General features: G+C 43.4%; 10 protein-coding genes, 1 non-coding gene and 1 pseudogene across 29 annotated transcripts; 9 read left to right on the top strand and 3 right to left on the bottom strand.

The window, feature by feature from the left end:
- Window positions 1–21,163: 21,163 nt before the first annotated feature.
- LOC147580584 (olfactory receptor 2B8-like) lies at window positions 21,164–22,117 on the bottom strand. Its single transcript, XM_086705984.1, has one exon. It carries the CDS (start codon window positions 22,094–22,096, stop codon window positions 21,164–21,166), a length of 933 nt encoding a protein of 310 aa, XP_086562110.1. The 5' UTR covers window positions 22,097–22,117.
- An 18,309-nt stretch (window positions 22,118–40,426) lies between these two features.
- On the bottom strand, window positions 40,427–41,359 carry LOC147580583 (olfactory receptor 2B8-like). Its single transcript, XM_086705983.1, has one exon. The coding sequence runs from the start codon at window positions 41,357–41,359 to the stop codon at window positions 40,427–40,429; it is 933 nt and encodes a 310-aa protein (XP_086562109.1).
- Window positions 41,360–88,188: 46,829 nt separating this feature from the next.
- On the top strand, window positions 88,189–89,130 carry LOC112853445 (putative olfactory receptor 1F12P). The gene has a single exon (XM_025916981.2). It carries the CDS (start codon window positions 88,189–88,191, stop codon window positions 89,128–89,130), a length of 942 nt encoding a protein of 313 aa, XP_025772766.1.
- Window positions 89,131–110,693: 21,563 nt separating this feature from the next.
- Window positions 110,694–114,434, top strand: ZNF165 (zinc finger protein 165). The gene is made up of 3 exons (XM_025916972.2): window positions 110,694–111,187; window positions 111,473–111,608; window positions 113,450–114,434. The coding sequence occupies exons 1-3, from the start codon at window positions 110,777–110,779 to the stop codon at window positions 114,352–114,354; spliced, it is 1,452 nt and encodes a 483-aa protein (XP_025772757.2). The 5' UTR covers window positions 110,694–110,776; the 3' UTR covers window positions 114,355–114,434.
- A 2,115-nt stretch (window positions 114,435–116,549) lies between these two features.
- Window positions 116,550–144,385, top strand: LOC112853595 (zinc finger protein 24-like). Of its 7 annotated transcripts, XM_086705741.1 has the most exons (5): window positions 116,550–117,616; window positions 118,605–118,723; window positions 131,672–132,126; window positions 132,255–132,402; window positions 141,099–144,385. In XM_086705741.1, the coding sequence occupies exons 3-5, from the start codon at window positions 131,728–131,730 to the stop codon at window positions 142,037–142,039; spliced, it is 1,488 nt and encodes a 495-aa protein (XP_086561867.1). In that variant the 5' UTR covers window positions 116,550–117,616; window positions 118,605–118,723; window positions 131,672–131,727; the 3' UTR covers window positions 142,040–144,385. The 7 variants fall into 7 exon arrangements, 4 of the variants coding, with proteins under 4 accessions (XP_086561867.1, XP_086561868.1, XP_086561870.1 ...); XM_086705742.1 differs by lacking the exon at window positions 116,550–117,616 and having other exon boundaries at window positions 118,245–118,723; XM_086705744.1 differs by lacking the exons at window positions 116,550–117,616; window positions 118,605–118,723 and adding an exon at window positions 129,942–130,150.
- Window positions 144,386–148,880: 4,495 nt separating this feature from the next.
- Window positions 148,881–155,298, top strand: ZSCAN16 (zinc finger and SCAN domain containing 16). The gene is made up of 4 exons (XM_025916976.2): window positions 148,881–148,975; window positions 149,147–149,781; window positions 151,031–151,169; window positions 154,453–155,298. The coding sequence occupies exons 2-4, from the start codon at window positions 149,395–149,397 to the stop codon at window positions 154,971–154,973; spliced, it is 1,047 nt and encodes a 348-aa protein (XP_025772761.1). The 5' UTR covers window positions 148,881–148,975; window positions 149,147–149,394; the 3' UTR covers window positions 154,974–155,298.
- A 5,324-nt stretch (window positions 155,299–160,622) lies between these two features.
- On the top strand, window positions 160,623–193,519 carry ZKSCAN8 (zinc finger with KRAB and SCAN domains 8). 5 transcript variants are annotated; one of them, XR_015250702.1, is made up of 7 exons: window positions 169,156–169,294; window positions 178,409–178,918; window positions 179,520–179,658; window positions 182,488–182,579; window positions 182,869–182,992; window positions 183,580–185,320; window positions 192,951–193,519. XR_015250702.1 is itself a non-coding variant. In XM_086705733.1 (6 exons), the coding sequence occupies exons 2-6, from the start codon at window positions 178,502–178,504 to the stop codon at window positions 184,539–184,541; spliced, it is 1,734 nt and encodes a 577-aa protein (XP_086561859.1). In that variant the 5' UTR covers window positions 160,623–160,780; window positions 178,409–178,501; the 3' UTR covers window positions 184,542–189,852. The 5 variants fall into 5 exon arrangements, 4 of the variants coding, with proteins under 4 accessions (XP_086561859.1, XP_086561858.1, XP_086561857.1 ...); XM_086705733.1 differs by lacking the exons at window positions 169,156–169,294; window positions 192,951–193,519 and adding an exon at window positions 160,623–160,780 and having other exon boundaries at window positions 183,580–189,852; XM_086705732.1 differs by lacking the exons at window positions 169,156–169,294; window positions 192,951–193,519 and adding an exon at window positions 161,565–161,839 and having other exon boundaries at window positions 183,580–189,852.
- LOC112853598 (uncharacterized) lies at window positions 192,966–225,396 on the top strand. Of its 7 annotated transcripts, none has more exons than XM_086705762.1 (5): window positions 192,966–193,098; window positions 201,101–202,178; window positions 203,967–204,073; window positions 221,590–221,835; window positions 224,955–225,396. In XM_086705762.1, the coding sequence occupies exon 2, from the start codon at window positions 201,159–201,161 to the stop codon at window positions 201,966–201,968; it is 810 nt and encodes a 269-aa protein (XP_086561888.1). In that variant the 5' UTR covers window positions 192,966–193,098; window positions 201,101–201,158; the 3' UTR covers window positions 201,969–202,178; window positions 203,967–204,073; window positions 221,590–221,835; window positions 224,955–225,396. The 7 variants fall into 7 exon arrangements, with proteins under 7 accessions (XP_086561888.1, XP_086561887.1, XP_086561894.1 ...); XM_086705761.1 differs by having other exon boundaries at window positions 203,967–204,080; XM_086705768.1 differs by lacking the exons at window positions 221,590–221,835; window positions 224,955–225,396 and adding an exon at window positions 207,420–208,880.
- Window positions 205,169–221,570, top strand: LOC147580582 (zinc finger and SCAN domain-containing protein 31 pseudogene; annotated as a pseudogene).
- Window positions 221,690–231,721, bottom strand: LOC147580581 (uncharacterized). The gene is made up of 2 exons (XM_086705774.1): window positions 231,281–231,721; window positions 221,690–221,793 (listed from the first exon to the last, which is right to left on the bottom strand). Exons 1-2 carry the CDS (start codon window positions 231,719–231,721, stop codon window positions 221,707–221,709), a joined length of 528 nt encoding a protein of 175 aa, XP_086561900.1. The 3' UTR covers window positions 221,690–221,706.
- A 180-nt stretch (window positions 231,722–231,901) lies between these two features.
- On the top strand, window positions 231,902–272,037 carry ZSCAN9 (zinc finger and SCAN domain containing 9). 3 transcript variants are annotated; one of them, XM_086705755.1, is made up of 5 exons: window positions 231,902–232,541; window positions 233,110–233,257; window positions 238,426–239,390; window positions 239,574–239,825; window positions 271,348–272,037. In XM_086705755.1, exons 1-5 carry the CDS (start codon window positions 232,140–232,142, stop codon window positions 271,747–271,749), a joined length of 2,169 nt encoding a protein of 722 aa, XP_086561881.1. In that variant the 5' UTR covers window positions 231,902–232,139; the 3' UTR covers window positions 271,750–272,037. The 3 variants fall into 3 exon arrangements, with proteins under 3 accessions (XP_086561881.1, XP_086561879.1, XP_086561880.1); XM_086705753.1 differs by lacking the exons at window positions 231,902–232,541; window positions 233,110–233,257; window positions 238,426–239,390; window positions 239,574–239,825 and adding exons at window positions 263,710–263,813; window positions 265,272–265,778; window positions 265,957–266,104; window positions 269,506–269,604 and having other exon boundaries at window positions 271,148–272,037; XM_086705754.1 differs by lacking the exons at window positions 231,902–232,541; window positions 233,110–233,257; window positions 238,426–239,390; window positions 239,574–239,825 and adding exons at window positions 264,519–265,778; window positions 265,957–266,104; window positions 269,506–269,604 and having other exon boundaries at window positions 271,148–272,037.
- TRNAS-GCU (transfer RNA serine (anticodon GCU)) lies at window positions 255,647–255,728 on the top strand. The gene has a single exon. It is a non-coding gene; the product is annotated as a tRNA-Ser (tRNA).
- Window positions 272,038–288,358: the final 16,321 nt, after the last annotated feature.

Below are 288,358 nucleotides of genomic sequence, written 5' to 3'. Positions count from 1 at the left end.
AAATAAATAAACGTTGAAAAAAAAAAAAAAAAAAAACTCCATACATATTTTAGATATATTGGTAACTGGTAGGGAGAAAATAAATATTTAAATTAATAAATATTGATATGATATTAGCATAGAGAGGAAATATTATCTAATTTCACAGACAATATAGAACAAAGGGAAAGCATGGAGGCATACAGTCTGTTAGTTTTACACATATGCATTCTCTACTAACCTGTTACTGAAGGCAAATGTTATTCACACTAAACATGCATATCTGATTATTTTCTACATGTGCACAGAGTGGGGCGATACATGTACTACAATAGAATCAAATGTCTAGGAATGACTTGGGGGCCTCGATAATGAACAATTACATTTAGTTCTTAAATTTTGTGAACTTCCACAGTCTGTTGCATTAGACAATTGACCATACGCAAACCATTTAGCTTTTTTTTTTTTTTGCTAAAAAAAAAATTGTCTTGCAATTTGCAAGAACAATTGCAACTGGAAATTAACTTGCCGATTCCTACAGCAACACAGAGACCAAGTTATGTTTCACTCACCTGTATTCACCTTCCTTGTGTATTCAGCTGTTTCCCTAACTCCTCTCCAAGTTACTGCCTAAATACAGTTCTGGAGATAGGAACATGGACATGTAGAACCATGTCTGCAGTAAATGCAAAGGTTGACTATACCCACACTGGCTCATCCATAATTTTTTTTAAGGAAAAGGACACCTTCTCAGGATGACTTCACAGGTCTTCATGTGGCACCAGAGATCTGCACTTTGCCTCTCGGAGGTAGAGGATGAAGGCAGTCACAGACTCGAAGTATAGTGTCCCGAGTACAATGACCTGTCTGTGCGACAGTGAGACCCTTACAAGCATGTGAGAGGGTGCCTTGATTCTGAACTCTGGCTGGGCTTGCACAGAGAATCAAGTCCCTTCCCCTGATGACATCTCTGGGGAACGGATGCCCCACACTCTTAATGAGCCCATGTCACTGAGCTGCCCAGACATGGCAAACCTCAGGGAAAATGACTATGGAGGACAATGCCAGAGGAGACCTATTCTGTCTTTTCTATTAGTCACATATCTGACAGAGGACAAGTAACTCCCTAGACCTCCCCAGCTAACTTAGTTCCCATCTGTGAATGACCTACATGTTTTACAATACACTTAAGATTTTCTTCCTCACAACTGCACAAAATATATACATATAAATATGTAAGGAAGAATCCATTCACTTGATTAATTTTAAATTTAAATATGTAAATACACTTTTCATTTAATTTCATTCATAACCAATTATACAGGATCACAGAGCTAATAATTAAGCACATCTAATCTTTAGCATGAATATAAAAAAGGGCCACCAAATTCTATCAAACTTCTTATGTGGTTAGGGGGAAAAAACTCAAATCCTATAAAACACTGTACATTTTATAACCATTGGTTTTAATGGTGTCCTCAAATAATTTAAAAAATTACCTGCGTTGTTAATATGTGTACATGGTTTATTTAAATTCAGCTAGTGTTTGCATTTAAGCTCAAATTGATTTTGAGTTTATCAGGAGACTTACAAATACTCAATAAGAAAAATGGAAGAATTGATGGGTACTTTGTGGCCATTTCTCAAAGATCCATAACTTCCAGTTTCATTCATCATGTTCTGCCTAAGCAGATAAACTACGTCCTGCTAAAACTTAGACTTGGATGTTCTCAGGTATTCACATACCAGGTAAATCCCATCCTGATGGTAATGGGGAGAACTGACACTCTGGATGTCCTGAGGAGGGAGAGAATGACAGACCTGCCAGTTCCCAGGCCACACTCGACAGGAAGAAAGGCCCCAAATACATAATCTAACCTTTCACCTAAAGAAGCTAGAAAAGGAACTGCACGAAGCCTAAGGCAAGCAGAAGAAGGGATATAGTAAACATTAGATCAGAAATAAATGATATAGAAACAAAAAACACAGTAGACCAGTTCCTTGAAACTAAGAGCTGGTTCTTTGGAAGAATAAACAAAATTGATAAACCTCTAGCCAGACTTCTCAAAAAGAAGAGAGAGGAACCAAATAAATAAATCATGAATAAAAGAGGAGAGATCATAACCAGCTTTGTAGAAATACAATTATAAGAGAATACTATGAAAACCGATTTGCCAACAAACTGGCCATCGGAAGATATTGGAAAACTCCTAGAAACTCACAAACTACAAGATCTGCAACATGGCAGAGAAGTAGGGGGATCCATACTTCCTGAATCTCTCAAACAAAGAAGTGTAGAGGGCAAAGGACTTTGAACACCAGAACCTGGGGAGAAAAGAGGCTGAATCTACCAGGAAGAAAATGGGAAAGCTGGAGAAAAGATGGGTGGGTGGCTGCGAACAAGGGGAGATCAAAAAAAAAAAAAAGGCCGAGTGGGTATGGAGGGGAGGGACCCCCTTCTGCAAAGAGACAAAAGGAAAAGAAAGAGTGGCCAGGGAAGTGTAGGACTGCATCTGGACAAGAGAAAGAAAAGGAAAAGGCAGCCGTCTCCCTGGAGTGCTGTGGGAAAAGACAAAGCCTGCCTGTGTCAGCCTGTGTCTGCCACCCCGGGGCTCACCGGTGAGGGCAGGGGCTCAGTCGGCAGTAGAAGAAGGCAATCCTCCCTGAAGTGTGGGCAGCACAGACAAAGCCAGCTGGGACCACATATCAGCCATACTGAGAGGCGCTCCCCCAGTGCCAGAGTTCACACAGAAGGACTTTAAATCCTGTCTGCACCCGCGGCATAGTGAGGGCTACTCAAACAGAGTCCACCAGGTCTGGCTCCATGAAGAAGAGACTGAGGGATCACCATTCCCTCCCCCCACCAACACACCACCAAGGCGGGGACTCAGGGGCCACTCCCTGGGCCCATAGTGGAGGTGGGTCCAGTTGCCCCAAACCACGCCCCTTTGGACTGGGAAACTGTCTACCCACCAGAGAGGCACAGACCCTGTGGACAGCTACGCCCCACAAGCGCAGCAGCATTGCCCGGATTCACTCTAGGTCAATTCTGGATAGATAGATAGATAGATAGATAGATAGATAGATAGATAGATAGATATTCTTCCCCCCATTTCTCCTCCTTATCTCTTCCTTCCCCTAGGCTGGTTACTCTGGTTACTGGTTTCTCTAAACAGACATATTTAATCCATTCTCTTGATACATGTTCTACACCTCCTTCTTTACACTCCTTTCTCTCTCTCTGCATTAAGCCTCTTAGTCTCTCGGCCTAGTCAATGCTTATTTTTTCTTCTTCCCCCTCCTCCGGTCATTCCTCTCTTTGTATCTGCTCTTCCAACAGCACCGCCTCCACCCCTTCTGTATGTGTAGTCAGTGCTTGGGGGTTTTTGTTTTACTCCTTAGTTTTTTGTTTTCGTTTATTTGTTTGTTTCTGTTATTTCTTTATGTGTTTGAGTGTTTTTGGCCCCGGTTTGTCTATCTGTTTTCCTTTACAGGGCTACTCCAAGGAACAAATCAAAGCACATTTTGTGGAGGATCCAAAATACCACTATGAGCAGGGTAATAAAAAAGCCAAAGTCACAACAACACAGAGCAAGTAACAATCTCTAAAAAAACACCTCCTGAAAGGCCAGGCCCTGGACACTGTATGGCCCTCTTTTAATAGAGCAGTGCTCGCAGGTGCAGAGCACACAACAAGCTTTTAAAACACATAAAGGACAAAAAACTAGGGGGAGAGGGAAGATGGCGGCGTAGGAGGACGCTGGGCTCACCGCGCGTCCTGCTGATCACTTAGATTCCACCTACACCTGCCTAAATAACCCAGAAAACCGCCAGAGGATTAGCAGAACGGAGTCGCCGGAGCCAAGCGCAGACGAGAGGCCCACGGAAGAGGGTAGGAAGGGCGGCGAGGCGGTGCGCGCTCCACGGACTGGCGGGAGGGAGCCCAGGCGGAGGGGCGGCTCGCCGGCCAAGCAGAGCCCCCGAGTCTGGCTTGCAAAAAGCGGAGGGGCCTGACGGACTGTGTTCCGACAGCAAGCGCGACTTAGCGTCTGGGAGGTCATAAGTTAACAGCTCTGCTCAGAAAGCGGGAAGGCTGGAGGACAAAGGGAAGGAGAGCTGCTGAGCCCCCGGACGACAGAGCTCAGTTTGGTGGGGAACAAAGGCGCTCGCCAGCGCCATCTCCCCCGCCCATCCCCCAGCCAAAATCCCAAAGGGAACCAGTTCCTGCCAGGGAACTTGCTCGCTCCGCGCAAACACCCAACTCTGCGCTTCTGCTGAGCCAAACCTCCGGCAGCGGATCTGACTCCCTCCTGCTGCCACAGGGCCCCTCCTGAAGTGGATCACCTAAGGAGAAGCAAGCTAAGCCTGCCCCTCCTGCCCCCGTGCACCTTGCCTACCCACCCCAGCTAAGACGCCAGATCCCCAGCATCACAAGCCTGGCAGTGTGCAAGTAGCCCAGACAGCCCACCCCACCCCACAGTGAATCCCGCCCCTAGGAGAGGGGAAGAGAAGGCACACACCAGTCTGACTGTGGACACAGCGGTGGGCTGGGGGCAGACATCAGGTCTGACTGCGGCCCTGCCTACCAACTCCAGTTATACAACACAGCACAGGGGAAGTGCCCTGCAGGTCCTCACCACGCCAGGGACTATCCAAAATGACCAAGCGGAAGAATTCCCCTCAGAAGAATCTCCAGGAAATAACAACAGCTAATGAGCTGATCAAAAAGGATTTAAATAATATAACAGAAAGTGAATTTAGAATAATAGTCATAAAATTAATCGCTGGGCTTGAAAACAGTATAGCTGACAGCAGAGAATCTCTTGCTACAGAGATCAAGGGACTAAGGAACAGTCACGAGGAGCTGAAAAACGCTTTAAACGAAATGCATAACAAAATGGAAACCACCACAGCTCGGATTGAAGAGGCAGAGGAGAGAATAGGTGAACTAGAAGATAAAGTTATGGAAAAAGAGGAAGCTGAGAAAAAGAGAGATAAAAAAATCCAGGAGTATGAGCGGAAAATTAGAGAACTAAGTGATACACTAAAAAGAAATAATATACACATAATTGGTATCCCAGAGGAGGAAGAGAGAGGGAAAGGTGCTGAAGGGGTACTTGAAGAAATAATAGCTGAGAACTTCCCTGAACTGGGGAAGGAAAAAGGCATTGAAATCCAAGAGGCACAGAGAACTCCCTTCAGACGTAACTTGAATCGATCTTCTGCACGACATATCATAGTGAAACTGGCAAACTACAAGGATAAAGAGAAAATTCTGAAAGCAGCAAGGGGTAAACGTGCCCTCACATATAAAGGGAGACCTATAAGACTCGTGACTGATCTCTCTTTTGAAACTTGGCAGGCCAGAAAGAATCGGCACGAGATTTTCAGTGTGCTAGACAGAAAAAATATGCAGCCGAGAATCCTTTATCCAGCAAGTCTGTCATTTAGAATAGAAGGAGAGATAAAGGTCTTCCCAAACAAACAAAAACTGAAGGAATTTGTCACCACTAAACCAGCCCTACAAGAGATCCTAAGGGGGACCCTGTGAGACAAAGTACCAGAGACATCACTACAAGCATAAAACATACAGACATCACAATGACTCTAAACCCATATCTTTCTATAATAACACTGAATGTAAATGGATTAAATGCACCAACCAAAAGACATAGGGTATCAGAATGGATAAAAAAACAAGACCCATATATTTGCTGTCTACAAGAGACTCATTTTAGACCTGAGGACACCTTTAGATTGAGAGTGAGGGGAAGGAGAACTATTTATCATGCTACTGGAAGCCAAAAGAAAGCTGGAGTACCCATACTTATATCAGACAAACTAGACTTTAAATTAAAGGCTGTAACAAGAGATGAAGAAGGACATTATATAATAGTGACAGGGCCTATCCATCAGGAAGAGCTAACAATTATAAATGTCTATGCGCCGAATACCGGAGAGCCCAAATATATAAAACAATTACTCATAAACATAAGCAACCTTATTGAGAAGAATGTGGTCATTGCAGGTGACTTTAACACCCCACTTACAGAAATGGATAGATCATCTAGACACACGGTCAATAAAGAAACAAGGGCCCTGAATGAGACATTGGATCAGATGGACTTGACAGATATATTTAGAACTCTGCATCCCAAAGCAACAGAATATACTTTCTTCTCGAGTGCACATGGAACATTCTCCACGATAGATCATATACTCGGTCACAAAACAGCCCTTCATAAGTTTACAAGAATTGAAATCATACCATGCATACTTTCAGACCACAATGCTATGAAGCTTGAAATCAACCACAGAAAAAAGTCTGGAAAACCTCCAAAAGCATGGAGGTTAAAGAACGCCCTACTAACGAATGAGTGGGTCAACCAGGCAATTAGAGAAGAAATTAAAAAATATATGGAAACAAACGAAAATGAAAACACAACAATCCAAACGCTTTGGGATGCAGCGAAGGCAGTCCTGAGAGGAAAATACATTGCAATCCAGGCCTATCTCAAGAAACAGGAAAAATCCCAAATACAAAATCTAACAGCACACCTAAAGGAAATAGAAGCAGAACAGCAAAGGCAGCCTAAACCCAGCAGAAGAAGAGAAATAATAAAGATCAGAGCAGAAATAAACAATATAGAATCTAAAAAAACTGTAGAGCAGATAAACGAAACCAAGAGTTGTTTTTTTGAAAAAATAAACAAAATTGACAAACCTCTAGCCAGGCTTCTCAAAAAGAAAAGGGAGATGACCCAAAGAGATAAAATCATGAATGAAAATGGAATTATTACAACCAATCCCTCAGAGATACAAACAATTATCAGGGAATACTATGAAAAATTATATGCCAACAAATTGGACAACCTGGAAGAAATGGACAAATTCCTGAACACCCACACTCTTCCAAAACTCAATCAGAAGGAAATAGAAAGCTTGAACAGACCCATCACCAGCGAAGAAATTGAATCGGTTATCAAAAATCTCCCAACAGGGGCGCCTGGGTGGCGCAGTCGGTTAAGCGTCCGACTTCAGCCAGGTCACCATCTCGCGTTCTGTGAGTTCGAGCCCCGCGTCAGGCTCTGGGCTGATGGCTCAGAGCCTGGAGCCTGTTTCCGATTCTGTGTCTCCCTCTCTCTCTGCCCCTCCCCCGTTCATGCTCTGTCTCTCTCTGTCCCAAAAATAAATAAACGTTGAAAAAAAAAATTAAAAAAAAAAAATCTCCCAACAAATAAGAGTCCAGGACCAGATGGCTTCCCAGGGGAGTTCTACCAGACGTTTAAAGCAGAGATAATACCTATCCTTCTCAAGCTATTCCAAGAAATAGAAAGGGAAGGAAAACTTCCAGACTCATTCTATGAAGCCAGTATTACTTTGATTCCTAAACCAGACAGAGACCCAGTAAAAAAAGAGAACTACAGGCCAATATCCCTGATGAATATGGATGCAAAAAATCTCAATAAGATACTAGCAAATCGAATTCAACGGCATATAAAAAGAATTATTCACCATGATCAAGTGGGATTCATTCCTGGGATGCAGGGCTGGTTCAACATTCGCAAATCAATCAACGTGATACATCACATTAACAAAAAAAAAGAGAAAAACCATATGATCCTGTCAATCGATGCAGAAAAGGCCTTTGACAAAATCCAGCACCCTTTCTTAATAAAAACCCTTGAGAAAGTCGGGATAGAAGGAACATACTTAAAGATCATAAAAGCCATTTATGAAAAGCCCACAGCTAACATCATCCTCAACGGGGAAAAACTGAGAGCTTTTTCCCTGAGATCAGGAACACGACAGGGATGCCCACTCTCACCGCTGTTGTTTAACATAGTGCTGGAAGTTCTAGCATCAGCAATCAGACAACAAAAGGAAATCAAAGTCATCAAAATTGACAAAGATGAAGTCAAGCTTTCGCTTTTTGCAGATGACATGATATTATACATGGAAAATCCGATAGACTCCACCAAAAATCTGCTAGAACTGATACATGAATTCAGCAAAGTTGCAGGATACAAAATCAATGTACAGAAATCAGTTGCATTCTTATACACTAACAATGAAGCAACAGAAAGACAAATAAAGAAACTGATCCCATTCACAATTGCACCAAGAAGCATAAAATACCTAGGAATAAATCTAACCAAAGATGTAAAGGATCTGTATGCTGAAAACTACAGAAAGCTTATGAAGGTAATTGAAGAAGATTTAAAGAAATGGAAAGACATTCCCTGCTCATGGATTGGAAGAATAAATATTGTCAAAATGTCAATACTACCCAAAGCTATCTACACATTCAATGCAATCCCAATCAAAATTGCACCAGCATTCTTCTTGAAACTAGAACAAGCAATCCTAAAATTCATATGGAACCACAAAAGGCCCCGAATAGCCAAAGTAATTTTGAAGAAGAAGACCAAAGCAGGAGGCATCACAATCCCAGACTTTAGCCTCTACTACAAAGCTGTCATCATCAAGACAGCATGGTATTGGCACAAAAACAGACACATAGACCAATGGAATAGAATAGAAACCCCAGAACTAGACCCACAAACATATGGCCAACTCATCTTTGACAAAGCAGGAAAGAACATCCAATGGAAAAAAGACAGTCTCTTTAACAAATGGTGCTGGGAGAACTGGACAGCAACATGCAGAAGGTTGAAACTAGACCACTTTCTCACACCATTCACAAAAATAAACTCAAAATGGATAAAGGACCTGAATGTGAGACAGGAAACCATCAAAACCTTAGAGGAGAAAGCAGGAAAAGACCTCTCTGACCTCAGCCGTAGCAATCTCTTACTCGACACATCCCCAAAGGCAAGGGAATTAAAAGCAAAAGTGAATTACTGGGACCTTATGAAGATCAAAAGCTTCTGCACAGCAAAGGAAACAACCAACAAAACGAAAAGGCAACCAACGGAATGGGAAAAGATAGTTGCAAATGACATATCGGACAAAGGGCTAGTATCCAAAATCTATAAAGAGCTCACCAAACTCCACACCCGAAAAGCAAATAACCCAGTGAAGAAATGGGCAGAAAACATGAATAGACACTTCTCTAAAGAAGACATCCGGATGGCCAACAGGCACATGAAAAGATGTTCAGCGTCGCTCCTTATCAGGGAAATACAAATCAAAACCACACTCAGATATCACCTCACGCCAGTCAGGGTGGCCAAAATGAACAAATCAGGAGACTATAGATGCTGGAGAGGATGTGGAGAAACGGGAACCCTCTTGCACTGTTGGTGGGAATGCAAATTGGTGCAGCCGCTCTGGAAAGCAGTGTGGAGGTTCCTCAGAAAATTAAAAATAGACCTACCCTATGACCCAGCAATAGCACTGCTAGGAATTTATCCAAGGGACACAGGAGTACTGATGCATAGGGGCACTTGTACCCCAATGTTCATAGCAGCACTCTCAACAATAGCCATATTATGGAAAGAGCCTAAATGTCCATCAACTGATGAATGGATAAAGAAATTGTGGTTTATATACACAATGGAATACTATGTGGCAATGAGAAAAAATGAAATATGGCCTTTTGTAGCAACGTGGATGGAACTGGAGAGTGTGATGCTAAGTGAAATAAGCCATACAGAGAGAGACAGATACCATATGGTTTCACTCTTATGTGGATCCTGAGAAACTTAAGAGAAACCCATGGGGGAGGGGAACAAAAAAAAAAAAAAGAGGTTAGAGTGGGAGAGAGCCAAAGCATAAGAGACTGTTGAGAACTGAGAACAAACTAAGGGTTGATGGGGGGTGGGAGGGAGGAGAGGGTGGGTGATGGGTATTGAGGAGGGCACCTTTTGGGATGAGCACTGGGTGTTGTATGGAAACCAATTTGACAATAAATTTCATATATAAATAAAAAAAAATAAAAATAAATAAAATTAAATTAAAGCAAAAAAAAAAAAAAGACTGATTCATGTATTTGTCAAAGTCGCAGGATATAAAATCAACATACAGGAATCAGTTGCGTTTCTATATACCAATAATGAGGCAGCAGAAGGGGAAATCAATGAATTTATCTCATTTATTATTACACCAAAAACAACAAGAAACAGGAATAAACATAACCAAAAAGATAAAAGATCCACATGCTGAAAATTATAGAGCACTTATGAATAAATTGAAGAAGACACAAAGAATTAGAAAAACATTCCATGCTCATGGGGCACTGGGTGGTTCAGTCAACTAAGCATCCGACATCAGCCCAGGTCATGAACTCATGGTTCATGAGTTTCAGCCCCACATTGGGCTCTGCACTGACAGCTTGGAGCCTGGAGCTTGCTTCAAATTCTGCATCTCCCTCTCTCTCTCTGCCCCTGCCCCACTCACACTCTGTCTCTCCTTCTCTCAAAAATAAATAAAGACTTAAAAAATTTTTAAATGAAAACATTACATACTCATCACCAAGTAATCCTCAACAAAGCAGGAAAAAGTATCCAAAGGAAAAAAGACAGTCTCTTTCACAAATGGTGTTAGGAAAACTGGCATACAGAAGTCGCATATAGAAGAAAGAAACTGGACCACTTTCTTACACCATACAGAAAATTAAATCCAAAAGGGATGAAAGACCTAAATGTGAGACAAGAAACCATCAAAATCCTAGAGGAGAACACAGGCAACAACCTCTTTGACCTGGCCATCGTAACTTCCTACTAGACATGTCTCCAGAGGCAAGGGAAAGAAAAGCCAAAATGGGACTTCTTCAACATAAACATCCTTAACATACAAAACTAAAAGGCAGCCTACAGAATTGGAGATTTTGCAAATGATATATTGGATAAAAGGCTAGTTTCCAAAATCTAAAAAGAACGTATCAAACTCAACACCTTAAGGTAAATAATCCACTTAAGAAATGGGCAGAAGGCGTTTCTCCAAACAAGACATCCAGATGGCTAACAGACACATGAAAATAAGCTCAACATCACTCATCATCAGTGAGCAGCCTACAGAATTGGAGATGTTTGCAAATGATATATTGGATAAAAGGCTAGTTTCCAAAATCTAAAAAGAACGTATCAAACTAAACACCTTAAGGTAAATAATCCACTTAAGAAATGGGCAGGCATTTCTCCAAACAAGACATCCAGATGGCTAACAGACACATGAAAATATGCTCAACATCACTCATCATCAGTGAAATACAAATCAAAACCACAATGAGATACCACCTCACATGTGTCAGAATGGCTAAAAATAACAACTCAGAAAACAACAGATGTTAGTGAAATGTGTATAAAAGGGAACACTCTTACACTGTTGGTGGGAATGCAAACTGGTATAGCCACTCTAGAGAACAGTATGGTGGTTCCTCAAAAATCTAAAAGGAGAACTACCCTATGATCCAGCAATTGCACTACTAGTTATTTACCCATGAGATACAAAAATACAGATTTGAAGGGGTACATACACCCACAGGTTTTTATTTTTTTTTTTTTAATTTTTTTTTTTTTAACGTTTATTTATTTTTGGGACAGAGAGAGACAGAGCATGAACGGGGTAGGGGCAGAGAGAGAGGGAGACACAGAATCGGAAACAGGCTCCAGGCTCTGAGCCATCAGCCCAGAGCCTGATGCGGGGCTCGAACTCAGGGACGGCGAGATCGTGACCTGGTTGAAGTCGGACGCTTAACTGACTGCGCCACCCAGGCGCCCCACCCACAGGTTTTTAGTAGCATTATCAACAATAGCCAAATTATGGAGGGAGCCTAAGTGTCCGTTAACTGATGAATGAATAATAAGTGGTATACACACACACACACACACACACACACACTGGAAGATTACTCGGCTGTCAAAAATAGAGGAATCTTGCCATTTGCAACCACATGAAAGGAGCTAGAGTGTGCTAAGCAAAATAAGTCAGCCATAAAAAGACAAACACCATACGATTTCATTCATATGTGGAATTTAAGAATCAAAACAGATGAACATAAGGAAAGGGGTTAAAAGAGAGAGGGCAACAAATCATAAGAGACTTAAATATGAGAACAAACTGAGAGGGGAGGTGGGTGTGGGATGGGCTAGATGGCTGATGGGCATTAGGAAGGGTACTTGTGACGAGCACTGGGCGTGTATGTAAGTGATGAATCACTGAATTCTACTCCTAAAATCAATATTGCATTGTATGTTAACTAATTAGAATTTAAATTTAAAAACGAATAGAAAAAAAGAAGATATATAGATATATATAGATATAGATATAGATATCCATATATCTATATCTCTTCTTAGATGATATCTATTTATCTATATCTCTTATATATATAGATAGATATAGATTATATATATATATATATATATATATATATATATAAATGTTACTCAACAATCAAAAAGAATGGTGTCTTGCCATTTGCAACCACGTGGATGGAACTAGAGTGTTATGCTAAGCAAAATAAGTCAGTCACTCAGAAAAAGACACATATCATATGAGTACACTCATAGGTGGACTTTAAGAAACAAAAAAAAAGGAACATATGGGAGGGTGAAAACAATTAAGAAAAAAACAAACCACAAGAGGCTAAAGGAGAACAAACTAAAGGTTGATGGGGTGGAGGCAGATGTGGGATGGGCTAGATGGGGGATGGGCATTAAGGAGGGTACTTGTGATGAGCACTGGGTATTATATATAAGTAATCAACCACTGGATTCTACTTCTGAAACAGGGGTGCCTGCGTGGCACAGTCAGTTAAGTGTCTAACATCCACTCAGCTCATGGTTCCAGGTCCAAATCAGGCTCTCTGCTCTTGGCAAAGAGCCTCCTTCAGATCTTCCATCCCTCTCTCTTTCTGCCTCTCTCTCATGCACACTCTCTCTCTTTCAAAATAAACACTTAAGGGCACCTGAATGGCAGGGTGGGTTAAGTGACCAACTCTTGATTTCAGCTCAGGTCATGATCTCACGGATCATGAGTTCAAGTCCCACATTGGGCTCCACAGCTCACAGTGCAGAGCCTGCTTGAGACTCTCTCTCTCCCTCTCTATCTGCCTCCTCTATGCATGTTGTCTCTCTCTCTCTCTCTCTCTCTCTCTCTCAAAATAAATAAATAAATTTTAAAGAAAAATGAACATTTCAAAACATTCTACTACTGGGGCTTCTGGGTGGCTCGGTCAGTTGAGCGTCCGACTTCGGTTCAGGCCATGATCTCCCAGTCTGTGGGTTTGAGCTCCACGTCAGACTCTGTGCTGACAGCTCAGAGCCAGGAGTCTACTTCCCATTCTGTGTGTCCCCCTCTCCCTGCCCCTCCACCACTTGTGCTCCATCTGTCTCTTAAAAACTAAATAAACATTTAAAAAATTTTTAACAAAAAAAATTCTAATGAAATAAATCAAAAATTAAAAAAAATATGGAGGAGCCAAGATTGCAACAGGACAGAAGGGTTTTTTTTGCATCTCTCATCCCTGATATGCAGCCAGATAAACACTAATCCATCTTGCACATCTAGAAAACTTATTTGAGGATTAACACAACAATATGCAAATCCTAAACCACAAACTAAACAGGCACGCAGAGCAGAGAGGTGAACTGGAGGAGAGAGAAGCTACAGAGGGCAGGGAGCTGTTTTTGCTTGTAGGGAAAGGACAGGGGGCAGGGAAAGTACAGGAAAAGCACCCACACACACACACTTGAAGCAGCTGGGCTGGAGAGAAAGTGTAAGTGTGGAAACAGGCATAAGGGACTGAACAAAAAAGGGAAAAAGGAGAAAGGAGAGGGGTTAAATTCCATTTAGAATTTATAAACAAGGGAACGCAGAGTTTGAAACTCCACAGCTCAATACCTGGCTGTGCTCTGGTGGGACGAGTGACCCCAGGAGCAGAAAGCGAGTCCAAGGGGTCCTCTGGTCACATGGGGAGAGGCGGTTCCCCTGCTGGGAGGACATGGGGTAGAGGCTGAGTGGCCAACTGACAGCAAAGGTCCCATAGGACCCTAGAGAACAACCACATTTGCTGGTGCTGGAACAAGGTCATTAAGGATGAAGCCTGGCACCAGATGTGTGTTGTGATTTTCCATAATCCCTGAAACGTTGCTGCTACAAGATCATGTAAACTTTTTCTGGGGTGGGTAGGCACCCAGATGGTCTCCAGGCATCAGCAACAGAACGGTCTCACAAACATTCCAGGGAGCCGGCCGGCAATTGCTTGGTGAGACCTTCCCCCAGAGGGTTGGAATAGGGCAGCTGTAGTCCCTCAAAAGTGAGGGTTTGGGAAACACAGCCACATCCGAGATAAAACTCAGGGGGAGGTGCCACCTGGCAGCCTGACAGCTTGGTCATGGACAGTGTAGAAGCAGGGAGTGGGCAGAAGCTGGAGACAAGGAGGAGACTTGATTGCTGGTCAGGGAGAGTACAGATTCTGATACTAAAGACTGGGTAGTTGGGTGACATCATTTTCACCTCTCCTGCGCATAAACCTCCACACCTACAGGCACCAAAGCAATCCACCCCAGTAAGCTAAGCAGTGCCATCTAGTGGAGAACAATGTCATTACACTAAACCGTGACCAACTGGGCCAACCTCACTCTTCAGGAACACCACCAATATCTCTACCTGCTTAGTTTATGACATATAAACTGCTTCATAATTTAATTTATAGGGGAAAGTGGATGTAATTTCAATCGTATTTAATTCTGTTCACTGGTCCATCTATTCCATTTATTTCTTTTTCTTTTCTTTTCAAATTCTTGAATAAAGGAGAAAAAATTTATTTTTATTTTACATTTTTATTAGAAAGATTTTTCTTTATTTTTTTCTACTATAGTTTTTACTTTTGAAAATTTTTTCAATTCCATTTTACTTTATTTCATTTTATTCTATATCATTGTATTCATTTCTTGAAATTGTCAAACTTTTTTTTTTCCTTTTTTTTTCTTTTCCTCTCTTTCCCTGTTTTCACTAATCTATCAAGCTTCTTTCAACACCTGACCAAAACACACTTAGGGTATAGCATCTTTTATTTGATTTTTTTGTGTGTTTTTTATTTTTATTTTTATTTTTTTACATCATTAATTCCGTTTCTCCCTTCAAAAAGATGAAATGAAGGAATTCACCCCAGAAGAAAGAACAGGAAGAATGACAGCCAGGAACTTAATCAACACAGATACAAGCAAGATATCTGAACCAGAATTTAGAGGCATGATACAAAGAATACTAGCTGGGGGTGAAAATGGATTAGAATCCCATTTGTGGAGATAAAAGAAGTAAAACCTAGTCAGGATGAAACAAAACATGATATAAATGAGCTGCACTCTTGAATGGAAGCCATGGCAACAAGCATAGATGAATCAGAGCAGCGAATCACTGATATAGGGGACAAGCTTATTAAGAAAAATGAAGAAAAAAAAGAGAGAGTCTAAGGCAAAAGAGAATGAAGTAAGATTTAGAGACCCAGTGACTCATTGAAAAGGAATAACATGGGGCGCCTGGGTGGCACAGTCGGTTAAGCGTCCAACTTCAGCCAGGTCACGATCTCGCGGTCCGTGAGTTCGAGCCCCGCGTCAGGCTCTGGGCTGATGGCTCAGAGCCTAGAGCCTGTTTCCGATTCTGTGTCTCCCTCTCTCTCTGCCCCTCCCCCATTCATGCTCTGTCTCTCTCTGTCCCAAAAAATAAATAAACGTTGAAAAAAAATTTAAAAAAAAAAAAAAAAAAAAGAAAAGGAATAACATCAGAATAATAGCAGTCCCAGATGATGAAGAGAGAGAAAAAGGGATAGGAAGTTACGTGAGCAAATCATAGCAGAAAACTTTCCTAACCTGGGGAAAGACAAAGACATCAAAATCCAGGAAGCACAGAGAACTCCCATTAGATTCAACAAAAACTGACCATCAACAATGTATATCAATTCAAATTTACAAAATACTCAGGCAAAGAAAGATTCATGAAAGCATAAAGGAAAAAAAGTCATTAACCTACAAGGGAAGACAACTCATGTCATAGCAGACCTATCCACAGAAACTTGGTGGCCAGCAGGAGTGCCAGGATATATTCAACGTGATGAATCAGAAAAATATGCAGCCAAGAAGTTTCCCTGCCAAACAAACAAAGGAGTTTGTGACCACTAAATCAGCCTTGCAAGAAATTTTCAGGGCGACTCTCTAAGAGAAGAAAAGAGCAAACAAACAAACAAACGAAACAAAACAAAAGAAAGCAAAACAAAAAACAAGAAGACCAAAGGCAACAAAGACTAAAAGGAACAGAGAACACCACCAGAAACTCCAACTCCAGAGGCACCATAACGGCAATAAATTCATAACTTTCAGGACTCACTATAAACGTCACTGGACTAAACATTCCAATCAAAAGACATAGGGTAGGGGCGCCTGGGTGGCGCAGTCGGTTAAGCGTCCGACTTCAACCAGGTCACGATCTCACGGTCCGTGAGTTCGAGCCCCGTGTCGGGCTCTGGGCTGATGGCTCAGAGCCTGGAGCCTGTTTCTGATTCTGTGTCTACCTCTCTCTCTGCCCCTCGCCCGTTCATGCTCTGTCTCTCTCTGTCCCAAAAATAAATAAACGTTGAAAAAAAAAATTAAAAAAAAAAAAGACATAGGGTAACAGAATGGATAAGAGAAGAAGATCCATTTATATATATTTACAAAAGACCCATTTTAGACCTAAAGTCACCTTAATATTGAAAGTAAGGGGATGGAGAAGCATCTATCATACTAAGGGTCACAAAAAGAAAGCCAGAGTAGCCATACTTATATTAGACAATCTAGATTTTAAACTAAAGACTGTAACAAGAGATGAAGAAGGGCATTATATCATAATTAAGGGATCTATCCACCAGGAAGATCTCACAACTGTAAGCATTTATGCTCCAAGTGTGAAAGCACTCAAATATATAAAGCAATTAATCACAACACAAAAAAACTCATTGTTAATAACACCATAATAGTAAGGGACTTCAGCACCCCCAATGACAGCAATGCACAGATCATCTAGACAGAAAATCAACAAGGAAACAATGGTTATAAATGACACACTACACCGGATGGACTTAACAGATATATACAGAATATTTCATCCTAACGTACCAGAATACACATTCTTCTCAAGTGCACATGAAACATTCTCCAGAATAGATCACATAATGGGACACAAATCAGCCCTCAAAAACTACAAAAAGATCAAGATGATACCGTGCATATGTTCAGACCACCACACTATGAAACTCAAATCAACCACAAGAAAAACTGTGGAAACATAACAAACAGTTGGACAGTAAAGAACATTCTACTAAAGAATGAATGGGCTAACCAAGAAGTTAAAGAGGAAGTTGAAAAGTACATGGAAGCCAATGAAAATGCTAACACCACAGCCCAGAACCTCTGGGATGCAGCAAAAATATTCATAAGAGGAAACTATATACCAATGCATACCTTCCCAAAGAAGGAAGAAAGGTCTCAGATACACACCTAACCTGACACCTTAAAGAGCTGGAAAAAGAAGAGCAAATAAAACCAAAAAACAGCAGATAATAGGAAATACTAAAAACAAGAGCACAAATCAATGCTATCAAAAAAAACAAAAAAAAATCAGTAGAATAGATCGATGAAACCAGAAGATGGTTCTTTGACAGAATTAACAAAACTGATAAACCCATATCCAGTTTGATGAAAAAGTAAAGGACCCAAATAAATAAAATCAAGAATCACAGAGGACAAATCACAACCAACACAGCAGAAATACAATCAATAATAAGATAATATTATGAGCAATTATACACCAATGAAATCGGCAATCTGGAAGAAAAGGACAAATTCCCAGAAACATACAAACTATCAAAACTGAAAAAGGAAGAAACAGAAAATATGAACACACCCATAACCAGTAAAGACAATGAATTAGTAATCAAAAGTCTCCCAAAAAACAAGAGTCCAGGGCCGGTTGGCTTTAGGGGAATTCTACTAGATATTTAAAGGCCCCGCGTCGGGCTCTGGGCTGATGGCTCGGAGCCTGGAGCCTGTTTCCGATTCTGTGTCTCCCTCTCTCTCTGCCCCTCCCCGTTCATGCTCTGTCTCTCTCTGTCCCAAAAATAAATAAACGTTGAAAAAAAAATTTTTTTTTTAAAAAAAGGGGCGCCTGGGTGGCGCAGTCGGTTAAGCGTCCAACTTCAGCCAGGTCACGATCTCGCGGTCCGTGAGTTCGAGCCCCGCATCGGGCTCTGGGCTGATGGCTCGGAGCCTGGAGCCTGTTTCCGATTCTGTGTCTCCCTCTCTCTCTGCCCCTCCCCCGTTCATGCTCTGTCTCTCTCTGTCCCAAAATTAAATAAACGTTGAAAAAAAAAATTCTAAAGAAGAGTTAACACCTATTCTTTTGAAGCCATACCAAAAATAGAAATGGAAGGAAACCTTACAAACTGATTCTGTGCAGCCAGCATTACCTTGATTCTAAAACCAGACAAAGAACCCACACAAAAGGAGAATTACAGAACAATTTCCCTGATAAATATGGATGCAAAAGTCCTCAACAAGATACCAGCCAACCATATCAGACAATGCATTAAACGAATTATTCACCACACCAAGTGGGATTTATACATGGGATGCAGGGCTGTTTCAACAGCCACAAATCAATCAATGTTATACGTGATATCAATAAAAGAAAGGACAAGAACCACATGATCGTCTCGAAAGACACAGAGAAACCATTTGACAAAATACGGCACACTTTCTTGATAAAAACCCTCAAGAAAGTAGGGATAGAAATTTCATACCTCAAGATTCAAAAAGCCATATGTGAAAGACTCACTGCTAATATCATTCTCAAAGGGGAAAAAGAAAGAGCTTTCCCCCTAAGTTCAGGAACACGACAGGGATGTCCACTCTCACCACTGTTATTCAACATGCTATTGGAAGTTTTGGCCTCAGCAATCAGAAGCCACAAGGGAATAAAACACATCCAAAATGGCCAGGAGGAAGTCAAACTTTCACTCTTAGCAATGACATAATACTCTATGTGGAAAACACAACATATTCTACTGAAAAACTGCTAGAACTGATCCATGAATTCAGCAAAGTCACAGGATATAAAATCACTGCACAGAAATCGGTTGCATTCCTATACACCGATAATGAAGCAACAGTAAGAGAAATCAGGAATCGATCCCATTGACAAGTGCACAAAAAACCATTAAATACCTAGAAATGCACCTAACCATGAGGTGAAAAAAATATGCACTGAAAGCTATACAAAGCTTAAGAAATTGAAGAACAAAGAAATGGAAAAATATTCCATGCTCCTGGAATGGAAGAACAAAGATTGTTAAAACATCAATACTCCCCAAAGCAATCTACATATGCAAGGAAATCCCTATCAAAACAACACCAGGATTCTTCACAGAGCTAGAACAAAATATCCTAAAATTTGTATGGAACCAGAAAACACCCCAAATTCCGAAAACAATCTTGAAAAAGAAAACCGAAGCTGGAGGCATCACAATCCAGGATTTCAAAATGGATTATAGCGTAACTGAATGAGCCACCCAGGTGCCTGGGTACAATATGATTTTTGATAAAAGGATTACAATAGAGATCTTCAATGAAGATAACAAAGCTCAGAGAAATTTAGTGAAAACAAGTAGTCAAAGACAAGACAAATGCAGAATTCCAAACTGGCTTAGAATGTGGGATTTGATTCCTCCCTTACCATTTCTCTACAGTGCTCCAACGTCCTACTTGTTACAAAGCCAAAAGAGCAATCATCCCCTAATTAATGGCACCTGCCTCACAGGCTTGTTTTGGGGAATGAATAAACCACGCAAAGCATTTCTGGAAAAAAAATAAGATGTATTACAAAACTGTAATCATCAAGATGGTATGGTACTGACACAAAAACAGACATTCAGATCAATGGAACAGAATGGAACCCAGAAATGGACCCACAATTATATGGCCACCGAACTTTTGACAAAGCAGGAAAGGATATCCAGTGGAATAAAGACAGTCTTTCCAGGAGATGGTGCTGTGACAACTGGACAGCAACATGCAGAAAAATGAACCTGGGCCACTTTCTTACACCATACACAAAAATAAACTCAAAACGGATGAAGGACCTAACTGTAAGACAGGAAGCCATCAAAATCCTAGAGGAGAAAGCAGATAAAAACCTCTTTGACTTAGGCAGCAGCAACTTCTCACTCAATACATCTCCAGAGGCAAGGGAAACACAAGCGAAAAAGAACTATCAAGAACTCATCAAAATAAAAATCTTCTGGTATTTATCCAAGGGATACAGGTGTGTTTTTTCGAAGGGATACATGCACCCCCATGTTTATAGCGGCACTATCAACAATAGCCAAAGTATGGAAAGAGCCCAAATGTCCACTGATGGATGAATGGATAAAGAAGATGTGGTATATATATATGATGGAGTATTACTCGGCAATCAAAAAGAATGAAATCTTGCCATTTGCAACTACGTGGATGTAATTGGAGGGTATTATGATAAGCAAAATCAGTCAGTCAGAGAATGACAAATATATGACTTCACTCATATGAGGACTTTAAGAGACAAAACAGATGAACATAAGGGAAAGGAAACAAAAATAATATAAAAACAGGGAGGGAGACATATAAGAAACTCATAAACATGGAGAACAGAGGGTTACTGGAGGGGGTGTGGGAGACAGAATGGGCTAAATGGTAAGAAATCTACTCCTAAAATCATTGTTGCACTATATGCTAACTAATTTCAATGTGAATTTTAAAAAATAAAAAGTAAAATTAAAAAAAGAAATTTATAAAGGTGTTATACATTCAAAATACAAATAATCTAATTAAAAAATGGACAGAATACATGAATAGATATTCTCCAAAAAGACATCCAGATGGCAAAAAAACACTTCAAAAGATGCTCAACATCACTGATTATCAGTTAAATACAAATCAAAAACACAATGATATATCACTTCATCCATGTCAGAAAGGCTAAAATCAACAACACAGGAACAACAGGTGTTGTCAAGGATATATAGAAATGGGAACTCTCTTGCACTGTTGAATCCATGAATTCAGAGTTTGAACACCCAGTTGCTTAAAACAAAGAGGTAAGGTAATTCTCTTGAGAGTCGTCAGGGGATATGTTGGAGGAAATGTGGAGGACACAAAATCTTAAAGCCTCTGACATTCAAAGTCTTCCATGAAAGCTCTTCCCCCAGTCATATGGAGCCCCTACAGAAAACCTTCTTCATTGCTCCCATCACATCCTTGTTCCGCAGGGTATATATGAAGGGGTTGACCATGGGGGTGACGATGGTGTAGAAGAGAGAAACAAACTTGCCCTGATCCTGGGAGTGGTTGTTGCTGGGCTGCAGGTAAGCATAGATGGCCATGCCATAGAACAGGGAGACCACCGTGAGGTGAGACCCACATGTGCCAAACACTTTCCTTTGTCCTGCAGCTGACTTTATTCTTAACACTGCCCTGACTATCCGACCATAGGAGAATGTGATTAATGCCACAGGTATGAAAAGAAAGATCATACTGAAAAATAAGATCTCAGACTCATACACAGTGGTGTCAACACAGGCAAGCTTGAGCAATGGGGGGACCTCACAAAAGAAGTGGTCTATTTTATTCTTCCCACAAAGTGGTACAAGAAAAATAAGCACCGTCTCCAATGAGGAGTTGGCAAAACCAGTGAACCATGATGCAGAAGCCATCAGGGCACAGAGACGGGGTTGCATGATCACTGTGTAGTGCAGGGGCCTGCAGACGGCTGCGTAGCGGTCAAATGCCATCACCCCCAACAGAATGCATTCTGTGGATCCCAACCATAGAGAGACGAAGAGCTGAGCTACACAGCCAGCGAAGGAGATAGACTTGTCTGGTCCCCTGAGATGAACCAACAGCTGAGGAACAGTGCTGGTCGTGTAACACAGGTCCAGAAAGCTTAGGTTGGACAGGAAAAAGTACATGGGAGTCTGCAGGTGTGGGTCCAGGAGGGACAACGCAATGATGGTTGTGTTTCCCAGCAGGGTGACCAGATAGAAGATCAGAAGAACCACAAAGAGGACTCGCTCCAGCTGAGGCCGGTCAGAGAAACCCAGCAGGATAAAGCCAGTGAAAGAACTTCCATTTTTCTGGTCCATTCTTTCTTACCACATGCTTCCTGTCAAGACCAAGTATTTAGCAATTTTTAAAAGAAATCTTCAAAAAAAAAAGTTGGCAGGAGGTGGATTTATCATGCTATAAGACAGGACATGACATTTTATAAGTAACTATTTGAATAAATGATGTACTCATGAAATTGATCAATTAGTTCCAATTTAGTTCCACATTACCACAAAAAGTAAATCATTAACATTTAAGATAAATCACATAATGGGCCTGTGTCTGCATCAGTCATAGTTACAAAAGGTCTTTTGTAGGCTTAAAGTGCTACAAATATATGTGTGCATTTCAGAGAAAATGGGGATGAGGGAAAAGACGAAGGAAAATCAGAAAGAATAGGAAAGAGATGCAGACAGAGGGAGATTCAGCATCTTTAAAAGTCTTTTTCTGATGTTTATTTATCTTTGAGAGGGAGATAAAGACAGAGTCCAGGCAGAGGAGAAGAGACAAAAGAAGACACAGAATCTGAGGCCGGCTCCAGGTTTCCAGCTGTCATCACAGAGTCAGACATGGAGCTTGAACAGCGAGATCTTGACCAGAGCCGAAATCAGACCCTTAACCGACTGAGCAACCCAGGTACTCCCGATTCATTATCTTTCATATGTATCTCATAATTCCACACACCTGGAATGCACACCACACATGTCACAGATTATGATACAACATGATCTCTAAAATAAATTCAGTTATAGGAATCTATGCCCTGGAATTTATTTCTACAAAGAATTCAGTTACATTCAACACATCGCTACTAGTTCTGCATACAAACATATATCAGGTTTATTTTTGTGTGTATGGTAGTCAAACAATTAAATACTCAATCAGAGAGAACCTGACAACACCACCATTCAAACAGTTTTTAACTTTTGCAAGATGCTTAAAATTACCATACCAATTTAACAGGAACTCTGAAAATTCATTGGCTAAGCAGAGTCCTTTGGAATCAGAATTCTAAAATACAATGGTTAGCACTTTCCTCTTCCTTCTGCTGATTTCTGTTTCACACATTACTCCATTTAGCATTCAAAAAATTCCTGAAAGGGGCGCCTGGGTGGCGCAGTCGGTTAAGCGTCCGACTTCAGCCAGGTCACGATCTCGCGGTCCGTGAGTTCGAGCCCCGTGTCGGGCTCTGGGCTGATGGCTCAGAGCCTGGAGCCTGCTTCCAATTCTGTGTCTCCCTCTCTCTCTGCCCCTCCCCCGTTCATGCTCTGTCTCTCTCTGTCCCAAAAATAAATAAACGTTGAAAAAAAAAATTAAAAAAAAAAAATTCCTGAAAGAGGTAGGATTACTCCATATCACCATTCTAATCAGAACATTTTAAATCATTATCCAAATGTGTAATCTATGTACAAAGTGTAATGCTTTGCATCATTTCCAATGATAAAATAATTACTTGGGTAAATATACAAAGACAGATACATTCTCAAAGCAATGACAGCTCAAAGAGCTATAATGCAAAACTTATCATAGTACAAGGAAAGGCATAAAGGAAAGGATATATTGGTATTATACAAACTCTCCAACACCCATGTATATTATATTAAAGATCACCATTCTGGAATCTAGCTTGCAGAGATAGTCACACTAGATCAAACACAATGCCAGCTCTAAGGCTCTAAGGCTCATCTGATGACCTTTTCCACCCAACTGCGCAGTACTGAATGAGCATAGTAACATACGAACGAAAGGGCATCAGGGCACGAGTATTTCAGTTCTTTCATATTCAGAAGGGTAGGCATCCAGTACATTTCTGACTCTTCCAAGAGTTTTAAAATATGAAGGCAAGTTTCTTTCAAACCAATGTGTGAGAGAAACGGGTACAAAACTGGCATAAAATAAATGGTCATAGAAATGGAATAAAGGATGCGGCAATTCACACTCTTTTATACCTCCTTTGATTTCCTATAAAGATGTGACCAGGGTATCCACAAAACAAAATCTATGTGCCAACAGTTTCTTAATAGAATTAATTACAAAGTTATCAGGGACAGTCTAAATGTGCAACAACAGGGAATATCCCCACACTCACACCTTCTCAGAAGAGCAAATAAAAACAAACCGTGGTTCGTTCTCATGCACACGTGCACAAATATACATACATACATCTGAAACACATTGCTGACAAATTTTTATTTCTTTAATTTTTAAGTATATTTATTATTATTTTGTGAGAGAGAGACAGAGAGAGAGAGAGAGAGAACAAGCAGGGGAGGGACACAGTGAGATGGAGAGGGAGAGATGTAGAGACAGAGAGAGAGAATCCCAAGCAAGCCACTCACTATCAGCACAGAGCCTGACCTCACACCTCTGAGACAATGACCTGAGCTGAAATCAAGAGTCAGAGGCCTAACAAACTGAACCACCAAGAGCCCCCACTGACAAACTCTTTAATGTGCCTGATAAAGGAAACACCTACCAAAGTGAAGGAGGGCAAACATAAAATGCTAACTCATCCAAACAAAATACCAATATATTATTGCACCATTAGAATAAAAAATGATATATTTTAACACTATCATTTCGATAAGGACTAGGAAGACAGCTGAGAAAAGATAAAGAGTTGGTGAAATGAACTTGTACAAATTTCTTGCTGCTTTACAGGGGTTAATGTGTGGGTTTTAATATATATGTGTGTGTGTGTGTGTGTGTGTGTGTGTGTGTGTGTGTGTGTATACACACACATATATATAATATGTATAATTAATATAAACATATGAATGCAGACTGCAGCTGTCATGAAATGATATCATACAGGAAAATCCATTTCTAAAAATTACACATAAATTATTACTTTGCATACAAAAAATAAATACTAGAAAAGGACATGTGTTATGTATAGAAAGAGAGAAAAAATTATTAGTTAAAATAAAAACAGATTCTGCAAAACAAAACAAGTGGTATTCTATGTAATAATTATCATCAAAAAAGTATATAATTGAAATGACACCTCACAAGAACTCAATTTACAATAACAAGAAAACAGGCATCAAATGAAAGACGTTAAATGCTTGGGACTGACAGACCTAAGGTAATAGAGCAATTACCCTAAGTGTTCAATTCTACATGTAACTCTAAACGTTTCGGTGGAAGAATACAAATGTCCACAAAACCAAATGCTCAGTATGCATACTACACAGTTTAAAGACAAAAAAATTCAATATAATATCTCCATTTAAGATATTTCAAATATATAACATTCACTGATATATTTGACATACACATGCTGCCCTATCTTGTTCCTGAATGAATCCTGAAAAATTGCAGGCAAGATTTCTGCAGCCTCAGTGCTACGACTGAATCGCTGTTGCTTGCTTGATGCTTCTGTCTCATGGGTCTGAGCTGACCTCAGACATATGAGAACAGGCCCCCAATGATGAGGGAGGACGAGAAAATGAGGGATATAGCCATCACTACATAGAAAATGACAGATGTGATGAACACTGACAGGGTTGTAGGGTAGGTTCTGTGGAAGAAGACAATGAAGTAGGATTTCCACGGCATGTTGTTTATTCAGGGAATGCTCTCGGGATAAACGGGGTGAGGGAAGGAAAACAGCAGAGAATGTTGCTAAGCAAGGATGTGGTCTCCAGTGGAACAGAGCAGGAGCCTGATCCCATGAGAAGCTGGCCAGAGCTCTCCAGCAGAACCATCCATCTGTGATGGTAGAAATGCTCTGTCCTCACTGTCCAATACTATGCCCACTCTCCACCTGTCATGCCTGAGCATTTAAAATGCTCTAGCTATGGGGCGCCTGGGTGGCTCAGTCGGTTGAGCGGCCGACTTCAGCTCAGGTCATGATCTCGCGGCCCGTGAGTTCGAGCCCCGCGTCGGGCTCTGTGCTGACTGCTCAGAGCTTGGAGCCTGTTTCAGATTCTGTGTCTCCCTCTCTTTCTGACCCTCCCCCGTTCATGCTCTGTCTCTCTCTGTCTCAAAAATAAACTTAAAAAAAAAATTAAAAAAATAAAAATAAAAATAAATAAAATGCTCTAGCTATGAATCTCAGGGTGCCTGGGTAGCTCAGTCAGTTAAGCATCCAACTTAGGCTCAGGTCATGATCTCATGGTTCGTGGGTTCGAGCCCTACATCAGGTTCAGTTCTGGCAGCTCAGAGCCTGGAACCTGCTCTGGATTCCATGTCTCCCTCTCTCTCTGTCCCTCCCCTGCGCGCTCGCTCGCGCGCTCTCTCTCTCTCTCTCAAGAATAAACATTACATTTAAATATAAATAAATAAATAAACCCTAGCTAAGAAACTGAACTTTATGTTTTATTTAATTTTAATAAATTTGAATTGAAATAGCTTCCTGTGGAGACTTATTACTGTATTGAACAGAACGGCTCTGTAGCATGGATTGCATCAGATTTAGTCCTGCCTTGGCACCTTCTGTACATCCCATAAGTCTGTCACTAGCTGTGAGCTGCCCCCACCATGTTCTCCAGATCACCTGGCACCATAGCTCCCTTTCAGCTGAGGACAATTCTGTCACAAAGGGAATGGCTGTGAACCTTGGAGCCCACACTCATACCAACTAGGGTTTGGATTGGAGCCCCAGCAGGTAAAGAGCATCTGGGCAGGTCACCAACAGCGTTCATACAAGAGTCCCTTCATGATCGTGTGCAAGGATAGAAGGATGGAACCTACTGTACTTTACACATCACCTTAGGGCAATTACACATACACACACAAAAAAAACACATACACACACACACAACACGCTGTGTCATTTCCCTAATTCATCACTCAAGTAAAACATTCAGGTTTTTCACTACTGTTCTCTTCATCATTTTGCTATTTGTATGCACTTGAAGGATCGGCTTTCTTGTTAACAATAAAGTCAAAATAAAGATGCATGGACAGAATATACACCAAATGGAACTTCTCTGATGTAATTTTCAACATACCATTTAAAAACTCCATACATATTTTAGATATTTTGGTAACTGGTAAGGGAGAAAATGAATATTTAAGACAATAAATGCTGACAATAATTTTTCAGCATAGAGAGGAAGTATTATCTAATTTCACAGACAATATGGAACAAAGGGAAAGCATGGAGGCATACAGTCTGATAGTTTTACACATAGGCATTCTCTATTAACCTATTACTGAAGGCAAATGTTATTCCCACTAAACATGCATATTTAATGATTTTCCACATGTGCATAGAGTGGTGTGATGCATGTACTACAAAAGAATCAAATGTCTACGAATGACTAGAGGCATCCATCATGAACAATTACATTTAGTTCTTAAATTTTGTGAACTTCCACAGTCTGTTGCATTAGACAATTGGCCACATCCAAACCATTTAGCTTTTTTGTTTGTTTGTTTCTTTTGAGAACAATTACAACTGGAAATAAACTAACTTGCCGATTCCTAGAGCAACACAGAGACCAACTTATATTTCACTCATCTTTATTCACCTTCCCTGTGGATTCAAAGTTATTACCTTACCTCTATTCCAAGTCACTGCCTAAATACAACTTTGGGGATAGGAACACGGACATGTAGAATCAGTGTCTGCAGTAGATGCAAAGGTTGACTATACCAACACTAGGTCATCCATAACTTTTTCTTAAGGAAAAGGACACCTTCTCAGAATGACTTCATAGGTCTTCATGTGGCACCAGAGATCTACACTTTGCCTTTCAAAGGTAAAAGATGAAGGCAGTCACAGACCCTCCGTATGGTGTCCCAAGGACAATGACCTGCCTGTGTGACAGTAAGACCCTTACAAGCAGGCCAGAGGGTGCCATGACTCTGAGCTGTGGCTGGGCTGGCACAGAGAAACAAATCCCTTCCCCTGTTGATGTCTCTGGGGAATGGATGCCCCACACTCTTAATGAGCCCACGTCACTGAGGTGCCCAGACATGGCAATCCTCAGGGACAATGACTATGGAGGACAATGCCAGAGGAGACCTAATCTTTCTCTTCTATTAGTTCACATGTCTGACAGAGGACAATAACTCCCTAGACCTCCCCAGCTACCTTAGCTCCCACTTGTGAATGACCCAGATGTTTTATAAACCACTTAAGATTTTTTTCCTCACAATTGCCCAATATATTTACATATAAACATGTAAGGAAGAATCCATTCACTTGCTTAATTTAAAATGTAAATATGTAAATATATTCTTCATTTAATTTCATTTATGACCAATTATACAGAATCACAGAGCTAATAATTAGGCACATTCTAATCTTTAACATGAATATAAAGGAAGGCCACCAAATTCTACCTATCTTCTAATGTGGCTAGGGGGAAATAACTCAAATCCTCTAAAACATTTTACAGTTGATAGCCTTTGGATTTAATGGTGTCCTCATAATTTAAAAAATTACCTGTGTTGTTAATATGTGTACATGGTTTATTTAAATTCAGGTAGTCTTGGGCATCTGGGTGGCTCAGTCAGTTAAGCGTCTGACTTCGGTCATGATCTCGCTGTCTGTGAGTTCAAGCCCCACGTCAGGTTCTGTGCTGACAGCTCAGAGCCTGGAGCCTGTTTCAGATTCTGTGTCTCCCTCTCTCTCTGACACTCCCTCATTCATGCTCTGTCTCTCTCTGTCTCGAAAATAAATAAACGTTTAAAAAAAACTTAAATTCATCTGGTCTTTGGATTTAAGCTCATATTCATTTTGAGTTTATCAGGAGACTTACAAGTAATCAATAAGAAAAATGTAAGAAAATTGATGGGTACTTTGTGGCTATTTCTCAAAGATCCATAATTTCCAGTTTCGTTTATCATGTTCTGCCTAAGGAGATAAACTACCTCCTGCTAGAAATATTCTTAGACTTGGATTTTCTCAGGTATTCACATACCAGGTAGATGCCCTCCTGATAGTTATATGGAGAACTGACACTCTGGGTGTCCTGAAGAGGGAGGGAATTACAGACCTGCTATCATGCTTTTCTCCTCAGGCCTCACTCAGGAGGCAAGAAAGGTCTCAAAACGCAATCTAACCTTGCACCTAAAGAAGCTAGAAAATGAAGAACATAGGGGTGCCTGGGTGGCTCAGTCGTTAAGCATCCGCCTTCGGCTCAGGTCATGATCTCGCGGTCCGTGAGTTTGAGCCCCGCGTCGGGCCCTGTGCTGACAGCTCAGAGCCTGGAGCCTGCTTCAGATTCTGTGTCTCCCTCTCTCTCTGACCCTCCCCCGTTCATGCTCTGTCTCAAAAATAAATAAACATTAAAGAAATTTTTAAAAATACAATGAAGAGCATAAAGCTTTAGGCCAGCAGAAGAAGGGAAATAATAAAGATTAGAGCAGAAATAAATGATATCGAAACAAACAAAATACAATAGACCAGTTCATTGAAACTAAGAGATGGTTCTTTGGAAGAATAAACAAAATTGATAAACCTCAAGCCAGACTTATCAAAAAGAAGACAGAGGAACCAAATAAATAAATCATGAATTAAAGAGTAGTGATCACAATCAACTTTGTTGAAATACAAACAATTATAAGAGAATACTATGAAAAACTATATGCCAGTAAACTGGCCATCTGGAAGATACTGACAAATTTCTAGAAACTCACAAACTACCAAACAGAAACGGGAACACATAGAAAATTTTAACAGACCATAACCAGCAAAGAAATGGAATTCGTAATCACAAATCTCCCAACAAACAAGAGTCCTTGGTCAGATGGCCTCCCAGGGGAATTCTACCAGACATTTAAGGAACAGTTAATACCTATTCTTCTCAAACTGTTGCAAAAAACAGAAATGGAAGGAGGGCTTCCAATCTCATCCCATGAAGCCAGCATTACCTTGATTCCAAAAGCAGACAAAGAACCCCCTGCCCCCTAAGAAGGAGAATAACAGGTCAGTATCCCTGATGACCTGGATGCAAAAATTCTCAACCAGAGAGATATAGCAAACTGAATTCAACAGTAAATTAAAGGAATTATTCACCAAGATCAAGTGTGATTTATTCCTGGGCTGCAGGGCTGGTTCACTATTTGCATAGCCATCCATTATTCACATGTCAATCAACATGATATGCTACACTAATCAAAGAAAGGATAGGAACCATATGATCCCATCAACCGATGCAGAAAACACATTTGACAAAATACAGCATCCATCTTTTTTTTGATGGGGGAGGAGGAAAACTATATTTATTTTATTTACTTTTACATGTAAATTTTAATTCCAGTAATTAACATACAGTGTGGTATGACTTTCAGGTATACAAGATTACTATTCAACAATTCTATACATTACTCAGTGTTCCTCATGGTAAGTGTACTCAATCCCCTTCACCTATTTCACCCTCCCCCCACCCACCTTCCCTTTGGTAACTATCAGTTTATTCTTTTTTTTTTTTTTTTACTTTTATTTTTATTTTTTTTTATTTATATATGAAATTTATTGTCAAATTGGTTTCCATACAACACCCAGTGCTCATCCCAAAAGGTGCCCTCCTCAGTACCCATCACCCACCCTCTCCTCCCTCCCACCCCCCATCAACCCTTAGTTTGTTCTCAGTTCTCAACAGTCTCTTATGCTTTGGCTCTCTCCCACTCTAACCTCTTTTTTTTTTTTTTTTTGTTCCCCTCCCCCATGGGTTTCTCTTAAGTTTCTCAGGATCCACATAAGAGTGAAACCATATGGTATCTGTCTTTCTCTGTATGGCTTATTTCACTTAGCATCACACTCTCCAGTTCCATCCACGTTGCTACAAAAGGCCATATTTCATTTTTTTCTCATTGCCACGTAGTACTCCATTGTGTATATAAACCACAATTTCTTTATCCATTCATCAGTTGATGGACATTTAGGCTCTTTCCATAATTTGGCTATTGTTGAGAGTGCTGCTATGAACATTGGGGTACAAGTGCCCCTATGCATCAGTTCTCCTGTGTCCCTTGGATAAATTCCTAGTAGTGCTATTGCTGGGTCATAGGGTAGGTCTATTTTTAATTTTCTGAGGAACCTCCACACTGCTTTCCAGAGCGGCTGCACCAATTTGCATTCCCACCAACAGTGCAAGAGGGTTCCCGTTTCTCCACATCCTCTCCAGCATCTATAGTCTCCTGATTTGTTCATTTTGGCCACTCTGACTGGCGTGAGGTGATACCTGAGTGTGGTTTTGATTTGTATTTCCCTGATAAGGAGCGACGCTGAACATCTTTTCATGTGCCTGTTGGCCATCCGGATGTCTTCTTTAGAGAAGTGTCTATTCATGTTTTCTGCCCATTTCTTCACTGGGTTATTTGCTTTTCGGGTGTGGAGTTTGGTGAGCTCTTTATAGATTTTGGATACTAGCCCTTTGTCCGATATATCATTTGCAAATATCTTTTCCCATTCCGTTGGCTGCCTTTTAGTTTTGTTGGTTGTTTCCTTTGCTGTGCAGAAGCTTTTGATCTTCATAAGGTCCCAGTAATTCACTTTTGCTTTTAATTCCCTTGCCTTTGGGGATGTGTCGAGTAAGAGATTGCTACGGCTGAGGTCAGAGAGGTCTTTTCCTGCTTTCTCCTCTAAGGTTTTGATGGTTTCCTGTCTCACATTCAGGTCCTTTATCCATTTTGAGTTTATTTTTGTGAATGGTGTGAGAAAGTGGTCTAGTTTCAACCTTCTGCATGTTGCTGTCCAGTTCTCCCAGCACCATTTGTTAAAGAGACTGTCTTTTTTCCATTGGATGTTCTTTCCTGCTTTGTCAAAGATGAGTTGGACATACGTTTGTGGGTCTAGTTCTGGGGTTTCTATTCTATTCCATTGGTCTATGTGTCTGTTTTTGTGCCACAGTTTATTCTTAATATTTAAGAGTTGGGTTTCTTTTGATGTGCCTCTTTTTATTTTGCTCTTTTGTTTATTAAATTCCACATATTAGTAAACTCAAATTATATGTCTTTCTCTGACTCTCTTTATTTCATTTAGCTTTATACTTCCTACATCCACCCACTTTTTTTTTAATTTAAATTACAGTCAGTTAACATACAGTGCAATATTGGTTTCAGGAATAGAATTTAGTGATTCATCACTTTCCTACAACACCCAGTGCTCATCACAACAAGTGCCTTCCTTAGTACCCATCACCCATCTAGCCCATCTCCCACCCACCTCCCTCCATAGACCCTCAGTCTGTTCTCTTTCGCTAAGAGTCTCTTGTGGTTTGTCTCTCTCCCTCTCTGTAACTATTTTTCCCCTTCCCTTCCCCCATGGTCTTCTGTTAAGTTTCTCAACTTCCACATAGGAGTGAAAACATACGGTATCTGCCTTTCTCTGGCTGACTTATTTCACTTAGGATAATACACTCTACTTCCATCCACGTTGCTGCAAATGTCAGGATTTCATTCTTTCTCATTGCCAAGTAGTATTCCATTGTATATATACACCATATCTTCTTTATCCATTCCTCAGTTGATGGACATTTAGGCTCTTTCCATAGTTTACCTATTGTTGAAAGCACCAGCATCCATTCTTAATAAAAACCATCAACCACATAGGAATAGATGGGACATACCTCAACACTATGAAGGCCATATATGAAAGACCCACAGCTAATATCATCCTTTATGGGGTAAAACTGAGAGCCTTTCTTCTACAGACAGGAATAAGACAAGGATACTCAGTCCCAACATTACGAGTTAACACAGGACAGGAACTTTTAGCCTCAGCAACATACAACAAAAGGAAATAAAGGGTGGGGCGCCTGGGTGGCGCAGTCGGTTAGGCGTCCACTTCAGCCAGGTCACGATCTCGCGGTCCGTGAGTTCGAGCCCCGCGTCGGGCTCTGGGCCTGGAGCCTGTTTCCGATTCTGTGTCTCCCTCTCTCTCTGCCCCTCCCCCGTTCATGCTCTGTCTCTCTCTGTCCCAAAAATAAATAAACGTTGAAAAAAAATTAAAAAAAAAAAAAAAAGAAAGAAAGGGTATACAGATAGCAAGGGAGGAGTCAAACGTTCACTATTTGCAGATGACATGATATTCTATGTAGAAACCTGAAAAACACTCCAACAAAAGCTAGTGGAACTAATCCTGAATTCAGGAAAGTCACAGCATAGAAAATCAACATACAAGAATCTGTTGCATTTCTACACACCAATAAGGAAGTAGCAGAAAAAGAAATCAAGGAATGGATCCCATTTACAATTGCACCAAAAACCGTAAGATAACCTAGGAATAAACCTAACTAAAGAGGTAAAAGATCTGTACTCCGAAAATTATAGAACACTTACGAAAGAAATGAAAGAAAGACACAAAGGGAACAACGTTTCATGCTCATAGATTGGAAGAACAAATATTGTTAAATATCCACACCACCAAAAGCAACATACACATTTAATGCAACCCCTATAAATATATCACCAGCATTTTTCACAGAGCTAGAACAATCCTAAAATTGCTATGGAACCATAAAGACTCAGATGTGTCAAAGCAATCCTGAGAAAGAAAAGCAAAGCTGGAGGTATCATGATTATAGACTCAAGCTATATTACAAAGCTGTAGTCGTGAGTACAGTATGGTACTGCCATAATGAACAGAAATGTAGATCAATGGAACAAAACAGAAAACCAGAAATGGACCCATAAGTGTATGGCCAACTAATATTTGACAAAGCAGGAAAGAATATCCAATGGAAAAAAGACATTCTCTTCAACAAATGGTGTTGGGAAAACTGGACAGTGACATGCAGAAGAATGACCCTGGACCACTTTCTTACACCATGCTAAAAAATAAACTCAAAATGGATGAAACACCAAAATGTAAGACAGGGACCGTCAAAATCCTAGAGGGGAACACAAACAGCAACCCCTTTGAACTCGACTGGAACAACTTCTTACTAGACACGTCTCTGGAGTCAAGGGAAACAAAAGCAAAAATGAACTATTGGGGCCTCATCAAGATAAAATGCTTCTGCACAGCAAAGGAAACAATCAACAAAATTAAAACCTTCTGGGGGTGCCTGGGTGGCTGAGTCGGTTAAGCGTCCGACTTCGGCTCAGGTCATGATCTCACAGTTCGTGGGTTCAAGCCCCGCGTTGGGCTCTGTGCTGACAGCTCAGAGCCTGGAGCCTGTTTCATATTCTGTGTCTCCCTCTTTCTCTGATCCTCCCCTGTTCATGCTCTCTCTCTGTCTCAAAAATAAATAAGTGTTAAAAAAAAAAACCCTTCTGAAAACTGGAAGGGATATTTTCACATGACATATCAGATAAAGGGATAGTATACAAAATCTCTAAAGAACTTATCAAACTCAAATAGCAAATAATCCAGGAAAGAAATTGGCAGAAGACCTGAATAGACACGTTTCCAAAGAAGACAATCAGATAACTAATAGACATATGAAAAGATGCTCAACATCACATCAAGGAAATACAAATCCAAACCACAATGAGATACCACCTCACCCCTGTCAGAATGGCTAAAGTGAACAACTCAGAAAACAACAGTTGTTGACAAGAATGGGGAGAAAGGGAACCTGTTACACTATTGGTGGGAATACAAACTGGTGCAGCCACTCGAAAACGGTATGTAGGTTCCTCAAAAAAATTAAAAATATGGGGCGCCTGGGTGGCGCAGTCGGTTAAGCGTCCGACTTCAGCCAGTTCACGATCTTGCGGTCCTTGAGTTCGAGCCCCGCGTCAGGCTCTGGGCTGATGGCTCAGAGCCTGGAGCCTGTTTCCGATTCTCTGTCTCCCTCTCTCTCTGACCCTCCCCCATTCATGCTCTGTCTCTCCCTGTCCCAAAAATAAATAAACGTTGAAAAAAAAAATTTAAAAAAAAAAAATAGACCTTACGCCCCAACCATTGCATTACTAGGTATGTATCCAAAAGATACAAAAATGATGATTCGAAGAGGGCCTATGCACCCCAATGTTTATAGCAGCATTATCAACAATAGCCAAATTATTAAAAGAGCCCAAATGTCCACTGACAGATGAATGGATACAGATGTCATATATTGCTACAATGAAATACTTACTACAAGGTGATGAAAAAGAATGAAATCTTGCCATTTGCAACAACCTGAATGGAACTAAAGTGTATTATGCTAAGCAAAGTAGGTCATGCAGAGAAGGACAAATATCATATGATTACACTCATGTATGGAATTTAAGAAATGCAACAAATGAAAATAGGGGAAGGAAAGGAAAAATAAAACCAGAGAGAGAGGCAAACTGTAAGAGGCTCTTAAATACAGAGTTAAAACTGAGAGTTATTGGAGGGGAGGAAGGTGGGAGGATAGGCTCAATGGGTGATGGGCAGAATGAGGGCACTTGTGATGAGCACTGGGTGTCAGATGTAAGTGATGAATTATTGGGTTCTACTCCTGAAATCAATAATACACCATATGTTAACAAATGTGAATTTAAATAATAAATTAAAAAAAGATGTGGCATACATATCAAATGATTATTATTCAGCCATGAGAAAGAAGGAAATCCTGCCTTTTGTGACAACATGGATGGACCTTGTGTGCATTATGCTAAATGAAAGAAGTCAGAAGAGAAAGACAACGACTATGTGATTTCACATATTTGTGGAAACCAGAAAAGGTGTATAGATTCAGACAGTAGAAAGGTGGTTACAAGGGGTAAAGAGAAAAAAAAAACAAGGGGCTAAGGGATCGGAGAAGTGGGAGATGTTGGGCAAAGAGATCAAACTTCCAGTTTGAAGAGGAATACTTCCTGAGCATCTAACGTACAGCACGGTGATTACAGTTAATATTATTATATTCTCAACTTGAAGGTGGCCTAGAGAGTATATCTCAAATGTTCTCACCATGAAGAAGAAATAGTAATTATGTGATGTGATGCAGATGTTAGCTGACACAATGGTGGCAATAATTTCATTATGTATATTTTCACATTTGTACTTCTTAAGTTTGCTGAATGTTATGCATCTGTCATATCTTAGTATATATAAGAAAAAATAAACACCAGAGATATCATTCATTTCTTTTATCGTTTCTATATTTCTTTCTTTTAAACTTACTCTAAGTTCACATTTTTATTGCTGCTTAATAAAAAATCTCCCTGCAAAGTTACTAAATAGAGTGTTCTTTCATTATACCAACTACAAACACAACCCTCTCATTGTGATCCAAATTTCAATGCAGAGACTGAAAGAAGGCATTTCTAAATGTTTACCTTGTGTGTCTCTCTAATAACATTAAAATAGGGTCTAGTTTGTTCCATGGGGCTGAGTGGGGCAAGATTCCTTCAGGTACTACAATTCTGGATTTTTTTTTTCCTCCTGTTACTCTGTCTTGTCACTTTAATTCCAAACAGCTGGGAGAACCCTGGGGGAAAGAAGGGAATGTCTCCTCCCTTAAGCCAGTGTCCTGTCCTTAAGGCCACCTCAGAGACCCCTTCCTCTGAACCCTCTGATCTCCAGTCATTCACCCTCTCCTTTCCACTTTTACACCCAGCCCCTCCTTCCTAGGAAACCACGGGTCCACACACGGTGTTCCCACTCTGCACCATCAGGGCTCAAACATGCCACAACACCACTGCGGTGAAAGAAGGCTCTCACCCGTATCACAAAACAAGCATCCAAAAAGCAGTCACCTGTGAAGGGTGGAGTTGGCAGGGGTCTGTGACCTGTTCCTGCCTCCTCCGTGAGCCTGGTCAGAGCAGGACTCTGGCAAACAGTAGCTGCGAAGTGTGCAGACTAGGAGGTACAGGAGGGTCTCACAGGGGTGACTGTGCTCTGATGACTGATCCAGGAGTGAGTTTAGCAGGATGCAGAGGGCGTGTTCAGAGTGCAGTCACCCTACACCGCACACCCTGCCATTATGCTAACGTGTGACAGTCCTAAGGCCAGGACAGGGCTATGAAGGTAGGGACCCATGAACTGAGGAACCCCATAACTTCTCTGTGCTGACTTGGACCACACAATAGAGCCCCACATATGACAAAACAAAACGTTGTCCATTGCAGTGAGGGGGACCCCAAAGCTATGTCTGGCCGGTCTAGGGCTTCCAGGATACTGCGTGCGCCTTCATTATTTTGTATATTTGCTAATTAGTAGTAAATCTTCTGGTTAAGAAGTATATCCCAGGTGCACCCGGTTGGCTCAGTTGGGTAAGCGTCTGACTCGAGATTTTTGGCTCAGGTAACGATCTCATGTCGTGAGATGGAGTCCCATGTGGCCTCTGCCCTGACAGCACATATCCTGCTTGGGATTCTCTCTCTCCCTCTCCCTCTCCCTCTCTCTCTCAAAAATAAATAAACTTTAAAAAAAAGAATTGTGTTTCATGTCAGTCGGACCGACACTTGGGTCACTGTGGGTACCTGAGCTACAGTGTGTACTGTGTTCCTCAGAGGCAAAAGACCTGGAAGAATCTATGACCTGCTCTAGAGCAAAATGATAGTCCAAAGCTCCAAGCACCAGAGACAGATGGAATAAAATAATTCGGCCAAATCTTGGGTACAATCCCTATAGCCATGCCAGAGTTATTGGTGAACATTTAAAGGAAATGGTTCAGGGGTGCCTGGGTGGCTCAGTCGGTTGGGCGGCCGACTTCAGCTCAAGTCATGACTCATGGTTCATGGGTTCAAACCCCGTGTCGGGCTCTGTGCTGACAGTTCCGAGCCTGAAGCCTGCTTCGGAATCTGTGACTCCCCCTCTCTCTCTGTCCCCTTCCCAGCTCATTCTCTGTCTCTGTCTCTCAAAAAGTAAATGAAAAAAACGTTAAAAATTAAAAAAAAAATAAAATAAATAAAGGAAATGGTTCAAATAATATTGGTGGCAATTTACACAACCCAGCAGCCTGTAATATACAAAGCATGGAGACCGTGGGGAGGCACATTCCCAACATTAGAAAAATGTTACAGAAGAACATTCAATCTGTTTGGTCTCTTAAGTGATTCCTTTTTTATTTAGCATGGACCCTACAGATCTTTACTATCTGTAATTTATTCCTATGTAACATGAACATTCAAATACTATCAAACATTCACTTAGAGGAAATACATCTGTTTCCACAGGGTTCTGTGTCCTTAATCACTGAGAAGTAGTTGCTCAGCCAGAACATAAGGTTGTGTTGTGTGGTTTCGAGAGACCTTGAGGGTTTTTACACCACACCATGGACAGTTCCTTTGAAGGATTTTAGAGTGACTGGTATAACTGTCAGAATGTAGTGGAAACATAATGGAGAGAAGGAAATTTGTCACCACTGGGGATAAACATTATTACAAAACTGTTTCTGTACTGGTATTCATTCAGCATTACCACATATATGGCATCAAAATATATCCCAGGTGTTGATTTCAAACGTGAATACTGTGATGCCTTTAGGGATCCAGACAGAACCATGACCATGTGATAATCTCCACTAAGCTCTCATTTCCAACCTGCCTAATGCTGTCTATGTTGCAAGATTACCGGTCATGAGCATGAGACCCTCAGGGGGTTCAAGACCCAGGATAATGCCGGTTAGCTGTCAGAAGAGGGAACAGTGTGATTGTTATGAATATGTGTCCAAAGACACAAATACATTTACCTGCACTGAACTACACACTGGGAAAACCTACCAAGAAAAACATAAACATTTCTTTTACGGTGGCATAGTCAAAACTTCAACCTCCATGAGAAAATGTACTGCTCATGACAAGAAATATATACAAAAACCCAGATCCATAACACAAAACATATTTATATGCAAACTGAGCTTTAGTTAAGATCTAAATTCTACAATATCACATTCACTTGTTATGAGATGTTTATATTTATTATTCATCATTCAGAATTGTGTTATTTCATAATGTGATGGCTATATGTAAAGCTTAGACATATTGAGATTTTTAATACTTAATATACATTTTATTCATTCCTTAAATTTTCTCCTGGTGAATCTAAACAAGCACCATAGAACATGGGATTTCCTGGAAAATGGAGGTCATTTTTCATATTTTTATAATATATCCCTGTGTTCAAATTGTATGGAATCTTTGGCAGATGTGACATACAAAAGCCTTAATCACTTCAGGCCTCTATCAAACAATTTGTAAATTGGTATGAAGAAAGGATCTAAATATATTTTACCCTTGAAACATTTGCTGCATTACTATAGGGGAAAAAAAGAATATAAAATAGGACTTGTGTCATTCAATGTCCTCAAAAGTCATTTTTTTAAATATTTATTCATCTTTGAGAGAGAGCAAGAGCTGGGGAGGGGCAGATTGAGAGGAAGACACAGAATCTGAAGCAGGCTATATATAGGCTCTGAGCTGCCAGAACAAAGCCCAAGCAGGGCTTGAACCCACAAACCATGAGATAATGACCTGAACAGAAGTCAGACACCCAACCGACTGCGCCACTCAGGTGCCCACTCAAAAGTCATTTTTAATGAATGACGTGGCTCATCAGAAATTCAAGCGAGGTGCACACCTCACGTCGCACAGCATTACACACATTACACATAAGCACCGCCTGCTGTATTGCTACCTGATGCTCCCATTGTCCCTGGGATGAGTGCATCATGCCATCGCCCCCTATGCCATGAAGTCTATGTAAAATTACTGTCACACAGGTACGGTCACACTGGGGCCTAATATCTGAATGACTGTGTCAGGATTGGTGTTCCCAGGATTTCCTCTGAGCTAAATTTCATCTATCCCGTGGTTGCCCACCAATTCTGTGAAGAAGCTGTGACACAGTCAACTTACAGACCTTCTAACAGAGCCATGATCAAATGCAAGAATAAGTGATATGCCTCCGGAAATTGCTAGAAAGTGCTAAAATGTTAATATTTCTTACACTGTTTTTGTGGTTCCTATTCTTATTTTGTGCACGCCTTTATCATATGTACATAAATGTCTTTTTGCAATTAGAATGGTACTCCCAAAAGAGGATGAAATAAGAAAAGGATTTTTTAAATATTAATATGATGGAGATGCACTGGGACACTAAACCAGCGTCTCCGGAGGTTGCAATGAATCCACGAGCTTGGAACATTCATTGCATAAAAGAATGAGGTATAGGGGGAGAACTGGGTTAGCTCAATTGGTTCAGCATCCAACACTTGATTTTGGCTCTGATCATGACCTCACACTTCGTGAGTTTGAGCCCTGCATCAGGTTTACTGCTAACAGTGCGGCGCCTTCTTGGAATTGTTTCTGTCTCTCTCTGCTGATTCTCTCTCTCTCTCACCCTCTCTGTCCCTCTTACTCTTGCTCTCTCTCAATGAACAAACTTTTTTTAAAAAGTTTTTTTAAAAAAGAAAATGTTACTTTAAAAAAATGAACGAGGTAAGGAAATTCCCTTGAGAGTCATCACGAGAATGTTGGACAACACATGAAGGACACAAAATCTTAAAGCCTCTGACATTTGAGCCTCCATCAAAGGCTCTTCCCCCCACTCATATGGAGCCCCGATGGAACACCTTCTCCATTGCGCCCATCACATCCTTGTTCCGCAAGGTATATATGACAGGGTTGACCATGGGGGTGACGATGGTGTAGAAGAGAGAAATGAACTTGCCCTGATCCTGGGAGTGGTTGTTGCTGGGCTGCAGGTAAGCATAGATGGCTGTGCCATAGAACAGGGAGACCACGGTGAGGTGGGACCCACATGTCCCAAACACTTTCCTCTGTCCTGCGGCTGACTTTATTCTTAACACTGCCCTGACTATCCGACCATAGGAGAATGTGATTAATGACACAGGTATGAAAAGAAAGATCATACTGAAAAATAAGATCTCAGACTCATACACAGTGGTGTCAACACAGGCAAGCTTGAGCAATGGGGGAACCTCACAAAAGAAGTGCTCTATTTTATTTCTCCCACAAAGCGGTATGAGAAAAATGAGCACTGTCTCCAATGAGGAGCTGGCAAAACCAGTGAACCACGATGCAGAAGCCATCAGGGCACAGAGACGGGGGTGCATGATCACTGTGTAGTGCAGGGGCCTGCAGATGGCTGCATAGCGGTCAAATGCCATCACCCCTAACAGAATGCATTCTGTGCATCCCAACCCTAGAGAGACAAACAGCTGAGCTACACAGCCACCGAAGGAGATAGACTTGTCTGTTCCCCTGAGATGAACCAGCAGCTGAGGAACAGTGCTGGTCGTGTAACACAGGTCCAGACAGCTTAGGTTGGACAGGAAAAAGTACATGGGAGTCTGCAGGTGTGGGTCCAGGAGGAACAACGCAATGATGGTTGTGTTTCCCAGCAGGGTGAGCAGATAGAAGATCAGAAGAACCACAAAGAGGACTCGCTCCAGCTGAGGCCGGTCAGAGAAACCCAGCAGGATAAAGCCAGTGAAAGAACTTCCATTTTTCGGGTCCATCCTTTCTTACCACGTGTTTCCTGTCAAGACCAAGTATTTAGCAATTTTTAAAGAAATGTTCTAAAAAATAAAAAGGAGGCAGGGGGTGGATTTAACATGTTAAAAGACATAGCCAGAGAATTTTATCACTAACTATTTGAATAAATGGTGTACTCATTGAAATTGCCATAGTTCATACCAATTTAGTTCCACATTATCAAAACAGTAAATCATTAATATTTCATATATGAAAAATCAAATAATGAACCTTGTGTTTGTGTCAGTCATAGGTATAAAAGTTCTCTAAATCTGATCATAATAGGACTGAAACTACCATGAAAATGTAGCTACATTTTAGAGAAAATGGGGATCAATGAAAAAGAGAGAGAACAATCAGAAAGAATAGGAAAGAGATGCATACAGAGGGAGATTCATTATTTTAAATATGTATCTCATAATTCCACACAACTAGATTTGCACACACCTCACATGCAGTACTTTATAATACAACATAATGTCTAAATGCATCCAGATATAGGAATTGATGACCTACAACATACTTATACAAAGAAATTCAACTACATTCAAAATACCAGTACTAGATCTGCATATAAACACACATTGGGTTTTTTTTCCCCTATGGCAATAAAATAAATAACCAGAGAGAACCAGAAAATAGCACCATTCAATTACAGTGCTTAACTTTTGTCCTAAAGATGCTTAAAATTACCATACTAATTAATAAAACTCCAAAATTTCAGTGGCTGTACAGAGTCTGTTGGAATCAGAACTCCAAAATCCAGTGCCCAACATTTTCCTCTTCCTTCTTCAGATTTCTGTTTCACACATTACACCAACTAGACTCTGTAAAATTCCTGAAAGATGTAGGATTATTCAGTATCAACATTCTAATCAGAATAAACTTTTAAAAGTTATCCAACCATATAATTTTGACAGACTGTAATGCTTTACATCACTTCCTATGATAAAATAAGTAAATAGATACACACACGGATATAAGGACAGAAACATTCTCAAAAGCAATGACAGATCAAAGCACTATAATGCAACACTTAATGTATACAAGGAAAGGCATAAATGAAACGTTATTTGGGGATTATACACGATCTCAGATGTCCGTCCATATTAGGTTAATTGTCACCTTTCTGGAAGCTACCTTGCAGAGTTAGTGACACTGGACCAAATACATTGCCAAATATAAGGCTAGTTGATGACCCTTTTCATCCAATGCTTACCGCTGAAGAAGACGACTAGTTATACGCTGGCCATAAGGAATCAGAAAATGAACATTTCAGTTCTATCATGTTCAAATCATTGGGATCATTGGGAATACGGTACATTTTTTATTCTTCGAAGACGTTTTAAGTCCGAAGCATGACCGCAGGGAGGCACACTGATGGGTGAAAGAAATTGGTACAAAACTGGCATAAGATAAATGTTCATCAAATGTGAAAAAGGATGTGATATTTCACCCTATTTTATACCTCCTTTTCCTATAAAGATGTGATCAGTGTTATCAGTGATATTTGTTTATCAATGATAAACAAAATCTATGCACAAAAAATTTCTTAATAGAATTAATTACACAGGTGTTTGAGACAGTCAAATCTGCAACACAAGAGAATATCACCTGACTCACACCTGCTCAGAAGACCAATAGAAACACACAATGGTTTAGTGTCATGCAGACACGTACAAATATAGATATAGACATAGATATAGGGAGATATAGATATAGATAGATATCTATATAGATATCGATAGATATATTTATGTGATATCAATTACAGACAAAATTTTCAATGTGCCTATTAGTGGAAGCACCCACCAAAGTGAAGGAGAGGAAACATAAAATGCTAACTCATCCAAGTAAAACAACAATATAACAATGGAATATTAGAATAAAATAATGATATATTTTAATGTTATATCAATAAAGACTAAGAAGGCAGTTGAGAAAAAATAAAACTGTGGTGAGATGAACTTGTAAAATGATTTGCTGCTTTATGGGATTATATGTGTGTATGGATTTGTGTGTGTGTGTGTGTGTGTGTGTGTGTGTACATGTGTGTTTAATATATATATATATATATATATATACACACATACATATACATATATAAACAAATGTGGATGCAACTATCATGATACAATATGAAACAACAATGTCTAGTTATAAAAATCACATCTAAATTTTAACTTCACATACAAAAATTAAATACTTGAAAAAAAGCATATTATTAGGTGAAAAAAAGATTCTAAAAGAAAAGATGGCTTTATATATAATAATATACATCCAAAAAAGGATATAATGAGAAATGACATCTCACAAGAACACAATTTTACAATAAAAATTAAGAAGATAGGCATATAATGAAAGAGGTTAAATGCTTACCACTGACACACATAAGGAGATAAAGTGATTAATATAAGTGATCAATGCTGACACAAAACTAAAAATTTTAGTGCAAGAATCCATATTTCCACACAAATAGATGCTCAGTATGAACACTACACATTTTAGACACAAAAGATCTCAAGATAATGTCTCTATTTAAGACATTTCAAATATATAACATTCACTGATATATTTGACATACAGATGCTACCCTATCCAGTTTCTGAATGAATCCTGAAAAAGAGCAGGCAAGATTTCCGCAGCCTCAGCACTACGACTGAATCGCTATTGCTATCATGATGCTTCTGTCTCATGGGTCTGAGCTGACCTCAGACATATGAGAACAGGCTGCCAATGACGATGGAGGACGAGCAAATGAGGGGAATGCAGCCATCACTACATAGGAAATGACACATGTGATGAACACTGACAGGGCTGTAGGGCAGGTTCTATGGAAGAGGACGATGAAGTAGGATTTCCACTGTGTGTTGTTTATTCACGGAATGCTCTTGGGAAAATGGGGCGAGGGAAGGAAAACAGCAGAGAATGTTCCTAAGCAAGGATGTGGTCTCCAGTGGAACAGAGCAGGAGCCTGATCCCATGAGATGCTGAACAGAACTCTCCAGTAGAACCATCCATCTGTGATGGTAGAAATACTCTGTCTTCATTGTCCAATACGATAGCTACTATCCACCTATCACTGCATGAGCATTTAAAGTGCCCTAGCTAAGAAACTAAATTTTACATTTTACTTAATTTTAAAGAATTTAAATTTAAATAGCTTTCTGTGGGTACATCCTACTGTATTGGGCAGCACAGCTCTGGAGCATGAATTGAATCAGATTCAATCCTGCCTTGGCGTTGGCACCTATTATACATCCCATAAGTCTGTCACCCCTACCATGCTCTCCAGATCACCTGGCGCCATAGCTCCCTTTCAGCTGAGGGCAATTCTCTCAAGAAGGGAATGGCTGTGAACCTTGGAGCCCACACTCATAACAAATAGGGTTGTGATTGGAGCCCTAGTAGGTAAAGTAAAGAGCGTCTAGCAGGTCACCAACAGCATTCATACAAGAGTCCATTCATGATTGTGTGCAAGGATAGAGGGACAGAACCTAGTGTACTTTACACATGACCTCAGTGCAATCACACACACATGCATACACACACACACAACTTGTCACTGGCTTAACTCACCAATTAAGTAAACATTCAGATTTCCTACATTTGTCTTCTTCATATTGGTGTATGTATTCACATGAAAGATCATCACTTCTTGTTAACAATAAAGTTAAAAACAAGATGCACTGACACAATATTCACAAGATGGAACTTCCCTGTTGTAATTTTCAAGATAGCATTTTCAAAACTCCCAACATATTTTAGATATTTTGGCAATAATGGAGAAAATGAGCATTTACGAGTTTCTAATTACACAACAAATATTATGTCATTTCACAGCCAATAAGGAACCAAGGGATAGCATGGAAACATATAGTCTAATAGTTTCACACATACGCATAAAGAGCATATTTTATTACCACTGCACATGCATATTTAAATTAATTCCCACATGTGCCTACAGAGGTGTAATGAATGTACTACATAGAAGGAAATGTCTAGGAACAACGTATTGATGTCTATACTAAATAATTAATTTTAGTTCTTCTCTTTGGTCAATTTTCATAGTCTGTTCCTTTAAACAATTCATCACATATGCAAACCAATACATCCTTTTTATTTCAAGAACAATTGCAATGGAAAATAATTTAACTTTCCAATTCTAAAAGCAACACAGAGCCTTGTTCCTTTTCATTCACCTTAATTGACCTTCTCTGTGGGATCTAATCTATTTCCCTGCCTCATTTCCAAGTTACTGACTAAATATACTACTGGAAATTATAATTTGGCCATGTAGAATCAGTGTCTGCAGTAAATGCAAAGGTTGACTATACCAGCACTGGGTCATCCGTATGTTTTTCTTAAGCAAAAGGACACTTTCTCAGGATGACTTCACAGATCCCCATGTGGTACCAGAGATCTGCACTTTGCCTCAAGGAGGTAGAAGATGAAGGAAGTCACAAACTCTCAGTATGGTTTCCCAAATACAATGACCTGCCTGTGTGACACTGAGACCCTTATGAGCAGGTGAGAGGGTGCCGTGACTCTGAGCTGGGGCTGGGCTGGCACAGAGAACCAAATCCCTTCCCCTGCTGACATCTCTGGGGAACAGGTGCCCCACACTCTTAATGAGCCCATGTCACTGAGCTGTAGAGAGATGGCAATCCTCAGGGAGAATGACTATGGAAGACAATGTCAGAGGAGACCTAATCTGTGTCTCCTATTAGTTCACATATCTGTCAAAGACAATAATTCCCTAGACCTTCCCAGCTACCTTAGCTCCCATCTGTGAATGACCTAGATGTTTTGCAAAACACTTAAGATTTTTCCCTTACAACTATCCAAAATATTTACATATAAAGATGTAAGGAAGATTCCATTCAGTTACTTAATTTGAAATGTTAATATGTGAATGAATTCCTCATTAATTTCATTCATAACCAAGTTATATGGGATCACAGTGCTAATAATTAGGCACATTCTAATCTTGGGGGTTTTTTTGGCACATTCTAATCTTTAGCCTGAATATAAAGGAGAGCAACCTAATTCTACCAAACTTCTAATGTGGCTAAGGGGAAAAAACTCAAATCCTCTAAAACACTGTACAGTTTATATCCATAGGTTTTAATGATGTACTCAATTTAAAAAATTATCTCTCGTCATTAAAATGTACATGGTTTATTTAAATTCAACTAGTCTTTGCATTTAAGTTCCAAACGATTTTGGCTTTACCAGGAGAGTTAAAATAATCATATAAGAAAAATGGAAAGAAGTTGATGGGTGGCTCTTTCTCATAGATCCGTACTTTAAATTTAATTTACCATGTTCAGCCTTAAGAGATACTCTCCCTCCTGCTAAAACACATTCTTAGATTTCAACTTTCTCAGCTATTCCCATACCAGTTAGATCCCATCCCGAGAGTTATGGGGAAAACTGGCAAAGACACTGTACTCTGGGTGTCCCGAAGATGGAGGGAATTACAGACCTGCTAATCACACTTTCCTTCCCTGGCCTCACTCACTGCTGCCAGTCTACATGCTCAAATCACTTTGATAATAGTGTGACATTATCTAGAGACACTGACCCACACTGACACTTCCAGATGCCACACATCTAGAGCAATGCTTGGTCACCCATCTGAAGACACACATATAAGAAAGCTCAACTGCACCACTGTTCACATTAACCGAAATCTGCAAACAATCCTAATGCCCGTTATCAGCAAACTGGGCAAATAGTGTTAGGAAACAAGAGTTCTCTAGAACAATATGAATAAAACTACAGCTAAACCTTTCTGGAGGGTGTTAGGATGGTGGGGAAGGAGGGGGACCTGGACCTTCCTCATCCCTCACACAGAGCTGAATTGAGGTCTTGGAACACCCAGGAAATCGATCTGTGGAATGGCAGAAGGATCTCCGCAGCTGGAGGGAGACAACTTGGCAGGTGCAGGGCGCATGTATGTGTGTTGGGGGAAATAAAATGGTGGAGCTATGAAGGAGAGGGAACCCTTTCTATGGAGAGACAAAGGGAAAGAAAGAGAGAGGGGTTGTGAAAGTGCAGCATCAAATTAGCACAAGAGGAAAAGCTCTCTGTGCCACAGATTTTTGCAAACTGCCTTTGGAGCTTGAGGCTTTCGAAGTGGCAACTCTTGAGGCACCTGGGTGGCTCAGGTGGATAAGCGACCGACTGAGGCTCGGGTCATGATCTTGCGGTCCGCGGGTTCCAGCCCCACGTCGGGCTCTGTGCTAACAGCTCAGAGCCTGGAGCCTGCTTCGGATTCTGCGTTTCCCTCTCTCTACCCCTCCCCCATTCACACACTGTCTCTCTCTCCCTCAAAATAATAAACATGAAGTGGCAACTTCCTCTGAATTTGAGCGGTGGCATGTGCTCCTGGGGAAGACGCAGCTGGCCCCAGAGTGCATAGCATGGTGTAGCTATCTCCATGGTGCACTTCTGGAAGTGGGCTTATTGCTTCCCCAAGGACAAATGACCCTACAAGTGCCAGTCTAAGGCCTTTCATCAGCAGGGTGTAGAGGCTCTACTCCGGAGCAGGGAGCAGATACAGGTGGTTCTGGGGGTCCTTTAAGACATCAGGTTTTGAATCCCAGCCAAGAGCCTTGAAGAAGGTACAGGAAGACTGTGGGCAGGCCGACACATGAGGGCTATTCTGTGAGGGCTGCCTGAACAGCAAGGGTTGAGATCCCTGCTTTGGGTAAGAGAGACTGGGGTGACACGATTTTCCCCTCAACACTAGCACAGTAGGACTTCAGAGAGCAGCACAGGGGCCCCGGTGGAGGTGGGACCCTCTTACACCAAACCCCGCACCTCCGTGCCTGGTAACTGCTTATTTACTGGAGCAAGACTGGCTGAGCCAATGCAGCCGACCTCTCCTCCAGACCAGCATGGCCCCAGCCCCAGACACCAACACACAACTCTTTTGCTTCTTTTGTTTCCTCCCTCTTCTTTTTTTCTTTTGGGATAAGGCTCGTGGTTTCTGATTTGTTTTTTTGCAATTCTTATCATATATACATTTTTTTTAATTGGGCTTTCTTTGTCCATTCTTTTCCATCTTTCTGCTTTCTTCTTGTTTATTTATCTCTCTCTTTCTATGGAATTAGACTTACAGTTTTTAAAGTCTCTGTTTGGTTTTCCTGTCTCCCTTTTACTTTTTCTCTTTTTATGGGATCAAGCTCCACCCTGCCCTTTCTTTGTCCCAGGCTTACTTCAACAAACAAATTGAAGCGCACCTAGTTAAAGGTCCCAGCACTCCCCACTGCAGCAAGGGGGAGCTCTGCAGACGACTGGAAAATAGTAGCCAAAATGCAACGAAAGAGTGTACACAACATACACCAGAAACACTTCCTGGAATGCTAGGCCCTGGACAGTGCATGGCCCTTTTTAATGTAGTAGTACTCTCAGGTGGGGGACACAAAACAAGCTTTTAAAACATGCAAAAGACAGGGGCGCCTGGGTGGCGCAGTCGGTTAAGCGTCCGACTTCAGCCGGGTCACCATCTCGCGGTCCGTGGGTTCGAGCCCCGTGTCAGGCTCTGGGCTGATGGCTCCGAGCCTGGAGCCTGTTTCCGATTCTGTGTCTCCCTCTCTCTCTGCCCCTCCCCCGTTCATGCTCTGTCTCTCTCTGTCCCAAAAATAAATAAACGTTGAAAAAAAATAAAATAAAAAAAAAACATGCAAAAGACAGAAACTTAGCCAAAATGACAGAACAGAGGTACTCCCCCACCCAACAACAACAACAAAAAAGATCATGAGGAAGCCACAGCAAGAGAACAGCTAGTAACAGATATAAACAATATATCTCCACAAGAATTTAGAATAAGAGTCATAAGACTAACAGCTGGGCTTGAAAAAAGCATAGAAGACACCAGAGAAACTCTCGCTTCAGAGATCAAGACGTAAGAACTAGTCAGAATGAATTTTAAAATACTATAACTGAGATGCACAATAAACTAGATACAATGATGGTGAGGATTGAAGGAGCAGAGGAGAGAATAGGCAAAATAGAAGATAAACTCGTGGAAGATAATGAAGCTGAAAAAATTGGAAAAGGGAATTACTCGACCAGGAGGGGAGAATTAGAGAACAAAGTGATTCCATGAAATGAAACAATATCATTATTATAGAGGTCCCAGAAGAAGACAGCAAGAAAAAGGGGCAGAAGGTTTATTTGAACAAACTGTAGTTGAGAACTTCCCTAATCTTGGGAAGGAAACAGGCATCCAAGTCCAAGAGGTACAGAGAATTCCCTTCAAAATCAACAAAAACAGGTCAAAACCATGACATAGCATAGTAAAACTGGCAAAATACAACAATAAGGAGAGAATTCTGTAAGCAGATAGGGACAAAAGGTCCTCAACTGACAAGGGTAGACACATAAGGTTAGTAGCAGACCTGTCTACGGAAACGTGGCAGGCCAGATGGGAGTGGCAGGATATATTCAATGTGCTGAATAGGAAAAATATGCAGCTCACAATCCTTTATCCAGCAAGGCTGTCATTCAGAACAGATGGAGAGATAAAGACTTTCCCAGACAAATAAAATCTAAAGGAGTTCATGACCACCAAACCACCCCTGCAAGAGATTCTAGGGGGTATTCTGTGCATGGAAAGCAGCAAAGACTACAAAGGACCAGCGAACATCACCACAAACATGAAATCTACAGATATCACAATGGCACTAAATTCATATCTTTCAATAATCACTCTGAATGTAAATAAACTAAATGCCCCAATCAAAAGACATAGGGTATCAGAATGGATAAAAAAAAAAAAAACACAATATCCATCCATATAATCCCTACAAGAGACTCACTTTAGACCTGAGGACACCTGCAGATTGAAAGTGAGGGGATGAAGAACCAGCTACCATGCTAATGGACGTCAAAACAAAGCCAGGGTAGCCATACTTATATCAACAAACTAGATTTCAAAACAAAGACTATAGCAAGACATGAAGTAGGGCATAATATAATTAAGGGGTCTATCCATCAACAAGAGCTAACAATTGTAAATATGCCCCCAATGTGAAACACCAAATGTATAAAGCAATTCATAATAAACATACACAAATTTATTGGTAATAATGCCATAATTGTAGGTGGCTTTAATACTCCACTGACAACAATGGACAGATCATGTAAGCAGAAAACCAACAATGAAACAACCCTGAATGACACACTGGACCAGATGGACTTAACAGATATATGCAGAACATTTCATCCTAAAGCAGAAAAATACACATTCTTCTCGAGTGCACATGGAATATTCTCCAGAATATATCACATATTGGGTCACAAATCAGACCTCAAAAGGTACAAAAAGATTAAGATGATGCCATGCATATTTTCAGATCACAATGCCATGAAACATGAAATCAACCACAACAAAAACTTATGAAGCCCTCAAATACATGGAGGTTAAAGAACATCTTACTAAAGAATGAATGGGTTAGCTAGGAAATTAAAGAAGAAATTAAAAATCCGTGGAAGCAAATGAAAATGAAAACAAAAGACCAAACCCCTTGGGATGCAGCAAAGGCAGTCCAATGAGGAAATACATTGCAATTCAAGCTTATCTCAAGAAGCAAGAAAGGTCCCAAATACACAACCTAATATTACATGTAAAGGAGCTAGAAAAGGAGCAGCACATAAAGCTCAAGCCAGCAGAAGAAGGTAAATAATAAAGAGTAGAGCAGAAATAAATGATAAAGAATTTTTTAAAAAACAGTAGAACAGATCAATAAAACTAAGGGCTCATTTTTTAAAGGATTAACAAAATTAATAAACCCCTAGCCAGACTTCTCAAAAAGAAAAGAAAGAGGACCCAGATAGATAAAATCACAAATGAAAGAGGAGAGATCACAATCAACAGCACAGGAATACAAACGATTTTAGAGAATACTATGAAAAATTATATGACAACAAACTGGACAATCTGGAAGAAATAGACAAATTCCTAGATACACACTACCAAAACTCACACAGGAATAAATAGTAAATTTGAACAAACCAATAACCAGCAAAGAAATCGAATCAGTTATTCAAAAATCTCCCAACAAATAAGAGTCCTGGGCCAGATGACTTCCCAGGGGAACTCTACCAGACATTTAAAGAAGAGATAATACTATTCTTCTCAAACTGTTCCAAAAAAATAGAAATGGAAGGAAAACTTCCAAACTCATTTTATGAAGCCAGCACTACCTCGATTCCAAAACCAGACAAAGACCCCACTAAAAAGGAGAATTGCAGGCCAATATCCCTGAAGAAACAGATGCAAAAATTCTCAACAAGATAGTAGCAAATCTAATCCATTAGTACATTAAAAGAATTATTCACCATGATCAAGCGGGATTGATTCCTCAGCTTCAGGGTTGGTTCAAAATTCACAGATCAATCAACATGATACTCCACATTAATAAAAGAAAGGATAAGAACCATATGCTCCTTTCAATAGTTGAAGGAAAAGCATTTGACAAAATACATAATCTTTCTTGACAAAACCCTCCAGAAATTCATGGTACGAGGAACATACCTCAACATCAAAACAGCCATATATGAAAAGGCCCACAGCTAATATCATCCTCAATGGGGACAAACTGAGAGCTTTCCCCCTAAGGTCAGGAACACCACAGGGATGCCCACTCTCACCACTGTTGTTCAACATAGTACTGGAAGTCCTAGCCTCAGCAATCACACAACAAAAAGAAATAAAAAGTATACAAATTGGCAAAGAATAAGTCAAACTCTCACTCTTCACACATGACATGATACTCTACATGGAGAACCCAAAAGACCCCACCAAAAAACTGCTAGAGCTGTACATGAGTTCAGCAAGTCTCAGGGTATAAAATCAACATACAGAAATCAGCTGCTTTTCTATACACCAATAAGGAAGCAGCAGAAAAGGAAATCAAGGAATTGATTCCATTTACAATTACATCAAAAACCATAAGAAAACAGGAATAAATGTAACCAAAGGGGTAAAATATCTGCATGCTGAAAATTATAGACTGCTTATGAATAAATTGAAGAAGACACAAAGAAATGGGAAAATATTCTATGCTCATGGGGCACCTAGGTGGCGCAGTTGGTTAAGCATCAATTTCAGCCCAGGTCATGATCTCATGGTTCGTGAGTTTGAGCCCCGCATCGGGCTCTGTGCTGACAGCCTGGAGCCTGGAGCCTGCTTCAAATTCTGTGTGTGTCTCTATGTCCCTGCCCCATTCACACTCTGTCTCTCCTCTCAGAAATAAATAAACATTTTTAAACATTTTTAAGGAAAACATTCTATGCTCATGGATTGAAAGAACAAATATGATTAAAATGTTGATACTACCCAAAGCAATCTACACATTCAGTGCAATCCCTATCAAAATAACACCAGCATTTTCCACAGGGCTAGAACAATCCATTCTAAAAATTGTATGGAATCACAAAAGACCCCAAATAGTCGGTCATGTTGAAAAAGATATCAGGGGGAGGGGCCAAGATGGCGGAACAGCATGGAAACTTTTTGTGTGTCTCGAGTACATGAAATACAGCCAGACCAACACTAAACCATCCTACACTCCTAGAAAACTGACTGGAGGATTAACACAACAATCTGCACAACCTGAACCACAGAATTCAGCAGGTATGCGGCACGGAGAAGTGAACTTGGGGAATGAGAAGGCGCAGGAAGGGAGGTGCTTTTGCGAACAGAGAGAGGATGGAGACTGCGGGGGGGGGTGGGGGCGGAGAATACGGGAAAAGCACCCCTCCCCAAAAGCAGCTGGAGGAAAGTGGAAAATTGGGAATGGCTGCAGGGACTAAACTAAAAAGGGAGAAAGGAGAGGGCTTAAATTCCATTAAGACTGTAAACAAAGGGAGCGCAAAGGCTGCAATTCCGCAGCTCCATACCTGGCAGTGCTCTGGTGGGAAAGGTGAATCCCCAGGAACAGAGTGGCGTCCGGAAGGTTCTCGGGCCACGGGGAAAAGCGGTTCCACTGCTGGAAAGACATTTGGTACAGACTGTTGAAGCCACCTGGTCCCAGCAGACCCCCGAAGGCAGTCACATTCACTGGTGCTGGGGCAAGTTTGTTGAGGGTGAAGCCTGGTGCCAGATGTGTGTTGTGATTTTCCATAATCCGTGAAACGCTGATGCTACACTGTCTTGTGATCTTTTTCTGGGGCGGGCTGGCACCTGGCCACAGTCTCGGGGCACCAGCAACAGCAGAGTCCAGCGGGCGTTCCTGGGTGCAGCCGACATTCGGCCATTGCTCATTTGGCCATTGCTCAGTGAGACCCTCCGGCAGAGGGGCAGAACGGGTCAAGGCCGCAGTCCTTCAGAAGTAAGGGGCTGGGAAAAACAGCCACATGTGAGACAAAACTCGGGAGGGGTACTGCCTGGGACCTGGTCACGGAGAGTGAAAACGCAGGGAGTGGATGAGAGCTGAAGACTGAGGACAGGTGTGAGATTGCTGATTCGGGAGAACAGACCGGGTGGCTGGGTAGCGCCAGTTTTCACCGCTCCGCACATGCGCATGAGCACCAACCAGGACTGCAACAATCCACCCCAGTAGGCTGGCAGCGCCATCTAGGGGAGAGCGGAGCTGTTACACCGAGCCCTGCCCAACTGGGCCAACTTCGCTCTTCAAGAACACAAACCCCACCGCCGGCTTAATTTATGGACTATAAAGAGCTACATGGACTGACCTCTAGGGGAAAACGAAGTAGTTTCAGTCCTACTTCAATCTGTTAGCAGGTTCATCTATTCAATTTTTTTTCTCTCTTTTTTCTTTTTTCTCTTTTACAATTCTTTTCTTTTTCTTGAATACAGAAAGAAAACACTCGTTTTTATTTTCAAGTTTTATTAAAAATATCTGTCTCTAATTTTTGTTACTATACTTTTTGCTTTTTTGTAAATTTTTTCAAATTCTACTTTACTTCCATCATTTTATTTTAGTCTACTTCGGTGTACTCACCTTTTCAAATTTTCAACCAATTTCCTTTTTTCTTTCTTTTTCTTTTTTCTTTTTCATTTCTTTACTTTTTTTCTTGAATGCAGAAAGAGAAAAACTTCATTTTCATTTCAATTTATTTTAAAAATATTTTTATTTAATTTTTCTTACTATATTTTTTGCTCTTATGTAAATTTTTTCCAATTCTATCGTAATCCCATCATACACTGTCTACATACACTGTCTACTACAGTGTATTCACTTTTTCAAATTTTCAAATGATTTATTTTTTCTATTCTTTTTCTTTTTATCTTTTTTCCCTTTTCATTTCTTTTCCTTTTTCTTACATACAGAAAATGAAAAACTTCATATTTCTCTTCAATTATTATTAAAAATATTTTTCTATAATTTTTTCTACTATATTCTCTACTTTAGTATCTTCATTTTTTCAAATTCTCAAACGATTTCCTTCTTTTTCCTCTCCTACCCCTTTTTTGTTTGTTTGTTTGTTTGTTTGTTTGTTTGTTTGTTTCTCTAATCTGTCAAACCACTTCTACACACAGCCCAAAACACACCTAGTGTCTAGAATCATCTATTTGATTTTTTCAGTGGGTGTGTTTTTAATTTTTACTTTTAATATTTTTTTAATTTTAATTTTTTTAATTTCAATTTTTCTACATCATTAGTTTCTTTTCTCCATCCAAAATGACAAAACGAAGGAATTCACCCCAAAAGAAAGAGCACAAAGAAATGACAGTCAGGGATCTAACCAACACAAATACAAGCAAGAGGTTTGAACCAGAATTTAGAATCACAATAATAAGAATATGAGCTGTGGTCGAAAATAGACTAGAATCCCTTTTTGCAGAAATAAAAGAAGTAAAAACTAGTCAGAATGAAATGTAAAAATGCTATAACTGAGCTGCAATCACGGATGGATGCTGCGGTGGCAAGGACGGACGAGGCAGGACAGAGAATCAGCGATATAGAGGGCAAACTTATAGAGAATAATGAAGCAGATAAAAAGAGGGAGATTAAGGCAAAAGAGCACACTTAAAAATTAGAGAAATCAGTGACTCATTAAAAAAAACAACATCAGAATTATAGGGGTCCCAGAGGAGGAAGAGAGAGAAATAAGGGTAGAAGGGTTATGTGAGCAAATCACAGCAGAAAACTTTCCTAACCTGGGGAAAGACACAGACATCAAAATCCAGGGAGCACAGAAAACTCCCATCAGATTCAATAAAAACCGACCATCAACAAGGCATATCATAGTCAAATTCACAAAACACTCAGGCAAGGAGAGAATCATGAAAGCAGCAAGGGGAAAAAAGTCCCTAACCTACAAGGGAAGACAGATCAGGTTTTCAACAGACCTATCCACAGAAACTTGGCAGGCCAGAAATAAGTGGTGGGATATATTCAGTGTGCTGAATCAGAAAAATATGCAGCCAAGAATTCTTTATCCAGCAAGGCTGTCATTCAGAATAGGAGAGATAAAAAGTTTCCCAGACAAACAAAAATTAAAGGACTTTGTGACCACTAAATCAGCCCTGCAAGAAAATTTAAGGGGGACTCTCTGAGGGGAGAAAAGATGAATATATACATATATATATAATATGTATATATACATATTATATATGTATATATATATACATATGTACATATATATACATATATACATATATGTATGTATGTATATATATATGTATATATATGTATGTATATATATATATATACCAAAAGCAAGAAAAGATTAGAAAGGACCAGAGAACACCACCAGAAACTCCAACTCTACAAGCATCATAATGACAATAAATCCATATCTTTCAAAACTCACTCTAAACGTCAATGGACTCAATGCTCCAATCAAAAGACACAGGGTAACAGAATGGATAAGAAAACAAGACCCAGCTATATCCTGCTTACGAGACCCACTTTAGACCTAAATACACCTTCAGATTGAAAATAAGGGGATGGAGAACCATCTATCATGCTAATGGTCAACAAAAGAAAGTCGGAGTAGCCATACTTATATGTTGGGGGCCGGGCCCCGGTGCCAGGCTGAGACCGGGTCGAGCAACGTTCCCTGTTGACTCAAGCCAACCCGGTGGTTCCCCCTCCCATTCCCCCACTTTCAAGGGCATACGAAAGCCTTGTCAAGGCTGAGAAAGTTAATTACTGAAGCCCGTGGTCTGCAGGTGTTGATAGTAATGCTACCTCCCTTTTTCTACCCCGAGTCAGATAGAAACAAACATGGGAACTGTGTTTTGCTAGCAATCTATCAACAAGGTCTTGTGACCCGTTCAGAAAGTTCACAAGGTATACAGAACTAAATTTTTTGGCTGGCAGTGATCGTGTGAAACCTGTTTATTCTTAGAATGACCTGATCCATAAGAGTCTTATATTATAAAAGATTGTGTACAGCAACAATAAAGTTGTCACTTGGGCCATCAGCCCAGGGGACCCTCCTGTTCCCAAACTTTCTCTTCTCTCTTTTTTTCTTGCATTCCCCTACCCTCAGGACCCTGACCTCGGTGATTGTCACAGCGGTCACGACACTTATAGCAGACAATCTAGACTTTAAAATAAAGACTGTATCAAAAGATGCAGAAGGGCATTATATCATAATCAAGGGGTCTATAGACCAAGAAGACCTAACAATTGTAAACATTTATGTGCCAAATGTACAAGCACACAATATATAAATAAATGAATCAGAAACATAAAGAAACTCATCAATAGTAATACCATACTAGTAGACTTCAACACCCCACTCACAGCAATAGACAGGTCATCTAATCAAAAAATCAACAAGGAAACAATGGCTTTGAATGACACATCGGACCAGATGGACCTAACAGATATATTCAGCACATTTCATCCTAAAGCAGCAGAGTACACATTCTTCTCCAGTGCACATGGAATGTTCTCCAGAATAGACCATATACTGGGACACAAATCAGCCCTAAGAAAGTAAAAAAGATCAAGATCATACCATGCATATTTTCAGACGAAAATGCTATGAAACTTGAAATCAACCACAAGAAAAAATTTGGAAAGGTAACAAATACTTGGAGACTGAAGAACATCCTATTAAAGAATGAATGGGCTACCCAAACAGTTAAAGAAGAAATTAAAAAGTACATGGAAGTCAATGAAAATGATAACACCACAACCCAAAACCTCTGGGACACAGCAAAGGCAGTCAGTCACAAGAGGAAAGTATGTAGCAATCCAAGCCTTCCTAAACAAGGAAGAAAGATCTCAGAGACACAACCTAACCTTACGCCTTAAGGAGCTGGAAAAAGTACAGCAAACAAAACCCAAAACCAGCAGAAGACAGGAAATAATAAAGATTAGAGCAGAAATTAATGCTATCGAAACAAACAAACAAAAAAAAAAACAAAAAACAAACAAAAAAAAAAAAACAGTAGAACAGATCAATGAAACCAGAACCTGGTTCTTTGAAAGAATTAACAAAATTGACAAACCATTAGCCAGTTTGACCAAGAAGAAAAAGGAAAGGACTCAAATAAGTAAAATCAAGAATGAAAGAGGAGAAATCACAACCAACACAGCAGAAATAAAAACAATAATAAGAGAACATTATGAGCAATTATATGCCAATAAAATGGGCAACCTGGAAAAAATGGACAAATCCCTAGAAACATATACACTACCAAAACTGAAACAAGGAGAAATAGAAAATTTGAACAGATCCATAACCGGTAAGGAAATCGAATTAGTAATCAAAAATCTGCCAAAAAGCAAGAGTCCAGGGCCAGATGGCTTTCCAGGGGAATTCTATCAAACATTTAAGGAAGAGTTAACACCTATTCTCTTGAAACTGCTCCAAAAAATAAAAATGGAAGGAAAACTTCCAAAATCTTTCTATGAAGCCAGCATTACCCTGATTCTAAAACCAGACAGAGACCCCACTAAAAAGGAGAACTATAGACCAATTTCCCTGATGAACATGGATGCAAAAATCCTCAACAAGATATTAGCCAACCAGACCCAATAATACATTAAAAGAATTATCCACCACGACCAAGTGGGATTTATACCTGGGATGCAGGGCTGGTTCAATATCCTTGAAACAATCAATGTGATTCATCACATCAATAAAAGAAAGGACAAGAACCTCTCAATAGATGCAGAGAAAGCATTTGACAAAATACAACATCCTTTCTTGATAAAAACCCTCAAGGAAGTAGAGATAGAAGGATCATACCTCGAGATCATAAAAGCCATATATGAAGGACCCAACGTTAATATCATCCAAATGTGAAAAACTGAGAGCTCTCCCCTAAGGTCAGGAACAAGACAGCAATGTCCACTCTCACTACTGTTATTCAACATAATATTGGGAGTCTTCACCTCTGCAATCAGACAACACAAAGAAATAAAACGCATTCAAATCAGCCAGGAAGAGGTCAAACTTTCACTCTTCACAGATGACATCATACTTTATAGGGAAAACCCTAAAGATTCCACCAAAACCTTCTAGAATTGATTCATGAATTCAGCAAAGTTGCAGGATATAAAATCAATGCACAGAAATCGGTTGCATTCCTATACACCATCAATGAAGCGACAGAGAAATCAAGGAAGCGATACCATTTACACTTGCACCAAAAACCATAAAATACCTAGGAATAAATCTAACCAAAGAGGTGAAAAATCTATACAGTGAAAAATATAGAAAGCTGATGAAAGAAATTGAAGAAGATACAAAGAAATGGAAAAAGATTCCATGCTCCTGGATAGGAAGAACAAATATCATTAAAATGTCAATACTACCCAAAGCAATCTACATATTCAATGCAATCCCCATCAAAGTAACACAAGCATTCTTCACAGAGATAGAACAAATAATCCTAAAATTTGTATGGAACCAGAAAAGACCCCGAATAGCCAAAGCGATCTTGAAAAAGAAAACCAAAGCTGGACGCATCACAATCCCAGACTTCAAGCTCTACTACAAAGCTGTAATCATCAAGACAGTATGGTACTGCACAAGAACAGACACTCAGATCAAGTGGACAGATCAATGGAATAGAATAGAGAACCCAGAAATGGACCCACAAACCTATGGTCAACTAATCTTTGACAAAGCAGGAAAGACTATCCAATGGAATAAAGACAGTCTCTTCAGCAAGTGGTGCTGGGGAAACTGGACAGTGACATGCAGAAGAATGAACCTGGACCACTTTCTTACACCATACACAAAAATAAACTCAAAGTGGATGAAAGACCTCAATGTAAGACAGGAAGCCATCAAAATCCTCGAGGAGAAAGCAGGCAAAAACCTCTTGGATCTTGCCCGCAGCAACTTCTTACTCAACAAGTCTCTGGTGGCAAGGGAAAAAAAAGCAAAAATGAACTACTAGGACCTCATCAAAATAAAAAGCTTCTGCACAGCGAAGGAAACAATCAGCAAAACTAAGAGGCAACCGACAGAATGGGAAAAGATATTTGCAAATGACATATCAGAGAAAGGGTTAGTATCCAAAATCTACAAAGAACTTATCAAACTCAACACCCAAAAAACAAATAATCCAGTGAAGAAATGGGCAAAAGGCATGAATAGACACTTCTCCAAAGAAGACATCCAGATGGCCAACCGACACATGAAAAAATGCTCAACATCACTCATCATCAGGGAAATACAAATCAAAGCCACAATGAAATACCACCTTACACCTGTCAGAATGGCTAACATTAACAACTGAGGCAACAACAGATGTTGGCGAGGATGTGGAGAAAGAGGATCTCTTTTGCATTGTTGATGGGAATGCAAGCTGGTGCAGCCACTCTGGAAAACAGTATGGAGGTTCCTCAGAAAACTAAATAGAACTACCCTACGACCCAGCAATTGTACTACTAGGCATTTATCCAAGGGATACAGGTGTGCTGTTTCAAAGGGACACATGCACCCCCATGTTTATGGAAGTACTATCAACAATAGCCAAAGTATGGAAAGAGCCCAAATGTCCATCGATGGATGAATGGATAAAGAAGATGTGGTATATATATACAATGGAGTGTTACTCGGCAATCAAAAAGAATGAAATCTTGCCATTTGCAACTACGTGGATGGAACTGGAGGGTATTACGCTAAGTGAAATTAGTTAGTCCGAGAAAGACAAAAATCATATGACTTCACTCATATGAAGACTTTAAGAGACAAAACAGATGAACATAAAGGAAGGGAAACAAAAATATAAAAACAGGGAGGGGGACAAAACAGAAGAGACTCATAAATATGGAGAATAAACAGAGGGTTGCTGGAAGGGTTGTGGGAAGGGGGATGGGCTACATGGGTAAGGGACATTAAGGAATTTACTCCTGAAATCGTTGCTTCACTATATACTAACTCATTTGGGTGTAAATCTTAAAAAATTAAGAAATAAGGTTAAATTATAAAATATAATATAATTAATATAATATAATATAATATAATATAATATATTTGAAAATATAGCCAAAGCTGGAGGCATCACAATTCCAGACTTGAAGTAGTATTACAAAGCTGTAATTATCAAGATAGTATAATACTGGCACAAAACTGACACACAGATCAATGGAACGGAATAGAGAACCCAGAAATGGGTCCACAACATATGGCCAAATAATTGTCAACAAAGCAGGAAAGAGTACCCAATGGAAAAAAGACAGTCTCTTTAACGAATGGTGCTGGGAAAATTGGCATACAGAAGTGGCAGGCACAAGAATGAGACTGGACCCCTTTCTTACACCATACACCAAAAAATTCAAGATGGATGAAAGACCTAAATGTGAGACAAGAAACCATCAAAATCCTAGAGGAGAACACAGGCAACAACCTCTTTGACGTAGGCCATAGCAACCCCCTACCAGACATGTCTCCGGGGCAAGGGAAACAAAAGCAAAAATGAGGCTTAAGATAAACAGCCTCTGCACACAAAACTAAAAGGCAGCCTACAGAATGGGAGGAGATGTTTGGAAATGACTTATTGGATAAAAGGCTAGTTTCCAAAATCTAAAAAGAACTTATCAAACTCAACTCCCTAAACATAAATAATCCAGTTAGGAAATGGGCAGAAGACATGAACAGACATTTCTCCAAAAGAGACATCCAGATGACTAACAGACACATGAAAAATATGTTCAACATCACTCATCATCAGCAAAATACAAATCAAAACCACAACGAGATACCACCTCACACATGTGAGAATGGCTAAAAATAACAGCTCAGAAAACAACAGATGCTAGTGAGGATGTGGAGAAAGGGGAACCCTCTAACACTGTTGGTGGGAAAATGAACTGGTATAGCCACTCTGGAGAACAGTATGGAGATTCCTCAAAAATGTAAAAATAGAACTACCCTATGACCCAGCAATTGCACTACTAGTTATTTACCCACAGACTACAAAAATACAGATTTGAAGGGGTACATACACCCCCATGTTTATAAAAGCATTATCAACAATAGCCGAATTATGAAGAGAGCCCTTGTCCATTAACTGATGAGTGGATAAGGAAGAAGTGGTATATATACATAATGGAATATTACTCGGCCATCAAAAATAATGGAATTTCCCATTTCCAACCACATGGAAGGAGCTAGAGTGTGCTAAGTGAAATAAGTCAGTCATAGAAAGACAAATATCATATTATTTCACTGATGTGTGGAATTTAAAAATCAAAACAGATGAACATATGGGAGGGGGAAAAGAGAGAGAGGGCAACAAACCATAAGAGACTTAAATATGGAAGACTGAGGGTTGCTGGAGGGGAGATGAATGAGGGATGAGCTAGACAGGTGATGGGCATTAAAGAGGGCACTTGTGATGAGCACTGGGTGTGTATGTAAGTGAGGAATCATTGAATTCTACTCCTAAAGCCAACATTGCACTGTACGTTAACTAACTAGGATTTAAATTTAAAAATGAGTAGAAAAAAAAGAAGATATTAGATATATATCTACAATGTTACTCAGCCATCAAAAAGAATGGTGTCTTGCCATTTGCAACCATGTGGATGGAACTAGAGTGTATTATGCTAAGCAAAATAAGTCAGAGAAAGACAAATATCATATGATTACACTCATAAGTGGAATTTAAGAAACAAAAAAGAAGAACATACAGGAGGGTGAAACCAATTAAGAAAAAAGACACATCTGAACTTGTGGGATTCAGGAGAAGATGGCGGTGTAGGAGGACGCTGGGCTCACTGCATCCTGCTGATCACTCAGATTCCACCCACTTCTGCCTAAATAACCCAGAAAACTGCCAGACGACTAGAGGAAAGGACTCTCAGGAGCCAAGCGTAGACAAGAGGCCCACGGAAGAGGGGAGGAAGGGCGGAAAGGCAGTGCACGCTACAGGGATTGGTGGGAGGGAGCTGAGTGGTGGAGGGGCAGCCCGCTGGCAAGGCAGAGCCCCCGAAGTCTGGCTTGCAGAAGTGGAGGGGCTGGACTCAGTGAGTTCTGGCAGCCAGCGGGATTTAACTTGTGGAATGTTAAAGTTGACGGCTCTGCTCTGAGAGGGTGAGGGCGAGAGGACGAGGGTGAGGGCGAGGGGAGGGAGAGGTGTTGAGCCCTGGAAGACAGAGCTCAGCTTAGTGGGGTACAAAGGCGCTGGCCAGGGCCATCTCCCTTGCCCATCCCCAGCCAAAATCCCAAAGGGAACCAGTTCCCATCACGGAACTTGCTTGCACCACTCAAACACCCAATACTGTGCTTCTGTGGATCCATCCCTCTGACGGGTCCACCTCCCGCCCTCCTGGTGCTGCAAGGTCCCTCCCGCAGGGGACCACTGATGGCAAAGCAAGCTGAGCCTACCCCTCCTGCCCCTGTGCACCTTGCGGATCCACCCCGGCTAATACGCCAGATCCATCAAAGCAGCACCACACCACAAGCCTGGCAGTGTGCAAGTAGCCCAGACAGGGACCACACCACTCCACAGTGAGTCCTGCCCCTGGGAGAGGGGAAGATAAGGTACACACAAGTCTGACTGTGGCCCCAGCCATGGGCTGTGGGCAGACATCCAGTCTGACTGTGGCCCTGCCCACGAACACAAGTTACTCCAGACAGCACAGGGGAAGTGATGCGCCACTCCAGGAAAGATGAAGTTTGAATACAAAATGACGAAACGGAAGAATTATCCTCAAAAGAAACTCCAGGAAGTAGCGACAGCTAGAGAATTGATCAAACACTATTTAAGTAATATAACGGAACAAGAATTTAGAATAATAGTCATGAAATTAATTGCTGGTCTTGAAAAAAAGTATATAGGACGGCAGAGAATCTATTACTACAGAGATCGAGGGGCTAAGAAACAGTCAGGAGGAGCTAAAAAATGCTATCAATGAGGTGCAAAATAAAACGGAGGCAACCACAGCTCGGATTGAAGAGGCAGAGGAGAGAATAGGTAAATTAGAAGATAAAATTATGGAAAAAGAGGAAGCTGAGAAAAAGAGACATAAAAAAATCCAGGAGTATGAGGAGAGAATCAGAGAACTAAGTGATGCAATGAAACGGAACAATGGCCATATAATAGGAATTCCAGAAGAGGAAGAGAGAGAGAAAGGGGCTAAAGGTATACTTGAACAAATCATAGCTGAGAATTTCCCTGATCTGGGGAAGGAAAAAGGCATTGAAATCCAAGAGACACAGAGAACTCCCTTCAGATGTAACTTGAATCGATCTGCATGACACATCATAGTGAAACTGGCAAAATACAAGGATAAAGAGAAAATTCTGAAAGCAGCGAGGGATAAACACGCCCTAACATATAAAGGGAGACCGAGAAGACTAGTGACGGATCTATCTACTGAAACTTGGCAGGCCAGGAAGGAATGGCAGGAAATCTTCAATGTGATGAACAGAAAAAATATGCAGCCAAGAATCCTTTATCCAGCAAGTCTGTCATTTAGAATAGAAGGAGAGATAAAGGTCTTCCCAAACAAACAAAAACGGAAGGAACTCATCACCACTGAACCAGCCCTACAACAGATCCTAAGGGGGACTCTGTGAGTGAAATGTTGCAAGGACCACAAAGTATCAGAGACATTACTACAAGCATGAAACCTACAGACATCACAATGACTCTAAACCCATATCTTTCTATAATAACACTGAATGTAAAAGGACTAAATGAACCAACCAAAAGACAAAGGGTATGAGAATGGATTAAAAAAAAAAAAAAAAACGAGACCCATCTATTTGCTGTCTACAAGAGACTCATTTTAGACCTGAGGACATCTTCAGATTGAAAGTGAGGGGATGCAGAACTATCTATCATGCTACTGGAAGTCAAAAGAAAGCTAGAGTAGCCTTACTTATATCAGACAAACTAGATTTTAAATTAAAGGCTGTAACAAGAGATGAAGAAGGGCATTATATAATAATTACAGGGCCTATCTATCAGGAGGAGCTAACAATTATAATGTCTATGCGCCGAATACGGGAGCCCCCAAATATATAAAATATTACTCATAAACATAAGCAACCTTATTGATAAGAATGTGGTAATTGCAGGGTACTTTAATACTCCACTTACAACAATGGATAGATCATCTAGACACAGGATCAATAAAGAAACAAGGGCCCTGAAGGATACATTGGATCAGATGGACTTGACAGATATATTTAGAACTCTGCATCCCAAAGCAATAGAATATACTTTCTTTCCGAGTGCACATGGAACATTCTCCAAGATAGATCACATACTGGGTCACATAACAGCCTTTCATAAGTATACAAGAATTGAGATCATACCATGCATACTTTCAGACCACAATGCGATGAAGCTTGAAACCAACCACAGGAAAAAGTGTGGAAAACCTCCAAAAGCATGGAGGTTAAAGAACACCCTACTAAAGAATGAATGGATCAACCAGGCAATTAGAGAAGAAATTTAAAAATATATGGAAACAAATGAAAATGAAAATACAACATTCCAAACACTTTGGGATGCAGCGAAGGCAGTCCTGAGAGGAAAATACATTGCAATCCAGGCCTATCTCAGGAATCAAGAAAAATCCCAAATACAAAATCTAACAGCACACCTAAAGGAAATAGAAGCAGAACAGCAAAGACACCCCAAACCCAGCAGAAGAAGAGAAATAATAAAGATCAGAGCAGAAATAAACAATATAGAAACTAACAAAAACTGTAGAGCAGATCAATGAAATCAAGAATTGGCTTTTTGAAAAAATAAACAAAATTGATAAACCTCTAGCCAGGCTTCTCAAAAAGAAAAGGGAGAGGACCCAAACAGACAAAATCATGAATTAAAATGGAATTATTGCATCCAGTAACTCAAAAATACAAGCAATTATCGGGGAATACTATGAAAAATTATATGCTAACAAACTGGACAACCTGGAAGAAATGGACAAATTCCTAAGCACCCACACACTTCCAAAACTCAAATGGGTATAAATAGAAAACTTGAACAGACCCATAACCAGCAAAGAAATTGAATCAGTTATCAAAAATCTCCCCCAAAATAAGAGTCTAGGACCAAATGGCTTCCCTGGGGAATTCTACCAGACATTTAAAGCAGAGATAATACCTAAGCTGTTCCAAAAATAGAAAGGGAAGGAAAACTTCCAGACTCATTCTATAAAGCCAGCATTACTTTGATTCCTAAACCAGACAGAGACCCAGCAAAAAAAAAGAGAACTACAGGCCAATATCCCTGATGAATATGGATGCAAAAATTCTCAATAAGATACTAGCAAATCGAATTCAACAGCATATAAAAAGAATTATACACCATGATCAAGTGGCATTCATTCCTGGGCTGCAGGGCTGGTTCCACATTTGCAAATCAGTGTGATACATCACATCAATAGAAGAAAAGATAAGAACCATAGGATCCTGTCTATCGATGCAGGAAAAACATTTGACAAAATTCAGCATCCTTTCTTAACAAAAACCCTCGAATGAATATTCCTGGGCTACAGGGCTGGTTCAACATTTGCTAATCAATGTGATACATCACATTAATAAAAGAAAAGATAAGAACAATTGATCCTGTCAATCGATGCAGAAAAAGCATTTGACAAAATTCAGCATCCTTTCTTAATAAAAACACTCGAGACACTCGGGATAGAAGGAACATACTTAAACATCATAAAAGCCATTTATGAAAAGCCCACAGCAAATGTCATCCTCAATGGGGAAAAACAGAGCTTTCCCCCTGATATCAGGAACACGACAGGGATGTCCACTCTCACCACTGTTGTTTAACATAGTGTTGAAGTGCTAGCATCAGCAATCAGACAACAAAAGGAAATCAAAGGCATCCAAATTGGCAATGATGAAGTCAAGCTTTCACTTTTTGCAGATGACATGACACTATACGTGGAAAATCCAATAGACTCCATCAAAAGTCTGCTAGAACTGATACATGAATTCAGCAAAGTCGCAGGATACAAAATCAATGCACAGAAATCAGTTGCATTCTTATACACTAATAATGAAGCAACAGAAAGATAAATAAAGAAACTGATCCCATTCACAATTGCACCAAGAATCATAAAGTACCTAGGAATAAACCTGACCAGAGATGTAAAAGATCTGTATGCTGAAAACTATAGAAAGTTTATGAAGGAAATTGAAGAAGATATAAAGAAATGGAAAAACATTCTGCGCTCATGGATTGGAAGAATAAATATTGTTAAAATGTCAATACTACCCAAAGCTATCTACACATTCAATGCAATCCCAATCAAAATTGCACCAGCATTCTTCTCGAAACTAGAACAAGCAATCCTAAAAATTTGTATGGAACCACAGAAGACCCCGAATAGAAAGTAATTTTGAAGAAGAGGACCAAAGTAGGAGGCATCACAATCCCAGACTTTAGCCTCGACAACAAAGCTGTCATCATCAAGACAGCATGGTATTGGCACAAAAACAGACACATAGACCAATGGAATAGAATAGAAACCCCAGAACTAGACCCACAAACGTATGGCCAACTCATCTTTGACAAAGCAGGAAAGAACATCCAATGGAAAAAAGACAGTCTCTTTAACAAACGGTGCTGGGAGAACTGGACAGCAACATGCAGAAGGTTGAAACTAGACCACTTTCTCACACCATTCACAAAAATAAACTCAAAATGGATAAAGGACCTGAATGTGAGACAGGAAACCATCAAAACCTTAGAGGAGAAAGCAGGAAAAGACCTCTCTGACCTCAGCCATAGCAATCTCTTACTCGACACATCCCCAAAGGCAAGGGAATTAAAAGCAAAAGTGAATTACTGGGACCTTATGAAGATAAAAAGCTTCTGCACAGCAAAGGAAACAACCAACAAAACGAAAAGGCAACCAACGGAATGGGAAAAGATAGTTGCAAATGACATATCGGACAAAGGGCTAGTATCCAAAGTCTATAAAGAGCTCACCAAACTCCACACCCAAAAAACAAATAACCCAGTGAAGAAATGGGCAGAAAACATGAATAGACACTTCTCTAAAGAAGACATCCGGGGGGCGCCTGGGTGGCGCAGTCGGTTGAGCGTCCGACTTCAGCCGGGTCACGATCTCGCGGTCCGTGAGTTCGAGCCCCGCGTCGGGCTCTGGGCTGATGGCTCGGAGCCTGGAGCCTGTTTCCGATTCTGTGTCTCCCTCTCTCTCTGCCCCTCCCCCGTTCATGCTCTGTCTCTCTCTGTCCCAAAAATAAATAAACGTTGAAAAAAAAAAATTATTAAAAAAAAAAAAATAATAAAAAAAATAAAAAAAAAAAAAGAAGACATCCGGATGGCCAACAGGCACATGAAAAGATGTTCAGCGTCGCTCCTTATCAGGGAAATACAAATCAAAACCACACTCAGGTATCACCTCACGCCAGTCAGAGTGGCCAAAATGAACAAATCAGGAGACTATAGATGCTGGAGAGGATGTGGAGAAACGGGAACCCTCTTGCACTATTGGTGGGAATGCAAACTGGTGAAGCCATTCTGGAAAACAGTGTGGAGGTTCCTCACAAAATTAAAAATAGACCTACCCTATGACCCAGCAGTAGCACTGCTAGGAATTTATCCAAGGGATACAGGAGTACTGATGCATAGGGGCACTTGTACCCCAATGTTTATGGCAGCACTCTCAACAATAGCCAAATTATGGAAAGAGCCTAAATGTCCATCAACTGATGAATGGATAAAGAAATTGTGGTTTATATACACAATGGAATACTATGTGGCAAGGAGAAAGAATGAAATATGGCCTTTTGTAGCAACGTGGATGGAACTGGAGAGTGTTATGCTAAGTGAAGTAAATCATTGAGAGAACGACAGATACCATATGTTTTCACTCTTATGTGGATCCTGCAAAATTTAACAGAAGACCATGGGGGAGGGGAAGAAAAAAAAAGAGGTTAGAGGGAGGGAGCCAAAACATAAGAGACTCTTAAAAACTAAGAACGAAACTGACGGTTGATGGAGGGTGGGAGGGAGGGAGGGTGCGTAATGGGTATTGAGAAGGGCACCTTTTGGGATGAGCACTGGGTGTTGTATAGAAACCAATTTGACAGTAAATTTCATATTTAAAAAATAAAATAAAATAAACTGCACTTGTAAAAAAAGAAAAAAAGAAAAATGACAGAGAGAAACAAACCACAAGAGGCTAAAAGACAGAGAACAAAATAAGCATTGATGGAGTGGAGGCAAATGGGGGATGGGCTAGATGGGGGATGGGCATTAAAGAGGGTACTTGTGATGTGCACTGGCTGTTGTATGTAAGTGATGAATCACTGGATTCTACTCCTGAAACTGGGGCACCTGCGTGGCTCGGTCAGTTAAGTGTCCAACATCGGCCCAGGGCATGATCTCACAGCTCATGCTTACAGCCCCAAATCAGGCTCTCTGCTTTCGGCAAAGAGCCTTCCTCAGATCTTCCATCCCTCTCTCTCTCTCTGCCTCCCTCTTGCTCATGTGTGCTCTCTCTCTCTCTCTCTCTCTCTCTCTCTCTCTCTCTCTCTCTCAAAGATAAACATTTAAGGGGCACCTGAGTGGCTCAGTCAGTTAAACAACCAACTCTTAGTTTGAGCTCTGGTCATGATCTCATGGCTCATGAGTTCAAGCCCCACATTGGGTTCTGCAGCTGGCAGTGCAGAGCCTGCTTGGGATTCTCTCTCTCCCTCTCTCTCTGCCTCCTCTAGCTCATGCTGTCTCTATCAAAACAAATAAATAAACTTCAAAGAAATATGAACATTAAAAAATTCTACTCCTGCAACAAAAAATAAATGTAAAAATTAAATAAAATAAATTGGAATTATTAAGCCAATAGATTTAAATTATCCCAAAGTGTTTGTTGCAGGAGAAATATGACTATCTGACACAGAATACCAACAGGTGGTACTCTAGCTAAGAAACCTGAAGAAACAGAACTCTGGACTAGAATTTTCAACTAAATACCATCAGAAATAGAGGCCCAATAGCACCCTTAGTTCACTTCTCCACCTCCATCATTAGGTTTAATGAGCTGAGAACTCTGGAAATGATTGTCCTTTTCATTTGCAGGAACTTAGCAAAGGTGCCCACCAGCCCCAGGATTGCCTTCCACCTGTGGCAGCACACCTGGGCCAGAGCTGGCTACCCTCATGCATGGAAGCAAGTATCAGACAGCCCAATAGGAGAGCTTTTTAGCCCTTGTTACGGATCTTGTTTACAATGGCACAATATGTGCTTTGAAAAGTAGAGCCTTGGACACTGTATATAACACAGTCATAACAAGACTGTGAAAGAGGAGGAGACAGACAGGCTACAGGCTTCAGTACCTAAAGAACAACACTCTGGTGAGTTCCCTGAGTTTCCATCTTCCCTCTCCTCGAACAAGACTGGGTGCAGGAGAAGCTGGCATCCCAGAAACCAGTGGGCATAGTCCAAAGAAAGGCATCAAGAAAGATGTCCTGGAGCGCCTGGGTGGTTCAGTCGGTTGAGAGTCCGACTTCAGCTCAGGTCATGATCTCACACTCCGTGAGTTTGAGTCCTGCGTCAGGCTCTGTGCTGACAGCTCAGAGCCTGGAGCCTGCTTCAGATTCTGTGTCTCCCCCTCTCTCTGCCCCTTCCCTGCTCATGCTCTGTCTCTCTCTGTCTCAAAAGTAAAAATATTTTTAAAAATTTAAAGAAAGATGTCCTCCCCTAGCCAAAGGACAGGAGTGGAGCAGCTTAGAAAAGCAAAAAACTTTTAGACACTAACCAGTGTATTCCAGAAAGTCTGTGGCCCCTTTCCCATCCACGCTGCCATGTTCAAGCTGATGTGATTTCATGGCAGCCTGGTAGAGAAGCACAAATGTCATCTGTACCCACGAGTAATGTGGTCACACCTCCCCCCTGCCAGCAGGGAAGGCTCTGTGGGGAGGAGAGGAGGCACCCACGCCCCTCCAAGCCCGTGTGGTATTAGAACCCTGGTGGGTTTACATGCCTGGGTCCCACAGGACTGGAGCAAACAGAAGCAGTTCCCAACTGACTATCCCCCCAAGGCAGCAAACTGAAACACCTAGTTATTCCCTGAAAGAAACCAATTTTCAGATCTTAATAGCTGCATCCTCTGGTGGGGTGGGGGATAGGATTCTAAATGAACACCCACCTAGGGGCCAACTGCAAGCTGACACGCACCATCTTCGCTGTGCACCACCCCCAGGTCACCTGTGGATCTCTTGAAAGGAGCTTGTGCACACATCTGGAACCCCAGATTTTGTGGCTCTTGCCCAGAGGACACATTCCCTCATAGCCTGGCTCTGGTGGCCAGTGGGGCTTGCGTTACTGGGCTTGCGTCAACAGGATGTAGTAGCAGAGACGATTCTTAAACAGCAATGCAGAGGGAGCAGACGGAAATGCCATCTTCCCAACCTCCCCTGAAAGAGATGTATTTTTTTTTTATGTTTTATTATTTATTTTTTGAGAGAGAGAGACAGACAGAGCATGAGCAGGGGAGGGGCAGAAAGAGAGAGAGAGAGGGAGACACAGAATCCAAAGTAGGCTCCAGGCTCTGAGCTGTCAGCACAGAGCCCAATGTGGGCCTCAAACTCACAAACCGCTAGATCATGACCCAAGCCAACGTCGGACACTCAACCGACTGAGCCACCCAGGCGCCCCAAAAAAGATGTATTTAACACACTTTAAAAACTCCTGCCTGATGCTTCGCCTTCCAATCGGCCTGCATCTAGGTGCTGCCTGACATCTCACTTTGGTCTTCACAAATCAAATACTGGGAGCCACTTAGAACAAAATGGAGCAGAAATGTCCTGCAGCTGTTGCCCACCTACGCCACTGCCTGAGAGGGAGGCTGAGAGAGAGATGGAGACAGAGGCAAAGGTGGAGGCAGTGAAATAACCTTCTTTAAGCCACTACATTGTCAGGGTCTTTTGTTTTTGCAGCTTATCCCTGAACGAGGTTTCCGCTAACTTCTCTGGATTTTCCTCCCATACATGTTTAGATTCTGACCCTATCACTAAATGTTGAAGTGCCCCACACCTTGGTCTCAGGTGATCTTCTTTCTCTAAAATCTCTCCCCATGAGATCTCCATTATTATGACTATAAGTGTCTTTGATATGCAATAACTCCAAAATTCCTATTTAAAATCAAGACCATTTTAATAGGCCCCCAGACTCTGTGTCTTAGCAGAGGCTTTCCCAGAAAACAGAACTTAAAACAAAGGTATGTACACAAATCTAGAAAAAATGGACAAGTTCTTAGAAACATGTAAGCTACAAGAACTGAAACAGGAAGAAATAGAAAATTTGAACAGACCCATGTAAAAGAAAAGAACAGACCCAGTAAAGAAATTGAATCGGTAATCAAAACTCTCCCAACAAACAAAAGCCCAGGGCCAAACAGCTTCCCAAGGGAATTCTACAAAACGTTTAAAGAAGAGTTAACACCTATCTTTTGAAGATCTTCCAAAAAAAATAGAAATGGAAGGAAAACTTCCAAACTCATTCTATGAGGCCAGCATTACCTTGATTCCAAAACCAGACAAAGACCCCACTCAAAAGGAAAACTACAGACCAATTTCCCTGAGGAACAGGAACTCAAAACTTTGCAACAAGATATTAGCAAACCAGATCCAACAATACATTTAAAAAAGTATTCACCATGATTAAGTGGGATTGATTCCTGGGCTGCAGGGCTGGTTCACTATCTGTAAATCAATCAATGTGATACATCATATTAATAAAAGAAAGGATAAGAACCACATGATCCTGCGGTGCTTGGGTGGCTCAGTCAGTTGAGTGCCTGACTCTTGATTTCAGCTCAGGCCATGATCTCACAGTTTCATGAGTCTGAGCCCTGCATCGGGCTCTGCACATTGACTGTGGAAAGCCTGCTTTGGATTCATTCATTCTCTCTCTGTCTCTGTCTCTCTCCCTCCCCTGCTCATTCTCTCTCTCTCTCTCTCTCTCTCTCTCTCTCTCTCTCTCTCCGTCTCTCTCTCTCTCAAAAATAAATAAGTAAACTTAAAATTTTTTAAAAATAACCACATGATCCTGTCAATAGATGAAGGAAAAGCACTTGCCAAATTATAGCATTGTTTCTTGATAAAAACCCTAAAGAAAGTAGGGATGGGAAGAACATACTTCAACATCACAATGGCCTTATACAAAAGACCCACAGCTAATATCATTTTCTCAAACTGAGAGTTTTCCCCCTAGGATCAAGAACACAACAGGGATGTCTACTCTCCACCACTGTTGTTCAACATAGTACTGGAAGCCCTAGCCTAAGCAATCAGACAAAAAGAAATAAAAGGCATTCAAATTGGCAAAGAAGTCAAACATTCACTCTTCACATACAACATGATACTCAATACGGAAAACCCAAAAGACTCCACAAAAAAACTGCTAGAGTTGACACATGACTTCAGCAAAATCGCAGGATATAAAATCAACATACAGAAATCAGTTGTATTTCTATACACCAATAAGGAAGCGGCAGAAAGGGAAATCAAGGAATCGATCTCATTTACAATTGCACCAAAAACTATAAGATACCTAGGAATAAACCTAACCAAAGAGGTAAAAGATCTGTATGCTGAAAATCATAGAAAGCTTATGAAGGAAATTGAAGAAAACACAAAGAAATGGAAAAACATTCCATGCTCATGGATTACAAGAACAAATATTGTTAAAATGTCTATACTATCCGAAGCAATCTACACATTCAATGCAATCCCTTTCAAAAAACACCAGCATTAGGGAAGCCTGGGTGGCTCAGTCAGTTAAGTGTCTGACTTCAGCTCAGGTCATGATCTCACAGTCCAAGAGTTTGGGGCCTGCGTCAGACTCTGTGCTGACAACTCAGACCCTGGAATCTGCTTCAGATTCTATGTCTCCCTCTCTCTTCCCCTCCCCCACTCACGCTTTGTCTCAGACTCTGAAAAATGAATAAACCTTAAAATTTTTTAAAAATAAATAACAACAGCATTTTTCACAGAGTGAGAACAAATAAGTCTAAAATTTGTATGGAACCACAAAAGACCCCAAATAGCCAAAGTAATGTTAAAAAAAGAAAAGCAAAGCTGGGTGCATCTCAATTCCAGACTTCATGCCATACTATGAAGCTGAAGTCCTCAAGACAGCATGGTGTTGGCACAAAAACAGACACATAGACCAATGGAACAGAATAGAGGACCCAGAAATGGACCCCCAAATGTGTGGCCAACTAATCTTAGGCAAACCAGAAAAGAGTATTCAATGAAAAAAAGTCTCTTTAGCAAATGGTGCTGGGAAAACTGGATGGTGACAGGAAGAAGAATGAACCTGGACCACTTTCTTACACCATACACAAAAATAAACTCAAAATGGATGAAAGACCTAAATGTGAGACAGTAAACCATCAAATCCTAGAGGGGAAAACAGGCAATGTCCTCTTTCACGTTGGCCATAGCAACTTCTTACTTGACATGTCTCCAGAGGCAAGGGAAATAACAGCAAACATGAACTATTGGGACTTCATCAAGACAAAAAGCTTCTGAACAGCAAAGTAAATGATCAGCAAAACTAAAAGGCAACTGACAGAATAGGAGAAAATATTTGCAAGTGACATATCAGATAAAGGGTTAGTATTCAAAATCTACAAAGAACTTGCCAAACTCAACACCTGAAAAACTAATAATCCAGTAAAGAAATGGGTAGAGGACACGGATAGACTTTTTTCCAAAGAAGACATCCAAATGGCCAACAGACACATGAAAAGATGCTCAACATCACTCATCATCAGGGAAGTACAAATCAAAGCCACAATGAAATACCACCTTACACCTGTCAGAATGGCTAACATTAAAACTCAGGCAACAACAGATGTTGGCGAGGATGCAGAAAAAGAGGATCTCTTTTGCTTTGTTGCTGGCAATGCAAGCTGGTGCAGCCACTCTGGAAAACAGTCTGTAGGTTCCTCAGAAAACTAAAAATAGAACTACCCTACAACCCAGAAATTGCACTACTAGGCATTTATCCAAGGGATACAGGTGTGCTGTTTCAAAGGGACACATGCACCCCCATGTTTATGGCAGCACTATCAACAATAGCCAAAGTATGGAAAGAGCCCAAATGTCCATCGATGGATGAATGAATAAAGAAGATGTGGTATATCTATACAGTGGAGTATTACTCGGCAATCAAAAAGAATGAAATCTTGCCATTTGCAACTACGTGGATGGAACTGGAGGGTATTACGCTAAGTGAAATTAGTCAGAGAAAGACAAAAATCATATGACTTCACTCATATGAGGGCTTCAAGAGACAAAACAGATGAACATAAGGGAAGGGAAAAAATAATATAAAAACAGGGAGGGGGACAAAACAGAAGAGACTCATAAATATGGGGAACAAACTGAGGGTTACTGGAAGGGTTGTGGGAGGGGGGAGGGGCTAAATGGGTAAGGGGCACTAAGGAATCTATTTCTGAAATCATTGTTGCACTAGATGCTAACTAACTTGGATGTAAATTTTAAAAAATAAAAAATAAAATTAAAAAAAATAGAACTAGCCTATGACCCAGCAGTTGCACTAGTAAGTATTTATCCCAAAGGATACAAAAATGTTTATTCCAAGGGGCGCATGCACCCCAATGTTTACAGCACTGTCAACAATCCCAAATTACGGAAAGAGCCCAAATGTCCATCGACTGATGAATGGATAAAGAAGATGTGGTGTGCATATATATATATATAATGTTTATTTTATTTTTGAGAGACAGAGACAGAGTGCAAGCAGGGGAGGGGCAGAGAGAGAGACACACACACACACAGAATCCGAAACAGACTCCAGGCTCCAAGCTGTCGGCACAGAGCCTGATGCGGGGCTCAAACCCCCAAGCTGTGAGATCATGACCTGAGCCGAAGTCAGACACTTAACCAACTGAGCCACCCAGGCACTCCTATATACAACGGAAAATTACTCAACCATCAAAGAGAATGAAATCTTGACATTTGCAACATTGTGGGTGGAACTAGAGAGTATTATACTAAGTGAAATAAGTCACTTGGAGAAAGACAAATTTATGATTTCGCTCATACGTGGAATTTAAGATGAACATAGGGGAAGGAAGGAAAAATAAGATAAAAAGAGAGAGGGGTGCAAACCATAAGAGACTCTTAAATACAGAGAACAAAGTGAGGGTTGCTGGTGGAAGGTGGGTGGGGGGATGGGCTAGATGGGTGATGGGCATTAAGGAGGGGACTTGTTGGGATGAGCACTGGGTGTTGTATGTAAGTGATGAATCACTAAATTCTACTCATGAAAACATTACTACACTATATGTTAACTAACTTAATTCTAAACAAAATAATCATAGGAGCACCTGTGTGTCTCAGTTGGTTAAGCGTCCGACTTCAGCTCAGGTCAGGATGTCACGCTTCGTGAGTTCGAGCCCCGCCTCAGGCTCTGTGCTGGCGGCTCAGAGCCTGCTTCCGATTCTGTGTCTCCTTCCCTCTCTGCCCCTCCCTGCCCTCATTCTGTCTCGCTTGCTCTCTCAAAAATAAATAAACATTAAAAAAATTAAACAGGGGCGCCTGGGTGGCGCAGTCGGTTAAGCGTCCGACTTCAGCCAGGTCACGATCTCACGGTCTGTGAGTTCGAGCCCCGCGTCGGGCTCTGGGCTGATGGCTCGGAGCCTGGAGCCTGTTTCCGATTCTGTGTCTCCCTCTCTCTCTGCCCCTCCCCTGTTCATGCTCTGTCTCTCTCTGTCCCAAAAATAAATAAACGTTGAAAAAAAAAATTAAAAAAAAATTAAATAAAATAATAAAATAATAAAAATAAAGGTTTATGCATAAGTACTTAGTGCAGAATGTGATACAGATACAGCATCAGTAGTAAAAGAAGGGGAACAGAAAAGGGAAGAAAAGTGGGCTTGTCATAAAGTTTGCCACCAGTGTGTGTAACTGGGTGCTCAGCCACGTATCCCCCTAAAGTACACACTAGGAGACATCCCAAGGAGAAATATTTACCATCAGCTCCCCTTCCCCATTGGCCCAATTTTCCCTCCCTGGGCACTACCTGCCCCACGATCACTAAGCTGTCTCCTCATCCGCTACCAGTGACTTAGTCGGAGCATCAGAGAAGCTATAGCGCAAGCAGAAGCCCGAGCTGAGGGATTGGCAGGTGGCACCGAATACAAACAGGGCTCACAGAACTAACTACTTCAGCCGTGGTTGAAATAAGAACGAGAGGCCCCAGTGGTCTGAGATGGTGCTCAAGAGATTCCTGGAACATTAAGATCCCTTTGTGTCCAAGCAAACACAGAGTCCCCTGCAGGGTGGCTGATAGCACAATCTCTATAAAATCTCAATACAAGAGATTTAGTGGGGTGCCAGGCTGGCTTGCTCGGTGTAGCATGTGACTCTTGGTCTTGGGTTTGTGGGTTCGAGCCCCATGTTGGGTGTAGAGATTACTTAAAATCTAAACCAAAAAAAAAAAAAGAGAGAGAGTGAGAGATTTAATAAAACTGCTACAATCTCAATGCTGTGAGCTGTTTAGAAGCTTTTGGCCAAAAATAGATCTCCTTTCTCCTCAGCTGCCGATTTAGCTAGCCTGTGTTGTTTGCCTGGAAGGGTGGTCCAGACATTTATCCTTGAGGCATCTGCATCATTACGTGCCTCAGTCTTGTATGGTCAGGGTTGCTGTGATTGCACATCACCCCCCGCGCACCAGACATACTCCTTCCTTCCCTTATGCTCAGCATCCACGTGATCTACATCATCATCTGTGTGATAACCAAGGTCAGTCATCCTCCACCAGTACAATAATCCCTTTCTTTGCTTGCTGGCCCACTGGCATGAGGGGCCCAGAGTGGCCATGAGGTAGTCATAGCTTCGAGTGCACTGAAACCACTCCTGTGTTCCCTGATGGAAACATTCTCTTCCTTAGAATCAAATCTGGCTGACCTACAGGCACAGGGATGAAAAAGACAAATTCCAAAAGCATATCGTTTGGAGGAATGTTAAAATAGATAGATAGATAGATAGATAGATAGATAGATAGATACATAGATACATAGATAGATACATAGATATAGATATATAGATACAGATATATATAGATATAGATATAGATATAGATATAGATATAGATATAGATATAGATATAGATATAGATATATAGATACAGATATATATAGATATAGATATAGCACTTCCACCCTTGGTTGATTGCAAAACTGCCCACAGTTTTTGCACTCCTCCCTGAATCTATGCCTTTTTGCAGTGTGGCTCTCCTCCACCAAGAGGGAGAGCCTTTCCCCATTCTTTGAAACTATGTTGGTCTCATGGCTTGCACTGGCCAACAGAATGCAGTAGAAGTGACATGGTGCCACTTTAAACCTAGACTTCAGAGGCTTTTCATGGTTCTACTCTCTCCCCCATCCCTCTCTCTGCCTACACCATAGAACAACTCAAGCCATCCTTCTGGGGAATGAGAGATCACATCAAGCACATAGGAGTCATACCAGCTATGGACATTCTGGAACAGTAAGCCCTAAATGAACCCAGTAGCTAACTGCAGGGATTAGAATGAGCTTAACCAAAGCCAGAAAAACGACCCATCTGAGCCTAGCCCAAATTGCTGACCCACATAAGTGTGACATAAATAAGAAAAAGCTAACAGTTACACACCCTTTGGCATCTAGACACATAGGTTGGCACTGGGGACACACTACCACACGTGGTCATTTTTCCATGCACATACAGCATCCTTGAGTTTAGAATCCCAAAACTTCTGGGTGGTATCCCCAAACTGACATATGAGCTGAGGCATTAGGAGGCATTTCACTGCCGTATCAGGCTGAACACTTTGTGGGGTTAGGGTACATGAAAAATGACCATGTGCCCATTGCCTCACCTCCTTTGCCAAAAAAATGGACCCTCTTATCTCAGGCAACATTGATAAATCAAGCATTTGGAAGCCCAGAGGTGGTGTTGTTGACAGAGTAGTACAGTCAGGGAAGACAAATCCTATATTCAGAGAATAAGTCAACTCACGCTAGAAAAGATTATTTGTTATTGGTGTAATGTTTGATATTTGATGTTTAGGGGCCTCTTGGAAGGGGGAGGAGATGCGTGTTACAACCCTCCCTGGGAGCCTGTGAACAACTTCCAGATCTTTTAATTCCTTGAATCTCCCTGGAGGATTATCTGCCAGGTACATTATCCCTAGGGTTGCAATTGGGAAACCCACAAAGGGGATAAAGTAATTGTTACTCTAATTGAGAAAGCTTGGCAAGATTGGGTTCCCAGGCATGCAAAGAAGCTGTAAACTCCAGTGCTGGGGAGTCCTGAGGTCATTCCAGCCCTCACTACACCAGATACACCTTCCCCAAGAAGCATCCCATCCCTCATCCTTGTACATCCCGGAGGAGGGACAACATTCCTTTTTTTTTTTTTTTTCCTTAATTTTTCCCATTACCTTGAGACTTATAAGCTAAAGTCTCTTCTCAGAAGATTCCTGATGTGAGCATCTGGTAAGTGTTGTGGAAAGTGAGCAGATCTGAGAAAAATGGAGGAAACATGTCTTTATTTAGATAAGTAAAACAAGTTCAGGTTCTACTCAAGGTCACCAAGCATTGTCTAACATACAGTAGGGACTAATACTATTTGTGGAATGAATGAATGAATGAATGAATGAATGAATGAATGAATGGAAGCCCTCCCTGTGAAGGTGTAAAATCTGAGATTTAGTAGTGGCTTAGTGAAAAGTTGACTAGATTTCAAATCAATTAACTCAGATACTGGCTCTGCTAACACTCAGTGTCTACATAATGAGGATATGTGACCATATTTTAGAGGTGTTATGAGGATTAGCAAACTATGAAACATTTTGATAGTGGTAAGCCTTGTCTTCATAGTTTTTCTATTTTTATGAAAATTGTATTATTTTTACAAAATTATAGAATTTACTCAGCTGATGTCATGTACTTTTCATCGTTTTATGATGTTTCCAAGAGTGAAAACATTTGGTCCTGTCAAAGCGGGGAGGGATGGGGTCTTCAACATTATCACCACTGCCCCACCTTCATGCATGAATGAAATCAATAAAATCTATGGTTATGCATCCAGAGTATATTTTCACATGCCCATAACTCCTTCTTTATGTCTCCTATATATTGTTGAAAAGCTCTTTCTGCTCCCTCCAGAATATCTATTTTCTGGAATATTCTTTCGTATATTTTCTATAAATGAATGTTTCAATATTCAGATCAGTTATTTATCAGAATCATACAAAGAGCTTAGGATAACAGTTAACAATAGGCTTGGGTCAAAATGAAAGAATCCTAAAAAAATATGTACCTGCAAAGGGTTGGATAAATGAGGACCAAAATGCCAATGGGTATGAACTTGGCCCAAGGTAGGAACAAAAAAGCAGGAATCTGTGTCTTCAGAACTGAGTTTAGGAAGAATTGCTAGGTATGGAAGGTGCAAAGGTGAAAGGGAAAATAAATAGGGGACATCCTTTTAGATGGTAAAAGCAATTAAGAAATAAGTCAAAGTTGAAGTAGAGCAAGTACTATGTGACTCTCCCCCTTTTTCTGAAAATCTACTTTATTCTTCCCTCTCTGAAAACAGGTTTCCTTTGTTATTCAGTCCACATAGCATAAAGTAGCAATAGCCCAGTTCTAAATTTTTATATCTCCTATGTCCAAGAACTAAGTCACTTCACCTGGCCATTCCCCCACCACCTCCAAAGCTACTGAAGTGACAGGGCAGAAACTTCGATGGAAGAAGAGAAGAAATTACAGGGGCCATTTTCTCTTTGGGGTTTCTCTTTAGGTAGAAATGAAAGACCTATACACTAGTAATAACTGTCAAGGCAGAGAGAGAGGCATTTGAAAACTTATGTGCAAAGTGGAGAAAGTCATGGCACTTTGGATCCAGAGAACCCAGGACTCATTCGCATTAGTGTGTAGAATGCCTTTCTCTTCCACTCACTTTCACGCTTCTGTTATTTGGCCACTGGAAAAGTAGTCCAACAGATTTCCTCCATTTTCTTGTTTCTTCCACCAGACTCTCCACCGCTTCAGCTAACATACAGAACAACAGGGCTAGGTGTAGAAGCAAGAATAGAATCCCAGTTGGTATTGTCTTGCATCCTCTGGCATGCAGTTCATCGCGCCTAAAAAATCAGTTTGTATTCACAGGCAAATATAAATCGTTCATAAAACTGGGTTTCCCTATGCAAAGATGAATAAGATTCATTCTTACCCCATGTTCTCATTAGTCCATGTGCTCTCCAAAATAATTTGTAAGCAAGGAAGCGCCATGAAAGCAAAACAAGAAAAAAATTATAAATATTTGTATCTATCTATGTATGTATTCTTAAATGCTATATGGCCTCAGGGCAATGCAGTAGAGAATGTCTTAAGAGAAGCTTTAGGTATGGTGGTCAGAGTATTTCAAAGTGAGAAAAGCCAGAGAATCATAAAGTTTCGGTTGTGTCAGGAACTTCTAAGGGTGGGAAATTAGTCACAGCAAGAGATAAGACTAGACAGGTAAGAAAGGGGTAATGAAGAAACTTGTGTGCCATGATAACTGGGAATTTGGGTTAAAGGCAATTGAAACCATTGGAAATTTTTAAGGGAAGGAGGAAATTCTTGTTTTAGAGTGATAATTCTTTAATAAGTATGAAGGAGGACTGAAAGGGGGAAAACTGTAGGAAGGAAGACCAATTTGAGGGTTATTACAAGTATCCACACAAGACATGATGAGGGTCTGACATAGTCATTACAATCAGGAACAAAGAAAAGCAGTATGGGTGTGAGAAAAGTCAGAATCAACAGGGCTTGGTCATGAACTGGATGAGTCAAGGATAACTCTAAAGTTTCTGGCTTTGATTTAAAGCTCCTCAAGGGGGGGCGCCTGGGTGGCGCAGTTGGTTGAGCGTCCGACTTCAGCCAGGTCACGATCTCGCGGTCCGTGAGTTCGAGCCCCGCGTCGGGCTCTGGGCTGATGGCTCAGAGCCTGGAGCCTGTTTCCGATTCTGTGTCTCCCTCTCTCTCTGCCCCTCCCCCGTTCATGCTCTGTCTCTCTCTGTCCCAAAAATAAATAAATGTTGAAAAAAAATTTTTTTAAAGCTCCTCAAGGGTAGAGACCATGTCTCTTTTATTCATTGTTCTCAATGCCTAAAACAGTTGCTTTCATGGTGATAAATTTTATTATTTTTTTCATGGTAGATTTTAAGAATCTATTTGTTTAATAATAATATTCTGACTCCCAAAAAATAACATCACTGGGGTTTAATTACTGACTGGATGTGCAGGTAAAGAGGTAAAGGAGAGGGAGTAGTCTGGGCTGACTCCCAAGTTTTCTTTTCTTGAACAACTGGATACATTGTGGTGCTGTTCATTGATAAAGGGCACATGGAGGGATGAACGGTCTTTGAGCAGGGAGGAGAATGTGATGGATACAGTTTGGGAAGTAGTAGCATAAGACGTCTGTGACATCCAAGTAGAAACATCCAGACAGCACCGGGAATGAGTCTAGAGAAATAATTTAGGAGAGATTGGCATACAGATAGTATGAAAGCCATGGGAGTGAATAGAATCACTCAGGAACATGTGTAGGATGAAAAGAAAAGGAAGCATAAGGAGCACCTGGGTGGCTCAGTTGGTTACGCTGGGGTCATGACCTCATGGTTTGTGAGTTCAAGCCCCACATCAAGTTGTCTGCTGCCAGAGTGGAGCCTGCTTCAGATCCTCTGCCCCCTTCTCTCTCTGCCCCTCGCCCCCACTAGTGCCCTTCCTCTCAAATAAATAAATAAACACTAAAAGAAAGAAAGCATAAGACAAAACAACAATAAAAACAAACCAAAAAAAACAGAGAAATGTCAACGTTTAACCGGCTGTCAAAGGAAGTGCATTTTGCAAAGGCAATTGAAAAGGAATGGCCAGACAGATGTGAGGAAATCTCAAAATAAACCCAAGGAAAAGAGTTTCTCAAGGGAATAATTCTAGGAATTCTAAAAACATAAGGACTTAGAAGTGAACATTGGGTTTTTCAAGACTCCAAATAGCAATTCATTGGAGTGGCTGGGGTGACAGCAAATGGCATGGGGGTGTGAGGAAATGAAGTCTGTGAGGGGTTGGGCAGTGGGGAGAGAATCAGGAGGATGGCCAGAGGTAGACATGTATCTGGAAAGGGAAGCCAAAGGAAGGAGAGACGTCAGCTGAAAGTCAAGACCCAACAGAGCAGGAAAACGTTTAAGTTACAGAAAGGAGCAGCTGGTGGTGACTGGCTGGCTCAGTCCAAAGAGCATGCAACTCTTGATCTTGGAGTTGTGGGTTGGAGCCCCACGTTAGTGGCAGAGTTTACCTATTTTAAAAATAAGGAGCAGCTGAGGCTCTGGAGAAGTGGGGCACAACGAAATGAAAGAAGGAAGGATGAGTGGAGGCACAGGCCAGTTTCTTGCACTGATAGCAGAAAGTTGGACACATCCATTAAACCCTGGTTCTATTTTCTCTGTGAAAATAGGGGAAGTGATGTGAAGGCACATGCTGCACATTCGAGAAGGGAAAATTTAAAACAGCCACTGTGGAGACTAAGGAAGAAACCTGACCTACCCAGTTCTAGCCTGATCACCAACAGTTTGCATTTATTGAGTAACCATTACTTGCTGAGAGTTTTGCACACATTAACTCATTTCAGTTTCACAAAACTGTTAAGGCAGGTGCTATTATTTTCATTCCTTTTTTTGATATATATTATTGTCAAGTTAGCTAACATACAGTGTATACAGTGTGCTCTTGGCTTCAGGAGTTAATTCCCATGATTCATCATTTACATAACAGCACCCAGTGCTCATCCCAACAAGTGCCCTCCTCAATGCCCATCACCCATTTTCCCCTCTACCCCACCCCCAATCAAACCTCACTTTGTTCTCTGTATTTAAGAGTCTCTTATAGTTTGCCTCCCTCTCTGTTTGAAAGTATTTTTCCCCTTCGCTTCCCCCATGGTCTTCTGTTAAGTTTCTCAAGTTCCACATATGAGTGAAAACATAGGATATCTGTCTTTGACTGACTTATTTCACTTAGCGTAATACCCTCCAGTTCCATCAATGTTGTCGCAAATGGCAGGATTTCATTCCTTCTCATTGCTAAGTAGTATTCCATTCTGTATATAAACCACATCTCCTTTATCCATTCATCAGTTGATGGACATTTGGGCTCTTTCCATAATTTGGCTATTGTTGATAGCACTGCTATAAACATTGGGGTACATGTGCCCTTTTGCATCAGTACTCCTGTATCCTTTGGATAAATTCCTAGTAGTGCTCTTGCTAGGTGGTAGGGTAACTTATTTTTAATTTTTTGAGGAACTTCCACATGTTTCCCAGAGCAGCTGCACCAGTTTGCATTCCCACCAACACTGCGAGAGGGTTCCCATTTCTGCACATCCAGGACAACATTTGTTGTTTCCTGAGTTGTTACTTTTAGCCACTCTGGCCGGTGTGAGGTGGTATCCAAATGTGATTTTGGCTTGTATTTCCCAGATGATGAGCAATATTGAACATCTTTTCATGTGTCTGTTGATCATCTGGATGTCTTCTTTGGAGGAGTGTCTATTCATGTCTTCTGCCCATTTCTTCACTGGATTACTTGTTTTTTGGGTGTTGAGTTTAGTGAGTTTTTATCGAATTTGGATACTAACCCTTTATCTGATATATCATTTACAAATATCTTCTCCTATTCCATCGGTTGCCTTTCAGTTTTGTTGATTGTTTCCTCCGCAGTGCAGAAGTTTTTATCTTGATAAGGTCCCAATAATTCATTTCTGCTTTTGTTTCCCTTGCCTTCATAGATGTGTCAGCTGAGGTCAGAGAGGTCTTTGCCTGCCTTCTCCTCGAGGGTTTTGATGGTTTCCTGTCTCCCATTTAGGTCTTTCGTCCATTTTGAGTTTCTGTGTCTGGTGTCAGAAAGCAGTCCAGGCTCATTCTTCTGCATGCTGCTGTCCAGTTCTCCTGGCACTGTTTGCTAAAGAGACTTTTTTCCATTGGTTACTCTTTCCTGCTTTGCCAAAGATTACTTGGCCATATATTTGTGGGTCCGATTCTGTGTTTTCTATTTTATTCCATTGTTCTATTGCTTGTTGTTGTGCCAATACCATACTACCTTGATGATAACAGCTACGTAGTAGAGGCTAACGTCTGGGATTGTGATGCCTTCCACTTCGGTTTTCTTTTTCAACATTACTTTGGCTATTCAGGGTCTTTTGTGGTTCCACACAAACTTGGGGATTGTTTGTTCTAGCTCTGAGAAGAATGTCGGTGCAGTCTTGATTGGTATTTCATTGAATGTGCAGATTGCTTAGGGTAATATAGACATTTTAACAATATTTGTTCTTCCGATCCATGAGCCTGGAATGTTTTTCCATTTCTTCCTGTCTTCTTCAATTTCCTTCATAAGTTTTGTATGGTTTTAAGCATACAGACCTTTTACGTTTTTGTTAGGTTTATTACTAGGTAGTTTATGGTTCTTGGTGCATTTGTGAATGGGATCGATTTCTTGATTTCTCTTTCTGTTCCTTCATCATTGGTGTATAGAAATGCAACCGATTTCTGTACATTGATTTTGTATCCTGCAACTTCGCTGAGTTTATGTATCAGTTCTAGCAGTTTTTTGGTGGAGTCTTTCAGGTTTTCCATGTAGAGTATCATGTCATCTGTGAAAAGTGAGTTTGACTTCTTCTTTGCCAGTTTAGATGCCTTTTATTACATTTTGTTGTCTGATTGCTAAGGCTAGGACTTCCAACACTATGTTAAACAGCAGCGCTGAGAGTGGACATCCCTGTTGTGTTCCTGATCTCAGGGGGAAAGCTCTCAGTTTTTCCCCATTGAAGATGATATATCCTGCGGGCTTTTCATATATGGCTTTTATGATGTTAAGGTATGTTCTTTCTATCCCAACTTTCTTGAGGGTTTTTATTAAGAAAGGATGGTGAATTTTGTCAAATGCTTTTTCTGCATCTATTGACAGGATCATATGGTTCTTATCCTTTCTTATATTAATGTGATGTATCACACCAATTGATTTGCGAATATTGAACCAGCCCTGCAGCCGAGGAATGAATACCACTTGATCATGGTCAATAATTCTTTTAATGCACTGTTGAATTCGATTTGCTAGTATCTTGTTGATAATTTTTGCATCCATGCTCATCAGGGATATTGACCTGTAATTCTCCTTTTTTGTAGGTTCTCTATCTGGTTTGGGAATAAAGGTAATGCCGGCTTCATAGAATAAGTCCGGAGGCTGTCCTTCTGATTCTATTTTTTGGAACAGCTTGAGAAGAATAGGTATTAACTCTGCTTTAAATGTCTAGTAGAATTCCCCTGGGAAGCCATCTGGTCCGGGACTCTCATTTGTTGGGAGATTTTTGATAACTGATTCAATTTCTTCACTGATTATGCGTTTGTTCAAAGTTTCTATTTCTTCCCATTTGAGTTTTGATAGTGTGTGGATGTCTAGGAATTTGTCCATTTCTTCAAGGTTGTCCAGTTTATTAGCATAAAATTTTTCATAGTGGTGTTTTCTGTGGTGTTGGCTGTGATCTCTCCTCTTTCATTCGTGAATTTATCTATTTGGGTTCTCTCTCTTTTGTTTTTGAGAAGTCTGGCTAGGGGTCTATCAATTTTGTTTATTTTTTCAAAAAAAACAGTTCTTAGAATCATTGATCTGCGGGGTGCCTGGATGGCTCAGTCAGTTAAGCGTCCGACTTTGGCTCAAGTCATGATCTCACGGTTCGTGGGTTTGAGCCCCGCATCAGGCTCTGTGCTGACAGCTCCAAGGCTGGAGCCTGCTTTGAATTCTGTGTCTCCCTCTTTGCCCCTTCCCTGCTCGCATTCTGTCTCTCTCTCTCTCAAAAATACACATTAAAAAAATTTTTTTAAAGAATCTGATCTGTTCTACTGGGGGGGGGGGGAGGCGGATTCTATATTGCTTATTTCTGCTCTAATCTTTATTATTTCTCTTCTTCTGCTGGCTTTGGAGTTTCTTTGCTGCTCTGCTTCTAGTTCCTTTAGGTGTGAGGTTAGGTTTTGTATTTGGGATTTATCTTGCTTCTCAAGATAGGCCTGGGTGGCAATATATTTTCCTCTTAGGACTAAGGCAGGTGCTAACTAAGGCAGGGGAAAACTAAGATTTGCAGTGGCTAAGTTTCCCAGCCTTGAAATGATTGGGTCTGGTTCCAGCTGGGCCAACCAGAGCCCACACACTACAAGACCTTTTCTGTCTCCCAGGGAGCCCCTCCATTTCTGTGCAACTATCTCATCTGTGTATGTGAATGCTGGTCTTATTTATTTATTTATTTATTTATTTATTTATTTATTTAATTTGAAAGAGAGAGCATGTGCACACCTGTGGGGGGTGGGGGAAAGGGCAGAGAGAAAGGGAGAAAGAGATTCCCAAGTGGGACTCTGTGCCATAGCACAGAGCGTGACACAGGGCTCCATCTCACAAACTATGAGATCGTGACCTGAGCCAAAATCAAGAGTTGGATACTCAACCAACTGAACCATCCAGGAACCCCCCAGTGTTTGTCTTCTTAATTGGTGTCCAGGATAGTATTTTTTGTCCACATCCTGATCCAAGTTTCAGGAATCCTCCCATTACATTGTGTGTTCTACAACTCCAAGACAAACAGGACCCAAAGTAATCATGATACCTTACAAACACGAACCCCTTTTTTTGTAGCTATGGTTAAAATAATACAAAACCATTAAAAGGACTCTTTTAAACCTGCCCTGTATTTTGACATAACTTTTTCTCTGTTATCTTTTAGTTTTATCCACTTATATTATGTAGTTATACTACATGTGTTATAGAACTTTTACGTTACTTGTAAATATTTTCCTATGTTGCTCATAGCCTTCATGTAAACTATTTTTAGGAGGCTTAACTTTTTACACTTGTCAACCATGTTACCATATTTTTCTTTTGAATCTTAAAAAGATAAGATGGTTTATCTTCTTCTTATAAATCCTAAGTGTTTATGCCTGACTAGTTTTCAAGAGGGATGGTTCATAGGGTGTTGGATAAATATCTGGAAAATATTTCTCATTAAATCTCAAAGTTCAACACAGAGTTACTTAGTGTGTGAGACTCACCGATGTTTTCCAACACACAGCAGGCAGCCAGGCAGCACCTGGCAAGGGAGGATAAATAAAACGTCAACTGATAAAATGGAAGAACATATCCATGATCAGTGAAGCTTGGGGGAGACTACCAGAGAGGAGGTAGGATGGCCTAAAGAGAAAATATTTAGTAAATGGGACTAGGGGAGTAGACAAAAACTAAAAAGGGAAATTTTTTTTGATGTCAAAAATATTTCATCTTCTGGGTCTTCATGCAGAGATACCCAAGCAATGGAACAAGGAAACCAAACCAGTGTCTCCGAATTTCTCCTCTTGGCCTTTTCAAGATGGCCAGAGTGGCAGGCTCTCCTCTTTGCACTTTTCCTGTGCCTCTACTTAACAGGGCTGCTTGGAAACTTGCTCATCTTGCTGGCTATTGTCTCAGACCACCGCCTCCACACACCCATGTATTTCTTCCTTGCCAATCTGTCTGCAGTAGACCTCTGCCTGCCTTCATCTACAGTTCCCAAGATGCTGCTGAACATCCAGGCACAGACTCAGACCATCTCCTATCCTGGCTGCCTGGCTCAGATGTATTTCTGTATGATGTTTGCCAACATGGACAATTTCCTTCTCACAGTGATGGCATATGACCGTTTTGTGGCCATCTGTCATCCTTTGCGTTACTCCACCATCATGACCCAGTGCCTTTGTGCCTCTCTGGTGGCTGTGCCATGGATTCTTGCCACTTTGAATCCCCTCTTGCACACCCTTATGCTCGCCCGTCTGCACTTCTGCTCTAACAACATGATCCACCATTTCTTCTGTGATATCAACTCTCTCCTCCCCCTCTCCTGTTCCAACACCAGTCTCAATCAGTTCATAGTTCTGGCTGCAGTGGGGCTTATTTTTGTGGTACCTTCGGGGTGTATCCTGGCATCCTACAGCCTCATCATCTCTGCTGTGATGAAAATCCCTTCCACCCAAGGAAAACTCAAAGCTTTCTCCACCTGTGGATCTCATCTTGCCTTGGTCATTCTTTTCTATGGAACAATCACAGGGGTCTATATGAGTCCCTCATCCAACCATTCAACTGAAAAAGACTCAGCTGCATCAGTGGTCTTCATGGTTGTAGTCCCTATGTTGAACCCCTTCATATACAGTCTAAGGAACAATGAGCTAAAGGGGGCATTAAAGAAAGCTGTAAGCCAGACCAAAATCTTCTCCCAGTAATTTGTACTGATTGAAAGGCATTAAACAGGAGGCAAGTCCTCATGAGATCATTGATATTCCAGTCACAGTTACAAAGCTGTTATCAAATACCTAACTAAAGTTGGCAACGACCTAAATTTGTTACCTAATCACAGGATTTATCTATTTGAGCTCCCAAAGGTATTACTGTTGTTGGCAAACATGAGGACAATAAAGTCCCTGAAAATCACAGTCAAAATATGAAATCAACATTCAATTGCATCATTAAGAACTTCCAGATGGCTCAGATCAACACGGAAACGTACATGGGGAGTGCAGAATGGAGCACCTCCCCCCAGGCCTGTCTTCGTAGAGTAGGCAGGAGGGATGTAACCACATTGTTGTGCATGAAAAACAGTAGAGAATAAAATTAAAGGTTTTGAATCATAACTGCAATGAGAGGTTAAAGAGAAAAGATATTGATGAGGGTGTAAGAGGTCAGGTAAAGTTCAAGACAAGCCACACTTGGTCTGGGTCCTAGTTGCAAAGAAATAGAAATCAATTTTATTTTTACATAGAAACAATGAGAACATGCCAAATCCATTAAGGAAGGCTTGTAGGTAAGAAGGAGCATGGTGTGTGTGAGTGAGTAAATGTACTGAATAAACTAATCTGAATGGGTGAAGTGTCCACATGAGGGATTGTGAGGAATGAGGGATGGGTTGTTATTTCTTACCCTAATGTTTTTTATATTTAGTCACATTTTGTAATAGTATCATATGAATTCCCTATAACCTATCTTTATCCCCTGTGTGAAAAGCAGCATTTATATCATCCTTCTGAAATCTATATAAATCTTCATGATGGTCTGCAGAGAATTGCCTGGAAGACTATTAACCATTTTTAAACTTAAAGTCTGTGCTGTTATTTAGAGGTGTCTATGGGAGAAGCAACCACACCAGCAATTCAGAGCATATGCCTCTGTGATCTTTGATTTGGAACTCATAGCTTATGTAACAGATTGTTTTCTGTGTCCGTGTTATCACCTAGAGTCCATATGCCATATGTCCCATATATTAAGTCATACTATCCAAAACATCTCTTTAAAGTTAGTAAGAAAAATAAATAAAATGCTTAATCATTTTTTTCTTTTTTATGTTTATTTTTGAGAGAGAGATAGAGTACAAGGGAGGGGAGGGGCAGAGAGAGAGGGATACACAGAATCCGAAGCAGGCTCCAGGCTCCGAGCTGTCACCACAGAGCCTGATGCAGGGCTTGAACCCATGAACTGCAAGATCTTGACCTGAGCCAGCTGGACACTTAACCAACTGACTCACCTAGGAGCCTGCACTTCAATTGTTTCAAATCATAACTGTAACGTTTGTTGCAGTTCAAACATTTATTGAAATGTTGCAAGGACCACAAAGTATCAGAGACACCACCGCAAGCATGAAACCTACAGATAACACAATGACTCTAAACCCATACCTTTCAACAATAACACTGAATGTAAATGGACTAAATGCTCCAACCAAAAGACATAGGGTATCAGAATGGATTAAAAAAAAAAAAAAACAAGACCCATGTATTTGCTGTCTATAAGAGACTCATTTTACACCTGAGGACACCTTCAGATTGAAAGTGAGGGGATGGAGAACTATCTATCATGCTACTGAAAGTCAAAAGAAAGCTGGAGTAGCCATACTTATATCAGAAAATTAGACTTGAAACTAACAAGAGATGAAGAAAGGCATTATATCATAATTATGGGGTCTATCCATCAAGAAAAGTTAACAATTATAAATGCTTATGCCCCCAATTTGCATGCACCCAAATATACAAATAAATTAATCACAAACATAAGCAATCTTATTTATAAGAATATGGTAATTGCAGGTGACTTTAATACTTCACTTAGAGAAATGGACAGATCATCTAAGCATAAAATCAATAAAGAAACAAAGGCCCTGAATGTTATACTGGACCAGATGGACTTGACAGATATATTCAGAACTTTTCATCCAAAAACAGCAGAATACACATTATTCTCGAGTGCACATGTAATATTCTCCAAGATAGATCACATCCTGGGTCACAAAACAGCCCTCAATAAATATAAAAGAATTGATATCATACCATGCATATTTTCAGAACACAACGCTATGAAACTTGAAATCAACCACAAGAAAAAAATTGGAAAACATGCAAATGCATGGAGGTTAAAGAACATCCTACTAAAGAATAAATGGGTCAACTAGGCAGTTAAAGAAAAAATTTTAAAATATATGGAAGCAGAGGAATGAATTTTATTGCCAGATAATAGAAAATATTTGAGTAAATAGAAGCCCCAACATACTCTTTCTTCCTTAGTAAATTTGGTAGATAAAAATGAGAAGTGAAGGGGGAGCCAAGATGGTGGAACAGCATGGAAGTTTTTTTGCGTGTCTCGCATCCATGAAGTACACCCAGACCAACACTAAACCATCCTGCACACCTAGAAAACTGACTTGAGGATTAACACAACAATCTGCACAACCTGAACCACAGAATTCAGCAGGTACACGGTGCGGAGAGGTGAACTTGGGGAGCAAGAAGCCGCAGCAGGCAGGGAGCTGGTTTTGCAGGCAGAGAGAGGATGGAGACGGGACGTGGCGGGGGGGGGGGGGGGGGGCACGGGGGAGAATATGGGAAGGCACCTGGAGAGAAAGTGGAAAATTGGAAAGAGCCGCAGGGACTAAACTAAAAAGGGAGAAAGGAAAAGGAAAGGGTTTAAATTCCATCAAGACTTTATAAACAGGGTGGGGCACAGAGTGTGAAACTCCGCGGCTAGATACCTGGCGGTGCTCTGGTGGGAAGGAAGAATCCCCAGGAGCAGAATGGGGTCCAGGAGGTTCTTGGGCCACACGGGGAAAAGTGGTTCCACTGCTGGAAGGACATTTGGTAGAAAATGTTGAGGCCACCTGGCCCCAGCAGACCCTGGAAGGTGGCCACATTCGCTGGTGCTGGGGCAAGGTCGTTAAGGGTGAAGCCTGGTGCCAGATGTGTGCTGTGATTTTCCATAGTCCCTGAAACGCTGCTGCTACACTATCTCGGGAACTTTTTCTGTGGCGGGCTGGCACCTGGCCACAGTCTCAGGGCACCGGCAGCAGCAGGGTCCAGCGGGCGTTCCTGGGTGCAGCCGACATTCGGCCATTGCTCATTCGGCCATTGCTCGATGAGACCCTCCCGCAGAGGGGCGGAACGGGTCAAAGCCGCAGTCCTTTGGAAGTAAGGGGCCGAGGAAAACAGCCACATCTGAGACAAAACTCAGGAGAGAGGTACTGCCTGGGGCCTGTTTACGTAGAGTGAAAAAGCGGGAGTGGACGAGGGCTGAAGACGGAGGACAGGTGCGCGATTGCTGATCCTGGAGAACAGACCAGGTAGGTGAGTGATGCCATGTTCACCGCTACCGCGCAGGCGTATAGGCACCTACAAGCACCATAGCAATCCACCCCAGTAGGCTAGCAGCGCCATCTAGGGGAGAGTGGAGCTGTTACACTGAGCCCCGCCCAACTGAGCCAACTTCGCTCTTCAAGAACACAAACCTCACCACCGGCTTAATTTATGGACTATAAAGACCTACATGAACTGACTTATAGAGCAAAACGAAGCAATTTCAGTCCTACCTCAATCTGTTAGCATGTTTATCTACTCAATTTTCTTTTTTTTCTTTTTCTCTTTTACAATTCTTTTCTTTTTCTTGAATAAAGAGAAAAAATTCATTTTTATTAAAAATATTTTTATTTTATTTCCATTACTATATTTTTTACTTTTGTGTAAATTTTTTCAAATTCTACTTTACTTCCATCATTTTATTTTAGTCTACTTCTGTGTATTCACCTTTTCAATTTTTCAAGCAATTTCCTTTTTTTCTTTTTCTTTTTTCTCTTTTTCATTTCTTTTCTTTTTCTTGAATGCAGAAAGAGAAAAACTTCATTTCTACTTTCAATCTCTATTAAATATTTTTATTTAATTTTTATTACTATGTTTTTTGCTTTTATGTAAATTTTTTCAAATTGTATTTTACTTCCATCACTTTATTTTAGTCTACTACAGTGTATTCACTTTTTCAAATTTTCAAATGATTTCTATTTTTTCTTTTCTTTTTTCTTTTTTTATCTTTTTTCTATTTTTCATTTCTTTTCTTTTTTCTTAAATACAGGAAAAGAAAAAATTCGTATTAATTTTTAATTTTTATTAAAAATATATTTCTTTAATTTTTTTCCTTCTAAATTCTTTACTTTTGTATATATTTTTTCAAATTCTATTTTACCCCCATCATCTCATTTTAGTCTACTTCAGTGTATTCATTTTTTTCAAATTCTCAAATGATTTCCTTTTTATGTCTTCCCCCCCCTCTTTATTTTCTCTAATCTCTCAAACCACTTTCAACACCCAGATGAAAACACATCTAGGATCTACCATCATCTATTCGATTTGTGTGTGTGTGCGTGTTTTAATTTTTAATTTTAACACTTTTTTAATTTTCTTTTTTTTATTTCAATTTTTCTACCTCATTAATTCCTTTTCTCCCCTCAAAATGACAAAACGAAATAATTCACCCCAAAAGCAAGAGCACAAAGAAACTACAGCCAGGGATTTAACCAACACAGATACAAGCAAGATGTCTGAACCAGAATTTAGAATCACGATAATAAGAATACTAGCTAGAGTTGAAAATAGATTAGAATCTCTTTCTGCAGAGATAAAAGAAGTAAAAAATAGCAGGAATGAAATTTAAAATGCTATAACTGAGCTGCAATCACGGATGGATGCAGCGGTGGCAAGGATGGACAAGGCAGATCAGAGAATCAGAGATATAGAGGACAAACTTATAGAGAATAATGAAGCAGAAAAAAGAGGGAGATTAAGGCAAAATAGAACGATTTTAGAATTAGAAAAAAATATAAAATAAATTAAAAAATAAAAATAAAAACAAACAAATAAATGAATAAATAATAAAGAATTAGAGAAATCGGTGACTCATTAAAAAGGAACAGCAGAATCATAGGGGTCCCAGAAGAGTTAGAGACAGAAACAGGGGTAGAAGGGTTATGTGAGCAAATCATAGCATAAAACTTTCCTAACCTGGGGAAAGACACAGACATCAAAATCCAGGAAGCACAGAGGACTCCCATCAGATTCAACAAAAACCAATCATCAACAAGGCATATCATAGTCAAATTCACAAAACACTCAGGCAAGGAGAGAATCATGAAAGCAGCAAGGGGAAAAAAGTCCCTAACCTACAAGGGAAGACAGATCAGGTTTGCAGCAGACCTATCCACAGAAACTTGGCAGGCCAGAAAGGAGTGGTGGGATATATTCAGTATGCTGAATCAGAAAAATATGCAGCCAAGAATTCTTTATCCAGCAAGGCTGTCATTCAAAGTAGGAGAGATAAAAAGTTTCGCAGGCAAATAAAAATTAAAGGAGTTTGTGACCACTAAACCAGCCCTGCAAGAAATTTTAAGGGAGACTCCCTGAGGGGAGAAAAGACAGAAAAAAAAAAAGCAACAAAGACTAGAAAAGACCAGAGAACACCCCCAGAAACTCAAACACTACAGGCAACATCATGGCAATAAATTTATATCTTTCAGTACTCACTCTAAACGTCAATGGACTGAGCTCTCCAATCAAAAGACATAGGGTAACAGAATGGATAAGAAAACAAGATCCATTGATATCTGTTTATAAGAGACAGATTTTAGACCTAAAGACACCTTCAGATTGAAAGTAAAGGGGTGGATGGGGCGCCTGGGTGGCGCAGTCAGTTAAGCGTCCGACTTCAGCCAGGTCACGATCTCGCGGTCCGTGAGTTCGAGCCCCACGTCACGCTCTGGGCTGATGGCTCAGAGCCTGGAGCCTGTTTCCGATTCTGTGTCTCCCTCTCTCTCTGCCCCTCCCCCGTTCATGCTCTGTCTCTCTCTGTCCCAAAAATAAATAAACGTTGAAAAAAAAAATTAAAAAAAAAAAGAAAGTAAGGGGGTGGAGAACCATCTATCATGCTAATGGTCACCTACAGAAAGCAGGAGTAGCCATACTTTTATAGCAGACAACCTAGATTTTAAAATAAAGACTGTAACAAGAGATCAAGAAGGGCATTATATCATAAAGGGTCTGTCCACCAAGAAGATGTAACAATTGTAAACATTTATGGTCCAAACATGGTAGCACCCAAATATAAATCAATTAATCACACACACAAAGAAACTCATTGATAATAATACCATAATAGTAAGGGATTTCACCTACAATTACAGCAAAGCACATATAATCTAAACAGAAAATCAACAAGGAAACAATCGCTTTGAATGACACACTGGACCAGATAGACTTAACAGATATACTCAGAACATTTCATCCTAAAGTAGTAGAATACACATTCTTCTCCAGTGCACATGGAACGTTCTCCATAATAGATCACATACCAGGACACAAATCAGCCCTCAACAAGTACAAAAAGATCGAGATCATACCGTGCATATTTTCAGACCACAACACTATGAAACTTGAAATCAACCACAAGAAAAAAAAAATGGAAAGATAATAAATACTTCCAGACTAAAGAACATCATACCAAATAATGAATGGGCTAACCAAGAAGTTAAAGAGGAAATTAAAAAGTACATGGAAGCCCATGAAAATGATAACACCACAGCCCAAAACCTCTGGGACGCAGCAAAGGTGGTCATAAGAAGGAAGTATATAGCAATCCAGGCCTTCCTAAGAAGGAAGGTCTCAGATACACAACCTAACCATACACCTTAAAGAGATGGAAAAAAACAGCAAATAAAACCCAAAACCAGCAGAAGGCAGAAAATAATAAAGATTAGAGCAGAAATTAATGCTACCGAAACCAAAAAAAAAAAAAAAAGGAGAACAGATCAATGAAACCAAGAGCTGATTCTTTGAAAGAATTAACAAAATTGATAAACCACTAGCCAGTTTGATCAAAAAGAAAAAGGAAAGAACCCAAATAAATAAAATCAAGAACAAAAGAAGAGAGATCACAACCAACACAGCAGAAATAAAAACAGATAAGAGAATATTATGAGAAATTATATGCTGATAAAGTGGGCAATCTGGAAGACATGGACAAATTCTTAGAAACATAAACTACCAAAACTGAAACAGGAAGAAATAGAAAATTTGAACAGATCCATAACCAGCAAAGAAATTGAATTAGTAATAAAAAATCTCCCAAAGAATAAGAGCCCAGTGCCAGATCGCTTTCCAGGGGAATTCTACCAAATGTTTAAAGAGTTAACACCAATTCTTTTGAAGCTGTTCAAAAAATAGAAATGGAATGAAAACTTCCAAACTCATTCTACAAGGCCAGCATTACCTTGATCCCAAAACCAGACAAACCCCATTAAGAAGGGGAACTACAGACCAATTTCCCTGATGAACATGGATGCAAAAATCCTCAACAAGATACTAGCCAACCAGATCCAACAATACATTAAAAGAATTATTCACCATGACCAAGTGAGATTTACACCTGGGATGCAGAGCTGGTTCAATATCCACAAATCAATCAATGTGATACATCACATCAATAAAAGAAAGGACAAGAACCACATGATCCTCTCAATAGTTGCAGAGAAAGCATTTGACAAAATATAGCATCGTTTTCTGATAAAAACCCTCAAGAAAGTAGGGACAGAAGGATCATACCTTGAGATCAAAAAAGTCATATATGAAAGACCCAACGCTAATACAATCCTCAGTGGGGAAAAACTGAGAGGGAAGGAACATGACAGGTATGTCCACTCTCGCCACTGTTATTCAACATAGTATTGGAAGGCTTAGTTAGCCTCAACAATCAGACAACACAAAGGAATAAAAGGCATCCAAACTGGCCAGGAGGAAGTCAAACTTTCACTCTTCACAGATGACATGACACTCTATATGGAAACCCAAAAGATTCCACCAAAAAACTTCTAGAACTGATCCATGAATTCAGCAAAGTCACAGGATATAAAATCAATGCAGGGAAAGTGGTTGCATTCCTATGCACCAATAATGAAGGAACAGAAAGAGAAATCAAGGAATTGATCCCATTTACAACTGCACCAAAACCATAAAATACCTAGGAATAAACCTAACCAAAGAGGTGAATAATCTATATGCTTAAAATTATCTATATGCTTAAAATAATCTATATGCTTAAAATCAATTGAAGAAGACACCAAAAAATGGAAAAATATTCCATCCTCCTGGATTCGAAGAAGAAACACTGTTAAAATGTCACTACACAAAGCAATCTACATATTCAATGCAATCTCTATCAAAATAGCACCAGCATTCTTCACAGAGCCAGGACAAACAATCCTAAAATTTGTATGGAACCAGAAAAGACCCCCAAAGAGCCAAAGCAATCTTAAAAAAGAAAACCAAAGCTGGAGGCATCACAATACCAGACTTCAAGAAGTATTACAAAGCTGTAATCATTGAGACAGTATGGTACTGGCACAAGAACAGACCCTCAGATCAGTGGAACAGAATAAAGAACCCAGAAATCGACCCACAAATGTATGGCCAACTAATCTTTGACAAAGCAGGAAAGACTATCCAATGGAATAAAGACAGTCTCTTCAGCAAGTGGTGCTGGGAAAACTGGACAGCGACATGCAGAAGAATGAACCTGGACCACTTTCTTACACCATACACATAAATAAACTCAAAATGGAGGAAAGACCTCAATGGAAGACAGGAAGCCATCAAAATCCTCGAGGAGAAAGCAGGCAAAAACCTCTTGGATCTTGCCCACAGCAAATTCTTACTCAACACGTCTCCAGAGGCAAGGGAAACAAAAGCAAAAAGGAACTACTGGGACCTCATCAAAATAAAAACTTCTGCACAGCGAAGGAAACAATCAGCAAAACTAAAAGGCAACCGACAGAATGGGAGGAGATATTTGCAAATGACATACCAGATAAAGTTTTAGTATACTAAATCTATAAAGAACTCATCAAACTCAACACCCAAAGAACAAATAATCCAGTGAAGAAAAGGGCAAAAGACATGAATAGACACTTCTCCAAAGAAGACATCCGGTGGCTAACAGACACATGAAAAAATGTTCAACATCACTCATCATCAGGGAAATACAAATCAAAACCACAATGAGATACCACCTCACACCTGTCAGAATGGCTAACATTAACAACTCAGGCAACAACAGATGTTGGCGAGGATGTGGAGAAAGAATATCTTTTGCACTGTTGATAGGATTGCAAACTGGTGCAGCCACTCTGGAAAACAGTACAGAGGTTACTCAAAATATTTAAAATAGAACTACCCTAAGACCCAGCAATTGCACTACCAGGTATTTATCCAAGGGATACAGGTGTGCTGTTCAAAGGGGCACATGCACCCCAATGTTCACAGCAGCACTATCAACAATAGCCAAAGTATGGAAAAAGCCTAAATGTCCGTCAGTGGACGAATGGATAAAGAAGTGGCAAATATATACTATGGAGCATTCCTTGGCAATCAAAAAGAATGAAATCTTGCCATGTGCAACTACATGGATGGAACTGAAGGGTATGATGCTAAGCGAAATTAGTAAGAGAAAGACAAATATCATGACTTCACTCATATGAGGAATTTAAGATACAAAACAGATGAACATAAGGGAAGGGAAGCAAAAATAATATAAAAACAGGGAGGGGACAAAACATGAGACTCTTAAATAGAATGAAAACAGGGTTGATGGAGGGGTTGTGGGAGGGGTGCGGAGTTACTGGGTAAGGGGCATTAAGGAACCTACTCCTGAAATCATTTTTGCACTATATGCTAACTAACTTGGATGTAAATTTAAAAATAAATTAATTAAAATAAAATTTAAATTTAAAAATTAAAAAAGGGAGTCACTCCACAGTAGTTCACTGTATGGACTGTCTCTTACCAGTCCCTTACTGATGGACTTTTGGGTTGTTTCCATTTTTTGTCATAAATGCTGCAATGAATTATCTTATACATGCAATATGTTTAAAATGTTCAAATATATCTGCAGGAATTTCCCCCAAATGTAATCGCTGGGTCAATGGACAAATTGAATATATATTATCAAATAGCACTCCACAAAACTATACCAATTTATTCATACTAATCACTTTCATGGCCTTTTCCATAGGAACTCTCACTAATGACGGTTGTTAATTTGAAATCTGGGGGAAAGTTTGCTGATAATTGTCCTTCCTATGATTTAGCTGTTTCTGAATAAGGACATTTCATAGTCCTTGACTTTTCCAAACTTGAATCTTTGTTACAGTTTCTATGAGAATCTTCCTGATATCACTGACATGGGATTTTATTTATTCATAGAATTCCTGTTTAAGTAATGATGAATAATCCCCAGGCTTAAAATTTGAGATGGCAATGGAAAATATAAACCTCAAATTTCTTGAGAGAAATAAAATTGCTTTAAGAAAAAAGGAATATTAAAACAAAGAGCACATTTTTTATTTAACTTTTTAATTTCAGAATAGTTTTAGATTTACAGAAGAATTACAAAGACTTCCTGTATATCAGATTCCCTTATTACTAGCATCTTACAGAGTATGGTACATTTGTTGTAGTTGATGAATCAATGCTAACACATTATTATTAAATAAAGTCTATACTTGACTCAGGGTCCCTGAGTTTTTGTATAACATTTTTTATTGTTTCAGGACCCCATCCAGGATACCACACTAGGCTCTTCAGGCTCCTCTTGTGCCTGTGTCACAACTGCCTGTTGTGACAGTTTCTCAGACTTTCCTTGTTTTTACAGTTTTGAGGAGTACTGCACAGGTGTTTTGTAGAATGTCCATCTACTGGGATTTATATCATGTGGGTTTTTTGTTTTTGTTTTTTTGTTTTTTTGTTTTTTTATGATTAGAATGGAGCTATGGTGTTTTGGAAGGAAGACCACAGAGGTAAAGTGCCATCCTCACCACATTCTTTCAAGGGCACATAGTATCAACATGACATATCACGGTTGATATTAACTTTGATCATACGGCTTAAGTAGTGTTTGTCAAGTTTCTCCACTGTCAAGGTACTCTTCCTCCCTTTTCCTTCTGTGCTTATGGGCAGGAAGTCTTTAAACACAACCACATTTAAAGAGGGCAGAGTATCTGCATAAATTAATTATTCTTCACAAGACATTTGCTTATCTTCTGCCATTTGTTTATTTATCCAATCATTTGTTTGTATCAGTATGTGCTCATGGATATTTATCTTTTGGCTTATAAGCCAAAACCACTTAGCTTTTTGCTCAAATTATGCAGGTTTTGCCATTGGAAGTTCACTTGGCTCCTGAGTAACTTTGATGTAACTCATCATTTTGGTTTTAACTGTTTGTTTTGTGTTTGTTTTTGAACTACTTATTTCTGAAACCATAAGATGCTCTGGACTCATCTATTTCCTCTCAGCCCTAGAATAAGCCATTTATCAATTACAGAATCATGTTAGAAAACAAGATCTGGGCACAAGGTGTGCTGGTTGCTACTGAAGTGTAATTGCTTCTAGGCCATCTCATCTGACAGAGCAAGAAAACATGTGTATACTAACCTCAGCATATATACTTACTTATCTATCTCTATTACCATGTGTATCTATGTTAAGATAATCATAACTTTATATTGACTCTACCTTTTTATCCTGGCCTGTCATCTCCTACTCCAACAGTGAGATACCTACCTCCCACCATCTGCCATCCATTTATTTAATCATTCAAATCTACCATACATATGTAATGGTTTCAGAACTGTTAAGCCAGACTCCCATGAGAAACAACTTTATCAACTAGAGTACTGTTAAGTACAGTTCCTTTTGTATTTATCATTACAGACTCTACTAATTTCCAATGTTATTTACATCAGTATCTTTCAGCTGTATCTCTACAGGGAGGTTGTTCTATGCATTTATAATATGGTTAGGTAGTTTGTCACATTCTGCATTCCATCTTGGGATCCTTCAACCTCCTAATAAGTGTTTTTAATTTGCATACATCGATTCATTTTTTTTTTCTTTTTTGGATCTTCTAATGTTCAGTGGGGTTTGACAAATAGTGTCATGTATTCACCAATACAGTAGCATACAGAATAATTTTACTGCCATAAAAAATCCCCTGTGCTTCACTTCCTTAGCCTTCCTTGACCCCAGAACCCTAGCAACTACTGATCTGCTTACTATCTTTGTTCTGTCTTTTCCAGAGTGTCATATAAATGGAATCATACGGTTTGTATCCTTTTGAGAATGGCTTCTTTAACTTGGCAATATGTATTTGATTCATCCATGTTTTCATGTGGTTTGATAGTTCATTATTGCTGAATAATATTTCAGTGTATGGGTGTATCACAATTTGTTAATTTATTTACCAATTGAAGGACACCTGAGTTGCTTACACTTTTTGGCAATTAATAAAAAGCTGCTAGAAATATTCACCTGCAGGTTTTTGTTTAGTAAATATATATTTTCAAATTTGGGCAAATATCTGAGAGTGTGATTGCTGGATTTTATGATAAGACTATGTCTAGCTTTGTAAAGAACTGCCAAACCATCTTCCAAAGTGCCTGTACCCTTTTGCATTCCCATCAGCAATCAATGAGAGTTCCTGTTGGTCTGCATCCTCACCAACAATTGGTATTGTCAATTTTGGGGGGATTTTATTGAGGTATAATTGACATATATTTGTTTCAAGTGTGCAACATAACGATTTTATATTTGTATATAATGTAAAATGATCACTCAATAAATCTAGTTAACACCCATCACCAGACATAGGTGCAAATCCTCTTTTCTTATGAGAAGTTTTAAGATCCACTCTCTTAGCAACTTTCAAATAAACATGCTATTGTCAACTTTGAAAATTTTAGTCACTGATACGTATGTATGAATGTAGTGGTATTTCCTTGTGTTGATTTGCATTTTCCTACTGCCAAACGATGTTGAATATCTTTGCATATGTTTTTCAATCCATAGACATGGATTTTCCATCTGCAAATCTTCTTTGATGAAGTATCTGTTCATATACTTTGGCCATTTTTTTTTTTTTTTTTTAAAGACTTAACTTTAAGAGCTTTTTTTTTTTTTTTCCAACGTTTATTTATTTTTGGGACAGAGAGAGACAGAGCATGAACAGGGGAGGGGCAGAGAGAGGGAGACACAGAATCGGAAACAGGCTCCAGGCTCTGAGCCATCAGCCCAGAGCCCGACGCGGGGCTCGAACTCACGGACCGCGAGATCGTGACCTGGCTGAAGTCGTACGCTTAACCGACTGCGCCACCCAGGCGCCCCAGCCATTTTTTAAATTAAATTGTTAGTTTTCTTATTGTTGAATCTTAAAAGTTACTTGCATATTTTGGATATGTCTTTTTGTAGAAATGTGTTTGAATATATTTTCTTCCAATCTGTGGCTTATGTTTTCATTCTTGTGTATTTCATAGAGAAAATATTTTTATATTTAATAAATTACAATTTATTTTTTTCATGGATCACAATTTGGGTTGTTGTGTCTACAATATAACCACCAAACTCAAGGTCATGTAGAATTCCTCCATGGTTTCTTCTAGAACTTTTATAATTTTGGATTTTACATTTAGGTCTATGAGCCATTTTGAGTTAAGTCTGTGAAAGGTACATGATTTTCTTGCATATAAACATCTCATTGTTCCAACACCATTTGCTGAAAGAGTTATCCTTTCTCCATTGAATTGCCTTTACACCTTTGTCAAATTATCAGCTGACTGTATTTGTTTGAGTTGATTTCTGGCCTCTATTCTGTTCCACTGATCTATGTGTCTATTGTTTTTCCAATTCCATGCCATCTTGACTACTAAAGTTGTATAGCAAATCTTGAAATTATAGTGTGAATCCCCCAACTTTGTCCTTTTCTCAGTATTGTATTGGTTATTCTAGGTTTTTCCCTTCCCATATGAATATTAGAATTAGTTTGTATCTACAAAATAGCTTGCTGTGGGGCGCCTGGGTGGCGCAGTCGGTTAAGCGTCCGACTTCAGCCAGGTCACGATCTCGCGGTCCGTGAGTTCGAGCCCCGCGTCGGGCTCTGGGCTGATGGCTCAGAGCCTGGAGCCTGTTTCCAATTCTGTGTCTCCCTCTCTCTCTGCCCCTCCCCCGTTCATGCTCTGTCTCTCCCTGTCCCAAAAATAAATAAACATTGAAAAAAAAAATTCAAAATAGCTTGCTGTGATTTTTGATTCATTTATGTTGAATCAACAGATCAAGGTGGGAAGAATTGACATCTTAACAATATGGAGGCTTCCAATACATTAACACAGAATCTCTCCGTATGTTTGGGTCTTTGAATTATTTCATCAATGTTTTATAATTTTCTGCATACAAATCCTATACCTATTTTGTCAAGTTTATACTTAAGTGTTGTTTTGTTTGGTTTGGTGCCATTATAAAAGACAATTTCTTTTAAGGAGCCTGGGTGGCTCATTTGGTTAAGCATCTGACTCTTGATTTCAGCTCAAGTCATGAACTCCCAGTTCATGGGATCGAGCACTGCACTGAATTCCCCTGCTCGGCATTCTCTCTCCCTCTCTCTGCCCCTCACCCACCTACTCATGATCTCTCTCAAAATAAGTATACAAACTTAAAAAATAAAAGGTAATTTGTTCTAATTTCAAATTTCAATTTCTCATTCCTGGTATCCAGGAAAGCAACTGACTTTCAGATGTTTATCTTGTATCCTGCAACACTACTGTAATTGCATGCTCCAGGCGACTTTTGTTTTGTTTTTTAGAGTCTTTGGGGTTTTCTACATAGAAAGTTTATGTTATACATGAATAGACCTATTCTTTTCCTTTCTGTACACCTTTTATTTATTTATTTTTTTATCTTACTGTCCTAGTTAGGACTTCCACTGTGGTGTGGAAAAGGAGTAGTGAGAGAGGACAGCTTTGTCCATTTCTAATCTTAAGAGGAAAAGATTCAGCTTCTCATTCATAAGTATGGAATTAGCTGTGGTTTGCTGGATGGGGTGTGGGGGATATTTTTTGTAGATGTTCTTTACCAAGTAGAGAAGTTCCCATCTACTACTAGTTTATTGAGAATTTGTATCATAAATGGGTGAATTCTATGAAGTGCTTTCTCTGCATCAAAATGATCATGATTTTGCTTCTTTAGCCTGTTTATTATATTGATTGATTTTCAAATGTTGAATCACTCTTGTATGTCTGGAATAAATCCCACTTGGTTGTTGTATAGAGTTCTTGTTATATACTATTGGATTTGTTAATATTTTGTTGAGGATTTTTGCAACTATGTTCATGAGAAATCTTAGTCTGTGGGTTTTTTTTTTCTTATAATGTCTTTATCTGGTTTTGGTATTAGGGTATTAGGTATAACAGAAAGTTAGGAAGTGTTCCCTCTGCTATTTTCAATAGATGGTGATGAAATGGTATTATTTAGTCTTTAACTCCTTGATAGAATTTACTAGTGAAACTATTTAGTGGCTTCTTTTTCAGAAAGTTATCAATGAGGAAGAGCAAAGAAGTTCACCAGAGATGACAGAGCATAATGAGCAAGGGAGAGAGTAATAGATTTGAGTATAGGTCATATGGGGTCTTATAAGCCATTTTAAGTACTTTGGGTTTTGTCTTGACTGAAATGGGGAGCTATTAAAAAGTTTTCAGCTGAGGGCTAGTTTAGGGGTTGAAAAATAATTTTCCCTCTACCATTCTAAGTTCTTAGTTGAAGCCCCTGTAATAAAAGACAATTTAAAAAGAAAAATAAATAGAAGTTCATTAACATGAGTATATAGGAAATACCAAGAGAAAAAGGAGGAACCGAGAAAGCAACATTAGAATTTTCATCTTAACAGGGAAAGGGGATGGAATATGTAAGCTTTTCAGGGGGTAAATGACTTTTAGGAAAGATGAATGGAGCCCTTAGAATAGATGGGAAGTATGAGCATTTGTGACAAGTTTGTCAGGGTGAGGTATCAACTTCTTTCTGACCATACGAGTCAATCTTCCCTGGTTGATGAAACTCCCAGGGCGGTTGTTTATGACAATGAAGTCTGTTCTGGAGGATCTGTCCGTAGGCAGATAAGGGAAATCTGGAGAAAACTTCTTTCCGCATTTGCTGTTTTTTAAGAGCCTACAGCTCAAACTAATCAATATACCAAAGGGGCATATTTGAAATCAATGTACCAAAGGGGAGGTGTGTTCTGCTACCCTTCAGTAGCTAGAACTTGTGCTACAATAGTATCACTATGACTGCTCTATTAAGAACAGACTATGAGTAGGGCACCTGGGTGGCTCAGCCGGTTAAGCGTCTGACTTCTGCTCAGGTAATTATCTCACGGTTCATGAGTTCCAGTCCTGCGTTGGGCTCTCTGCTGTCAGCACAGAACCTGATTCGGATCCCCTGTTCCCCTGTCTCTACCCCTCCCCAACTTGCGCACAAGCACGAGTGCACTCTCTCTCTCTCAAAAATAAATAAAACGTTTAAAAAAGAAAAGGAATAGGGGCACCTTGGTGGCTCAATGGCTGAGTGTCCTACTTCAGTTCAGGTCATGATCTCACGGTTCATGGGTTTGAGCCCCATGTCGGGCTCTGTGCTGACAGCTCAGCAAATCCTGCTTTGGATTCTGTGTCTCCATCTCTCTCAAAAACAAACATTTAAAAAAAAAAAAAAAAAGGTAATAGACTGTGGGAACACAGGTAGAAACAGAAGGAACACTTAAGAGGTTTACTGCCATAACCCAGAAGAGAGGGAATAGTATATCAGCCCATTTTTAGGAGAATGGATGCAATGCTATATTCACAACTGGATTGCTATACAGTAATGAAAATGAATTTTAACTCAACAACAGGGATCAACTTTAGTAACCTACTGTGGAGTGAAAAAAGCAAATACCGTAAGATTATCTGATGACATGATGCCTTTTAGATTTAAAAAAAACAACGAAAATTAAACCAGTTTGGCCATGCATACTCATCTAACAGAACTACGTTTTCAAAAAGAAAGAGAATAAATACAAAATGTATTAAAAAGAAAACCACAGCCCCAAGATGGAGTTAATTGTCTCCAGGACAGCAAACCAGGACTACGTTACAATTGCAATCTCTCTAGAAGTGAAATTTTAGGCAAACCAATCAAGAATTTTCTGGTCAGCACTAATAAAATAATCTGTCACATGGGCTCTCTCCATTCCCTTCCCCCACCCCAAAGAAGAAGAGGTAACCTGCAAGATTAGACCCCTGCTCATCCCCCCGCCCCCCACCTCCCAAGAGAAGGTGATCTTGCCTTGAGCTAATGCTTTTTCTTTTGCTAATAACTTCCTTGCCCCGCCCTCCTTCCGACAAAAACCTTCTATTTTTCTATCACTGGTCAAGGCTCCTCTCTGCTTACAATGGCTTCATAAAGATGATTAGATCTTCAAACCTACTCGATTGAATTTTTGTTAACACCACAGATGAGAAGAGATACAAGAGAAACAGCAGCAGTAAATGTAAGTTACCATCAAAGTTCTAGTTCTCACACTTTGGCCCAGGGATTCAAGAAAGTTCACATTTTTGGGGCACCTGGGTGGCTCAGTTAAGCGTCAGAATCGGCTCAGGTCATAATCTCATGGTTCAGGTCATTATCTCACGGTTCGTGGGTTCGAGCCCCACAACCAGCTGTGTGCTGACAGTGCAGAGCCTCTTTGGGATTCTCTCTGTTTCTGCCCCTCCCCCATGCTCTCAAAATAAATAAACTTTAAAAATAAAAAAGAAAGTTCACATTTCTTAGGGGCACCTGGGTGGCTCAGTCAGTTGGGCATCCAACTCTTGATTTCCGCTCAAGTCGTGCATGATCTTATGGTTCCTGAGTTCGAGCTCCACCTCGCGCTCTGCGCTATCAGCGGGGGGCCTACTTGGGATTCTGTCTCCCTCTCTGCCCCTCCCCCACTCGCACTCTGTCTCAAAATAATTTTTTTTCTTTTTTTTTAAGTTCACATTTCAGGGCATGCACACCCCGCGTGAGCCAGGGTTATCATCAGCCACCGTTTGTAAACCTGCACTCCTGAAGCCCAGGGAGGCTTCGCGAGCGTGAAGTCTGGGCGGCGCCCCTGGTGCGTGGGCTTCGGTTCCACTTCCCCCGACTTAAGTCCGCGCGAAGCCAGCGGGAGCAGCAGGGCCGCGTTTCCCGCTACAAACGGGTGCAAGGACCCCCACCCCGGAGCTCTGAGAACTCGCGGACCTCCACCAGGCCGCAAGGGAAACGGACTCAGCGCGGAGGAGACGCCGGGGCTTCTGGGAGTCGCAGTCCAAAGCCAGGCCGCCTTCTGCGCAGACTCAACGTCCCGAGGACGGAAGCTTTGAGAGACGGCGCAGCGCCGTCCTCCCACCGGAAGTGTCCGATCGGAACCATCCTGTAGGAGAGGTGAGTCCGGCTTTGAGGACCCGAGGGTCTGACCCTTTGCCCCCTGCAAGCACCCGGTCGCTACCACTGTCCCTTCGGGATTGCAGCAGTCCCGCGGCGACCTGGAGCCGGGACCGCGGAGGAATCCCGAGGAGAGGGGGAACCAGGGTCGGCGTTCGGAGGACATTGCGCCCGCCTGCCTCCCGAGGGGAGGTGGTTTCCATGGTTACCCGCGCCGCGCGTGACGTCACCGGCCGCGGGCGGGGCTGGGTCAATGGCTGGAATGACCAGCTCGGCGGCGGCCTCAGGATGGCAGCTTTCCGCCGGGAAGAGCTGCCCGGGAGCCCGCCCCGACATCTCGCGGGAGGAAGAGCGGGGACGGCCCCGCGCTCTAGTGAAGTGTATCCATACTGTGGATGTTTGTTGTTTCCCGTGTGTCCGGCAAGCAGTGGGGACCGTCAGAGGCCGTCCCGTAGGACCTCCGGGGCAGGACAGCCGCCAGCATCCGGGCGAGAATCCCTCCCCGCCCTGCTCCCGCGGCCCCTGCTGGTCCCCCTCGTCCTCCAGCCGAGTGCCCAGGTCCTGCTCCTGCACACGCAGGCGCCTGCTACTCGCCGAGCTCCGACTTTCCTGGCAGTTACTCCTTCTCTCTTCTGAGACCGTCTAGAGGCTTCTCAGGCTTTTCCTCCATCGACAAATGTGAGAACTTAGAAAATAGCGCGTGGTCCTTAACCTCCTGGAGTTCCAGCCAGTTGATGAAGAGAAACAGCCAAAGCTAAAAATGATACCAGGTGATGAGTGTTGTATTCACAGGTGTTCTGTGTTAGGAACTGTAGGGGCTCAGAGCAGGGATGACAAATTGTTTATTAGAGGGTGCAGAGTTCTTAGTCACTCCAAATATTAGAGTGAGCTGGGATCGCCATCAATCTGTTCATTCCCACTTCCTAAACTTTTCTCCTGCCCCTTCCTTTTGAATTTTTTTCTTTTATTGTCCAGTTTAAGCCCCACCAGCTCTAGGAAATATTTGCTACCCTTTGCACATAAACACACACATGGGCTCCCTGCCTTAAAACCGTTAGGATATTTGATGCCTCTTCCATACAGCTTGTTTAGTACTTCAGTTTTCAACATCTTTCATCATTTCAGTGTGTGTCATGTAAAACACATCTAGTTATGTAAATGTTTTTAACCCACGTGTGTTTATTGTCATTTTTTCCAATTGTTTTGCAAACTCACACACCATTTAATTCCTTATGGCTGTACATCAGAATACAGGTTTTCCAGGTATACCCATACTAACCCAGACAGCATCCCAGGATCTGTTTCTAACAAAGTTCCCACATAATGATTAGGCAATGAGCTCAGCTGGGAACTAACTCAGACTTTCTTGGAAATCATTGCTGTACAACTTCCAGCCCAGAGCTTTGCTTGTGTTCAGATTCTTGATAAAGTACATGTCAATGCAACAATCAGCAGTCAACTTGGTGAAACGTTTAGTAGAGGATCTGAAAGATTGATATTTGCATTCTGCTCTCGTAGTCTATTGCTTCACAGCTAAATTCCTGTTACTCAGTTTTTCAGTTCAGAAACCAGTCCCAGTTCAGAGACCATTCCCGTGTGCTGACTTGAGGAACTGGTATTTAATAACAAGACTCATGGAAGATGGATAAGCAAGTCATGATGCAGGCTTATTATATTTAATTTTATTGTCCAAGATATGGACAGAGCCAGGAACTAGGAAGGTAGAGAAGGAACTGTTGGGATAAAACAAACCTATTTGAGACCTTTGGGGAAGGAAATAGTTAACATTGATTGAAACAGCCTGTTGACTAACTTGGATTTAAAGAAAATATAATAGGGGCACCTGGGTGGCGCAGTCGGTTAAGCGTCCGACTTCAGCCAGGTCACGATCTCGCGGTCCGTGAGTTCGAGCCCCGCGTCAGGCTCTGGGCTGATGGCTCAGAGCCTGGAGCCTGTTTCCGATTCTGTGTCTCCCTCTCTCTCTGCCCCTCCCCCGTTCATGCTCTGTCTCTCTCTGTCCCAAAAATAAATAAACGTTGAAAAAAAAATTAAAAAAAAAAAAACAAAACTGGAGATATGAAGCTTTAAAAAAAAATAAAATAAAATAAATAAAGAAAATATAATAAAATAAAAAATAATAACGAACATAAATTTAAAAAATAAAAGACATGGTTACCTCTGGCTCTCAAGACAAGTTGCCCTGGGGTGCCCAGCTGGCTCAGTCAATGGAGCATGCAACTCTTGGTCTCAGGTTTGTGAGTTCAAGCCCTGCATTCAGTGCAGAGGTTACTTAAAATCTTAAAAAAAAGAAAGAAAAATTTGCCCTTATTATTTAACAGATTTATAAGTAATCCTAGTTCCAGATTTTGAATTGATAATTATCATTCCAAGCTTGTATTTTCCTTACACTTGTATGAGCACAAGTGTGGCCTCTGTTTCTCTTTCCATATTGCAGTCTATCCCAGAAATGAACAACATATTAATTAATCTCCATAAACAGTATTTTTCAGGTCTTTGTGCTCAGAAGCCTCCCTTAGCTCCCCAGTGTCTAAAAAGTAAATTCTGAATTCCAGATCTTGACATTTGAGGCTTTCTACAGGAGGGCCTTTGCCTCTGTGATATCCTTATACAAACTTGCTGAACTTTTTGCTTTCCCGCTTCCGTGATCCTACCATTAGCCACTTGTTCAGGCCATTTCCTTGCTTGTAATTTCCTATTTTTCTCTCTCCCACATCCTTTCAAAATCCTTTCCATTCTTCAGAAGTTAGTTTCTGAATTAAGCTTTCCCATCCATTACAAACGACTAGGCTCTCTTGAATCTCCCAACTTCATGAAGCACTTTGTCATTGTACTGTGCTGATCCTTTTTGGTCTTTCTGACTTACATATAATCTAATTGCGTGTGGCATGTTAACATGTAGCATCAGCTTAAAGTTATAAGTTTTATGTTTATTGTTTCTACTTTAAAGTATTTTGTTTTTAAATTTAAATTTTGGCTACTGTGAGGTAGAAATCAGGGAACTGTTGTACTCCACAGAGCAGGTATTTCAGTGGTTGTACAATGCTAAATGCCCAGTACACTTCTGTATAATGGGAAATGACAATTTCTGCGATGTGATCTTTAATCTTCATAGACAGTAATAGCTATTTTATAAATAAAAAGATACTTTTGTTTTTATTTTAGAAGAGCTCTCAAAACTAAATAGGACGCCGCACAAAGCAAAAGTGGATTTTGTGGGAATACATTTCATCCCAGGATGACGACAGAATCAAAGAAAACTACAGCTCAGAACCTTCAGGAGAATGCAGGACTTCTGATAGTGAAGATAGAAGAGGAAGATTTCGTCTGGAGGCAGGACACTTGCTTCCAGAGAAGCGATGCCCTCAGGCAGGAGCTCTGCCGACAGCTTTTCAGGAAGTTCTGCTACCAGGATTCCCCTGGACCCCGTGAGGCCCTGAGCCGGCTCCGGGAGCTCTGCCATCAGTGGCTGCGGCCCGAGATGCACAGCAAGGAGCAGATCCTGGAGCTGCTGGTGCTGGAGCAGTTCCTGACCATCCTGCCCGCCGAGCTCCAGGCCTGGGTGAGGGAGCACCGCCCGGAGAGTGGGGAGGAGGCAGTGACAGTACTGGAAGATCTCGAGAGAGGCGCTGATGACTCAGTAGTCCAGGTACGCAGGGGACAGGAGATCTAAGGCCTCCAGAGAGCTGGATCACACAGTGGGAGGAAAGGGTCTGAGAGTGAACACCCCAATGAAACCTGCAGGGGCTCTTCCTTCAGCATTTATGTCTCCTTTCCACTCCAGCTGGTGCTGTGCCACATTTCACAGTTGAGTCGTACTTAATCCATCCTTCTGCAGTTTTGTATTCCTGTGGGAGGTTCTCTTTGTGTTTGGAAGATGTTCAGTTCCAACAGAGATTCTCTCACAAGCCCAAATATACTTTATTTTTCTCAGGTTCCAGTCCTTGCACATGGGCAAGAAATATTCAGGGGAAAGGTGGTGCCTCCTGGACCGGCACTCAGTGCCCAGTTTCAGCCAGTGGACCCCAAGTCCCTTCATGATTCTTCAGCATCCCTTGTGCTGGACTATGGTAAGGAGCAGTATTACACACATTTCATGTCACTGAAGGAGTGGGGCTGTGAATTTGCCTTCTCAGAATAGTCTCAGTCACTACAGGTGGTCTTTCCTTTATTACCCCATGAGAAGTACCGAACTCTTTCCCTGTATGCCGTTGGCCAATTAAACACACACACACACACACACACACACACCACCCAGAATTTGGTTCCTTATCAAGCATATTAACATTCTCCTATTTGTACTTTATCCAGAATATTTCCAAAACACAGGATACTTTTATGAGTAAATTAAAGAAAAAAATGAATGAGAAAATGTCAGAGAATGAGTAAAGAAGCAAAAGAATAAGAGGAAGAAACGCATCAAGAGAAATAAAACATGTTAGTAGAGAAGCATATATAATGATAGAGAAGCAGATACATAATGATATACTCAGAAATGGAATATAATTCAGATGCATACAAGATCCACACTCTTATCTTTTTTATTGTACTTTTGGTCTTACAAAGCTTTCACGTTTTTATAGGAAGTGGGCCATATTTCTGGTGACCACCTCCATGGAATACTCATCACTGTTCTAAAACTCCTCTGTTTAAAAATTTTTTTAAGTTTATTTTTATTTATTTTTGAGATAAAGAGAGCAAGTGGGGGGAGAGGTAGAGAGAGAGGGAGACAGAATCCCAGGCAGGCTCCGCACTGTCAGGGCAGAGCCTGACATGGGACTTGAACTCACAAACTGTGAAATCATGACTTGAGCCGAGATCAACAGTCTGATGCTTAACTGACCGAGCCACCCAGGCACTCCTAAAACTCATCTGTTTAAGAAGTTCATGGATTCAGTATCACTTTAGGTATGAGTGGTCTCAAAAATAAAGAGTAAGTTACAGTCCATTTTTTAAAAAATACCTAAATTCTGCTTTCACGTTTGTTCTGGAAACATTTCCATCCATCCTATGCAAAATCACAACATTTCCCCCATGCTAAGACCAGCACTGCCTAACCACCTTTCCTATCATAGCATATTCTAGACAAAACAAACCCAACAACAAAGACAAGATGCATAATACAGAGTCATAAGCACAGTATAAATTTGTGAGCCACAGGCAGGAATTGTGAGGACTAGATCATAAATGGATTCTGGAAACCAGGCGGAAGAATTCATGTAAGTTGTGGAGGAAAGAGGGTGAAAGTTTCTGAGTAAGGTATAGGAGGTGACAGGGTTTTAAGGACAGCTAATGTGGTGAGGACATTCAAAGTGATTAGCAGCTCAGAGTCAAAACAGCAGGAGGCTGTGACAATCCCCTAGATAAAAAGTAGTCATAAGGAACATGGTAGCAGAAATGTGAAGAAGGGGATGTATTCAGGAGATATGTAGCAGAAAGTGGTTACAGAATTTGGTTAGCCATGGCAGATGAAGAAATGGGTGGATGGATAGATGGATGGAGGTTTTCCCCTCTGCATGCATTCTGCCTTCTTTGACCAGTTTTTCTCCCTTGTGCCCTTCAACCCTTTCATTTGAAAGGCCACATCTGAATTTTTAATTTTTTTAAGTTTATTTATTTTGAGAGAGAGACCACACACACACACGAGTGAGGGAAGGGCGGAGAGAGAGAATCCCAAGTAGGCTCTGCGCTGTCAGCACAGAGCCCGATGGAGGGCTCAAACTCACCAACCATGAGATCATGACCTGAGCCAAAACCAAGAGTCAGATGCTCAACCGACTGAACCACCCAGGCCCCCCTGAAAAGTCACATTTTTAGAGTAACCAAGTGAAGTACCAATATGTAATAGTGTTGAGTATTTCTTCCAACTCAGCAAATAGATGTTTACCACTTTCTCTTTGCGTTATTTTAGATAATGAGAGTGAAAACAATGGATCCATGCCGAAGTTGGACATTTATGAAAAAATGGAATCACAGAGAATTCTATCAGGAAGAATTTCAGAATTCATGTCAGAAGGATCTGCTGAGCCTCAAGACATCTGCAAGTCTACAGACAGGTTAAAGAGGCAATGGGAAAAAGAATCAGGGGGGTCTCAGAGACCATCATCTGCTCAGGATGGAAGTTTTAGTAAAATCCTTACCCACAAAAATACACTTACAGGTGAAATAAGCCATGATGGATGTGACAGAAGCTTAAACCTGAATTCAAGTGAATTTACACACCAGAAATCTCATAAACATAGTACCTATGACCAAAGTTTCAAATGGAATTCAGATTTTATTAAGCATCAAAAAATTTATGCTGGAGAAAAAATTCACCAATATGGAAAATCTCTCAAGAGCCCAAACCTTATTAAACATGCAGCAATTTTTAGTGGGGAGAAAACCCACCAGTGTAATGAATGTGGGAAAGCTTTCAGACACAGCTCAAAGCTTATTAGGCATCAGAGAATCCACACTGGAGAGAGGCCCTATGAATGTAATGAGTGTGGGAAAGGCTTTGGGGGCAGCTCAGATCTTACTAGGCACCAGAGAATTCACACTGGGGAAAGACCCTTCAAATGCAAAGAATGTGGACGAGCATTCAGCCTGAACTCACATCTCATCCTGCATCAGAGAATTCACACCAGAGAGAAACCCTATGAATGTAGTGAATGTGGGAAAACCTTCAGAGTGAGCTCACACCTCATTCGACACCTGAGAATCCACACTGGAGAGAAACCCTATGAATGCAGTGAGTGTGGGAGAGCCTTCAGTCAGAGTTCACACCTTCGTCAACACCAAAGAATTCACAAGAGGGAAAACCTGATAATGTAAAGAACTTAAATTTTTATGGAAGTGCTAAAGAAAGAGCAAAACATGAAAAACGTTGAATAAAAAATATTGAGTGAGACAAATGACTGAAAGACCAGTGTCTCTTTTCTCTCGTTCTCTGATTTGCTGTCCTCCATATGATCTTTACTGTGTGTGTGCTTTCTGTGAAACAGGATTTGCCTCTTCCCCCACTGACTGCTAAAGTCAAACCAGAAGGGCAGAATTTGGAGGCTGATAAGTAGGTTAGTCTGTGGCAGTGGGGGTGGAGGAAAAAGGGACTCTGTTGGGAAGTAACCGTGATTACTGCGTGGAGGGGAGAAGATTCAGGTAAAGAGGCTGATCATCAACACTAGTTAATGATCCGCCACAAGAGGAGGTGGGCTAAGCCCTGAAGTGGAAATAGCCTGAGCAACACACAACAATGCTTTCAGAACATTCCTTTAAATAAAGGCACAACAGGGGCGCCTGGGTGGCGCAGTCGGTTAAGCGTCCGACTTCAGCCGGGTCACGATCTCGCGGTCCGTGAGTTCGAGCCCCGCGTCGGGCTCTGGGCTGATGGCTCAGAACCTGGAGCCTGTTTCCGATTCTGTGTCTCCCTCTCTCTCTCTGCCCCTCCCCCGTCCATGCTCTGTCTCTCTCTGTCCCAAAAATAAAAATAAACGTTGAAAAAAAAAAATTTTTTTTTTAAAAATAAATAAATAAATAAAGGCACAACAAAACTGAATTAGTCATGCCAGGGGCACCTGGGTGGGTCAGTTGGTTAGGAGACAGTCTTCGTTTTGGCTTGGGTCATCATCTCAGTTTGTGAGTTCAAGCCCCACGTCGGGCTCTGTGATGGCAGTGTGGAGCCTGCTTGGTATTCTCTCTCTCCCTCTTTGCCCCTGCCCCACTTGTGCTTTTCTCTCTCAAAATAAAAAATAAACAACAAAAAAAAAGGAAAGAAAGTCATGCCAAACAAGAGGACCTACACAATGGTAGCATTACAATCTGTAGACCAAAATCTGTGTCCAGAGGTCTTGCCAGGAGGTAAACCAGGAGAGCCTCCAAGGCAAGAGGCCAGAATCCAGAGATTCAAACAAGACAGGAGAGGAGAAATAAACTGGGCAGGAGCTGGGGTAGGGAAAGGTGGTCAAATTGAACTGAAACGAGTTTGGCGAGACAGTAACATACCTAGGATCTTCCTGCCCCATATGCGCGGGGGGGGGGTGGGTTGGGGGGGGGTTGTCAGGGCACCTCCCTGGGGTGAACGTACCAAGACTGCAGTTCTGGGCAGCTCTCTTGACACAAGGAGGGTCTCCGGCTACTGACAATTGTGGAAGAGGGCTGAGGGAATCCGCACTGGCTGCTCTTCTCTCCAGAAAAGACCGGGTAGAGAGAGTTGACATCACAGAGTGGAGACAAGAATCCAACAAGTAGGAACTCCACCAGTGATTTCAGGACACTAAGGCAAATCTGGCTAGATTTCTTTTACCTGCTTGACGAGGCACATTTTCCCTAATGGGATAAAAACGATATAAGGCTTTAACATCCCATTGCATGCATGAGGTCTTTATGTGAAAACTCTAGCAAAACACGTCCTTTGTAGAATTATGATAATCTAATGTACAAAATCTTCCACGAATAAATAGGCTTCATAACAAATGACTTAGCATTTGTTTCTCAATTACCTTGAATTAGAAATGTCCTGATGGGATCTCAGTAACCCAATACCTGTACTGGGGGTGTTTTGTTTTGACTACTGAACGCAGAGTTTCTTTTCTGCAGGCGCTGTGTACCGCAGCCCACGGCGTGACAAGAGCTGTACCTCTCCCCCGCTCCGGGCTGGAGGAAACCGAGCCGGGGAGCGTCCTGCCCCAAAGCTCCCGGCGTGCGGGAACCGGGGCGCAAACACACGCGCTGTTGCGGGGCTCGGTCTCAGCCCCTGACCTTGATCACGTGACTGACAGTATCACCGCGGGACGGGGCACCCGAAGCTTTAAAGTAGGGGGCAGGGGCGCGAGCATCTTCAACCTTCCAGAAGGACAACGACCACAAGACCCTCAAATTCGCGGCACCGCCCCTCGGGGCCGCGCGAGGCCACCACCGAGAGGAACGTGTCCCAGAGAGGCCGAGAGGGGGGCTGCGACCCTCGGGGCCGCGCGAGGTTTCCTCCGGCCGCGCGAAGCCACCACCGAGAGGAGCGTCTCCCAGAGAGGCCGGAAGCCGGCGGCTTCCGCCCTCGGTGGCTACGCCGCTTCCGGCCGGATGGTGTGGTGGCGGTGAGGCCGGTGCGCTCCCCGAGGGCGGGCCCGGCGGCCCCGGCCGATGTCCGCAGCGCCCGGGTCTCACGTCTCTCCGGCTGCTGCCGAGGTTTAGGAACGGAGTTCCGAGATGAAGGCGGCGGCGCCGGGAAGACGCCGGTTTGGGAGCAGCAGGTGCGCCGCCCCGGCAGGCCCGGGAGGGAGCGAGGAGGCCCTCTGCCGGTGTCGCCTCCCCTCTGGCGCCGGCTGTGCGAGGCTGCGGCTCCCGGGGCGGCCCTGGAGCGTGTTCTCACGGGCACTCAGACCCGCGCTCGGTGTGGTCGTTTTCTGGTCGTGACCTGAAGTCTCACCCGCGCATTTGCTTGAACTGGAAGAGCCCAGCGTGCTCGGTTTGCTATTTTCATTTCAGTCCGTCTGTCGTCAAGCTTCACGTTCTCTCCGCATTACAGGTTTGACGTCAGAATTCACCGGCATCGCCCGTTTTCCATCGGACTTCGTATTTCCGTGCTTCACTCGGTGGGTTTCCAGATGATGGGTCAGCTTTAACCCCAGTAAAGCCTTCAGCAGCCTTTCGCATTTGTGTACGTTAATGACTCGTCTTGCCTCAGGAGTAGCCCGAAAAACACCCCCAAAGCCAGTCTCCCACATACTCCAGCCTGTGCCGTAATACGTGTTGACTCGGTGACAGCCCGTAGTGGCTGCAGCCGTGGCTCCCGACCCTGAAAGAGCAGGACCGCGCTTGGAGCCAAGAATGTGTGCTGTGCCGGAAGAACCCCCAACAACCAGGACGTAGCCACTGCTGCTCCTGACTTTGGGCGTTTCTGTTACCTGGGGACGCCTGCACCCTGGGAGGCCTCCGCCCCAACTCTAGGACCTCTGGCGGCAGTGGCGGATGTCCCACCGAGGAGCAGAGCCTGACCATCCTGCCCGCGGAGCTCCAGGCCCGGGTGTTAGAGCATCAGCCAGACAGCAGGGAGGAAGCGGCGATCCCGTGGGGGCTTTGCAGAGAGAGCTCCACGAAACAGGTCGGCAGGCGTGATTAAATAAATGAATAGCCAGCCAGGGAGACAAGCATCCGTACAGCCATGGGAGCAGGGTTGCGGAGCTTCAGGCCCCCTCGACCAGGCTACATGTACTGGTGCCTGCGTTACTTACCTTGATTCATTCTTTCATTCTTTCTTTCTTTCTTTCTTTCTTTCTTTCTTTCTTTCTTTCTTTCTTTCTTTCATGTACTGGTGCCTGCGTTACTTACCTTGATTCATTCTTTCATTCTTTCTTTCTTTCTTTCTTTCTCTCTCTCTCTCTCTCTCTCTCTCTCTCTCTTTCTTTCTTTCTTTCTTTCTTCTTTCTCTTCCTTTCTTCCTTTCTTCCTTTCTTCCTTTCTTCCTTTCTTCCTTTCTTCCTTCCTTCCTTCCTTTCTTCCTTCCTTCCTTCCTTTCTTCCTTCCTTCCTTCCTTTCTTCCTTTCTTTCTTTCCTTCTTTCCTTCTTTCCTTCCTTCTTTCCTTCCTTCTTTCTTTCTTTCTTTCTACTGGTGCCTGCGTTACTTACCTTGATTCTTTTCTTTCTTTCTTCCTTCCTCCCTTCCCTTCCCTTCCCTTCCCTTCCCTTCCCTTCCCTTCCCTTCCCTTCCCTTCCCTTCCCTTCCTTCCCTTCCTTCCTTCCTTTCTTTCTTTCAACGTTTATTCATTTTTTCGAGACAGCCCGAGTGGGTAGGGCGTGGGGACACAGAATCCGAAGCAGGCTCCAGGCTGGTCAGCACAGAGCTCCACAAGAGGACGCAAATGCACGAACCGGGGAGATCATGACCTGAGCCGAAGTTGGACTCTTAACCAACTGAGCCACCCAGGCCCCTGATCTTCTCTGGCTTCTTGAAGGTGGAACAGACTGTGTGTGCAATTTTCTCTATTCTGTGCCTAGAGAGTTGTTCCCTGAGGTGTCTTTATAATCAGGTATTAATTCTGGTTCACTCATTGAGTCTTTCACAAACCCAACCATATCTTAATTGTTTCCAGGTTGTAGCCAGGACAGGTGGACTAGGAGTGTGTTCAGAATTTCCTCACCAGGCAGCACAGAAGCCACCAGCTATTCTAGGCCAAGAAACATGTAGACTTCCAGGCCATTCATGAACAAGGTAAGCGTCAGGATCCATCTTGAGAGAGGGTGGCTGAAAACTGTGCCAGCTATCTAGGTTGAAAAGCAATTCGGAACACCTGAGACAGAAACACGGTGCTGAATCCAACTGAATATCTGTCCTCTCAAGTACAGCATTGCAGCTTGGGCAGCACTAGCAGAGGACGTGATACGGAATAACATAACGCTGTCGTCCCTATTATCTGACTCGTGAGGAAGCTGTACAGCATTCCTAACCTCATTGAACAACCTTTTCAGGCTGCTCTCATAAAGTTTATCTTTACTTAAAGCTATTTATGTTTTCATCATATGTAATCATAGCCTAACCTCTACTGTACATTTAGTACTTGCTCTGTAAAGCAGAACTCACTCTTTTGTATTAAAATGACCTTTTCTGAATTTCCCACATCCTTTGAAGCCATTTTGTACCTCTTTTCTGTTCCCTGTGATGGCAGCTACATCATCTGCCTCATCTTTCAGACTCATCAAACCCTGTTTGTTTGGTTTTTCCCTTGGTCCCTGCTGTCTTTAGTTAAAAAAGATTCTAAAATATCTTAGATTTCTCTTTTTAGTATTATCTCCTTATTGGCCCTGTTCCCTCTAGTACATTTGAATTTATCCTGACCATCAATTAAAAACAAATTTTTCAGGGCACCTAGGTGGCTCAGTTGGTAAAGTGTCCAAATTCGGCTCAGGTCATGATCTCACAGTTTGTGAGTTCAAGCCCTGCATTGGGCTCTGCACAGTCAGTGAGGGGATACTCTGTCACTTTCTCTCTGCCCCTCCGCTGCTTGTGTGCACCTGCTCCCCCCACCCTGCCAATAAGTAAATAAACTTTAAAGAAAAAAAGAAAACAAATTATTTTTCTTTGTCACTTTCAACTGCGATCCCCAAACTTACTGCTTATTTTCATCATCATCTACTTTTGACACCCATTGTTACTCTCATTATTCAATCCAACTCTCTTTGATTGTCGCTCTATTTGTCTCTTTCCTTGCCCACTTCGTCCCATAATTCTGTACCTACAGAATGGGAGAAAATATTAAAATGCAGATGGGGTGCCTGGCTGACTCAGTTGGTAGAGCATGTGACTGTTGATCTCAGGGTCTTAAGTTCAAGCCCCACATTGGGCACAGAGCCTACCTTAAAAAATAAAACACAGGCAGAGGAGGCAAACATACATTTTTCCAAAGAAGACATACAGATGACCAAGAGTTACAAGTTATCAGAGAATTGCAAGTCAAAACCACAATGGGATATTACCTCATGCCAGTGAGAATGACTGGTGTCAAAAGGACAAGAAAAAAAAAAAAAGACAAGAAATAATAAGTGTTGGTGAGGATGTGGAGAAAAGAGAATCCTCATGCACTGTTGGAGGGAATGTAAATTGGGGCAGTCACTCTGGAAAACAGTATGGAAGTTCCTCAAAAAATTAAAAATAGAACTACTCAGCAATTGCACTACTAGTTATTTATCTCCATACAAGGGTCTGACATTGGGAAAAATTGCCATGTCAAGAGGAAAAGACCTTGAAGCTTTTCTCATGCTTCTTTCCGTAGCGTCCTTTTCCAAACATATTATCTGTTGAAAGAGACCTGAATTCTTAATGAAATTGCCTGAATATATAGCCCATTATTAGAGCTTCTTATGCACAGGGGTAGTCTGAGACTTTACCAGAGCTGAACTCACCTGAAAAGCTTTCCCACATTTATTACATTCATAGGGTTTCTCTAATACTGAATAAGGCCAGCGCTTGCACTGGAAGCTTTCTCACATTCTTTACATTTCTTTTTAACATTATTATTATTATTATTTTTTTTTTTTTTTTTTTTGAGAGACAGAGCATGAGCGGGGGAGGGGCAGAGAGAGAGAAGGAGACACAGAATCTGAAGCAGACTCCAGGCTCTGAGCTGTCAGTACTGAGCCCAACGTGGGGCTCAAATTCATGAACTGTGAGATGATGACCTGAGCTGAAACCAACTGAACTACCCAGGCACCCGTCTTTACATTTCTTTTTAAGTTTATTTATTTTTGAGAGAGAGAGTGAACAGGGAGGGGCAAAGAGAGAGAAAGAGAGAGAGAATCCCAAGCAGGCTCCCCACTGTCAGCACAAAGCCCAACACAGGGCTCAAACTCACAAACCTTGAGATCATGACCTAAGCCAAAATCCAGAGTTGAATGCTGAACGGACTGAGCCACCCACATGCCCTACATTTTTTATGTTTATAGGGCTTCACTCCAGCATGGATTTTCAAGTGACCAGCAAGATGAAAGCATTGAATAAAGGTTTTCTCCCACTTACTGCAGTGATACAGTTTCTTCCCCAAGTGGGTTCTCTGATGTTCAGAAAGGGGGGAAAGCTGAATAAAGGCTTTCTCACACTCAGCAGAGTTACAAGGTTTTTGTCCTGTGTTCCAGGAGAAATTTCTCCTACATTTATCACCTGTATGTTGGAAGACTTCTTCACAACTGCCTTCCCTGTAAGTCTCCCCATGGAGTCTCCTAGATATGCAGTGCTTGCTTCAAAGGTGTGATACCTATGCAGTCACACAGGGCCCTAGCACTTAGAAGCGTCCTACTTCCGGAAAGTCCTTAGCTTGGTTTAATATGCTATGTTGTCACAGTCTTGAGATTCTAAATTTTATCTTTGAACTCATGTTCTATAAGTAAAGCAGAACAATAATGCATACACCTACGCAGAGCGTATGTCTTGCCTTCCCATTCAGGTGTAGCGTTTGTAATCCCCCAAGAACACAAAATTCCAGTGGACCCATGATTCATGGGAGTTAGTGAGATTCAAAGTAACTACGAAGTGGGGCAGAATAGGCTGCCCCAAAGTGCGCCACTTAGCATGTGGATTTTTTTGAGCCAAAGGCAATCAAGACCCAGAAGACCAGGAAAATCATTTACCTCTCCATTAACTACCTAAGATAATTTAGATAGGGGGCCTGTACCAGAAAAGGAGCTATTACCAGACATAACTTTTTCATCTGAAAGACTTAACTGCATGCCATGGCAAACGTCTGATTACCAACATCTGCTCTTAGTGCCCTGTGAATTACCCTCCTACCCTTTGAAGTCCCAGGTCCCTGGCCCATTCCTTGACTCGGGATGGCACATAAACCTCAATTGCCCAGGGGTCTCATCTTTGGGATTCCTACATGCACATAATTAAGTTTTTCTCCTGTTTGTCTATCTTATGTCAATTTAATTATTAGACTAGCCAAAGAACGTCTGTAGAAGGAGGGAAACTTTGCCCCTACATTTACAAAGTAAGCTGTTACATGTGCAGCTGAGTAGCTGGGGTGCTGACGGACAGGTGAGACCATACTTTCTTGCTGGAACCATAATTTGTTTATAATTCAGAATGCTGGCAAATGGCAGGGTCTAAGAAACAGGAACAAGAAACCCCACCGCGTTCTTATTTGTGTTATTTCCCTGGGCTAGGCAGCCGCTTACTAGAAATGATGGCAGGAAGCAAAAGGGAAGAGAGCAACCTGATGACCCTTTCTTTTTCTTCCTCCTTACTCATCAAAAGCTAAAGGTAGAGGGATCCCTGGGGGGCTCAGTCAGTTAAGCCTCCAACTTCAGCTCAGGTCATAATCTCAGGGTTTGTGACTTTGAGCCCCACACTGGGCTCTTTGCTGACAGCTCAGAGCCTGGAACCTGCTTCAGATTCTGTGCCTCCTCTCTCTGCCCCTCCCCCACTCACACTCTATGTCTCTCAAAAATAAACAAACAATGGGGCACCTGGGTGGCTCGGTTGGTTAAGCGTCTGACTTCGGCTCAGTTCATGATCTCGTGGTCCGTGAGTTCGAGCCCCGCGTCGGGCTCTGTGCTGACAGCTCAGAGCCTGGAGCCTGTTTCAGATTCTGTGTCTCTCTCTCTCTGACCCTCCCCCGTTCATGCCCTGTCACTCTGTGTCTCAGAAATAAATAAACGTTAAAAAAATTTTTAAAAATAAAATAAACAAACAAAGCTAAAGGTAGAGTTCTGGTAGAATGTGTGCCTGTAAGGAAGCGAGGAGTCACCTTTGTACGGTGTTACTACAGATCTGAAATACATATGCACATAGGAGCTACAAGATATTAATCGTGTGTGATTTGATAATTCCAGATGCTTTTATACTTGCATTTAAAACTGGCATTGTGGGGTGCCTGGGTGGCTCAGTCGGTTAAGCCTCCGACTTCAGCTCAGGTCACGATCTCACGGTCCGTGAGTTCGAGCCCCGCGTCGGGCTCTGGGCTGATGGCTCAGAGCCTGGAGCCTGTTTCCGATTCTGTGTCTCCCTCTCTCTCTGCCCCTTCCCTGTTCATGTTCTGTCTCTCTCTGTCCCAAAAATTAATAAACGTTAAAAAAATAAAATAAAATAAAAAATAAAACTGGCATTGTACTGGGGTGGGGGGTGGAGGGGCCTAGCTGGCTCTGTTGGTAGAGCACGGGACTTTTTTTTAAGTAATCTCTACCCCCAATGTGGGGCTCAAACCCACGACCCTGAGATCAAGAGTCACATGCTCTACTGACTGAACCAGCTAGGTGCCCCACATCTCTTAATCTTGGGGTCAGTGAATTTAAGCCCCATGTTGGCCATGGAGCCAAAATGAAATGAGATGAAATGAAATGAAAATTTAAAAAGTAAATAAAACTGACATTGTACAATATTAAGGTGAACAGCAAAACTCAAAATTTTAATTTTTGTTTACTTTAAATAACATTAAATTAAAAAAAACAACTGGTGAGTTATAAGACAGCAGATGGTAAAGACAAAAAGGTTTTATATTTAATATCTTTAACAATATGTTTTTCCTGCTTTTTGAACAAGGGGCCTCACATTTTCATTTTGCACTAGCCCTGCAGATTATTTAGCTGGTACTGCCTATGTGGATGTATTTCTCTAAATATTTGCTTCCTTAGAGCAAACTTCTTATTGGTACTATTTCTGTCACCTAAAGTAAAAAGATTGCACAGACAGAACTTATTATCTGAGACACCTAAGGGAAAGAGCAAAGGATGATTTAATCATGTCCCAGACTGGGTACCATGGGTTAACCTAAATCAAGCACAGGTAACCGGGTCAGTTTATGGGAGACAACACACAGCAGAGATCCAGGACACAGATGAGAACAACAGATTTTTGGCAGTAATGACAGTAAAATTATGAGAGCATTAAAGAGTTGTACCATATATAAAGCACTTTTGAAAGATATCTTCATTTCACCTCATAATTCATTCCTCTAAGGTAGATCTTATTTTCATCCCTCATTTAGAGGTGAAGAAACAGAAGTTCATAGAGGTTAAGAAACTCACCTGCAGTGATTTAGAATATAGCCACAAATTCTTTGGCACAACTCCATCTGAAAGATGGAGCCTAATTTCCCTCCCCTTGAGTCTTGACTGAATCTAGTGACATACGTCCAAAAAATCAGAATATGGTGGAAGTGGTGGTATGAAACTAGATCATAGGAGGCACTGCAGCCTCCTTGGTCTTTCTCTTAGATCACTCATTTTGGGAGAAACTAGCTGCCGTACTGTGAGGACACTCGGGCAACCCCATGGAGAGGTCCACATGTTAAAGAACTGAGACATCCTGCCAATAGTCATGTGAGGGAAGCAACTTGAAAGCAAATCCTTAGATTTCTTCAGATAACTGCAGCCCAGCCAACATCTTGACTGCTACCTCTTCTATTTTTTAATGTTTATTTATTTTTGAGAGAAAAGGTGAGTGGGTAAGAGAGAGGGAGACAGAGGATCCCAGGATCCAAAGCGGGCTCCATGCTGACAGCAGTGAGCCCCATGCAGGGCTCAGACTCACGAACAATGAGATCACGACCTAAGCCAAAGTCAGACGCTCAACCAACTGAGCCATCTAGGCACCTTTTGAGAATACCCTTTGAGAATCCTCACCTCTTGAGAATACCCTGAACCAGAACATTCTGCTAAGCCCCTTCAAATTCCTGACCCACAGAAATCAGGGGTTTGTGTTAAGATGGTACATTTTGGGGTAATTTGTTACATAGCAATAACCGTGGAGAAGAAATGACCACACTAGGAATCTTTACAGAAAGAATAAAGAGCATTGTCTGCTGGTGCATTGTCCCTAAAATATCTGCTAAGTCACAGACCCCAGTACCAGATATTCTGACCCCAAATCCTATTTCTTTACTAGATTATTCTACCCATTATACGGATGAGAAAAGAATGAGAAGAGAATCAAAGGAAAATGTGGAATTGGAAGTTGAATGAACACAAATAGGAGAGAATTAGCGAGAGCTATGAAGTGTTAGAGTAAATCCATCACCAAGAATCAGTGAAACATTATTAGAGGGACTGAGGAGGGAGAGACCATGAACTGGAAAAAGTGGGGACAACAGCCATTGATGATAACATGCTCCAATAGGGTCACCTAGGTGGCTCAGTTGGTTAAGCATCTGGCTCTTGGTTTCGGCTCAGGTCGTGATCTCAAGGTTCATGAGTTCAAGAGCCACATTGGGCTCCACACTGACAGTGTAGAGCCTGCTAGGGATTCTGTCTCCCTCTCTGTCCCTCCCTTACTCATGCTAGCGCACACATGCGTGCTCTCTCTCTCTCTCACTCTCTCTCTCTCAAAATAAATAAATAAACTTTAAAGAACTTACCAAACTCAACACCCAAAAAACCTAGTCCAGTGAGGAAATGGGCAGAAGACATGAATAGACAATTTCCCAAAGAAGACATCCAGATGGCCAACTGACACATGAAAAAATGCTCAACATCACCCATCATCAGGGAAATACAAATCAAAACCAAAATGAGATATCACCTCACACCCATCAGAATGGCTAAAATTAACAACTCAGGAAACAATAGGTGTTGGTGAGGATATGGAGAAAGGGGAACCCTTTTGCACTATTGGTGGGAATGCAAACTGGTGCAGCCACCCTGGAAAACAGAATGGAGGTTCCTCAAAAGATTAAAACTAGAACTACCCTACGACCCAGCAGTTGTACTATAGTTATTTATCCAAAGGATACAGGAGTGCTGGTTCAGAGGGAAACATGCACCCAATGTTTATAGCAGCATTATCAACAATAGCCAAATTATGGAAAGAGCCCAAATGCCCATCAACTGATGAATGGATAAAGAAGATGTGGTGTGTATATATATACACAATGGAATACTACCAGGCGATGAAAAAGAATGAAGTCTTGCATTTGCAACAACGTGGATGGAGCTAGAGGGTATTCTACGCGAAATAAGAGAAAGACAAATATGATTTCACTCGTGGAATCTGAGAAACACAACAGATGAACATAGGAGAAGGGAAGGAAAAATAAGATAAAAAAGGAGGCAAACCATAAGAGACTCTTAAATACAGAGAACAAACAGGATTGCTGGAGGAAGAGGGTTGGGGGATGGGTTAAATGGGTGATGGGCATTAAGGAGGGCATTTTTGGGGTGAGCATTGGGTGTCATATGTAAGAGATGAATCACTGACTTCTACTCCTGAAGGCAAGACTACACTGTATGTTAACTAACTTGAATTTAAATTTAAAAAAATCAATAAATAAATTTTTAAAATAATAATATGCTCCAATAGAAATCTGGGGGATAGAGCCAGATCTACAGTGATTTGGGAATGTACTAAATACAGGATATCCTCAACATTTCAAGTCAGCACAAGGGACTTCAAGCATCCATGTCTCCATTTCTCATTTAACAGAGTCACAAATACCTTAACACTAGAGTGTGAGAAGTTATTAAGCCAGTGAGAGAGTCCAGTTTCCACATTTCAATAAGCTATTACTATTCTCTGCTGATTCAATAAGTCTCATTAAGGCTGAGGAGTTTACTTAAGTGTTTCCGTTACATTTTAGTAAGTTTTATGGAGGACATACACAGATCACTCAATTTTCTAAGTTCTTGCTCCCTAGATGATTCTCCTTCCCTGTTCTAAGGCCCACCCACTGTCCATTTAACGTTCAATGACTCCCATGAAACCTTCACTGACCACCCCAGGCCAGAATAAAAGTATCCATTGTTTTACTTCCTGACTACACCTTAGACAAATAAAAAATGGGTGTCAGAAGTACTCTGGAGAGATGCTCTGGCCAAAGGTGAATTCTGCTCTTATCCCTTTCTGGTAGCACACTGAATCTCTGAGATTCGTGGCATAGTTGGCTTTCCATAAGCCAGAGTTGGAAACTCTAAGACTTGTGGTCCACTCTTCTCTTTAAAAGACATTTCCTTGGGGCGCCTGGGTGGCGCAGTCGGTTAAGCGTCCGACTTCAGCCAGGTCACGATCTCGCGGTCCGTGAGTTCGAGCCCCGCGTCAGGCTCTGGGCTGATGGCTCAGAGCCTGGAGCCTGTTTCCAATTCTGTGTCTCCCTCTCTCTCTGCCCCTCCCCCGTTCATGCTCTGTCTCTCTCTGTCCCAAAAATAAATAAACGTTGAAAAAAAAAATTAAAAAAAAAAAATAAAAGACATTTCCTGTCTAAGGCAATAAGGTAGGACCTGGAGAAAATTGGATCCAGTTGAGCTTGTGAGGGAACCCCACTGGGAATTGGAAATAGCACTTCAGAAAATACATCACAAGTAGTGTAACCAAGGGACACAGAACAGCAGACCCAGGAACCTGAAGCCCAAGTGCAGGAAAGCAGATGGCAAAGAGTAAGAGACAGACTTGGAGCCACAGAGGTTTTAGCTCAGTAACGATCTACTCATTCCAGTTTTGCACCCTTGTTCCCTCACCACCATCGTCAACTGTCCTACCCAGATTATAGCTCTTTTCTTATCCGGTGTCTAGAACGTCAAACTCCTTCCCTAAAACTTCCTAGTACACCCATTTCCTCCACACTGTGGATGCTTCTTGTGCACACAGGCTTGGAGCTCTTTGGACAGGATGGTCAAGAACTACTTAAGCAGCAGCACCTTTAGAATCTGCTCCTTAATGTGTATCTTGAACTACAGCCACTAACAGCAAAGTTCCTGGAGTTGACTCAGGGGCCCAGGCATTCATTTCCCACTAACATTACTACCTAGCGCACTGGCAAAAGTTCTGGTCAATAGACTTACTCCATTGTTGCCAGGATTCTTGCACCCTAGTCTGGCCCCCTTCTTTTATTAATAGGGGTTAGTTGGCTTTTGGAGACTGTATCTTAGGGGTCAAGGTTACTAACCCCTTTAACTCCTTAGCCATCATGATCTTGAATGGATCTGTGGTTCAGAAATATTCTTCTGAATCTTTTGGGAGAATTCCTAATGCAGAGAAGACTTAACATTTCCCAGATACAATTGTCACATACCCTAGTTTTGTATAAGACTTCATTACAACACCACAAAATAAAATCTTGTTCTCAGGCTTAGGTAATGCTTTTGTAAAGCTATACAGATAGCTTTTCCTACCTTTTCCCTCCACAATGTCCTCAAATTTTTCAGGCTTTAATATCAACCAACCAACTAAAAACCTATTTGTTAAGCATTTGCATACAAACTCAGCAGATAATAAAAAGGAAAGTTAAGATATATCCCTGTCATCTAGATGCTGATAATCTTCCAGAAATAATACTTCTGCCCCAGGAAGAGAAAGTCTTTGGTGAGGACAGACTGGGTACCAGATAAGAAAGAGAACAGAATTTAAAAGGAAGAAAGCAAAATCAAAGAAAAGCAATCAAACCCCAGCTAACAGTTCTCTGTCTTGCAGCAACTGGCTCAGGCACAGAGGATTTAGAATTGCTGAGAGAGAAAGCCAGAGGAGATGTGCTTTCCTTCTCTAACCTCTTTCCCCACCAGGGCAGGTGCTCATTCTCACACATCTCAAGCTCTGGAATACCCTCAACACCAGCCCCCCTGTTAATGCCATCAGTTTTCAGTTCAGTCATAACCATGTTTTCAATATATCTCAGTTCTTACAAGGGCGACTGCTTTGTCACAGATCATCTATGTTTGCCTGCTCAACACTGAAGTCCTATTCATTTGTTCCCTTTTAGGCAGGTTCTCTGCTAGTCCTTTAGCAAAAGCACCTAGGTGCTTCTCTGCCTCCCACTCCACCCACCAACTTAACCTCCAAAGTGGAAGCTTTTTGTATTAGCTGCAGCCCAACATCTGTTAAATTTTTCCAGCACCCTGTTTTCTGCCTGGGATTCCGATTTTCTTAACCCTTTTGTAGTGTCTGTGTCATTCATTCTCTGTACCAGTCACCCAGGGGTTAAAACCCCTGGAACAAATGAACTCCCCTTCTGCAGAAGCTCAGTAACACAAAAATGAGCATAGCCTCAAGGAGCTCACTGCCTAGAACAGGGCAGTAAGGATTCTTACCTAGAGGTAAGAAATTCAGTTCCTAAGCGATTTTTACTGCAGTCCGTATAAAAACGTCAAGTTACTAAGAGTTGTAATCGCAATGCGGTATGAAGTACTATCACCTCCAGTGTGTAGAGGCAGTGAGTTTAGTTTAACTAATAGTCGGAGAACTCGGGATTCCGACCCCCTACCAGAAGCTGTTGAGCACTGGGCCGACCAAGCTTAGGCCGAGAGCCCTCGTGTAACCCTGTCTTCCTGGCACATAACTGGTACTGAGCAGCTCGCAGCAACACTACACCGTCTGGGCATTCAGTTCTACCCAACACACTTCAAAGGGCCCTGTAGCGGTTTTATCTTGAAATGTCAGTACGTACTGTAAGTCCAGAAATCACGTCTCTTTAACGCGAGCACAGGGGTCTCCGGCTGTGCGGCACCGAGCGCGGCCACACGGTAGGGAACCCAGCGCGGAGCGGAGTCCCTCGCGTGCAGGCCACACCGGGCGGCTCGAGCAGGTCCCCACGCCGCGAGCAAGACGCACGACAGCGCTCCGCACGCTGAGGAAGCCCCTCAGCTTCCCCTCCGACGGCCGTCCTGCTGCTGAGCCAAGTGTCTGCCTGGGAGGTGTGTCAACGTTCACAGCACTCGGCTCGGAGAGCAGAGGACGCGGCCGGGGAGGCAGGCTCCCGGGAGGGCGAGGCGGCGGCGCTCGATCCCCTTAACACCGGGAGGGTCACGAAGCAAATTCCCACAGGCCCCAACCTCCCGGGCGGGCTGCCGGCTCCCCGCCCCTGCAAGTGCCAGAGGGCCGCGCCCTGCCTCCAGGATCCACTCCGTCACCTCCCGGCGCCCCGCCCCTTCATGCACCGGCACCTCACGTCCCGCCCCCTCGCGCCCCGACGCCCCGCCCCTCACGTCCCGGCGCCCCGCCCCCTCACGTTCCGGCCCCGCAACACCCCGGCTCTCCTGCTCCCCGCCTCAGCGTCGGGAGTGGTCGCCGCCGCCGCAGGCGTGCGCGGCCGGTCGGGGGCCGCCGGAAGCGACGCCGGCCGGGTGGGATTCGCGAGCGCACAGCTGCCGGCGGCACGGCCGCCTTCCCCCGGCCCGGTTAAGACTCGCGTCCGGAGAGCGCCGTACCGCGACCGGGGACTCCCAGGTCGGCAAGGGGGGGGTAGGGAAGATTCCCCCTGCCCGGCAGGGTCTGTGAGGACCACCCTGGCCTGAGGGGACCGCTGCGGTTGCTCGTGGACGCGGTGCCGGCGGGGCCGGGCGGCCGGGTGACGGGAAAAGTGTTTGCGGTCCGGCTGCTCAGCTCCCCGCGGGATCTTCCTCTTCGGAAGGTGTCAACTCCTAGAAGTCCCTGTGTCCTTTATTCTGAATGATCCCTACAACGGAGAACCCCCAAAATCCATCGTTAGGGCGGGGGAGGTGGGAAGGGTGTAAAGGATGCCCAGTGGGGCAGGTGTTCGGCAGGCGACAGAAGGCCTCCTTGTGGGCCTCAGCCCTGTGCCCAGAGAGCGGGGCGGGGCTGCGCGGGGCGGGGCTCCCGAGAGGACCCGCTCACCGCCCGGACTGTGGCTCTCACCGAGGACTCACCGGGGGCCAGGCTCCGAGTTGCTGCCGGCCGTACGCGCTCCAAACCACCCTACCCACGTTGTCCTGTTGTTACCGGGCCGTGGTTGTGTAAGATGTTAACTAGGGGAAGCTGGGTGAAGGTGCAGGGACTTTTCTGTTCCATTTTGGGAAATTTTCTTTAAAAGTATTCCAAAATAATACGTTAAAAAAAAGGTAAGATATGTTTACAGAGGGCGAAATACAGGTTTAGAGAGATTAAGCCATACGCATAAGAGAACACGACAGGATTCAAGCCCAGGTCCTTCACCACTGCCCACCGTGCCCGTGAATTAGTCCACGTTCGCTTAAACGCACAGGCCCTGCCACCACGTGGAAAACAAACCATCTGCACCCACACAGCCTACTGCCTGCGTTAAGGTGATTTTACTATTCATTTGTCTTCACTAGATGTGACACTTTCATTCTGTCTTTATCAACATGACATTACTATTCCAGGAAATTCTTGCCCTATAAGATAAAGTCGCAAATAATAGTATTTACTTCAAGAAATGACCCCTCAAAAAATCCACTTAAATGAGTATCAGACTCTCAGCTTTCAATGGAAAAGATCCAGACTTTTTGAAACCCTCAACTCAAAACTTTCACCTTGTTGTATCCACCTCTAAACTGTCGTGTCATGATCCTTGCCCAATCTTTATCCTGCCTCAGGAGATGTGCCTTACACTCCCGAAACCTCATAAAAATCCTGACTTTGCCTTCCTCCCTGGGAGATTTACTAAGACTCTGCCAAGGTAGTGCTAGCACTCATAGCAATAAATTCAGTTTGGTATTACCAATTATTTTGGCGTTATTTTTGGAAAGCAGAGATCCAACAATATTCTCAGTATTATCAAAAATGCTGTTTGACAAACATTCCTTATGTTTGGAAAAAGGTTTGAATTATTTTAAACATATTTTTTCAATTCTCTTTAATTTTGGGTGGAGCCTTCTTTCTCTTCTGAACAGAAACTTTAGACTTAGTGAGTCATGTATTTAATCAATGAGCGTGTGCGTGTGTGTGCATGTGTGTCTATCTTCTTAACAGTGGTTTTTGTAACCTCAGGAGTGTGTCCTGAAAGGTAACACACTTGTTGCCCGCCCCTGACCATCGGAGCTGGAATGGCTGGAGTACGCCTTCTACGGCCTCCTGAGGAGTCAGAGGGACTCTTCAGAGTAAACAACAAAAAATGGCCTGCCAAGGTTCAGGCGACTGGCCCACAGTGGAGCAGCCCAAACCACCAGGAGGTATTCCGCCAGCGCTTCCGACAGTTCTGCTACAAGGAGACCCCTGGGCCCCGTGAGGCCTTGAGCCAGCTCTGGGTGTTCTGCTGTGAGTGGTTAAGGCCTGAGATACGCACCAAGGAGCAGATGTTGGACTTGGTGGTGCTGGAGCAGTTCCTGACCATCCTGCCCGAGGAGCTCCAGGCCTGGGTGCGGGAGCATCACCCGGAGAGCGGGGAGCAGGCCGTGGCTGTGCTGGAGGATCTGGAGAAGGAACTGGATGAACCAGGCCAGCAGGTAGAAAAAGGGACTGTGCTCAGTGCGGGGATGGTTGGGTGCGGGCATCAGGCTGATCCTTTGTGGGCTCTTGGGATCATGTACACTGTGGGCCCTTCAGATGCCCAGACAAGCCTGCTTGTTCTCAGGTTTCAACCCAGACCTGTGCACAGGAAGTGCTTTCTGAGACATCGGTGCCCCTGGATCCAGCTAAGGAAGCAACGTATCTCCAGCCTCAACCCATGGAGATCCAGCTTAAGGGTGAATCTCAGGACCCTCAACACCAACAGGACTGTGGTTAGTGTTGACACTTGGGGCATATGGCTCCCCTGGAGACCTTAGAATCATTCATCATTCAATAAATACATGTCGAATACTTATTACGTGCTGGGCACCATGCAAGGCGGTAGGTATAGTGAACAAAGCAGACGTGATTCTGGCTTTCACGGATCTTACAATAGTTTGGTGACAGAGGCATTAAATAAACACACAAATGAATGTACCATAACAGACTGCATATGGGGGAAGAAGGTAGAGAAAGCCTTTTTGAGGAAGTAATATGGGAGCTAAATCCTAAAAGTAGAAACTAGCCATAGACGGAAAAGCAAGGCAGGCCTAACAGCATGTGCAAAACCAAGTGGGAAAGAAATGGGTTTGAAAGAAGGCCAGAGTGACTGGAACGTGAAGAGACAGAAGAGCAGAGAGAAGGCTGTCAGGGGCCAGAACACAGGGCTGTGTGGGACCAGGTAAGGAGTCCATACATCTTTAACTTTACTGTGTGTAAGACCCACCTCTGGGTCCTGCGAGAATCCCAGCCCTAGGCAATGCTCAGTAAAGGTGAGCGATGAAGTCCAAGCAGAGGGATAACACAGGATCAGAGATCCGCTCCTTGGCTGAGAGGAGCAGTGCCAACAAGGTGGTCAGAACAAAGTGAGAGCCTGAGAAATTGTGTATTCCTCGCCCGCTTGCTCTCTTTTTTGGTTTTTGATTAGGAACTAACTGGTGCTGCGTAAGCTGGACATTAGCCAGATTGGAGAAGGAGAAGAAAGACCACTTTGAAGACTTGCTGTAGCTTAAGTCAACATTGTGAGGGCCAAAAGTAGGACAGTTTTGAATGGTGATGGAAGGAAGGGAGGGATGAAGAGAGGTCACTTGTCCTAAAGCCCTGGGAGGTGCTGGAAAGACAATAGAGTTGCTCTCACTCCTCTCCTGGCTAGAACAAGGAATCCAGGGTTCAGAGTTGGAGCATTCGTACATCTGATGGGTGGAAGTGACGCCCGCTCTTCCCAAGGGAAAATGGAGTGTCATTGTTAGAAATAGTGTCTACACAACATGAGTTACGCTTTCTCTGTTGTTGTCTTCTTTGTTTTTTTTTGTTTGTTTGTTTGTTTTTTAAATTTTTTTTTCTTTTTCAACGTTTATTTATTTTTGGGACAGAGAGAGACAGAGCATGAACGGGGGAGGGGCAGAGAGAGAGGGAGACACAGAATCAGAAACAGGCTCCAGGCTCTGAGCCATCAGCCCAGAGCCCGACGCGGGGCTCGAACTCACGGACCGTGAGATCGTGACCTGGCTGAAGTCGGACACTTAACCGACTGCGCCACCCAGGCGCCCCTGTTGTCTTCTTTGTTATGCTGAGGGGAGACTTTTAAAGGATGCAGGGTACTTCTTACATATAGGTAGGAGTGTATGAAATTCATGTTTTCCAAATTAAGGTGTTTGGCATAGGATTTTCCTAAAGAACTGAAGCTTGCTGTGTGAAGGTCAAAACTATATTGTATTAGCCAATTAATGGGCATCTTACCCATATGTGTAACAAATTCTTGTAAACTGAACAGAGCCTGTCCTTTTCTTGAAGATATAAGCTGATCATTATGATTAATGATTCAGGCCTGCAGATCACTGCTGCTCTTGGAGACTTTTGGGTAGGAGGGGCCAGCAGCTTATATCCTAAAATGACACCAGACTATCATGCCAGTAAATGGCAGATATGTGATTTAAATATAGTCTGTCTCCAGGACCCGTGTTCTTAATTCCTGAGTACTGTTGGGGTATAAAAATGAGGAAGATGGAAAGTTATAGGAAATGAAACTGAAAAGGTAGGCAGAGACATTTTTAACCTTCACTGTGCATCTGGATGACTTTAAAAATATATAAGTGCCTGGGCCCCACCCTCAGAAATTGGCTTTCAGTTGGACTGCGGTGAGGCCCGAGCATGGACTTTTTTTTTTTTTTTCCAACCCTCCAGGTGATTTGCATGTGTAGCCAGCTAAAGTCAAGAACCCAGTGGATCACGAAGGGGCTGATACACTCAACAGATGAGTTTAGGTTTTATTCTGTGGGGAAGTTAAAGTTCGATATTCAGAAGTTTTAAGTCCTTGGGCAGTTTCAAAATTTGGTAATTTAAACTCTAAGTGTGGTACGTACAATCTACAAATGGCATGTGAAGTCAGAATAATTTTTTTTTTCAACGTTTATTTTTGGGACAGAGAGAGACAGAGCATGAGCGGGCGAGGGGCAGAGAGAGAGGGAGACACAGAATCGGAAACAGGCTCCAGGCTCTGAGCCATCAGCCCAGAGCCCCACACGGGGCTCGAACTCCCGGACCGCGAGATCGTGACCTGGCTGAAGTCGGACGCTTAACTGACTGCGCCACCCAGGCGCCCCAGAATAATTTTTAAAACAATACAAAACTGCACACTTCAGTACAGCCACTGTAGATGTTGGGATAGTGTGGGCCATCTGATCACACAGCTCCTGGAAAGTAAATGGCTGTAGTCACCTGAATTCTAAGTTCTGCTAAGGAGCACAGTTTCTTGAATAAACCATGTCTTTAAGTTTCTGTAAAGAAGTCTGATAGCAACAAAGTCAGTATCGGTGTACATCCCTTAGACCACTTTGGAAAACCTCCCATGGGATTAATTAAACATTGAGAGCACGTGACTTGTTTTTAGTGTTTGCTTATTGATTTTGAGAGAAAGAGAGAGCATGGGGGAGGGGCAGAGAGTGAGAGAATCTCCAGCAGGCTCCACACTGTCAGTGCCGACCCTGACATAGGGCTTGAACTCATGAACCGTGAGATCATGACCTGAGCCGAAATGAAGTCGGACATTTAACCGACTGAGCCACCCAGGCACCCCAAAACCAGTGTCGTTTTAAAATGTGAAATCAGGGGCACCTGGGTGGCTCAGTCGGTTAAACGGCCAAATCTTGATTTCGACTCGGGTCATCATCTCACTGTTGCTGAGTTCCAGCCCCACTTCAAGCCTGCTTGGGAATCTGCCTCCCTCTCTCTCTGCCCCTCCCGCCACTCACCCTCTATCTCCAAAATAAACAAAAGTCAACTTTAAAAATAAAATGCGAAATCAGTTTTTTTCATAGGAAGTTTATGAGATTTCCTGACATATCAGCTATCGAGGCAACATTCCCTCGTATACCTTTCCTGTGGGTTCGGTCTTCCTGAAGTTCGTTCTTTAATAACTACTTCAGGTGCTTTGTGTGTAGGCTTAGTCTTTGCTTATCTGAAAACACCCTAATTTGGCCCTCCCTTTCTAATCCCAGTTTAGCTAGAGTAAAATTCAGAATGACAGGTTTTTTCCTCAGGTTTTGAAGGTACTGCTGGTCCTGCCGCTTCTAGCAGCTACTCTTCTAACTGCTGTAATTTGCTAGTGAAAGGCTTCTGTCAGTCTGAATGCTTTTGTAACATTTTTAGGAATTCCATCTTTTCTTATTAGTAGTGTTTACATTTACTCTTAACCTGTATAAGATGAAGTGTCACTAAAAAGTGTGTCCTGTTAGGGTTTTATTTTTACTCATCTTCCTTTGCCCATAAATGCCCTGTTGCTCTAAGGACCCTTGTTTTTCTTCAGTTCTGGAAAATTCTCCGCTATCAGTTCTTTAAATAATGTGGGTTTTTGTTTTTGTTTTATTCCTTACGTATTTTCTTCTGGAACTCCCAGAACACACTGGTTAGGACCTATTTATCATCTGTTCATTTTGCTTAACTGCTGTTTCACATATATTATGTCTTTGTCTCTGTGGTACATCCCAGGGGAGTGCTGTTATGTTCCAGTTTATTCTCTCGGACTCTGGTTTATCCACTTTTAAAATCTCTATCCAGTTTTTATACTGTCTACTCTTGTTCCATTTTTGCTGATTTTATTTCCTAACTCTGTGTTTATGTGATGTGGATACTATGACATCAGTTATCTGTTTTAGGGATCTTTAATCTTTTCAGGATTTTTGATGAGAATAATTTCATCTGGGTTGAATTCATGTTCCAAGTGATGACTTTGTTAATCATCTTTCCTAGCATTGCATTCATGTTTTGAAATTTTCATGTCTGGGTCCATTTTGAGTTCCTTCCGATCTGCTTCACGCCCTCCCCTTCCTTAGCAATTCTCTCATTACCTGTGCCCCACTCCCACCCCAGAACCGGGGCTCCAGTGTCATGCGGGGAAACACAGACCATCAGTGTCATCACAGGTGTCCCCACAGGGTTGTTGGTCGCCGTGCTGTCCATGTGCTTGTGTGTGTGTCTGTGTCCCACCCAGACTCTGGCATGAGCTTTGAGCTAGAACCTGGCCCATGGCTTCAATTGTAGCTACCATTCTGTGGTTTTGTTCCCTTTCTGGTCCACAGAGATGTTTGTCTTGTCTTTTTAGCACAGACTTGTTTTAGAGTAATTTTCATTTTTATCACTCCATGTATGTGAAGCTGAAGTGTGAAGTCGCTGTGTTGTCCTGACTAAAAAGCACACCATTTTCCCCAACCTTTTTTAGTGGGTTAGAAATTATGTTTCTGTACTATGCTTTTTCTTTTCCTTCTTTATTTGTTTTGGCGTTTATTCTTTTTTGAGAGACAGAAAGAGAACGTAAGCAGGGGTGGGGCAGAGAGAGAGGAAGACACAGAATCCAAAGCAGGTTCCAGGCTCTGAGCTGTCAGCACAGAGCCCAATGCAGGACTCAAACTCATGAACTGTGAGATCATGACCTGAGCTGAAATTAGATGCTTAACCGACTGAGCCACTCAGGTGCCCCACCTATGCTATGCTTTTTAATAATAATCCGTAAGTTTTCTTCTCATGCTGATATGAATTTTAGTTCTATTATATGTGCAGTGATGTTTTAGATCTCATCTAGAGTACATTTTATATTTGCTTATGGCTTTAAAAGACCATGTTCTTGCATAAATGTGTACTTTGTGTAATTTTCCTTTGAATTCTGCACACAGATGTATCTAAGGTAGATGTAACATAAGGTTTTAAAGTGCCCCAAAACTTTACGATAACCACATATAACCAGTGACATGAGATTTTTGTTTTGTCACCCGTGTGGCAGGGTGGTCTGGTGAGTAATGATCGCAGGCCCTGGTCCTAAAAGGAGGCCCGGGAAAGGCTCCTATCACTCTGGGCAGCTTGCTTCTCTGCTCCACCTCATCTCTGGGTTTTTGCCCTTCATACGTGGATGCCCTGACCCCCATGACGGCTGTCACCCTCCTCAGCAGGGGGCCAGTGAGAGATCTCACATCTACTGTTAGACCTTGGCTCCTTCCCACCCTGCTCCCAGAGTCTCCTTAGCTGACCCATTTGGGCACATTTGGCCAGTGCCTCTGCCTAGGGTTAGGTCTGCCCTTCACTCTGGGTCCTAAAATGGGGTTACTTTCACAGAGAATCTGCCTTGAGTGGGACAGTCTCACTGTTTTCCAGAAACTGTCAACCACTGAGGAAGTGGCCACATCTCCCACCCTGGAGGAGTGTGGTCATTGGGATGCTGCTCGAGGCACGTCTGTAGGAGACACAGGCAGGGCAGTTATGGGAGCATGCCTTCCCTGGGTCAGGACGGTGGGAGAGTCTAGGTCTGTTAAAAGACCCTTCTCTGTGTTGGTGACTATTTACCTGGGGCATCTCAAATGACCCACAGAGCGGAGCTTCAGGTTTGACAGACTCCCAGGTTTTTGGGTTTTCTTTTTGTTTTGTTTTTTTTAATTTAACTTCATTTTTATTTTTTTAAAATTTACATCCAAATTAGTTAGTATATAGTGAAGCAATGATTTCAGTAGGTTCCTTAATGCCCCTTACCCATTTAGCCCATCCCCCCTCCCACAACCCCTCCAGCAACCCTCAGTTTGTTCTCCATATTTATGAGTCTCTTTTGTCCCCCTCCCTGTTTTTATATTATTTTTATTTCCCTTCCCTTATGTTCATCTGATTTGTCTCTTAAAGTCCTCATATGAGTGAAGTCATATGATTTTTGTCTTTCTCTGACTGACTAATTTCACTTAGCATAATACCCTCCAGTTCTATCCACGTAGTCGCAAATGGCAAGATTTCATTCTTTTTGATTGCCGAGTAATACTCCATTGTATATACATACCACATTTTCTTTATCCATTCATCCATCGAAGGACATTTGGGCTCTTTCCATACTTTGGCTATTGTTGATAGTGCTGCTCTAAACATTGGAATGTATGTGTCCCTTCGAAACAGCACACCTGTATCCCTTGGATAAATACCTGGTAGTGCAATTGCTGGGTCTTAGGGTAGTTCTATTTTAAATATTTTGAGTAACCTCTATACTGTTTTCCAGAGTGGCTGCACCAGTTTGCAATCCGATCAACGGTGCAAAAGATATTCTTTCTCCACATCCTCGCCAACATCTGTTGTTGCCTGAGTTGTTAATGTTAGCCGTTCTGACAGGTGTCAGGTGGTATCTCATTGTGGTTTTGATTTGTATTTCCCTGATGATGAGTGATGTTGAACATTTTTTCATGTGTTGGTTGGCCATCTGGATGTCTTCTTTGGAAAAGTGGCTATTCATGTCTTTTGCCCTTTTCTTCACTGGATTATTTGTTTTTTGGGTGCTCAGTTTGATAAATTCTTTGTAGATTTTGGATACTAACCCTTTAGCTGATATGCCTTTTGCAAATATCTTCTCCCATTCTGTCGGTGGCCTTTTAGTTTTGCTGATTGTTTCCTTCGCTGTGCAGAAGATTTTTATTTTGATGAGGTCCCAATAGTTCATTTTTGCTTTTGTTTCCCTTGCCTCTGGAGACATGTTGAGTAAGAATTTGCTGTGGGCAAGATCCAAGAGGTTTTTGCCTGCTTTCTCCTCGAGGATTTTGATGGCTTCCTGTCTTTCATTGAGGTCTTTCATCCACTTTGAGTTTATTTTTGTGTATGGTGTAAGAAAGTGGTCCAGGTTCATTCTTCTGCATGTCACTGTCCAGTTTTCCCAGCACCACTTGCTGAAGAGACTGTCTTTATTCCATTGGATAGTCTTTCCTGCTTTGTCAAAGATTAGTTGGCCATACGTTTGTGGGTCCATTTCTGTGTTCTCTATTCTATTCCACTGATCTGAGTGTCTGTTCTTGTGCCAGTACCATACTGTCTTGATGATTACAGCTTTGTAGTAGAGCTTGAAGTCTGGGATTATGATGCTTCCTGCTTTGGTTTTCTTTTTCAAGATCGCTTTGGCTATTCGGGGTCTTTTCTGGTTCCATACAAATTTTAGGATTATTTGTTCTAGCTCTGTGAAGAATGCTGGTGTTACTTTGATAGGGATCGCATTGAATATGTAGATTGCTTTGGGTAGTGTCGACATTTTAACAATATTTGTTCTTCCTATCCAGGAGCATGGAATCTTTTTCCATTTCCTTGTGTCTTCTTCAATTTCTTTCATCAGCTTTCTATAGTTTTCAGTGTATAGTTTTTTCACCTCTTTGGTTAGATTTATTCTTAGGTATTTTATGGTTTTTGGTGCAACTGTAAATGGGATCAATTCCTTGATTTCTCTTTCTGTCACTTCATTGTTGATGTATAGGAATGCAACCGATTTCTGTGCATTGATTTTATATTCTGCAACTTTGCTGAATTCATGAATCAGCTCTTGCAGTGTTTTGGTGGAATCTTTTGGGTTTTCCATATAGAGTATCATGTCATCTGCGAAGAGTGAAAGTTTGTCCTCCTCCTGGCCGATTTGGATGCGTTTTATTTCTTTGTGTTGTCTGATTGCAGAGGCGAAGACTCCCAATACTATGTTGAATAACAGTGGCAAGAGTGGACATCCCTGTCTTGTTCCTGACCTTAGGGGAGAGCTCTCAGTTTTTCCCATTTGGATGATATTAACGTTGGGTCCTTCATATATGGCTTTTATGATCTCGAGGTATGATCCTTCTATCCCTACTTTCTTGAGGGTTTTTATCCAGAAAGGATGCTGTATTTTGTCAAATGCTTTCTCTGCATGTATTGAGAGGATCATATGGTTCTTGTCATTTCTTTTATTGATGTGACGAGTCACGTTAATTGTTTTGAGGATATTGAACCAGCCCTGCATCCCAGGTATAAATCCCGCTTGGTCACGGTGAATACTTTTTTTAATGTATTGTTGGATCCGGTTGGCTAATATCTTTTGAGGATTTTTGCATCCATGTTCATCAGGGCAGACTCCCAGGTTTCTCTTTGCAAGAAGAGTAGTCATGTCTTTGGGGCCGCATCAGTTTCTGTCTGTCCCCACATGATAATATCCTATTGTGCCCCATATGTCCAGACATGCTTGTTCTGCGTATTTGGAAATAGGATACTTTTCTGTGCTCTGACCCCTCATTTTTCAGTACTCCAGGGGCCTTCAGGGCCCCCTGCATGGAGCTGCTTCTCAGCTCCACATCAGCACCGGCCCCCTGGCAGCTTCCCTCCTCTCACAGCCCTGTGCCTTCATCCATCTCAACCCCACTTTGGCCTTCCCTCGGAACCCCCTGTCCTCTCAGATCCTCTCCTGTTGTTGACTTACGCCCCACTGACCATCTCCGTCTGCACAAGCCATGCCTGGCCAGTGCAGCCACTGCTGGTCCCTCTTCCTTTGCCTTCCCCCACTGTCTTCCTCACATGGTGTGGAACAATTGTGTTGGTAGAATTAAGCTGTGTACTTGTAGTAGATGTGTTTAATTTTACTTCCTGTATGTTTCAGTGATGTTTGAAATCTCTCCTTTTGTTTCAGATGACGTAATCGGAATTGAGAAAGGAGAATCGATTCAAAAGCAGGAGGTTACCATAGATACAGAGTCTCCAAAAAAGTCACCTGGCCAAATCAACGGAAAAGTCCCTCATTGTGAAGAAACCCAAGAACATGAAGGACAGACAAAGAGATATCAGAGAAATTCTTCAACCGAGAGAAGATATAAGTGTGACGAGTGTGGGAGAAGATTCACTCAAAACTCAAGCCTCATTAGACATAAGAGAATCCACACTGGAGACAGACCCTATTCATGTAACGTGTGTGGCAAAACTTTCATCCAGAGTTCCCAACTTATTGACCATCAGAGAATACATAACCGATTAAAACCGTATCAGTGTGATGAGTGTGGAAAAGCCTTTTATTACAGTTCACACCTTGTTCAGCATCAAAGGACCCACACTGGAGAAAAACCTTTCCAATGCGGTGAGTGTGGGAAAGCCTTTCACTACAGCTCCGGCCTCGTTCGGCACCAGAGGACCCACACGGGAGAGAAGCCCTACCAGTGTCACGTCTGTGGAAAGGCTTTCTGTCTGAGCTCGCACTTGATTCAGCACCAGCGCGTGCACACTGGGGAGAAGCCGTACCAGTGCAGCGAGTGTGGGAAAAGCTTCAGCCAGAGCTCAGGCCTCTTCCATCACCACAGGATCCACAGTGGGGAGAAGCCGTATGAATGTGATGAGTGTGGAAAGGCCTTCAGTCACAGCTCAGCCCTGGTTGGGCACCAGCGAATCCACAGTGGAGAGAGGCCCTATGAGTGTGACGTGTGCGGAAAGGCGTTCAGTTATAGCTCCCATCTTCTGGGACATCGAAGGATCCACACTGGGGAGAAGCCCTATGAGTGTGACGTGTGCGGGAAAGCTTTCCGGCGGAGCTCGCACCTCCTGGTACATCAACGAATCCACATTGTAGAGAAGCCCTGGTGATGTCAGCAAAGGTGCAGAATTATCCATCCTCACTTTCCTGCAGAACGCCAGATAGGGACGTCTCCGTGATGGAGAAGTAGGGAATTCTGTGATCACCATTGCGGTTTCCGCTGTCATTTGAAAATACTTCTGGAGGCTGAAAGAGGCAATCACCTGACAGCTTGCCAAACAAGCATGTCGTCTGATGACCTGGGACCTTGGAGGGGCTCATTCCACATCCTCAGACTTTCCTCCTCGAAGCAGGGGCTCAGGAGATCTCTATAATCCGTTAGATATGTCCCCAGGGTGGTAGAGATGCTGCTATTCCCTCCCCTGCCTCCTTTCCTCCCTATTTTCTTTGGAGTTGGAGTGATGATCTTGTCTGAAGTGTGAGTTGAGAGTTACTTGATTTACATTTTTAAAAATCCTGAATTTTTGGTTAGCTTGATAAAAGACCTCAGCCTATCGGTTGTCTACACTAAAAACATAAATACAAAAACCACTTTGTAATTTGGGATAAACGTTTGGGTGGGTAGGAAGGTTCCATGGGATGGAGCAGGAGGGTTGATCACACACATCCGGTGACCTTTCATATCTTCCACCAGAGATGTCAAACAGGCCAGGGCGCTGTATTTGGCCTGCATGTGCGTTTTTCCCACATAGTATGTTTTGTGATAGCATGAAATTATTTCAACTTTTAAAAATCTGGAGATTTCACGTCGAATCTGACTTTCCAGATTCTCTTACAAAAACGCATGATGTGGCAATACTAGATGCCACCTTCCCACGAGCCAGGAGTTGACTGGAGCAGATTATCACCCACTGCAGATGGACACAGTCCACTACCACACAGCGACCTGTGCTCCCTGACCACCCCCTGCTCCCCCTACCTGTGTGAGCCCTGCCCTGCTCTCCGGGCTTCTCAGGACCACCTTGCCACCAAAACACTGCCCTTTAGCTTTAGGCGCTGGCCCCCAAGAAGATTTTCTCTGAAGAAAAGGCTTTCTGCTAACAAAAGCTTGAAGATTTACTATGAAAGATTTAAGGAGCACCTGGGTGGCTTAGTCAGTTAGACATCTGACTCCTGATCTCCACTCAGGTCTTGATCTCAGGGTAGGGAGTTCAAGCCCCTTCTTGGGCACTGCGCTGGGCATGAAGCTTACTTAAATAAATAAATTTAAAAATGTATACTTGAGCACCTGAAGGTAGAGGAAAGCCACGGTAAAATTTTCCTTAGACAGAATGTACAGGTACTTATTGAAAGTCAACTGTGATGGCTTCTAGCCAGACCTGTGGAGACTAGTTCTTCCTGTGAGATGAAAACAGCATGCTGATGGGAGTCAACACTAATGTTGGAGTGAACAGGCTCAGGGCCCAAAGCAGAGGTGCAGCTGAGGGAGAGAAGCTCAAGATCTGAAGCCACAGGGACGGCAAGGCCGTGGAATGAGGCCCAAATGGGAGAGTGGGGAGAGGATGAGGCCCAAATGGGAGAGTGGGAAGAAAAAGCTACGAATAAGGGAGGGTCAGGGATGAACAGGGAAAGAGAAAGGTCAGAGACACAAGAAAAACCAACCGCAAACAGGAAGTGGAAGCAAAGGCAGTGAAAACGTGGAAGACCTGGAGGCTGAAGCCCTCAGTATTAATCCACCCTTCATTTCTATGCCTTGGAGGTCAAATCCCTGATAATGAAAGACCCGTACCCAATCTCAGCTCACTGTGGTTTGTACCGCGACCCGGGCCCTATGTGGGCCTCTGGGTGATGGGACACAGGACACCTGTGTCCTATGGAAAAGCCATGTTCTACAGCTTCTTAGCAAAGCCAGCCAAGCAGAAGGACTCTCCCCAGGAGAAGGAAGACATTCTTGGCCTCTCTGGGAAGCGGGTGATTTGCCCATTCCTCCTAAAAAGGAAAAAGTGCGTTGTGAGATAGCAGTACCCATTTTATACTAAATAAATGATGTGGCAAAATGAAAAGTCCTTTGCAAACTGTGACAATCATGGCTGTTATTTGTTGGAACACCAGTTGTGTCCAGCATCTTGTATCTCATGTCAGCATCCCAACTCTTCTGTAAGGTACAATTTATTATCTTAAACAGTATGTAGATAGGATTTATTCTTACGAAGGGCTTATAATAAAATGAAAAGTTTTTATTATGTTTAAATGTTAAACAGCCTATACAAGTATTTTTAAAATATAATATGTAAAACAGTCTTAAAATATTAAAAATTGGAAATAACAAAATATCAACAGTGTATTTAGGTCATGAAAAGGGAGTGATTCTCACCTTTCTACTCTGTATATTCCAGATGAAAACATTAGAATTCATCATACACATGTGGTAAATACTTTTTAAAAATTAAAATATTACAGAATTGAGCCTTTCTGGAGATGATTCTTTGGTAGCTTTTTCAATTATTTCCTTTAGGATTGGTTTATTTAGGTTTTTCTACTTTTTTTTTTTTTTTTAAGTAATCCCTACACCCACCGTGGGACTCAAAACTGCATCGCTGAGATCAAGAGTCATATGCTCCACTGACTGAGCCAACAAGGTGCTCCTAGATTTTTCCACTACTTTTTTTTTTTAAGTTTATTTATTTTGAGAGAGAGAGAGAGACTGAGAATGCCAAGCAGGCTCCACACTGTCAGCACAGAGCCTGATTCAGGGCTTGAACTCAAGAACTGTGAGATCATGACCCGAGTCGAAATCAAGAGTCGGATGCTTAACTAGCAGCTACCCAGGCACCCTGATTTTTCTTCTTGAATAAATTTTGGAACTAAAAGTTCTTTCCCAGAAAATCCCCATCATTAAGATTTTTAAAATTTTGATAGCATACTTTCTTCTTCATCTGCTATTTGTCATTTACAATTTTTAAATTTTTTTTGTCTCAATTGGATTTACTATAGGTTTTTTGTTTTTAATGGGCTTACTTACAAATAGTTAATTTTTGGATCTATTAATGTCACTTTTTCTATTTTCTAATTCTTTTTATTTTTCTAAACTTTTACTTGGGGGTTTCTTTTTCTAATTCCTTGAATGCTCAGTGATGTGAGGAACAAAGGCAAAAAGGAAACGTAGATAAAATTAAATTTCCTTATAGCCTGCAGCCATTGACAAATAGTTGAGGCAGGCAGGGTGTAACATTTCTCCAGGAACTCCCTACTGTTTCAATGTTAATGCCTCTCACTAGAGGGAAAAACTTGACCTGCTGGATCCTTTGAGTCTTCTTTAATATATGAAAATCCCTTTGGAAACTTCCTTTGTCTTTACCTCCCCGAACTCCCAAGTAGATAATCAGTCTGTCTTCACAATCCCCGGGTGGCTCTTCCTGCCCACAGGTCCAGTCTCCGTGCTATAATAAAACCACCTGTTTGTGCAGAAGATGTCTCAAGAATTCTTTCTTTACCACATCATTTTGTTCATTTATTTTCTCCCTTTTTAAATAATGAAAACAAGTGAAAATATACACCCATAAAATACTGTTATTTTGAAATAGTGTACTTGTGGGGCACCTGGGTGGCTCAGTTGTTAAGCATCCAACTTTGTCTCAGGTCATGATCTCACCGTACGTGGGTTCGAGCCCTGCATTGGGCTCTCTCCCGTCAGCTCAGAGCCAGCTTCGGATCCTCTGTCTCCCTGCCCCTCCCTGCTCGCTTTCTCTGTTTCTCTCAAAACTAAATAAAAACATTTAATTAAATAATAAATAAAATATTTTTTAAAAAACCATCTACTAGTGTTTTTGTGAGGTGTTTTTTTTTCGGGGGACGGGGGAGGTGCGGTGGTAAATTTGGAAGATAGAAGTTAAAAAAAAAAAAGTTCAGGACCTGAAGCAGGGTTTGTGTTTGGAACCCAGTGAGAGAATTTGATACATTAGATAAGGAGGGAGAAACTCACTGAAGGGGGCAGCAGGGGATAGTGGAGCTTCCTCTGTAGTTTGAATTTGCTCATTTCTGCATCTCCTAAATGTCCCACCCTGGTGTATTTCATCACTTGTATCTGCCTTCAAAGCAAAGGGAAATTGGCTCTGTTCTTCATCTTAAAGGAATTACACCCTGCCAGCCAAAGAATTTCATAGAGAAAAGGGATATCGGTGACATTCCCCAAACAGGAAAGTTGTAGGTTGTGAAGAACGAATGATGTTTTAAAATAATTCTTTCCTGGTTACACCAGCAGTAGTAAGTTTGTGTAGAAAGTTACAGTTTACAGGGATGCCTGCCTGGCTATGTTGGTGGAGCTACAACTCTTGATCTCAGGGTCATGAGTTCAAGCCCCATGTTGGGTGTAGAGATTACTTAAAGATAAAATCTTTTGTTAAAATGTTACATTTTGGGGCACCTGGGTGGCTCAGTCAGTTAAGCCTCTGACTTCAGCTCAGGTCATGATCTCCCAGTTCATGAATTCGAGTCCTGTGCTGACAGCTCAGAGCCTGGACCCTGCTTCGGATTCTGTGTCTCCCTCTCTCTCTGCCCCTCCCTTGCTCACGCTGTCTCTCTCATTCTCTCAAAAATAAATAAACATTAAAAAAATGTTTAATAAAATATAATTTTAAAAATTTTAATAAAAAAGTTACATTTTACAGAAATATATAATGTATAAAATCAGGTTCCCTGTAAGTTTACCTGAAGTGATAATCACAGAACACAATTATTCTGTAAAAATAGTATTATATACTGTTTTGTAACTTACTTTTTTTACTCAATATGCCTTTGGTATCTTTGAGTTTTTAGCCTTTAAAAAGATTGGGCATATAAAAATTTAAATTCCCAAATGTGGACATTTGGGTTTCCCACTTCAAATAAACAATGTTTCTTAGTGTATATTTGAACATTTGTGTAAATATTTCTACATGAATAATTCCAAGAAACTCAGTTGCTGCATCAGGAGGTATGGACGTAGTAATTTTAAAAAGTCTTGCTTTCCAAAAATATACAAAGTAAGAATGCCTATATTTTCACATACTTTCCAATACTGAATATGACTAATCTTTCTGTCTTTAGTAATTTGAACAATTTAAGAAAAGTTTGTTATTGTTTTAATTTAAATTCTTTGTGAACTTGAGCTCCTTTTCATATTATTGTCTATTAATATTTGTGTTCTATAAATGTCTACTTAAGTTTGCCAATTTTTCTATTGGCTTGTTGATATTTTTCTGTGTGTGTGTGTGTGTGTGTGTGTGTGTGTGTGTGTGTGTGTGTGTGTGTAAGAGGTCTGTGTGTTTTAGGAAAATCAGTCCTGTGTCTTTTAGATGGCTGGCATATGTTACTCTGGCTTAGTTTTTATTTTCTTCATTTGAAATTGCAAATTTTAACATCGCCAGTTACATTCGTCTTTTCCTTTATGAGTTTTCAGTTATATGTCTTTAGGGTTTTATGCCATGCTCAGAACCATCCCCACTCCAAGGTAGTAATAGCTTTTGAACGGATCTCCCTGCTTCTGCCCTCGTCCAATCCCCTTCACTTACAAGTTTATTTTTAACACGGTAGTCTTTTCAGTAACTGTATCTGAACATGTTACTCCTCTTCTCAGAAATTCTGAATGGCTTCCCAAGAGTAAAAAGCAAGATCCTTGAACTCACCCAAGACCCTCATTTCTCTCCCTCTCTCTACTCCCAACACCCTTTTCTTCCCTTAGTTTTGGACACATAAGCCTCCTCCCTGTGCCTAGAATATTTCAAACACACTCCACTCCAGCCTGAGCATTTGCTATCCTCTCCCTGAAACAAATTTACCCTGATGACACACTCACCCATCTCCCTCAATCTTTGCTTAAATGCCAATGTACTAGTGAGGTCCTCCATGTCCACCCTACTTAAAATTGCATTACTTGTTTCTCCCTCCAAACTTCATATTTCCTTTATTTTCTGCTTAGCAGTAACATCCACCATCTAATACACTATACGTTTTTCTCATTTTTTTTATTGCCTGCCTCCCTACCTCATATGTACAAGCACACAGACACTAAATTATAAAATCCATGAAGGCAAGGGCCTTATCTTCTGTTATAGTTACAGCTTCCAGAACAGTGCCAGGCATAGTAGGTGAATGATCAGGGTTTGTATAAGAAAGGGAAAGGGGGGGGGGGGGGACCCAACAACGATGCATTTCTAACCCAAGAGATTAGCAAACATCGAAATATTTTACAAGATTATATGGCCAAATATAGGTAAACCAGAACATCTCTAGTAGGTTTCATGACTGGTAATGTTACCAGTTACAAAAGTACGAATACCCTTCCTCTATACTCCACTAATTCTACTTCTAGGAATATATACTATGGAAATAACCTTACACATGAGACAGAAGTATGTTTACAGTAACTTATTGCAGCAGCGTTTGTAAAAGAAAAGATTGGAAACAACCTACATGACTATCAACGGGGTAATTATTAATAAACGACGGCACATACGACCAATTGAGTACAATGCAATTGCTTAAATAGAGGAGGAAAAGAGAAAAGAAAAGAAAAGAAAAGAAAGGAAAAAAGAAAAGAAAGGAAAGGAAAGGAAAAGAAAAAAGGAAGCCGGAGGCTGCAGGAAGCCCTTTATGAACAATCTCCAGTATTAGTTGGTAGGAGGAGACAAGCGAGGGGAACATGCACCTGCCGGATGCGTCTACCCACCCGTGTGCGTGTCCCGAAAAACACTGCCAAACTAAATGCTGGAGAACACTCTTCTTAAATACTGAACGATGTGAATGCATTGTTTTTTCATACCACGTATTTAATAAGTGAACCTAAAAAGCACTGGCAGGACGCGCCGCGGGCCCCGCTCAGGGCCCGCTGGTCCGCCAGGTCCTCCCGGGAAGGCGGGCTGGGAGGTGCGGCCGCCGCCACAGAGGCAAGGCAGCCTAGAGCGGCCGGAAGTGCCCGTGGCCGACGCCATTGGCCGGCCGGGTTCCAGCCTTTGTTCCGGGCCGCCGGGAGATCGCGGTGGTGGTCCCTGTGCGTGTGCGCGGGCGAGGTGAGTCCGCCCTGGCTCCTGGGTCCTGTGCGGGGAAGGGGCCGGGGGCGGGCGGGTCCCCACAGCCGTGGAGCCCCGAGCGGCGTGTGTTTCGCGGCGGCCTGTGCAGCCGCCGTGCGTGCTCCCGGGTAACCTGTACGCAACCCGGTGAGCAGCGCGACCTTCGTGCAGGTGAGCACCTGTGGCTCCGGGCTGCGTAAGCAGCGTCCGCTGCCCCGGAGCCCCGGAGAGGGGACAGCCCCGCTCGGTGCGCGTCCGCGCAGCCTTCGAGGGCGCCGGCCGCCCGGGGTAGCGTCGTGGCTTTGCGCTCGCTGCACCTTCCGTCGTTTCTCCGCCTCCAACTTTCTCTCCGAAACAAGCTTCCCAGAGACCGGCCTTGAATCCGCCCCAGAGACGATTATCCTCCAGCACAGCCCAGAATGGCCGCAGCCCTGGGACCCGAGGGACAAAGAGGACTTGGGGTAGTGAAGGCAGAAGACCGTTACCGGGGACGGGACCCCGGCCCACAAAACTACAGCCCCCGCAAGAGGGAAGTGTTCCGGCAGCACTTCAGGAGGCTCTGCTATCGGGATGCACCCGGGCCCAGGGAGGCTCTCACCCGGCTGTGGGAGCTGTGCCGCCGGTGGCTGAGGCCGGAGTGCCACACCAAGGAGCAGATTTTAGACCTGCTGGTGCTGGAGCAGTTCCTGAGCATTCTTCCCAGGGACCTGCAGCAGTGGGTGCAGGCGCACCATCCAAACACTGGGGAGGAGGCGGTGAGCGTGCTGGAGGACCTGGAGAGAGAGCTGGATGAGCCTCAGAAGCAGGTGGGAAGGGGACAGTGCCCAGGCTGTGAGAGATGAGGGTGTATGGACCGAGCCAAAGCAGAAAAGGCATGGGAAAGGACACCTGAAGGTATTGCATATGTTATCCTAGAGGAGAACAAGGCTTAGGGAGGGACCTGGCTGCCGATGTCGAATAGCTCAAGTGTAGTTCAGTAAAGACGCTGGGGACGGATTCCGAATCAGTTTGAAAGGCAAATAGGTATCAGAGGTAAAGAAGTCTCCAAAATTCACAGCTAACTATTAAGAAATGGGCTACCTGGTAATAAAATTTTTTTAAAAATGAGAAAACCCTCTCTTTTCATAGGAAAATAGTTAAGGTGGGTTCAAGTAGATGTCAAGAATGTTACAGAACAGCACTGTCCAATAGAATTATACTGTGAGCCACATGTGTAGTTAAAGTTTTCTAGTAGCTACATTTTAAAAAATGAAACCAAGTGAAATTAAATATATTTAACCCAAAGCGGGATGCCGGGTGGCTCAGTCAGTTAAGCATCCGACTTTGGCTCAGGTCATAATAAATAACCTGGTTGGTGACTTAGAGCATCGGAGCCTGCTTCAGATTCTGTCTCCGTCTCTCTGCCCCTCCCCGGCTCACACTGTCTCTTTCTCAAAAATAAATACTAAAAAACCGTGTATATGTATATGTGTGTGTGTGTATACATATATATATATGTGTGTGTATGTGTGTGTATATATATGTATATACACACACATATATATACACTTTCACATATATGTAATCTTATATTTAATAATATATATACTTATCCCAAAGTAATCATGTAGATACTATAAAAAATGAGCTATTTTACATTCTTTTTTGTATTACTTTCAAAATTCATTGTGTATTTTACCCTTTGCATATCTCAGTTCCTGCTAACTACATGTCAGGTGCTCAGTAAGCACGTTGCGCTTGTGGCTATCATATTGGACAAAGGAGTTAGAGAAGTGCCCCTGTTTGGTGGAAGTTGGGCTAGATAATTTTTAAGATTCTCTCGAAATCCCAAGATTGTGATCCTGCACTTCTGCGGGTCCTTGTGAGAATTTCCCTCTCCAGTGGCCTGAAGTACAGAGATTAGTCATTTGTTGCCATTTGCAATTGAATGAGAATTTTTCCCTTTTGTGTTCCTGTCCCTGGCAAATGCTTCTTTTGATCTTTTCTCTAAAGGTCTTTAAGTTCTTTCACAAAATCTGCCTTTTACCAGCCCAGTCAATGTTTCATTGTCTCCAGGTCCCAGCCAATTCAGAAAGACAGGACACGCTCTTGGACAAGTTGGCCCCCTTGGGAAGGCCCCATGAGTCACTGACTGTCCGGCTCCATCCCGAGAAGATCCAGGAGGAACAGGAATCTGGGGATCCCCAGAGGAATGGTAAGGAGCAAGACTTTATGTGAGGGAAGATGTGGTTCCTTGTGTTGGACAGGAACTTTCTCACTCGGATCTTCTCCTTTTCGAGTTTTCCTGTTTATCCTCCACCTCACTCTGGAAGATTTTACCGCCCTTCCTAGTGTTGCCTTGTCGTGGAAAGAATTATGAAAATTTACTTTTTCATTACACTTAAAAGCTGCTACTTGGCTCAGTGGATGGGGGATGGAATTTACATACTCACTCAAGTTAATAACACCTTACATTTCTGGGGCACCTGGGTGGCTAGGTCAGTTACGCGTCCCAACTCTTGATTTTAGCTCAGGTCATGATCTCATAGTTCATGGGATCAAGCACTGCTCAGGGCTCAGAGCCTGTTTGGGATTCTCTCTCTCTGCCCCTGTCCCCTGCTCATGCTCGCTCACGCTCTCTCTCTCTCTCTCTCTCTTAAAATAAACGCTTTAGGGGCGCCTGGGTGGCGCAGTCGGTTAAGCGTCCGGCTTCAGCCAGGTCACGATCGCGCGGTCCATGAGTTCGAGCCCCGCGTCAGGCTCTGGGCTGATGGCTCAGAGCCTGGAGCCTGTTTCCGATTCTATGTCTCCCTCTCTCTGCCCCTCCCCTGTTCATGCTCTGTCTCTCTCTGTCTCAAAAATAAATAAAGGTTAAAAAAAAAAATTAAAAAAATAAAAATAATTTATTGTTAAACAGAGAGACTTTTTTTTAATGTTTATTTATTTTTGAGAGAAACAGAGCGTGAGCAGGAGAGGGGTCGACAGAGAGGGAGACACAGAATCCAAAGCAGGCTCCAGGCTCCAGGCTGTCAGCACAGAGCCCGACGTGGGGCTTGAACCCATGAACTGTGAGATCGTGACCTGAGCTGAAGTGGGACACTTAACCGACTGAGCCACCCAGGTGCCCCTCTTTGTAACACATTTTTAAAGTATTTCATTTTGAAGTACTGGGCATGCTATTAACTTACAGCACTGACTCTCCATTAGCAAGAAATGACAGTTTGTTCCAGTTTCACTCAGCATTTAACCTTGTTCTTTCTCCCCAGACTGTCAAGCAAGCTGTACGCATGGTGATCAAATGAGCTTTGTGGACATCTCCTCTCAGTGACCAGCAGGGCTGGGTGAATCTCAAATTGTAACTGATAGGGACTCTAGGTATTACACATGCCAAAATAACATTGGAAGGACAGCCCTGGCAGATGTCAGAACCCAGTATTTTTCATTTTGTCCGTTCTGAAAAAAGGTCTCTTGGAATCGTATTAGCCTGAGACTAACACTTAGTAGAGATACATAAACAAGACCCTGAATTCCAGCTGACCAAGAAGTAGACTGAGGTCCATGAGATGAAAAAACTCACATTTGACAATGTTCATACGATATTCTTTATATTGTTCAGTTGCAGATCTAAGGGAGAGGATTATAATTTCAGTTGCTGACCAAAAAAAAGCTGACCTTGTATTAAAAAAAAAAGACAAAAAAACCTTTTGAAGTCCTGATGAGATTTTTCTCTGGATTTCTCCCAAAGCTGTGGGGGAGAGACTTATCCTGAGGACTGGTAGATTACACTGAAGATGGTGAACTGACTATTTAGGGCAAACTCTGTCTTTTGTTGTTGTTAATATTCATCAGTAAGCCCCGGGAAAGCCAGCCCCTGGTGACAGCTATATGTAAAGAAGCTGTTGAGGCTAATGCTGATGTTTCAGAATACTTCTTTTCATGGTTGGAGGTGTCTCTGATTTCCATGATTTGCTTGATCACTCTTAGCCTGCTAACCTAGCAATACTTCTGTCACACGTTATACTTTTACACATGCTTCATCCTATCTTCCCTCATCTGATCAAACAATGGGTAAAGAAGGCACAGAGGTGAGAAGGAAACCAAAATAGTTATCACCTGCCAGAATTTAAACATTGATCAGTTCCAGGACTGGAATCTTGATCCTCTGGTTCTAATTTAGTCCTTGTAATTTCTAGCCAAGGATAACATGGCATTTACATTCCAAAACAGTATCATCTTCGAGCAAATATCCAAACTTTGAGAAAGTCTACTGCCTGGTTTTAAAAAGTGATTTTTCAGGAGGAACAGATCTGAGGACGATTGGGAGCAAGGGGGACACGGTGAGGACAGTGAAGAGTGGGCTTTGTGGCTTGGCATCAGTGAGCCAGAGTTTCCAGCCCTACCCAGGCACTGAGATGCCCTGGGAGCTCTTGCTGCTGCTTCCTTCAGGCCAAGTGAGCCCCTGAGGACTAACTAAATGACAGCTGCACTGTTAGGATTCCTAGGTTCATTGAGATGGTAGTCACAGCATGACTGAATAGGTGACACTTTCTACCCCCTCCAAATCATCAAAACAGCTATTTTCTTACAAAGTTCAACTCAAATATTTACTGAGTACTTGCTATTGTGTACTATTGTATGCAAAGCATGAGGTTGAGGACATAGTGATCAGGAAGAGGGAAAAGAGCCAATTTGGGAGATTTAGGGAAGACTTCCTGGAGGAGAGAGTATTTGAGTTGGACCTTGAAAAATACCTACGCCTTTGGTTCTCAAAATGTGTTCCCTGAATCCGTAGTATCTCTCCCACCAGGAAACTTGTTAGAAATGCAAATTTTTGAGCTCTACTCCAGCTTTATCAAAGCTGAGTGGGAAGCCTAGTATTCTGGTTTAAGAAACCATCCATGTGATTCTGATGCAAATCACGTTTCAGGGCTGGCACTGGAGATCAGAGTGTGGACACACACCAGACCATCCATTGTCACTTCCTCTATTTATCCTGCCCTGCATGCTTTCAACCTGCTTTTAACTGATTATTATCCTTCATACGGTTCCTTTCTCTGATGGTTCCTACTCACTACATTCAGTTCAGATCCCTAATCCCACTATCTTCTCCCACTTAACCACCTATGTTTCAGGCCCTGACGTGTTTCTCCCAAACTCTCAGCTCCCTCCCCGTCTGTTCTCTGACCCCCTGTCTGTCCGTCTTTGTTATCCCCAGCATATCAGTAGTCCTCATTTACCGCTTAGCACTCTGCCTGTGCACGAGATTGCCAGGTGACCCTTCAATCCACATCACTGCCTTCTCTCTTCTTACTCTCTTCCCAAATAACCCTGCCACCGGCTTCCCCGCTCGCCTCTTAATTTTTTCCTTATATCGTCGGTATGATTTGATGGTGCCAAATCTCTGGTTTGTGCATTGTATGTGACTTTTATAACACATTTAGAGCGTTCATGTGTTCTTTCTCAAACTTAGATTAGGACACCTTTGTGTTTGGTTACAGGTGATGAAGCCAGCACTAAGAATGAAGTGTTGTCCCAGAAGGAAGATACGCCCAAGGACACACAATTCCTTGGCAAGGTAAATGACGGACTTAACAAAGACATTCCTCTGCCTCCTGAACCCAGAGATGCTACTGAAAGCAAGGGCAGAGTGGAGTGGCCGCAGAGGGAAAGAAGGCGCTACACGTGCGAGGACTGCGGGAAGAGTTTCAGTCACAGCTCAGACCTCAGCAAACACAGGAGGACTCACACTGGAGAGAAACCCTACAAGTGCGATGAATGTGGGAAGGCCTTCATTCAGCGCTCCCATCTCCTCGGACATCACAGAGTACACACTGGAGTGAAACCTTATAAATGTGAAGAATGCGGGAAAGATTTTAGTGGGCGCACAGGTCTTATTCAGCACCAGAGAATCCACACGGGTGAAAAACCCTATGAATGTGAGGAGTGCGGGAGGCCCTTCCGCGTGAGTTCGGCCCTTATCAGACATCAGAGAATTCATACAGCCAATAAGCTCTACTAAGATGGTGAAGGAACAGTTCTTAGCTCCTCAGGCCTCATTAGTTCCCAGAGAATCCGCCTTAGACACTGAGTAACCTGAATGCAGGCAAAGCTTCAGTCATTAAAACATTTCTCTGGCACCAGAGAATCTACCTGAAAAAGTTTCCTTTTATTTCTAAATTAGTTCAGTTTCTTGGGAAGAGTTAAGAGTTATTTCAGAAAGCCTTGTCTGTTGACATACTGCTGACTTGCAGCCCAAAATAGCCATTTTCTTGGTGGAAAGGCAGCGAATGCTACTTCTCAGCTCTCCTTGTTACTTGACCATTCAGTGTACAACTTTGGGCAAACATTCACTTTCTTTTTTTTTTTTTAATGTTTTTACTTATTTTTGAGACAGAGAGAGACAGAGCATGAACGGGGGAGGGTCAGAGAGAGGGAGACACAGAAGTGGAAACAGGCTCCAGGCTCTGAGCTGTCAGCACAGAGCCCGACGCGGGGCTCGAACTCACGGACCGCGAGATCATGACCTGAGCCGAAGTCGGCCGCTTAACCGACTGAGCCACCCAGGCGCCCCCCACTTTCTTTTTAAGTTTATTTACTTTGAGAGAAACAGAGATCCCAAGCAGGTGCACACAAGTGTGAAGGCGCAGAGAGAGAGACTCCCAAGCAGGTTCTGTGCTGTCAGTGCAGAGCCCGACGTAGGACTCGAACTCATGAACCATGAGATCACGACCTGAGCCGAAATCAAGAATCACACACTCAACCAACTGAGCCTCTTGTGTGCCCCTAAACATTCACATTTTTCTCTGCCTTCGTTTCCCATTCCATAGCATGCAGATGACACAGCAGAAACCTACCAGATATATTGTGTTAAAGCTGCTTTTGAAATTAATAACTAAATACTATTTGTTTTCCACCACTACTGCTAGAATGGCCTAAATATTAATCTCATTTTTATCTTAAAGTAGGGAGTACAGTCATTTTGTGGAATTTGTTTGCCATTGCTGAAAAAGAGGAAACCATCAGGAAAGATAGCAGGCTAAGGAAGACATTCCAGTGGAAAGGAAAGTAGTTAAGTGATGAGTAGGAGCTCTTGGGAAGGAGGGGGGTGATGGTGTATTAGGCATCTATAATGTGGATAAATCACTCCTGAGTGTGCCGTCACTGTAAACTGAAGGACATGGGAGGGATCGGTCTAGAACTGTATTGTCCAGTATAGTAGCCAGTCACCCACACATGGCTGTATAAACTTAAATTAACTGAAATAAAATAGAAAGTTCTGTTCGTTAGTGACATTTTAAGTACTCAACAGCCACGTGTGGCTAGTAGCACCTGGATTGGACAACACAGATATAGACCATTTTTATCTGCAGAAAGTTCTAAAGGACATTGCTGTCCTAATCAATCACTGGTAAGGTATCTTCCAGCTTTGACGTCCTGTGATTCTGAGTTCAGGAAGGTAGTAAAAGAGATACCTGAGGAGGCTGCAATAGCAACAGATAAAATGCAAACACCCTAAGAAAGTAATTTAGTAATAACTTTATAGCACCTTTTCAGCCTTAGCAAAAGAGTATATTATAATTGGAGGATTGAGGACTATTAAAGTAAATACAGTAACCTAATCTAAATTAAAAGGCTAAATTATAATCAATTTTTTTCTTTCTGGCTTGGAAATATATTAGCAGTTCATGTACTTGGAACAGTTTTACATCCCTAATTTGAGAATTTTAATGACATGACAGAAATTGTGGCCAGAGGCCCAGCGCATTCAGAGTTACACCATTCAACTGCCATGCCCACTGGGTTTAGGAATAGCCTTCCCAGAACAACCAGGCAGTGACCGAATCTCTTCCTGAAGACAATAGTCAGACATCCTTGCTTTTGTATTGTGCTCGACTAGTTAAACCACCACAGTCAGTTTTGGGTCTCTACTCCCACTGGGAGATGAATCTTAGGCCATTCCTTGTAGCTCCATAAAGATAAACTGGGCTTTTACGTCTTTTGAACATACTTGGTAGAAAATTTTAAAACGTCAAGCTTCACACTCCTACTTGTTTTTATAATAATTATCTGGGCAATATTTTAGGCATTTGAAACAAAAGATTTTTTAATGGTCCTAAGAGAAAAGTAAAGCATTAAATCTCTAGTATTAAAAATGTCTTATTTTGAAAATAAAGTTAAATGCTTACTGAGTGAAGCTTCCCCCTTTACCTTTTGTCTTGCTGAGACACGTGCACGGGAGTTGTCGGCAGATCCTGACCTTGAATTTAGAGAGGCTTCTGCAGTGGGAAGAAAGATGATCCTGGCTGCCACACCATTAGGGCTCTTAAAGTTGGTAAAGACATGACAGACTGGTTTTCCTTTATCCTCTATATGCTAGAACATTCTATTCAGATAGTTGTGAATACCTGTTAGTACAAAGAATTGTCCTAGTCTTAGAGTTGGATACCTTTAAAGGCTGAGTGAAGACTAGTTTGGAGCACTGACACCATGCTACCCTTTTCTAGGTTTGGTGTTGATTCCAAATTGCCACTGCAGTGTCCACCACCTGATACTGACAGAGGGACCATAAGAGTCCAGGAGAGACAAATGTAAGGGGCCAGAGACAGCCTAGAGTGCTGCAGCAAGAGAAGAAAGGCCAGCAGAACCTGGGATAACCCAGGCATAAGGCACAGGAGCGTGAAGTTAGAGGAGATCTGAGTTGCTGGTACCATGAAGAAACGCATTGTCCCAGTAAGTGCAGAAGCCTGAAGAGACAGATGGTGAGGGTGCAACCAGTTGGAAGAAGAGCTGTGTTCAAGCCCAAAGTTAGCAGAAGAGAAGTTATCTGCTAGACACTAATCAGAACCACTGGGTCCCTGTGGAGCCACCCGCCACCCTCCATGCGCAGCACCTGATCTAGAGGAGCCCAGGTTCTTGGTTACCTCAGAAGCATGTGCGTTGCTCCTCCCATCTTTTTCAAGAGAGAATGATTGTATTTTATTTTGTTTATAGGGTTTTTTTTTTTTTTTTTGAAAGTGGTGAGGATTGTAGTCTGAAGCTTTTGTGAACTGACAAGACAGCTGTGATTGTCCAAGGCCCCTAAACGGAGGTTGGGGGGGGTGCAGCTCTCTCAGCCACAGATGGGGGTGGTGGTGAACTGGGGATTTTGAATGAGGAGCCAGCAGCTTTGAGGGGAGGAAATGGACAAGTGCAGGGGAGGTGGGGTTCCAGGAGGAATGGATGGGCATCAGTGAAAAGGGAGAAATAAGATCAGGGAGAGGGATGGAAGGAAGAGAATAAAAAGGAGCAAGGGTGTAGGGAAAAGAACAAATATCAAATAGGAGATGGTGATAGGAACAAGAGAGCGGCGAGTAATCTAATACTGGCATTGGTCACATTTGAGCCTGGGTGGTACGATACAAGCCATACGAAGGTACATTGAGTCTTAGGAGCACAGTGCATACCATTTATCGACCAGGTCTCCATTCTCTTCCTGAGCATGAAATTATCTATAATCAGAAAGTCCAATAATGAAAACACAACTAGAAAGTTTGAAATACTTGAACAAAACAAGCTGCTCTCCCATTACTGATCCCACAAGAGAGTTGCTTATACTAAGGTTCTCAGTCTTTCTTACCCAGATTCTCTAGAGCAAGGTTTCTCAGGCTTGTATTGACATTTTCAGCAAGACCGTTCCCTGTGGTACCCTGTCCCCTGCACTGTAGGATTTTCCCTGGCTTCCACCCACAGGATGCTACTAGCACCCCCTACTTGTGACAAGCAAAAAAAAAACAGGTGGGTGAGCAAATGCCCCCTTGAGGGGTCAGATTGCCCCCAGTTGAGAACAGCTGATCTGTAGGAAGATAATCTGATTTCCAGGACTGTTCTTAATCAGACACAGTAAGATTCTACTTAGAGATGGTACATGTGACAGCATTGCTAGATCCTTTTCCCACCCCTAAAAAATGATTCCCGCAGAACCTAAAATCTAAACAGCAATCATGCTAAAGAATTAGTCTGCTTTAGAAACCCATACCTCAGTGTTGAGGACCAGAGGAATCTGCCCTCCAGTGTGACTTGGGTAAAGAGCTTACACTGCATTTAAGAATGCACACTTCCCTCCCTGGCATACGTGTGGTGCTACCCTCTCCTTTACCCCGTGGCCTATCATGAGTAGACTTTCTTTTTTTTTTTTTTTTTTTCAACGTTTATTTATTTTTGGGACAGAGAGAGACAGAGCATGAACGGGCGAGGGGCAGAGAGAAAGGGAGACACAGAATCGGAAACAGGCTCCAGGCTCTGAGCCATCAGCCCAAAGCCTGACGCGGGGCTCGAACTGACGGACCGCGAGATCGTGACCTGGCTGAAGTCGGACGCTTAACCGACTGCGCCACCCAGGCGCCCCATGAGTAGACTTTCTGATTGAGATCTTCACTGTCCGCTGTAGTAGCCACCAAGTGCGTATGCTATGCAACTAAGGAACTGCAATCTTAATTTTACTTGATTTTAATTAAATTTTAAAACATAATTCAGTTATTGGAAAACCTTTAGATATATTTAAAGTATATTTGGATATGTGGATCTACTTTTAGCATTTTAAATTTTGTATAATCTCAGTATAGATCAAGTATTTTCAATGAAAATATAATACCTGAATTGAGATGTGCAATAAGTAGGAATACAGCTTTCAAAGATTTTAGTATGAAAATGAAAGATATTTGGTTAATTTTTATATTATTAGATGTTAATATTTTGGGTATACTGGTTTAAATAAAATATATTACTGAAATTAGTTTCACCGGTCTTTTTTTACTGTGGTTACTAGAAAACTTTACATGGGTGCATCACATTATATTCCTATTTATTGGACAGCCTCATCAAGAGCTTCTCGCTCTCGGGTACCTCCCATTCTCCAGGTTCCAACCGACTTTAATTCTGTGAGAGTAAGTTCTATGATGCCAAAGACTTTTTACCTATTATTGATTTTGTTTAATAATCAACAAATATTTATTGAGCACATACTGTGTTCCACAGGGGACAAGGGCAGGCTGCTCCAAAATGTGCCACTATGGCACAGTGATTTTTGTTTTAATGTTTATTTACTTATTTTGAGACCGCGTGAGCAAGGGAGGGTCCATGAGGACTAAATGGCGCACAGAACGAAAACGGAGCAGCAGCAGTGGCTGGAGCTGCACCAGGAGTTGTGGGAAGAAGTCTCCCGGGAGCTGCTACCGAGGTGCAGCAGGGGAGTCCTACAGGAGAACCGCCGGGTGCAGGGACCCTCGGCGTGGTCTCCGTGGACGCCGGGAGTCGGGAGCCCGCGGGCCGTGGCCCCGAGCGCTAGGGAGGCGGTCAGCATCCTGCTCGGCGCTCCCGGCCCCAGTTCGTTCCCTGCGTTGCTGCTGCTCCCGGGTGTGTTTTAATACCCGTCCTGTTCACCACGACCTCACTCCGCACGGCGCCCCCCAACACCCAGCCACAGCCCGGGCCGGAGATCCGCACCAGCCCGCGGTCCCGCGGCCCCTTGCAGCCCTCCGCTCCGGAGCCGCTCGCAACCGGAAGTGGCTCGCAAACGCGAGAGCTCGGGAAAACGGGTCCGCTCTTCCTCGACGGCACAAACACTGGGGTTCCGGCCCGAAAGAGCCCTGGGGCCCCAGGTGCAGGCGGAGGAGGAGGGTGTGGGAGGGCTCCCGAAGGCTATATCCCGGCGGTAGGGACGTTCCCCGAAAGTCGCTGGGCCTCGGGCCTGGGCAAACCTCCAGGATTGCTCAGGAGGCCCGACAGTGGCTGTGGGTACAGCCCTCTGCCCCCCATCCCCGCAACCTCTCATCTGGAGGAAGAGAGAAGGTGAGCAAATTTTGCCGCCCCTTAAATATGCCTGTTAGGGTTATGTTAGGCTGATTATTTAAAAACAAAACAAAACGAAACCAAAAAGGGACAGGAGCTCAGAAAAACAAGTAAAAGTTACCCTTTTGTAAGAAACATTTGCATTTTTTAAGGGAATGTCCATGTAAGGGTGTCTCCCCAGGAAGAGAAGGAAGAACTCTAAAACTCTAGAAACTTCTTGTCAACAAAGTAACGACAAATATGGTAACAATCTCATCCATCTTTACTGTGCTTCACCTGAAAGCCCCCATAATCTTCATTTGCCGACAGGTGGACATTATATTTAAGGTGGTGACTTGTGCCATTTCAAGGAGTGACGCCGTTTTCCTGGGTCTCCCTATGTATACAGGAGGTATACCTGTTACTGTTATGCCCAGAATTCGTGATCCCCAAAGACCACCAGGGAGCCGAGTCCGATGCAAAAGCAAAGAGCCTTTATTCGAGCTAGCTCGAGCTCAGTCCCCTACCTGCACCGACGCAGCGGTGAGATACCGGAGAGAGAGGGAGTTTCAAAAGCACAAAGGTTTTATAGGGGTCTAGGGGCAGTTGGTGAGGTAATGGCTGTGGCCTCAGCCAATTGGCTGGGGAAGGGTGGGAGTCCTGTTACGCAGGTCGCCGGCGTGTTTTGATCAGGAAGTTTGAACGGCTGATCGGGAGGTTACTCAAGGGGAGGAGGCGTGGTCTGAGGTTTCTGCGATTTTCCCGGAAAGGGGGCATGTCGGGGACACAGTCATTCAAGGTGGAGGACACAGAACAAGATGGAGTCGGACAGCGTAGGTCCGCCCTTTCATTACTAAACGTCTTTTTCTCCTGTTAACATTTTTATTGGCTGTTGGGGGGACCTCAGCCAAAAACCTGGAAGGGTAGCTTGGAAGTTATTTTGGCTCTCCCATAAAAGTAAAGTGCAAGACAAGACTGGAGTAAGAGAAAACCATGAAGAATGGAAAAAGGTTGTGGTCATTGTGAGCGACCTATAGCTGCTCATCTCAGCAGTCTCACCAAACTTGGCACCTGGCACAGGTGAGCTCTTGAGAAGTATTACCTGGGTGAATAAGAACAGATCTCAGGGAAAGGAATTAATAGAAAAGAAAGGAGAAGGTGAATCATATTGACTAAATTTAGCCACTTGACGAAACAACTCAAACCATTTTTCCTGTCTGAAACGTATGGCACATCTGCATATTTTAAGGGCCACTGCATACCGGAAGTGGGAGAGAGAGATCTCGGAATAAATACTAGATGAGGAAGCTTATACTCTGGTTAAGAGCATGTGCAATAATAACAAGTAATACAAAATAGAATGTGATAAATAGATTAATAAAACCCTGAGAAGAGAGACCTGTTATGAGAATAACAGACTAGTGTTTAGAATGATAGGAAACAATGAGACAACTCCTGGACTTGAGAGGACTCGGGAGACTCACAGTGATTATGGGGTAAGGAGAGGGACATTCTAGAGGGCAGTAAGGCAGATAGGATTGCTAATGGTAGAAAGAAAGGAAAAAATCTAAATGTCTGTCAATAGGAGGGACTGAAAGTCTCTGGTCAGCTCAGGGAATGCACATGTGTTCCAATTAGACTACTTTTTGCCTTACATGGGCATAGGTGATGTCAGGATAAGGCTGTAACCTCTGTAGTACTCAGCCAATGAGGAACCAGGGGACGGACTTGCACACTAGGAGATAAATTGTCTGCTGTAACTGCCCCGAGTGTGCCTGTCCATCAGACACCCACTCTTGTAAGAACATTGATTAAAGCCTTGCTTCACTGTGCTGTGAGTCGCTGCATCCCACCTTTGATCCGGTTGATGGGTTATTTCTAACAATCTTTATTATCCTTGTTAGGAAATAAATCTGCTCCAAAAGGAGATACATCTTTGAAAAGCTGAACTGAAAGAAAATTTGTCAGAAGACTTAGAGAAATGTGAGAAATCCTTGGAGAATTGTTTCCCAACATTCTAGGTAGTAGCATTTGGGGGTAGAGGAAATGTCAGCTTTTATTTATTTATTTATTTATTTATTTATTTATTTATTTATTTACTTACTTACTTACTTACTTAATATTTTTGTGTTTGCTTTATATACATGTAGATTCTCACTTTTATCATATTTTGTTTTAATATTTTAAAATATAATAAAAAACAAAAGGCAAAGAAGCTTAGTCAGCTTTGGTCACTTCTTTGAGTCTTGTAGTTTTATGAGCTCCTGTATGAACAACCCTAAAATTTTGTCCTCCAGTTAAACTGCCTCATGTTGATTTATTAGGCCAACCAAAGAACCAAGAAGGGAAGAGAGAAAGTTTTTCCTCCCCTGCCTCATTACAGCTAATCCATTTTTCTGTTCCCTGGGTTGTCTGTCCGTGCTCTGGGGTCAGATGCCTCTGCCCCTTCTCCTTCATGCTCTGCTCTTGATGTTCATTAGGTGTCTTCTGACGCGTGGTATCGCGGTATCGCTTGTATCTGGGAGTGAGTCACGTGCTGGTTACTGTAGGTGGTGTGAACTTCCATTGCAGTGGGAGGAGGCTGCTTCTGCAGCTGGTCTTATCCCGGTGGAGAGTCTCAATCTAGGTCCCACATGAGCAGGCTACAGGCGGCCTTCCTGTAGGGTGAGTGAGCAGAGAGCAGGCAGACAGGCCAAGGACCTACACAATTACCAAAACAGGAACCTTCCTCTAGGGTGCCGGGCTTCAGTGTACTTCACTTTTAGAGAATGCTATCTTTATTTTTCCTCCTCTTTGTTCCATTGTAAATGTCCTGAATCATCTCAAGTTTTGCTATGCTTCGTTCAGTCTCTTGGTAAGAGCCTTTCCGGTTGTTTTAGAAAGTGAGTATCTAGCTGTGGGCAGAGGACGCAAGCCCCAGCGGCCAGCTAGGGAACATCTCCAAACTTCCCCAAATGCAGTTCTTAAATGAATGGCCCACTCTTGCCCTTTACAATTGTCGGTCCTGAGGTTTGACATTCTCCGGTGATACTGAGTGAGGAAGCAAGTGTGAGAATCCAGCCACCTATTAAACCAGACTTCAAAGAGACTAGCAAAAATGTGAAGTAATTCCACTCCTTTCACTAACTTTTTGTTTTAGAAGATATTCTTAGATTCCATAAAATATATTAAAGTTAGCATGTAATGGAAATGTTATTGTTATTTCAAATATTTTTTAATTCCTCAGTTTTAATTTCAAATACAGCAAATCTTGATGGATATGAGCCACATAAAAATAAGCTCTTTGGGGTCCTCATTAGTTTTTAAGAATATAAAAGGAATCATGAAACCAAAATTTTGTTATTTTTTTAAGTTTATTCTGAGAGAGAGACAGAGACACACACACAGAGAGACACACACACACAGAGACAGAGAAAGAGAGAGACAGCAAGTGGGGGAGGGGCAGAGAGAGAGGGAGAGAGAGAATCCCAAGCAGGCTGACAAGCTCAGCACTCTGCACTGACAGAACAGATGTGGGACTTGATCCTGGGGACCTGTGAGATCATGACCTCAACAGAAATCAAGAGTTGGGGGGGGCGCCTGGGTGGCGCAGTCGGTTAAGCATCCGACTTCAGCCAGGTCACGATCTCACGGTCCGTGAGTTCGAGCCCCGCGTCAGGCTCTGGGCTGATGGCTCGGAGCCTGGAGCCTGTTTCCGATTCTGTGTCCCCCTCTCTCTCTGCCCCTCCCCCGTTCATGCTCTGTCTCTCTCTGTCCCAAAAATAAATAAATGTTGAAAAAAAAAATTAAAAAAAAAAAAAAGAAATCAAGAGTTGGGGGCTTAACTGACTGAGCTACCCAGGCACCCTGAGACCAAAATTTTAGAAAATTACTATGCTAGTCCATATACTACATATGAAGTGATGCTTCTGAAACTAAAATTCAGAGCAACTGAGGAGAATCTGGGAACACCTTTGAGGTTCCAGGTGTGGAAAATATTTGGAGTGTTATTGTAACAGCACTCCAACTGATCTCAAGGGTGAATTTGCTTCAATTTTATGCACTCCTTGCTTGCTGACCTAAGTCCCTGTGTGTGTGGCAGAAATAACCTGCTTTCCTTGAGATTTGCAGACCACTGGCCTTGAGGAGTGAAGGACCAGACTTTCCCAGAGGATATGGCCTGACCGCATTGGAAAATAGCTTTGCCTTTGCCAGAGAGTCTGTTCAGGGTCATGTCCACATACGACTACCACCTGGGCACCTGCTTCTCCTGTGTGTAGCCCCCTCCCTTTCCCATGCCTTCCCCTTTAAAATTCTCTGGACTATGGGGTACCTGGGAGGGTCAGTCTGTTAAGTGTATGACTTTGGCTCAGGGCATGATCTCACGAGTCGTGGGTTCGAGCCCCACGTCGGGCTCTGTGCTGACAGCTCAGAGCCTGGACCCTGCTTCAGACTGTGTCTCTCTCTCTCTCTCTCTCTCTCTCTCTCTCTCTCTCTTCCCCTCCCCAGCTCATGCTCTGTCTCTCTGTCTCAAAAATAAATTAACATTTAAAAAAAATTCTCTGGCCTCACCTGGACAGGGAAGATGGTCTTTAAAAGATTTGTCCACCCTCTTTACCACCGAGGTAACACCCTCTTTACTACCTGGGAGGTAGTCCACCCAGGTTACCGGCTTCTTGACTAAAGTAAACTTTCCTTTCCCACAATCACTTGCCTCTGAGCACAGATTTTCCAGCAGCGAGCAGCTGACGCTAAGTTTGGAAATGTTTCTCCATCTGGTAACATTAATAGAAATTTGTCCCCTGCTTATAGAAGTGGGGAAGTAGAAGTAACTGGAGTCTAACACTTTTGTGCCTTGGTGGGGCTGCTGTTGTTGTTGGACTTAGCAACTCAGGAAGTTTATGTGTCCTCTAATCCCTGGTGTGGCTAGTTCTAGTAGTGGTCTAAAACATGAAATGCTTTCTTAGGGTATGGCTCAGTTGGTTAAGCATCTGACTCTTGGTTTGGGCTTAGGTCGTGATCTCACCGTTTGTGGTGAGATCTCAAGCCCTGCACTGGGCTCTGCTTCTAGTACGAAACCTGCTTGGGATCTCTCCCTCTCTCTCTCTGCCTGTCCCCTGCTCGCTTGCTCTCTCTCTCTCTCTCAAAATAAATAAACTTAAAAAATTAAATGCTTTTTTTCCATAGTAGGAAGTTAATGCATAATAAAGAATATTTATAAGTGAAAAATCAAGAAATAGCAGTGTTAGTACATTATAAATATAGAGGTTAATATGAAAAGTCAAAGGAAAGAGTTAACTGGATATCTCTAGGGAATAGATATTGGTAGGGAATGGAGGAGTGAGGCCTGGTGTTTTTCACACCATAAAACTAAGAGTACTATTTAGTTTTGTTAACTTTTTTTTTTTTAAGTAGGCTCTATGCCCAACATGAGGCTTGAACTCACAACCCTTGAGATTGAGAGTTGCATGCTCTACCAACTGAGCCAGCCAGGCGCCCCCAACATAATAAATTATTTTTAAGTTTATTTATTTATTTTGAGAAAGAGAGAGAGCATGCAAATAGGGAAGGGGCAGAGAGAGAGGGAGACACAGAATCTGAAGCAGGCTCCAGGCTCTGAGCTGTCAGCACAGAGCCCACTGGGGAGCTTGAACTCACGGACCATGAGATCATGACCTGAGCCAAAGTCAAACGCTTAACCAACTAAGCCGCCCAGGTGCCCCACCAACATATTTTCAAGATTCATCCTCATTATTCATCTATTAGTAGCTTCTTTTTATTTCTGAGTAGTATATATTGCATGAACATTACACTATTTCACTCTCTATTCTCCTATTGATGAACATTTGGGTTTTTCCAGTTTGGACCTATTATGAATAGAGCTGCTGTGGACTTGTGTTTTCACATGTCTTAGCTAAATGTCTAGAAGTGAGATTACTGGATCAGAATGTAGGCATTATTTAACTTCATTAAAAATTGCCAATTGCTGAAATTAGCATACCATTTTAATTCCCACTAGCATTGAATAACAGTTCCAATCGCTTCATATCCTCACCAGTACTTGGTGCTGTTAGACATTTTAATTTTAGCCATTCTAACGGATATGTAGTGGTTTTAATGTTTTGTTGTGATTTTTGTTATATTTCCCTATATGACGTTGGGTACCTTTTCATGTACTCATTGGCCATTCACATATCTTCTTTTGTACAGTGTCCGCTCAGATCTTTTACCTACTTATGTTAGTTTGTCTTATGATTGAGTTGTGAGTGTCCTTTGCATACTCTGTATACTAGTTGTCAGAAATCTGTATTACACATGTTTTCCAGGCTGTAGCCTCTCTTCTCATTTTCTTAATGGTGCTTTTTCTTGAGCAGAAGGTTTAAATTTTGATGAAGTCAAATTTAGCAATATTTTCTGTTATCATTAGTGCCTTTCGAGAAATCTTTCCTTAGGTCATGATACTATTTTACTTCTAAACTACCTATGTGGAGCGCCTGGGTGGCTCAGTCAGTTAAGCGGCTGACTCTTGATTAAACTCAAGTCGATCTCAACATGATTGAGCTCCACGTTGGGCTTTGCGCTGATGGCATGGAGCCTGCTTAGGATTCTCTCTCTCTCTCCCTTTCTCTCTGCCCCACCCTCTCTCTCTCTCTCTCCTTCTCTCAAAATAAATAAATAAACTTAAAAACAAAAACAAAAACCAAGGGCAGAGTTCCTAGTCTGTTGCCAGTTACTTCCAGTCACCACCCCATCTGGGAGGCAAGAACTATAAAACAGCAAAAATAAGTGTTTTGAAGGAGTCTAGAAACACTGTAACTTCTCAGTGCTTATTCTTATTTGTTTCATTGTGATGATTAGATGAAAACAAAAAAGCCCTAAAAACAAATAAAACTACTAAGATTTAGTCCTGATGGGTGGACAGAATATTTTCTGGTTCAGGCTGGAGACCGGATAGAGACATTGGCGGTGGGTATCAGTAGCAGCAGCTAAAGAGGGGAAGTTAAGGTGAAGATTGGAGGGGCACCTGAGAACTCAGAATAAGTGGGTAGTTAGGAAAGATGTTGAAGGAATCATAATAGGAGGGGGACCTAAACAACACAAATAAGACATTTTCCTCAACCCCCACCCCCAAATCCTAGTTAGTCTGAAAAGCTAAATCTTTAATACAATGGTATTAAAGTGTGCACGAACACTGCAGTAGGTGACTGATGTCAGCCTTCTGTAATCTCAAGTGACCTCAAGGAGATCCCAAAACAGGAAGAACCGGAAAAACAGTGAAACACAGGCCTGCAGGCAATACTTCTGATCAAATATGATAGACACATAATGCATTAAGGCGACATGTAAATTAAGATTTACACCTATGTGGAAGTCAGTGAATCTTAACGTTTACAAGGACAGATGGTAGATACCCTGAGAGGGCAAGGATTTGGAGCACTGCTTGCAAGCACATGTACTCTTTCCATTTTTGCATAGGACCCCTGGAAGCTAATAAGCATGCAAAAGCAGTTGTTCAGAAGAATCTGAAATAGTGTCTCAGTAAGACAAAGACTGGAATAAAGCCCCTACTAATCTACTGTGAGATTGGCTTTCTCTCAGTCAAGAAAAGAATGAATGTAGATGGGAACGTAGATATGTGGTATTAAAACAAAAGTCCACTAGTGAAGCTTCCCTCCCGGGTTTGGTATTTGAAAAGCTAAGCTACAAAGCTGGTTTTAAGAGATTGCAATTCAGTAAGATAGAAAAGGGCTGAACAGATACAAAGATTCAGAGGAAATTTATTCTCAATCACAATGGTTGGTCCTTCTTTCTCTCTTTCTCTCTCTCTTTCTTTCTTTCTGAGAGTAGAGAGCGAGCGAGAGCGAGAGTACGAGTAGGGGAGAAGGGCAGAGGGAGACAGAATCCTAAGCAGGCTCCACACTCAGCACGGAGCCGGTTGTGGAGCTTGACATGGGGCTCGATGCCCCCAACCCTGGGATCATGACCCCAGCCGGGACCAAGAGTCTGACACGCATCAGACTGAGCCACCCAGCCGCCCTTACAATGGTTGTGTGAACACAACAGTACAAGGTGTACTATTATTAAGCGCCATAGGGGATTCAAAAGGCTGTGAACCGTGATGGGGAGGAATTCCTCAAACGATCGGCAGTCTGTACAGGAGGCTCGGAGGACAGCCGAGTGCGGGGGTCTTTCCGCGCCCAGTCGCCAGCATCGCCAGGGCCCGAGCTCGCACCCACGTCCCCACTCCCGCCGGGCAGCGCTAAGCGCGCACCGGCGGACGAGCCCGGGACCTGCGGAGGGCGGGGCGCCGGTCCCCCTAGCCGGCCGGCCATAGAGCTTCCAGACCTCCAGGTTCCTAGAGAGCCTCCGGAAGTGCCTCCCGACAAGATGCGCGTCGGTCGAGGTTGTGCCTTCGCGGGTTTGGAAGTTAGAGGCCGGCGGGCCCGCGTCCGACTACAGCTCTCGCCCCGGTTTGCCCCCCGCCCTTCCTGCGAGTCCGTCCGTCCGTCCTCTGCAGCCTCCCTTCCCCGCCCCGGGCCGCCCCCGGAACTCGCGGTGAGTAACGGGCCGGGCTCCGGGCGGGGGAGGGGAGGGCTTTGTGGGCCAGAGTAGGCCGCCGCCGGGGCCAGGCCTGAGGGTCCGCAGGGGGCGCGGACTCGGCGGGAACCGGGACAGACCGGGTCGGGGCCGGGCTCAGGGTCCGCAGGAGGCGCGGACGCGGCGGGAACCGGGGACAGACGGGGCCGGGCCTGAGGGTCCGCGGGGGACGCGGACGCGGCGGGAACCGGGGACCGAGGGGCCAGGGCCGGGCATCAGGGTCCGCAGGGGGCGCGTCCCCAAACTCTCGCTTTCTTCATCCCGTTCCTCTTTTTGGGGTGCTGTTGTTCTTAAAATGGGAAACCGGCCCCACGTTATCTTCTATGCAACTGTTCCCACGATCCGAATTGTTTTTACTCAGCAATTTTGCATTTCCTTCACGATACAAAAAAAAAAATTTTTTTTTCTTTTTTTTTCAAGCTGTACTTTGTTTTTGGAATCCCCGAATTATCCTTGGAAACCTATGTTTGCTGTTAAGGCAATCTGCTGTTCGTAGTGTATGCAGAACACGGTGGCGCGTTGAGATAACTGCACAAAAGACACATTTGTCACATCTCTGGGGTAATAGAGAATTCACCCTTACTCAGAGTACTTACTTTGTTCCTCAAGGCCGACTAAAGTAGATGCCTGGGAACCCTTTTTGGAGGGGCCCCGTTTCTAAAACTCAGGGCACTCACGAGTGGTTTTTTTTGTCAGTCAACAGTAAGACCGCCGCTACCACCTCTCAAAACAACCCATATTCCTGTTGTTTGATTAGTTCAGTTAAGTATATTTATGCAGGAATCGTTTTAACAAATCGTAAGTATTTTGAATTTGTGGTGAAGGGTGAAATGTAGCAGATGTTCAAACTGGCTTCCTCGCTTTGATAACTGTAAAGCACAGTTTTGGCTTCGCCTGTTTTTCTCTTGACCTTTAAAGCCTGGACAATCTCTTTCTTGTTTTGTTTTCGGTTCTCAAACATCCCCAAGTGGACCTCATTAGTTTGAAGGAAGAAAAGCATTCCTTTTCATCTATTAAGAGAATAATGCTTTTAAATCTGAGTTGTGTCTTTAGTAGTTCACAGGATTATGTAGCATTTGAGATCAGGAGATTGTACATGTTGACTATTTTAACTTGCTGAATCAATAAACTTGAGCAAGTGTTCTTTTTTTTTTTTTTTTTAAGTTCATTTTATTTTGAGAGAGAGTGGGGAAGGGGCAGAGAGAGAATCCCAAGCAGGCTCTGTTCTGTCAACGTGGAGCCCCATGTGAGGCTCAAACCCGTGAACCTGAGCCAAAATCAAGAGTCCGATGCTTGACTGAGCCACCCAGGTACCCTTTGACCAGGTATTCTTTTTTTTTAATGTTTTACTTTATTTTTGAGAGACGGAGAGAGACCGGGCATGAGTGGGGGAGGGGCAGAGAGAGAGGGAGACACAGAATCCCAAGCAGGCTCCAGCTCTGAGCTGGCAGCACAGAGCCCGACACGGGGTTCGAACCCACAAACCGTGAGATCATGACCTGAGCCGAAGTCAGACGCCCAACCAACTGAGCCACCCAGGCTCCCCGACCGGGTATTCTTAAAAGAGGATGTAAGAAGCAGCCTTCACCCCTAAAGTGCTTACATGAAACTGAGAGGCAGGTACATACTAGACTAATATTGTAGTCCAAATATTGAAGTCCAGTTATAGGTTGTAATTGTCAAAAACTTGATTGGAGAGGGAAGAGACTAAAAAGTGGAAAATTAGATACTAAAAAAAAAAAAATAATCAGGGTGGGGAAAGGACAAGACTGGTTGGCTGATTTGGTGTAAATTATGAACAGACCTGATAATTAGATGACTTGTCTGGGTTTCACTATTGAGACTTTATTAAGTGTTATTTACTATGATGTTAATATGTTATATTTACTTTAATATCTTAATATAAAGTTCTTTTTAATTTTTTTTTAATGTTTATTTGTTTTTGAGAGAGAGAGAGAGAGGGAGAGCACGAGCAGGGAGGGGTAGAGAGAGAGGAAGACACAGAATCCAAAGCAGGGTCCAGCCTCCAAGCTGTCAGCACAGAGCCTGATGTGGGGCTCAAACTCATAAACTGCAAGATCATGACGTGGTTAAGTCCAAGGCTTAAACCAACTGAGCCACCCAGGCGCCTCTTAATTGACTTTTCCTAAATTTTTAAAAATTATTTTAAGATGTGGGGCACCTGGGTGGCTCAGTCGGTTAACTGCCCGACTTCACTCAGGTCATGATCTCACAGTTCATGGGTTCAAGCCCGTATTGGGCTTTGTGCTGGCAGCTTGGAGCCTGGAGCCTGCTTCGGATTCTGTCTCCCTCTCTCTGTCCCTCACTCACTCACGCTCGCTCTCTCTCTCTCTCTCTCTCTCAAAGATAAGTAAACATTAATAAATAAATATAAAAATTATTTTAAGACCATGGATATTAATCCTCGCTGTTCAAAACAAAAACGATTACGCCTTGTCTCAAATTCTCCACAAAATCTCAACCTCTTGCCCAGATTCATTTTTCCTTCAACCCTCACTATGCCAGGAAATCCCCCTGCTTCTCTATAAAAATCTTCATGAATTAAACTCTCTGATGTTAGACACCATATTTAACCCTATCTCTTACTTCTCTGTTCTTGGTATTAGTAGTTTACTCACCAAACTATTGTTCTCATCCTTACCTAATTACAAAAAAATTTTTTTTACATTTATTTATTTTTGAGAGACAGAGCACAAGTGGGGGAGGGGCAGAGAGTGAAGGAGACAGAATCCAAAACAGGCTCCAGGCTCTGAGCTGTCATCACAGAGCCTGACACAGGGCTCAAACTCACAATCCATGAGATCACGACCTGAGCCGAAGTCAGACACTTAACTGCCTGAGCCACCCAGGCACCCCTCAACCATATCGAATTTTAAAGATAATTTTCCAACTTTTTTCCTTTTCTGTCCATGCTCTCTAAGGGTGGTTTTTTGTTTTTTTAAGTTTATATACATATATACACACATATACATACATACGTGTGTGTGTATGTGTATATGTGTGTATATATACCTATATATGTATATGTAACTTTTTTTTTTTTTTTTTAAGAAAGAGAAGGAGAGAGTGTGCGCGATCTGGGGAGGGGCAGAGACAGAATCCCAAGCAGGTTCTGTGCTGTCAGCACAGAGCCCGACACAGGGCTTGAACTTACAAACTGTGGGATCATGACCGGAGCTGAAATCAAGAGTCAGCTGCCTAACCAACTGAGCCACCCAGGTGCCCTGATATATTTTTTAGTAATCTTTACCCCCCAACATGGGGCTCAGACTCAGCATCCTGAGACCAGGAGTCGCAAACCCTTTCCACTGAGCCAGCCGGGCATCCCTGTAAGTAAGGTTCTTAATGGCCCTGGAGTCCTTGCATGGGCATCAGGTCTGTGAACTGTGCTGAAATTGAATGTAAACTTTTGTGCCTATGGGGTTTTTTCCTATGGAAAAGCTCTGTGTTTTCAATTGATTGTAGAGACTGAACTACCCCTACCCCATTCTTCCCCCTGCCCCCTAAAAAAAACTCCTGAAAGAGGCACTGCTTTCAAGACTCACATCAAGAAGTAGATGTAATCTGATTTTCCTCCTAAGGGCCTGTCTCTCCTCTTTCTTTGAGGATTATAGGTGTGGTTTTATCATGTTCATCTCTTGCCAGCTGTTTTGGATATACTGCCTTCATTTATGCTCCTTTCCATTGTCTGTAGTGCTGCCTTTGTGATCTTTCTGGAATACAAATATGTAATAAAACTTCCTTGTTTTATAAGAGGGACAGAGAAGAAGGCGACTGCCACAAACAAACATTTGCAATAAAACTGTGGCCATGGGCACACATTTACAGTACCTACACAATGTGATCAATCCTCTATTTGGACCATGTGAAAAATGTCTTGGCAAGAATGAGCACCTTAATCTGCTTGTGGGTTGGGGCATGTCAGAGTGGGAGTGACAGACACCTCATGAAAAAAATAGTAGGTAAGCTGAGACTTTTAAGTTAGAGTGAATGGTTTCAGCTAGACCGGGGTTTATGAACCTTGGCATTGACAGATCATCCTTTGTTGGGGGGTCTGTGTTATGCATTGTAAGATGTTTAGTAGCATCTTGGGCTTCTACCTACTGGATACCAGTAGCATCCCTTCCCTTCAGTTTTAACAACCAGAAATGTTTTCAGAGATTGCCAAGTGTCCCTCGGAGAGGGGAGCAAAATTGGCCTGGTTGAAAACCACTGAACTAGAATAAAGAGCCCTGTAATACAGTGGAGCTTAAAGAAAGCCATATTTGGGGGTGCCTGGGTGGCTCAGTTGGTTGAGCGTCCGACTTTGGCTCAGGTCATAATCTCACGGCTTGTGAGTTCGAGCCCCGCGTTGGCCTCTGTGCTGACAGCTCGGAGCCTGGAGCCTGCTTCATATTCTGGGTCTCCCTCCCTCCCTCCCTCTCTCTCTCTCTCTCTCTCTCTCTCTCTCTCTCTCTCTGCCCTGTCCCACTTGTGCGGTCTCTCTCTGTCTCTCAAAAATAAATAAAATAAACATTAAAAAAAAAAATTTTTTTTTTTTTTTTAAAGAAAGCCACATTTGGAATAGGTATGTGAAGGTGAGCTTATAGTAGATAAAGGTAAGCAGGTTTACATACCATAAAGGCCATTGCATATCATGCTGAAGAGGTGGGTTCCCTTTCAAAAGATTTTAAAGTGATGAGTTATATTACATATTTATTAAAAGTCTTTCTAGAAAGGTGTTAATTTTATAGGGTAACATATTATAACAAAGTAGCACAAGCTGGGTGGCTTAGCACAGCAGAAATTTATTCTTTCATAGTTATGGAGGCTAAAAGTCCAAAGTCAAGATGTTGGCAGGGGCGCCTGGGGGCGCTAAGTTGGTTAAACGTCTGACTTTGGCTCAGGTCATGATTTCGTGGTTCATGGGTTCAAGCCCCACATTGCGCTCTCTGCTGTCAGAGCAGAGCCTGCTTTGGATCCTCTGTCCCCTCTCCTCTCTGTCCCTTCCCCACTTGTGCCCTCTCTCTCAAAAATAAAATAAACAGAAGAAAAAAAAACTTAAAAAAAAAAAGATGTTGGCAGAGCCACGTTCACCGACTTTCTGGTTGTTACAGGCATTCCTTGGCTTGTGGCTGCATAACTCCTTACCTCTGCGTCTGTGGCCTCACAGCTCTCTTCTTTGTCTGTGTCTTCACATGGCTCTCTCTTTGTATATCTCAGTCTCTGTGTCTCTTACTTTCCTAAAAGAACACCAGTCATGTTGTATTAAGGGCTTACTCTACTCCAGTATAACCTTATCTTAACTTAATTACATCTGCAAAGACCCTATTTCCAAATAAGGTCACATTCGCAGGTATCAGAGGTTAGGACCTCAGCATGTCTTTTGGGAGGACACAGTTCAACCCACAACAGGCAGCTGTGGGGAACATGAATGAGAGAAAAGAATAGCCAAAGGCAGGAAGACCACTTAACCACTGCAAGTACAGGCAAGAAGTGATGTCTGCTACCAAAGCTAAAGGCCATAGACATACCCACAAAGAAATAGGACCCTTTAATAAAGTCTTTAGATCTATAGGTTTCGTATCTAAATCTTGCTCTTAAACAAAGACAGATACCTTCCGTGTTAGATATTATGAATAATAGCCCTTGAATGATCTTTGATTCTATCAATAAAGTAAAAGATACAGATCTTTACTTATAGAGAACATACAATTAAGTTAGGAAGTCAAAACTCCTTTGCCACTAATAATACATAACTGTAGGAAAATTACTCATTTAAAGTAAGCTCTACACCCAACGTGGCACTTGAACTCATGACTCTGAGATCAAGAGTTCTATGCTTTTCTGCCTGAGGCAGCCAGGTGCTCCAAGAAAAGATTTTAAAGGAGAAAATATTCTGTCTGTTCCTTTAAGAATAGGTATTTGGGGCACTAATGAAAGAAATTGGAGAAGACTTAAATGGAGAGATAGAGTGTGTTTATAGAATGGATATTAAAATGTCAGTGAGCTATATAGATCCAGCACAAATCCAGTTCCGGGAGAGAGGGTTGGTAGGAATTTGTATCAAAAGACCATGGAATTAGAAAAAACAGGGGCGCCTGGGTGGCGCAGTCGGTTAAGCGTCCGACTTCAGCCGGGTCACAATCTCGCGGTCCGTGAGTTCGAGCCCCGCGTCAGGCTCTGGGCTGATGGCTCGGAGCCTGGAGCCTGTTTCCGATTCTGTGTCTCCCTCTCTCTCTGTCCCTCCCTCGTTCATGCTCTATCTCTCTCTGTCCCAAAAATAAATAAACGTTGAAAAAAAAAATTTTTTTTTTAAAAAAAAGAAAAACAGAGGCTCCTGGGTGGCTGAGTGGGTTAAGCGTCTGACTCTTGGTTTTGGCTCAGCTCACGATCTCACAGTTTGGTGGGTTTGAGCCCTGCATCAAGCTCTCTGCTGACAGTGTGGAGCCTGCTTGGGATTCTCTCTCCCTCTCTCTCTGCCCCAACCCCACTCACGCTGTCTCTGTCTCTCTCAAAATAAATAAACTTAAAGTCAAAACAATTTTGAAAATATTGCAACAAGTTGCAGGACTCTTAATATTTGGTTTTAATATTTTAAAGCTGCAATAATCAAGACAATTTTGTTTGGGGAAAAGGGTAAACATATAGGTCAATGGACCAGAATACAGATTACAGAAATAAACCCACACATACGTGGTCAATTGATTTTTGACAAAGATGTAAAGATAATTCAGTTGGTAAAGGGGTAATCTTTTTGAAGGTGCTGGAACAATTTGGTAGCTATGTTCCAAAAAATTAAACTCCATCCACAACTCAAATTCTGTACAAAAATTAACTCAAAATTTGGGATGCCTGGCTGGCTCAGTAGGTGGAGTGTGTGATTCTTGGTCTCGGGGTCATGATTTTAAGCCCCAGGTTGGGTGCGGAGATTACTTAAAAAAATTAAGTCAAGATGGATCATAGACCTATGGTAAAACGTAAAACTATAGAAGTTTTAGAAGAAAACAGGAGAAAATCTTTGCGACTGTGAGTTAAGCAAAAATTTCTTAGGTATGACACCAAAAGCACAATCCCTAAAAGAAAAAAAATGACAAATTAGACTTCAGAAAAGATATGGATTTGTGTTCTTGGAAAGGCACTGTTAAAGGAATGAAGAGGAGGAAATATTTGCACATCATATATATCATAATGGTCTTGGTGTCCAAGATAGGTAAGGAATTCTCAAAACTCAATAATAAAGAAGTTTATTTTTAAAACAGGCAAAAGTTTTGAGCAGATAACTTCACCAGAGACGATAATATGGATGGTAGACAAACAGGTGAAAGGATGCTTTACAGAATTAGAAGGAAGATGCAAATTTAGACCATAGTGAATAGGCATCTGGGTGGCTCAGTCAGTTAAGCAACCAACTTCAGCTCAGGTCATGATCTCGTGGTTCGTGGGTTCGAGCCCCACATCAGGCTCTGTGCTAACAGCTCAGAGCCTGGAGCCTGCTTCAGAATCTGTGGCGTGTGCTCTCTCTCTCTCAAAAATAAACATTTAAAAAAAAAAAAAAAAGACCATAGTGAGATATCAGGGAGTGGTTAAAAAATAAACTAATTAATTAAACCATAATGAGATACCATTACATACTTGTTAGAATATCTAAAATTAAAAATAAAACCATATCAAATGCTGCTTGTTAGGATAGAGAGAACCAGTTCTCACATACAGCCAGTGGAATGCAAAGTGTTGTAGGCACTTTAGAAAACAGTTTTGGACTCTGCTGTCAGCATGGAGCCTGGTTTGGATCCTCTGTCCTCCCCTCTCTCTTCACCCCTCCCCTGCTCATGCTCTCTCAAAAATAAATAAACATTAAAAAAAAAAAGTTTTACAGTTTCTTATAAAGTTATACATACACCTGCCATGTGATCCATCAGTTTTACTTTAGATATTTACCCAAATGAAATGAGAACATGTTTACACAAACCTCAAATGTAAATGTTCATCGTGCCTTTATTTGTAATCGTCAAATACTGAAAATGAGTTGAGATACCTCTCAACTAGGGAACAGATAAACATACATCTCCATAAGGAATAAAATACTGGTACACACAACATTGATGACCTCATATGTATTATGCCAAGGGAAAGATGCCAGACTCAGAAGGATACCTACTGTATGATTCTATCTATAAAACATTCTGGAGGTTGTTAGTGTGTGTAGATGGGGCATTTAGGTTCCTGGAAAGGTAGCAACCAGTGCTCCAAAGAGTTGTAGAGTGAGATAAGGTCCATGGGAGAAGTAGTTGGCTTTGACATAGGAGGGAAGATGGAGAGCACAGAAGGATAATGGACATTAGGTGGAGAAGACTTTGGTGTTAGGAATTCTGGACAATAGCTTGAGCTAGATTGTGTAGAAATGTATGTCTGTTGGGGTGCCTGGGTGGTTCAGTCCTTAAGTTCAGGTCATGATCTCATAGTTCGAGTGCCACATTGGGTGAGCTTGAGCCCTGCTTCAGGTGAGCTTGAGCCCCACTTTGGATGAGCCCCGCTTCTCTTCCTCCCTCCCTCTCTCTCTCTCTCTTCCCCCTCCCCGACTCCTCTCTCTCTGTCAAGAAAGAAAGAAGGAAGGAAAGAAGGGAAAGGAAGAAAAAAAGAAGGAAGGAAAGAAAGAAAAAGAAAGAAAGAAAGGTCTGTTGAGCACAAGGGATAGGTTGAGAGTTGAAGTGTGTAGAAACAGTATAGCTAGAGTTGCAAATACTGAAGGTTAAATCAGCATCAGTGAAGACCAGCTGAGGTTAAATGCAGAACTTCAATTAGACCCAGTCTACGTGGTTTCCTAACTTTGTTTTGCCATATTCCCCATCCCCAAGGAGAGGAAGCAGAAGGAAGGGAATATTCCCCAGATGGATTTGGCATGGCAGAAAGCTAAGGAGGTAAGGTGTTACTTCTGGAACAGTGGAGAGGATCACTTAAATGACCAAGCCCTGAAGTCTGTGTTGTGGTAGGAACTTGTTAAGATGTCTTAGTAAATGACTATGACCTTTGATTTGCTTTAATATTGTTTGACGATTTCTCTTCTCCAAGAATTGCCCTTAGAGAAGAGGCCTTTGGAAGGTTCTTCTTACGAAGATAGAAGAAGGTAGTGGAAACGAGCCTCCTGAGTTTTTCCAGCCCTAAATGGCAGCAGAATCAAGAAAGTTGTCAGCTTCATCCCCACCAGACCAAGCTCCTGAAGAAGACCTTGTAATTGTCAAGGTAGAGGAAGATCATGGCTGGGACCAGGAATCTAGTCTGCATGAAAATAATCCTCCTGGCCAGGAGTTATTCCGTCTGCGTTTCAGGAAGTTATGCTACCAGGAGACATTAGGACCCCGAGAAGCTCTGATCCAACTCCGCGCACTCTGCCATCAGTGGCTAAGGCCAGATTTGAACACCAAGGAGCAGATCTTGGAGTTATTAGTGCTAGAACAGTTCTTGACCATCCTGCCTGAGGAGCTTCAGACTCTGGTTAAGGAACATCAGCTAGAGAACGGAGAGGAGGTGGTGACCCTGCTGGAGGATTTGGAAAGACAGATTGATATATTAGGACGGCCAGTAAGTAGATGGATGTGTGCATGCTGTGCCCACGGTGTGTGGAAGCTGGGTGATAGACACCAGCACCGCAGCAGTGGAATGAATGCTGGGTGTCGATTTCTGTTTGGGAGGATAAAAATAGTTCTAGTGCGGTATGGCTCATATTTGTAGAGTCCTTTTTATTTTTGTAAAGGATATGTGTACGTTTTTTATCCTCAACATCCTTGCAATGATCTTTGCCAAGTGGGAAACTGGTATGCAGGGAGCTTGAATTACTTCAGTGACTTTGGACACTCATAATTAAAGGTAGATCTGAGACCAGAACTAAGGTTTCCTGGTTTGTTACCAAAAGTTTTTTCTGTTGAATAACTGCTCCAAGTTTCTGTTTATCAGGCTTCCCATGCCTTGGGAGTGCAAAATGGTAGGAAGGGCATCAGAAATGATGCCTTTCTGCGCTAATCAACACATTTGTGTTCTTACTGCCTCTAGGAAGTAAGTGAGATTCTGCTTCCTCCTTTCCCAAGCATGTGTCCCTAGAGATGAGCTCTTCTTGATTGTTTTATGTTGTTCACTTCCTCTCGCAAAGGAATTTCTTGTAATGCAGCTGCCCTGTTGTTTTCAGGTCCCAGCCCGTGCACATGGACATGGACTCTGGGAGGAGGTCGTACATTCAGAGTCTACACCAGGGCTTCCAAATACTCAGCTCCGACCCATGGCAATGCAGCACAAATCTCCGGTGTCCCAAGGGTCACAAGAGAAAGGTAAGGAACCAGATTTCATTGATGAGAGGGAGGAATAGAAAAGAAAGTACCTGTTGAGTTCCTGGAGAACCAGGAACTAGAATTTTTGTGTACAGACCAGTCCTAAGATCTGAGTTTAAGTGTTTATCTAGGCTTCAAATATAGATTGTCAGTCCCATTGGTAAGTTCAAGAACAAATCAAAGAATTTGGGGATTCTTCTATATTCACACATTTCTGTTATCCCAGTATATTTTTTGTAATTTTAATTTAATTTAATTTTTAAATGTATTTATTCTTGAGAGAAAGAAAGTGAGCAGGGGAGGTGCAGAGAGAGAAAGGGGGACAGAGGATCTGAAGCAGGCTCTGCAGCCGACAGCAGAGAGCCTGAGATGGGACTCAAACTCATGAGCTGTGAGAGCATGACCTGAGCTGAGGTTGGATGCTCAACCAACTGAGCCATCCAGGTGCCTTCCCAATGTTTTTTGTTTTTTTTTTTAAGTTTATGTATGTATTTTGAGAGAGAGAGAGGGAGAGAGCATGTGCATGTTGGGAGGTGGGAGGGGCAGAGAGAGAGAATCTCACTTGGTCCCACTAACAGGATCATGACGTGAGCCAAAACCAGAAACCAGAGTTGGGTGCTTAACAAGTGGTGGGGAGGGGAGGATGTGCTAGCAAATGCATGTACACGTGAGAGCATGAGCTGGGCAGGGTCAGAGGGAGAAGTAGAGAGAGAATCTCAGGCCAGCTCCACACCTCGAGCCTGGACATGGGGCTTGATCCCATGACCCTGGGATCATGACCTGAGCTGAAATCAAGAGTTGGACATTCAGCCCACTGACCAACCCATGTTACCTCAATGTATTAACAACATAGGCGTTTTGAGGTTTTGCTGGTATCATCATGCCACTTTATTTATAATTATTTCAGTATATAATTCTTCAAGCAAGAGCACTTTCTTTGATAGCCACAATAAATGCATCACAATTAGGAAGTGTAATGCTGATACTGTACTAATCTGGTCCATAGTTCATATACATGTTTTGTCAGTTGTCCCAGTAATCTTCCAGAATCTAATCCAAGATTCCATTTTGCAGTCAGTTGTTTTGTCTCTATAGACTCCTTTAATTCAAAATAGTTTCTTGGCCTTTCTTTGCCCTTCATGACCTTGACATTTTTGAGAGTACAGGTTGGTTATTTTATAGAATAGCTGTAAAATTTGGGTTCGTGTGATGTTTCCTTACGAGTAAATTCAAGTTGTGCATATGTGTCAGGAACTCCCCAAAAGTACTGTTGTATCCTTCTCAGCATTACAACAGGAAATTGTCCTGTTATTGGTGTTGGTACCTTTGATGACTTGGTTAAGGTTATTCTTGGTTAGGTTTGGGGCACCTGGCGGCTCAGTGGGTTAAATGTCCAACTCTTGATCTCGGCTCAGGTCATGATCTTACAGTTAATGAATTTGAGTCCCGCATCGGGCTCTGCGCTGACAGCAGAGTCTGCCTGGGATTCTCTCTCCTCCTCTCTGCTGCTTTCCCGCTGGCGCACACTCTCTCTCTCTCTCTCAAAATAAATACGCGTTTTTTTTTTTTTAAAAGGCTTATTTTTGCTAAGGTAATCATTGTGGTTACTATTTTTCCCTTTGTGATAAATAAGTAATTTGTGGGGGAAGTACTCTTGAGTCTGTGTAAGTATTTGGTCCACATCAAACTTTTGTTGCTAAAATACTAGTTTTAATATTCATTGTTGCTTCTTGATTGAATCGGTGATTACTAAGACTTACAAACTGATGATTTTCTAACTATGTCATTCCTTCTACACTTACTTGTAATAAAGAGTGTTCCCTCCCCATTTTATTTTATATGTCAGTATGGACTCCTAAATTCTTACTTTATTCCAGAAATAAAGTATCTTTAGTTATCTTTATTTTATTATTGTGTTTATTTTGATGCTTAAATTGTCTCAGATTTGTTCAGAGGAGGCCCCCTTCAGTCTGGCTCCTGTGTCCTTTTGACACTTCCCTATCGTTTTTTTGAGAACTTCTTGCAGAACAAGACCATTCTAGTGTCATCTTGTATTTACTCTGCGTTTCTTTTTTCATTTATGTGTTTTATAGCCATTCTATATAAATGGGTTTTTAACATTCCTAAAGAAGAAACATAGGAACAGTTTCAGTTAGTTATATAATTCTTGTCTAAAGTTCTAAAGCGTATTACCCAAAACACAGTAGTCTGTTTATTGGTGTTGCACTGTCTGATACCTATGGGAAGCAGATAGTGGCAGTCATGGTGGACATTTCAGGAAGGTAATAGAGTTAATAGAGGCAGATTGGTTCTGTTGGCTCTCATATTCCATTTGCCAAGACATGAAGACCTGAAGAAATGCTGTACACAAGCACAAGGATAGAACGTAGTTTTGGTGGTAGAGAAGAAATTGAAAAGCAGTTCCTGTTAGGAAACCAGCACTCTATTTTCGACACGGAATTTCAGGCTGAGTGGGACATCAAAGTGCAGATGTCCTGTGGGCAGCCATTAGTGTGGGCCCAGAGCCCAAGATACCAGATTTGATTTGATTTGATTTTTTATATTTTATATTATTTCATTTTATGTTTCATTTTAATGTTTTAAATGTTTATTTAAGCAGTCTCTATACTCTATACTCAAACTCATGACCCCGAGATCTGGAGCCACATGCTGCACGTACTGAGGCAGCCAGGGGCCGCTCAGCACTTCTTGTGCAAAATCTCTGACATGCATATCTTCTGAAATGCAGACAGCTTTGGAATGGGTTAGTGCTGACTCCTGCAACTGTGGGACAGGGTGGTCTCACTCCTCGCTTCTTTCTCCTCTCAGCCATCTCTACTTGTGAGAGTCCTGCCTCTTCCCAGAAAGGAAGTCCTGGGAACCAGGAGATGACGGCCACACTTCTCACAGCAGGGCTGCAGGTGAGTTGTACTGCTTCTAGATCTGCTTTGCAGCACCGGTGGCATCTGCCACGTGCCCGGGCTCTCTGTAGCAGTACTCACCAGGAACTTGCCCCAGATGTTTCTGCATGATTCTTGATTTCCCCCACCAAATCTGGTGCGTTTTCCTCTTTGTCCCCCGCTTAGTTACATCCCTTTACACAGTGTGTTCCCACCTCTTGATCCTCCCCAGCACTGGCGGACCTCTGACAGTCTGGGTTTGAGCCATGGAACAGTGCCAGTCCCACATGGGGATTTTGTTTTGTTTCAGACTTTGGAGAAGATCGAAGACATGGCTGTGTCCCTAATTCGAGAGGAGTGGCTTCTTGATCCATCACAGAAGGATCTGCATAGAGATGACAGGCCAGAAAATTACAGAAACATGTTCTCCCTGGGTAAGGAGAGCTCTGGTTATTGTCATCATTTAAGGTTTTTTTTTTGTTTGTTATGTGATGGTAGCTGTGAGGTGTCTGAAAGACATTCTTAAGTTTAAACTCAGGAACTAACAGAGAGAAACAGTGCTGGCCCACGGACTTTTATTCTCTGATCCAGGGCTTACTGTGGGTACTGTTCTGTCTGCCAGTGGGAGTCCTCTGCTCCCAGCCCTGTGGGACTTTCGGGCCTGTCGTGCTCCTCCCTGTCAGTGCCAGGGCTTTTCCCATTTCTGTCCTGTTAGGTCATTCACTACGTCTGTATTCCTACCCACTCCCCAGCTGCCCCTCAGGTGGTCCCTTCCCTGCCTTCGTGCCTCCCAACAACCCTCCTTGTTCATGGCACTTCTTCCCCATTTGGCTTGTGGTACTTCTGCTTGGCCCTGTTCTCATCTCCCTGTATTATGATAGCAGCTTGGAGACAGATGGAAGCTGTGTGATTGCTGGTAGTTCTTCCATGTGTGTTTTCCTTTTCCCTTATATTCTATTCCTTTCTAACATGGAGAATAGAAAGTGACATTGGCTTGATGTTTATCACATTTTAATTTCAGGTGGTGAGACCAGGAGTGAGAACAGGGAATTAGCTTCGAAACAGGTAATATCTACTGGAATCCAACCACATGGAGAGACAGCTGCCAAATGCAACGGGGATGTTATCGGGGGTCATGAGCGTGGAGAAGCCCGAGATCTTCTGGGCAGATTAGAGAGGCAGCGGGGAAATCCCACCCAGGAGAGACGGCATAAATGTGACGAATGTGGGAAGAGCTTTGCCCAGAGCTCAGGCCTTGTTCGCCACTGGAGAATCCACACTGGGGAGAAACCCTATCAATGTAACGTGTGTGGGAAAGCCTTCAGTTATAGGTCAGCCCTTCTTTCCCATCAGGATATCCACAACAAAGTAAAACGCTATCACTGTAAGGAGTGTGGTAAAGCCTTCAGTCAAAACACAGGCCTGATCCTGCACCAGAGAATTCATACTGGGGAGAAGCCATATCAGTGCAATCAGTGTGGGAAGGCTTTCAGTCAGAGTGCAGGCCTCATTCTGCACCAGAGAATCCACAGTGGGGAGAGACCCTATGAATGTAATGAGTGTGGGAAAGCTTTCAGTCATAGCTCTCACCTCATTGGACATCAGAGAATCCACACAGGGGAGAAGCCCTATGAGTGTGAGGAGTGTGGGAAAACCTTCAGGCGGAGCTCACACCTCATTGGCCATCAGAGAAGCCACACTGGGGAGAAACCCTACAAATGCAATGAGTGTGGGAGGGCCTTCAGTCAGAAGTCAGGCCTGATTGAACATCAGAGAATCCACACTGGAGAAAGACCCTATAAATGTAAAGAATGTGGGAAAGCCTTCAATGGGAACACTGGCCTCATACAGCATCTGAGAATTCACACAGGGGAGAAGCCCTATCAATGTAATGAGTGTGGGAAAGCCTTTATTCAGAGGTCAAGTCTCATTCGGCATCAGAGAATCCACAGTGGAGAAAAATCTGAATCCGCAGGAGTTTAGGGAAAAAACTACAGTCCTAGTGTGGGCATTATTCAGAATTAGAGAATCCACATGCTGGTGAGAGGTCTTTCAGTGCAAGTAAAAAGCCAGAAACTTTGTCATCACTACAACCTTAACGTAGGATCAGAATCGATAGCGGTGGCAGAGTTTGAATAGCTCTTCAGTAGTTTGGGCCGGTTCCTTGATGCAGGTGGATCAGCTTGACTGTCTTAGGAGGTGTCTGATGGAGTGGAGCTCCTGGTGGCCTAATGCATCCTTTAGAAACACAATAGCATCTGAGCAAGTGGCTGGTGGTGGAGGCACTTAATTTTGTCTTTCGGGTGAGTAGCTGTAGGTGTGAGAGAGGCTCCTCCCGGTTCCTCTGCTTCTTCCCATCTCCTGTGATCTCCTTCCCCCACTGATTCCCCGGCAGGCGCACTTGTTATCCTGAAATGATCTGAGAAGCTACTTTAGAGTTTGAAGCAGCCTCCCTGTGAGACTTATATTTGTATTTAGCTTTCTAAGAACCTAGTTCTAGGGAAATTTTTACAGACACATAATGTATTTATGCTTAAGTGTGCGTGTTATTTTATTCCAACGTTCCTGATAGTGGAAAACCGTATTCCCACGCAAACTCAGAATGCTATATTTTTAACAGCACTCCAGCATTTTTCTTCATATATCACCTTCACTGACTCCTCTGAGTCACTGAGCATCCATACGTGTCCTCCACCACCCCCACCCCCAGCAGCTGTGTCAGCAAAAGAAGTGATGTTTGTGGGAGTGAAGCAGAGAAGGAGGTGAGTGGAGACTCAGTCTGGCTGCTCTCGAGCTTGGGTGGTTGTACCTTTGGGTGACTTCCGGCTCTCTTTTCCACCTTCCCACTGTATGCCGTGGTGCACAGAGGTGTGGACACTGTTCCAGTTATAGCATCGCGTGGGCGAAAGGGGAGACAGGTGCTTGAAGACCTAAAATCCTTACAAAGAACGTGCACTCATCCCTTCTGGCCCATTACAGTCCTGCCCTCTCAGGTTCCTGTCAGTCTGCACAAACCCCTGACTGGATGGTCTGTCACTGCTGTCATTGCGTTCGTCCCCCTTCCTTATATGGCCTTAGCACCTCACCCTTCATTCTCCATCTGTCTCTTGCCATTAGCTTTATAAATGCACAGCGGTGATCTGTCAAATACCTCACCCCACAGTTCCTCACTGTTCGGAATTCGTCTGTAAGCTAGCGGAAACACAATATTAACTCATTACCGGGCACTGTCTTTCTCCTTTGAGGCTTTCCATATACCAGGGGATATTGTATAAAGTAACAAGGCTGTTTTAAGCAGCACACCAGAACCTGTGCATCCGAACATGGTCTGCCCTTTAAATTTGGCGGTCCGGGTTGTTGCTGTAGCACTACCACTCCTCCCAACATTTGGAAGACTTCTAGTCTTGAATAGTATCTCGTTTTTGACCATTACCCACTTGTTCACCAGACTTGGAGTTGAGTCATTTTTGGCTTTTTTTCCAAAGTCAGCTTTCAAAACGGGAATTGATTCCATTAATCCTATGCCGAAGAATATGCTACACATTCTGAAGAAAACGCCAGGAGAATTTACACAACTTCACACTGACCTGAACAGGGACAGCACTTACTAATCATGTTATTTTAAGATTGGTGTTTTTAAAAACCAGTCGTAAAATCTTTCATTGTAAAGGTCCAACTTTTATATCATAAATTCCTTCCCTATAAAATCCCTTCTGTATCCTGCTGTGGCCCACCCTGACCACTGACAACATCAAGGTTGTTATACCTATTTCATTGAGCCATTGATACCCACCTGTCATAGGTCATGCTTGGTTTCCTTGGTTAACTGTTTCTATTTTCTTTTTTTTTTTTTTTTTTAAGTTTATTTATTTTGAGAGAGAGAGAATCCCAAGCAGGCTCAGCACTGCCAATGCAGAGCCCAGTGCAGGACTTGAACTCCTGAACTATGAGATTATGACCTGAGCTGAAATCAGAAGTCAGACAATTAGCCGACTGAGCCACCCAGGCACCCCTCCTTGGTTAACTTTTTCCAAATAGTGCTTTCCATTATCCTTTATTTTCTTACTGTCCTTTTTTTTTTTTTTTTTTTTTTTTTGGACTATAGATTCCCTTGCACTTGAAGGGAATTCCATTCCTCATTCTCTTGTACTTGAAATTTCAAGACACCAGGAATAAATCTGGACTCTAGATCCTTGTTCTCTGTGTACCCTCTGTAAGACACGAACTCTGCCTGAGGCCAGTGCTGCCCACATGCGGGTCTTACAGGATGGAGTCACTGTCCGAGGGAAGATACGTGCACACGTGCACAGTCTCCCAGGCGGTTGAGGGGAGCACTTGTCCAGTGAGGGCTCTTAGAGTAACGTGTTGAAATGACTGTAGGCACACCAGCTAACGTCTCTTTACTACAGTAATGTGTAGCCATGCTATGCATTAAATCCATAATTACTAAGCATCTGGCAGAATTCAGAGGAAAGATGTGCCCTGAAAGATCAGTGTTCTGCTGGAAAGAATAAGGACAGACTGTGACCTGAAGGAACTATTGAAGCCGGTTCAGCCGCATCCAGAAATAGCCACATGGTGTAAGAAGGTAGAAAAGGCTGTTGTTTATCTGGGGCACACATAGAAGTCCATTCTTGGTCTCCGCTAATCACTCTGCACCAGAATGTGGTTGCTCCATCTTTATGACGTTATTTTGAGCTCTTAACTGTGAGTGATGTGTGCTAAATTCCTTTATATCCTGCAGATTCTATTTTTATGCTCTTGATCTGAAATGAACTGTTCACCAATACCTTCTCCCATCGTGATCTTCTCATTTTAGGACCTGGCATGATAAAGTGGTTCTTCTGTCACTCTGCTGCCATCCAACATAGTCCTAGGAGAGGCGTCTTAGGCTTCAAAGGTTTACTCCATTGAGCAAGTGGCAGTGCTAGAATGTGGTGGATGATTGCCATACACGGCAGTTAGCTTTACTCTTGGTTCTGAGACTCGAAATAGTAATAGCTGACATTTATTAAGTATGTACTGTGTGCCAAGCTCTATGCTAAGTGTTTCTCATGGTTATGACACACATTATATCTTACATTTTATAGATGAGGAAATAAGCTTAGAGAAGTGAGTGAGTTGACCAAGGTCATGTAGCTGGGAAATGACAGAGCAGGGGCTCTGCCCAACAGTGTCAGATTCTGGAGGCTGTGCTGCTGACCACTGTGCTGTATTGTCTCTAATGAGCACACTGGCCCTGGCCAGCCATTGGAAAATCCAGTGTCCCTGGCCATAAGATAGGTAGCTACTGGGGAAGGGAATGCATAGTGGTACAGCGCTGTGTAGTGCAGTTGATTGAAAATGTCATTTTGATTGATGATTGTATCTTTAAATGCTGATACTTTTGATGCTTTGTAGTATTAGAAAGCTAAATTGTACAAGTAAAGCATGTTTAAAAGAGTAACTGGCAGGATAAAGCAATAAGGTACAGATTCGAGTACATTTCTCTAAACTGCCCCAAGGAAGTAGAATTGTGGGGGGAAATGAAAAATACCCATGCACCCAGCCAGGCATATGGTCCGTTGGGATGACAGTAGTTAAGTTTACCTACAGCGTAAAATGTGGAAAACCTTCCACTTCACTGCCCATATCCAGCTGCCATTCTGTTTTTCTTGTCATTCATGATCTTTCAAACATGTCATCCATTGTTCAACCCTATTTTCTCATTAATATATTCTTAAAACTTCTTATTGGCTTATGTGCTCAGCATGCCACTGAAGTGTCCTATGGACAAATATCAATGCCTTTTCTAAGTTCTTGTCCTGTTTTGTTTTGTTTTTGAGAGAGAGAGAAAGCGAGCATATGAGCAGGAGAGGGGCAGAGAGAGAGAATCCCAAGCAGGCTGTGCACTGTCAGCAGGGAGTCCAATGTGGGCCTCAAACTCAAGAAACTTGAGATCATGACCTGAGCCGAAAGCAAGAGTTGGACGCTTAACTGACTGAGCCACCCCAGGCGCCCCTTGTCCTTGACCTATATTTCGCACTGTTGAGTAGGGACCCTGCATCTCAGGAATTCTTTTCTTTGGCTTGTGGGATCTTTTTTGATCATTTTCCTCCTAATTTTTAGCTTTTCTTTATTGGTCTTTTTTCTCCACTGAAAATAATCTCCATGTCTTGGTTTTATCCAGTATTTTTTCTGTATTTGCTTCTATTTATGTTTTGATTATTTACACTTACCTTCTGTATTTCAGTACTTTAATTATTTCCCACCCTATGGGTCAGTTACCTACATAATTTGATATTTGGGAACAGAACTCCTCACTCTTGTCCCCCAGCCTACATTTTCCTTTTAAATAGGCATTATTGCTTAGCTTCTTTACCTTGAATAGACTCCCTGCCCTTCATGTTTCTTTTTTTATTTTTATTTTTTAAAGTAGGCTCCATGCTCAGGGTAGGGCTCAAACTCATGACCCTGAGATCGTGTCCTGAGCTCCTCAGGCGCCCTGCCCTGTCTTGGAGTTGTCCTTTAGTCTTTTTCTGCTCTTCACTGTACGTGTCTCACATCTTGCTGAGTCATTCCAGTTCTCCGTTTTCTCCTTGAGGCTGGATCTTTTACATTTCTGCCATCCCCTGCAGCCTTCCTTAGAGCCATGCCATCTGAGGCCCCAGCTGTTGTAATTCTTTCTTTCTAGTGTCCTTGCTTTCAAGACCCCCTTCAGTAACGCTTCTAAGGTGATCCTCCTCAAAATTCATTTTCGGTCAGAAACACTCAGCAGATGATGGCTGTCCCAGCAGTGGTGTTCCAGGTTCTCCATGTTTTGCCCTTCATGTTTCACCTGCCTCAGCCTAATTCTCTGGCATATTCACCTTGACTCTTCTTGTTCAAACTTCCGTGGCCTTCCACTGCTGTCTTACAAGCCCTTGCCTCCGTGCCTTTCTCATGCAATTTCTTTTGTTTGGATTGGGTTTTTTTTTGGCCCCACTTACGCATCCATATCTTCAAAGCCTAGCTTCTTTATATCTTCGAGTGGGCTCTCCCTGACTTCACCTCACACTGAGACCTCCCTTGTTCTGTGCTGCCTCAGCACTTACCCTTTGAGTTTGTACTGTGGTCCATGCACTTACTAATATGTTGCTTTGTAATTTTCTAGCTCTCTGTATTGTAGTTTCACATTTGTATTTATTTTCAAAATTAAATTGTAAGCTCCTTGAGGGCAGGAATAATAACTTTTACATTTGTATCTCTGCACCCCCTAGTGCCTAGTACAGTGCTGAGCACACAGTAGGTGTTTAATAAATGCTTGTTGAATCGTTGTGTGGATTATTTATGGAGTTCTATAATTGCCTGTACCTAAGACTAAAAAATCCAACTTCAGGGGAATATATGTGAAAACTGAAATAAGAAGCTCTCCATTTGGCCAAATTTATTCTTTAAGGAAGAAAATAGGAATAGTAAACTCTAAAGATTACTGTGTTAAAGTTATTGTTGCAAAAGTGCTGCAGAATAGACTTTTGTATCTGACGTTAAACCAGTGGTTTTCAACTGGAGAAAATTGGCAATGTCTGGAGATAGCTTTGGTTCTATAATCGGTGCACAGGTGGGATGCCACTGGCATCTGGCAGATAGAGGTTAAGGATACTGTAAACACCTTGCATGCACACACAGCCCCCACGACAACAAAAATTATCTGGCTTCATATGTTTAATTGGGCCAAAGTTGAGAAGCCCTGGGCTGGACATATTTAAGGTATATAGGAGAAAGAAGAGATAGGAATACTAGCATTGCAATTAGAAAAATTAGCTATGGCAAGGTTTAAAAGAACCCTGTTATATATATTTTAGAGTATGTAAGATTAGAAAAGAAAAAGCCTTAATGTTTGGAGTTCACAGCAATATACACATCAGGGTGATGGTAAACCATAAAATGATTGATGATGTTCTAAGGTTGCTTTCAGGGTCAGATCTGCCTCCCTCATTATACCAAGTACCAGGTGTTACAGGACTACAGTCTGGTTTCGTTTTATAGAATCAAAGATAATACTTAGGGCGCTATCCTTTTCGCAGGGGGCCGGTAACCTATAAAAGACGTAGCTTTGGAGACAACACATAACCTTCAACAGTTCCTTTGGCAGCAGCTAGGCAGGATTAACTAGTCCAAGGAAATCAAGCCAGAATGCAGTCAGAGTTTGCCAAGTAAAACATACCCACTTAAGTTTTTAACAGAGTTTTACTCTCACCTAAGAAGGCAAATATGTAGAAAAAAATGTGATTTCCTAAATTAGTTTTAAAAAACCTTTTAAGAACATTCATCTTTCTCATCATCATTAAGTAGCTCAATGGCACTTAAACAGGTTTAAAAAGTATCAACTCGAGTTAGAAAATCGGTTTCAATGTGTAGTTCACCAAAGAAATCACTGCATTGCTCTGTTGTGTTTAATTATTCATAGTCTATAGAATGCTAGGCTTGGAAGTGACCTTTGAGATCATTTCCCAACCCATTCTGCAAACGGAGGTCCACAAAGGCCCGGCGACCACTGGGTCGCCCGTTAAGGTTTGTGGCGCAGGTAGAAGAGAATCCTGGCTTCCTGATGCTTTGCCCATTTCTTTTCTGACTGGTTATGCGCTCAGGTCTGACCCTTGTTCTTGTGTGTTCTTAATTGTTACCCCGCCAGGGGGTGGATCCGTACTTTGAGCCTCCAACTGTAATGTTTTATTCTACGACTTACTCCTTTCATCAGTTTGTATGTCCATACAAGTATACTGACTCGGTACCTTGGGTTAAATTCTCCCATTAAGGCCAGTTGGTGTCCCAGTCAAGTTTTGAAAGCCCCGTCCTCCTGGGCCTGTTCCCTAATCTTCAACACAAGGAGCGGCTCTGGCCTTCTGATCGTCAAAGATAAAGCTCTGAGCACCTGCACTCCCGCCTGGCGGTTTTGGGGATCCTTCAGGGTCCCCCTGGAGATTCTGCCTTTCCCGGCCGCGGTGTCTTCAAATTCCAAGATTCCAGAGTCGTCCGTTCTACACTGGACAGAATCAGCAAAGGGAAAGCACCTCTGTGAGCGAAGGGGTCTCGGATCGGCCTCCGCGGACCACCCGGGGCGGCGGCGCTCCAGGATTGGGCTGGTGGAGGACCCGCCCGGAAGTGTCGCGCGGGCCGCCCCGGAAGTGCCGGGACTTCCGGCCCGCGGGCGGCGGTGGCGGCGATTACCTGCTCGGGCTCACCTGCAGACGCGAGTCCCGCGTCCGAGGGAAGCACGGGGGAGTCTGGCCGGCCGCCCCTTCGGCCGCGGACCCGACGCCCCAGTGCGGCCCGGTCTTTCCCACGGCCTCCCGAGATTTATGGAGCCGCCGTGACCACGTGCACCCCTGGTAGCTGTGGTGTAGCCCCCAGCCGACCCTCGGCCCGCCTTTCCGAACAGATGGGGAAACTGCGGAGGACTGGAAAGACGCACTTGGGGCAGGCTTCCTCTTCCACCCGGGTGCCCGGGACTTTTCCTGGTGCGTGCGGATACACTTGGGCTGCAGCTTGGCCCGTGGGGCCGGTGCCCGGCTCTCGGCAGCCGCTTCCCCACCCGCGCGGCCTGCGGCGCTGTTCCCGCCTGGCCTGCAGTGCCCTGCGGCAGGGGCGAGTCGGGGCACCGGCCCCACCGGCTGCCCAGCCTGGGATCGGACACGCGACCTAGCAGATCAGCCCCTTGCTTGACACTGCGTTTTTTCTCCCGCCCCTCACTAGTTAGTGTGGCAGATATGGCAGTCTTTGCTTTTTCTTTGAGTAAGATAGTGTTTCTTTTACAAAAGAAGGGCAACGAAGAGGAGACCCGTAAGAGGAAGCTTACTGAATCGCAGACTCTAATGCGTGGCAGCATTAGAGGAGCTGTTTTCTCTGCTTTCAAGAATTCTGTTACTAGAAAACTCCTTGTTCTGGGCCGGCTCCAGCTCAGTTGACACTGGCTGAGGCCAGTTCCTGACCTTTAGGCCTAAGGAGTGCCAGATCTGGGAGAGGGACGGGCGTGGCGTGGGGCGGCGGGGGCGCGGATCAATGAGAAAGTGGCTGAGTTGGATGAAACCAGACAGCAGGAAGGGAAGGGAGAAGTATTTATTAAGTCATCGTAAACGTTTAGTCTCTTAGGGATGTTTTTTTCCATTTTGGGGGCCTATAGGTCTAAACCTGTGATGTGGCCAAATCACTTAATCTCTCTGTGCCTCTATTTCCTCATATGTAAATGAGGATGACAAAAGCACCTGCCGAATTGTTATCATGATTACATGAACGGTACCTGATAACAAAAGTTGTATCTAGATATTGTCATTATTTTTCTCCATACCTCTCTTAACTGGTCTGCTCTAATGATTCATTTATTTATACAGTGATACATTCATAATTTCATGTGTTTAATTTTTTTTTTTTCAGGTCCCAGCTCTTGCACAGTCAAGAAGTAATCTAGCAAGAAATATCAGCCCTGGGAGCCAAGGGAGGGAGAATCACTGTCTCCAACTCCTACCCAGGAACGCACCATTAAAATCTCAACTATAGGAACCCTTTATCCCACGAGAGGGTTGTAAGTATTAAACCTTGACATTCTGTAGTTTTCTGAAGATTCTACAATAAGGCACCTGAGAAGACTCTTTTTTTTAAGTTAATATAACATATCAATGTAGGTGTGCTGTTATGAACCCTCAGCAGAATCTGCTTCAAAGTGAGGGTAGAACAAGAGGGCACCCGGCTCACCTGCCATTTCCACAGTATGTTATTGATAAAGAATTCTGTCTTTGCTGCCTGTTGTCTGAGACAAGCTGTATTCTGTTTTTTTATGTGTCTTTGACTCTGCTTAAGGTGGTTTTGTTATTTTACCTTGCAGGAATTTTGATTCTTTGTATTGATTTCAAATTTATCAATCTTTTCATTTATAGCCTCTGGATTTGGGCTTATAATTAGAAAGGCCTTCCTACTCTGAGGTTATTAAAGACTTCTCCCACATTTTCCTCTGGTACGTTTATAGTTTTCATTTATGACATTTGAAACTTTGATTTAGGGGCGCCCAGGTGGCTCAGTCGTTTGAGCATCCAACTTCGGCTCAGGTCATGATCTGGCAGTGTTTGAGTTCAAGCCCCACGTTGGGCTCTGTGCTGACAGCTCAGAGCCTGGAACCTGCTTCGGATTCTGTGTCTCCCTCTCTCTCTCTGCCCCTCCCCCGCTTATGCTTGGTCTCTCTCTCTCTCTCTCTCTCTGTCAAAAATAAATAAACATTAAAAAAATTAAAAAAATGTTTTAAAATAAATAAATAAAACTTTGATTTATTTGGAATATTGACCTGTATATAGACTGAGGAAGGAATCCAATTTAACATTTTTCCAGATGAGTACCTAGTTCTCACCATACATTTATTGAGGAGTCTACTCGTCTTTTTCTTACTGATTTAGTACCTTTTTTCTATGCTAAATTTCTCCCTCTGATTGCATCTATTTCTGGACTTTCTATTCTGTGCCATTTGTCTGTCTCACCACTATCACACTGCCTCACTGAGGCTTTGTAATATGTTTATGATCACTTAGGAAAAGTGCTCCTTCATTGCCCTCCTTTTCAGAGTTGTACCAGGGAGTCTTGCTTGTTTACTTACTTGTCTATGTGAACGTTAAAATCTATTTACAAAAAAGTTGGTATTTTTTATTGGAATAGTATTAAATTTACAAATTAAGAAGTAGTTTCTGAGTGCAAAGTGGAGGGATTTTAGGACTGCAATCGATCTGGGTTCAAATTTCATCTGTCTCCTTTTTTTTTTTTTTAAGCTTTCTGCTTTTTATTTATTTGCTTATTTTACTTTTTTTAAGATTTTATTTAAGTTGAAGTTAGCTAACATATAGTATAGTAATGGTTTCAGGAGTAGAATTTACTGATTCCTCACTTACATGCAACCCAGTGCTCATCACAAGTGTCCTCCTTAATGCCCATCACCCATTTAGCCCATCCCCTCCTCCCCAAACCCCTCTAGCAACCCTCAGTTCTCAGTATTTAAGAGTCTCTCATGGGGGAGCCTGGTTCGCTCAGTTGGTTAGGTGTCTGACTTCAGCTCAGGTTATGATATCACAGTTCGTGGGTTTGAGCCCCACATCTGGCTCTGTGCTGACAGCTCAGAGCCTGGAGCTTGCTTCAGATTCTCTCTCTCTCTCTCTCTCTCTCTCTCTCTCTCTCTCTCTGCCCCTCCCCGCCCCTCCCCCGCTTGTTCTCTGTCTCTCTCAAAAATAAACATTAAAAAATTAAAAAAAAAAAAATAGTCTCTCGTGGTTTGTCTCCCTCTCAGTTTTTATCCTATCTTTTTAAGTTTGGGGGGCTTTTTTGTTTATTTTGAGAGTGAGAGAGAGAGAGAGAGAGAGAGAGCATGGGCAGGAGAACAGCAGAGGGAGAGAGAGAGAATTCCAAACAGGCTCCATGCTGTCACTGCAGAACCAGTTGCCAGCCTCAATCCCGCAAACCAGGAGATCATGAGCTGACCCGAAAACAAGAGTTGGATGGTTAACCGACAAAAACACCCAAGCGCCCCTATCTTACTTTCTTTTCCCTTCCCTTCCCCTGTGTTCATCTGTTTTGTTTCCTGAATTCCACATGTGGGTGAAATCATATGTGGTATTTGTCTTTCTCTGATTCGTCTGCTTTATTAGTTGTCCAACCAAAAAATTTATCTGCTTTTCAGTTTTCTTACACATGAGAGGAGGAGCATAACGTTTTATTTGCGGAATTAAAGGCGATAAAAGGTGCAAAATACCTGGTTTGAAGTAAAAACCTTGTTTGTTGACCAGCTCAGGGACCACTGAGGAAGAAGCCTCCGGGGCCCTAGAGCGGCCGCAAAGCGAGGGCAGCAGGGATCTGCGGAAGTCGACGGCTCCGCCCCTTCCGACGCCGTACTCACCTCGGAAGTGCAGGTGTGGGGTCTGGTTTCGGAGCTGGGGGCCTGCTCGCTCCCTGGTCTCGGCTGACCACCACCCTGGCCTCCGCCTGCTTTCTCGCGCCCCTGCCGCTCTTCCTTTGCTCCCTTGCCCTGCCCCTCCCCTTTCCCCTCCTGCCGCTCAGGCTTGCGGAATAACAGAGACTCTGGGGGAGGGGACCGCCCCGTCCTGGCCCCTGTATCCTCCCCTACTTCGTGTGTGTGTGTGTGTGTGTGTGTGTGTGTGTGTGTGTGCGCGCGCGTGCGCGTGTGCGCGCGCGCGCGACACTCAGGGACACCTGGCAGTTTTATTGAGATGTTCCTGAGATCTTTTTGCCTCAAAGAAAAAAGCTAAATGAGCTACTCATGAAGATTCCTTTCTTTTGCTATTTTACATTTTTATTTATTTTTGGGAGCCAGCAGAGCATGAGAGGGGTAGGGGACAGAGAGAGAGAGAGGATGACACAGAATCTGAAGCAGGCTCCAGGTTCTGAGCTGTCAGCATAGAACCCGATGCGGGGCTCGAACTCATAAACTGAGATCATGACCTGAGCCGAAGTCGGACGCTTAACCGACTGAGCCCCTTAGGCGCCCCTCTTTTACTATTGTATATTGCATTTTTCTGCCCCCTCTCAGACTCTTCTGCTTAAAAGATGAGGGCACATGTCCTTCTTCTCACAGATTTCTTCAAAGTTAAAAGTGTTAACCCAGAGGTATCTGATTACAGCCCAGAAAGGTATTTTGTACATACCCGTAGCTCTCCGGTATGAGGAAGCCCATTGAGGCAGCGGCAGGATAGGATCATTCCAGTTTGAGCGAGCTGCAGACCTAAAGGGGTTTGGGTAGGACTAGGGATTCTTCATATTTTCTTAATAAGAGCTGAGCAGCTTCAGCCACAGGCTTCCGTGGGTAACCATGTTTCCTGGGTTCTGGGCAGGAGTTCATGTGCATGTGACCCCTGCCCTGAGTGAGCCTTTTTCACTGTTGCTAAGGAGCGACTGTTCAGAGAAACGTGATAGAGCATCACTGAGAAATGATTCAGCCCAGCCATGGAGGGTAGTGTCCATGTGCCAGTGGGCCTGTGCCTGACTCGTGGGGAACTTCCACACCCCACCCCACAACAGGAGCAAGGAAACTTCCACACCCCACCCCACAACAGGAGCAAGGAAATCAGAGGTTCAGAAAAGACACATTTGTATGAAGAAACATTCAAAGATACAAGAAACTAATAAAAATTACCTATGGAAGTGGTAAACCGAGGGGGATCAGGGTGGAATGGAAACAAGATTTGTTTCTATATGTCGTTTTTTTTTTCTTTAATGTTTGTTTATTTTTTGGGAGAGAGCACACAAGAGTGGGGGCGGCGCAGACAGGCAGGTACAGAGGATCCCAAGTGGGCTTCCTGCTAACAGCAGAGAACCCTAAGAGGGTCAAACTTGTGAACCACGAGATCATGACCTGAGCCAAAGTTGGACACTTAACGGACTGAGCCATCCAAGTGCCCCTCTATATATCTTTTCAGAGGGTTTTGATTTCTCTTTTTTTTTTTTTTTTTTTCTTTGAGAGAGAGGGGCATGAACCATGAGATCATGACCTGAGCCACAGTCACATGCTTAACCACTAAGCCACCTAGGCGTCCTGACTTTTCAATTGTATATTATCTAGTCAAAAACATAGGCATACTTAAAAAAATTTTTTTTAATGCTTATTTATTTTTGAGAGAGAGAGAGAGAGACAGAGCACAAGTGGGGGAGAGGCAGAGAGAGGGAGACACAGAATCTGAAGCAGGCTCCAGGCTCTGAGCTGTCAGCACAGAGCCGGATGTGGGGCTCAAACACACGAACCATGAGATCATGACCCGACCCGAAGTCGGACGCTCAACTGAGCCACCCAGGCGTCCCAAACTTTTAAGTTTTTAAATTCAAGTTAATTAACATACAGTGTTACAATAGTTTCAGATGTATAATACAATGACTCGACAGTTCTATACAGTATTCTGTGTGCTCATCATGACAAATGCGCTCCTTTATCCTCATCACCTATTTAACCCATCCTCCCACTCCCTTTCATCTGGTAACTATCGGTTTGTTCTCTGTAATTAAGAATCAGTTTCTTGATTTGTCTCTCTTTGTTTTCCCCTTTGTTCATTTGTTTCTTAAATTCCACATAGGCCTGAAATCGTATGGTATTTGTCTTTCTCTGTCTTATTTTGCTTAGCATAATACACTCTAGTTCCATCCACATCATTGACACTTGGGCTGCTTCCATATCCTGGCAATTGTCAATAATGCTGCAATAAATGTAGGGGTGCATGTATCCTTTTGAATTCGTATTTTTGTACTCTTTGGATAAATACGTAGTAGTGTAGTTGCTGGGTCTAAGGTAGTTCTATTTTTAACTTTTTGAGGAACCTAGACACTGTTTTCCAGAGTGGCTGCACCAGTTTGCATTCCCACCAGCAGTGCATGAGGGTTCCTCTTTCTCCACATCTTCACCAACACCTGCTGTTTCTTGTGTTATTAATTATAGCCATTCTGACAGGTCAGAAGTGGTATTTCATCGTGGTGGTTTGTTTTAATGTTTTGTTTTTTTTATTTTTTATTTTAATAAAAAATTTTTTTAACATTTACTTATTTTTGAGACAGAGAGAGAGCATGAACAGGGGAGGGTCAGAGAAAGAGGGAGACACAGAATCTGAAACAGGCTCCAGGCTCTGAGCTGTCAGCACAGAGCCCAATGCGGGGCTCGAACCCATGGACCGCGAGATCATGACCTGAGCCGAAGTCGGATGCTTAATCCACTGAGCCACGAGGCGCCCCATAATGTTTCTGTTTTTGAGAGAGACACAGAGTGTGATCAGGGGAAGGGCAGAGAGTGACAGAGACACAGAATCAAAGGCAGGCTCCAGGCTCCGAGCTCTCAGCACAGAGCGTGATGTGGGGCTCAAACCCACAGACCACGAGATCATGACCTGAGTTGAAATCAGATGCTTAACCGACTGAGCCACCCAGGCTCCCTCATCATGGTTTTGATTTGTATTTCCCTGATGATGAGTGGTGTTGAGCATCTTTTCATGTGTCTGTTTGCCATCTGTATGTCTTCTTTGGAGAAGTGTCTGTTCATGTTTTCTGCCCATTTAAAAAAAATTTTTTTTAATATTTATCTTTTGAGAGAGACAGACAGAGCATGAGCAGGGGAGGGCAGAGGGGAATGGAGACACAGAATCCGAAGAAGGATCCAGGCTCTGAGTTGTCAGCACAGAGCCAGACGTGGGGCTTGAACTCACAAACTGAGAGATCATGACCTGAGCTGAAGTTGGAGGCGTAACCTACTGAGCCACCCACGCGCCCTTCTGCCCATTTTTTAATTGGATTATTTGTTTTTTGGATGTTGAGTTTAAGTTCTTTATATACTTAGGATACTAACCCTTTATCTGATATGTCATTTGGAAATATCTTCTCCCATTCCATCGGCTGCCTTTTAGTTTTGCTGATTGTTTCCTTTGCTGTGCAGAAGCTTTTTATTTTGATGAGGTCCCAGTAGTTCTATAGGAACTATAAGCCCCTATAGTTTTGCCTTTGTTTCCCTTGCCTCCGGAGACATACCTAGGAAGAAATTGCTATGGCTGATATCAAAGAGGTTACTGCTTATTTTCTTTACTAGGATTTTAACCATTTCCTGTCTCACGTTGAGGTCTTTAATCCATTTTGAATTTATTCTGGTGTATGGTGTCAGAAAGTGGTCCAGTTTCTTTTTTTTTTTTTTTTTTTGCATGTTGCTGTGCAGTTTTCCCAAGCATTTGTTGAAGAAACATTCTTTTTTCCACTGAATATTTTTTCCTGCTTTGTTGAAGATTAATTGATCATATAGTTGTGGGCTATTCTGCTCCATGGATCTATGTGTCTACTTTCTTGATCACTACAGCTTTGTAATATAACTTGAAGTCCAGAATTGTGATGCTTCCAGCTTTGCTTTGCTTTGCTTTTCAAGATTGCTTTGGCTATTCGGGGTCTTTTGTGGATCCACACAAATTTTAGGATTGTTTATACTAGTTCTGTGAACAATGATATTGGTATTTTGGTAGGGATTGCATTAAATATGAAGGTTGCTTTGAGTAAATAGACATTTTAAAAATATTTATTCTTGGGGCGCCTGGGTGGCGCAGTCGGTTGAGCGTCCGACTTCAGCCAGGTCACAATCTCGCGGTCCGTGAGTTCGAGCCCCGCGTCGGGCTCTGGGCTGATGGCTCAGAGCCTGGAGCTTGTTTCCGATTCTGTGTCTCCCTCTCTCTCTGCCCCTCCCCCGTTCATGCTCTGTCTCTCTCTGTCCCAAAAATAAATAAACGTTGAAAAAAAAAAAATTTAAAAAAAAAAATAAATAAATATTTATTCTTCCAATCCATGAGCATGAAATATCTTTCTATTTCTTTGTGATACATAAACACATTTTTGAAGTTTATTTTAAGTAATCTATACAACCAATATGGGACTCGAACTCACAACCTGAAGATCAGGAGTCCCATGCTCTTCTGACTGAGCCAGCCAGATGCCCTGCATAGACAGATTTTTAAGTAAAATTTTCAGAATAGTTTCTGTGCACTCTGGACATTTAGAGTTACAGAAAGATTATGAAGATAGTACAGAGAGTCCCCATATACTTCATGCTTAACTGACTGACACTCAAATGACTGAGCCACCCAGGTACCTCAATGACCTTGACAGCTTTGAGGAGTTTTTTGGTAGAATGCCACTCAGTTGGGAATTGACTGATTTTTTCCCATTACTATACTGAGGTTATAGGTTTGGGGGAGGATGACCCCAGAGGTTAAGTGCCATTCTCATCTCATCAAGGGTACACATCATCAGTTTATTACTGTTGAGACGTAAAACAATTTGTAAAGTGGAAAGAGGCAGAGAAGAGATAATTTGTGTAGTTTAAGTTTGCAGCAAAAGTTTCATCAAGTTTTCTTCCCAGAAGATAAGAGAGGGCACCACGCTGTCCACACATGAGTCTGAAGGAGCCCCATTCTTTGGAGAGGGGAGGGGTCCGTTCTGTCACACTTGCACGGGATACGAAGCATCCCTGTTGCTAAGGTGCTGTCACAGCAACATCAGCGGCAGCAGCGGTGGTGGTAGCAACGGCCAGAGCTTTTATCCCCGTGTTTCTCTTCCAGCCAAGTAGTGTGGACTTCTGTGTGAGTGGTAAAAACCCAGCTGTCAGTGAGGCTGCTGTCACTTTTCCAAACTTGTTACCAGTTGAAGTTCTGGTTCTTTTCCCTTCTGTATTTGTATAGTCCTTCATCTGCTCCACTATCTACAAATCTCTTCAATTCCTGTCTTGTTTCCCGACTTAATTAAAGAAGTGAGAAGTCTTTTTAAGTAGGAACTAAGTATTATTTTGTAGTCACTTATATTCCAGATTCTGTGCTGTAGATACCATTATAAAGGGTAATTTTTAAATAGACGTTTGAGTCAGGTGTTCGTTCTAATAGTTTTGTGATATGTTACTTTACAGACATTTGATTGGTGTGTCCTGGGTTTGTCAAGCATGTTTGAGGCTTCTAGTTAAGTCTGTGTCACATCCTATTGCTTTAGCAACAAGGAATAAATTACACTGAAACCTCTATGTGTTATTGTTTCAGAAGTCCAGGCCAGAGGCACGAATAAGGTGTCTGTTCTGAAGGGAAGAATTCTGTAAGGATGGACCCACACCAGCAGGTTGCCAGCTTACGGAATGGGAGTACATTACAGGTTTCTGAGCGCGAGAAAACCTCTCAGTACGTGAACCAGGTTCAAAGGCGGGAGGACAGGCCCACGGAAGGGAGACGGTATGCCTGTAGTGAATGCGGGAAGAAGTTTGCCCAGAGCTCAGGCCTCGTTCGACATCGGAGAACCCACACTGGCGAGAAGCCCTACGAGTGTGGTCACTGCGGAAAAGCCTTCAGCGTGCGCTCCACGCTCACTGTGCATGAGAGAATCCACACTGGCGAGAAGCCCTATACCTGTAATGAGTGTAGGAAAGGCTTCAGTGTGAGGGCACACCTGATCATACATCAGAGAATCCACAATGGGGAGAAACCGTATGAATGTAATGAGTGTGGCAAAGCATTCAGTGTGAGCTCAGACCTTATCAAACATCAGAGAATCCACTCTGGTGAAAAGCCCTATGAGTGTGATGAGTGTGGGAAAGCCTTCAGCGTGAGCTCCGCCCTCATCAAACATCAGAGAATCCACACAGGAGAGAAGCCGTACGAGTGCAAGGAGTGTGGGAAGGCCTTCTATGTGAACTCCGCCCTAATTAACCACCAGAGGATTCACTCTGGAGAAAAGCCGTATGCGTGTGGAGAATGCAGGAAAGCCTTCAGCCAGATCTCAACCCTAATTCACCACCAGAGAATCCATACTGGAGAGAAACCGTACGAGTGTGACGCATGTGGGAAAGCTTTCCGTGGGAGTTCTAATCTTACTAAGCACCAGAAAATACACGCCAAAGGAAAGCGTCATCATTGATTTATGTGACGAAGATATTCCAAAGGCCTTTTTTTTTTGTATCAGGAGTTAACACTAAGAGAAGGGCATGGAAGAAGTTGATGTTTTAATTGATACCTGGTCCTTTAGAATATTGAAGAAGTGAGAAGTCCGTGAAAAGTGCTCCAGAATGACTAGTTAAAGCTCTGAAATCACGTCGACTTCTGAGAATGCGCTTTCACAACTCACAAGGTAAGGCCCTTTAAATACATGTATACCGTAATGTAGTTTGTTTTGGTTTAGTAAGAGCAGATTTCAGTATTTCAAATATTTTTATTTTCCTCATGTGCAAACCTTCTGTTGTTGTTGTCGTTGTTGTATTATAGGTAAAACCTGTTAAGTTTGAAATTGGAAGTAGTGTTGATTGGTGGAACAGGAACCACATATCCTCATTGTATCTGGAAATAGGAACTGATTGGTCTTCTTTCTGTACCTCCATGCTCTCAGGGGTGATTCGATGGGTTAGTAACCTCCTTGGCAGAGGGTAGACTGCCTTTGTTTTAGGCAGAAATCTAATAGATACTTTGTCAGGGTCATTCTTGCTTAGTTGGCAAAACCCCAGGACTCTTGACTTCCTGAGCCAGTAAATCCCTAAACTTGACTGAGCTTCCTGAACCAAAACAAACAAAAACAAAAAGCCTCTCTAAAAGTGTCAGGTGATGGGGCGCCTGGGTGGCGCAGTCGGTTAAGCGTCCGACTTCAGCCAGGTCACGATCTCGCGGTCCGTGAGTTCGAGCCCCGCGTCAGGCTCTGGGCTGATGGCTCGGAGCCTGGAGCCTGTTTCCGATTCTGTGTCTGCCCCTCCCCTGTTCATGCTCTGTCTCTCTCTGTCCCAAAAATAAATAAATAAATGTTGAAAAAAAAATTTAAAAAAAAAAATAAATAAATAAAAAAAATAATAAAAAATAAAAGTGTCAGGTGCTCCGATCCCTTGGATTTGGTGTTTCTCAAGTGTGGTGAGGGATTTGCAGACTCAAGAGGTATGAGACTGGGCAAGCTTGGGAACTGTTGTTGAGTTGAGGATGGCATTGGTTTTAGGATGACTTTCAAGGATCTCTTTGAGTGACTCCTTGAAGTTCGATGCCTCATATCAACCGGGAGAGCTCAGATTTGGGAAGTGGTACAAAGTTAATGAGTTCAGTCTGGAAAATGTCTTTGTCATATCTGGAAATCCCAGTAGAACTGTTCATCAGAATGTACCCTAACTTTCTAATCCCGTCCCCAGACCTACACCCAAAAGTTACACATGCATGTATGAAGCTCATGGAAGAGATCTGGACTTAAAAATTACTTTGTTACTATTTTTCTATATTAATAGTGATTTCTGACCCCTGGGTGGCAGGCCAGGAAATTCTTGTGAACCCTGAAACTAAACCACACGAGGTTCAAGATGAACACCAAAGTGATAGAAATTGCAGATTGATTTGGTCTGCAATAGGACTCTGTGTTGTAAAGAGATACATAGTTTCCATGATTTCTCATGAGCATCTGAGGCAAGACAGCCCACAGACACACTGGACCCCATGAAGCTTTGAGCCCACTTGTGCGGTCAGGCACTGAGGTCAGGGTTGCGTGTGGAAACACACAGCGTGAAGTCTGGTATTGAAGGCGTGCTTACCACTCTGCCCAGGTAAGTTTCAGTATGGACGTGGGGGCTGAAGGCAGAAAAGGTCCCGGTTTTGGAGCGCACACTGAGGAGACAGAACCTCACCGAGGCATGGGGTGTGCTGGAGAGAGTAAGGCACATACTTACAGGCAGGAATGAAGTGCCTCAACAAAACACCAGGAAATTGTCTACGACATTGGGTCGAGGTGTGAATTCCTTTGTCCTGCTTCTTTCTGCCTTTTGACAGTTGAGGAAGACTGGTTTCTCCTTGCTCTGTCCCAGAGAAAGTTCCCTGCCATGCCATTTCTGTTCTGTTATCGTCAGTGTTTTTAGCATTGACTTCTTTGGCCCCAACTGTCTCGGTTTGTCCCTAGGATGGAGGTTTGCAGACAGACTCTTCTGGGTGGAGAATACTCTTCTGAGATCAGCACTGAAGCGATGCCATACCCCACCCCAAACCAGCGCAACTGAATCCTAAGCAGTAAGTGGTGCGTGTCTTGAAGACTTTGAAGGGGGCAGACATTCTGGAGAAACACATTTCTTCTGCTGAAGAATGTAGTGGTAGGAGGGCAGGATCCATGTAACATGGTTATTCCTTGTGAGCTCAAAGTACAGTGTTGATGGTCACCTGCTGTGGGTTGGGCCTTGTGCCAGGTCTAGGAATACAAAGGTAACTGGAAAAAGCACCCCAGTCTTCAGGGGCCTCCCAGTCTACTTGGGGAGAAAGGTGCAGAGAGAAAACAGTAAATACAGCGAGAAAGCCACTGGGTTTGTACAGGCTACTTTGCACCGAAGGTGTAAGAACCACTCGTGGAACCATTGAAAAGGCGTCAGGAGGGTGAAATCTTAGAGGAAGAGTGAGTTCTTCGGCCCCAGGAAAAGGGATAAAGGAAGGGACTTTGGGAAAAGCATGTTTAAAAGTATGTGTCTGGGGGCACCTGGGTGGCCCAGTCGGTTAAGCGTCTGACTCCTGATACCGGCTCAGGTTGTGATCTTGTGGTCGTGAGTTCGAGCCCGCATGTGACAGTGTGGATCCTGCTTGAGATTCTCTCTCTCCCTCTCTCTCTCTCTCTGCCCCTCCCCTGCCCCCCCCCCACCGTCTGTCTCTCAAAATAAATAAACTTAAAAATTTTTTACTTCATTGTAGTTAACGTACAGTGTTACATTCGTTTCAGGTGTACAGTGTAGTGACTCGGCTGAAACTGATTTTTGTGTATGAGTGAGGGTCAGATTTCATTCTTTTCTCATATGGATATCCAGCTGATCCTGCATTACTTACAGGAAAGACTGTCTTTTCCCACTGCTGTACAAGGCTCATTTGCATATATCAATTGTCCTATATGCATAGGTCTGTTTCTGGTTCCTCTGTTACGTTCCATTGGTTTATTCGTATTTCCTTGGGTCGGTACCACATTTTCCTAATGATTGTAACTTTACATTACATTTAGGTATTCTGTGGAGCAAATCGTCTTACCCGAGGAGTCCAGCTTGTTTGCCCCTCGTGGGGCAGAGCCACCCTCCCACGCTGGACTCCCAGGCACAGCCACCGTGTGCAGTCTCTGTGTTGCCGTCAAGGATGGCAGGGCTTGTAGGCATCCTCGTGCTGCAGGCCACACCTCCACCTGGAGGCCTGGTATTGGGGACCTTGCCCAAGCAACTCTGCCAAGACTCTCTCGCTGGGGTAGAGGAAACTTGAGCACACTTTTCCCCACTCTAACTCTCTATTCCGTACTTTTCCACTCCCGGCTCTCCCCCGGCCCCCAGGAGTGCTCTCTTGGCAGTGAGACAGTCCCCACAGCCGTGCTGGTTCTCCTGTCCCTTGCCTGACGCTGTCAGATGAGTAAGAATGGAACACTGCAGGCGCCAGCACTTTCTCGTGTTGAGCGTCTTGTTAATGCCGTAGCAGGGATTCAAGGCTTAGCTGTTACTTTTTTTTCTTTTTTAATGTTTATTTGTTAATTTTGAGAGAGAGAGAACACAGGAGGGGCAGGGAGAGGGAGAGAGAGAAAGAATCCCAAGCAGGCTCCTCTCTCTCAGCACGGAACCCGATGCGGGGCTCGAACCTATGGACCCGGAGATCGTGACCTGAGCCAAAACCAAGAGTTGGACGCTCAGCTGGCTGAGCCACCCAGGTGCACCTCTGACTTTCATTTTGTCTGTGTTAACTGACCACCAACACCTGGCAGCTGGTGCACGAAATGGTATGAGAGTGTACAAGTTGACTTAGTGTAATTATCAACTAGACTTTTGTTATGTAACCAGCACCTCCCCCCACCCCCAGCTACCACCCCAAATCTGTTGCTCACGGTACAGGACTTGGTCTTGCTTATGTTGTGTGTCAGCTGTGGCTCACTTGCAGATCTGCAACACGTTCTGTCCACTCCAGGACCCAGGCTTGAGAAGTAAAAGAAAAACGGTGGCAGGAACACACAGTGGCTTTTACAGGAGAGCATATATCATTTGCATTTATGTTTCATTAGCCAAAGCAGGTCAAATAGCCAAGCTTAACGATAGGGTGGGGGAAAATAATCCTTACAAAGATGGCCATGAGGAACCAAAAAAAATTGATAAAATCTACCATCGAGAGGGCCAATGTTTATGGAATGCTTTCTATGTCGGGGCTTTTTCTGAGTGCCTTATGTGTGTATTTGTCAATAACAAACAGTGGTATGAGATACATACCACTACCATTTTACAGCTGCAGAAGTTGAGGAGCAGAGACATTAAATAACTTGGTCATTTGGCCAGGAAATGGTCAAGCCGGGGATTGAAACCAGGAGTGTAAGGTGATGACCTGTTCTCTTAACTACTAAGCTGTAACGTGAAAGTTTCAGCATGAAGGTTGTTCCTATGCCGTCGTGGGCCTCAAGGAGCCAGTGTGTTATGCTGGTAAAAACTTTCAAGGTGAGATTCGAGAGCCCTTGGTTCCAATCTGTTTTTACCTCTAAGTAACCATATTAGGCTAGACTAATGCCACGTAGCTGAGCCTCAGTTTCTATATCCTTAAAAATAAAGGAGACATGTCAAATATTTTGACATCCCTTCCAGCTTTGAGATTTTTGTAATCTCTCCAGATAGATAGTAAAATGCTTTGCTGACGTGATGGCCTCTTTAGTCTGCTCCTTTATATGTGGTTACGTTCACAGGCGACTTGAAGAAGTGTTGCGTCTCCTCCCTAGTCCGTTCCTTCTGTTTTACTTCTATTTTATGTTAGTGAGAATATACTAGTAGTAGTAACTTCCACTTACTGGGACCTTCTCTGTTCCAGGTACCTTTTCAAGCTCCTTTGGTAAATTATTTCATTTAAAAATATAGATGCTAGGGGCGCCTGGGTGGCTCAGTCCATTAAGCGTCCAACTTCAGCTCAGGTCATGATCTCGCGGTCCGTGAGTTCGAGCCCCGCGTCGGGGTCTGTGCTGACAGCTCAGATCCTGGAGCTTGTTTCACATTCTGTGTCTCTGGCTCTCTCTGCCCCTCCCCTGCTCATGCTCTGTCTCTCTCTCTATCTCAAAAATAAATAAAAACATTAAAAAGATTTTTAAAATATATAGGTCCTATACTTAGAAGAGAAGAAAGGATGAAAAAAGTGCTCTTAAACATCCATATTTGAGCACTTTTAAAAAAGCACAGGAAAATAGCCCAAAGAAAGCAAAGGGAAAGAGCAGAAATTAATGAAAAACACGTGTACAGTCTTACTTAGGACTTTTGCATATGAAAAGCCCTATTCTGGGTGATTTCTCTCCTAGGCTGCTCTCATTTGTTACATTTGACTCCTTTTCCCCCTCTAAGGAAAGGGTGCCTATTTCATGATCAGCCTGTTCTTTCAGAGGGTGACTCCTGGCCTTAGACAAGGAGTCTATCTCCCTGCAGAGTTTTGCGGAAGTCTAGCACAGAGGACTAAATGGGAACATTCCCCAGGGCCTCCACAAGTCCAGGGGCTTCTGAATAGGTCAGCCAAGTGAGGGAGGAGCCCCTTTGAGGAATCACAGCTTGCACTGCTTCAAGCCAAGGACAGTATCACTCTGATAAAGGGATAAGTCTCACTGATAAGTATCACTCTGGTAAAGACACTTGGGAGAACCTGCCCTGAAGTTCACTTCTGTCAGTGCCCTGGGAGTGGGAAATTCTCCCTTCACCTTGCGCACAATTTCAGCTTCAGCTGTGATAAAAGCATCTGCTGCTCAGTCTAACGTGAGTGCTCCAGAAATGCCTCTCCCTGAGAAAACAAGCCCTGGAGCACCAGCAGTCCTGACTGAGCCCCAGCAGACTTGAGGAAACCCTATGAGGATTCTCAGCCCGGAAGGACCTTCAGTGTAAACCCAGGTCCCGTGGCACTGCACAGCAGAGAAGCCACCTAAAGAAGAGTCCCATGAGAGTAAAGAATGTGGCAAAGCCTGCGGATACTGGGAGGGTCTTGTCAGGTGTCAGAGGACCCATGAGGATATCTTCAGTGCTGTAAATGTTCGTGTGAGCTCAGCTCTCATCAAACAGAAGCAAATTCATCTTGGACGCGAGTGCGTAGGTGGAAGGTCTTCATTTGGAAGCAGCGCTTCTTGCCAGAAAACCCATAAATGGAAAAATGTGGGAAGGCCTTCACTAAGATCAGTCTTCTCCATCAGTAAATACACCCTGGAGCAAAGCCCTATATGTGTGACTGCTCTGGGGACCTTTCAGCGTTAGCTCAGTTCTTACAGTGGATCAGAGATTCCTCTTTGAGTGTAAGTGATACGGGAAAGCCTTCAGTCAAAGTTCAAATCTTACCAAACATCAGTCTGTACTGGAGAGAAGTCTTCTGCCTGGGGCGGGTATGAACTCCTTTCTTCAGACATCAAAGGATACACAACAAAAATAAACTTCAATTGTCAAATATATGGTAAAGGTATAGTACAGGACTTTTTCAACATCAAGCATCACAAGTAGGAAGAGCATGCAACTCTTGATCTCAGGGTCATGAGTTTGAGCCCCATATTGGGCCTAGAGATTATTAAATAAATAAAAACTTTAAAAATCCAACTGCATACAATCATTTGACCATTTTATGGAATTAAGACAAGTGTTTATTAGAGACTTTGTCAGGTCACTTCATGGGGAAAAGTGAATTAAAACATCTGTGACAGATCTCTATGGGTATTTAACTTTCTTTGGCACAGTTAGCTTTCATTTTCTGTAGTAAAGGTAGAGAATGGGGGGAAAGTCTTTATTCACAACCTTTGATGATTGAAACATTATTACATTTATTTTTGGCTTGGAATTCATGATGCTAATTAAAATAGTTTTTCTAAGAATGATTTTGACATTAATTCCTTTGACGCATTTCTACCAGACTTACTCCCTTTTATTTTTAGAGTGTTAGTATCTGGGAAATGCTGCAGATATCTATGGTTTGGTAAATCGTTTCACAGAATTTCCTATGCCTTTGGGCAGAAAAAGTAGATGAAGACACATGGGTGGGCCATGTGAACTTATGATTTGCTAAACAACAGACCAAATTTACCTTGTTCACTTTGTGTGTCTAATATATGGAAGGAATAGTGACCCATACGGAGAAGGCTTGAGCATGTGCTCAGTGAAGGGTCCTGCTTGTGGGTTGATAGCAAGTCAGCCTGAAGAGGGAGCTGTCACAGTTTGTCATTGGATCTCCCACCTTCCCAGGCCTGTCCACAAATGAGAGTGGTTATTATTCAGTGTGGATTCGTTGTGAACTCACTTCATGGAATATCATAATCATTGGTCTGTGTGTGGCCTTTTGTTTTTATACATTTTATTTTATCTCTACCCCCCCATCCCAGTCCCATTTCTCCCAGTTCCTTCCAGTCACCCGTAAATCGTTGTGTTCTATCTCATTCTATGCCCTTCTGCTTTTTGAAGCCAATGAATTATGAATAACAATTCACTAGGCAGGTTGAATCCTCTGCTGTGAGGTGGTTACTTAAGTCATTTGCTCTAATGACTAAGTGAAAGCCATTTAGGGTGTTCACCAGCTTTGCTCTGAACACCTTTGGGAGTGTTTTTCTGAGGAGCATACACAGGAATGAAACTGCTGGCCCACAGGTTATGCACAGTGTAAATTGCACTAGCACGTAATTGTTCTTTTTCCGTGTGAACTAACAGATCTATCTGGTATCTTAACCTGATGGTGATGTCACCTGTCCCACATGGGTTTTGGGAGCTGCAGACTTCCAAACAATGCAGGTACTTTCTCATCTGGTGGCGCCGTGGGGTGAGGCAGATCTCCAAGACAGAAATAAAGAAACCTCAACTTCAAAAATAATGCCTGACTTCTCAGGGTCTGGTGATGCGAACTGATACTGCTACTTAAAATGCAGTGTGATCCTAAAAGCTACATACCAGACCATGCTGTGTGTAAAGGGGAAACAAAATACTTTTCTAAGAACATCCCAGAAAGGGAGTGTAGCAGGTGCAAAGGTGCTGACATACTGGAGAAATAGCATGGCCGGTGAGACAACAAGAAGAGAGGAGGACACAGGTGAAGGGGGATGGCCTATAGAAATGACCTTTGGGTTTTACCCTGAGTGAAATGGAAAGCTTATGGCTGGATTTTAAGCAAAGATGTGGCGTAATCGGTCTTAGGCTTTGAAAGGATTCCTCTAGCTGCCTTGTGAAGCATATAAAGGGACAGGAGTGGGAGCTAAGAGAACAGTTAGGAACCAATGAGGTAATCTAGGCAGGAACAGTGCCTTGGACACAGGTGCTCAGCAGAGGTGGTGAGAAGTGATGGATCCTGGTTACACATTGAAGACCATGCCACAAGGATTTTGCTCATGGATAAGATCGAAAGAAGAGGCAAGAATCACCCAAGTGTTTTGGCGTGGAAGAACAGAGCGACCTTAACAGAGATGAGAGGATGCGGCTGGAACAGTTATTTTTGAACAAGTGAATGTGGGATATAAGTTAGTGCCTCCCAGAAGTTTTGCTGTTTGAGAAAAAAGGAACATTCTCGGCACAGTCTGCCTGTCAGCCCAGAGCATTCTTCAGCCACACCGGGCTGAGTCCCAGATGAAAGACTTTTCTTTTTTAAATTTTTTTTTTTTTAACGTTTATTTATTTTTTTGGGACAGAGAGAGACAGAGCATGAACGGGGGAGGGGCAGAGAGAGAGGGAGACACAGAATCTGAAACAGGCTCCAGGCTCTGAGCCATCAGCCCAGAGCCCGACGCGGGGCTCGAACTCACGGACTGCGAGATCGTGACCTGGCTGAAGTCGGACGCTTAACCGACTGCGCCACCCAGGCGCCCCGAAAGACTTTTCTTACAGGCACTTCCCTCTTCCTCCACCCAACTGCTCCTGAAGACGGGGGACTTACGAAAGCAGTATTTTCTCAGCCACATTGTAGAAAGGACATAGATGTAAATTGCTGAGTGACATCCTGGAGTTGTCTCATTTAAATTTACAGAATGAGATAAACTGCCTGCCTCTGAGAGTTACAGCAGGTCAGTTCTAACCTCCGAGTCCATAGTTTCTTGGGAAATATTACCTGTGGTATATTCTTCTTTTTGAAGAGTAATCAAATTAGTGATATGTAAATGTTCTCTTAGGTTAGAATGTTAAAATAGGAGTGGAACAGAAATCACTTAATAGCTATTCAGACTGCAAGAACATGCACCCGGAATTCTGCTTGGGGTAATGGTGGACAGAGTCCTATGGACCAGTTCTCCCACTGAGAAGTGGGGACGCTGGGCAAAATGCTTTTAAAAAAATCTATCCAAACACATTAAAGAGCTAATTTGAGAATAAAAGATTAGAGTGAAAGAGTATGTATATTTAAGGAGATGATCCTTTCTTTGGGCATCTTCTGATTCTGGAAAGGGTACCTGAGAGGGTGAGTCAAACTCTTGATAGGGTCACAGAAAAAAAAGTCACCAAAGTTAGATTCTGGAGACTGCCAACATAGGAGGTAGTGCAGGTAAATGCCCTCACTCTGGTGTGTGGGACCCCAAAGACTGTCCTCTAAAAGTACACGAACCACACATAGGCTCTCACAGGGGCCACTGCTCTGCTTTGAATCCTAATCTCTACAGTGGATTTAAGTGATTCCATAATGCCAGTGCCCACAGGTACTGGGAGGTCGTCTCTATAAGAATGTAATATTCTCTTAGGTCTGAAACTATTTCTATAAGCAATTTTGCAAAAACAAATTTTAAAAATTAGGAACATGAGAAGACAGATGACACAAAATCCAAGAAAAGCAATTGATAGTAGAAACACATCTGGGAGGGACACCTGGGTGGCTCAGTTGGTTAAGCCTCTGACTGTTGATTTTGGCTCAGGTCACAATCTCCTGGTTCATGAGTTTGAGCCCCACATTGGGCTCTGTGCCTGCTCGGGATTCTCCTGTCTCTGCTCCACCCTAACCCTCTCAAAAATCAATTTTTAAAACGCTTAAAATTTTAAGTTAAAATGGATCAAAGATGTAAAGGTGAGAGCTAAAACTTTAAAACATTTAGAAGAAATCTGGTGTAAATATGACCTTGGATTAAGGCAGTGATTTCTTCAGTAACACCAGAAACTCAAGAAACAAAATTAAGAAGAGAAATTGGACTTCATCAAATTATAAACCTTTTTTGCTTCAAAGAACACTATCAACAAAGTGAAAAGACCTCCCATGGAACAGAAGAAAATCTTGGCAAGTCATATATCTGATATGGGTCTAGTACCCAGGATACATAAAGAACGCTTACAACTCAGCAACAAAAAGACTGACAACCCAATTTAAAAATGGCCAAAGGCTTTGAATAGATATTTCTTCCAAGAAGATATGCAAATGGACAATAAGTCCATGAAAAGATGCACGTCATTCTACATTAGGAAAATTCAAATCAAAGCCATGAGATACCACTTCACACCCAGTAAGGTAGCTATAATAAAGATAGGAACAGGTGTTCACAGGGATGTAGAGAAATTAGAACCTTCCTGCATTGCTGGTGAAAATATAAAATGGTGTAGCCACCTTGGAAAATCGTTTAGAAGTTCCTCAGAAAGTTAAACATAGAGTTACCATATAACCCAGCAATTCCCCTCCTAGTTATATATTTTTAAAAAATTTGAAAACAGGTGTTCAAATAAAAACTGTACATATGGGGGCGCCTGGGTGGCTCAGTCCATTAAGTGTCTGACTTCAGCTCAGGTCATGATTTCACAGTCTGTGAGTTCGAGCCCCGAGTCGGGCTCTGTGCTGACAGCTCAGAGCCTGGAGCCTGCTTCAGATTCTGTGTCTCCCTCTCTCTCTGCCCCTCCCCTGCTTATGCTCTGTCTCTCTCTGCCTCAAAAATAAATAAAAACATTAAAAAAAAAAACTGTACATATGGGAATGCAAGTTGGTGCAGCCACTCTGGAAAACAGTATGGAGGTTCCTCAAAAAACTAAAAATAGAACTACCCTATGACCCAGCCATTGCACTACTAGGTATTTACCCACGGGATATAGGTGTGCTGTTTCAAAGGAGCACATGCACCCCAATGTTTATAGCACCAGTATCAACAATAGTCAAAGTATGGAAAGAGCCCAAATGTCCATCGATGGATGAATGGATAAAGAAGATGTGGTATATATACACAATGGGGTATTACTCGGCAATCAAAAAGAATGAAATCTTGCCATTTGCAACTACGTGGATGGAACTGGAGTGTATTATGCTAAGTGAAATTAGAGAAAGACAAAAATCGTATGACTTCACTCATATGAGGACTTTAAGAGACAAAACAGATGACCATAAGGGAAGGGAAACAAAAATAATATAAAAACAGGGAGGGGGGCAAAACAGACGAGACTCATAAATATGGAGAACAAACTGAAGGTTACTGGAGGGGTTGTGGGAGGGGGGATGGGCTAAATGGGTAAGGGGCACTAAGGAATCTCCTGAAATCATTGTTGTACTATATGCTAACTAATTTGGATGTAAGTTAAAAAAAATAAATTAAAAAAAAACTGTACATAAATGTTCACAGTAGAACTATTCATAATAACCAAAAAGTAGAGACAATCCATTTCTGTTGATTAATAAATGAATAAACAATTGTGCTATCATCATACAATGGTACATTATTCAACCATAACAAGGAATGAAGTATTTATACATGCTGTAACATGGATGAACCTTGAAAACATTACACTAAATGAAGGAAGACAAAAAAAGGCCACATAGTGTATAATTCTATTTTACAAAATGTCCCAAATAGGAAAATCCACAGAGACAGAAAGTAGATTCATGGTGAGAGGTATGGGAAGTGACTGGTAATGTAAACAGAGATGGAAACTTTAAAAATTAATGAAAAGGAAATAATAATAAAAAACACCATAACAAATGAAGAATGCTTTGAAGGACTCATCAATAGACTGGACAATCATTAGACACTACTAATGGTGTGGATTTATTTTGGGGTGATGAAAATGTTCTAGAATTAGATAGTGATGATGGTATCTCAAATTTGTAAATATACTAAAAATCACTGAATATTACACATTAAGAGGGTGAATTTTATGTCCTGTGAATTATGTCTCGATAAAAAATATTAAAATCTATTCATTCCATGTAGGGGAAGGGAATACCCAGGCCTGGTCTTACCTTCCCATACAGGGGAAGAGCAAGCCCCAGCCTGTTCTGTCCTTCCTGTCTCATGTAAGGACGGAAAGGGAACAAAAACTGAGAAGCACTTGTGAATATCACAGTCCAAGGCCACAGACTCCCTGAAAGACTGAAACCTAATCTCAGGACTCTAGAATGCTGCTCTCCCCTCACCCTATCGCCAGATTAATAGGGATCCTATATAACAAGGGAAACAATTGGAACAATTGCACAGCTTAGTTCTATTTAAGAAGTCCAGAGGGAAACCCAGAAGCAAAAGGTAAGGCAAAAACACAGACACCAGACCAAACTTTAGCTCTGATACCTACAGCTATAGCAAACAATAAATACCCAAATTCTACCTACAAACACATAAAATCCCGCACTATTTATCTAAAGACCTATTTACCTCAGTTCTTTTTACCTAATTTATTATGTCTGGTTTTCAAAAAACAACAACAAAAGAAGGCACACTAAAAGGTAAAAAGCAGGGGCACCTGACTGGCTCAATCGATAGTGCATGTGACTCTTGATCTCAGGGTCATGAGTTTGAGCCCTACGTTGTAGAGATTACTAAATAATAATAATAATAATAATAATAATAATAATAATAATTTAAAATTTAAAGTAAGGTAGCAGTAATCAAAACTAAACTTAGATTCAGCAGAGATGTTGGAATTACCAGACCAGGAATTTTTTTTTTTTTTTAATTTTTTTTTTTTTCAACGTTTATTTATTTTTGGGACAGAGAGAGACAGAGCATGAACGGGGGAGGGGTAGAGAGAGAGAGGGAGACACAGAATCTGAAACAGGCTCCAGGCTCTGAGCCATCAGCCCAGAGCCTGACGCGGGGCTCGAACTCACGGACCGCGAGATCGTGACCTGGCTGAAGTCGGACGCTTAACCGACTGCGCCACCCAGGCGCCCCAGACCAGGAATTTAAAAGAACTATGATTAATATGCTAAAGGCTCTAATGGGAAAAGTAAACAACATGCAAGAACAGACTGGTAATGTAAACAGATGGAAACTTTAAGAATTAATGAAAAGGAAATAATAATAAACACCCTAACAAATGAAGAATGCTTTGAAGGATTCATCAATAGACTGGACGAGGCCAAAGAATCAGAGAGGTTGAAGAAATGTCACCGATAGAAACTTGCCAAACTGAAAGGCAAGGAGAAAAGAATTAAAAGGAGGGAAAAGAATAAGAACTTTGAGGCAAAAGGCAAAGTATAATTCATATGCTAAGGGAGAGGAATGAAATCAGATAAAATGCTCAATTAAAGCCTCAGAAGGCAGAAAGAGTGGAAGAAGAAAAAAAAAAAAACAAGAGCCATGAATAGACAACAGTAACAAAAATTATAGGTATTAACTGAACTATATCAATAATCACTTCATTTAAAAAAATTTTTTAACATTTATTCATTTTTCAAAGACAGAGACAGAGTGTGAGTGAGGGAGGGGCAGAGAGAGAGGGAGACACAGAACTGGAACCAGGCTCTAGGCTCTGAGCTGTCAGCGCAGAGCCCAATTCAGGCTGATCACAAACTGAGATCAGGACCTGAACGGAAGTTGGACACTTAACCAACTGAGCCACCCAGGGGCACCAATAATCACTTCATTTTTTTTAAAGTTTTATTTATTTTTAAGTAATCTCTACACCCATTGTGGGGCTTGAACTCATGACTCCGAGATCAAGAGACACATGTTCCTCCAACTGAGCCAGCTAGGTGCCCTTCAATAATCACTTTAAACATCAGCGGTCTAAATATACCAATTAAAAGACAGAGGCTGGTTAAATAAAATTTAAATTAAAAAAAAAAGGTGGGTGGGGGGAACCTCCTAGATCATTAAAAAAAAGAGAGAAAGACAGTGAATTAAAAACAAAGAAAAAAGGGGTGCCTGGGTGGCTCAGTCGGTTAAGCATCCGACTTTGGCTTAGGTCATGATCTCACGGTTCGGTTCGTGAGTGCAAGACTCACATAGGGCTCTGTGTTGACAGCCTGGAGCCTGCTTCAGATTCTGAGTCTCCCTCTCTCTCCGTCCCTCCCCCACTCATGCTCTGTCTCTCTCTCTCTGTCAAAAATAAATTAACATTAAAAATTTTTTTTTTCTAATTAAAAGAAGAAATCAAGACCCAACTTTAAGTTCTCTACAAGAACCACTCTTTAAATGTAAAGACACAGATTAAAGAGATGAACAAAGATACACCATGCTAACACTCATCATAAGAAAGGTGGAGGGGTGCCTGGGGGCTCAGTCAGTTAAGCGTCCAACTTTGGCTCAGGTCATGATCTTACAGCTGGCTTGTGGGTTTGAGCCCCATGTCTGGTTCTGTGCTGACAGTTCAGAGCCTGGAGCCTGCTTCGGATTCTGTGTCTCCCTCTCTTCCTGCCCCTCCCCTGCTCACACTCTGTCTCTCTCTGTCTCTCAAAAATAATAAAAACAAAAAAGGTAGAGTAGAGGTGCTTGGGTGGCTCACTCAGTTAAGCATCCCACTCTTGATTTGGCTCAGGTCATGATCTCATGATTCGATTCGTGAGATTGAAGCCCTGAGCCTGCTTGGGATTCTCTCTCTACCCCTCCCCCACTTGTGTTTTCTCTTTCTCTCTCTCAAAATAAAATAAACTTAAAAAAAAAAAAAGAAAGGTGTGAATGGAACTAAAGGGTATTATGCTAAGTGAAATTAGCCACTCAGAGAAAGACAGATCTCATATGACTTCATGCATATGAGGAATTTAAGACACAAAGCAGATGAACATAAGGGAAGGGAAGCAAAAATAATACAAAAACAGGGAGGGGGACAAAACATAAGAGACTCTTAAATACAGAGAACAAACTGAGGGTTGCTGGACGGGTTGTGGGAGGGGGGATGGGCTAAATGGGCAAGGAGCATTAGGGAGGACACCTGTCAGGATGAGCACAGGGTGTTATACATAGGGGATGAATCACTGGAATCTACTCCTGAAATCATTATAGCCCTATATGCTAACTAACTTGGATGCAAATTACCAAAATAATAAAAACATTAAAAAGGAAGTTGTAGTAACTATATTAATCTTAGACAAAGCTAGCTTTAGAGCAAGAAAATTTACTGGGGATAAAGAGGGACATTACATAATGACAAAGGAGTCAGTTTTCCATGAAGACATTACAATATTTTATGTATATGCACCAAGCAATAGAGTGTCAAAATACATAAGGCAAAAACTGGTACAAATGCAAGGAGAAATAGATGAATCCACTCGTAGATTTGGAACCCTTAACATCCCTTTTTCAGTAATGGAAAAATCCAGTAGGCACAAAACGAGTAAGGACATAGTCGGATTGAATAACAGTGTCATTCAGTTTGGTTGTAGTGGACATCTGTAGAATACTTTATCCAACAACAGCAGAATACTCATTTCTCTCAAGCACCCATGGAACATTCACCAATATTGGCCACATTCCAATGGCCATAAAATACACCTTAACAAACTTAAAAGAATACAAATCATACTAAGTACGCTCTCAGACCACAATGGATTTAAAAGAAATCAGTAACAGAAAGATAAGTGGAAAATCCCAAAATATTTGGAAGTTAAACAACATACTTCTAAATAAAACATGGGTCAAAGAAGTCTCAAGAGAAATATAAAAATGTTTTGAACTAAATGAATACTTCTCAAAATTTGTGGGATGAAGCAGAAACATTGTTTAGAGGAAAATTTATACCACTGAATGTATATATTAGAATAGAAAAAATGTCTAAAATCAAAAATGTAAGCTTCCATTTTAGGAAATTAGAAGAGCAAATTAAGTCCAAAATGAGCAGAAGAAAAATAAATAAAAATTGGAGCAGATATAAGTGAAGCTGAAAACAGGAAATCAATAGAAAAAAATCAGTGAAACCAAAAGCTGTTTTTATTTTTTTTAAGATCAATAAAACTGATAAACTTCTAGCCAGGTTAGCTAAGGAAAAGAGAGAGAGAAGACACAAATTTTAATATCACTGTGGATTCTATAGATATTAAAAAAAGGAATATTATGAACAACTCTATGCCCTCAATTTTTTCACCTAGATGAATCGTACCAATTTTTTGAAGGACACTACAATTCTGATTTCAATTACAATGTGTGGGTCTTTTTTTCCCACACCACCAAGCAGTTCTCAGATATCAGGTGGGTGTCATGCAATTCAACTCAATTCTGATACTATCTACCTGGAGATGGCATCAGATTTTCTCTGTTAAGGGCTCAGTCCTGCAAGACTGCCCCCTCTCCCCACCTAAGATGCCAATCACAAGTCCTAGGTTGTTACCTGAGCTTCAGACAACGAACTATAGATGGGAGGGACCAATGACCCCATCCTTTGGTTTGATTAATTTGCTAAAATGGCTCCAAAACTCAGGGAACCAGTTTACTTACTAGAATACTGGTTTATTAGAAAAGGATAGAATTCAGGAACAGATGCACAGGGTAAGGTATTGAAGAATGGTGCAGGACTCCCATACCCTCTCTGAGCATACCACTCTTCCCAAATCTGTGTTCACCCACCAGGAAGCTCTCCTAACCCCCTTCTTTTGGGTTTTTGTGGAAGCTTCATTACATAGACACGATTGATTAAATCATTTTCCATTGGTGATTGAACTCAATCTCCAGCCACCCCTTGCTGGGGGGGGGGGGGTGTACTTAAAGTTCCAACCTTCTAATCACATGGTTGTCCCCTCTGACAACCAAGCCCCCACCCTGAGGGGCTTCATAAAATTCACCCTATTAACATAACAAAAGATCTCATTGTCACTCTCAACACTGAATGGGGAGGAAGACCAAATATATGGTTTTTATTACAAGTCACAAAATCACAAACACAATTACCAAAACTCACACAAGGAGAAATGGACAATCTGAGTTGGCTTATATCTATTAAAAAAATTAAGACAATAATTAATCTTCCCAAAGTACCAGGTACAGATAGGTTCACTGGTGAGTTCTACCAAATATTTAAATAAAAATTATGTGACTGCTGTACTATATCATTTTTTTTACATTTATTTATTTTAGAAAGAGAGTGAGCAGGGGAGGGGCAGAGAGAGGGAGAGAGAAATTCCAAGCAGGCTCTGCACTGTTAGCACAGAGCCCAATGCAAGGCTCAAACACATAAACTGTGAGATCATGACCTCAGCTGAAATCAAGAGTGGGACACTTAACCAACTGAGCTATCCAGGCACCCCAATGCTGTACTATCTCTTAAAGACGATGAAAGCATAGAGGAATACTTCCTAATTCATTTTATGAGGCCAGTATTATCCCAATACCAAAATCAGACAAAGTTATTACAAGATGGGAAAACTGCAGACCAATATATATTTCATAGATAGATTGAAAAATCTTTATTAGAATATTAGTAAATTCATTCCAACAATGTATAGAAAGAACTGTATACTATATCCAAGTGAAATTTATTCTTGGTATGCAAATCTGGTTCACTATTTGAAAATCAGTTAATGTAATTGTCTCATCAATAGGCTAAAGAAGAAATGTCATATAATCATATCAACAGATGCAGAAAAAGCATCTGACAAAATCAAACACATTTATAATAAAAACTCTCAGCAAACTAGGGATAGAGAGGGAACTTCCTCAACTTAATAAAGAACATCTACAAAAACCTACAGCTAACATTATATTTAATGGTAAAAAAAAAACAAATGCTTTCCTATTTAGATGAGGAAGAGGATAAAGATGTCCCTTCTCACCATTCCCACTTAACACCATACTGGAAGACTTATGTAACGCAACAAATGAGAAAAAGAAATGAAAGTAATGTAGTTTGGGAAGGAAGAAATAAAACTGGCTGTTTGCCATAACACGATTGTCTCTGTAGAATATCCTAAAGAATACAAAAATAAAAATAAAAACCCTTCCTGGACCTAATAAGTGATTATAGCAAGGTTGCAGGATTCAGCTTAATACAGAAAAAATTGCTTTCTTATATAACAGCAATGAACAACAGGATTTTGAAATTAACATTTACCTTAGCACCAAAAAGATAAATACATAATTTGGTATAAATCTAACAAAATGTGTACAAGATCTCCATGAGGAAAACTATAAAACTCTGATGAAAGAAATCAAAGATCTAAATACAGTAGGAGATATTTCATGTACTCTGTTGTCATGATTGTCATTCCTCCCAATTAAATTATAGATACAATGTAATCCCAGTAAAATCCCAGTTAGTTCTTTTGTAGATACCAACAAATTGGGTTTTTTAATGTTTATTTATTTTTTTTGAGAGAGAGAGAGAGCAAGCATGAGCGGGGCAGGGGCAGAGAGAGAGGGAGAGAGAGAATCCCAAGCAGGCTCCACACTGTGAGTGCAGAACCCAGTGCGGGGCTACATCCCATGACCATGAGATCATGACCTGAGCTGAAATCAAGAGTCGGACACTTAACCAACTAAGCCATCCAGGCGCCCCTCCAACAAATTGATTCTAAAGTCTATAGGGAGAGGCCACAGACCCAGAATAGCTAACTCAGCATTGAAGGAAACAACAGACGACTGACACTTCCTAACTTCAAGACCAGTTATAAATCTACAGAAATCAAGACACATGATATTGGCAAAAACAATACACAAATAGATGAACAGAATGGAATAGAGAGCCCAGAAATAGACACATACTCCTGAGGTCCACACCGCGGAGGAACAGGAGGCTCTGAGTGTACCGAAGGTGGAGGAAGAGAAGGACCCTTCCTGGGAGCAGAAGCCTGGATGGCTGGGGGAGGTGCACCTTTATCAGGAGGTCTTACACCAGCGCTTCAGGCTCTTCCGTTACCAGGAGATGCCTGGGCCCGTGGCTGCGGCCCGAGACGCACACCAAGGAGCAGATCCTGGAGCTGCTGGTGCTGGAGCAGCTCATGACCATCCTGCCCGCCGAGCTCCAGGCCTGGGTGCGGGGACAGCACCCGGAGAGCGGGAGCAGGCGGTGACCGTGTTGGAGAGTTTGGAGACAGCACACAACAGGTGGGGAAAGGTTAATCCATCGTTCCTTGATTAGACACCAAGGGTCTGCCAGCAAAGAGAGGGGGCCTGTGTAAGCGAGGGGATTTCCGGCCCTTGTTGCTGGGCTAAAGCGTTGTCCTTTTGTTTTCTCTTTGAAACTCTGCTGCTTATGTGCTTTGTGTGAATTGATTATGACACAGATCTCGTTATTCTGCTTCCTGTATCCATAGGAATTGTTTACAACATGTTATTTTTTAGTAATCTCTACAACCAGCGAGGAGTTTGAACTTCGAACCCGAGATCGCGGGCTCCACTGAGCAGCCACGCGCCCCCGTAGCAGATTTTTTTTAATCAAATTTTGAGGTTTTAGCTATTGCCCGATATCTGTGATGGTCTTGTAAACCCAGCTCTACCTGTATGTCCTTAGGTTGAAGCCAAGCTCTACAAACAAGGACGTGGGACCTGTGAGCCTTGCAGATCAGCCCTGACCGTCCAGCCAAAGTGTGATCCTTGGGAGCACAGGCTTGTGCAAGAGAACAAAGCCTCAAAATGTGAATCCTGGTGGAGGTTTTGAAGCACTGAGTAGATCGCATCCGCCTGGGAGCTGTATTTCTGGCAAGAAAAGTGGTGTCTGGGGGTAGAATAAATTTAACACCAAAAGGTTATTTACAAAGTGAGCATATCCAGAGCTGATTTAATTTTGAATTAAGATACTCAAAATTGTTGAATTTTGGTTTTGTATTTATTTTATTTTATTTTATTTTATTTTATTTTATTTTATTTTATTTTTTTATTTATTTTATTTTATTTTTTATTTATTTTATTTTATTTCATTTCATTTTATTTCATTTCATTTCATTTCATTTCATTTCATTTCATTTTATTATGTTCTGCTTAAGATAGCACTTTTCAATTCTATGAATCCAATCACCAAGGAACTATTTAAAAATATAGATGCCCATCGGGCGCCTGGGTGGCTCACGGTTGAGCATCTGACTTTGGATCAGGTCACCATCTCACTGTTAGTGGGTTCGAGCCCCACATCGGGTTCTGTGCTGACAGCTCAGATCCTGGAGCCTGCTTAGGATTCTGTGTCTCACTCTCTCTTCTCCTCCCCTGCTAGCTCTCTCTCAAAAATAAATGAACATTGGGGCGCCTGGGTGGCGCAGTCGGTTAAGCGTCCGACTTCAGCCAGGTCACGATCTCGCGGTCCGTGAGTTCGAGCCCCGCGTCAGGCTCTGGGCTGATGGCTCAGAGCCTGGAGCCTGTTTCCGATTCTGTGTCTCCCTCTCTCTCTGCCCCTCCCCCGTTCATGCTCTGTCTCTCTCTGTCCCAAAAATAAATAAAACGTTGAAAAAAAAAATGAAAAAATAAAATAAAATAAATAAATGAACATTAAAAAAATAGATGCCCAAATCTACCATACATTTACTACAATAGATTCTAGTATTATATTTTTAAATTAATTATTAAAAGGGCTATTATTATAGAACAATAGTTTATACTTCAAAAATTGTAGTAGAGAAGGACATATAATGAAAATAAAAGTTCCATTCCAACATTCTCTAATATATATGTATTTCTAAAATCTTTCCATGCCTCTCAAGCCCCTGTCCCTCTTTTAGGTCAAGTGGGATTATTTTTGTTATTGTTATTTTAATGTTTATTTATTTTTGAGGGACGGAGAAAGAGAGACAGAGAGCGTGAGCAGAAGTGGGGCAGAGAGAGAGGGAGACACAGAATCCAAAGCAGGCTCCAGGCTCTGAGCTGTCAGCACAGAGTTCTGTGGGGCTTGAACCCATTGACCATGAGATCATGACCTGAGCGAAAGTCGGACATTTAACCCACTGAGCCACCCAGGCCCCCCAGGTCAAATGGTATTATCCTGTATGGACTGTATTTTCTTATTTTCTATATTCTTGATGTTCTGGCATTTAGGACCTTGATCCTGGTGCCCCTGGGAGAGCTAGCTGATTCCTAGAGACAGTGGAGAACTCCCTGCAAGTACCCTTTTCATATTTGAACCAGATAATCCAGAGTCCACTCCCCAGCCGGCTCCTTTATCAGGCTCCTTTATCAGACTCTTGCACACCAGTCCCCTATTTCTGCTGCTGTAAATCCCCCCCCCCCGGGGCAAGGTGGTGGATAACCGCAGAACATCCCAGTAGAATCATTCAAGCTATGCGATCCTGAGTTCATTCAGCAACCTACCCTACCTTGCCTATTCCTTCTCTGGAAAACTCCAGTAAAGCTCTAGGCCACACTCTCCCCTCTCCTGCCTCCTGCCTTCCTACGTGGCCTGCACGAGGTGCCACACCTGCTGTTCCTAGGTATCTGTGGAGATCGAAACTTCTTCATGATAGTCCTTCCCATGCCTCCTTGATTAAGACAAATCCTGGGTACATTTTACTTTATTTTATTATTTTAGTATGCTCACCAACTTTTTAAAAAGTTTATTTGTCTTTTTTGAAAGAGAGAGCATAGGCAGGGTAGGGGCAGAGAGACAGGGAGACAGAGGATCCAAAGCAGGCTCTGTGCTGACAGCCGAGAGCCTGATGTGGGGCTCAAACTCACAAAACCATGAGATCATGACCTGAGCCGAAGTCCAACGTTCAACTGGCCGAGCCGCCCAGGTGCCCCTAAATAATACTACTCTTATCAATAGAACTACTTTATTCATTTAATAGGTCTTTAGTTTTGTGTTGCATACATATAATTAATTTACTAGTCTTCAGCTGATATACATCTAAGCTGTTTGTAGTATTTTTATTACGCACAGTGCATCAGTAGGTGTCTTTATATAAAAGTCTGACACTTGTGTGGAATTCCTGGGAGAAACACTTCCCGTAGTGCAGGCGCAAATGACAGGCACTGAATCGCCATGGTAGATCCATCACAGGGCAGCAAGGCTGCGGTGGTTGCCTGCGGAGTGAGTGCAGGGAGCACGCAGGGTGATGCAGAAAGACAAGTGAGGATTTGGACATTTTACTTTTATGCCTTTTGTACTGTTGAAGTTTTCCCCAGGAGTATCTATTCCTTCATCGTAAAAACAAAGGGCACAGGCTTTGGATTCCTGTAGACCTGTGTTCCAGACCAGACTTTACCACTTACCTGCCATGTGATCCTAGGCCACTTACTTAATTTTTAGGTTTCAGTTCCTAAATCTATTACCCAATTCATGGTGTTGCCGTGAGCATCACCAAAAACTGGCTGATGGATTGGCATTTCAGCTGTCTATTTCCGTGTACCAAACCACCCCCAAAACGTAGTGGCTGAAAGGAACGACCATGAATTGTCTCCCACACTTCTGAGGGTGTCTTCTGTTGCACGTGATACCAGTTTGTGTTATCCAGGGCCCTCCTGGGCTGTGCTGCCCAAAATACCTTGCTCCCTTGTCTCCTGCCTTATCAGGAGGCAGAAAACTAGGCCTCTAGAGACACTGTGATGGCCTCAGGTTCTCTTGGGCTCTCCCGCCATCTCTCTAGAGGGTGACTGACCTTCTTACAGGGCAGCTCAGGATCTCAAGGACGCAGACGCACGTTGGTAAAGTCTTCGTCCCTGAGCTGACACAGCGTTACTTGCACCACATTCTGTTGAATAAAGTGGGTCACGGGCCAGCCCAGATCCTGTGTGGGACGACTATACCAGGGGTAAATACTGGAAGGTATGTTTGGTGGGGACTTTTGGAAGATTCTTGGGGAATTTTCATTTCATTCCGCCATTTTGAGTTTAGATCTGGGCCAGGGCCCTGAGGGCCTTTATTTATTTATCTTCATTCTCTGTGACTCATAGGTGCAGTGAGTGTCAAAAACCATTAGGATGATGGCTCTCGGTTATCTATCCTAATCTTTCATCAAAACCCTTTATATGGGACATGTGGCATTTAAATCATTGACTTGCTCTTCCAGCAAGGACTATGAGTGGTGAATTTGCTCCAAAGCCAAGTTCCGCGGAAAGGAGCACATTGGATGTTTTCTAGGATGCAAGATGTGGAGAAACCTCAATGTGAGGGCAAATCAGGACAGCAAAAGGTCGACTCCATAAAAGTCAAACAACACAAATGTAAGGAGTGTGGGAAGGCCTTTGCTCAGAGCTCAGGGGTGGTTCACCCCTGGAGAATCCATATTCAGGAAAAACCCTATCAATGTAACCAGTGTGGGAATGCTGTCAGTTATAAACCAGCCCTTCTTTCACACCAGGAAGTTCATAATAAAATAAAACGATATCGGTATAATGAATGGGGGAAGGCCTTCGGTCAAGACACAGGCCTGGTTCATCATCGGAGTATCCATACTGCGAAGAGACCCTCTGGGTGTAAAGAGTGCAGTAAACCATTTAGGCAAAGCTCACACCTTATTGGACATCTGAGGGTCCACACCAGAGAAGCCCTTCAGATGTCATGGATGTGGGAGGGCCTTCAGTCAGGGGTCGGGACTCACGGAGCATCAGAGAAGCCACACAGGAGAGAGACCCTACCTGTGTAAGGAATGGGGGAGAGCTTCCCGAGGGGGCACCAGCCTTACTCCACACCTGAGGATCCACAATGGGGAGAAGCCCCATCAGTGTGAGGAGTGTGGACGAGCCTTCATTCAGAGGTCAAGCCTTGTTCATCATCAGGGGATCCACAGAGGGCAGAAGTCTGCGTTTGTGTCCTAACTGTAAGAAAGCCTTTAATCACGCATCAGGCCTTACTGAACCACTCTAGAAAGCTATGCTGAATACAGACCCTATCGCTGTGTGGTAAGTTCGGGACGTCAGGATGTGGTGTGTCCATTCCATTGTTATTCTAGGCCGTGAGACAGTCTGATGTCACACATCCGGTTGAAAGATCTGGCGGCATCAGGGGAACAGACTGCTGACATCCTGCCTCACTCTGCAGGGAATGCTGCCCTGCCTCCTGCTCCTCCAGTCTCCTCCCTTGTGGTCCGTCTGCCCTTCTGCTTCCTGAAGGCACTGTCATCACATACCCTGACCATCCCGATGACCCAGAGACTCCCGTGTTGTGGGCAGAGGACCACAAAGATGTCATGTGTGTTCCCTGCAGAGAACTTAGCAGGCTGCATGGGGATGTGATGCTGTTTTTAAAGTTACATAAATGAGGGGTGAACTAGGGAGAGGTTTTCAAATGACTGCTCAGTGAGGTAATTTGCCCTTTTGTTCATCTCCCCTTCACCCTATTGGTGCCAGGGGTGGGGGGCCACCTGCCCTCTTGTTCTGAGGATGGACAAACAGGTGACACCTGGTGCCGGACGGAGGTACACTCTCAGCACGACATCCAGGGCCACAGGGGAGCACGAGGAACAAACTGGGACTTTGGGATGCAGGCTTTGCAGTAACAAGAGGACAAGGTGGCCCCGATTTCTTGGGAGGATGTGACTGGCGTGTTTGAATAACGTTGTGCACAGGTGAGGAGGTGAAACCTGGTAGGTTGAGGCTGAGGTGGAGGGCAGCTAGTCTAATGTCGAACCAGCCGGGTGGGGAGCATTTCCTGCTAGGTGGGAGGCAGATCCGGCCAGAGCAGGAGAGCCCACTTAGGCCTAAGGGTCCCTGTGAGGCTCAAACACATCAAAGCAGCTCATGAAATTTTACGCCTTGCCGTGCACTTTGTCAGCTTAGGGGAAAGGCAGTTTTTAGGAAGGAGTTACAATGTATATTTGCATCCTCAACTCCGCACTTCATTCATACGTCCTCTTTTTTCCTTTTTAAATCTCAGTGATACACATTTCTCTTCCAGTTTATCTCTGGGGGAAAAGTCCCAGAATCACCTTTGGCCATCCAGCACTCCAGGTGGATGTGCTCACATATTGTAGTGGGACTGAAGGGACATCAGGTGCCAGAGCCTCTAATCCTTCTCCTGCATCCTCCTGACTTTTTTTTTTTTTTAAGTTTATTTTGAGTGAAAAAGAGAGTGGGGGAGGAGCCGAGAGACAGAGAGAATCCCAAGCAGGCTCTGGGCTGTCAGCACAGAGACCAATGTGGGGCTCGAACTCACCAACCATGAGATCATGACCTGAGTTGAAACCAGAGTCAGAGGCTTAACCAACTGAGCAAGCCAGGTGGACCTCCCCCTTCTGACTTTCTTATGCTAAAAAATAGTAGATGTTTCAAGCTGAGGTCACTGTCCACTGTAATCATCTGGACGCTGATGTTCTCATTATGCATTAGTTTATTTTTTCAGCCTTGAAATAAACAGCCTGAGAAGCATTGGTGTCCTCTTCTGCTTTGAATGAAATATACTTTTCACTACCAGGACTTAAGAAATTAGAAAGTTTATGGGGCACCTGGGTGGCTCAGTCAGTTAAGCATCTGACTTCAGCTCAGGACATGATCTCACAGTTCATGGGTTTGTGCCCTGAGTCGGGCTCTGCTGACAGCTTGGAGCCTGGAGCCTGCTTCAGATTCTGTATCTCCCTCTCTCTCTGCCCCTCCCCTGTTCGCTCTCTGTCTCTCTCACAAATAAACATTAAAAAAGATTTAAAAAAAGAACTTAGAAAGCTTATAGAGAGTATATATAAATTGGGCATTTCACTATATTAATATTTGTATGGGGATGGTATGAATAAATGCCAAGAAAACGTTGGAGGTGCTAATTGTTCATACTTACTGCCATCAAAGTACTTCTATTGTTTTGCTCTGTTTCAAGGTCTAGATAGGAAATACTTGAGAGGTTGAAGTCTACAGGCCAGCGGGAACAGTCAATAAATATTTTAAAAATAAGAGAGACGTGGAGACATTAAATCTCCCTGAAGTTAGACACCTCAAAATTGAAAATCTAGGCTTTCACACAATACCTGTACATTTGAGGAATTTTCAGCCGATTCAATGAGTTCTCCCATGAAATGTGCTGATGCACTGAGCTTTCTGGCAGTAGGAATTATAGCAGAGATTAAAACTGGTAGCCAAAGGTTCAGGTACATTTGGCAGACATTTTTGTAGCCCTTTCGTTGTTTTTAAGAATTGAATTAGCTGCCAACTTTAAAATGTTAGAGATTTTATGTAAAAGCCTGGATTTCCATCTTATTTTGAAAAATTAAGACCTGGCATCATTGGGCCAGATCTCTCTTGATATGCTTTCTAGTTCATTGGCATCATCACCCTCTAGCTTATGATGCATCTGGGCCCTGGAGACAAGAATTTGCTTATCTAGAGAATGACAACTTAAGAAGAGGTTTATGTTTAATGGCAGAGAAAATAGAAACAATGTGAAGTTTGATCTTTTTGATTGGTTGTTTGCAAAAAAAAGGGGGGGGTGACCAGAAGTTGAGGAAATTTTAAAACTAGGATTATTTATTTATTTTTAATTTATTTATTGAGAGAGAGAGCATGCGAGCAAGTTGGGGAGGGCAGAGAGACAGGAGCAGACTCCGCACTGTCAGCACAGAGCCCAACGCAGGGCTCAAACCCACGAACCGCAGGATCATGACCTGAGCCAAAATCAAGAGTGTGACGGTCAACTGACTGAGCCGCCCAGGCACCCCAGGGTTCTTCTTCTTCTTCTTCTTCTTCTTTTTTTTTTTTTTTTAAGTTTATTTTTGAGAGATCAGGGAGGGGTAGAGAGAGGGAGAGAGAGAATCCTATCATCTACCATCAGCACAGAGCCAGACTCTGTGGTGGATCCCATGAACTGTGAGATCATGACCTGAGCCTAAACGAAGAGTAGGTGGCTAAACAGACTGAGCCACCCAGGCACCCCTAAAAATAGGATTATTGCTTGATTTAGCTTAAGTGAAAGTAATAAATAGGTACTGTAAATGTCAGTAATTTGACCTTTGTGGCCAAACATATTCACAAGTAGACAGAAGAGCTCTCTGCACAGGGACGTGGACAACACACATTTCTCAATATGTTACTTGTTTAAAGAGTGGTCATTGCACACGTATATGTCGTGTATTTTAAGGGTATGTACTGCTACAAGTATTACTTTACTACTAAGTAAAACATGGATTCAAATTTGATGAATTTACCATCTAATGGGAAAGACAAATGAACACAAATCAAGAAAACAATCCTGCCTGGAAGAACTGGGAAGGTATACAAAGAAAACGGGCAAGGGCATTGGTAGGACTTTAAGGATGAATTTTATCAGTTCAGGTCCTCCAGAGAGAGTGTGAACATGTGTTTTTGTCAGGAATCAGCTCAGGCAATTGCGCGGGTTGCTAAGTCTAGGACCTGCAAAGCAGGCTGCCAGGGTGGGAACTCAGGCAGGATCTCCACGTTACAGTCTTGAGGCAAAATGCCTTCTTGGGGATGTTTTTAACTTTTAGGGCCTTTGGCTGATTAGCCAAGGCCCATCCGGCCGTGCGAGAATGGGAAGGGAGGTCTCTGCTCAAGTCAACCGATCCCAGAAGTGAACCCCAGGTACCAGGTCGCTTCGCGACAGCAGCCGCGCCGTGGGAGCGTGAAGCCACCACAGCAGAGGCGCAGGGCGCAGTCAACGCCGCCGGCGTCCCACGCGATTCTCCCGAGGGCGCCATGCAGTGCAGTCGCGTTGTGCGCGGTGCTCCCGTACGCGTAAACGCGTCCCGCGGAGGGGCAGAGCATGGCCGGGCAGCAAGCCGTCTCGGTGCTGGGGCCACGGGAAGGGCACAAGCCTACCCTCCCGCACAGACTGGGTACGTGGGGAGGCAGGTGGCGAGCGGCCAGGCGGCTCCGAGAGCCGGAGGCGGGCGGGGGTGTCGTGACCACACCGGCCCGGGAGCGCAAGCCATAGAGACGCCCGGACCTCCCGGTACCTATGCAAACCCGGAAGTAGCCTCTCGGGATCCAGTTCCGCGGACCACTCGACGGCATCTAGTTGCGCGTCGGCGTGGGCTCGCGGTGCGGCGGGGCGCGGAGAGGGGATCGGACAGAGGGCTGGGGCTGGAGGCGAGGTGAGGGGCGTGGGGCGACCCTCTGCTTGGCCTGCCCAGCCGGCCCCGGGGGCGGGCGCTCACGCTGCTCAGCCCGGGCGAGCGTGGCATTACTTGTAGCCCCGGGGGCTGTGAGCGCCGCAAAGACCTGCCTCCGCAGCCTGGGTGCAATGTGTCCCTAAATTGTTTGGGTCGGCTTATCACCGCTATCGTGTTAACAGGCTTATCCAAGTTCTCCGCTGCCCGGGTCATTTTGTTGTGTTTACAATACGTTCTGATCCCCTCCCCCCACCCCCAGAGTCCAGAAGAGCCTTCACCCTGACTCCGACTCTGCCCCGAGTCCAGTGAGTTTTGTCTGGAGCCTTCACAGCCCGAGTTGTCTAAAATTTGGTGTAACCCTGACTCCTGTCGTCCACACTCCCTGAGAGCAGGAGGGTTTGCACGTAGTGAACCGGGAAGAGAACATTTTGGGGAGCTGTCGACACTGCCTAGGAAGGTGCGTCCTGTCCGCACTCTTGCATTTCCGGCGCTTCTGCGGAGGAGGCCTCTGGGCCCCGCGAAGACCTAACGGGCTCCAGGAACCGCCGTCAGTGGCCGAGGCCAGACGTGCATGCTGCATACCGAAGAGACGAGCGGATCGCGGATCCTGGATCCTGGATCCTGGATCCTGGATCCTGGATCCTGGAGCTGCTGGGGATGGACCGGCTTCCCTGCCCCCCGGGGAGCTGGAGGCATTAAAGGGGAAGCCACGCGGGGTAAGGGACGGAGCTGCATGCGGGAGGAACAGGTGGCCTGGCGGGTAGTCACAGGTGGACGTGACCCTGAACAGACTCGCGCCGTTTTCCAATCCGGTCTGGTCCTTCACTCCTCAAGGCAAATGGTCCGCAAATCTCAAGGGAAGTTGGTTATTTCTGCTACGGACCAAAGGACTTAGGTCAGCAAGCAAGGAGTGCGTAGGCCTGAAGCAAGGTCACCCTTAGATGGGTTGGAGTGGGTTGGACCGATGTTACCGCCCTCCCAAGGCTGTATCAGCTGATTAGAGCATCTATTCACCTACACAGTGAGGTCAAGTTTTTGTTGTTGTCATTTGTTTTTAGTAAATTACCACACAGCAAGGATAAACTGTTTTTACCAGACAAATGGGCTTTAGGCTCAACAAATTATTTTCCCTCGTCTATACAGGATGTTCCTAGAAAGTAAGCATTCTTATCCCAAACACTGGGTTATTTTTATTTTCTAATATTTAAGGCAACTTAAATAGAAGTGTACCTCAACGAAAACGACTTCATTTTGTTGACGGCATGTTGTGCTTTCCTGATCCTGTTGCGTGTATTCCGGGAGACGCCGGAAGTGGGACGCGGCCGCGCGCGCCAGGGGGCGTGGCCTCCAGGAGCCGCGGGCTGGGCGCTTCCGGGAGCCCGGCGGCCGCTTCCGGGAGCCGGGGGCTGGGCCCCGCCCGCTGCGGCGGAGCTGGTTGAGCGGCCTAGTGTGTCCCTCGCCTTGGGGTCCAGGGTTCGGGCTCGGACCCCGGCGGGAGCGGCCCTGCGGACCCCCGACGAGCTGAGCCGCGAGGGCGACCCGGAGTGGGGGCCCCTCGATGCGAGCAGGGAGTAGGGCTCCGCGCTCGTCGTGGCCAAGCCAGCACGAACGAAGGTCACTGCTGTCGTGACCGCGGTTCCTCAGCGCTTCTCTCCCTCTGGGTGGGCGCATGTGCGCGCGGACGGACGACCCTGTGCCACCTCACGAGGCTTGGAAGTGTTCCCTGAGGCCGGGGCGCCGGATTCGGAGGCTTCCTCGGCCCGCGCGCCCCTCCTCCAGTGACGCGACACCACCCTACGCGCGGGGTTCCGCTGGTAGTTGTGATTGCTGACTGCCCCGCGTGGAGTGGACGCTCCAGGATGCCAGGGCTCTGTGCACTGACGCAGTTCGAATGCCTGCAATGCTTTCTGCACAGGCTCGGCCTCTATTAGTGCATTTTTGTGGATTTACCGAATGAATAAAAATAGTTACTGTGGTCACAGGTCTTGCGTGGTTCTTCACAGGATCTGCCGTTTACCCCCTATTTAGTTCTGTGCCCTAGAGCGCCCTCAGCAGCCTCCAGGTGACACGCCAGCAGAAGCCAGGCAGGATGGCTGTGGACCCAAGAAAGTCTGCCGGCCAGTTCCACCCTGAATGGGGTCAGCAGGGGCCTGCGGTGGTGAAGGTGGAGCTGGAGGAGGACAACGCCAGGAGTCAGGTGCCGGACAACCAGCCCCCTGCCTGGGAGATCTTCAGACAGCGCTTCAGACACTTTTGCTACCAGGAGACGCCTGGACCCAGGGAGGCACTGCGCCGACTCCGTGAGCTGTGCCGCCAGTGGCTGCGGCCCGAGACGCACAGCAAGGAGCAGATCCTGGAGCTGCTGGTGCTGGAGCAGTTCCTGACCGTCCTGCCCGCGGAGCTCCAGGCCTGGGTGCGGGAGCACCATCCGGAGAGCGGGGACGAGGTGGTGACGGCGCTGGAGGATCTGGACGGAAAAAGAAATGTACAAGTAGGAAGGCACTGGTCTGATATGGTTGTGGGTGACTGGGAACAAAACTTCCTCAGTTGTGGAGCTCTGAGGGAGCAAGGGCAGAACCAGAATTCAGCAGGGGACTGAGCGTCTTGCTAAGCCAGTCCTGAGCAGAGGGAGAGGGAGGGAACTGCAGATTCAGAGATGGTGAGTAAAGATAAGGAAGACATTTTATCTTTCAGACACTACGAGGAGCATCATGCTCCTTACTTTAGAGGTCTCTCAACTCTCAGCCACAAAGAAGGAGGTGAAATCATTCCCAGTTTGCACACATGGAAACTAAGGTCAGAGAGGTTGTGTAACTTGGCCAGGGACACACAGGCAATAGTGAAATGACAGAAACAAGTCTTGATCGGATTTTGCTTTGCTTACTTTTCTAGCTATTTCTCAGTGCCCCAGAAGGTAAATAAGGCCCTGTTTTCAATTTTCTTTTTCCTAGTGTCTCAGGGGATATTTCTTGTGGATTCCTCAAGGAGTCCTTCCAAACCAGTTTAGTCTCTTAAATTTTCAGTGTCCTTAGGGCTTAATCACTACTGCTTGTCTCCAGGTTTCAGCCTGTGTTCTGGAACAGGAAATCCTTTTGCAGAGAGTGACCCTTCAGACGCTGGATGAAGAATCTTCATACACATGGGTTCAGCCCCCAGCAATCCAGTTCAAGGGCAAAGGACCTGAGCCCCAACCATCAGAGGAAGGAGGTGAGGCAATACTTTCCCTAGGGAATTTGGACGGAAATGAACTCTGAGTTGAATTTTTTTGTGTGGGGTATGACATGTTCATTCCTTGTGATGAGGGTTATTAAAGAACATGATGAAGGCAACATTTTAGGTAATAATGATTAAAAGGCAGTAAGTCATATCAGAACAGCCTCAGTGGTATGGTTGGTTTTAAATATCCGTATTTGCAGGGCACCTGGGTGGCTCAGTTGGTTAAGCATCCGACTTCAGGTTAGGTCATGATCTCGTGGTTTGTGAGTTCAAGCCCCACATCAGGCTCTATGCTGATCACTCAGAGCCTGGAGCCTGCCTTGGATTCTGTGTCTCCCTCTCTGCCCCTCCCCTGCTCATGCTCTGTCTCTCTCTTAAATAAACATTAAAAAATATGTATATCTATCTTTGAATTTTCTGCATATGGTCTAGTAGAAATGTTATTTAAAGAATTTTGATGCCTATATTTTTCAGTTGATACTGATAGGATATTAACCCTGTAAAACTATATTAACTGTTTTGAAAGTTACCTTTTATTATTACCAGAGAAGTATATATGTATTGTTCAAAGTTAGAAAGTACATAGTAGTAAAATAAGAAAACAAAGCACCATGTTCTATCACCCAGAGATTATTACAACTGATTTTTCATTCTGTATCTGTGTAGCTTTTTATGTGCATGTGTATTTGTATGCGGGTATGTGTACACGCATGTGCGTACACACACATACCTTTTACCAAAGAGAACTCATACTCTGCTATTTTCTGATCTATTTAGTTCAGCTAATGATCTTTCCTTTCCCCCATCAGTACATCTTCATGTTACCTAAATTCAGTTCAAATTCAGATTGGCTCAGTTTTTTTCGAAAATGTATTTAAAGCTGATTTGTCCAACTCTGGGTAGAATCCGGGGTTGTTCATGCCTCTTAATTCTTTGCTACATTAAAACAATTCCACTCCCATTTTTTCCCCATAACCCAGACTTTTTGATGAGCCCAGGCCAGTTTCCCAGCGTCTGGAGTTTTTTAATTGCTTCCTCATTGTATCCTTTACTTTGCTGCCCACGTACCTTGTATTTGCTATAAACTGGCAGTTGCATCTAAAGGCTTGAAGGATTTGAGTTAAACATTTTGGGCTAGAATTAATATTAGGTAATAAGAGACATTAATACCTGGGTGATCCGCTATTTAAATCACCGGCTTAGCATGATGACAGGAAATAGCTGGTTTTCGCCCTCATAGCTAACTGTGAGGTGTCGCCTTGCCACTTTGCGAATAGCCAGTTCCCCGTCAACAAATTACAAATGTTTGATAAACCTCGTATGGGTCAAACATTTTATTAAGAGTTACAGGATGAATTTGTAATTCTTTCATTCCTTCTCTGTTATTAACTGGCATTCTTCATAGTAAAGCTTTCCTTCATCCGATATGTCTGTTTGGTCACTTCCTTCTAGGCAGTCATGATTGATGCTTAGTTTCCCCCTTTTATTGACCAGTTTTCAAATTCAGGAAGTGGTTTATTAGGCACCTTAAATGGTGACATGAGATTTTAGGTTTTTTCCTGTGTGGGTATCATTATGGACGTAGGCATTTGTATTGAGTCAGCGTGTTTCAACCCACCACATTTCAATCCACCCTTTCTTCCACACATCTTTGGCTTATGTGGATGTCTTCAGTCTTGCTCCCATCTCTGTTAATTTTGGCTCTGTTAATTTTGAATGCTTGCTTTTACTTTTTGAACAAAATAAATTGTTTCAGGCTCACCTTGTATCTTCCCTGTACCCGGATCTGCTGTCAACCATTGCTGAAGGAGCCTTGGTTTTTTAAATGGAGAATAAGATCTGGGTGTGAGGAGTGTTCTTTATCATGTGGGTAACACTGCTTCTAGGACATTTCATGGGCAGAGCTACATAATACATATTTTTTCCTAACACGCATGAATTTATATTGATGTATTCAATTGTTCTACCATTACAATGTTCCATTACTTTTCTCTATTGTATTTGGTGTCTGCATTTATTTTTTTTAATTCATTTCTTATGTTCTCCTTTGGCTGGCTGGCTGGCTGGCTGGTTGGTTGGTTGGTTTATTCATTCACTCGCTCACTTATTTACTTAAGGTTGTGACAGTATCAGGTGATCCCGAGAAGCACAGGAGTGGGAATGGAGACACTAAAGGGAGAAAAGCCAATAAAGTGCATGAGTGAGCAGGCTGTCTTGGTTTATTTAGTTGTCTTTGTTGTTGTTGTTTTCTAACTTTTGATGTGGGTTGATTTATATATTTTCATTCTCCTGTTTACTAATATAAATATTTGGTGGCATGAATATTTCATTGAACACTGCTCTAGATGAATTCCAAATGTTCTGAAATGTAGTGTTCTCATTGTTATTTTCTATAAAATCTGAAATGTGTGTTTATATTTTGCCTTTGAAATAACAGTTGTTTTTTCTTTCAAATGTTTGTTTATTTACTTTTGAGAGAGAGAGCGAGCGAACAGGGGAAGGGCAGAGAGAGAGGGAGACAGAATCTTTTTTTTTTTTTTTTTTTTTTAATATTTTTTTGGGGGCGCCTGGGTGGCTCAGTCGGTTAAGCGTCCAATTCAGCTCAGGTCACAATCTCGCAGTCCGTGAGTTCGAGCCCCACGTCGGGCTCTGGGCTGATGGCTCAGAGCCTGGAGCCTACTTCCGATTCTGTGTCTCCCTCTCTCTCTGTCCCTCCCCCATTCATCCTCTTCTCTCTCTGTCTCAAAAATAAATAAACATTAAAAAAAAAATTTATTTTTTTATTTTTTTTAAATGTTTATTTTTGACAGAGAGAGAGACAGAGCATGAACAGGGGAGGGGCACAGAGAGAGGGAGACACAGAATCCGAAGCAGGCTCCAGGGTCTGAGCCATCAGCACAGAGTTCAACACAGGGCTCGAACTCATGGACCACAAGATCATGACCTGAGCCAAAGTCAGATGCTTAACTGACTGAACCACCCATGTGCTTCTTTTAAGATTTTATTTTTAAGTAATCTCTACATCCAACATGGGGCTCGAACTCATAACCCTGAGATCAAGTGTTGCATGCTCTACCGGCTAAGCCTGCCAGGTGCCCCTGTCTGTTTTTTTATATCACCTATAGTTTCTGCTTTAGGAAAGTTGCCACTCTGTTATTTTCTGTATAGTTATTCATATGTGTTACATCTGCATTGCAAATTGTATTCTTTATTTTAGCATTTTTAAGTGCTCTTCTTTGTCTCATTTCATGCTTTTGGCCTGCATCTCCCCTTTCAAAATCTTGACTCTTTCTTTCTTTTTATTTGCATTTGCTTAATTTATCCTTATTCACATATTTTGCTGTATATGTGTCTCTTGACTATACACATAGAGTTGAGGGGAGCCTGGGGGGCCCAGTCAGTTAAGCGTCTGACTCTTAATTTCGGCTCAGGCCATGATCTGCTGGTTTGTGAGTTTGATGCCCCCATCAGGTTCTGTACTGACAGTGGGGAGCCTCCTTGGGACTCTCTCTCTCTACCTCTCTGTCTTCCCCTCCCTGTGCATGCTCTCTCTCTCAAAACGAATAAAATAGGGGTGCCTGGGTGACTCTGTCCTTTAAGCTTCCAACTCTTGGTTTCGGCTCAGATCATGATACATAATACATGGTTTGTGGGATGGAGCCCCCACATTGGGCTCTGCACTGACAGCACAAAGCCTGCTTGGGATTTTCTCTCTCTCTCTCTCTCTCTTTCTCTCTCTCTCTCTCTCTCTGCGCCCCCCCCCCCCCCCCCACACTGTCTCTGTCTCTCTCAAATAAATAAACTTAAAAAGATAAAAATAAATAGGGGCACTTGGGTGGCTCAGTTGGCTAAGTGTCTGACTTTGACTTAGGTCATGATCTCGTGGTTTGTGGGTTTGAGCCCCGTGTTGGGCTCTGTGCTGACAGCTCAGAGCCTGGAGCCTGCTTCAAATTTTGTGTCTCCCTCTCTCTCTGCCTCTCCCCAGCTCCCTCTCTCTCTCTCTCTCTGTCTCAAAAATAAATAAACTTAAAAAATAAATACACACACACACACACACACACACACACACACATACATATATAAAATAGAGTTCAGTTTTGCTCTGTGAGCAAATCTAGTGTTTTTTAATGAGTTAAGCCATTTGCATTTATTGATATGGCTGTTAGGACAATTATGTTTGACTTTAACATAATTTGCTTATGTTTTTTGTTCTACGTGTCCTCTATACACATATGAATATATGAATATATGAACAGAAGTACAAACATTCATATGTGCATAGATACATATGTGTGTGTGCATGTGCGTGTATATGCTTTTCAACGTGTGGTTTACTTTTTTTTTATTTTTATTTTTTGGACTTTATTTTTAAGTAACCTCTACATCCAACATGGGCCTTGACCTCAACCCTGAGATCAAGGGTCTTGTGCTCTTCCAACTGAGCCAGCCAGGTGCCCCTCCACTCTTTCCTTTTTAGTTGTAGTAGTTCTTACACTGAGGAAGCTTTGTGTTTTTGTGCTAGTTGTACATAGTTATCAACTACTGCTTAACAAGGGTACCACAAAGTTAGTGGCTTAAAACCATACACGTTTTATCTCACAATGCCTGTGGGTCAAGAGTCTGGGTTGGCTCAGCTGGCCCCGTGCTTCTGGGTCTCTTACAAGGTTGTAGTCAAGGTGCTAGGGCTGAGGTCTCATCTGAGTTGTGACTGGGGAAGGATCTATTTCCAGCCTTACATCGATGCCGGCAGGACTCACTTCTCTGTCAGACAGGGACTTCTCTATCTCAGTCCCTTGCTGGCTGCTGGCCAAGGCCACTCTTGCCACATGACTTCTCTGTATGGTGGTGGTGGCTCTCTTCATCAAAGCCAGCAAGCCAGCAAGGAAGGGTGTTAGTGGAGAGTCCATCGGCAAGATGGGACTTACAGTCTTATGTCACTACAGAAGTGACAGCCTGTCACCTTTGCCACACGCTGCTGGTAACTCAGCCATGCTTTGTTCTTTCTTGCTTCTGCACCTGTACCATGACTAACATAAGAGATGATGCGATATCTTCTGTTAACATCAACCTAAAATCAAGACTAACCTTTCCAGCTGTCTATCTCTTACATTGCTTTTGAGTTATCTTTTCTCCTCAAGTTGTGTGGTCTGTTGTTCCAGATGGTGGAGTGAGGACTGACAACGTGATGTTAGACGTGAAGCAGGAACTCTGTGAAGAAACAGAGCCTTGTGGGAAGGGGCCTGATGGACAGGATGGAACTTCATCTCAGCATGCCAAATACACAGGGGACAGGGAGCCCAGTGGAACTTTGGAAAGGCAGGACGGGGTTGCCCCAGGCAGAAAAGTCTCTCCCTGTGAAGAATGCAGGAAAACCTTCACCTGGACAAGAGGCCTTCACACGCACAGGAGGACCCACAGCGGGGAGACACCATGCTCACACACAGAGCGTGGAGAGGCCTTCATCAGACAGTCAGAGCTAAGCCAGCACCAGGAGCTTCGTGGCAAGGAAAAGCCTTATCACTGTCAAGAGTGTGGCAAAGGTTTCAGTCAGAAAGCAGGCCTCCTCCAACATCTCAAAAGCCACACTGGAGAAAAGCCATATCGATGTAGTAAATGTGGCCGGTGTTTTAGTCGGAGATCAGTTCTTACAAAGCATCAAAGTGTCCACACTGGAGAGAAACCTTTTGAATGTACAGACTGTGGAAAAGCCTTCTGCCATAGTTCAGACCTAACTGAACATCAGCGATTCCACAAGGAGAAGCCTTATGAATGTAACGAGTGTGGGAAAACCTTCCGGCAACGTTCACATCTGATTGAGCATCAGCGAATTCACAGTGAAGAAAAACCCTATGAATGCAAAGTGTGTGGAAAAGCGTTCACTCAGTATGCAGGACTTAACCAACACCAGAGAATCCATACTGGAGAGAAACCTTTTGAATGTCCTGTGTGTGGACGCGCCTTTAGCCGGACCTCAGAACTCATAATACATCACAGAATCCACTCGGGGGAGAAACCCTATGAGTGTGCTGAGTGTGGCAAAACCTTTAGCGTGAGCTCAACCCTGGTCATACATCAAAGAAGCCACACTGGGGAGAAGCCCTATAAATGCGGTGAGTGTGGCGAAGCCTTCAGCCAACGCTCGGGCCTTAATAAGCACAGGTTGGGAGGGAAGCACGGGAACCCCCCTGAGCGAGGAACACACAAGTGTGGTGAGTGTGGGAAGACCTTCACTCGGTCGACCGGCCTGCGGAACCATACAAGAATCCACACTGGGGATAAAACCTACCAGTGTCCTGAGTGTGGGAAGGCCTTCACCAGGGGCGAGCATCTTATCGAACACCAGGCGATTCACAACAAGGTAAAGCCCTATCAGTGTAAAGAGTGTGGCAAAACCTTCAGTCAGAAGACGGGTCTTAGTCACCATGTCAGAATCCACACGGGAGAGAAGCCTTTTCAGTGCCCGGAATGTGGGCGCGCCTTCAGTTGGAAGTCAGATCTCAAGAAACATAAGAGAGTCCACTCGGAGGAGAAGCCCTATGCATGTGAGGAGTGTGGGAAGGCCTATAGGCAGAGAGCCACGCTGCTCCAGCACCTGAGGGGCCACAGGGAGCTGAGCCCGGCCGGCCGAGTGAGTGCGGGGAATCCCCCTGGGGGCCCCCACCCAGTACCAGAGAATCCGCTGCACCCTGACACCCCGCCCAGGCGTGAGGTGAAAACTGCGGGGAGAATCCACGACTCCTTTTCTTAACTGACATAAAATGTTTCTTGAACTTCATTATTTAAAGAAAACCAGAGATGCCACATTGGAAAGTTTTTATAGGAGCGCTGCGGTGGCTCGGTTAAGCATCCAACTTTGGCTCAGGTGGTGATCTCACCATTCATGAGTTCGAACCCCATGTTGGGCTCTGTGCTGACAGCTCAGAGCCTGGAGCCTGCTACGGATTCTGTGCCTCCTTCTCTCTCTGCCCCTCCCCTCTTACACTCTGTCTCTCTCTCAAAAATAAATAAACTTGGGGCACCTGGGTGGCTCAGTTGGTTAGGTGTCCGACTTCAGCTCAGGTCAGTATCTCACAGTTAGTGGGTTCAAGCCTTGCATCGGTCTCTGTGCTGACAGCTCAGAGCCTGGGGCCTGCTTCAGATTCTGTGTCTCCTTCTCTGTCTACCCCTTGCCTGCTCATGCTCTGTCTCTGTCTCTGTCTCTCTCTCTCTCTCTCAAAAATAAACATTAAAAAACAAACAAAAAAATTTAAAATAATAATAAATAAATGTACTTAAAAAATAAGTTTTTATAAAGGTCATAAATGCTGGAAAAGTTGAGAATTTAGAAAAATAAACGTCAATAAGCAATTTACATGTGATTACCTTTATTAAATGCAACTAAGTATCAGTTAATAGGATGAAAAGTCCACAAGGGAAGCTATAAAAAAAATTATATTTTCTACTGAATTCATATGTTTTCATGTAGTGTGTTTTCAACCCATTCTAATGCCTCACTAGCTTTAGCCTAGCCCTGCGTTGAAATTACTACTCTGAGTACCGGCCCCCGGGACACTACAATGTCCAAGTTTGGAATGTGTGGAATGTGCGAGGTAAGTTGTCTTGTTTCCTTCCCTCCCTAAGCACGCCCTTAGCCACAAGTGGGTGGCCTGCAGACCCTTCCTGATCTCCACCCTTATAATTAGCATTTCCTGATGAAGAAAGGATGTGTTATATAGTTTTGTTTTTTTTTTTTAATTTTTTTTTTCCCAACGTTTATTTATTTTTAGGACAGAGAGAGACAGAGCATGAACGGGGGAGGGGCAGAGAGAGAGGGAGACACAGAATCGGAAGCAGGCTCCAGGCTCTGAGCCATCAGCCCAAGGCCTGACGCGGGGCTCGAACTCACGGACCGCGAGATCGTGACCTGGCTGAAGTCGGACGCTTAACCGACTGCGCCACCCAGGCGCCCCAGTTGTTTTTTTTTTTTAATGTTTATTCATTTTTGAGGGAGAGCACGAGCAGGGGAGGGGCAAAGAGGGAAGGGGGCAGAGGATCTGAAGCAGGCTCCAGGCTCCGCAGGTGACAGCACAGAGCCCAATGTGGGACTTGAACTCACAAACCATGAGATCATGACCTGAGCCGAAGTTGGACGCTGCTCAACCCACTGAGCCACCCAGGCACCCCAAGGATGTGCTATAGTCTGAGTGACGTGGAGAGCATAGTGTGTTGGCCTCCAGTAGCTCAAAATCAGGGGTGGGGGCACATTCTGACCAAAGCCAAGGGCATACTCTTCTCATTGTGAGCACACTCGAGCTTACAACCGAGGACAGAAGGGAAGAGGGAAAATCAAACTTTTCATTCCAGCATTTTCGCCCTCCTACAGGTTATATTTACACAACTGAAAACCTCTTTCGGAACTACCTGTGTCCCTCGGGCAATGACATGAGGGACTTCTGTGCTGAACCTCATAATAGTTTTCAAATACTGGAGAGTATTTTCTCATTTTTTTGTGCTGTCCGTAATGGAACAGCTACAGATGTGACACATTTTATTTTATTTTATTTTTTTTAAATTTTTTTTTCAACGTTTATTTATTTTTGGGACAGAGAGAGACAGAGCATGAACGGGGGAGGGGCAGAGAGAGAGGGAGACACAGAATCGGAAACAGGCTCCAGGCTCCGAGCCATCAGCCCAGAGCCTGACGCGGGGCTCGAACTCACGGACCGCGAGATCGTGACCTGGCTGAAGTCGGCCGCTTAACCGACTGCGCCACCCAGGCGCCCCAGATGTCACACGTTTTAAAGTTTAATCTGCATTATTAACGTTGTCTTCAACACTTTCTTAAATCTAGACAGCCAGCAAGAGAACAATCCTGCTTCTCCTTTTCTTCGATGTTTGCATCATGTCTCTCTTCCCAACCTTTTGCTTTCCATTTACCTGCATCATTAAATTTGAAGAGTGTTTCTTACAGACGGCACATGTTTGGGTGACGGGTTTTTAATTTATTCCCCCAACTGTTGTCTTAGGGTTGGTGGATTGAACTGAAGCGTTTTCTACTTACTGTCATCATTGGTATTTTAAGGCTTAAGTCTGCTATTTTTTTTCTTGTTCCCTGTGTTGCATTTCTGTGGTTTCTCTTCCCTGCCTTCTTGAACATGATTTTGGAAGTCCATCCTGACTGGTTTATAATGGTTTTGAATGTATCTCTGAATAGCATCTTTGTCGTTGATAACAGCTGTTATTGTGAACTGGCTTTCAACCCACATACACTCTACCCCTTTCTCTCCAAGAAATACATCAGGTTTTGTTCATCTTGACTTGAGAACAACCGTAGACAGGAATACAAACATTCTAAACAGACACGGAGGACCAGAGTTGGGTTCTTACCAAAGTCTGTGTTGGTTTTTTCTGTTACTGGTTACTCTTGCATCTCAGGAGAGCCCGCAATGAGGCCCAGCAGAGGGAGCCCACCAGGACTTCTGGAGCTAAGAAGGGCTGAGAGCAGGACTCTGTTTTATTCTCAGCCTATCTCTGCACTTCAAGCAGTACCTGACATGTATTCGTTGCTCCATAAATATTGAAGGAAGGAAGGAAAGGAGGCTTCTGGGCCTTGGTCAGCTCTGAGTTCGTTACCAGTGGCTGAGGCTGGAGACACACGACCAGGCGCTGATCCTGGAGCTCCTGGTATATTAAGTGTTCTTGACCATCCTGCCTGAGGAGCTATAGGCTAAGTTCAAAAACATAATCCAGGGGAAAGTGATACCTTTGCTGTGGGAGAAATCTGGTAAACAACACCTTAAGTAATCCAACAACAGCTAGTAATGGGAGGAACTGATCTATGGCTTCTGATATCATTGCTTCACTGAGGACACATCACTTCTGTGGTATTTTTGGCAAAAAAAAAAAAAAAAAAAAAAAAAATGCATAACCTGAATCTAGTCGTGAGGAAACATTAGGCAAACCCAAGTTTGGGGCAGAGTGTTCAACAGACCAACTGCCCTGTGTTCTTCAAAAATATCTATGTTTGAGAGACAAACATTGGGGAATTGTTTTAGATTAAAGGAGATTAAGAAATGTAATGTGAGCTCAATGTGTGAGCCTAGGTCGGATCCTAGACTGGAATAAAATTTATGTGAAGAACATTATTGGGACAGTTGGCATAATGGAAACATGGACCATTCATTCAATAATAGTATTGTATCAGTGTTCAGTTTGAGTCAGGCATTGTTTTGTGGCCCCAAAGGCAGAATGTCTCTGTTTTTAGAATGTGCATGTTAAAGTGTTCAGGGATGAAGGTTCTTGGTACCACAACACATCTTTAGGAAGTTTAGTGGGTTAGTGAATGACAGCAGTCAGGTACACGTGGAGGAGAAAACCAAGTGTCAAGCATTAATAATAGGCAAATCTCAGTAAAAGGGATATAGCACTCATGTTGTTCCTATAATTTTTTCTAAGTAAAGGTTGAAATAAAAACCATACCCACACCAGAACAAACCCAAAGAGTGAATATCAAGTATTGGCTTTTATTGGAGAAGTGTACAGAGTATGTGATAAGCCAGGCCAACTTGTGGAAGGAGGGAGGTAAGTGACAGATGTCTCAGTATAGGAAAGGCTGGAACGCACTTGGTGACAGTACTAGTCTGTATATTCTGGGTTGTTTTGACAACTCTACCAGACACTAGAAACTTCTCATGTAAGGAAGGTTTTCTCGTTGGATTTCTTCTTTCCAACAGAGGCCAGTTTGCACTGAAGTGTTTTCTTGTAGCATCTACATTTTCCACTGGATGATTAGCAAGCTTCTTTCAGACTCAGGACTCCTTTAAGATGAACTCACATACCACTTACCTCACAGACACTGAAATTCTTCTAGCGGCCGTTCACCTCACTAGACATAAGCATTAAATAATGCAGGTTTAGAGCTGAAAGAAATCAAAACAAAACACCCTCACTCCTTTCTCAAGCCTTTGTTAAGTGCCGACCCTGTGCCAACCATATAAAGGAAAACGATGCAAAAAATGTTTAACAGATGCAAAATGGGCATTCTTCCAAGATGAAAAGTGCTTTATTGGGAAGAATTATTTTATTTTTATTTTACTTCATTCAGAGAACAGAAGCTTGATTTGCGGTGTGTCTCAGACCACTGCTCCTGACTTCCTACTGGATTTACAGTGTTTATAGGCAACATAGTTCCCTTTCAATAATGAAAAACTGGCCCAACTATGGTAAGAATATAAGTCTCCCTTAGGGTGTTTGGTCTTCTAATTTGTCATTAGGTCACTTTTCTGCTCTACACCCTTTGATCCTCCAAAACTAAGACTCTTCACACTTCCCTGGTCATTGAGAATGTTTCTCCTGTTTCTCTTTTTTTAAAGTTTATTACTTAGAGAGAGAGAGAGAGAGAGAGAGAGAGAGAGATCTCGGGTGGGGGAGGGGCAGAGAGAGAATCCCAAGCAGGCCCCATTCTGTCAGCACAGAGCCTGATGCAGGGCTCCTTCTCACAAACTGTGAGATCATGACCTGAACCAAAGTCAAGAGTCAGGTGCTCAACCAACTAAACCACCCAGATGCCCCTCCCCTGTCTTTTTTTGTAGTTTTTACATCTCACTTCTGTAGGGAATAGAAATCACTTCTGTTACAGGCCGATAATATGATCTCCATGTTCCCCTATCCTTGCAAATACAATGTGTTCTTAAAACAATTGACATCTGGGGGCGCCTGGGTGGCTCAGTCGGTTAAGCGTCCGACTTCGGCTCAGGTCATGATCTCACAGTCCAGTCCATGAGTTCGAGCCCTGCGTCGGGCTCCGTGCTGACAGCTCAGAGCCTGGAGCCCGTTTCAGATTCTGTGTCTCCCTCTCTCTCTGCCCCTCCCCTGTTCATGCTCTGTCTCTGTCTGTCTTAAATATAAATAAACGTTAAAAAAAAAGAACATCTGGAGGAGCATCAAAAGTTATCAAAGGTGGTGTCAGGCCTTCAGACGCCACTCAAATGTGAATTGCCATAAGCTCAACTTTTAAAAAGTTGAGATATAATTGGCATATATAAGTTTCAGGTCTACAATATAATAATTTGGTATTTGTATACATCCTGAAGCAATCACCACAGTAAGTGTAGTTAACATCCATCACCATGTATAGTTACAATTTTTTTCATTGAATGAAAACATTTAAGATCTCTCAGCAACTCTCAAATGTGCAATACAGTATCATTAGCCATAGTCACCATGGGATACATTACAGCCTCCTCCCTTATTTATTTTATAACTGCAAGTTTGTATCTTCTGACCACCTTCACCCATTTCACCCCCTCTCGCCTCCCGCCTCCGGTGACCACCAGTCTGTTCTCTGTGTCTGAGTTTGGTTCGTTGTTCTTTAGATTCCACATATCAGTGAGATCATATGGTATTTGTCTTTCTGTGTCTGACGTATTTCAGTTAGCATAATGCCTTCAGTGTCCATCCAGGCAAATGACCAGATGTCATTCTTTTTTATGGCTAAACAGTATTCCGTTGTATTTATATACCAGTTTCCTCATCCAACCATCCCCTGATGGACACTGTGGTTGTGCTCGTGTCTTCGCTACTGTGTGTAATGCAGCCATCAGCATGTGGGTGCAGATCTCTTTCTGAGCTCGTGTTTTCTTTGCCTTTGAAAGTGGGATTTCTGGATATGTGGTAGTTCTATTTTTATTTTGTTGAGGAACTTCTATGCTGTTTTCCATAGCAGCCATTCCAATTTACATTCCCACCAACAGTGAACAAGGGATCCCTTTCCTCCACGTTCTGCCAGACCCTTGTTATCTCTTGTCTTTTCGATAATAACTATCCTAACAAGGGTGGTTTGGATTTACATTTCCCTGATGGTGAGTGATGTTGAGCACTTTTTTCTTTTTTAACGTTTATTTATTTTTGAGACAGAGAGAGACAGAGCATGAATGGGGGAGGGTCAGAGAGAGGGAGACACAGAATCCGAAACAGGCTCCAGCCTCCGAGCTGTCAGCACAGAGCCCAACGCTGGGCTTGAACTCAGGGACCTCGAGATCATGACCTGAGCCAAACTCAGCCGCTCAACCGACTGAGCCACCCAGGCGCCCCTGTTGAGCACTTTTTTTATGTACCTGTTTGCCATCTTTACATCTTTTGGGAAATGTCTATTCAGATCCTCTGCCCATTTTTAAATTTTTAAATTTTTTTTTCAACGTTTATTTATTTTTGGGACAGAGAGAGACAGAGCATGAACGGGGGAGGGGCAGAGAGAGAGGGAGACACAGAATCGGAAACAGGCTCCAGGCTCTGAGCCATCAGCCCAGAGCCTGACGCGGGGCTTGAACTCCCGGACCGCGAGATCCTGACCTGGCTGAAGTCGGACGCTTAACCGACTGCGCCACCCAGGCACCCCCATTTTTAAATTTTTAAAATCAGTTTGGATGTGTTTTTCTTTTTCTTTTTCAATCGAGTTGCATGGGTTCTTTATATCCAGGCACATACCCCAGAGACACTGCAGCTTTAGTTCCGGACCACTGCAGTAAAGTGAGTCAAATGAATGTTTTCGTTTCCCAGTCGTATAAAAGTTGTGTTTACACTACTATTAAGTGTGCAATAGCATTGTGTCTACAAAAACCACATAGATGCCTTAATTTAAAGATCCTCTGTTGTTAAAATGTGCTAACCATCATCTGAGCTTTCCACACCCTGTAACCACTGACCACAGATCACCATAACAAAAAATACTGAACAGGATGAAATCAAAAGGTTGAAAACGTTGTGAGAATTACCAAAACGAAGTGAGCGAATGTTGAAAACATGGCGCCAATAGCCCGCTGGATGCTCGGTTGTCACCACCTTCACTTTGGGGGGAGAAAGGCAGTGTCTGTGACGTGCGGTAAAATGAAGCCTGCGGGTATTGGGGGTATTGGTCCCCATCAGACATGTGATTTGTAAATCTTTTCTCGCATCCAGCAGGTTGCCGGCCCTGCGCCCCCAGCGCGGAACCGGGCATGCGCCCGGTTTTCGTCCCGGCTTCGGGCCGTGTGGCCGCCCCCCACCCCCAGGTCGTCAGCACGTGGGGAAGTTTCGGCGGGGGGAGGGGAGGGGGGCAGGGCGACCTCCCCAGGCGGAGCCCCGAGAGCGAGGCGGGCCTCCCCTGTGCGCTAGCGACCCCCATCCGTGGCTTTCCGCTTGGACGAGAGGCGCTTCTGCTCTCGGAGCGATTTTGCGGCCGCGAGCCCCGCCCCCCACCAGCCTCTTAAACTCGCAGGCGGCTGTCAGTCTGGGAAGCGGCGGGGACGGACCCGGGGAAGGGCTCACACCTGGTGGGGGAGGAACCCGGGGGGCGGGGGGAGGAACCCGGGGGGCGGGGGGAGGTGGGGGGGCGCACCCCTGGCCGCGCGGAGGGACCCGGGGGAGGGCGCACACCCGGGGGGCGGCCCTGCGGCCTGGGGTTAGGGAGGGGTGCTGGGGGGTCGTCACCACGCGGCGGTGCGGGGCTTCGGCAGCCTGCGGGGAGACCCCCCCCCTCCCCCCCCCCCCCCCCCCCCGCCTGCCCGGGGGAGCGGGTTTGGCGGCACCGCCCGCAGTTCGCGCTCCCGCGGCCTCTGCGCTTTCCCGGGAAGGCGCGGAGCTGGGGCTCTGAGGCGGCACCTGGTGGTCGCGGGGCAGAGGCGCGGCCCGCGGGGGGCGAGCACTTCCGTGCACCTGCGCCGGCGCGCCCGCGTCCCACGTGCTGGGCTCGGTCGTGCGCGGGAATTTCCGCCAACGGGGGGACGAAGCTTCCCCACCCCAGCTCGTCCGTGTGTCCCCGCTCATCCGGTGTCCCCTCCGGAGTCTAGTGCCTCGTGTGCGGGGACCGCATCTGGCGTATTTTGCCATGTGGTCAGAATATTTTATGACGGAAAATGTTAAAGTTTTTTTTCCTTTTTTTTTTTTTTTTTTAATTAGTAAACTCTACCCCCAACGTGGGGCTCGAACTCAGAACCCCTAAATCAAGAGTCGCTTGCTCTCATGACCGGGTCAGCCGCACCCCTACGTTTATTATAGAAATTTTTACACACAAAACAAAACCAGGAAACCTATAAAGCCTCCAAGTGCCTCTCCCGCCCTCTCCCTCCCAGCCCCCTCTGTCTATACGATTTTCCTCCTGTACTGTAAGGAAAATCCAGGTATCATTATTTATTTTATCCATAAAGATTGCAATGTGTAAGAGAAGAGAGGTGGGACTTTTAAATATCAGCACTGCGTATTTAGTGAGCATGTCTAGTAGGGGGGAAAGTGGCTTCTTCAGATGTCTTTGTTTTATTCTTTTTTATTTTGATCAGTGTGATTATTTTCTTAGAATGGCCTTTTTAAATTATTTATTTATTTATTTATTTATTTATTCATTTATAAAGTTGTGAGAGAGAAAAAGCGTGAGTGGGGAAGGAGCAGAGAGAGGGGGAGACACAGAATCCGAAGCAGGTTCCAGGTTCTGAGCTGTCAGCACCGAGCCCCACACTGGCTCAAACCCTGAGATCATGACCTGAGCCAAAGCCAAGAGTCAGATGCTCAACGGACTGAGCCACCCACGTGCCCCTATTTACTTTTTCAATGTTTACTTATTTTTGAGACAGAGAAGGAGATGGAGAATCCAAAGCAGGCTCCACGCTGTCAGCACAGAGCCCCACTTGGGGCTGAAACCCACAATGTGAGATCATAATCTGAGCGAAGTCGTGAGTTCAACCCACTGAGCCACTCAGGCTCCCCTAGAATCAGGTGCACAATTCCATTGCCCAAAGTTGGTAGATAGAGGTTTGCTTACATCATCGGCAGGACCATTTCCTTTTAAAGGATCAAAGTTAAGGGCACCTGGGTGGCTCAGTCGGCTAAGCCTCTGACTTCAGCTCAGGTCATGATCTCACAGTTCGTGAGTTTGAGCCCAGAGTGGGATTCTGGGCTGACAGCTCAGAGCCTGAAGCCTGCTTCAGATTCTGTGTGTGTCCCTCTCTCTCTGCCCCTCCCTCACTCACACTCTTTCTCTAAAAAATGAATAAATGTTAAAAAGTTTTTGAAACAAATGTAAGGGATCAATGTTAAATACTGATTTTATTAATTTGAACATAATCTGCAATATTCTTCAGGAACAGAGTCACCTAGATGTTCATGCTCATAGTGATGTGTGATATCTCCCTCCATTTCCCTGCTGTCATTGAATACCTTGCAATTGCCTCCTTAAAGTCTCCTCTCCCTGGACTTCATTTACTTTTTACATTTAGCCTGGGTCCTTTTTCTGTCAAAACACACTTTCTTCTCAGAAGCTTGTACTTGGATCTTCAGGTTTCAAGACCAACCTGCCACCCTAGCTAAGAAGACATCTACAAATACAAGAGTGTCTTTATTCCAGTTAATATGGATTCAAACAAATTGGTTATCAAAGCTTTTGTGAGATTGGAAGTTTTCTTAAACATTTTCCCTATTCTTTTGAATAAATTAAACACATACAATTGTGCAGTATTTAAATAAATTGTCAAAAGAAAGAACAGAATCAGGGGTGCCTGGGTGGCTCAGTCGGTTGAGCGTCTGACTTCGGTTTGGGTCATGATCTCCCCGTCCGTGAGTTCGAGCCCTACTTCCCCCACTTCGGGCTTTGTGCTCACAGCTTGGAGCCTGGACCCCGCTTCAGATTCTGTGTCTCCCTGTCTCTCTGCCCCTCCCCCACTCGTGCCATGTCTCTGTCTCTCAAAAATAAATAGACATTAAAAAAAAAGAAAGAACAGAGTCATTAAAGCTGGAAAACAAACCAAGAATCAAACGATCTCCTGGTGAATTAGATACATCACACACACACACACACACACACACACACACACACACACACGTTCCAGAATCTTTACCCTTGGTAATTAAAATCTTGACTAGGGAGTCAACCACTCATTTTGGATATAAATCTGATAATTTTTACAGTCTTCTAAAAAGCTAAATTCGTCAGCAAACTCTTTGCCCTTTGCCCAGGGTTTGCCTGGGGCTGAGGGCGCCCCAGGGAGGAGGAACTCAAAGGGGAGCTCAAAGGGGAAAGCTCTCAGCATCAAACCCGGAGTGGTCGCCCTGCAGGCCCTGCCAGTGTGCATCTGAGTCAGCTGCAGGTGTATCTTGGATATATAAATATATCTTGGATGTGGTCTTTCAGAAATATTAAACAGACTGTATTCATCCTCTGCTTGTGAGGCTTCAATACGTTCCCATTGTAGTTGGGGTAAAATTTCAAATCCTGAACATAGTCACTGCCTGTGTGAATTGGCCACACTGTCCCCAGTGGGCTCGCTTTCCCCACTGTCGCCACTGCTTACTGGGTCTGGCTCACACTGGCCTTCTCCCAAGCTTCCTGACCACAACCCCCCTCCCCTACACACACCTCTCACTTGCCCTGCCTGTCCCGACACTGCCCCAATTTTATACCAAATGTCACCTACGCACCTAAAGGGTGTCTGTTCAGAGCCACATTCCCTAATCTCCCAGTGAACGTGAATTCCCCCATGCTATTGTTCTCGTGCCACTCTGTACATTTTTCCTGTCGCCCAACAAAATTTTGAGAGGCCTGAGAAAATTAAAACTTAACAGCTTAAGTTACAGGAAACTGAAACCTAACCAAGCTTAACCAGCTTGTTCCGCTTCTGTACAATTGCTTGGCGCGCCCATGTATTCCTGATCAATCATTATTGCCTGGCACATCCGTATATTCTTGATCAACCATTGTTGCTTGGCACATCCGTGTACTCCTGATCAATCATTGTTGCTTGGCACGTCCGTGTACTCCTGATCAATCATTGTTGCTTGGCACATCCGTGTACTCCTGATCAATCATTGTTGCTTGGCACGTCCGTGTACTCCTGATCAATCATTGTTGCTTGGCACATCCGTGTACTCCTGATCAATCATTGTTGCCTGGCACGTCCGTGTACTCCTGATCAATCATTGTTGCTTGGCACATCCGTGTACTCCTGATCAATCATTGTTGCTTGGCACATCCGTGTACTCCTGATCAATCATTGTTGCTTGGCACATCCGTGTACTCCTGATCAATCATTGTTGCTTGGCACATCCGTGTACTCCTGATCAATCATTGTGATACCTGTACCCCCGGTTGTGGTCTGGCCTAAAGGCAGGAACCAATCGAATATCGTTAAGTGTCCAACTTTAAACACCAACCAATTGCAGCTCTGTAACTGTGGAAAATTCCTGATTTCCCCATGCCTTGTTTGTACCTGTCTATAAAAGGGGTGTAAAAACCTCTCTCGGGGCCTCTTGGCGTCACCAGCAACGGGGGCTCAGAGGTCCAGGTTCGAACCTGCAATAAATGACCCTTGCTGCTTAGCTTTGACTCTGGACTCTGGTGGTTCGTTTTGGGGGGTCTCTTAGACTCTGGGCGTTTCAATTTGTGGTCATGTACTTACGTGTGTTCTTTGTTTAAACGTCTCTCTTCCCCCTGACAGTGTATGCTGTGCACGGGAAGAGAAAGGACGTTTGTTAAATAGTTGTTGAGAGAACAGAGGCGTGGACGGCAGGTGCTGTGATTTCATCCCGCTCGGAGTGCAAGTTCTTTCGGTGGATTTGCGGCAGTCTCTCCTCCTCCTGCAACTACACAATATTAATTAAACAGGATCACCATCAAACACACGTCCCAAGCTTGAACCTCGAGTCCCCACACCGCTCAGTGATTGAGCGTTATCTACACACGTAGGGAAGGAGAGAAAAACCAGAATAAGAGGCGCAGAGGAGCTGAGACCGTCTGAAGGATGGTTATGGGGGAAAAGGGCGGAGACACAGGGTTAGCGCAGGGTGCCTGGGGGAAGTCCCACTCGGACCCTGGTTGAGAGCGGGTAGTGATCAAATACCTTCCCGAAGATCAAATGCTCCCCCTGAGGAAATGAAAACTGCGACTCGGATCCCCACTGACAAGAGATGGGGAAGAGGAGCCCCATCCTCTGTGGTTGGGCGGGAAACAAGAAATGGGTTTAGGAATCTGGTGGGAAGACAGCCCAGGCGGGAGCACAATTCACTGTGCTACCAAATATGGTGAGAAGGCTGTTTCCCACTGTCCCGAAGACGTCCACAGGACCCGACCTCTTACAAGTGGCGTCCACCCGCTTGATGTGTAAGATGTTAAGACGAAACGCCTTCCTATCATATATAAAGACCGCTGGTAACCCTAGTGGCCATTTCTTTGTGTCTTCATTTCCGAGCAGCATTTGGCGCTCTTCACCATGCTTCAGCCTTTGAATACTTCGTTTAAATTTATCTTTACCTTTTTTTTTTTTTTCAACGTTTATTTATTTTTGGGACAGAGAGAGGCAGAGTATGAACAGGGGAGGGGCAGAGAGAGAGGGAGACACAGAATTGGAAAGAGGCTCCAGGCTCCGAGCCATCAGCCCAGAGCCTGATGCGGGACTCGAACTCCTGGACCGCGAGATCGTGACCTGGCTGAAGTCGGACGCTTAACCGACTGCGCCACCCAGGCGCCCCTATCTTTACCTTTTAAAATGAAATCACTGGAGTGCCTCAGTGGCCCAGCCAGTAGAGCATCCAGCTCTTGATCTCAGGGTTGTGAGTTCAAGCCCCAGGTTGGGTGTGGGTCCTTCTTTAAAATAATGAAATTGTTAAGTAACATAAGGTTAAAGAAAAAGTGAAATCTTGAAAAACCTTTAATAAAGAACGTTGAAAAACTCAGCTGTTAACAATTGACATACATCCTTCAGGACTTTTTTTTTTTTTAATTTTCATATCAGAGACTTTTCAGAAATGGCAAAAGGTTCGTGCCCAGTATATAAAAAATAAATGCCAAATAAATTTTGAAAATATTGGCATATGTTAAAAACTCTTCAGCTAACTCATTAAAAAGAAATGCACAATTGTTGTGTGATGCTTAATAGATACGTAGGTGTAGGTGTAAATACTTCTGTGAGGGTAACGTGGAAAGTCGAAGTTTGGGACCTTGATAAAATTGATGCTGCAGCTGAATGGCCCTCACTGATATTAAATATCTGAACCAGGGGTGCTTGGCTGGCCCAGTCAGTAGACCGTGTGACTCTTGATTTCCAGGTTGTAAGGTGGAGCCCCACGTTGGGTGTAGAGATTACTTTAAAAAATAATAAATATCTGGGGACACCTGGGTGGCTCAGTAGGTTAAGCATCCAACTCTTTGCTTCAGCTCAGGTTATGATCTCAAGGTTCAGTTCATGAGTTCAAGCCCCACATGGGGCTCTGTGCTGGCACAGTGGAGCCTGCTTGGGATTCTCTCTCTCTCTTTGCCCCTTCCCCGCTCATGCATGTGCTTGTGAGTCCTCTCTGTCAAAATAAGTAAATTTTTAAAAATTAAATAAAACCCCCTTTTAAAAATAATAATAAATATCTAAATTCATTTTATCACCTAAAATGAAACACAGTACCAAAACAATACAAAAATGCTATGCATACGGTTCTACAATTTGCCTTAAGAAAAAGTAATTGGGAAAATATTTGTCACTTACTACATGTAGCTCTGTGTTGTTCTTATTAATGACCACAGACTCCTCCAATGTTATGCTTGATCATAAAATTATTCCATTTGTTAGGCATTGGGCAGTCTCTAATATTTAACTATCAGAAGTAGCCCTCCACTAAAATGTATGTAATGTGTGTGTGTGTGTGTGTGTGTGTGTGTGTGTGTGTATTTTTTCACACTAGTGTTGGTATTTCTCTAGCAGAATTCTCTACTAGTGGGCTGACTGTTGGGTTCAGGAAGGGTATGAACTTTGTAAATTTTAATAGGTCTTATGCAATTGTCCTTCAGGGTGGCTGGGCCCGTTAACACCTGCATGGGCAGTATTTCAGAAATCTGAAGTGGGAGTAGGGGAGGGAGAATGAGGTTTTAAGTGTCCTATCCTATGTACAAGTTAGCTGGTGCACTTCAGTTATGTTCATTAACTGTCTGATTGTCTTCTGTGCATTGACCATACCTGGTGGGGTTTTTATTTATTTTTTTTTTAATTTTTTTCAATGTTTATTTATTTTTGGGACAGAGAGAGACAGAGCATGAGTGGGCCAGGGGCAGAGAGAGAGGGAGACACAGAATCGGAAACAGGCTCCAGGCTCTGAGCCATCAGCCCAGAGCCCGACGCGGGGCTCGAACTCACGGACCGCGAGATCGTGACCTGGCTGAAGTCGGACGCTTAACCGACTGCGCCACCCAGGCGCCCCCAGGGTGGGGGTTTTAAATTTTTTTTTTTTTCCTACCGGGTTTTCTTTTTCTTGTTGAATACAATTTCATGTAATTAATTATTAGTTTATTTATTAGTCCGAAAACAACTTACAGTATCAAAGACTTACACAACAATTACTGTTTGCAAGATAATTTTCTAAGCATTTTATTGATATTAACTAATATTCATCACAATCTTATGATTAAAAAAAAAACTAGGATTATCAACCCAAGAGGTTTAATTAATTGAAAATATCCTTTCTAGGTATCTTGACTCTGGTGCTCAGAGTTTGAATTAAATGTAGAGCATTTCATCCTGCATTTAACTACAGTTACTGTTTGCTTACTCCGGCATTGCTGGACGGGGATGATCAGAACGCACACACGATTCCCGGCCCTCCAGCTGAGGGAGGGTGGTGTCCGTGCCGCTCCCCCCTCCCCTGGGAATCGTTCTGAAGTTGCTGGTGGGAATGGGGTTGCCCTTGACTCTCTGAAGAGCGAGTGTCCCCGCAGAGGAACGGGAACGACGGTCCCATTTAGCGGCGTGGATGCGGTAGCCCAGGTGGTAGTTTCGTGCTGACCGGAGGGATTCTGAAATTCGGAGACCGCGGGGGAGAGAAAACCACTCCCCGCAACACAGCTGAGAACAGAGCTAAGAGAGTGCACGGGGAGGGAAAGAAGCGCCAACGTTTTGGCGGAAAAAGCGCGTCTTCCCCCAAAGCTCTGCACTAAGTAAGCACCAGACCCTCAAGAGTGCGGGAGGCGGGGGGTTGCAGATGAGAAGTGGGGGCCGCAGTCAGAGATGCTCGGGACGGAGCCACACCTGCACCCCGCCCTGCAGGACGGACCGCGACAGGTGAGCGCACCTGGTGCCCAGCCGGATGGGCCTCCCCGCACGGACCTCCCCACGCCCGCCTCCCGCAGGGACCTCCCCGCACGCTCTCGCCTGCCCGCTTCTTTCCGAAGCCCATTCTCGCCCTTGTAGGTCAGCGCCCAGGCCTGGTTCCACCTGCTGGCGGGTGTTTGCCCCCCCCCCCCCCCCCCCCCCCCCCGCGCCGGGGCCGTGGGGTCTGTGTCCTTTCAGACACTTGACTCGGACCGGGTGTGGCGAGCAAGCCAGGGAAGGGCGACCGGACTCATTGGGGGAAATCCTGGAGTGCAGCGGGGAGGAAGAAATAGAACAGCCTGGGTTCCCGTGCGACGAGGTGGCCGAGTGGTTAAGGCGATGGACTGCTAATCCATTGTGCTCTGCACGCGTGGGTTCGAATCCCATCCTCGTCGGCTGGCTTTCCTTCCGGTAGTGTCGCCCTTCCCAAGCGATGCGTAAGTGTTCCCTTTTGCTGAGTTAATTCCTCACTCTCCACCCAGTGGAGTAGTTCCCTCTAATCCCGCCCCACCCCTCCTTCCCTGCCTTTTCAGTAGCTCTGCTCCTGCTGGAACCTACTTGGTCAATTGAGTTAGTGGATTCACGTTTCAGCCCCCCACCGAATTTGCATTCCCTGACAAGTTCTGCTTAGAAAGGATTCCCCACTAAGGAAACGACTGAATAATTGAGCACCAGAGAAACATGTTGCCTAACAAAGAGGAACTGATACAATTGTCTGCCGAGTAACACTGTAACACTGGACCTCACGGCTTATTTAAGGCATTTTCAAACTAATGTTATCTCTACTGCAGTTTTCATCTGTTATTTATACTAACTTTAAAAGCAACAGTTATTTCCTAAGGATTCCTGTCTTTGACAAGGAGGGATATGAATTCTTAGAGGTATGACCAAACTAAAAGTCACATTCCCAGTTAGGCCTAAAGATTTCTTCCTGAGGGGAGCAAAGGAAAATGTTAGTCTTATGTAGTTTCTACTGTGACTTCCATATTGGCAGAACTTGGGGGGGGGGGGGATAACATATTTATTCATTTAATTATTTCCATTTTTCCCAAGACACATGCTTTTTCTTTATTTTTATATTTTTAATTAATTAACTTAAGGAAACTCTATGCACAAGGTGGGGCTTGAACTCACAACCTCAGGGCTGTATGCTCTACCCACTGAGCCAGCTGGGCACCCCTATTATTTCCATTTTTGAGAAGTTCTACAGCCACATGATTCAAAAAGTATAAAAAGCTATACAGCGAGTTTTGTCACCATTTACCGTCCCCACCAGCAGGATGCTATTAGCCCTCGTGTATCCTTCCAGAAGCAATGTATGCATGTGTAATATTAAGTTGTCAAGATATATCATTGAATGAAAAAGAACGTCGCGCAAGACAGTATGATGATGCCTGTAAAAAGCAGTCCTGTATCTGTATCTGAATAGATACACCATTTTGCACGTGTGTGTATCTGCATCTGTGTGTAAATGTCTAGCAAGGCTGTGCTGGGCTGCACGGTGTGTGCATTTGTGAGATACTGCTATTTTTCCTCCACGGGGGTTGTACTGATCTACACTCACCACCAGCAAAGTGGAAAGCAGACCAGACCACTCAGGCTTGTGCAGCCCTATGGGGGGGGGGGGGGGGAGGGTTGTTATTTCAACAAGCATTATCACATCATCTACATGGAGACACAACCACACACAGTGAGAAGGAAATGTTTAGGAATCCCGAGCTCTCATATGCTTGGTGGCCTTGGTTTATCACAGAATTTGCAGGTACCCACGGGCCGTTTATCAAGTGGACTAAATATTTAAGATTTAATGGAATTTAGGGATTGATGAGGTTGAACCTTTGTGTGGTTTGAGGGTAGAACTCCTTTGACTGTTTTATTAGAATGAAGTTTTTAGAGGTCTAGGTCAGAGGTCTGGATCGGATCACCGGATTCAAAGCACTCACCTGGCATTGTTTTGGTTTCCAGTGCGTCTCCCCCCAAGCAATAGCATCGTCATCCCCGGGAAAGCTGCTAGAAATACAAACCCCGGGGCTGGGGCCCAGTAAGACCTGCGGGCAAACCTAATTTGTGCCACAGCTACTTCTGTTTTGTTTCAAAACGCGGCTGAGACCTGGTTTCTTGGTGCCCATCTTTTCTCCCCAGGACCCACGTCTCTCCCATCCTTCCAACATCAGCATGATGAAGGTTTATCCTGAACCTTCGCGGCTTTGCCTGGTTTAGTGTCTCCAACCCCTACTGTGGGCCATGTCCTAGGACCCACAGGGCGAGCTAATGTGGCGCGAAAGACATCCGCCCAAACCATCAGGGACAAACCTGTAAAACGACAAAATCCGTTTATCGAATCAATGCAGCGACGGGAGACCCCACAGGAACGAGCAATGCGTTCCAACAAGGGGGGGTGGGGGGGGAGGAATGGCCTTTGTTGGGATCTGAGTCCCTGGAGCAGGGCTCCGAGGAGCCTGGGGGACGGAGGGAGTGGCGGGAGCTGGTCGGTGCCTGTTTCCGGTAGGATTCTCTGGGGCAGAGCACTGTCATCAGAGGGCGGCGGGGCCGGGCGTGGCGGGAGGCAAGAAGCCCCTTTCCACCCCTGCTGCAGGTGGGCCTGTTTCCGATGAGTGGCCCACTTAGTGCACTTTCGTCTGGCAACCCTGATGGAGCGCTGGCAGGCCGGGGCTGGGGGTCCGGGAGTCCCCGGCCAGGGACCACCCCCCCCCCACTCGAGGACGCAGCTCAGGGCTCCGAGACGACGTTGTCACTCCCTGAGGCTGAGTCAGCGCCGCGCATGCGGAGACCGGACGCCAGGGCCGCAGCGTGCACCCGGGTCCTGGTTTGTGACCCTTGCGGCGCTGCTCCCGCCGGTGGCGCCTACTCCGGACGTCCGCTCAGGACACGCGCCGGAGGGGGTTGGGGCCAAGCAGAGACTGGAGCGCAGGTGGAGGCGCAGACAGGCGGAGGACCAGGTGGCCTGGGGTCCGGCTTGAAGTCGCTGTCACACACGTCCGGTGGGAGAGGGAATTGCCTTCGGGAGGGCAAACTGGAGGGTTATTGATTATCGCCACTTAAAAAGTAGATCTCAAGGGGCCTGGGTGGCTCAGTCGGTTGAACGTCAGACTCTGATCTCACCTCAGGTCATGATCTCAGCTCTTGGGCTCGAGCCCCACAATGGAATTCTCTCTGTTTCTCTCTCTCTTTCTGCCCGTCTCCTGCTCTGTCTCTCTCAAAATAAATAAACATTAAAAGAAAAAGCTTCATGTATTGTTGACTGACCAAAGATATGGAGAAAGAGGAAAATCAATTTCTCTACACGTGAGTCTAGGTATTTAATATAATGCCAATAAAAATTAACATAGAATTTTGTTTTCAAACTGGGTAATTGCTTCTCAAGTTTATGTGAAAGTAACAAGCATTAATAGCCAGGAAAATTCAGAAAAGAGTAACAAGGAAAACGCAAGCCTCTGGGATTTTAAAACATATTACAAGCTACAATGAACAAAGTACTGTAGTATAAACAGGATAGAAAATCCAGAAGTAGGCAATATCAATATTTAAGCATTTGATAAAAATGTCATCTCAGGTTACTAGAGGAAAGATAAATCATTCAAGAAATGGTACTGGGACATCTGTGTAAAAATCTGAAGAAAAAAAAAAGTAGAGTGTAGTCCGCACCTCACGTCTTACAACTGGATCATTTCCAGGTGGTTCAAAATTTAAGTAGGAAAAAAGTAAAACTGTGAAAGTACTAGAAAAAAAACTACATGAGAATTTTCTGTTATAGTCATCGCACAAAGAAGGCCTTTCTTATCACAGAAAACATATAAAATTAGTAAATTTAACTAAAAAATTAAAAATTGCTGTAAACTAAAGCCCCCATAAAGAAAGTAGAATGGAAACATTACAAATTATCACAAAGGTCTAATTTCCTTAGTATATGATGATTATACGAGTCAAGAGAAAAACGAGCACAAGTAGGAAAAAGGGAAAGGGTGTAAACAGAAAGTTCACAGAAGGAAATGCACATGAATATTAATGTCTCATTTTTTTTCATAATTAAAATGCTAGTTGACACTACAAAATATACCATTTTTTGCCTATCAGCTTTGCAAAGGTAAAAAATTTGGTGAAGATTTGGGGTGGCATCAATTTTAGATATTGTTAGAGAATTGTAGTTTTTTTTTTTTTAATTTTGTTTCGATTTTTATTTATTTTGAGACAGAGACAGACAAGCAGAGACGGGGCGGGGAGGGGGGGCGGCCTCCGTCCAGCAGGGGGCGCGGCTGTACACCCGGCGGGGCGGTGTCAGCTGCGTTTGGAGGCTGGTTCTCACCTGCCGAGCCTCTAGCATCTCGATGGGCACCCCCTCCCCCTGCGGCAGGGGTTCTGGCCACACGACCCATGGGATGGGCTTTGTCCACAGTGATGTGGAGGGCTGCACGCGGGGGGACGGGCAGAACGCCTGGTGTGTGTGGGGGGGGGTGGGGTGGGGGGGGTGGGGGGTGGGTGTGTGTGTGTGTGTGGTGGGGGCGCTGGCCGGGGGTTGAGGGGGCAGTGTGTCTCTGCCTGGTCGGCGGGAGCCCACCGCTGCGCCCACCTCCCGGACGGGGCCGCGTTTACTTCTGGGCTCCGTGCGTCCGGAGGCCCAGGCCCCCACGGGACTGGGCGGCGTGTTGACCCTGGCTCTGAGGCTGGACACCTGCCTGCCCTTACTGGGCGAAGGAGAAACCGCTGAAGGTGTTTCGTCCTAAGCCATCGGTCACCTGGGGCAAACACCGTCTTAAGAAAATCTGAATTCGGAAACAGTTACTCCCAAGGATTTATGTGTTTATATATAATGAACACCATGTACGCACCTACATTTATAATTGTTCATTTTGCCATATTTGCTTTTTCTTCCTCTGCTGAAGTATTTCGAAGTAAATTATACACATCATTACACATAACACCTTTGAATACTTCGGTACCCATCTCTAAAATATAAGGACATTTTCCTATGGATGTACAATATCATTATCAAACTCAACAGAAGAAAAAAATCACAGGGAGATTTTTTTTTTTAATGTTTCACATTTTTATTTAAGTTCTAGTTAGTTAACATATATTATAATATTAGTTTCAGGAGTAGAATTTAGTTATTCATCACTTACCTATAACACTCAGTGCTCATCGCAAGTGCCCTCCAGAGGGAGACTTTTAAACATTTGCCCTTTTATACTTCTTGTATTTTGAATCTGTTGCTATGTAACATATTCAAAGATAATAAATTTTCAAGCTAAAAATAAATTGAATGGGGGGCACTTGGGTGGCTCAGTTGATTAAGCGTCTGACTTTGGCTCAGGTCATGATCTTCGGGTTTGTGAGTTCAAGCCCTGCGTGGGGCTCTGTGCTGACAGCTCAGAGACTGAAGACTGCTTCAGATTCTGTGTCTCCCTCTCTCTGCCCCTCCCCCGCTCGCACTCTGTCTCTTTCTTTCTCAAAAATAAATAAACATTAAAATTTAAAAAAATAAATTGAATGGGATCTTTATTTTTGTTTAATATTTTATTTTTAAGTAATCTCTACACCCAAGGTGGGGCTCAAACTCACAACCCCCAAATCAAGAGTCACACGCTCTACCTACTGAGCCAGCCAGACACCTCTGGATAGGATCTTTAATACTTAAAATTGACCAGAAAGCTATGGGGTCTGCCCAAGGTAGCATTAAAGGACAGGAAAGAAGGATTCACAAGAACCTAGCTGAAAGTACAGATCTGGGGGTGGGGTGCATCTGGGTGGCTCAGTGGGTTAGGTGCCTGACTCTTGGTTTGGGTTCAGGTCATGATCTCCCGGTTCATGAGTTCGAGCCCCACATCAGCCTCTATGCTGACAGCTAGGATCCTGCTTGGGATTCTCTCTCTCTCTCTCTCTCTCTCTCTCTGCCCCCCCCCCTCAGAAATTAATAAATAAACTTAGAAAGTAGACTGGGGGAAAACACTTCATTTCAATGCCCAACTAAGTTAGGGCTGGTGTGAACAGAGCTTTCATCAAGTCAATACCAAGATGGTGGGCATGGAAAGCCAATGGAAATCCAAAAAAAAATGTATCGCTTTGAAGCAGTTTTGTTCTCTCCATTATAGAGAGAGTCCAATGTAATCAACAGGTGACTGGCTGTTCCAAATGGAATGTTACATCATACCCAGGGTTCAGAATTGATTGGTGACATCCATAGAGCAGATGAGCTTGCCCACATACTTACTTGCCCACATACATAACTATCTTGGGTTAGGGAAGGTTCATATGGGACATCAATATTGTTATACTTGATACATTTTAATCCTCATACCAGCTAGTTCCCTCAATCTCTTTGTTAACAGTTCTCCAAATCCTCTTCTCCACCTTCTTCTTGTTCTTCTCCCTCCTCCTCCTTCATTTTTTTTTTTAATTTTTTTTTTTTAACGTTTATTTATTTTTGAGACAGAGAGAGACAGAGCATGAATGGGGGAGGGTCAGAGAGAGGGAGACACAGAATCTGAAACAGGCTCCAGGCTCTGAGCGGTCAGCACAGAGCCTGACGCGGGGCTCGAACTCACGGAGTGTGAGATCGTGACCTGAGCCGAAGTCGGCCGCTTAACCGACTGAGCCACCCAGGCGCCCCTCATTTTTTTTTTTAAAGCTTATGACATAACCCACAGAAGAGTCAATATCCCAATATACCTGTTTCCAAATTCAGGTAACGCTCAATGTTCTTGTAGTCAGCATTTCTTCTTGTTTGAGCTGAATCGTGGGTTTTTTAAAAAATGTTTATTTTGAGAGAGAGAGAGAGAGAGAGAGAGAGAGAGAGAGAGAGAGAGCATGAGCAGGAAGGGGACAGAGGAAGAGGGAGATAGCATCTCAAGCAGGCTCTGTGGTGCTTCATTGTCAAGGGGCTCAATCCCATGAACTGTGAAATCATGACCTAAGCTGAAATCAAGAGTCTGATGCTTAACCCGCTGAGCCACCCACGTGCCCCAAGAATAACGTATTTGAACTGTATTCCAGTTAAAGGGAAGCTGGGAATTTGTGGCCATTATATAGTTTGTTGGAAAAGTTTGTACTGAGGGCTCTGGAAGTGAGGTGTGTTGAAGAGAGTGATCAGGATTTTGAGCAGATTTGCTTCATGCTGCTGCTCTTAATGATAACAGACTTATTGGATATTCAGAAAAAGTCAAAATAAAGGATGAAGCTTGTGTTTATTTAATGACCTTAGATGGCTAGGTTGAGGAAACCAACCGAAGAAATATATAGAGCTATAGTTTTGGAGTTAAAACGCATCACAGAATTTACATTAACATTCAAGATACTTTCCTACTGCTGTAATTAGAATAAACAGTGAGGTTTTGGGGGTGCCTGGGTGGCTAAGTGTCTGACTTCTGCTCAGGTCATGATCTCAAGGTTCATGAGTTCGAGCCCCACCTCAGGTTCTCTGCTGTCAGTACAGAGCCTGCCTCATCTTCTCTGTCCCCCTCTCGCTGCCCCCCCCCCCCCCAGGCTGGCACACATGCTGTCTCTCTCTCTAAAATAAACGTTAAAAATATTTATTAAATAATGAGGTTCTGTTAAAAACAAAACAAACATAATTTATGCAATACTATCATTCTGGTTGGCATGATAAAATTGATGGATGACTAGTACTAATAATTATGCTCTTTTGTACAAATAAAGCCAATTTATTTTGGACAGATTTTGTATTACCACTAAAAATCCAAAAAAAACCTTTGTAGCAAAAATCAAAAGGAAGGAAGGAAAGGAGGAAGGAAGAAGGAAAGCAGAAGGAAAAAAGGTAGGAAGGAAGGAAGGAAGGGAGGAAGGAAGAAGGAAAGTCTATCAATGTATAGGGGCCTGGACAAATAAATTGCAGTCTCTGTGCTTGATGTACTCAGCCACCAAATGAGTCGGACCTACACGACCAATAAAGAGGTCTAAGATACCTGAAGTGAAAACGTTAAAATAAGTGATGATTAAAAAAAAACCCTAAATGTAAAATAGCTTAATGCTTGTCTATGCAGCTGCGCGTGAGAAAGATCGGAAGTATACACGCAAATCCCCAGCGAACCATGACAGCGGCGATCCCAGGGTAGGGGGACCTTAGTGACAGTATGGGATTTCACCTTTTACTTGGTTGATTTTGGCGTTGCTGAGGTTTTTTAAAAACCACAGGTAATATATTCTTAAAAAAAAAAAGTTTTAAAAATAAGTGTCGTCAAATTAATGACCTAGGATTCCTGCGCTTCAGTTTAAAACCTGCGCGGGGCGCACCTGCGGCCGCAGCTCCAACCACGTGAGCCGCGGGGAGGCTGGCGGCGGGCGGCGGACGGCGAGACGCGGGATCCTAGAGCGGCCCGGAAGTGCCTCGGCCCCGAGCGCCCCCCGCGGCCGGCAGCCCCCTCGGTGCGGCGCATTGTTCCGGCCGGCGCGCTCCCGCAGACGTCGCGTCGGCGCTCTCCGTCTCCCTGCAGCGTCCAGCTCCCGTGAGTAGGCGCCGGGAACCTGGGCGGGCGTGGCTGGGGGGGGGGGGGGTGGTTGGCGGGTTGCGGAAGGCGGGCCTCCGCCCGGGGAGGGGACGTCGCGCGGGCAGGGCCTGGGAAGGCCGCGAGGCTCGAGGGCCGCCACTGGGATGACGGCCGCAGGCTGGACTCGGCGGGAACGGCCTGGGCGGCCGGCCTCGGGGGCGGGGGAGGCACGCACGGGTGTAAGATGTCACACCCTCTCCTTTCGGTTCTGAAGCCGGTGAAGGGGCTTAGAGCGGACTGGCTTTCAGGCGCAGAACGTGCCCGTTGCCCTTCCGCTTCCCTTAGCCTCGCGATCCTCGCGCCCTGGAGCGTTGGGAGCCCTGCTTCCCTCCTGCCCGAACCCCGGATCCGCATCCGTCCACGCATACCCCTCCGTCCCGAGATCCGCATCTGTTCCTGGATCCTCCTCCGTCTCCGGATTCCCCTCCGTCCGGGGATCCCCATACACCCCGGGTTTCCATACACCCTGGCTCCGCAGCCGTCCCCGATTCCCATCTGGATCTCCCTCCACCCCAGATCCCCGTCCCTCCCCGGATCTCCATCCACCCAGGATTCCATTCCCTGGACGTCCTGTCCACCCCACCCCCACCCCCACCCCCGTCTTCCTTCCCCTCCCCACCTTCCCTCTCCCCCCGCCGCGGCTGTCCAGCTGGAACTCAGCTGCGGGGCGGCACTTCCAGGTGACTGAGAGGCGCAGCCTGGCTGGGAGCAGACCGCTTCCCCCAGGGCCTCTGTGCTCCTGAGGACTGTCCTCACAGAGGGTTTGACCTTAGGCAACCTCAAATCGTGGTTGTCACCAAACCTCAAAGGGTGACGTGAGCCTTAAATGTGGTCTCGCATCCGAAAGCATGTTGTGGACTGCAGCGCAGCGCTGTTACTCTCAGTTTAATAAAGTTTTCAATGAATTTAGCTCAAAGGACAACAACCTGAAATGGAATGGTTGTTTTCAAGATTAAGTTTTGAAACTCTAGCAAAGAGTCCAATGAGAGTTAGCTCATTCATTTGTCAAAGATAAGAGCAGTATTTTCATCTATTCTTTCTCTGATTTGACTTTGAAAAAACGAGTCTGAACTTTTTAACAATTCCGAGTGAATTGTGTGGTCCCTGTTTTCTCCACGAGCTCTGTAAGGCATCTTTATTGCTATTTCTTTACATTGAGAAACTGAGATTGAAGGACGATAAGAAATTGGCTGAAAGTCAATCAGTAAATTGGTAAATGTTGGAACCATAATAGAATCCAGTTCTGGGTAACTTGAAAGCCTGTGATTTTTGCACATTATGACCTTATGTTTTCCATTATTCCCATCCTTTGGTCACCAAATGACTTTACTTTCAGTGAAGAGGCTTGGGGTCTATGACAGTTGCTTATGGTATCAGTGCCCATCTCTAGCTGTTGTCATTCTTCTATATAAACAGTGATTTTTACTGCTCAAGAGGGAACCTCTCAAGGTGCTTCTAAAACACGACTCCAGCTGGAGGGTGCTTTGTAAACTATTCAAAGTCAGGATGAATACAGACTCAAAGGAGGTTTTGCCCATGGATGTACATGGTCCTGAGGCTTGGGAAGAACTGACCGTGAAGGTGGAGACGGAAAGTCGCCTCCAGATGCAGGAATCCAGACTGAAACGTAGCAGTCCCCTGGCGAGGGAAGTCTTCCGAACGCGCTTTCGACAGCTGTGTTACCAGGAAACTCCTGGACCCAGGGAGGCCCTCACCCAGCTCCGTGAGCTGTGCCGCCAGTGGTTGAGGCCTCATGCCAGCACGAAGGAGCAGATCCTGGAGCTGCTGGTGCTGGAGCAGTTCCTGACCATCCTGCCCAAGGAGCTCCAGGCCTGGGTGCGGGAGCACTGTCCAGAGAGCGGGGAAGAGGCTGTGATTCTGCTGGAGGATCTGGAGAAGGAGCTCGATGAGCCACAACTTGAGGTAGGAAGGGAGATTTGCAGGGAAGAAGTGTATGTGTGTCATCAAGGACCCTTGGATCCCTTGTTTTGTATCCCCTTGACTGACTCTGACCCTGACTCTGCTTCCTGCTGCCTTCTGGGAAGGGTTTCTTTAGACAGTTAACTTCTTCAGAAGTCAAATGTCACCTCTCTGTTTCCAGATGGTAGCCTACGGACAGGGACGAGAAGTCTGCTCTAGAGAGACGGTGCCTCTAGGCGAGCAGACATCACTGAGCCTTCAGTCCCAGCCGGAGGAGCCCCAGCTCCCTCGTGACACTGCCCAAGAGTCCCGCCCTACTGGAGAGACAGGTGAGGGATAGGACTTTTCTGGTGTTGAACACATCCCCTCTTGTCAAGCAAAAACAAATGAAAAGTCCAGACCTGGGGAACCAGGGGCTCAGAAGTCCCTTTACCAGGTAAGGTCAGCGCTACAGCTCCTCACTTTGTCCCCTTCCCTGCGTTCAGGCTTCCCCTGTGAACTATCCTGTCATCTCTCTGGTATTCTGGCACGTGGTACCTTAGGAAAACTTCCAGGAATCACCGTGGAGGGCAGCTTTAGAGAATGGGTACGATGCATTCAAATCATGGCTTTGCGTTTTAGAAGCTGCTTGTACGTGGGCAGGTTTATTTAACCATTTGGTCTCAGTTCCCTCATCTCCAAAATGGGGTTGATAATAGCATTGCCTTAGTTTGCTTGGGCTGTCGTAATAGAATGACACACACTGGGTGGCTGGAACAGAAATTCATTTGATCACAGTTCTTGAGGCTGGATCTCCAAGATCAAGATACGAGCAGGCTTGGTTTCTGGTGAGACCTGCCTTCCTGGGTTGTTGATGGCCACCTTCTCGCTTTGTTCTCACACATGCCTTTCTGTGTATACGTTCCTGTTGGAAGAGAGAAAGAAAGTTCTGATGCTGTTACCTCTTATAAGGACATTAGTCCTATTAGATTAGGGCCCCACTCTTTTTTTTTTTTTTTAATTTTTTTTTTTAATGTTTATCTACTTTTTGAGAGAGAGATTGACAGAGTGTGAGCAGGGGAGGGGCAGAGAGAGAGAGAGGAAGACACAGAATCTGAAGCAGTCTCCAGGCTCCGAGCTGTCGGCACGGTGCCTGACGCGGGGCTCGAACCCACAAACCATGAGATCATGACCTGAGCTGAAGTCCGACGCTTCACCGACTGAGCCACCCAGGCGCCCCATTTAGGACCCCACTCTTAATTACCCTAATTAATTTCCTAAAAGGCCCCATTTTTAAATATAGTTAGGGCTTCAACATGTGACTCTAGGGGGAGGGAGACAACACAATTCAGTCTAACAAGTATGTACCATAGAAGGTAGTTGCGAGCACAGAACAGACAACTGATGGGAAGCACTTGGCAGGCATTTTGCTTAGTATGTGGTCGCTGTTCTTCCAGGTCCCCCTTGCCCATTTGGGCTTACGCTTGCAGTATAAAAGGGTGAGGAAGGGGTGGGGAACGCGCAGTGGGTGGCAGACTGGACGGGGGAATCCAGTGGAATCAGTCTGGCATCTCCTGGTGTGTCATTCAGTGGCGGGTGCAGGCCTGGGCGCTTGGGGCTGTGCCAGCTGTCGTCCTGTTCTCGCTCTCGCTGTCACAGCTGGCTCCGCTTCTGTCTGATGTCTCACCAGGACAGCGTAGCCTCTGCCGGACTATTTATTAACTTTCTAACAGTCAGTCTGCAGTGGCGTCTGCCGTTTGCATTTTCACTTCATCAAAGCCACAACTTCTCTTGCCTCTCTGCTTCCTGCCTCTATTTCATCTACCCTAGCAGTCATGCAGTTATCATGGATTTCTGCCACTTGGAACATATCTCTTCATTTTAAAAGATTCTTTTTTTCTTAGTAAATGTGCTCTGCAGACCTTCCTCTGGCTCCGTGACCTCATCAGATTAAATTCCTCTGATTTCATTTTCCTCTTTTATGAGCATCTTCCCAGTCAATTCCTTTGTTTCTTCCTCCTCTCCGTGAACTTGGACTTTTTATTTTCCAGGCATGTTTCCCTTGCTTATACCTTCAGGAAGCACATCTGAGTAAGTCCATCCTCTCATCCAACCATTCCTCCATCCGTCTCTCCATCCCTTCGTCCCTCTCTCCATCCCTTCATCCCTCTCTCCCTCCCTTCATCCCTCTCTCCCATCCTCCCATCCATCTATCCATCCATCCATCCTCTCATTCATCCATCCATTCCTGCATCCATCCCTTCGTCTATCCATCCTTTCTTCCATCCCTCCTTCCTCCTATCCATCCATCCCCTCTTCTTTCCTTTCCCTCCCTTCCTTCCATCCACCCCTTTATCCTTCCTTCCTTCCTTCCTTCCTTCCTTCCTTCCTTCCTTCCTTCCCTCCCTCCCTCCCTCTCTCCCTCCCTCTCTCCTTCCACCCATCCTTCCATCCTCTCATCCATCCATTCCTCCATCCGTCTCTCTTTCCCTTCATCCCTCTCTCCCATCCATCTATCCATCCATCCATCCTCTCATTCATCCATCCATCCCTGCATCCATCCCTTCGTCTATCCATCCTTTCTTCCATCCCTCCTTCCTCCCATCCATCCATCCCCTCTTCTTTCCTTTCCCTCCCTTCCTTCCATCCACCCCTTTATCCTTCCTTCCTTCCTTCCTTCCTTCCTTCCTTCCTTCCTTCCTTCCCTCCCTCCCTCCCTCCCTCCCTCTCTCCCTCCCTCCCTCTCTCCTTCCACCCATCCTTGCATCCTCTCATCCATCCATTCCTCCATCCATCTCTCTTTCCCTTCATCCCTCTCTCCCATCCTCCCATCCATCTATCCATCCATCCATCCTCTCATTCATCCATCCATTCCTGCATCCATCCCTTCGTCTATCCATCCTTTCTTCCATCCCTCCCTCCCATCCATCCATCCCCTCTTCTTTCCTTTCTCCCTCCCTTCCTTCCATCCACCCCTTTATCCTTCCTTCCCTTCCTTCCTTCCTTCCTTCCTTCCTTCCTTCCTTCCTTCCTTCCCTCCCTTTCTCCCTCCACCCATCCTTCCATCCTCTCCTCCATCCATCCCTTCATCCAGTCATTCATTAAGCATTTGCCATGGCCATAGGAGAATACACAGAGGACATCTACAAATCAAAAAGTTCTCTTCTAGGACTGTCAGCGCAGGTATATGTTGTACATGTAGGAAAAGCCAGTTTTGTTAAGCAACATAGTAAGTGTTTGAGATTACAAGGACCAAAAACCAACGTCCAGCTCTTCAATTTTTTTAAATTAAGCTGCATTTAAGGTTACTGTATAGTACTGAGTTTGCTTTTCTTTCAGAATTCATGCTGATAGTAAAAAATCCAAATAATATAGGAGTTTGTATGTAGTAAAACATGAAAGTTCTCCGAATTTTATTCCCCAGGAGTAGCCACACTTGTTAAATTGTTGTGTATTTTCCAGACTTTTTCTATGTACGTGTAGAGTCTGTCTAGCTACAGGTCTACCTTTTGTCATGCAGTTTGTTAAAGAGGTGGTATAAGAACCCCAAATAAAGAGGTGAGTTAGGGTGATACCACATGTGACAGTGCCTTGTAAGTCATGGAGGGCTGTGTAAGTGCTAATTATGAAAAAGGTGAGAAATGTCTTTGCTTTCATTCTACCCGGTTTCCTGGTATATCTCAACTATAAATAGGAAGTTTGGGCAGAAGGCCAGTACCGATCCCATTTGTGGTCCGTTTCTTCTCTGCAGACACTTTCCTGTTTTCCACACCTGTTGTCCTCTGCCAGCTAAAAGGAGCGGGAGAACCGTGGTCTGACAACAGAGGAGCCCTACAAGGCGCCTGTTCTGGTGCGTGAGCGACAGTACAATTAGATGGGAGAGAAAAAGCCGGATGTTTTGGCAAAAGGACGGGGGTTGGTGGGTGTTTTCCTGAGACTTTTCTGGGTTGCAGGGTGGAAATCTGTTGGTTCACAAGGTCCTTGGGAGCTTCCCAGGTGTCACCTGAGGCTGCCCCTTATGTGGGGGGCAGGAAGAGACCAGAGAAAGGGGGTAGATGGCAGTTTTAATAAGCAAAGGAGGCTTGTCCTGGGCATGGCAAAATGCGTAGATCTCGGCACCCGCCCACACATTTTACAAGTTTATGTAGAGGCTTTACCTGACTGCAGTCATGCGTGCTGTCCAGGTAGTCACTGTCCTTGGGGCAGCTTTTGGGAGCGGGGCAGGCAGCTAGAGCTCACGTTTCAAGTTCAGGGGAGGGGGTGAGGAGCTTTCGATTGTCCAGATCCAGCTCATGGGTCGGTTGGCTGTCTCGTAGTCTCAATGGCTTCCCCCAGCAGTCATGCCCAGGGAACCTGAGACATCCTGAAGATTCCACTGGGCTGTGCTCTGCTGTCTAGACAGTTTGGGTCTGTGTGTCTCCATTCCTGCCTTCAATTCCTTCAAGTCCGATTGGGTTGGTTGGACAAGTGTCCGGTGTGGGCCAGTTCCATCGGGTGCCGTGTGCCTCCTGTGCCCATGCCTGGGCCGGTCATTTGAGGCCGTAGCAGCAGGCTCGGTTTCAGTCCTTTGTTTTTTATTCATTCAACAAATATTTATTGAATAACTGCCATGTGCCAGCCGTGACCCAAGGAATAAAACAAAAAGATCCCACTGTCATGGAGATTAGACTGTGGGATGGGGGAAACACATAGCACACAGACGGGGTGGCGATGCAGCGTGTCAGACGGTGGTCAGTGCTGTGCACCAGGCCGGGACTGGAGCGAGTCGGGGGCATCGAGGGCGCCATGGGTGTGGCAGGCCAACCGCAGCCCTGAGTACAGGAACCAAGAAGGTGGGAACTGAGCAAACTCTAGCTGTTGTCCGAGCCTAGAGCTTTCCAGGCAGAGTGTGGAGCCAGTAAGGGCCTTGTGCTGGAGCCCAGTGGGACAGGCCAGGTCATACCTGGGACGTGCTGGGACACACCTGGGATGTCGCGGATCTGACGGTTGTAGTACTTCCTGTCCAATGCCCCCAGAAGAGTGGGAGCACTTGTTCCATAAAGGAATGAATAAGTACATGGTCTCTTTGAGGCTCTGCACCCAAATCGGGGAGGGGTTCTAGGGGAAAACTAGGAGAAGGCACCCTGACGTTGAGCTGCCCTCCCCATGAAGAAGCCTGAGGAATCCTCTCCAGGCCCCTGCCCTGTCAGGAAGGACTGAGCCACATTCTGCCGGAGGGCAGCCTTCCCTGTCACTTGGAGGAAGGCTTCCGCACTGGCCCTTCTGTTTCCAAGCTCCTCTCTGCTCTGCGACCTGGGATCACACCAGGCGGAAGCAGTCTGCGGTTTTGTGCGCACAGGGACCCTCCCGTGGGGTCGGAGCAGGTGACGCTTGCCTGGTCTCTTGTGTTTCAGATGCAACGAGCATGGCTGAGGACGGAGAAGTGGTGCCGAGGAAAGCCTGTCCTGAGATAGCAGAGTCCCGCGGGGAAGTCCTTTCCGCACAGACCTGGGAGGAGGCACGCGGGGGGCCCGGGCCTGGACAGGGCTGGGCAGAGGGGCGCCGGGGCGGCCCCCCGGGGCGGGGATGGCACACATGTGACGAGTGCGGCAAGACCTTTGCCCAGAATTCGGGCCTCACCCGCCACCGCAGGGTGCACACGGGCGAGAGGCCCTACGCGTGCGGCGAGTGCGGGAAGGCGTTCAGCCGCAGCTCGGGGCTGTTCAATCACCGCGGCATCCACGACGCGCACCGGCGGTACCGCTGCCGGGAGTGCGGGAAGGCCTTCAGCCAGAGCGCCGGCCTCATCCAGCACCAGCGCAGCCACCGGCCAGAGCGGCCGCACCGCTGCGCCCAGTGCGGGAAGAGCTACGGCCGGCGCTCCTTCCTCCTGGAGCACGAGCGCAGCCACACGGGGGAGCGGCCGCACCGCTGCGCCCGCTGCGGCAAGGACTTCACCCGCCAGTGCAACCTCATCCGCCACCAGAAGACTCACGCGGCCGCCGGGCCGCGGTGACTCTGGGGCGCGCCGGTCCCTGCTCACGGGCCCGGCCCCCGGGGAGGGGAAGGCCAGGAAGCGTCGTCTTCTCGCCCCCTCCTCGCGTTTTGGAGCAGACGCTGAGCCGTGGTCTGGGCAAATCCGAAGAGGAAGCTTTGGGTGTTTGCACCTGCTGCTTCCGGCCCTGGTTCTCCCCCTCCCCACCCTGCTTCGCCCTGTACTCCCCCTTCTTGTTTACTCAGATGGCAGCTGCTGAACCTTCCTAGTAATGGAATAAATGGCGCTGCCAGGCCAATATGCCTGAAACACGTGCGTCCCTGTTTAATTCCATGAGGTCACATAGAGCCCTGCTGATGTTTTATGATACGTGGGTCTTCAGTGTTCCCAGGGCCAGTTCCTCTGCGCCCACTCCTTGTCCACCCCACCGCTTCCCCTGCTGCACTCATTGTGCCCTTGGAACAGGGGCCACCGTGTGCAGGGTCTACCTACCCGCGAGGGGCGGGGACACTGCACTGGCCTTGTCCCTTGTATGGATGCAGACGGGAAGACTCAAGTCCAGGCTTGGAGTCAAGGTTGAAAACCTGGACCTTTATTGTGGAATAATTTGAGCTCCTGAAAACGGTAGTTTTCACATGCTCTTAATTGGGTTCCCTAGTGTTGACATCTAACATCACGTAGTTAAACCCCTGGCTTCAGACTTTATCCTCAGTCTGTTGGGGTGTTGTGCTAGTCTCTGGTCACCCGGAACCCCCTTCGTGCCTGTCCATCGTCAGCACCACAGGTCACTTATATCCCAAGTCCAGGGTCATGCCAGGGAATTGGATCATGAGCCATGTAACGTGCTTTGAAAACAACCCTCTTAGATCTCCTGAGTCCTTCTTTTCTGTCGCTTGGCTCGGTCCGGAGAAAGATTCCCCCCCTGAACATGTTGGGGTTTTCCTACGGTTCCACAGCTGGTGCAGCGGTTGGGCAGCAGCTCAGAGGACAGCTGTGTGGCCTTGAGTGTCTTCCTTCCAGGGAGCTGCCTTCCCGGGGATGTGTCCTTGTGGGGAGACGAGGCTCCCCTGGTCAGGGCGGAACAGACCCGAGGCTCGCGGCTCCCTTATTCCCTCTTATGATTTCTCCACCGAGGCTGCAGCCCCATCTCTCTCCTTCAATCCGCTAGAACGGACGTCCCCCAGGCACAGGAGCAGTGCCCTCAGTTGGCCAGGGTAGCCGGCCCTGGAATTGGGGATTCTATCCTTTACCTCCAAGGGAGAATTTCAGACAGAAGTGGAGCACAGTAGTGACCCCCGTGTCCTCAGCACCAGCTTCCACGGTTATGACTCGGGGCGCATTCTGTCTATGGACACCTCCACTTCCTCTGGGGGAGCTGGAGGAAGACTTACAATGTACAGGTCGGTCAGACTGAGATCCTTAAGTGGCTCTTCTGACTGAGCCCCTTCTCAGTCCGAGTCTCCCTCTCCTTTCTTCTTGTTTCTTGGGAAGTTGGATTTTAAGTCAAAACTCTTACGAACAGTTTCCCTTCACAGGGAGAGAAACTACCTAATGCAGATTCCATGAAGCACCAGCTTGAGCCATTTCCCTCACTCTGTCATGGAAGGTTCTACTTCTGAGAAGCCCAAGGTGAGTTTCCACATCATAGTAGGCTTGAAGGTAGGCCCTGGGATCATTTGGTAGAAATGTTAGCATGAAATACAGACATGGTCTGAGGATTCGCTCCCGCTGATTATGTCAGTTGTCATAGAGTCTGCGGTCTTGTGTGAGTTCAGACTCAAAGATTCAACTATGAAAGTAGCCTGTCCCCATCGCTTGTTATGTCTGCAAACCACGTGGTGCAGCGGGGAGGTTGAGGACCAGGAGCCAGGGCCCCTGGGATGGAGTCTCAGTGGATCCTGGAAGTTGGGGCCTTGGATAAGTCTCCTGGATTGGATTTTTGAGAAGCGGAGCCTGGGCAGGGATTCAGGTTCCGGGGTGGGGGGTCACTCGGAGAAGTAACAGCAGGGGAAACGGGACATGGAGAAGGAAAGGGCTGAGCAGGATGTGGTCTCGGTCCAGCTTTAGCCTAATTTGGAGGAAGGGCCTCTTGAACAAAACTTACTCGTGTGCGGCACTCACCGGTCGAGGGCTGCCCTCATGGCAGTGGGGATGGGCGCACTGGCCGGGTGAAGGCCAGGGCACAGAACCACTGGCATCTGTGACTGCGCCCAGGCTCTCAGGGCCTGTTCCCGCCCCTTTGCAGGACTGTTCTGAGGAGCAGCAGACGGCAGTGGTACGGAAGGACACTGGGGTCCATAAAGTACACGTCAGATAAGGAGAAGGTGACGTGATTACTAAATGCGAACATGATACAGAAAAGGAGGGTTGGACAGCAGTGAGAGACTTCCTTGTAAGTTAAGGTTTTTGTGGGACTTTTTCTTTTACCTCAATTAAAAAAAAAAGATGTATTACAGACTGCTGTCACATGGGTTTAAAAGTAGATCAATACTGGGGCGCCTGGGTGGCTCAGTCAGTTGAGTGTCCGATGTTGGCTCAGGTCATGATCTCACGGTTCATGGGTTTGAATCCCACAACGGACTCTGTGCTGACAGTGAAGGGCCTGCTTGAGATTCTGTCTCTCCTCTCTCTGCCCCTCTCCTGCTCTGTCTCTCAAAATAAATAAAAACATTAAAAAAAAAAAATAAGGGGCACCTGGGTGGCTCAATCGGTTGAGCATCTGACTTTGGCTCAGGGCATGATCTCGTTTGTGGTCTGTGAGTTTGAGCCCTGAGTTGGGCTCTGTGCTGACACCTCTGAGCCTGGAGGCTGCTTCAGATTCTGCGTCTCCCTCTCTCTGCCCCTCCCCTGTTCACGCTGTGGTTCTCTCTCTCTCAAAAATAAACTTTTTTTTTTTTTTTTTTTTTTTTTAAGTAGATCAATATTTGCATCAGGGAGCTGAGAAAAAAGTAAAGACTTGTGTCTGGAGTACAATTCCTCGTTTCCCGCACATGTGGTTCAGCATTTAGTTCGTGTGGAACATAAATCTGCGACAGTCTGTCAACTGAATCCATCTAGGAATGCTCCCATCCCGACCTCTTTTGTCCCCTGCTCGCGTGTACCTGTCGCAGTTGGCTGGGGCTGCCATCACTATGCGGCGAGGTGGGGGGGGAGGCTGGAAGTTCAGGATGGGGATGCTTGCAGGGTGCCGTCCCTTCTGAGCCTCCTTTTGGCTTGTCTGCTGGCTGCATCTTGCTCTGTCACATGAGCTCTGGGTCACATGAGCAAAAGGGGTCACATGAGCACAGAGCAAGATGCAGCCAGCATGACCCCTTTGTGGGGGGGGGTAGGGGGGATGGAGGGAGAGAGACAGCTTATCTCTAATAAGCTTATATTGCTGATACTAATGCAGCTGGTCCAAAGTCATTTTTTAATATTTACCTTTGAGAGAGTGAGAGAGTGCGTGTGCGCGTGTGCATGAGTGGGGGTGGGGCAGAGAGAGAGGGAAAGAGAGAGAATCCCAAGCAGGCTCCACACTGACAGTAGAGAGCCCAATGTGGGACTCCATCATGACCTGAGCCAAAGTTGAATGCTCAAGCAACTGAGCTACCCAGGCGCCCTGGTCCAAAATCTTTCAGAGAATATTAGCCTAGTATCTCTTTCCCATCCTTTTTATTTTTACTTTTTCCCATCCTTTTGAAAAAAATTGTTTCCTTCGGATAACCTGTGTACAGAATTAGATTAATTATAATGCTTGATAGGAGTCATGGTCCACGAATGACTAACTACTTTATTAGTTTGGTAACTTAGGTAGTTACTTTAGTACTTAGCACTCATTAACATGCCATTAAACACAAACAAAACAGAAGTTAAGACCTTGAAAAACACCTGTGTTATCTGGTCACTTGGTACCCCTCATCCCGTACCTCAATTTCCCAATTAAAGGAACATCATCTTGAATCCTGATTTTATAATTTCTTGCTTTCCTATTTTTATACTTTTACTACATATGTTTTCCTACTAACTAGAGTTTTTATTTTAATTGATTTTAGTAACTCTATAAAATTTCCTGTGTTCAATCTTGTCTTTTAACTCCTCAGTGTAATCTGATTTTGTCTATTCTGATTGTCAGTTTATTTCTACCACCCAATTTTGTCTTTTCTGTTTTCCATGATTTTTAAAAAAATTTTCTCAGTTCCTGTTTTATGCTGCTCAGTTTGTATTTTCTTCTTTTTTCCCCCATTTACATGTTTGAAAATTTCACATTTTTAGTCTTTATTTTTACTGGTTACGCGTAAAATTTTAATATGCCCACCTGACTTGTGAGATTATGAAACTGATCTCTATCTGTGCCCTTCTCCGTGATATTACGCAACACCTGAATACCTCCTGTGGACCTGCTCCAGCAGCCCACACCACTGTGGATTAGTTTTCTAGTTATGCCTGACCCCAAATTGACCTTGTCACTATAATTATTGTTGTTACTGGGTTTCTAATAGTCAATGACTAATTAGGTTTTCATGTGTGCGTTTTAACAAGTTGATTTTACTCACTGAGGCTTCCTTGGAGATTCATTTCTCTTCTCACTGAAGCATGTCTTTTGGTGGTTTAGCGGTGCTGAGTTCCCTTCGGCTTTGTGTGAACATGTTTTCTTTCCACTCTCCCCCTTGAATGTTGGTTTCCATGTATTTGCAGTGACAGAGCCCTCATTCACTCAGTCTGCGTAGAAGGCTTACAGTTTTTCTCTTTCAGCACTCTGAAGTGCTTCTTCCAACTCGAGATTTATGGCTTCCATCAAGTCGGGCAATTCTCAGTCAACGTCTCCATCCAAATTCTCTCTCAGGAAATACCTCCTCCTGGCTCTCCCGTTACATGTATGCATTGGGCGTTCTCCCACTGTCTTCCAGGTTCCTCCTTCCCGTTGTGTCTTGCTGATCTCGCTGTGATATATGTCTTCAGATCAGTCATATAGTTTACGTATTCTCCATGAGCTGTATTTAATGTGCTGTTTACTATATGTGACTTTCATCTCAATGCCTTTATATTTCGTTTCCTGATGTTTTATATGATTCTTTTTCAGAACTGCCTCCTGGTAAAATACATTTTACCATTTCCTTCAGATTATCATGTTATCTGAAGCTCTTAGGGAGCAGACTCTGCTATTCATTTCTACAGCCTTTTTCCAGGGTAAATGCTTACTCTGGTTTGTATTTTCTGCCATTGCTCATCCCCAGGAGGGATTCTTTTGATATGTGGCAGCACCCTGTTTTGGAGGTTATGGAATTGTTGCTACGGGCTTGTTCTGTATTTACTTCTGCTAAATAACTCGAGGGTTTCCTGGACCCAAGACCATAGATACTGATTTCTGAATATATTAATTTTTGGAATTTCAGATTCCTGAAAAGCGGAGGTACTGTGAATTGTGATTACACTTTCTCACCTCCCCTCTTCTCTAATGGGCTTTAATTTGTCTCCAGAGGCTCAGGAGACAAGTCCTCTTACGTCAGCAGCACAGTTGTTCTTGCTTCTTGTAGGAGTCTCATTTCTAGTTTCTTCTTGTCTCTTTTTGTTGTGTTTTAACATGTGTCCACAAATTCCCTGACACCCCTCCCTTCCAGAGGTAGAGTCCAATCTCATTCTCCTTGAGTTCGAACCGAATTTATCCTCGGGTTCAGAGATTTTTTTTTTTCCTCACATGTGCCCAGTTTTCTAAGAAGCCCATCAAAAGCACTCTTCATTTTCGTTAACGGTGTTTTTCATCTCTAGCACTTTCGGGTTCTTTCCTAGGATTTCCATCTCTCTGCTGACATTGCCTATCTGTTCTTGCACACTGTCTGCTTTATCTGTTAGAGCCCTTAGCATATTTATCATAGTTATTTTAAATTTGTGGTCTGACCACTCCACAATTCCTGCCGTGTCTTGTTCTGATGCTTGCTTGCCTTTTCAAACTGTGTTTTTTGCTGTTTGGTATGCCTTGTAATTTTTTTTCTTGAAAGCTAGACAAGATGTGCTGAGTAAAAAGGAAGTGCTGTAAATGTATATATATATATTTTTTAATGCTTATTTTTGAAAGAGAGCACGTGAGCAGGGGAAGGGCAGAGAGAGACTGGAGACACAGAATCCAAAGCAGGCTCCAGGCTCTGAGCTGTCAGCACAGAGCCCGACGTGGGGCTCGAACCCATGAACCGCGAGATCACGGCCTGAGCTGAAGTTGGACGCTTTAGCCAACTGAGCCACACAGGCGCCCCAGGAAGTGCTATAAAATGGCCTCGAGCAATGTGGCTGTGATGTGTGGGAAGCATTCTGTTATTAAAAACAAAACAGGCCCCAAATGCAGTCACTTATGCTAAGTCCCACGTCACCAAACTGAGATGTGACTTAAACACAGGTCCGGCTCTCCTGGAGATGGAATATCAAATAAACTAGTCAATCAGGAATCACCTGGTCAGCACTAGTTAGGTAAATATGCCTGGTAGATGCCCGTCATCCCCTAAAGGAAAGTGACCGTTCAATAACCAACCTGCTTTTTCTGCCCAGAGTAGCTCCCTTGTTCCCAGACCTTTCTTCCTTCAAGTCCTTCATTTTTACAGCTCCTCTCCATGCTTCCATCTGATGGGTGCGATGCTGCGCAATTCATGAATTGCTGAAGCCAGCAAGATCTTTAAATTTTACTCAGTTGAATTTGGCTTTTTATTTTTATTTATTTTTATTTTTTTTTAAATTTTGTTTAATGTTTATTTATTTCTGAGACAGAGAGAGACAGAGCATGAGTGGGGGAGGGGCAGAGTGAGAGGGAGACACAGAATCCGAAGCAGGCTCCAGACTCTGAGCTGTCAGCACAGAGCCCGACGCGGGGCTCGAACCCACGAACTGTGAGATCATGACCTGAGCCGAAGTCGGTTGCTCCACCGACTAAGCCACGCAGGCACCCCGAACTTGGCTTTTTAATGTTAAAGTCCTTTGACTAGGTCTCAGTGAGTCTGTCTGGACTGAACTTCACAGGTATCTCTCAGTGTTCTCCTCTTAGATGGGATGCGGTAGTTAGAGCTGTTATTTCCCTTCTCCCACAAGGAAGGCTAGAGCGAGTTAAATTGGGTATTTCTCTTCCCCCAACCCAGTTAGGATCTGATAATACCCCAGAAGGTTAGGCTCTAGTTAACTGGTCTCCCCTGAAAGCAGGCCTGATTAAAAAGAACAGAGTGCTCTGTTTATTTAAAATTAGTTCCTTTCCTCTCCTCCAGCCGGAAGCAAAAGGGGATTTTTCTCCAGTGTTTACTGTGGGAACCTGGTTGAGCTCCTGGAGGTAGAACACATAGTGTTGTGCAGGCATCGCTATGACCGGAGGCCTCCCTGGAGGTTTTAACTCTCAGAGTTGCCTTCATTGAGCTCCAGCAATTCCACCATTAATATTCAGGTTTTCCAGGAGCGCCTGGGTGGCTCAGTCGGTTAAGCGTCCTACTTTGGCTCCGGTCATGATCTCATGGTCTGTGAGTTCGAGCCCCGCGTTGCGCTCTGCGTTGACAGCTCAGAGCCTGGAGCCTGCTTCGGATTCTGTGTCTCCGTCTCTCTGCCCCTCCCCCACTTGTGCTGTGTCTGTCTCTTAAAAGTAAATAAATGTAAAAAAAATTTTTTTTTTTTAATTCAAGTTTTCCTGCCCCCACACTGGTGTCACACTGGTTTTTACACTTAGGTTTCTGCTTCCTAGACCTTCCCTCCCTGGATTCATCTGATTGTCTCCAGTCTGGGCAGTTTGCCGTATCCTGCCCTCTCTTCTGATCCAGGAAGTGTTACTGACTTTTCAGTCTGTGCAGCTCTTTCCATGTTAGGTCAGAGTGGTAACTTCCAGGCGCCTCACACTCAGAACCAGGAACCGGACATTATGTGTAAGCTGAGTGTAGCCACTGGCTTCTCACAACTAGACTGTGGTGGGGGCATCCAACTGCCTCTTGGTGGTTGCCTGGGGGAAGTGAGCTGGGTGGAGAGGCCCAGGTAGCACTGAGCCCTGCTGCTGGCCCGCCGTGCCGGCTAGGAATCCTCCAGTCCCAGTCAAGGATGACAGCGGCCGTGGCTGATACCTTGCCTGCAACCTCACGCAAGACCCTGAGCTAGAATTACCCACTTAATGTATTCTTGAGTTACTGAACTACAGAAATATAATAAATGCTGTTTCAAGCCACTGAGGTTTGAGGGAATGTGTTATTCAGAAATAGCTCATTCACTGCCTTACTGATGGCCGGCGCCCAGGTACGGTAGCTCTGAAAGTTCCCGTAGCACCATTCCACAGCCTTGCATGGTACCTGCAAGTTCCCTCCTTGTTTCTGGCACCTGGAAAATCTCCTGTTCTTTCTTTTGAGCTCAGCTATTTAAATTTTCTTTTGTTATACTTTATCATATACTTGTGTCGGTTGGCCATGTTAACATATGGTGATTTTCTATAAAATTTTAAATTACTAAAATTCACTCCTGAAAAGATAGAAAGGTTAAAGAGACTGCGTATTTCTTAGAATTAAGTTTGACTGAATATGATAAAATAGTCTAAGTAATAGCGGCTTAAATAAAATTTCATTTATCTTTTTTGTAAAAGAAGTATAGAGGCAGACAGTTTGGGACTGCTATGGCAGCTCCCCTATATCATATAGGAGATTGATCGGTCTGTCTACCTACCTACCTATCTAACTATCTATGTCAAGATATCTGCATATGTTTTGTTTTCAGGGATATAGGCTCATCTTTTTCTGTTAAACCACCATGTTGTCTGGTGACATTTCTCAAGATCAACTTAGAGATCCAGTGAGGCTGCTAGATCTCCAGCAATCACATCTGCGGTATAAGAGTAAAGGAGTAAGAAAAGCAGAAGGAAAAATAAACGCCCAGCCTAGCTGACTCAACTCCCTGTGGGCACTTCTCAGCAAGTGCCACAGGGCACTTCCACAAGTGCCCCACTGACTTAAACGCAGTCTCTGGGCCACAGCTGGCTGCTAGGGAGACTGCAAAATGTCCTGTAGTGGCACTGCGTCTAGATAAAATCAGGATCATGGGCGTGAGGAGGAAAGGGAAAGTGGACGCTGGGTGCACAGTGAGCAGTCTCTGCCATAGACCAATAACAGAACAAACACAAAACCCATCACAGTTCTACCCCTAAGACGGCACCAGGTTCACTGAATTACACAGGAAAACCTGTAAACATTCTAAGGAACATGAAGCTGGTTTTATGTAAACTTTTATGGAGCATAGAGAAAGAAAAGGAAGTTATTCCAAATTGGGGTTTTGTTTTCAGTGTTCTTGAGAAGTAATTGACATACCTCACTGTGTAAGTTTAAGCCAAGTTCTTTTTATACAGTAAGTATTACATTGATATTAAGACCTGTCAACGCTAGCATAGAGAAAACTGCCACTGAAATTTACTCATAAATATTAATTTAGTAATCCTAAGTAAATACTAGCCAAAAAGACCCACAGCATATTAAAAGAAGGATGGGCTATGACTGACAGAGATTTAATACCCATTTAAAAAAAAAATTTTTTTTAACGTTTATTTTTGAGACAGAGAGAGACAGAGCATGAACGGGGGAGGGTCAGAGAGAGGGAGACACAGAATCCGAAACAGGCTCCAGGCTCTGAGCTGTCAGCACAGAGCCCGACGTGAGGCTTGAACTCACGGACCGTGAGATCATGACCTGAGCCGAAGTCGGCCGCTTAACCGACTGAGCCACCCAGGCGCCCCTTAATACCCATTATTAAACTAGGAATAAATAGTTACAAATTTAAATCTTAAAATAACTTCTGAATTGGCAGCATGAGGGGCTCCTGGACCCACTCAGGGTGAAACAATCATAACTTGTGAAAACTACCTCATACGGTCTCTGGAAATTGTCCTAAGAGCATACAGCAAATGAGGAAACATTTATTCAAGAAAATCTACTAAATTTTGGTAAGAACACAATCTATGGCACTTTTTCTTTTTAAAGTTTACTTATTTTTAAGGGAGCGACAGAGAGAGTGAACAGGGGAGGGGCAGAGAGAGGGAGAGAGAATCCTTAGCAGGCTCTACACTGTCAGCACGGAGCCCAATGTGGGGCTTGAACTCACAAACCGTGAGTTCATGACCTGAGCCCAAACCGAGTTGGATGCTTAACTGATTGAGCCACCCAGGTGCCCCAACACAATCTATGGCACTTGTGCCATGAACTACTTTCTATCCTATCCCTATCCATTGGCTCAGCATGAGGGAAACTCCAATCTGGGTGGATATGTCCAAGAAGATGGGGGTACCAAGCAAAGGCTAAGGTACCACCCTAAGAGGGACAAGACATCGAAGTTTTATTTTTCAGAGACTAAATTCCAGGTAAGTGAAACCAATTAAGTCGAGCTTTTTCCTCCACCTGGCCCCCATTCATAGGGCAGAGGCTCTACTTCAGACACGGCAGGCTAAGAATACTGGAGCCCAGGGGCGCCTGGGTGGCGCAGTCGGTTAAGCGTCCGACTTCAGCCAGGTCACGATCTTGCGGTCTGCGAGTTCGAGCCCCGCGTCAGGCTCTGGGCTGATGGCTCGGAACCTGGAGCCTGTTTCCGATTCTGTGTCTCCCTCTCTCTCTGCCCCTCCCCCGTTCATGCTCTGTCTCTGTCTGTCCCATAAATAAATAAAAACGTTGAAAAAAAATTAAAAAAAAAAAAAAGAATACTGGAGCCCAGAAAGCCCTCACACAAGTTCCACGCATAGGACAGAGGTTCCATGCTGGGAAGACTAGAGGCTACTGCCTGGCCCAACACCCTAATCATAATGCAGAAGTGTCACTGAGAGGAGTAGGTCACTGTCCCTGTCCTCAATTCTGGAGCAGGGACTCAGAGATTTTGACCTGGGGAGGGGGTGGGTATAAGAGCAGAGGGCTTTGAGGCTCTCCCCAATGGAATGGACTATAGTTGGAACAGATTATGGGAAAGATCAAGCCTAAAGGTACTCTCCAAAACAATGTCGATTTTGGTAGTAAGCAATTTAAAGTAAGCTAACCATGAAAGCTAAATGATAATTCTTAGGCTGGCTAGTTTACCAAGGAAAACCAGGGAAAAAGACAAGTAAGGAGAGTCCTCTTGGGCTCAGAAAGAAACCTTACACATATTGGCCTCAAAAAGTATCCCTACAAAGGGCTTCAAATTTAATTGGATCACACTTAAATAATTGATGGCAAAAGGCATTGCTGAAAAGAATAGAGCAATCAGCCACCAATTAATGCTGCCTAACAGCAGGATGTGATACCAACAGAGACGGGTTGCTAAACCAAGAGGAGTGGGGAGATAGAGAGTCCTTCTAAATCACTGTCCTGTCATATCCCATCGTGTATATATACTACAGTTTCATTAACCATTCATCCATAAGTGGACACTTACATTGTTTCCATACCTTGACTATCACAAATAGTGTTGTAGTGAACATGGAAGTACATATATATTTTTAAGTGGCATTTGTCGTTTTTGGGTTTGTCTTTTGTTGTTGTTTGCTTTAATACATACTGACGTGGAATTGCTGGATTATATGGTAGTTAGATCTTTAATTTTTTGAGGAACCTCCATACTGTCTCCATAGTGGTTGCACTGATTTACATTCCCACAAACAGTGCATGAGGGTTCTCTTTTCTCCACATCCTTGCCAGCATTAATTTGTCTTTTTTGATAATAGCCATTCAGACAGGTGTGAGGGGATATCTCATTATGGTTTTGATTTGCATTTCCATGATGATTAATGATGTAGAGCATCTTTTCGTGTGCCTGTTGACCATCTGTGTCTTCTTTGGAAAAAATGGCTATTCAGATCTTTTAGTAGTTGGATTGTTGATGGGTTTTCTTTGTTTTGCTATTGACTAGTATGAGTTATTTATGTATTTTGGATATTAGACCTTTATCAGATATGTTATCTGCAGATACCTTCTTCCATTCCATAGGTTGCCTTTTCATTTTGTTGGTGGTCTCCTTTGCTGAGCAGAAGCTTTTTAGTTTGATGCAGCCCCGCTTGTTTACTTTTGTTGCTGTTGCTTTGGTGTGAGATTCAAAAAAGATTCAAGACCTACATCAATGAGATTACTGCCTGTGTTTCCTTTAAGGAATTTATGTTTCAAGTCTCACATTCAAATCTTTAATCCACTTTGAGTTAATTTTTGTATATGGTACAAGATAGTGATCCAGATTCATTATTTTGCATGTAGCCATCCAATTTTCCCAACACCATTTATTGAAGAGACTGACCTTTCCTCATTGTATATTCTTGGCCCCTTTGTCATAAGTTAATTGACCGTATATGTGTGGGCTTATTTCTGGACTATTTTGTTTCATTGATGTACATGCCTGTTTTTACACCAATGCCTTACTCTTAATTACTACAGTTTTGTAATATAGTTGGAAGGCAGGGAGCATGATGACTCCAGCTTTGTTCTTTTTTCAAGATGGCTTTGACTATTCAGGGTCTTTGATGGTTCCATACAAATTTTTAAATTGTTTATTTCTGTGAAAAATGCTATTGGAATTAAAAAAAAAAAATTTTTTTAATGTTTACTCTTGAGTGGGGGGGAGGGTCAGAGAAAGAGGGAGACACAGAATCCAAAGCTGAGTTGTCAGCACAGAGCCCAACGTGGGGCTCGAACTCACCAACCATAAGTTCATGACCTGAGGTGAAGTTGGATTCTTAACAACTGAGCTGCTTAAGTTCCACCGCCATTGGAATTTTAATAGGGATTTCATTGAATCTGTAGATCGCTTCGGGTAGTATGGACATTTTAACAAGATTAAATCTTCTAATTTATTAACAATGGATATCTTTCCATTTATTTGTACCTTCTTCAATTTTTTTTCACTAATGTCTTATAGTTTTCAGAATATAGATCTTTTACTTCCTTAAGTTTATTCCTGGGTATGTAAATCTTTTTGGTGTAATTGTAAGATTGTTCTCTTAATTTCTCTGATAGTTATTAGTGTATAGAAACACAATAGATTTTTGTGTATTGATTCTGCATCCTGTAATTTATTTCAGTTTTGTGTGTGTGTATGTGTATATATGTGTATATGTGTGTGTAGTCTTTAGCGTTTTCTATGTATATCATGTATACATAGAAATGTATAGTGCTGGGGTGCCTGGGTGGCTCAGTTGGTTGAGCATCTGACTTCGGCTCAGGTCATGATCTCACGGTTTGTGGGTTTGAGCCCCGCTTCAGGCTCTGTGCTGACAGCTCAGATCCTGGAGCCTGCTTCGGATTCTGGGTCTCCTTCTCTCTGTGCCCCGTCCCCGCTCATGCTCTGTTTCTCCCTCAAGAATAAATAAAACGGGCGCCTGGGTGGCGCAGTCGGTTAAGCGTCCAACTTCAGCCAGGTCACGATCTCGCGGTCCGTGAGTTCGAGCCCCGCGTCAGGCTCTGGGCTGATGGCTCAGAGCCTGGAGCCTGTTTCCGATTCTGTGTCTCCCTCTCTCTCTGCCCCTCCCCCGTTCATGCTCTGTCTCTCTCTGTCCCCAAAAAATAAATAAATGTTGAAAAAAAAATTTTTTTTTAAATAATAAAAAGAATAAATAAAACATTAAAAAAATTTTTTTTAATGTATAGTGCTCTCTATGTATATCCATGTATTATCTGTAAATCATGACAGTTTCACTTCTTCGTTTCCAATTTGGATGCCTTTTTTTCCCCTTTTTCATACCTAATTGTTCTGGCTAGGACTTTCAATACTATGTTGAATAAAAGTGGTGAGTGGGCAGTCTTGTCTTGTTCCTGATCTTAGAGGGAAAGCTTCCAGCTTTTCACTTTTGAGTATGAGGTTTGCTGTGGGCTTTTCATATATGGAATTCATTATGTTAAATTCCCTTTACACCCACCTTGAGAGTTTTTATCGTAAAACATGTTAAATTTTGTCAGCTGTTTTTTCTGCATCTATTGAGATGATCATATGATTTTGCTCCTTCATTTTGTTATGTCACGTGGTGACGTATCACGTTAACTAATTTGCAGATGTTGAACCATCCATGCATCCCTGGAATAAATGCCACTTGATCACATATACAATTCTGTTTATGTATTGTCGAATTTGGCTTGCTTATATTTTGTTTGAGGATTTTTGCATTTATAGTCAATAGGGATATTGGCCTGTAATTTTCTTTTATTATGCCATCTTTGTCTGGTTTTGATGTTAGGGTAATGCTGACTTCATAAAAGGAGTGTCAAGTTCCTTCCCCTTTTCTTTTCTGGAAGAATTTAAGATTGTTATTCTTCTTTGAATATTTGGTAGAATTCACCAGTAAAGCCATCTGGTCTTGGACTTTTAGTTTGTTGGGAAGTTTTTGATTACTGACTCAATCTCCTTCATAGTAACTGTTCTGTTCAGATTTTCTATTTCATCAGGATTCAGTCTTGGTAGGTTATATGTTTCTAGGAATTTACCCGTTCCTTCTAAGTTGTCCAAGTTGTTGGCGTATAACTGTTCATAGCAGTGTTTTAGGATCCTTTGTATATCTGTGGTATCAGTTGTAACATCTCTTTCATTTTCTGATTTTTTGAGTCCTCTCTCTCTTTTTGGGTAAGTGTAACCAAATGTTTGTCAAGTTTATCTTTTCATTTTTTTTTTTTATTTTTTAATTTTTTTTTTCAACGTTTATTTATTTTTGGGACAGAGAGAGACAGAGCATGAATGGGGGAGGGGCAGAGAGAGAGGGAGACACAGAATCGGAAACAGGCTCCAGGCTCCGAGCCATCAGCAAAGAGCCCGACGCGGGGCTCGAACTCACGGACCGCGAGATCGTGACCTGGCTGAAGTCGGACGCTTAACCAACTGCACCACCCAGGCGCCCCAAGTTTATCTTTTCAAAGAAAGAGCTTTTAGTTTCATTGATTTTCTTTCTATCTTTTTAGTCTCTATTTCATTTATTTCTGCTGTAATCTTTATTATTTTCCTCTACTGACTTTGGGCTTCATTTGTTCTTTTTCTAGTTTCTTGATGTGTAAAGTTAGATTGTTTGACACTTTTTGTTTTTTGAGGTAGGCACTTATCACTATGAACTTCTTGGAACTGCTTTTTGCTGCATTACCTCAATTATAGTATGTTACATTTCTATTTTCATTTGTTTCAACTATCTTTTGATATTTCCTTTGATTTCTTCCTTGACCCATTAGTTGTTCAGTAGCATGTTGTTTAATCTCCACAGATTAATGAATTTTTCAGTTTTATTCATGTAATTAATTTCATACTAGTGTGGTTGGAAGATACATGATTCAGTCATTTTAAATTTGTTAAGACTTGTTTTGTGACATATGATCTATCTTGGAAAATGTTCCATGTGTTCTTCAGAAGAATGTGTACTCTGTTGCCTTAGGATGGAATGTTCTGTAAATATCTGTTAACTCTGTCTGGTCTAAGATTTCCTATCAGGTCAGTGTTTCCTTATTTTCTGTCTGGATGATCTGTCCATCAATCTAAGTCCCTACTATTATTGCACTACTATTTCTCCCTTTATTCCTGTTAATATTTGCTTTATATACTTAGGTGCTCCTATGCTGGTTGCCTAAATATTTAGTGTTACATCTTCCTGTTGGACTGACCCTTTTATCATTATGTAATGCCCCTCTTTATCTCTTATTAGTCTTTGTTGTAAAGTCTATTTTATCTGCTAGAAGTATAACTACTCCAACTTTCTTTTGATTTCCATTTGCATGAAATGTTTTTCCATCCCTTAACTTTCAGTTTTGTGTGTCCTTACATCTATAGTGAGTATCTTGTAGTCAGTATACAGATAGGTATTGTCTTTTTATCTGTTCAGCCACTCTATGTCTTTTGATTGGAGAATTTAGTCCGTTTACATGGACTTAAGGTAATTATGGATAGGGATATGCTTATTGCCATTTTATTGTTTTCTGGCTGTTTTTGTGGTTCCTCTGTTTCTTTCTTCTTTTCTTGTAGCCATACAAATTGGGGCACCAGACTGGGTATGAGCTCCTTTTTGGGTGACACCAAATATTACAGTCCCATGAGACCAGGAATGTAATTCCCTGGCGTCCAGAGACAGGTGATCCAAAGGAATACCCTGAGTGGCAGCCACAAAAATCAGGATACCAGATGCATGTAAAAGCTCCCTTATAAGAGATACTGTGCTCTGAAGCACAGTTAAGGAAGAATACAAAGATGGTGCCTGTTTCCCTCTCTGGAATGTTCCAGCAGGCTCCTAGATATGTATCGAGTTAGATGATTGCCCCTGTGGCCAATGTTTTAATATAAGCAAGTGAGTCTCCTTCACTTTCAATCTGGGTGCTATCAGCTGCCTCTGGGCACTTGGATGGGTGAGTCTGAGCACGTGAGTCCTAGAAGAGCAGTTTCTCAGATCACTTTAGTCTTGTGGGTCTTGGAACACAGGCCCGTCGGTTTTCAGTTGTATGTTTTGGGGAGTTGTCTCTCAAGTGTATGTCTTAAAAGTTGTTATGCCTAATGTGAGTTTGAGCCCAGTGCTCCTCACAAAGAAGCTCCAGGTTTTGAGTTCCTTCCCAGTTGTACGTCACTGTGCCAGGAGTGGGCTTTATGAGGGGATTCCGTCCCAGACTCTTCTATGTGCTTCAACCTGTTTTTCTTCTGGTTTGCCCATGTGTAGTTGTCACTAAGCCAGCCTTTGTTTTTTAAGAGGAAATTGTTC

This window comes from Puma concolor, chromosome B2, assembly GCF_028749965.1.
Source record: "Puma concolor isolate L17-30 chromosome B2, mPumCon1.1.hap2, whole genome shotgun sequence".
NCBI classification, from domain to species: domain Eukaryota; kingdom Metazoa; phylum Chordata; class Mammalia; order Carnivora; family Felidae; genus Puma; species Puma concolor.
This window is presented reverse-complemented; position numbering and strand designations above follow the sequence as displayed.

Coding starts and splice junctions, on each gene's coding strand:
- LOC147580584 (XM_086705984.1), bottom strand. CDS start 22,096: ATGGACCAGAAAAATGGAAGTTCTTTCACTGGCTTTATCCTGCTGGGT.
- LOC147580583 (XM_086705983.1), bottom strand. CDS start 41,359: ATGGACCCGAAAAATGGAAGTTCTTTCACTGGCTTTATCCTGCTGGGT.
- LOC112853445 (XM_025916981.2), top strand. CDS start 88,189: ATGGAACAAGGAAACCAAACCAGTGTCTCCGAATTTCTCCTCTTGGCC.
- ZNF165 (XM_025916972.2), top strand. CDS start 110,777: ATGACGACAGAATCAAAGAAAACTACAGCTCAGAACCTTCAGGAGAAT. Junction 111,188..111,472: donor CTGATGACTCAGTAGTCCAG/GTACGCAGGGGA, acceptor TATTTTTCTCAG/GTTCCAGTCCTTGCACATGG. Junction 111,609..113,449: donor ATCCCTTGTGCTGGACTATG/GTAAGGAGCAGT, acceptor GCGTTATTTTAG/ATAATGAGAGTGAAAACAAT.
- LOC112853595 (XM_086705741.1), top strand. CDS start 131,728: ATGGCTGGAGTACGCCTTCTACGGCCTCCTGAGGAGTCAGAGGGACTC. Junction 132,127..132,254: donor TGGATGAACCAGGCCAGCAG/GTAGAAAAAGGG, acceptor GCTTGTTCTCAG/GTTTCAACCCAGACCTGTGC. Junction 132,403..141,098: donor TCAACACCAACAGGACTGTG/GTTAGTGTTGAC, acceptor CTTTTGTTTCAG/ATGACGTAATCGGAATTGAG.
- ZSCAN16 (XM_025916976.2), top strand. CDS start 149,395: ATGGCCGCAGCCCTGGGACCCGAGGGACAAAGAGGACTTGGGGTAGTG. Junction 149,782..151,030: donor TGGATGAGCCTCAGAAGCAG/GTGGGAAGGGGA, acceptor CATTGTCTCCAG/GTCCCAGCCAATTCAGAAAG. Junction 151,170..154,452: donor TGGGGATCCCCAGAGGAATG/GTAAGGAGCAAG, acceptor GTTTGGTTACAG/GTGATGAAGCCAGCACTAAG.
- ZKSCAN8 (XM_086705733.1), top strand. CDS start 178,502: ATGGCAGCAGAATCAAGAAAGTTGTCAGCTTCATCCCCACCAGACCAA. Junction 179,659..182,487: donor CCAAGGGTCACAAGAGAAAG/GTAAGGAACCAG, acceptor TTCTCCTCTCAG/CCATCTCTACTTGTGAGAGT. Junction 182,993..183,579: donor CAGAAACATGTTCTCCCTGG/GTAAGGAGAGCT, acceptor TTTTAATTTCAG/GTGGTGAGACCAGGAGTGAG.
- LOC112853598 (XM_086705762.1), top strand. CDS start 201,159: ATGGACCCACACCAGCAGGTTGCCAGCTTACGGAATGGGAGTACATTA.
- LOC147580581 (XM_086705774.1), bottom strand. CDS start 231,721: ATGCGCCCACCCAGAGGGAGAGAAGCGCTGAGGAACCGCGGTCACGAC. Junction 221,794..231,280: donor ATGAAGTCGTTTTCGTTGAG/GTACACTTCTAT, acceptor TTCTACCCCCAG/ACACCACTTTTCTTGCCAGA.
- ZSCAN9 (XM_086705755.1), top strand. CDS start 232,140: ATGGCTGTGGACCCAAGAAAGTCTGCCGGCCAGTTCCACCCTGAATGG. Junction 239,391..239,573: donor AATGCGGTGAGTGTGGCGAA/GCCTTCAGCCAA, acceptor GAGTGTGGGAAG/GCCTTCACCAGGGGCGAGCA. Junction 239,826..271,347: donor CATGTGAGGAGTGTGGGAAG/GCCTATAGGCAG, acceptor GAGTGCGGCAAG/ACCTTTGCCCAGAATTCGGG.